Source organism: Oncorhynchus gorbuscha, linkage group LG10 (assembly GCF_021184085.1).
Source record: "Oncorhynchus gorbuscha isolate QuinsamMale2020 ecotype Even-year linkage group LG10, OgorEven_v1.0, whole genome shotgun sequence".
Lineage (NCBI taxonomy): Eukaryota > Metazoa > Chordata > Actinopteri > Salmoniformes > Salmonidae > Oncorhynchus > Oncorhynchus gorbuscha.
In genome coordinates, this window is record NC_060182.1 from 38,872,307 (window position 1) to 39,159,526 (window position 287,220).

General features: G+C 42.9%; 14 protein-coding genes, 2 long non-coding RNA genes and 3 pseudogenes across 31 annotated transcripts; 7 read left to right on the forward strand and 12 right to left on the reverse strand.

Moving 5' to 3' along the window:
• Positions 1 to 454: 454 nt before the first annotated feature.
• On the reverse strand, positions 455 to 2,182 carry LOC124046889 (annotated as a pseudogene).
• A 1,844-nt stretch (positions 2,183 to 4,026) lies between these two features.
• Positions 4,027 to 11,046, reverse strand: LOC124046044 (tubulin alpha-1B chain-like). The gene is made up of 4 exons (XM_046365993.1): positions 10,890 to 11,046; positions 5,644 to 5,866; positions 5,290 to 5,438; positions 4,027 to 5,200 (listed from the first exon to the last, which is right to left on the reverse strand). The coding sequence occupies exons 1-4, from the start codon at positions 10,890 to 10,892 to the stop codon at positions 4,220 to 4,222; spliced, it is 1,356 nt and encodes a 451-aa protein (XP_046221949.1). The 5' UTR covers positions 10,893 to 11,046; the 3' UTR covers positions 4,027 to 4,219.
• A 915-nt stretch (positions 11,047 to 11,961) lies between these two features.
• Positions 11,962 to 25,646, reverse strand: LOC124046890 (annotated as a pseudogene).
• Positions 25,647 to 28,806: 3,160 nt separating this feature from the next.
• On the forward strand, positions 28,807 to 31,951 carry LOC124046046 (tubulin alpha chain-like). Its single transcript, XM_046365996.1, has 4 exons — positions 28,807 to 28,936; positions 30,312 to 30,534; positions 30,632 to 30,780; positions 30,885 to 31,951. Exons 1-4 carry the CDS (start codon positions 28,934 to 28,936, stop codon positions 31,863 to 31,865), a joined length of 1,356 nt encoding a protein of 451 aa, XP_046221952.1. The 5' UTR covers positions 28,807 to 28,933; the 3' UTR covers positions 31,866 to 31,951.
• A 59-nt stretch (positions 31,952 to 32,010) lies between these two features.
• LOC124046045 (melanocyte protein PMEL-like) lies at positions 32,011 to 37,774 on the reverse strand. The gene is made up of 12 exons (XM_046365994.1): positions 37,617 to 37,774; positions 36,120 to 36,215; positions 35,789 to 35,935; positions 35,298 to 35,432; positions 34,982 to 35,143; positions 34,476 to 34,820; positions 34,045 to 34,272; positions 33,813 to 33,938; positions 33,594 to 33,702; positions 33,103 to 33,308; positions 32,786 to 32,876; positions 32,011 to 32,489 (listed from the first exon to the last, which is right to left on the reverse strand). Exons 1-12 carry the CDS (start codon positions 37,675 to 37,677, stop codon positions 32,321 to 32,323), a joined length of 1,875 nt encoding a protein of 624 aa, XP_046221950.1. The 5' UTR covers positions 37,678 to 37,774; the 3' UTR covers positions 32,011 to 32,320.
• Positions 37,775 to 57,001: 19,227 nt separating this feature from the next.
• On the forward strand, positions 57,002 to 62,352 carry LOC124045150 (SAP domain-containing ribonucleoprotein-like). Its single transcript, XM_046364393.1, has 11 exons — positions 57,002 to 57,093; positions 58,578 to 58,677; positions 58,997 to 59,046; positions 59,232 to 59,296; positions 59,431 to 59,482; positions 59,586 to 59,659; positions 59,783 to 59,823; positions 60,012 to 60,034; positions 60,147 to 60,218; positions 60,370 to 60,447; positions 62,175 to 62,352. Exons 1-11 carry the CDS (start codon positions 57,061 to 57,063, stop codon positions 62,220 to 62,222), a joined length of 636 nt encoding a protein of 211 aa, XP_046220349.1. The 5' UTR covers positions 57,002 to 57,060; the 3' UTR covers positions 62,223 to 62,352.
• Positions 62,353 to 76,895: 14,543 nt separating this feature from the next.
• Positions 76,896 to 84,863, forward strand: LOC124046047 (cyclin-T1-like). 2 transcript variants are annotated; one of them, XM_046365997.1, is made up of 9 exons: positions 76,896 to 77,108; positions 78,086 to 78,167; positions 78,295 to 78,423; positions 81,188 to 81,248; positions 81,959 to 82,021; positions 82,209 to 82,263; positions 82,544 to 82,707; positions 82,813 to 82,883; positions 83,019 to 84,863. In XM_046365997.1, exons 1-9 carry the CDS (start codon positions 76,936 to 76,938, stop codon positions 84,324 to 84,326), a joined length of 2,106 nt encoding a protein of 701 aa, XP_046221953.1. In that variant the 5' UTR covers positions 76,896 to 76,935; the 3' UTR covers positions 84,327 to 84,863. The 2 variants fall into 2 exon arrangements, with proteins under 2 accessions (XP_046221953.1, XP_046221954.1); XM_046365998.1 differs by having other exon boundaries at positions 82,218 to 82,263.
• Positions 84,864 to 88,040: 3,177 nt separating this feature from the next.
• On the forward strand, positions 88,041 to 116,715 carry kansl2 (KAT8 regulatory NSL complex subunit 2). 3 transcript variants are annotated; one of them, XM_046365999.1, is made up of 10 exons: positions 88,041 to 88,111; positions 89,212 to 89,470; positions 89,676 to 89,848; positions 106,102 to 106,216; positions 108,390 to 108,553; positions 108,871 to 109,037; positions 110,632 to 110,728; positions 111,693 to 111,952; positions 113,238 to 113,432; positions 116,252 to 116,715. In XM_046365999.1, exons 2-10 carry the CDS (start codon positions 89,220 to 89,222, stop codon positions 116,336 to 116,338), a joined length of 1,509 nt encoding a protein of 502 aa, XP_046221955.1. In that variant the 5' UTR covers positions 88,041 to 88,111; positions 89,212 to 89,219; the 3' UTR covers positions 116,339 to 116,715. The 3 variants fall into 3 exon arrangements, with proteins under 3 accessions (XP_046221955.1, XP_046221957.1, XP_046221956.1); XM_046366001.1 differs by having other exon boundaries at positions 88,058 to 88,100; XM_046366000.1 differs by lacking the exon at positions 88,041 to 88,111 and adding an exon at positions 88,118 to 88,410.
• A 398-nt stretch (positions 116,716 to 117,113) lies between these two features.
• On the forward strand, positions 117,114 to 174,945 carry nckap5l (NCK-associated protein 5-like). Of its 2 annotated transcripts, none has more exons than XM_046366003.1 (13): positions 117,114 to 117,271; positions 140,483 to 140,575; positions 150,837 to 150,971; positions 151,145 to 151,252; positions 151,373 to 151,492; positions 152,299 to 152,397; positions 152,775 to 155,465; positions 155,579 to 155,991; positions 156,123 to 156,261; positions 170,238 to 170,313; positions 172,623 to 172,916; positions 173,159 to 173,307; positions 173,521 to 174,945. In XM_046366003.1, the coding sequence occupies exons 3-13, from the start codon at positions 150,837 to 150,839 to the stop codon at positions 173,782 to 173,784; spliced, it is 4,488 nt and encodes a 1,495-aa protein (XP_046221959.1). In that variant the 5' UTR covers positions 117,114 to 117,271; positions 140,483 to 140,575; the 3' UTR covers positions 173,785 to 174,945. The 2 variants fall into 2 exon arrangements, with proteins under 2 accessions (XP_046221959.1, XP_046221958.1); XM_046366002.1 differs by lacking the exon at positions 117,114 to 117,271 and adding an exon at positions 134,152 to 134,622.
• A 63-nt stretch (positions 174,946 to 175,008) lies between these two features.
• Positions 175,009 to 183,212, reverse strand: LOC124046050 (probable Bax inhibitor 1). 5 transcript variants are annotated; one of them, XM_046366005.1, is made up of 10 exons: positions 182,893 to 183,212; positions 178,659 to 178,746; positions 178,460 to 178,568; positions 178,205 to 178,325; positions 178,042 to 178,090; positions 177,848 to 177,945; positions 176,397 to 176,476; positions 176,155 to 176,255; positions 175,956 to 176,028; positions 175,009 to 175,840 (listed from the first exon to the last, which is right to left on the reverse strand). In XM_046366005.1, exons 1-10 carry the CDS (start codon positions 182,912 to 182,914, stop codon positions 175,817 to 175,819), a joined length of 765 nt encoding a protein of 254 aa, XP_046221961.1. In that variant the 5' UTR covers positions 182,915 to 183,212; the 3' UTR covers positions 175,009 to 175,816. The 5 variants fall into 5 exon arrangements, with proteins under 5 accessions (XP_046221961.1, XP_046221960.1, XP_046221963.1 ...); XM_046366004.1 differs by having other exon boundaries at positions 182,088 to 183,212; XM_046366007.1 differs by having other exon boundaries at positions 182,930 to 183,211.
• A 186-nt stretch (positions 183,213 to 183,398) lies between these two features.
• LOC124046052 (carboxy-terminal domain RNA polymerase II polypeptide A small phosphatase 2-like) lies at positions 183,399 to 196,650 on the reverse strand. Its single transcript, XM_046366010.1, has 7 exons — positions 196,022 to 196,650; positions 191,781 to 191,935; positions 190,091 to 190,195; positions 189,491 to 189,547; positions 188,618 to 188,710; positions 187,521 to 187,706; positions 183,399 to 185,442 (listed from the first exon to the last, which is right to left on the reverse strand). Exons 1-7 carry the CDS (start codon positions 196,080 to 196,082, stop codon positions 185,317 to 185,319), a joined length of 783 nt encoding a protein of 260 aa, XP_046221966.1. The 5' UTR covers positions 196,083 to 196,650; the 3' UTR covers positions 183,399 to 185,316.
• Positions 196,651 to 198,570: 1,920 nt separating this feature from the next.
• LOC124046053 lies at positions 198,571 to 208,823 on the reverse strand (annotated as a pseudogene).
• Positions 208,824 to 214,542: 5,719 nt separating this feature from the next.
• Positions 214,543 to 217,873, reverse strand: LOC124045151. Of its 2 annotated transcripts, none has more exons than XR_006840798.1 (4): positions 217,782 to 217,873; positions 215,986 to 216,218; positions 215,593 to 215,846; positions 214,543 to 215,341 (listed from the first exon to the last, which is right to left on the reverse strand). It is a non-coding gene; the product is annotated as an uncharacterized LOC124045151 (long non-coding RNA). The 2 variants fall into 2 exon arrangements; XR_006840797.1 differs by lacking the exon at positions 217,782 to 217,873 and adding an exon at positions 216,404 to 216,832.
• A 319-nt stretch (positions 217,874 to 218,192) lies between these two features.
• On the reverse strand, positions 218,193 to 226,154 carry LOC124045152 (E3 ubiquitin-protein ligase MARCHF9-like). Its single transcript, XM_046364394.1, has 4 exons — positions 224,372 to 226,154; positions 220,810 to 220,965; positions 220,058 to 220,250; positions 218,193 to 219,715 (listed from the first exon to the last, which is right to left on the reverse strand). The coding sequence occupies exons 1-4, from the start codon at positions 224,693 to 224,695 to the stop codon at positions 219,387 to 219,389; spliced, it is 1,002 nt and encodes a 333-aa protein (XP_046220350.1). The 5' UTR covers positions 224,696 to 226,154; the 3' UTR covers positions 218,193 to 219,386.
• A 10,220-nt stretch (positions 226,155 to 236,374) lies between these two features.
• tspan31 (tetraspanin 31) lies at positions 236,375 to 245,321 on the reverse strand. 2 transcript variants are annotated; one of them, XM_046366019.1, is made up of 6 exons: positions 245,306 to 245,321; positions 243,713 to 243,880; positions 240,162 to 240,242; positions 239,400 to 239,540; positions 238,833 to 238,943; positions 236,375 to 238,591 (listed from the first exon to the last, which is right to left on the reverse strand). In XM_046366019.1, exons 2-6 carry the CDS (start codon positions 243,722 to 243,724, stop codon positions 238,517 to 238,519), a joined length of 420 nt encoding a protein of 139 aa, XP_046221975.1. In that variant the 5' UTR covers positions 243,725 to 243,880; positions 245,306 to 245,321; the 3' UTR covers positions 236,375 to 238,516. The 2 variants fall into 2 exon arrangements, with proteins under 2 accessions (XP_046221975.1, XP_046221974.1); XM_046366018.1 differs by lacking the exon at positions 245,306 to 245,321 and adding an exon at positions 244,801 to 244,997.
• A 280-nt stretch (positions 245,322 to 245,601) lies between these two features.
• Positions 245,602 to 268,718, forward strand: agap2 (ArfGAP with GTPase domain, ankyrin repeat and PH domain 2). 6 transcript variants are annotated; one of them, XM_046366015.1, is made up of 18 exons: positions 245,602 to 245,941; positions 260,841 to 260,899; positions 261,022 to 261,109; positions 261,241 to 261,326; positions 261,576 to 261,717; positions 261,931 to 262,065; positions 262,302 to 262,423; positions 262,826 to 263,008; positions 263,302 to 263,382; positions 263,486 to 263,590; positions 264,196 to 264,466; positions 264,620 to 264,751; positions 264,880 to 264,939; positions 265,269 to 265,420; positions 265,701 to 265,791; positions 266,142 to 266,364; positions 266,640 to 266,931; positions 267,129 to 268,718. In XM_046366015.1, the coding sequence occupies exons 1-18, from the start codon at positions 245,779 to 245,781 to the stop codon at positions 267,351 to 267,353; spliced, it is 2,610 nt and encodes an 869-aa protein (XP_046221971.1). In that variant the 5' UTR covers positions 245,602 to 245,778; the 3' UTR covers positions 267,354 to 268,718. The 6 variants fall into 6 exon arrangements, with proteins under 6 accessions (XP_046221971.1, XP_046221972.1, XP_046221967.1 ...); XM_046366011.1 differs by lacking the exon at positions 245,602 to 245,941 and adding an exon at positions 252,373 to 253,687; XM_046366012.1 differs by lacking the exon at positions 245,602 to 245,941 and adding an exon at positions 252,373 to 253,687 and having other exon boundaries at positions 264,623 to 264,751.
• LOC124046056 lies at positions 246,834 to 267,897 on the reverse strand. The gene is made up of 3 exons (XR_006840942.1): positions 267,864 to 267,897; positions 266,103 to 266,373; positions 246,834 to 247,276 (listed from the first exon to the last, which is right to left on the reverse strand). It is a non-coding gene; the product is annotated as an uncharacterized LOC124046056 (long non-coding RNA).
• Positions 268,719 to 273,260: 4,542 nt separating the features above from the next.
• Positions 273,261 to 279,123, forward strand: LOC124046057 (zinc finger and BTB domain-containing protein 39-like). The gene is made up of 4 exons (XM_046366020.1): positions 273,261 to 273,349; positions 274,252 to 275,284; positions 275,318 to 275,920; positions 276,129 to 279,123. The coding sequence occupies exons 2-4, from the start codon at positions 274,289 to 274,291 to the stop codon at positions 277,074 to 277,076; spliced, it is 2,547 nt and encodes an 848-aa protein (XP_046221976.1). The 5' UTR covers positions 273,261 to 273,349; positions 274,252 to 274,288; the 3' UTR covers positions 277,077 to 279,123.
• Positions 279,124 to 280,899: 1,776 nt separating this feature from the next.
• On the reverse strand, positions 280,900 to 285,124 carry gpr182 (G protein-coupled receptor 182). Its single transcript, XM_046364396.1, has 2 exons — positions 284,921 to 285,124; positions 280,900 to 282,886 (listed from the first exon to the last, which is right to left on the reverse strand). The coding sequence occupies exon 2, from the start codon at positions 282,881 to 282,883 to the stop codon at positions 281,798 to 281,800; it is 1,086 nt and encodes a 361-aa protein (XP_046220352.1). The 5' UTR covers positions 282,884 to 282,886; positions 284,921 to 285,124; the 3' UTR covers positions 280,900 to 281,797.
• Positions 285,125 to 287,220: the final 2,096 nt, after the last annotated feature.

The following is a 287,220-nucleotide window of genomic DNA, read 5'->3' on the forward strand; positions in this document are numbered from 1 at the left end:
AAATTGTGTGATTCTAGGAACTTCAGTGTTCCTAGAACCCAGTGAATCTGTCTAATCCACCAGTGTGACTTCATGTACAGGTCTATGCAACTAAAGGTACAAAGACCTCTAAATGGGAAACTGAAAATTACGACAAGTACACGTTTTGTTTTCCATACAATTTATTGTCAACATGAAAGTGCTTTTTGTTTGAGGTTAGGAGTTTTGAAAGGGCATACTGGCTGAAAAGAATAGAAAGGGGTGGATCTATGGAAAGGGGGAGTGAAAACAAAAGGGTGGATCTATGGAAAGGGGGAGTGAAAAGAAAAGGGTGGATCTATGGAGAGGGGGAGTGAAAAGAAAAGGGTGGATCTATGGAAAGGGGGAGTGAAAAGAAAGGGGTGGATCTATGGTAAAGAATTTGAAAGACAGACAAAGAAAGACAGCCATTTCTAATCCTGTTCTCTGTCCTCATCTACTTCACTTCTGTCATGTCCCACCTCTTCATAATCCTTCTCCAGGGCTGCCATGTCAGCATGCACACAGCCCTCTGGACTTTGGCCAGGTCTCCACCAGGGACTACAGTGGGAGGCAGATAGTTGATGCCAACCTTGAAACCAGTTGGACACTAGTCAACAAACTGAATATAATGTTTGGTCTTGACATCTTTGGGCATCACATCACCACGGTACAGAAGGCAGCGTGAAATGTACTTGCCGTGGCGAGGATCTCATTTCACCATCTGGTTGGCTGGCTCAAAGCAGGCATTGGTGATTTCAGAGACAGTTAACTGCTCATGGTAAGCCTTGGTAAGCCTCTTCTGCAGAGATGACTGGGGCATAGGTAGCCAGAAGAAAATTAATTCTGGAATAGGCCACCAAGTTGGTCTGGAACTCTGTCAAATCAACATTGAGGGCACCATCGAATCGAAGGGAAGCAGTAATAGAGGAAACAATCTGGCTAATGAGCCTGTTGAGGTTGGTGTAGGTGGGACGATCAATGTCGGGGTTCCTATGGCAGATGTCATATATAGCCTCATTATCCACCATGAAAGCACAGTCAGAGTGCTCTAGGGTGGTGTGGGTGGTCAGGATGGAGTTGTAAGGTTCCACCACAGCTGTGGACACCTGGGGAGCTGGATAGATGGAGAACTCCAGCTTCGACTTCTTGCCGTAGTCAACAGACAGGCGCTCCATCAGCAGAGAGGTGAAACCAGAGCCGGTGCCTCCTCCAAAGCTGTGGAAAACCAGGAAGCCCTGAAGGCCTGTACACTGGTCAGCCTGAAGAGAAAGAGAAATATGTCAATAAAAGGAGAATAACAGATGACCACGTTCTAATCAGATAGTTGATCAAATATTTTATTCATTCATTCATTCTGAGAGAGCCACCAGTTTGTGGATCCTGTCCAGCACCAGGTCAATGATCTCTTTGCTAATAGTGTTGTGTCCACGGGCGTAGTTGTTGGTAGCATCCTCTTTGCCAGTGATGAGTTGTTCAGCATGGATAACTGGCGATAAGTCCCAGTGCGCACCTCATCTGAGGAGAGAAATCAGTAGCTCATGGAGGAGTTCAACACCAATGGAGTAAACAGAAAACTTACCTATGATTAGGCTCAAGGTCCAGAAAACACATACCTGGGGACATGCTTTCCAGCCCCAGTCTCACTAAAGAAGGTGTTGAAGGAGTCGTCTCCTCCTCCGATGGTCTTGTCACTGGGCATCTGTCCGTCAGGCTGGATCCCATGTTCCAGGCAGTAGAGCTCCCAGCAGGCATTGCCAATCTGGACTCCAGCCTGACCCATGTGGATGGAGATGCACTCAGACTTCGGGAAAGATAGTTGTTTACAACTTTCTCAGCTAATTTAATAGTTTTAATTTGAAAATCGATCAAGTATTAACTGTAAATACACATAGGACAAATCATAATCCAGAGGAAATTATCACCTTCAAATTCTACTTTACAATCTTCTGAAAGAAACAAGTTCTTAGAATATCTTTTGGCATAATAGACAATTGGACCAAAACATTCATCTAAAACTGGAATAGTAACAACAATATTTCATTTGTTTCAAAATGGAAATGGCCTAGAGTTTGTTTTGTTTAATTCTTAGCAACTCTGTAGGTGAGGAGAGGAGGGTGCTTGGGACATGACAGAAAATGCTTTCATTGTAGAAGATAGGGTACCGGTACACATGGGGACGCATCACCTGACTGAAGAAACAAGTGATCGGCTGTTGAACAGACAAACAGGCAATGTTTTTTAAACCAAATGTCACACATAGCCATATCATGGGGGACTAATTTGACAAATCAACTACAATCGGATCAACACATTCCAAATAATGAATGCATTTGACTTCAAACTAATTTAGTAGACCTGCTAACTACATCTTTTTTGATATGAAATGTTAAATCAAGGTATTTTTACTATGGCACTCAATTTTTTAAAACATTTAATAGCATATCATCAAAGCAATTTGAACTTTGTTATTGTCAGACATTCTGAAATATCTCATGAAATATTTAAGTTCGAAATTAGTAAAAACTTTACAGGTTACTCATTACTTTCAGCCCACTTCAAAACGAGGCAGTTTATTTGAATATATTATGAGTGCCAATGACTGAGTTTACATTTTCCTCTACAATGAATCATTATCCCTGGGTCGCTTCTAATGCAGACATCAAAGCAGGAGAGAGATGTCATTAAGAAGAGACATCAGTTCAAAGTCAAGTTTTGTTAGAGTAGTTGGCTGAATTTAAGAAAATGATTGAGATTGATTTGCGATTTGGTTTGGGTTACAAAACGACATATGTGTAAAATTATGGCTAAAACATTTGTTTTAGTCAAATTGACAAATTGTGTTGAAAAAATTGAAAAGAAACAGCTTTGATTTAACTATTTTAAAAAGATATGAAGTTATTGAAACTAACAATAATATGATTTGTGTGTACTCACCATGTTTAAGTTGAGAAATTTCAAGATGTAGTTCTGGAGAAATTACATTTTCTTTTAGTTTAACTCTCACATGCTTATCTTTGGGAGACTGTAGTAAGAAGTCTGATAGAAAATGTGAAAGATGGAGCAATTTATACTTCTACGATACAGTGGACAGATGTCACAGAAATTCTATAGGAAGAAAGACTGCAGATTCTTTCAGACAACAATTTTATAAGATTTGAAAAAACGAAGCAATCAATAACAACCACTCGATCAGGGCATCGTTAGGAAAGCCCAACGAACAGAGTTGTCTCTCTCCTCTTCTAGAAAAAGTACAACCTATTTTGTCTATGTGGCAGTTTAGCAGATGGGTGGATACAGGGACGGAACATGGTGTGTAAAAGCTCATTTAGCTTGTCTGTTCAGATTAAGATTGCTGACGCTGCCACCATTGTCTGTTCCTTCCTGCATGTTTCCACACAGCTAATCCCTGTAGATTGTGAAAACAGGATGTCACATACTGCGGTCGCACGCAAACGGCACTTATCTGTACACCCAGACATATGACTAAATCACATAAGACAAGCCTGTACCAGCAAAAATACTAACATTTAACAATGGAAAATTCTCAAAGTAAAAACAGCATAGTAGGACTAATTAAACAGTATAGTATGTAATGAATATTACATTTCCACCACACAGATTTTGTTGAAACTGATTGGAAGATCTTATATGCCTTTTTCCCAATTGCTTATCAGAGAAGAATAGGTCAAAGTATCTCTCCCATATGCGTGTGGTTTCAGTAAGCATCTTCAGAACCTACTTTTGGAAGTTGAAGTAACACTGTATAACTGCAGTTATATTTCCAAAACTGCAGTACTACAATTACAGTTAGTTCGTTTCCAAATTCAAAAAATGTCACTACATTTGTAAGTCGCTCTGGATAAGAGCGTCTGCTAAATGACTTAAATGTAAATGATTGTAACTGCAGTATTTATTTATAATTAATCTAGGTCTACCAGATACAAATTCCTCTACTTCTGATGAATATGTTGGAGTTTTAAAAACATTGATAAGTAATTGATGAAAAGTATACAAAAAATACTGGAATCAATTTAAACACACACTTTTATTGGTGAATCTTTAATGAAACAAACAAATCTGTGATTGTCACTACAGCAAACCAGTTGTGCTTAAACCTAAACAAGAAGCAAGAAAATATCAAACTGTAAGAAGAAATGCATTGGTTTTGAAAATGTGCTACTATAAGATACGGGAGCCAAGGGCGTCCATGCATGAACACTCAGTACTCCTCTCCCTCCTCCTGTCCGTCACCCTCGACGGTGTCAACCCCCACCTCTTCGTAATCCTTCTCCAGGGCTGCCATGTCCTCTCTGGCTTCAGAGAACTCTCCCTCCTCCATGCCCTCACCCACATACCAGTGCACAAAGGCACGTTTAGCGTACATCAGGTCAAACTTGTGGTCAAGACGAGCCCAGGCCTCTGCAATAGCAGTGGTGTTGCTCAGCATGCACACAGCCCTCTGGACTTTGGCCAGGTCTCCACCAGGGACTACAGTGGGAGGCTGATAGTTGATGCCGACCTTGAAACCAGTTGGGCACCAGTCAACAAACTGAATAGAACGTTTGGTCTTGATGGTGGCAATAGCAGCATTGACATCTTTGGGCACCACATCACCACGGTAAAGAAGACAACATGCCATGTACTTGCCGTGGCGAGGGTCACATTTCACCATCTGATTGGCCGGCTCAAAGCAGGCATTGGTGATTTCAGCCACAGAGAGCTGCTCATGGTAAGCCTTCTCTGCAGAGATAACTGGAGCATAGGTGGCCAGAGGAAAATGAATTCGGGGATAGGGCACCAAGTTGGTCTGGAACTCTGTCAGATCAACATTAAGGGCACCATCGAATCGAAGGGAAGCAGTAATGGAGGAAACAATCTGGCTAATGAGCCTGTTGAGGTTGGTGTAGGTGGGACGATCAATGTCAAGGTTCCTACGACAGATGTCATATATAGCCTCATTATCCACCATGAAAGCACAGTCAGAGTGCTCTAGGGTGGTGTGTGTGGTCAGGATGGAGTTGTAAGGTTCCACCACAGCTGTGGACACCTGGGGAGCTGGATAGATGGAGAACTCCAGCTTGGACTTCTTGCCGTAGTCAACAGACAGGCGCTCCATCAGCAGAGAGGTGAAACCAGAGCCGGTGCCTCCTCCAAAGCTGTGGAAAACCAGGAAGCCCTGAAGACCTGTACACTGGTCAGACTGAGGAGAAAGAGGAACATGTCAATAAAAGGAGTCCACAGTCGGATCAGATAGTTGATCAAATATTTTATTAATTCTGTGGTACCCACCAGTTTGCGGACCCTGTCCAGCACCAGGTCGATGATCTCTTTGCCAATAGTGTAGTGTCCACGGGCGTAGTTGTTGGCAGCATCCTCTTTGCCAGTGATGAGCTGTTCAGGATGGAATAACTGCCGGTAGGTCCCACTGCGCACCTCATCTGAGGAGAAAAAAATCAGCAGCTTATGAAAAACGTAGATGTAGACTTGGGACACCAAATGGGTGCAATTAATTATCAGGTAACAGAAAACCAGCAGTACTCTGGACCTCGTATAAGATTTCAATACCCCTGTTCTACAGAGACAAGCCAAAGAACCCTTTATGGTTCTAAGTATAACCTTTTTTTCTTAAGAGCGAAAGCTTACCTATGACTGTGGGTTCCAGGTCCACAAACACAGCCCTGGGGACATGCTTTCCAGCCCCAGTCTCACTGAAGAAGGTGTTGAAGGAGTCGTCGCCTCCTCCGATGGCTTTGTCAGATGGCATCTGTCCATCCGGCTGGATCCCATGCTCCAGACAGTAGAGCTCCCAGCACGCATTGCCAATCTGGACACCAGCCTGACCCACGTGGATAGAGATGCACTCGCGCTAGGGTGAAGAGGAAGAAATGTTTTATTTGAAAGGAGGTTCGCAATAACCCAAAATAGGCTAGAGCAGTGGTATTCAACTCTTATCCTTCGAAGGTCCAAGGCCTGCTAGTTTTCTGTTCTACCTGACACTTAATTGCACCCATCTGGTCTCTCTGGTCAGTGATTAGAGGGGAACAATGAAAAAAGCAGTGGAACTGGCTTTGAGGTCCAGAGTTGAGTTGGAAGTGTCTAGACACTTTTTAATTTTCAACCCCATGGACTTCACCGTGTGAGATCCTAAGTGAATATCTTATCATTAAAACATAATTATTTATTATTTTAATACATTATGTATTTCATAAGGCCTTATTTTGAGGGCATACACTAAAACATACTGGGTTGTTTGGATGACCCAACTGCTGTGTCACATAGGGCTCTATTCAATCAGATGTTTTGGCGGTGTCAGAGGTGGAACTGCATTAGAGATATCAAATCCACATGCGGCTCCTGGCATTATACTGTACCTAAAGTGGACATTGCCATTGGCTGTACCGAGTTGCAAAAACAGAAATCCCATGCAGCTTTGTTTACAAGTTTGAATACTGGAATGTGAGATGTAATCTACATCTTGATTAGTTGAATTATTATTTAGTGTAATGATTTTTTCCATTTGAATGTAATTATTTCTTTATAGTCTACACGTTCTCGTTCTGAACTTCTAACTCGAGTGTGGCGGGTGTGGCTTTGTGACAATGATTACAAGAGCAGCTGCTCACCGATTTGACGGCTCCAGCGCAGTTCCGCCAAAACATCCACGATGCAGGTGTCTGCTCTTGCTGGTTAAACACTTGATCTGAATTAATCTAGGCCTTCTGGGGTTTTTTTAGGGCAAGGTTTGATGATGCTGGGTTATTGAGATATGACACAGCAAGTCAGATTAGGAGACTGGAGGCTTGGTTTAGTAGGGTTTTGGCTTTCAGTAATGTTATTTTTGGCCACCCGTGAGAGTAAATGTCATACTGGTTAATCTATTCTGTTCTAATTGTCATCACATGTTACAGTTGAACACGGACTATTTTGTAGCTTTAATTAATCTTATAGAAATGTGTGAGTTCCTTAAAAGCTTATGCAAATTCTAAAGTGATAACCCCAATGGGATAGTAACCACTTTGTTGCAATATGTAAATAATTATATTAATATTTTTGTGTTACAATATGTACTGTGCAAAAATATTCAAGGAAAATGTAACATTGCCGTGTTCAAACTTAACATGGTTAACAGGATTGACATGTACTCTCACGGGTGTCCAAAAATAACTGTTTAAAAGCCAAGCCCCTAATGAGCCATGCCTATTGAAAATAATCTATGGATTACATAAAAAACACCCAGCATTTAAGTGAATAAAATATGGGGTAACCCAACATTTGGGGTTTTTCACATAACCTGTCACATTATTCTGACTTGCAAAATGATGTGTAATTCCTATTGAAATCCAAACAGAATGTGGATATCTAACCTTCTGAATGTTTTTAACACCCGCAGCCTGCATTCAGAATGACTGCCAGGGTTAGGAAGACTGAATATGAGACTACCTAAATCATCTAAACTGGAACAACCATTTCAGTAACGGGTGAAATAAGTTTAGAAAATGTATGTAATTTATATTTCAGAAGCATAAGATTAATTAATCAACCAATGCCAATTCAAAAACATTGATATTTTAACAAGCAATTATTCGAATCCACCTGCAATACAGCAGTGTGTTAATTCAACACTGTTCCAGTGTCTATACTGGGCAACACTTTCAGTGTTAATTTAACACTCTCAACTGTATCATAGAGGCACAGAATAAGTTAGAGGAAAAACAAAAAGAAATAGAGGAACTTATTCAAGAAAGATCCAGTGTAATATATTATAAAAAATAAAGCGAACTGGATGGAATATGGGGAAAACTGCACCAAATACATTTTCAATCTTCAATCTAGAAATGCTACCAGAAAATGTTTTATTGAAACTTGTTACAAATGATGGAGTCACGCATGATTCACCGAATGATACTTTGAAAGAGGAAGTTTAAGACTTTAAGAATATGTTTTCATTTCAGTCTCCTCCAACCAAAGCTAATTGTATGGATGTTTTCCCTAATAATAATGTAAAATGAACATCTGTACAGAAAGATTTGTGTGAAGGCCAAATTACAGAGGAATGTCTTTATGCAATTAAAGGCTTTAAGGCGGGGATACTCCAGGGCTGGATAGCATACCAGTGGAAGTATACCAAACTTTTTTTATATACTCAGAGGACCGTTATTAGCATGTTTTAACCACTCCTATATAAATGGTAGATTATCGGACACGCAACAAGATGGTCTGATATAATTATTACTGAAACAGGACCCAAGTGGTATATATAAAGATCCAGTTAATTTTTAAAAAATCGAGGCCTCTGTCACACCCTGACCTTAAAGAGCTTTTTATGTCTCTATTTTGGTTTGGTCAGGGTGTGATTTGGGTGGGCGTTCTATGTTCTGTATTCTATGTTCTTTAGTTCTATGTTTTGGCCGGGTATGGTTCTCAATCAGGGACAGCTGTCTATCGTTGTCTCTGATTGGGAATCATACTTAGGCAGCTTTTGTCCCTTTGTTATTTGTGGGAAGTTGTTTTTGTTAGGGGCAGTCCCCGTGCCTTTGTTAAGCTTTACGGTCGTTTCTGTGTTTTGTTGGCGACATTTACCTAAATAAACAGAAATGTACGCCACGCTGCGCTTTGGTCCACTTATTCCTTCCAGGAAGACGGCCGTGACAGAACTACCTACCACCAAAGGACCAAGCAGCGTGGCCAGGAGAGGCAGCCCCCCCCAAAAAAATATATATTTTAGCAAATGTTTTATTTATTTATTTACAATCTGTAGAAGCTATGAGAATAGAACAGTTCAGTACTTTTGTGAAGCATCACAGCACAGTTGAAAAATATATGGCAAATAGAAATCCAAAAAGGATAGTTTTAAGAGATAGATAGGAGGGGTTTAATGAAGCTGAAGGGTGGGACTAATAACAAGATAACCAATGTAAAACATACAGGGTCTGTAAAATGTATATAGGTTCAGAAATGTTGTGAAATAGCACAGTTACAAATAGAAATCAATCTGGAGGGACATCAGCAATAGAGGAAGGACCAAAAACAAACAAAATATAACTATTGTAAAATAGACTGTGTCTGTAAAATGTGTATAAGATGCATAAACTGAAGGTAGAAGCCTATAAGTGTTATTGTTTACTCCAATTGGGGGGAGGATGGTAGGGTTTGCAGAGAATAATAAAGGTATATTCTTTTAAAAAGTATGTATATCTATATAGGTATGTGTATGTATATATGTGTATATGTATGCATATGTGTATGTACGTGTATGTATATGGATATATATATATATATATATTTATCAAATAAAGATATGGGGGATTGGATATGATGTAGACAATTACATTGATGGAAGCAACAGTCTTTCAGCAATATTAAACTGATCCACCCCTAAGAAAAAAAACACTCCCAATGTTAAACTTAACACTGGAGAATTTGCTGTGTGGAATAACAAATTATGATATCTCAGCCAAATGTTAGATTGCTCTTATATGGACCATTCTTTATTGCTGTTCTATATTCTATTATCTTATTATATCTAAAGGATAATCAATGAGGGGCTATGCATGTTATGGATATTTATGAAAAAACGTGGAAGGTGTGTTCCACGATGTGCTAGCAGAGTGGAACTGACCTTCCACGAACTTGCATTATTTTCCAGATAATGCATAGAGCCCCGAGTTGATTATCACAATTATACCATGGCTATAATTTAACACATTTATCTCGATACATGTTTTCATTTGCCAGTAGCAATGTTTTCAACATCCACTGAAGTAGCTAATACATTTACTAGATAGATACAGTAGTTGCCATGGTAGTTTAGCTAACCGAACCATCTGTCCTAGTTTGCCATTATGAAAAGCAAATTCAACAATGCCAATAATGTTTTCAATTCGAATTTTGCTTCAAAAGCAGCTCAAACATAGAATATGTAAGAATGAACTATAGCCATTGAATTCTACCGTGAAAATATACTGTTCGTTATAGGGAAATTATACACACTCTAAAATGCCCTTCAATCCGATCAGAAATAAATATTAAACAATGCCATGGTATAACCCTGAATAATCAAACATTCTTTAAGATTCCTACAGGTTCTGATTTGATTTAGCCTACTGTTCTACGGGTGTGTTTTAGTGTTGTGTTGTCCTCTGACTGCGCAGCATATGGAGGGGATTATCTAGGTCAGCAAGTTTCATTTGCTGCTGTCTCTTTAAAACATTATGAGATTAGTCAAACCACATACAGATTTATACTGAAATTCATTCCCATTGTTATAATAATATTTTTTCCCCTTGAATAAATATATTTCAATAACCGCTGCAGCAGGTGAATAGGAGAAACCAAAAGTGCAAATATAGCCACACACACACACATGTAGCATTTTTTTGTTTTCAATCTCTCATAGCAAGTGGCAAAAATATAGATAGCCTACTAAAATACACTGGAAAATATACATGCCATACAGTCTAAGAAAGTAAATAGATTCGTCCATTAAATGGCAGTGAGACGACTGTCCACGTTGACCAGCGTTGAACATGCCTAATCTGATTTAGCCTACTGTTTGCACTGACCAAAGGATTTTGGAGAAGTAGGCTACAGCGCAGATCCATTCATTGCCGGTCCCCACAAAGTTTACATCTCTATTAACCCCATTATATTTACCTGCTTTGAGTTCAGAAAATTTGACATAAGTTTACACAATATTTGTTTAAAAAAAACAATAAATCAATTAAGGCTATTTCGATCGTTTCTATTTGACAAATGTCACAGAGCCCATGGATGCAAATCAGGACTGTCCCACACATTAAATGACTAAAAAACACCTGATCAAAATGGTTGAAATTGTTGAATTTACACATTACATAATATGTCACCGAAAATATGTCGACTATGCTCACCATGATAGCTTTTTGTGCAGGGGATGAGGAGAAAAAAGTCAAATAACGATGAGCTCGTTTCAGAAGCCTGCAATTTGAGGTGTGCGATATCTGAAGATAATCCCATGAGTGACGCAACCGTAATGCTATTCAGTATTAGGCTATGTCTGGGGGAAAGCTTCTAGCCTTCATGCACAGATTTTCTTTCCTTAGTGTCATTAATTATTTGAATAGGTTATTTTTACTGAACAGTATATGCTCCTTAGAAGCTGTAGCCTAAACTGTATCGAGCCTGAAACTTCAGGAAAACAGGTCAACTGCCTGCCATTCGTTCACAAATTGACGTTTATTGTCATGAGTCTTCATCTGGAGGCAAACCTAAGCGATTTCCCCGTTAGACTTGATATGCAAGCTGCAAAGTTGTAAAAATGGCTTCGATGTAAACATTTATAAAAAATATATATATATTGCTTTTTTGTCTTAATTTAAGGTTAGGGTTAGGCAGTAGGGTTAGTGGTGTGCTTACGGCTAGGTTTAAGATTAGGGTTAGGTTAAGGTTTAAATTAGACTTCACGAATTTGTGGCTGTGCCACCTAGTGACCACACTGCAGAGCTGCCTCCAGAACAAGATTCATGACGAAAAAATCTAACCTGCCATTCATTCAATGAAAGACAACGCAAACACAACTAGTCAGGATTAGTGACATAAGTAGTACATTTATTACATTTCAAAAGCAGTACATTTACATTATAAATTATAACTAAACTATTATGTAACAAAATGTAAATACAATATTGTTAACAATATTATTACAGTGTTATTTCACAGGAATAAAAACAACAATGTAAAGTGTTACTAAAACCTGATTGTGTGCTTTATTTACCAAATTCATGACAACTATAGATATACAAACTGAAATACATTTAATAAGACAATTATTTAAAAAGAGAAAATACTTTTGTCAGACAATAAATTCATTTTTCCAATACAGTAGTCACTTGATTCACTGCATTTTAATACAAATGCTTTTGAAATCATGTTTAGAACTTCTGCTTCCTGAATAAGTAGCACCTAGTTTTCCATTTAGTACTCCTATCCCTTACCCTCAATGGAGTCAACCCCCACCTCTTCATAATCTTTCTCTGGGGCTGCCATGCCCTCTCTGGCTTCAGAGAACTCTCCCTCCTCCATGCCCTCACCCACATACCATACAGTTGATGTCGGATGTTTACATACACGTAGGTTAGAGTCATTAAAACTCATTTTTCAACCACTCCACAAATATCTTGTAAACAAACTATAGTTTTGGAAAGTCAGCTAGGACATCTACTAAGTCATTTTTCCAACAATTGTTTACAGACAGATTTGTTCACTTATAATTCACTGTATCACAATTCCAGTGGGTAAGAAGTTTACATACACAAAGTTGACTGTGCCTTTAAACAGTTTGAAAATTCCAGAAAATTATGTCATGGCTTCAGAGGCTTCTGATAGGCTAATTGACATCATTTGAGTCAATTGGAGGTGCACCTGTGGATGTATTTCAAGGCCTACCTTCAAACTCATTGCCTCTGCTTCACATCATGGGAAAATCAAAAGAAATCAGCCAAGACCTCAGAAAAAAAATTGTAGATCTCCACAAGTCTGGTTCATCCTTGGGAGCAATTTCCAAATGCCTGAAGGTACCACGTTCATCAGTACAAATAATAGTATGCAAGTATAAACAGCTTGGGACCACGCACCGGTCATACCTCTCAGGAAGGAGACACATTCCGTCTCCTAGAGATGAACATACTTTGGTGCGAAAAGTGCAAATCAATCCCAGAATAACAGCAAAGGACCTTGTGAAGATGCTGGAGGAAACAGGTACAAAAGTATATATATCCACAGTAAAACGAGTTCTATATCGACATAACTTGAAAGGCCGCTCAGCAAGGAAGAAGCCACTGCTCCAAAACTGACATAAAAAAGCCAGACTACGGTGTACAACTGCACATGGGGACAAAGATCGGACTTTTTGGACAAATGTCCTCTGGTCTGATGAAACAAAAATAGAGCTGTTTGGCCATAATGACCATCGTTACGTTTCGAGGAAAAAGGGGGAGGTTTGCAAGCCGAAGAACACCATCCCAAAAGTGAAGCACGGGGGTAGCATCATGTTGTGGGGGTGCTTTGCTGCAGGAGGGACTGGTGCACTTCACAAAATAGATGGCATCATGAGGTAGGAAAATTATGTGGATATTTTGAAGCAACATATCAAGACATCAGTCAGGAAGTTAAAGCTTGTTTGCAAATGGGTCTTCAACATGGACAAGGAGGCCAACAAACCTGACTCAGTTACACCAGCTCTGTCAGGAGGAATGGGCCAAAATTCACCCAATTTATTGTGGGAAGCTTGTGGAAGGCTACCCAAAACATTTGACCCAAGTTAAACAATTGAAAGGCAATGTTACCAAATACTAATTGAGTGTACGTAAACTTCTAACTCACTAGGAATGTGATGAAAGAAATCAAAGCTGAAGTAAATCATTCTCTCAACTATTATTCTGACATTTCACATTCTTAAAATAAAGTGGCGATCCTAACTGACCTATAAGACATGAAATTTGTACTAGGACTAAATGTCAGAAATTGTGAAAAAATGAGTTGAGATGTATTTAACTAAGGTGTATATAAACTTCCGACTTCAACTGTACCAGTGCATAAAGGCACGTTTGGCGTAAATCAGGTCAAACTTGTGGTCAAGACGAGCCCAGGCCTCTGCCACAGCAGTGGTGTTGCTCAGCATGCACACAGCCCTCTGGACTTTGGCCAGGTCTCCACCAGGGACCACAGTGGGAGGCTGATAGTAGAGTCCAACCTTGAAGCCAGTTGGGCACCAATCAACAAATTGGATGTTGTGTTTGGTCTTGATGGTGGCAATTGCAGCATTGAGATACTTGGGCACCACATTACCATGGAACAGAAGGCAAAATGCCATGTACTTGCCATGGGAAGGGTCACATTTCACCATCTGATTAGCTGACTCAAAGCAGGCGTTGGTGATTTCAGAGACTGTGAGCTGCTTATGGTAAGCCTTCTCTGCAGAGATAACTGGGGCATAGGTAGCTAGAGGAAAATTAATACGTGGACAGGGCACCAGTTGTCAGATCAACATTAAGGGCCACCATCATATCGAGGGGAAGCAGGGATGGAGGAAACAATCTGGCTAATGAGCCTGTTGAGGTTGGTTTAGGTGGGATGCTCAATGTCGAGGTTCCTACTACAGATGTCATATATAGTCTCATTATCCACCATGAAGGCACAGCCAGAGTGCTCTAGGGTGGTGTGGGTGGTCAGGATGGAGTTGTAAGGTTCCACCACAGCTATGGACACCTGGGGAGCTGGATAGATGGAGAACTCCAGTTTGGACTTCTTGCCATAGTCAACAGACAGGCGCTCCATCAGCAGGGAGGTGAAACATGAGCCAGTAACACCTCCAAAGCTTTGGAAAACCAGGAAGCCCTGAAGGCCTGTACACTGATCAGCTTGAGGATAAAAAAAGGAACATGTGCAGTGCCTTCAGAAAGTATTCATACCTCTTGACTTATTCCACATTTTATTGTGTTACAGCCTGAATTCAAAATGGATTAAATATATTCTGTCTCACCCATCTACACACAATACCCCATAATGATAGTGAAAACATGTTTTTGAAATTTTAACAAATGTATTGAAAATGAAATACAGAAATATCTCATTTACATAAGTATTTACACCCCGGGGTGACAGGGTAGCCTAGTGGTTAGAGCGTTGGACTAGTAACCGGAAGGTTGCAAGTTCAAACCCCTGAGTTGACAAGGTACAAATCTGTTGTTCTGCCCCTGAACAGACAGTTAACCCACTGTTCCTAGGCTGTCATTGAAAATAAGAATTTGTTCTTAACTGACTTGCCTAGTTAAATAAAGGTAAAATATATGTATATATACTTTGTAGAAGCACCTTTGACAGCGATTAGTCTTTCTGGGCAAGTCTCTAAGAGCTTTCCATACCTGGATTGTGCAATATTTGCCCATTATTATTTTCAAAATTCTTCAAGCTCTGTCAAATTGGTTGTTGATCATTGCTAGACAACCATTTTTAGGTCTTTCCATTGATTTTCAAGTAGATTTAAGTCAAAACTGTCATTAGGCCACTCATTCACTGTCTTCTTGGTAACAAACTCTAGTGTAGATTTGGCCTTGTGTTTAAGGTTATTGTGCTGCTGAAAGGTGAACCATGTTTTCCTCTAGAATTTTGCCTGTGCTTAGCCCCATTCCATTTATTTTTATCCTGAAAAACAAAGGCTGTTTATTTAAAATGTAAAAAAGTAACCTTTATTTAACTAGGCAAGTCAGTTAAGAACAAATTCTTATTTACAATGACAGCCTACTGAGGAACAGTGGGTTAACTGCCTTGTTCAGGGGCAGAACGACAGATTTTTACCTTGTCAGCTCAGGGATTCAATTATTCAGCAACCTTTCGGTTACTGGCCCAATGCTCTAAGCAACAGGCTACCTGCCGCCAATGGCTGTAACACAACAAAATGTGGAAAAAGTCAAGGGGTGTGAGTACTTTCTGAAAGCACGGTAAAGATACGTTTAAGATTCCACATTCAAATTATTTAGCTGATCAAACATTTAATTCATTAATTTATTCATTCATGAATATACCCACCAGTTTGCGGATCCTTTCCAGCACCAGGTCAATGATCTCTTTGTCAATAGTGGTGTCCACAGGCGTAATTGTTGGTAGCATCCTCTTTGCCAGTAATGAGTTGTTCAGGATGAATAACTGGCGGTAAGTTCCAGTGCGCACCTCATCTGAGGAGAGAAAATTAGCAGCTCATGAAGGTCTTGAATGAGGAGCTCAATACCAAGAAAGCAAGGAATCATATGCAGCCACACCTCTTTTCGATAAGAAACAAGGCTTACCTATGACTGTAGGCTCCATGTCTACAAACACAGCCCTGGGGACATAAATTCCTGTACCGGTCTCACTGAAGAAGGTGAGGAAGAAGTCATCTCCTCCTCCGATGGTCTTGTCGCATCTGTCCATGTGGCTGGATCCCATGTTCCAGGCAGTAGAGCTTCCAGCAGGCATTGCCCAGCCTGACTCACGTGGACGGATATGCACTCACGATGGTGAGGAAAACCTTATTTAATTAGAATCAAACTCTAACAAAAATGTTTGGACACTTGTTCTATACAATCAGAATATGTTCTCAGTATTAAAAACAAATCATCCATATGCCTACCTCAAAATAGTTTATAAAAGAGCGAGCTACTTTGCTGATAGGAGAGGAAGACAGACTTTGTTGCAGCAGTGTAACAGTGTGTCATTGTAGTGAGTGAAGGTAGTAACATTGTAACAGCTTTCACAGCATCAGATTGTTTTCTGCTCTATAAAAGGCTAAATAATCCAGAATCATTTATGTCTGCCTTATTGTAGGTTATGCTAGTACGTAGGCTCTCCATCACCGATATATGCCTACAGGGCTGTGCACAGACCTTTTGGGGGGCATGTGCTCAACCCAAAAAAAATGTTGGGGCCTCCTGAGTGGTGCAGCAGTCTAAGACCCTGCATCAAAGTGCTCGAGGCATCACTACAGACCCAGGTTCGATCCCAGGCTGTGTCACAGCCGGCCGTGACTGGGAGACCCGTGAGGCGGAGCACAATTGGCCCAGCGTCGTCCGGGTTAGGAGATGATTTGACCGGCCGGGATTTCCTTGTCCCATAGCGCTCTAGCGACTCCTTGGGCACCTGCAAGCTGACTTCGGTCGTTTCCTCCAACACATTGGTGCGTCTGGCTTCTCGGTTAAACAAGCAGTGTGTCAAGAAGCAGTGCGGCTTGGCAGGGTTGTGTTTCGGAGGACGCATGACTCTCGATCTTCGTCTCTCCCAAGTCCGTAGGGGAGTTGCAGGAATGGGACAAGACTTTCCCTACCAATTGCAGTAAAAGTACAACAAAAAGGCAGCTTTGACAGCGATTACAGCTATGAGTCTTTCTGAGTACGTCTAAGAGCGTTCCACACCTGGATTGTGCAACATTTGCCCATTATTCTTTTCAAAATTCTTCTAGCTCTGTCAAATTGGTTGTTGATCATTGCTAGACAACCATTCTTACCATCTTACAGATCTTACCATAGATTTTCAAGTAGATACACGTCAAAACTCAGTAACATTCACTGTCTTCTTGGTAAGCAACACCAATGTAGATTTGACCTTGTGTTTTAGGTTATTGTCCTGCTGAAGGGTGAGTTCATCTCCCAGTGTCTGGTGGAAAGCAGACTGAACCAGGGTTTCCTTTAGGATTTTTCCCGTGCTTAGCTCCATTCCATTTAGTTTTTATTCTGACAAACTCCCCAGTCCTTAACGATTACAAGCATACCCACAACATGATGCAGCCACCACTATGCTTGAAAATATGGAGAGTGTTACTCAGTTGTATGTTGTATTAGATTTGCCCTAAACATAACACTTTTTTTCAGGACAAAAAGTTAATTGTTTTGCCACATTTTTGCAGTTACTTTAGTGCCTTGATGCAAACAGGATGCATGTTTTGGAATATTTTTGTATTCTGTACAGGGTCATATCCGCAGTAAGAAGCTTGGGGTTGAGGGTGCTGCGATTATTTTGGAGGGGGTGCTTATACAGGACCAGTAAAGGCCCAGTACACTACTTTTAAACTAAATGTACATTTAAACTAAGTGTATTTGAGTGTCTACCAGCATTTTGTAGTCTGATAATTATCTGTACAAAACAGTTAATCTGATAATCTGAATATAAAAATACTTGCTTGATATATGTTTTCCAGTTTCTTGAAATACCTTGCAAATGCAACTTTTTCCTATGTAAAAACTTAAAATGGTCTATTTATTCCTTTTCTATTTTAGAAGACCCTAATCCAGAGCAATTTACAGTAGTGAGTGCATACATTGTCATACTGGTCCCCCATGGGAATAGAACCCACAACCCTAGCATTGCAAGTACCATGCTCTGCCAACTGAGGCACATCATCACAAACCACTTGATGTCTCAATGTACTTAATTACTGTATTGTGCATTGTTTTACTTCATGGGGATCGAAAGTCTACAGGTACAAACCTAGATGACCTGCCAATGTAAAATACAGTAATGTACATTTATTTACATTAAGCGTATTGTAGGATTTTAAATTAACACTGCACAAAAAGTGGTTGTTTTCCATGTTATTTGATCAAGAAAACTATTTACTGTAATGTGGATGTTTTGTGTCTTTGCCCATAACTTTGCACATTTTGATGTAAATGTTAGAGTACAGGGTCTTGTTCTTTCTGGATTCCATTAGAATGACAATCACAGAGAAAATGTCAGGGCAACAAGTCTTAGAATTCCAACTATTGAATCCTGCAAGATACTGTTCTTAATTATACACCAACCTTTTTTTGTGCCAAAGCTGAGATGTTCTCTGGCAACTGAGTTAGGAAGGACGCCTGTTTCTCTGTAGAGACTGGGTGTATTGATACGCCATCCAAAGTGTAATTAATAATATCCCCCATGCTCAAAGAGATATTCAGTCTGCTTATTTTAACCGATCTTACAATTGATTACCTTCTTCGCGAGGCATTGTAAAATCTCCCTGGTCTTTGTGGTTGACTCTGTTTTTGAAAATTCACTGTTCGACTTGAGGGATCATACAGATCATTGTATGTGTGGGGTACAGAGATGAGGTTGTCATAAAATAAAATCACTTGTTAAGCAAATTTTTACTCCTGAACTTATTTAGGCTTGCCATAGCAAAGGGGTTCAAGACATTCAAGACTCAAGACATTTCAGCTTAAAATGTTTAATTAACCTGTAAACACTTTTAAAAACATAATTCTACTTTGACTTTATGGGATATTGCGTGTAGGCCAGTGACAAAACGTCTCAATTGAATTTATTTTAAATTCCGGCTGTAACACGACAAAATGTGGGGTGTGAATACAGGGGTGTGAATACATTCTGAAGGCACTGTAGACACATAAGCTTACTGACACAACACAAACACATGCACATCCATACACAAACACTTTTTACATTCATCGTTTGCTGCTGCTACTCTGTTCTTTATTTTACTCTTATTATTATCAATTATCAATGTCTAGTCACTTTACCCTGCCTTCATTTACATATCTACCTCAAATACCTTGCACCTCTGCACATTAATCGGGTAGTGGTACTCCCTGTATATAGCAACATTTTATTTTATTCCTATTTTATTTGTATTATTATTTTTAAACTCTGCATCGTTGGGAATGGCTGTGTAAAATGTACACTATTTTTAGTGAACATATGAGTCCCACTGTACTGGTGGTGTTAAAATAACACTTTTGAAAGTGTTGAGGATTTATCTCTGTTGCAGTGTTCACCATTTTAATCTTAAAGGGTTCAAAGGAACAGAGGTCAGTACAGGTGCATCAAAGTTGGGACCGAGAGACTGAAAAACAGCTTCTATCTCAAGGCCATCAGACTGTTAAACAGCCATCACTACTAACATAGAGAGGCTGCTGCCAACATACTGACTCAAATCTCGAGCCACTTTAATAATTAAAAATTGGATGTAATAAATGTATCACTAGTCACTTTAAACAATGCCACTTTAGATAATGTTTACATACCCTACATTACTAATCTCATATGTAGATGAGTATGCCGTTCGGCCATATGCCGTTCGGCCATCGCTCATCCACATAGTTATATGTACATATTCTTATTCATTCCTTTACACTTGTGTGTGTATAAGGTAGTTGTTGTAAAATTGTTAGGAGTTGTTGTACAATTGTTAGGAATTGTTAGATTACTTGTTAGATATTACTGCACAGTCAGAACTAGAAGCACAAGCATTTCGCTACACTCGCATTAACATCTGCTAACCATGTGTATGTGACCAATCACATTTGATTTGATTTGAAGGAACTTGATTGTGGTGTTCGCATAACTCTACTGTAAAACATAACACTTGATTTAGAGTAAACTGGACTCCCTTTGCTTAGTGTGACTCTGTTACACAGTGTTACACTCTGTTACACAGTGACAGTGTAAGAAATGAACAGCTGTAGTTTAACCGTAAATCATTTTTGGGGTGTTATTTTAAAACTGTATGGTGTTAAGATTAATTTGTTAATAACACCCATGACTGTATTTGTTAGTGACAGAGACATAGTTGTTGGATTATTTCCTTTTAATGACCTGTGGCTTTCACCAAGTAAGTTCCTGGGCGAATGTTATCATTAAAATTGAACTATGACAGTGCATTACATATGTTTTATTCTAGCACAGTAGTGTTAGGAAACTCCTGGTTTACAGGCCACATCAAGCCTGCAAATCACATTATGGAATATTTAATCACCCGCAACCTGCATTCAGAATTACTTTCAAGGTTAGGAGACTTGTGAAAAAACACTACCTAAACCATTTAAACTGGAACAAACCATTTCAGTAACGGGTGCAATAAATCTAACTACGTGGATTAGTTTAGAAAATGTACATGATTTTTCTTTGTGTAGCATAAGATTAATCCACTCTATTAGGCCACTCTAAAATGTGCAGTTTTGTCACACAACACAATGCTTCAGATGTCTCAAGTGTTGAGAGAGCGCGCAAATGGCATGCTGACTACAGGAATGTCCACCAGAGCTGTTGCCAGATTATTGAATGTTAATGTCTCTACCATAAGCCACCTCCAACATCATTTTAGAGAATTTGACAGTACGTCCAACAGGCCTCACAACCACAAACCATGTGTATCAACGCAAGCCCAGGACCTCATCACCTGGCTTACGCCACCTGCAGGTTCGTCTGAGACCAGCTACCCGGACAGCTGATGAACCTGAGGAGTATTTCTGTCTTTAATAAAGCCCTTTTCTGGGGATAGATTTATTCTGATTTGCTGGGGCCTGGCTCCCCAGTGGGTGGGCCTATGCCATCACAGGCCCACACACGGAAAAATCAACACTGCCCAAATTGCTGTGTAGCCTGTCATTACAGCCATACATTTGTAATAACTTTTTTCATTTTCAAAACGCAAGAGAGGCGAAAGAAATAAACTGTTTTACACCTGCATTTGGAGCTGAAAGTCATTCATGTTAGGGATATATCATGTCACTTAACTGGAGTCCAGAGCAAACAAAATTATATGATCTACTTCTAGTGGAGGTTGCAGAATCAGATGAAAAGCACGTTCTGTCTGCACCTTGCATTGACTTTGGAGGCCAGCCTACATACAGTGCTCATTGCCAGCTGGGTAGCCCTGTTTCTCCTCACAATTATCATAATAAATTTGCCCAAATATGTTACATCTTCATTCCATAATATTGGAGGTAGTGCGATGTTACAGCTGCTTGTCTTTAGACATACAGTACCAGTAAAAAGTTTGGACACACATACTCATTAAAGAGTTTTTCTTTATTTTTACTATTTTATACATTGTAGAATAATAATGTACACATAAAACTACGAAATAACAGAATATGGAATCATGTTGTAACCAAAAAAGTGTTAAACAAATCTAGATAGATTTTATATTTGAGATTCTTCAAAGTAGCCACCCTTTGCATTGATGACAGCTTTGCACACTTTTGAAATTCTCTCAACCAGCTTCACCTGGAATGCTTTTCCAACATTCTTGAAGGAGTTCTAACATAAACTGAGCACTCTCATGGCACTTGTTGGCTGTTCTCTGTGATCCAACTCTTCCCAAACCATCTCAATTGGGTTGTGGTCGGGTGATTGTTGAGGCCAGGTCATCTGATGCAGCAATCCACCACTCTGATTGGTCAAATAGCCCTTACACAGCCAGGAGGTGTGTTTTGGGTCATTGTCCTGTTGAAAAACAAATGATAGTCCCACTAAACCAGATGGGATGGCGTATCGCTGCAGAATTCTGTGGTAACCATGCTGGTTAAATGTGCCTTGAATTCTAAATAAATCAACCACAGTGTCACCAGCAAAGCACCCCCACACCATCACACCTCCTCCTCCATGCTTCACCGTGAGAACCACACATGCAGAAATGATCCTACTCTGCATCTCACAGAGACACGGTGGTTGGAACCAAAAATCTCACATTTGCACTCATCAGAACAAAGCTATTGCTCGTGTTTCTTGGCCCAAGCAATTCTCTTCTTTTTATTGTTGTCCTTTAGTGTTTTTTCTGTTGCAGCAATTCGACCATGAAGGCCTGATTCACTCAGTCTCCTCTGAACAGTTGATGTTGAGATGTGTCTGTTACTTGAACTCTGTGAAGCATTTATTTGGGCTGCAATTTCTGAGGCTGATATCTCTAATGAACTTATCTTCTGCAGCAGAGGTAACTCTGAGTCTTCCTTTCCAGTGACAGTCCTCATGAGAGCCAGTTCCATCATAGAGCTTGATGGGTTTTTTGACTGCAGTTGAGGAAACATTCAAAGTTATTGACATTTTCCGGATTGACTGACCTTCACGTCTTCAAGAAATAATGGACTGTTGTTTCTCTTTGCTTATTTGAGCTGTCCATAATATGGACTTTGTATTTGACCAAATAGGGCTATCTTCTGTATACCACCCCTACCTTGTCTCAACACAAATGCTGTTACAGCATTCAATCCACATAAAGCATAGTGCATTTAATGTAAAAAAATATCAAACCGACTTAAAAAATCACTAATTGTTTAGCACTACTGCACTACTGCCCAAAGTTTGGAACGGTAGGCTTCCTATTTCGCGACAAAGCCTCCTTCACTCATGCTGCCAAACATACCCTCGTAAAATGGACTATCCTACCGATCCTTGACTTCAGCGATGTCATTTACAAAATAGCCTCCAACACTCTACTCAGCAAATTGGAAGTAGTCTCTCACAGTGCCATTTGTTTTGTCACTAAAGTCCCATATACAAACCACCACTGCGACCTGTATGCTCTCGTTGGAAGGCCCTCGCTACATATCCGTCGCCAAACCCACTGGCTCCAGGTCATCTATAAGTTTTTGCTAGGTAAAGCCCCGCCTTATCTCAGCTCACTGGTCACCATAGCAACTCCCACCCGTAGCACACGCTCCAGCAGGTATATTTCTCTGGTCATCCACAAAGCCAACACCTACTTTAGCCGCCTTTCCTTCCAGTTCTCTTCTGCCAATGACTGGAACGAATTGTAAAAGTCACTGAAGCTGGAGACTTATATCTCCCTAGCATCAGCTGTCAGAGCAGCTTACCGACCACTGCACCTGTACACAGCCCATCTGTAAATAGCCCACCCAATTACCTTATCTCCATGTTATTTTTTTGCTATTTTGCACCCCAGTATCTCTACTTGAACATCATCATCTGCACATCTTTCACTCCAGTGTTAATACTAAATTGTAATTATATCTCCACTATGGCCTATTTATTGCCTTACCTCCCTAATCTTACTACATTTGCACACACTGTACATAGATTTTTCTATTGTGTTATTGACTGTACGTCTGTTTATCCCATGTGTAACTCTGTGTTGTTGTTTTTGTTGCACTGTTTGCTTCATCTTGGCCAGGTCGCAGTTGTAAATGAGAACTTGCTCTCTACTGGCCTACCTGGTTAAATAAAAGTGAAATAAAAAAAAGGGTTGCCCTGACGACTATGTCTGCTTTAATGCTATTGGGCAAGTCATGGTAAATATGTCCAGTAAAGAAAACCCTGCTTTTCACATTGGATAAATGAGACCATCGTCATTAAGCACCCCCCTAGAACCCCACTCATTGTGCAATGTGCGTCAATTCTGCATTACTCTGAAATATTTTGCCACAAATTGATTCATTGCAATAACTGACCACTAAAAAAAATGTCTATTTAGCATATCCCTGATTTGAGTAATGGAATTTTAATTTTGTTTTTATCACTTCATTTAACAGTATTTAGAAATAATTATGTTTCAGCTCAGTCCTGACCTAATTTTAGTTTTTTAATCTATATAGGTCAAATGTATATTCTGCATATGATATAAAAATGCCTTGAAGATTTATGTGCCAAAGCCTGCTTCATTCATATTGATCAGCAGAAAAATGCACGACAGTCAGATACAATGTCACACTCCATTTGTCAACCTAACCTAGTAACTGTCTCACCACCTCCAAGCTGCTTCAAAGAAACCCATACAATCGATAGGCCTAGCTCTATAGAGCACACAATATAAACCATGTGGCAAAAGTGTAATCTGTTCTACATTCATTCTTGTGATTAGATCAACCTTACAGAATGAAGGCCCTCCCATCCACTGAGAGAGATCCCCCTATGATCCACTGATATTATCATGGATTGTTTAACTAATAGTCAAATGTATGACCCCAAAAACACATCTAGGTCAGAGGGTTTAGACCCTTACTGTCATGCGGAGCGGAACAGGTGAAATCAAGAACAGACTCGGACGAGGAGACTGGGATGAGGTAACCAAGGTATTTATTGAAACACGGGAGGGGGAAGATTGAGTGCAGGCCAGGGGAGACTGTGGCGGGTTGCCGGAAACCAGTTGCGGAGGCTGAGGGTGAGGCGAGAGGTGTTGGGACAGGGTAAGTAGGTCCGGAGGGGAATCCAAGGGAGCATAAAGTGAGGAATCCAGGACAGAGTAGCAGGACTGACGAGAAGTTGGACTGGAGACAGGGACCAGAGTCAGAGCAGGCAGAACTATAGTGGAAAGGAAAACAGCATCAGGCAAGGGGAACCAGGAACAAACAGCTGGAAACATGGACTGACTGAGCAGAGGTTACAATCTGGCAGTGTGGAGGTGGCAGGATTGGAGTATTTGTAGTCTTGACAATGGAACAGATCTGCTCTGACTCGAGCACACCTGTCTCTGCCCACACAATCACACACACACAGAGGGAGAGGGAGAAAGCACTGAGGAAGTGGCGGCAGGTCAAGGAGACACAGGATGAGCACTAGAGGGCGTGACAGGACTAGATGTGACATTTTCTTATTTAAGGTTGCTGCCTCTATCATCGCCAAGCCTATCTCTGACCTTTTTAACCTGTCTCTCCTCTCTGGGGAGGTTCCCATTGCTTTGAAGGCAGCCACGGTTCGTTCTTTATTTAAAAGTGAGATCAAGCTGATCCTAACTGTTTTAGGCCTATTTCTATTTTGCCCTGTTTGTCAAAGTGTTGGAAAAACCTGTCAATAATCAACTGACACTGCTTTCTTGGTGTCTATAGTATTATCTCTGGTATGCAATCTGGTTTCCGCTCAGGTTATGGATGTGTCACTGCAACCTTAAAGGTCCTCAATGATGTCCCCATTGCCCTTGGTTCTAAGCAATGTTGCGCTGCTATTTTTATTGACTTGGCCAAAGCTTTTGATACGGTAGACCATTCCATTCTTGTGGGCTGTCTCTGAGGGGTCTTTGGCCTGGTTTGCTAACTATCTCTCTCAAAGAGTGCATTGTATAAAGTCAGAAAATATGCTATCTCAGCCACTGCCTGTCACCAAGGGTGTACCCCACGCCTTTCTCAATTTACATCAACAACATAGCTCAGGCAGTAGGAAGCTCTCTCATCCATTTATATGCAGATGATACAGTCTTATACTCAGCTGGCCCCTCCCGGGTTTTTATGTTAAACTCTCTACAACAAAGCTTTCTTTCTTAGTGTCCAACAAGCTTTCTCTGCCCTCAACATTATTCTGAACACCTCCAAAACAAAAGTAATGTGTTTTGGTAAGAAGTATTCCTCTCTCCCCACGGGAGTGATGACTATCTCTGAGGGTTTAGAGGTTGAGGTACTCACCTCATACATGTACTTGGGAGTATGGCTAGACGGTACACTGTCCTCACTCCCCCCTATCTGAGATATCTACTGCAGCCGTCATCCTTCACATACAACACCCGTTCTGCCAGTCACATTCTGTTAAAGGTCCCCAAAGCGCACACATCCTTGGGTCGCTCGTCTTTTCAGTTTGCTGCAGCAAACACTCAAACTGGACAGTTTTATCTCAGTCTCTTCATTCAAAGACACAATCATGGACACTCTTACTGACAGTTGTGGCTGCTTTGCGTGATGTATTGTTGTCTCTACCTTCTTGCCCTTTGTGCTGTTGTCTGTGCCCAATAATGTTTGTATCCTGTTTTGTGCTGCTACCATGTTGTGTTGCTACCATGTTGTTGTCATGTTGTGTTGCTACCATGCTGTGTTGTCATGTGTTGCTGCTGTGCTACGTTGTTATCTTAGGTCTCTCTTTATGTAGTGCTGTGTTGTCTCTCTTGTCGTGATGTGTGTTTAGTCCTATATTTTTTTATTTCATTTATAAAAAATATAAAAAATGTATCCTCCCGCAGTAGGCCGTCGTTGTAATAAGAATGTGTTCTTAACTGACTTGCCTAGTTAAGAAAGGTTATATAAAATCAAACAAATAAAATGTAGGCGAAGTACATGTGTCATTGTGATTATTATTTGTATTCATTTCAAGATATTCTGTTGCTTGTTTTAATATTTATGGTCAGTTGCAGCCTGACCACATTCAGTTAAAAAAAACACTGTTCAATATGGGTGCCTTCATCAACATGGGTAGACTTAAATAGCTGATATTATTGATCAAATGTATGACTGCACCAACTAAACTTGAATTTGTGGTTGATGTAGAACTACTGTCCGTGCTGCTGATAATAGAGGCCCAATGACTCAAGCCTAGATCTAGGAAAGGGGGCAACAGACACCCAACCCTCAAGCCCCCATCCTCCCTTGGTCCATCCGTTGCTAGGTGATGAATAACGGAGTTGCTTGGTTACAGGCCAAGTATCCACATAAACCGTCTTTATCTGTTGGTCACATGACCAAGCTTGAATAGCAGCAGCAGTAAAAAAGGAGTAGGACACAGCTGCCCCGGTGGGGGATGTGACTGAGGCTTCCCTCCAAGTCCAAGTTCCTTGTTTTTCTTTTCTCTTATACTGAGTTATAGAGGACACAATTAAAACCTCCTTTCTCTATCTATGGTAGGATGAGCTGGAGAAGAACAAACTGTGGTGGAAAGAATTGTGATGAGGATGGGTTAAACCTTGACTTTTGACAAACAAATGCCAAACAATGCATGTGGTATGGCAGTTTAAACAAACCTTTTGAGGCATTGCTATGGCTTCATGATTTGTTTGGATAAGGGGGAAAAAATGTCCATAAAAAATAATTGTATGTCATTCAACATGCAGCAGCGAAGTGGAGAGGCTCAGGGGCTACCCTGGTTGCTAACCACATGGGACTCAATGGCAACTATACACACTATCCCCATAGGGTTATAAATGATATCCCCATTATCTGCTCCAGAAGTGACTGAGAGAAGAGCACTAGAAAAACACAAGTTGTTTATCATGAAAACGTCTATTTTTATCACCTCTATAAAAAAAAAAGCTATTTAAGATTTATGCCCTACAGTGGAATATGTTTTTTAAGCAGGAACGGCAATAAGAAGTAAGCCACAGATACTGTAGACATGGCTGTTGATTCCAAACACCTCTTTTGAAAGCTTTTATCATAATCACAAAGTCCTTAAAGCTTTAATATGTTCACGGAGATAACCAGTATAGGCCAACAACTGCTATTTGACTACATTGGAAAACCATGAGTGCGATCCATAGATTCCATAGTGGACCACTCCCATCCAGCTGCTGTTTAACTTCAGGGCTCCTTGTCCGTCATCTGTTGCGGTGTGGGAATTGTATAGGCATGAGACCACACGTCTTGTCCGCACCTTCTATAGTGGACCCAAATCACACTCACACTTTACTGTTTTAACACACAATTGACATTCATGTTTGTTTCTTGGTAGCTTACCCAGTGAGCAAAACTGGTCAAAAATATGTGATTTCAACCAGTTTTTCTGTTAAAATGAAGTCTTTTCAACCTGTTTTGCTCACAGTGTATATTTAGAATATTCCAAAATAAAGCTCCAAAGACAAACAAATTGCTTGTTTCAGATACTTTTGAGTGGATTTTACAGAGGGGCTGTAAACAAAGCAATTATTCACTTTACAGTATTTGTGTTGTTTTTGTATGATTTCACCTTTATTTAACTAGGCAAGTCAGTTAAGAACTTACAATGACTACCAGACAAAATCCAGTACTCAGGATAGTCTGACAATGCAGGCTTTTCAACCCTGGGTTGTCGTGTAAATCCTTCAGGACAGTCTGTGTGGTGATGCAGACTTATCAGCGAACTCAGACCTGAGCCCTTGAAGTCAATACATGTTTGGTCATTATGGCTATATTCAATTGGATAGATAGCAGAAAGAATAAAACACGTCCTTAACAACGTATACACTCAGGCCAGCCCAGTGCATTCAGGAGCAAGACACGGTGATCACGTGATCAGCCCAGAGAATATAGGACAAAGAGGGAGGAGAGATAGGAGGAGAAAAATAGGCTTCAGCAGCATCATTGGACCACTGGCTCAGCTTCAGTGAGATAGCGTCCTTCCCTGATTCTGTCATTTTAAATTATTTATCTGGTACTGTTCTCTAAAAGGACTTTGGACATAAATCTATATATAACCATAATTTAAGATGTGGGTATGTTTTAGGCTGTCCTATAGTGATAGATTGGAAGATTTCTTTGAGCATTCTGACCTTCAGTACCTTCCAACACTCCCATTGATTTGCAGTCAATACTCTTAATGCTAAAGCTGTCCCTACACCTAAATATGGGATTGCTCACTCTCAAGGGTATTCATGATAAGATGCATTTTTAATTGGGGTGAACTATATATTCAAAAAGCTTGACACAGGACATAGGGTCAATTTACTACCTTCCATTCCCTGAATTACATACCATTTAATAATTATCATAATGCACAATTCGAAAAAATATACAATTAGCATAAAAGCTTCGTTTTAAAAATGTCATTTTCACACTCAAATAGGCGAATTACACAACGCACACTGCCTGTGCATAAATCTGGAAGCGCCGCCCCTCTACAACAGCAGTTGTTGCGTCGACCCTGACGGGCAGAGAATACGCTCATTCATTCAGACACAAATAGGGATCTCTCTGCGTATTGCTTTGTATTTTCCCTTGTTGTTCGATCCTCCTTAGAAAACATGGTAAGTTACGTTGTTTTTTTCAGCAATAATAAGCCTGAAATAATTACGTTTTTGATGTTTTCTAATGAGAATTTATACAATTATGAGACAATATTACACCCTAATTGTGGCTATATGGGTCGATTCTTATTGTCTCGGACAATGAATTCTGGATTGAGGGGGATTTTGAGCATTTTCGTGCAGAATATTTGTTTAGACTGCATTAGCGTTTGGAAATGGTATTGCATGCTATTTCGGTTTAATGTTTAATACAAGGGTATTACATAAATTGGTATGGCAGTGGAATGAAAGAACAAGGGCATTATATTTTGCATGCAGAAGTTGTGCTAGCTATTGAAAACATGAATTATACAATGTTCATCATAGGCAGCAACATTTATTTATCCAGGAAATGTATTTAAAATGGTAATAAAATGGGATTATATTCTCACTGTCATTCACTGTGTTGCTAGGTGTGGGAGGGCAGACTGGGTGGGGACAGAAGGGGAATATATGTCTCTCTTCTGTAACAAATGTCTAACATTATGTCTAGTTTAACCCTGAAAATAAACCGATTCCTCTCCAGATGCCAGCTGCATTTGAATTCCTTAGTGATGTAATATGACTTTCTTGTCAGTTTAATAATGGCCATATGTTTATAGATGGCAAGTTTCCTCTGCTATTGGTCTCCATTTATACTGTTCTTCAGTTTACATGTAGACTACCCAGTCTTCCACTAGGTGGTGTTTTTGGCAAGTGTACATTTTTGTCAAATGTATTGTAATTCTGCTACATTAAAACCTCTTAAAGGATCGGCCCATTTAAAAAAACATTTTTGCCTACAATTACATACCCAAATCTAACTGCCTGTAGCTCAGAACCTGAAGCAAAGATATGCATATAATGTAGGAGAATTTAACACATTATATCTGGTAAATACTAATAGAAAACAGCGTTTACATTTTTTTGCACCATCATCTTTGAAATGCAAGAGAAAGTCCATAATGAATTGCTCTAACCCAGGCGTAATTTAGACTTTGGCCACTCGTTGGCTTTAGTCTGATCCAATGTACTATTGCATATATGTTCAAAATGTTGTATCAAAACTGCCCAAATGTACCTAATTGGTTTATTCATACATTTTCAAGTTCATAATTGTGCACTCTCCTCAAACAATAGCATGGTATTCACTGGAATAGCTACTGTAAATTGGACAGTGCAGTTAGAGTAACAAGAATTTAAGCTTTCTGCCCTTATCAGATATGTCTATGTCCTGGGAATTGTTTTTGTTTTTTACAACCTCATGCTAATCACATTAGCCTACATTAGCTCAACCATCCCGAGGATGGGACACTGATCCTGTAGAGGATGAAATATTTTTCCATTTATTTTCCAGCGTGAGTGTATCTCTGTCCATGTGGGTCAGGCTGGAGTCCAGATTGGCAATGCCTGCTGGGAGCTCTACTGCCTGGAACATGGGATCCAGCCTGACGGACAGATGCCCAGTGACAAGACCATCGGAGGAGGAGATGACTCCTTCAACACCTTCTTTAGTGAGACTGGGGCTGGAAAGCATGTCCCCAGGGCTGTGTTTGTAGACCTGGAGCCCACAGTCATAGGTAAGCTTCCTGGTTCTCATTCAATTGAAATAAAGGTATGTCAAAAAGGATTTCCACTGCTTTCTTGAGCTCCTTAATGTTCATTTTCTCTCCTCAGATGAGGTGCGCACTGGGACCTACCGCCAGTTATTCCATCCTGAACAGCTCATCACTGGCAAAGAGGATGCTGCCAACAACTACGCCCGTGGACACTACACTATTGGCAAAGAGATCATTGACCTGGTGTTGGACAGGATCCGCAAACTGGTGGCTATCTCTGAATGAATGAATTACATATTTGATCAACTATCTGATCAGAATGTGGAAATCGGTTGTCCTCCTTTTATTGACATATTTCTCTTTCTCTTCAGGCTGACCAGTGTACAGGCCTTCAGGGCTTCCTGGTTTTCCACAGTTTTGGAGGTGGCACCGGCTCTGGTTTCACCTCCCTGCTGATGGAGCGCCTGTCTGTTGACTACGGCAAGAAGTCCAAGCTGGAGTTCTCCATCTATCCAGCTCCCCAGGTGTCCACAGCTGTGGTGGAACCTTACAACTCCATCCTGACCACCCACACCACCCTAGAGCACTCTGACTGTGCTTTCATGGTGGATAATGAGGCTATATATGACATCTGCCGTAGGAACCTCGACATTGATCGTCCCACCTACACCAACCTCAACAGGCTCATTAGCCAGATTGTTTCCTCCATTACTGCTTCCCTTCGATTCGATGGTGCCCTTAATGTTGATTTGACAGAGTTCCAGACCAACTTGGTGCCCTATCCCCGAATTCATTTTCCTCTGGCCACCTATGCCCCAGTCATCTCTGCAGAGAAGGCTTACCATGAGCAGCTCTCTGTCTCTGAGATCACCAATGCCTGTTTTGAGCCGGCCAATCAGATGGTGAAATGTGACCCTCGCCACGGCAAGTATATGGCTTGTTGCCTTCTGTTCCGTGGTGATGTGGTGCCCAAAGATGTCAATGCTGCTATTGCCACCATCAAGACCAAACGTTCTATTCAGTTTGTTGACTGGTGTCCAACTGGTTTCAAGGTTGGCATCAACTATCAGCCTCCCACTGTAGTCCCTGGTGGAGACCTGGCCAAAGTACAGAGGGCTGTGTGCATGCTGAGCAACACCACTGCTGTGGCAGAGGCCTGGGCTCGTCTTGACCACAAGTTTGACCTAATGTACGCCAAACGTGCCTTTGTGCACTGGTATGTGGGTGAGGGCATGGAGGAGGGAGAGTTCTCTGAAGCCAGAGAGGACATGGCAGCCCTGGAGAAGGATTACGAGGAGGTAGGGGTTGACTCCATTGAGGGGGAGGGAGAGGAGGAGGGAGAGGAGTATTGAAATGTCCCTGCAGGCAAGACATTGTCAAACATTGTTGCTGTTGCATGATCTGATTATGATACCTAATAAAATATTTAATTCAATTAGCCATTTGTGCTCTTGGTCTTTAATCACAACATTATTTTGACAAATAGAAATACAATAGTGCAGTTTGGGGGGATTTTAATGGGGGAAAGATATTAAAATGTATAACTTCACCGTAGATTCCACTAATATTCACTGGTCAAATCTCCAGTATAAAAATGTTAAATCAATGTTGATCTTACCATACATATGCTCTTTGAAAATGTTTAGTTTGAGGGAAATAAGCCAAATTACACACAGTTAAAAAATAAATGTATAAAAAGTATAAAACAAAAAACAAAACATGTCAGATGACTATATGTGCAAATAAAATGTTTCTTGGGCTGTTGTTTTGTGTGTATTTGGCAGTTGAATGGGTTGTTGTTGTCCATTCACACAAGCCTGTCATCGAGCAGTGGGCTGTTCTCTACAGGAGCCTGTCGACTCAGAAGGTTCCAAAACAGCAGAGGTCCAGAGCTCCAACCAGGACTACTCTCAGCGCTCTGGGAGGAGGAGCCAACCACAGACTCCTCCTTCAGAGGACGGTAGGCTTTGAAACGTCTGTGGAACAGAAAGAGAACATTAAATTACATTATATTTTTTACTAAGCTCACTTGACAAAAATGTGTGAATCTTAACGTGTCTCCCCTGGTGAAATAACGGATAAAAAGGTCATTAGAAAGGTACTATCAATGGTACAATATGACGCATACAGTTGCCCTGAGACATGGCTGTACAGTGTAAACAGACACCATAAGTGTCATGTCTCAAAGTAAGCGTTACAGGTTATAGTTTGTGGTGATATGGAACCCTTCAGAAAGGTGTGACAAGTTTAGACCAATGTTGATGTGACTCACTTGTAAGTGTAGGCCACGGATCCAGTGACCAGAGCAACGATCAGGACCCCTATCACCATGGCTACAGTACCCACTGAGGACAGACCGGAACCTGCCAGAACACAGACAATAATGTATGTTAAACAACTTCATATAACAACTTCATATAACAACATATTAAAGTATATTCATTATTTTCCAAACAATAACAATACGTTTTGGACTGGAAGGCATTGGACTGATTGTCCCTGGGACCCAGGTATGAGACATGGGTGGTGCTACCACCCAACATAGCCTCCATACAGAGATGTGAAGAGCAGACATGTTACAGTACATACCCATGGTCACGCTAACTTTGGCGCTGGTGACTGCCAGACTGACATCATTGGTCATGGACACATTGATGCAGAAGATGCCAGAGTCATTGAAAATGTGGCGCAGTACCAGCTGGCACTCAGAAGAGGGCGACACTGTGTTGCACATGGTGTGGACTGGCATCAGACAGTCTGCATCCGACACCAACATACACACCTCTGTGGGAAGGCTTGGTGGAAAACAGACACAGGGTCAGAAACACTCAGTGCAACAATAGAAGCCGGTTTCCCTGACCCAGACTAATCTTGGACTAAAATGCAATAATAAAAAATAATAATCCAGGACTAGGATTAATCTGGGGAAATGAAACTAGCCCTGGTGCTTAACTGGTGGGATTTTGGCCTGTATTCCTTACTGATTTGTCTGTGGAACATGATTCTGCTTAGAGAAATAATGACTGCTTTGATTCTTTGAGACAGTCACCCTTTAATTGCTTTGGTGCAGGAATGCTCACCTCCCATGGCAGGTGACAGTTAGATCCACTACATTTCGTTCAACCTCAAATGCATCAGTCTTGATCAGAGCATTGTCCACTTGCACTATCTTCAAACTCTCAATGCCCTCTGACAACAAAAACATAAAGACGGGATGTAATAATCCTCAATGTTAATCAAATCCAATATTAGGAAACCACAAGATGGAGATTTAGATGTCCTTAAGACAGTTGACTCACCAACAATGTCAATGCCAGCGCAGAAGGACCCATAGCGATAGATCACACAGTCATCATCCTTGGGTTTTTCACCTGCTTCACGCTTAACAACTATCACCACGGGAGCTTGGGCGGTAGCGGCCCTCCCTGTATCAGGAGAAGAGTGACAATCCAACTATTTAAAACACCTTAGACACACAATTGATTCCCTTAATTCATCAATTAACATGTTACGTAGGTGTTTTGAACACACCAGCTGGCTCTACTTCAGAAGCAGCTGTTGTTGAACCAGCGGAGACAGTTGAGGTGTCAGGGTTGACTGGAGAAGGTGTCTTTGTGTGCTGAGCGGTGGAGGCTCCCACCTCAGTCGTGTCCTCCTGTGTATCAGTCTCAGCGGGGACTGAGGGGCCTACATTTACTGTAGCTCCCTGTGTGGCCGCCGTTACTGGAGCAGCTGACACAGCCGCAGCAGGAGCTCTCACTGGGGAGAGAAACATGACCATTAAATTTCCTATTTTCTTGGTCAATTCTGGCAACGCCTACTACGTATTGGGTGAATGTCAAACGTATTTCCCCCACGATTCATCACGTCCTCTCTCCTTGGCGAGACTAAGGATGCAAGGAACCCAAGTAAAGCCTTTTGACATTCACTTCTGGACTACAGCGTTTCAAGATGAGAATTACCTGTCGTGCCTGCCAGGTTGGCAGGCCCAATAGTGACAGTGCTACCAGTGGGGATAACACCAGCTGGTGTGGCACATGCTTTATCAGGGATAACGGCCTGTACAACCACCCGGGGCTTGAAGCCGCCAGCCACTATGTAGGTATGGGTGACAGTCAGCTCTCTGGAGATGAGAGCTCCGCTGCTGTCACCAAAGTCCCAGTTGTATGTGATGTCAGCGTCACTCAGGTACTCGCTGGGATCGTGGAGACTGATGGTGAAGGCTATCGCTCTGTTCTGGACGAAGCTCAGGTCTGCCTCGTTGATGTCGTTCACTTGGCTCATCGAGACGGCAAAGGGGATTTGATCTAAAGAAACAGAAATAAATACCCTCAAGTAACTTCTAGTAGCAAGTATTGTTGTTTTCTACGTAGTTGAATAAACATGTGCATTTTAAAATAGTACTAAAATGTGTTCATTCATTCACTCATTAAGTCATTCAATTTGTTCACTCATTCATTCTACTAACCAGTGATGGAGAACTGTGTGGAGGCGTATCCCAGAGGGATGAACTTCTCGTGGCTGCGGTAGTGGTAGATGACAATGTCCACTATGTAGGAACCCAGAGGGACATTGTCTGTCCCGATGGTGAGGGAGGAGGAGGGGCCATCAGACACCTGCCAGTACTGACCTGTGAGGCAAAGAAAAGGAAACAGCTTTGCATGCTTATAACAGTGTTATTACATGGTTATTAAACGTCTATAACACTCCTACAAGACAAAGTGAAACACGTTAACGTGAATACTGTAGGCCTAATAGATGAGAGTGCTTGCAGCTGTACTTACCCCATGTCTTCCATACAAACACATACGGGGGGGGTTTGTCACCACCCTTCCTGAAAGGTGTGCCGTCGGGGAAGACTCCGTTCCACTCCGTGTTCTGTGCAGGATACACTGGCTCAGACTGATGGTAGCGTGTTCCTAGAGGAAATCAGAGGGCACGTTGGTTTCCGCTTTGTCTTTAGACAGAGGAGTATGTACTATGGATATGTCGTGTCTAACCTCAAAACGTTCATTTTTGCAGACAGTAACTTGGCACCGTAGTTTCCAAAAGGAAAGAACAATACAGATGTTGTAGACTGTCATGAATTATTAATGAACAATAGCTGTCCAGAAGCCAGCACTCATGCAGGATTTGGCTCTGGGCACCAAGATTACTGTATAAGTGACAAAAGCCCCTCACATAGCCAAAATCTCTAATCTTGTTCACAAGACTCTTCCTCCCAATAAGCCTAGGGATGAGGTCATCAAAACCCAGTCAGTCCTTGAGGACTTACCATTGACGGTGAAGTCCTCGGCCCACACCACCTCTCCGTCGGGCATGACCTTCTGGTTGTGTGGGAACTGCAGCTCGATGGTAAAGGTCACCTTGGCTGCAGTCAGGGTCGGTGCGTCATTGCCCACAATGAACTTTACCTTGCCACCTGTTGAGAAGAATGTACACTTTGAATTGAATATCATAAGTATACTATTTCACAAGAACAATTGACTTACTTTACTTTAAAACCCTTTTGTCCACAGAGATATTCCTGATAAATAAGAGGACATATGTTATTTAACCATCAGTGTATTTAACATTGTGTTGAGACAGAAGAAAATTGTGCATACCTTTCCAAGAGTCTTTGTAGCGAGGGTCTTCATCTTTCCACACTGGATACATTTTCGTATTCCATGATGGATATTGAGTGAAGCGACTTTTGGGCTCTGGAATATAAATGATAGAAATGACATAAGTAAAATACATGCACAGTCAGCATTTATTCATTAGTGTTGAAAAGGCCGGAGATGGTCACACTTTCGGTTGCAACCAAAGGAGGGGGCTTAGCTCTGACCTAGGTGACTGCTTATCCCAAAAGCTCTACAATCCCCCTCAATCCTATTCATGTGACTGTCAGCTGAGTGTGTACCATAACTTTACTACAGATTAGGGCTAAGGGAGAGGATTGTCTTTGACATAAGGACCAAAGAGGTCAAACTATTTATATTTAATTGCACTGATAAGCACGGACTATTTTCATAAATGCATTTTTTTTTAAATCAATAATCCCCCCCAAAAAAGACACATCAAAATGATAAACCTAAGTTAGATTTACCTCTGGTCATCCATACACGGCACCCTATAGCCAAAATAATCATATCCCAATTGGGGGAGACTGTAAAGTGATTATCAAGGATATGATTGTTAGAATATGCTACTGTAATGTGCAATGATCCCACCATCGGTAGCTGACTGATACTCTCTATATTGTTCGGAATGAATGCAAACTACCGATTGGTGACAAAGGAGACCCTTCTCTCTTGTGCTTTAACTATTTTATTTCAAATCTCATGTGACTTGCACAATGTTGAAGGTTAGTGCATTGAATCTTCCTAGAGGCCCTATTACTGCAATGATGCTTCCCCATAAAATCAAGGATGCCAACAAGACTAATTCATATTTGTGCAATGTTTGCAAAGTATTTGGAGAATAAAATGTACAATCTTAATTGAAACGGTTTTTAGTCCAGGACTAGGTTTAATCTGTGTCTGGGAAACTGACCCTTTGTCATGCAAAGGACACATAGTGCTGCACTGAGGAGCCACTGTCATAAGAGTGGCTAAAACAAAACCAGATGCAGTGTTTCGCAATACACAGCACTACTGAAAGGTTTGAATGAAACAAGTGTTAGTAAATTATCATCATATTGTGAAATACTGACGCACCACAGCCTGAGGTAAGAAATAATGCCTTATTGTAACTTCAAAATATACTTTCTTATAAACATAAAATCTAAGTATACCAGATTATCTGGTATACATAATGATATCCAGAGTGGCTGTACATATGTAGCATCTTAATTTGATCACCCTGTTGCAGGATAACTTTCCTGCAATGCAGGAAATGTAAAGCTTGTAAGTGTATTTTAGGTTTAAAAAGGCTTTTGAAGTTTGTAATTTCCACTTTGAAATATTAGACTTAATTTTCCCTTACGAAAAATGTGTCAACCCCCCACAAACATGCCCATTAATTATAATACACACAATAATTCACATTTCCTGTTGCTGCAGGATCATTTTCCTGCTGTAGTAAACTGGCTTAAATTAAGATCCTACATCTGTACTTACTTGCTGCAGCAGATGAAAACAGTGCCAGCAACAACACTGCAAGAACTGTCCCCGTCTTCATTCTAAGAGTGCACACTTCCTTTCCACATTAAATATGGAATATCCCTTTTCTTCTCCTCCAATGCAGGTCGGAACAAACTCACCAGACCATTGTGATTCCTGGCTTTATAAATTATTTAATCTCTGGCCTCACAGCAGTAGTACTAAACCCCTCCTACCCCACTGAAACTGTGGTCCCACCTCCCCAAAGGCAGTGGTGTAATGTTTGGGGTATCTGTACTTTACTGTTTATATTTGTCAACTTTTACTTAACTGTATTTCTAAAATAATAATGTACTTTTTACTCAATTCATTTTCCCTGACACCCAAAAGTACTCGTTACATTTTGAATGCTTAGAAGGACGGGAACATTGTCTAATTCACACACTTGTCAAGAGAGCATCCCTGGTCATCCAATACTGCCTCTGATCTGGTGGACTAAACACATGCTTCGTTTGTAAATGGGTGTGAGTGTTGGAGCTTGCCCTTAACTATCCGTAATTATTTTAAATTATGCCGTCTGGTTTGCTTAATAAAGGAATTTGACATTATTTATACTTTTACTTTTGATAAAGTATATTTTAGCAATTACATTTACTTTTGATCCTTAAGTATATTTTAAACCAAATACTTTTACTCAAGAAGTATTTTACTGGATGACTTTCACTTAAAAGTCATTTTCTATTAAGGTATCTTTACTTTTACTCAAGTATGACAACTGGGTACTTTTTCCACCACTGCCCAAAGGCACTTGGGTGTGACATGTGTGGTTTTTCTAGAACAGTATAGCAGGGCTCATTTACATTAGGCACACAACAAAAAGGGGATTCAAATATATTTTACATACACATTTTGGTTGACCTGTGTAGAACATGTCTACAAGGTTTCAGAAGATACCTGAATATATGAGACATTTAACTTGTCTGCTAACACATGATAATATCTGGGGAGTGATATGCATCACAGTTAAAAAAAGAAGACATTACTCAAACATAATACACCTGTAGTGATTATTTCCCACGAGGCTGTGCAGTCTTGGGACCCATGAAATTGTCTTTCTTCCTCTTGGTCTCCATACTGTAGCCACATACACTCACCATTACCTACACATACAGTATAAGTCAACTTAGATTCATATAGTATACATTACTGTGATATATTATGGATGGGTGCAACAACTTGTGAAATCATCAGTCTACATTCCCAAGGCTGTGGGGCTCTGTTAGTCTTAGGTTAGGATACCAAAGGTTCATGCTGCCTTGTGAATGTAGTACTTCCGGGTTGGAGCGAGTGGTCGCATCGGCACTTCGCTCCCGCAGGAGACTGTGCTAGCTAGCCAACGCTAGCCAACGTCTTTTGAATAGAACTCAACAACCCGGTCGCATTCACAGGTAGTATCACATTTTCACTTCATTTCATTACAGTACAACGGTTTGATCGTAGCTAGCTACATAGCTAGCTACATAGCCGTCTTTGTATCAAAGATAATTGTGTAGTCTAGAGCGATTTTCTAGGTTAGCTAGCCAGCTATTGTCGTTCTTTTAACGCAACGTAACGTAAACAACACTACTAGCTAGCCAGCTAGCCCCCGAATAGCAGCACTGCAGAAACTATTACACTCAACGGAACGACTTGATTAGTGTAGTGTCAACAACGCACCCACTGCCAGCTAGCCTACTTCAGCAGTACTGTATCATTTTAATCATTTTAGTCAATAAGATTCTTGCTACGTAGCTTAACTTTCTGAACATTCGAGACGTGTAGTCCACTTGTCATTCCAATCTCCTTTGCATTAGCGTAGCCTCTTCTGTAGCCTGTCAACTATGTGTCTGTTTATCCCTGTTCTCTCCTCTCTGCACAGACCATACAAACGCTCCACACCGCGTGGCCGCGGCCACCTAATCTGGTGGTCCCAGCGCGCACGACCCACGTGGAGTTCCAGGTCTCCGGTAGCCTCTGGAACTGCCAATCTGCGGTCAACAAGGCAGAGTTCATCTCAGCCTATGCCTCCCTCCAGTCCCTCGACTTCTTGGCACTGACGGAAACATGGATCACCACAGACAACACTGCTACTCCTACTGCTCTCTCTTCGTCCGCCCACGTGTTCTCGCACACCCCGAGAGCTTCTGGTCAGCGGGGTGGTGGCACCGGGATCCTCATCTCTCCCAAGTGGTCATTCTCTCTTTCTCCCCTTACCCATCTGTCTATCGCCTCCTTTGAATTCCATGCTGTCACAGTTACCAGCCCTTTCAAGCTTAACATCCTTATCATTTATCGCCCTCCAGGTTCCCTCGGAGAGTTCATCAATGAGCTTGATGCCTTGATAAGCTCCTTTCCTGAGGACGGCTCACCTCTCACAGTTCTGGGCGACTTTAACCTCCCCACGTCTACCTTTGACTCTTTCCTCTCTGCCTCCTTCTTTCCACTCCTCTCCTCTTTTGACCTCACCCTCTCACCTTCCCCCCCTACTCACAAGGCAGGCAATACGCTCGACCTCATCTTTACTAGATGCTGTTCTTCCACTAACCTCATTGCAACTCCCCTCCAAGTCTCCGACCACTACCATGTATCCTTTTCCCTCTCGCTCTCATCCAACACCTCCCACACTGCCCCTACTCGGATGGTATCGCGCCGTCCCAACCTTCGCTCTCTCTCCCCCGCTACTCTCTCCTCTTCCATCCTATCATCTCTTCCCTCCGCTCAAACCTTCTCCAACCTATCTCCTGATTCTGCCTCCTCAACCCTCCTCTCCTCCCTCTCTGCATCCTTTGACTCTCTATGTCCCCTATCCTCCAGGCCGGGTCGGTCCTCCCCTCCCGCTCCGTGGCTCGATGACTCATTGCGAGCTCACAGAACAGGGCTCTGGGCAGCCGAGCGGAAATGGAGGAAAACTCGCCTCCCTGCGGACCTGGCATCCTTTCACTCCCTCCTCTCTACATTTTCCTCCTCTGTCTCTGCTGCTAAAGCCACTTTCTACCACGCTAAATTCCAAGCATCTGCCTCTAACCCTAGGAAGCTCTTTGCCACCTTCTCCTCCCTCCTGAATCCTCCTCCCCTCCCCCCTCCTCCCTCTCTGCAGATGACTTCGTCAACCATTTTGAAAAGAAGGTTGACGACATCCGATCCTCGTTTGCTAAGTCAAACGACACCGCTGGTTCTGCTCATACTGCCCTACCCTGTGCTCTGACCTCTTTCTCCCCTCTCTCTCCAGATGAAATCTCGCGTCTTGTGACGGCCGGCCGCCCAACAACCTGCCCGCTTGACCCTATCCCCTCCTCTCTTCTCCAGACCATTTCCGGAGACCTTCTCCCTTACCTCACCTCGCTCATCAACTCATCCCTGACCGCTGGCTACGTCCCTTCCGTCTTCAAGAGAGCGAGAGTTGCACCCCTTCTGAAAAAACCTACACTCGATCCCTCCGATGTCAACAATTACAGACCAGTATCCCTTCTTTCTTTTCTCTCCAAAACTCTTGAACGTGCCGTCCTTGGCCAGCTCTCCCGCTATCTCTCTCTGAATGACCTTCTTGATCCAAATCAGTCAGGTTTCAAGACTAGTCATTCAACTGAGACTGCTCTCCTCTGTATCACGGAGGCGCTCCGCACTGCTAAAGCTAACTCTCTCTCCTCTGCTCTCATCCTTCTAGATCTATCAGCTGCCTTCGATACTGTGAACCATCAGATCCTCCTCTCCACCCTCTCCGAGTTGGGCATCTCCGGCGCGGCCCACGCTTGGATTGCGTCCTACCTGACAGGTCGCTCCTACCAGGTGGCGTGGCGAGAATCTGTCTCCTCACCACGCGCTCTCACCACTGGTGTCCCCAGGGCTCTGTTCTAGGCCCTCTCCTATTCTCGCTATACACCAAGTCACTTGGCTCTGTCATAACCTCACATGGTCTCTCCTATCATTGCTATGCAGACGACACACAATTAATCTTCTCCTTTCCCCCTTCTGATGACCAGGTGGCAAATCGCATCTCTGCATGTCTGGCAGACATATCAGTGTGGATGACGGATCACCACCTCAAGCTGAACCTCGGCAAGACGGAGCTGCTCTTCCTCCCGGGGAAGGACTGCCCGTTCCATGATCTCGCCATCACGGTTGACAACGCCATTGTGTCCTCCTCCCAGAGCGCTAAGAACCTTGGCGTGATCCTGGACAACACCCTGTCGTTCTCAACCAACATCAAGGCGGTGGCCCGTTCCTGTAGGTTCCTGCTCTACAACATCCGCAGAGTACGACCCTGCCTCACACAGGAAGCGGCGCAGGTCCTAATCCAGGCACTTGTCATCTCCCGTCTGGATTACTGCAACTCGCTGTTGGCTGGGCTCCCTGCCTGTGCCATTAAACCCCTTCAACTCATCCAGAACGCCGCAGCCCGTCTGGTGTTCAACCTTCCCAAGTTCTCTCACGTCACCCCGCTCCTCCGTTCTCTCCACTGGCTTCCAGTTGAAGCTCGCATCCGCTACAAGACCATGGTGCTTGCCTACGGAGCTGTGAGGGGAACGGCACCTCAGTACCTCCAGGCTCTGATCAGGCCCTACACCCAAACAAGGGCACTGCGTTCATCCACCTCTGGCCTGCTCGCCTCTCTACCACTGAGGAAGTACAGCTCCCGCTCAGCCCAGTCAAAACTGTTCGCTGCTCTGGCCCCCCAATGGTGGAACATACTCCCTCACGACGCCAGGACAGCGGAGTCAATCAACACCTTCCGGAGACACCTGAAACCCCACCTCTTTAAGGAATACCTAGGATAGGATAAGTAATCCCTCTCACCCCCCCCTTTAAGATTTAGATGCACTATTGTAAAGTGACTGTTCCACTGGATGTCATAAGGTGAATGCACCAATTTGTAAGTCGCTCTGGATAAGAGCGTCTGCTAAATGACTTAAATGTAATGTAATGTATGAATGAATTGTGATAGTGCATATGGGGCAATACTATGGTATGTACAGTAGATATGCACTTCTTATAGGCTACTGTATAATGAAAAGTGGTTTACAAATGTAATAAATTATTATTATTATTGAAATTGCTGGAGTAGTGAGAATGTTTCAAACTTTCATTAAAATTGGGTAACTACATGTGAAAACTTATGTGCTCCCATCTTAAAATACCACAGGATCCATTGCATTGAGGCCAATCTGGACTCCGTCCCAAAGACTATGGTCCCCAATGATATAAGAGATTTACCCTCAAATACTTTCAGCTCTATTCTAATGAGGAGATTCAGTACTAAAATGGTCTAATAATCTGGGCAATAATGATAAAATCCTATCACACATCGATGAGATATACAGTACCAGTCAAAAGTTTGGACACAAACATTTACATTGTAGAAAAATAATAGTGAAGACATCAAAACTATGAAATAGCATATATGGAATAATGTAGTAACCAAAATAAACTTTGACAAATCAAAATATATTTTATATTTGAGATTCTTCAAAGTAGCCACCCTTTGCCTTAATGACAGCTTTGCCCACTATTGGCATTCTCTCAACCAGCTTCATGAGGAATGCTTTTCCAACAGTCTTGAAGGAGTTCCCACATATGCTGAGCACTTGTTGGCTGCTTTTCCTTCACTCTGCGGCGCAACTCATCCAAAACCATCTCAGTTTCGTTGAGGATGGGTGATTGTGGAGGACAGGTCATCTTATGCAGCACACCACCACTCTGCTTGGTCAAATAGCCCTTACACAGCCTGGAGCTGTGTTTTGGCTCATTGTCCTGTTTAAAAACAAATTATAGTCCCATTAGAGCAAACAAGATGGGATGGCATATCACTACTGTGGTAGCCATGCTGATTAAGTGTGCCTTGAATTCTAAATAAATCACAGACAGTGTCACCAGCAAAGCACCCCCACACCTCCTCCATGCTTCACAGTGGGAACCACACATGCAGAGAGCATCCATTCACCTACTCTGCGTCGCACAAAGACAGCGGTCAGAAACCAAAATTCTCAAATTTGGACTGCAGACAGATTTCCACTGGTCTAATGTCCATTGCTCATGTTTCTTGGCCCAAGCAAGTCTCTTCTTATTGGTGTCCTTTTGTACTGGTTTCTTTGCAGCAATTCGACCATGAAGGCCTGATTCACGCAGTCTTCTCTGAACAGTTGATGTTGAAATGTGTCACTTGAACTCTGTGAAGCATTTATTTGGGCTGCAATCTGAGGCTGGTAACTTGAATGAACTTTTCCTGTGCAGCAGAGGTAATTCTGGGTCTTCCTTTCCTGTGGCGGTCCACATGAGAGCCAGTTTCATCACAGCGCTTGATGGTTTTTGCGACTGCAGTTGAAGAAACTTAAAGTTCTTGACATTTTCCGTATTGACTGACCTTGTCTTAAAGTAATGATGGACTGTCATTTTCCCAAATAGGGCTATCTTCTATATACCACCCCTACCATGTCACAAACTGATTGAATCAAATTCATTAATAACCTCATTGGGATCGGTGTCCCCCCGCGGGACGGTTGAGCTAACGTAGGCTAATGTGATTAGCATGAGGTTGTCAGTAACAAAAACATTTCCCAGGACATAGACATATCTGATATGGGTAGAAATTCTTAAATTCTTGTTAATCTAACGGCACTGTCCAATTTACAGTAGTGAAAGAATACCATGCTATTGTTTGAGGAGTTGCACAATTACCAATTTGAAAATGTATTAATAAACCAATTAGGCACATTTGGGCAGTCTTGATACAACATTTTAAACAGACATGCAATGGTTCATTGGATCAGTCTAAAACTTTGCATATACACTGCTGCCATCTAGTGACCAAAGTCCTGGGCTGGTATAATACATTATGGCCTTTCTCTTGCATGTCAAAGATGGTACAAAAAAATAGTATTAATAGTTTAATAATAGTATTATTAAAGTATTATCTTTTACCAGATCTAATGTGTTATATTTTTTATTTCACCAGGTGGGCCATTTACAATTGCGACCTGGCCAAGATAAAGCAAAGCAGTGTGACACAAACACAGAGTTACACATGGAATAAACAAACGTACAGTCAATAACACAATAGAAAAAAGTCAATATACAGTGTGTGTAAATGGAATGAGGTGGTAAGGCAATAAATAGGCCATAGTGGTGAAGTAATTACAATTTAGAAAATTAACACTGGAGTGGTAGATGTGCAAGTAGAAATACTTGTGTGCAAGTAGAAGAGCAAAAAAGTAAATAAAAACAATATGGGGGTGAGGTAGGTAGATTGGATGGGCTATTTACAGATGGGCTGTGTACAGCTGCAGCGATCAGTTAGCTGCTGAGATAGCTGATGTTGAAAGTTAGTGAGGGAGATATGTCTCCAACTTCAGCGATTTTTGCTATTCGTTCCAGTCAATGGCAGCAGAGAACTGGAAGGAAAGGCGGCCAAAGTAGGTGTTGGCTTTGGGGACGACCAGTGAGATATATCTGCTGGAACGCATGCTACAGGTGGGTGTTGTATGGTGACCAGTGAGCTGAGAAAAGGCAGAACTTTACCTAGCAATGACTTAGATGACCTGGAGCCAGTGGGTCTGACAATGAATATGTAACGAGGGCCAGCCGACGAGAGCATACAGGTCGCAGTGATGGGTGGTATATGGGGCTTTGGTGACAAAACGGATGGCACTGTGATAGACTACATCCAATTTGCTGAGTAGTGTGTTGGAGGCTATTTTGTAAATTACATCGCTGAAGTCGAGGATCGGCAGGATGGTCAGTTTTACGAGGGTATGTTTGGTGGCGTGAGTGAAGGAGGCTTTGTTGCGAAATAGGAAGTCGATTCTAGATTCAATTTTGGATTGGATTGTTTAATAGGAGTCTGGAAGGAGAGTGTACAGTCTAGCCAGACACCTAGGTATTTGTAGTTGTCCACATATTCTAAGTCAGAACCGTCCAGAGTAGTGATGCTAGTCAGGTGGGCGGGTGCGGGCAGCGATTGGTTGAAAAGCATGCATTTAGTTTTACTAATGTTTAAGAGCAGTTGGAGGCCATGGAAGGAGTGTTGTTGTATGGCAAAGAAGCTCATTTGGAGGTTTGTTAACAGTGTCCAAAGAAGGGCCAGATGTATACAGAATGGTGTCGAATGCTTAGAGGTGGGTCAGGGAATCACCTGCAGCAAGAGCGACATCGTTGATATACAGAGAAAAGAGTCGGTCCGAGAATTGAACCCTGTGGTACCCCCATAGAGACTGCCAGAGGTCTAGACAACAGGCCCTCCGATTTGACACACTGAACTCTGAGAAGTAGGTGGTGAACCAGGCGAGGCAGTCATTTGAGAAACCAAGGCTGTTAAGTCTGCCAATAAGAATACGGTGATTGACAGAGTCGAAAGCCTTGGCCAGGTCGATGAAGACGGCTGCACAGTACAGTCTTTTATCAATGGCAGTTATGATATCGTTTAAATCATTGAGCGTGGCTGAGGTGCACCCGTGACCAGCTCGTAAACTGGATTGCACAGTGGAGAAGGTACAGTGGGATTCGAAATGGTCAGTGATCTGTTTATTAACTTGGCCTTCGAAGACTTTAGAAAGGCAGGGCAGGATGGATATAGGTCTATAAAAGTTTGGGTCTAGAGTGTCACCCCCTTTGAAGAGGGGGATGACCGTGACAGTTTTCCAATCTTTAGGGACGATACAAAAGAGAGGTTGAACAGACTTGAACAGGGGTTGCAACCATGGCGGCGAATCATTTTAGAAAGAGAGGGTCCAGATTGTCTAGCCCAGCTGATTTGTACGGGTCCAGGTTTTGCAGCTCTTTTAGAACATCTGCTATCTGGGTGAAGGAGAAGCTGAGAGGCTTGGGCAAGTAGCTGCAGAGCTGTTGGCTGAGGTTGGGGTAGCCAGGAGGAAATTATGGCCAGCCGTAGAGAAATGCTTATTGAAATTCTCGATTAACGTGGATTTATCGGTGGTGACAGTGTTACCTAGCCTCAGTGCAGTGGGAAGCGAGGAGGAGGTGCTCTTATTCTCCATGGACTTTACAGTGTCCGCAAACCTTTTGGAGTTAGAGATACAGGGTGCAAATTTCTGTTTGAAAAAGCTAGCCTTTGCATTCCTGACTGACTGCATGTATTGGTTCCTGATCTTTTGGTTCCTGAAAGTTGCATATCGAGGGGACTATTCGATGCTAGTGCAGTCCATATTCTCCTACATTAACTTCATATTTCCACAAAGTTCAAAGTGTTTCCTTTCAAATGGAATCAATAATATGCATATCCTTGTTTCAGGTCCTGAGCTACAAGCAGTTAGATTTGGGTATATCATTTTAGGTGAACATTTTTAAAAAACAGGGTCCGATCCTTGAGGTTTTAAAAAAGAAAACATTCCATAAATGAACTATTAACAGGGCACACCTGTTAATTGAAATGTATTACATCATGAAGCTGGTTAAGAGAGTGCCAAGAGTGTGCAAAGCTGTCATCAAGGCAAAGGGTGGCTACTTTGAAGAATCTGAAATATATTTTGATTTCTTTAACACTTCATTAGTTACTGCATGATTTCATAGTTGAGATCCTTACTATTATTCTACAATGTAGAAAATAGTAAAAATTAAGAAAAACCCTTGAATGAGTAGGTGTGTTCAAACTTTTGACTGGTATTGTAAGTCTAATTAGGTATAACACAGGAATATATAATAAGTTGTACTAATTAGTGAATCTTTTCTGGGTCAACAGAACAATAAGTCATACAATGCTGCTAAAAGAAACTGTGCTTACAGGCAGGAAATATGGCAGGAATGTAAAGTTAATAAGGATTACTGGGGCGCTTGTGATTTAAATTAATCCGGATTTGTCCTCCCCTCTATTTGAAACTATAACTAACAGTGTTACGTTTTTTGTTAAATATTTTATGGTTACATTGTGAGACTGTTCAAACTCCTTTTTGAACAATGTCACTATTCAGAGCAAAGCTATTTAAATTGATCTCTCTTAACTTCATTCCTAATTTAACCCTCACATCTAAGAAAAACTAGACTGTAAATGCTTAGGTTTTTATTGTATTTCAAAGATCTTTAAAAAAAAGAAATGTATTCTTTAATAGGTCAAGCAATTTAAAATAATGTAAGCAAATGCTTCTATCATGCCCAATAAAACATGCAAGTCCCTACTCAGTTATCACTGTCGGGAGAGGTTGTGGAGGCAGTTGAGTCCATTGGTGAATTGGCATGGGGTGACATAACACTATGAGCCAAAATGCTCATAGTGGGACGAAAATCTCATCGTCAGACGACAGCGCTGCCAGGTGTGCAGCGAATTAGCTGGGATTTGGACCAAACACATTTTTGTGACTCACAAGTTGTGAGGATGATGGAGGACATCGACAGGCATTTTTTTGTCAGGAATGCAATTGACTGGGGAGGATGGTTTTGTAGTTACCTTCTGAAGAATCGAGGTCTTCGTGTGAGGTTTTTGCACCAGCGCCGCCTGAGGACACCATTCTCATCCAGTAGGTTATCATAGACCGTGTCCATGAGGCAATGTATTCCATCTTCATGGATGACATCCAGATCCCTGGATATCCCTCAAAACCTTCAGTTGAGTCTGATTGTGCCGCCAAGTACAGTGGGGCAAAAACGTATTTAGTCAGCCACCAATTGTGCAAGTTATCCCACTTAAAAAGATGAGAGAGGCCTGTAATTTAGACCTGGAAAGTAAGCCTGCAAAATTCTGTCAATCTCTGGAGTAGATTGCAACTCCTCCCCCTTTGGCAGTTCTTGACGGAAAATGTTTTAGTTGGGTATGGAAATCTCTGAATTTTTGATGGCCTTCTTAAGCCAGGATTCAGACACGGCAGGACATCAGGTTTGGCGGAGTGTGCTAAAGCAGTGAGTAAAACAAACTTAGGGAGGAGGCTTCTAATGTTAACATGCATGAAACCAATTATTTTTTCGGTTACAGAAGTCAACAAGCATATCCATCAACAAGATACATTCCTAGTATCATTTGTCGTGCCATCTCCAAAGGGATGTCAAACAGCCATCATTGCTGTGAGCAGTCTTCTGGGTGACATGGAGACAACTGTGATTGCCAGCGCTCCCTATTATTGTACTACCAGAGCAGATATGGAAGAAATGCTCTCTGAGGCAACAACAGAGCACTCCGCGAAAACAATGGCCGCGACAAAAGTTGAGGCGATTCCCAATGATTTGGTGGAAAAATGTAATTGACATATGTAGTGAAATGGATTTAGCTGGCCAGCTACCACTACATGACAATACTGTGGAAGGTCCATCAAATGTTCCTGGACCAATTCAAAGCAACCTTTTTGGATCTGATGTAAGCCTTACTGAATCACAGATCCCTCCGGTAAAGGTTGAAGACCACAAGGTAAAGTCAATTGTGATGCAAGGGGGAACATTCGTGTCTCCTGGTGAGAAGACAACTGATGAGAAAAGAGAGGTCATTTTGAACAATCTTTTTGACTCAAAGAAACCTTCCCCTGGAAGGAAAACTCAGCAGGCCACCAGAAGCACCTCTTTCCATAACCTCGATCTCACCCTTGCAGATGGAGTTCTTGACTACATCAGCAAAGTTCTTTTCAAAGAAAGCCTGGCCCACTCGATGAGGAATGATGTAAGACGCTCCGTCTCTTTGCCTCAATTTGTATCAGGGAACATCAAAAGTGATGACAGCTTGGAGAGAGAAATAATGATTTGGTTTATGTTGAAAAGTATATCCAGAAAACTGCGCAAAGACCAGGTCTGTCAACTGACTGAGAATGCCATTTCACTCACCCACCAACTGAAGTCTGCCGCCAAATAAATGAAAAGATGATATACAGCAAAAGACATTCAACTGTATGTTGCATTTCACATAGGGATTTAAACATTGGTAACTGTAGCTAGGTTTCCATCCAATTGGCAACAGATTTTCATATTAACAATATGAGAATTATCCAACCAGTCATGTTTTCCATCAAATTGACTTGTTCTAGATATCTGTGCGTGATGACGTAAAAATACCTTTTGCAGGGTGAAATTCCCATGTACTGAATAAAAAACTAAGTTATTTTCATAGCATTTTTAACTCTACTGATGGTTATTTAGCGAGTGTGCCCAGTATTGTCTAGTCGACAGCTTTATCTGCTTGAGCGCATGTTGGCTAGAGCACATGTATAGCCAACATGAGATGATTTTTGTGGACAAAAAAATATTTTAATTTGACAAACGGCAGCCAAGCATCGATTATTTATAGGAGCTTCAAATAGTGGTGCAGTGGTCTAAGGCACTGCATCGCAGTGCTGCAATGTCACTACAACCTGTGATTCGATCCCCATCAAATGTGCCAACTTGTCACAACTGGCCCAGCGTCGTCCGGATTGGGGGAGGGTTTGGCCGGGGGGGGCTTTACTTGGCTCATCATGCTCTAGCGACTCCTTGTGGCAGGCCGGGCACCGGCAGGCTGATTTCAGTCATCAGTTGAACGGTGTTTCCTCCGACACATTTGTGCAGCTGGTTTCCGGGTTAAGCTTGGTTGGATGGAAACCTGGTAAGTGTGATGAATTCAAATAAAATTTTACCTGGTTTTCCAGATATTTCTTCCAATAGATCATTTGGTTTAATAGCAGCCTCTCTCAACCTCTCAAACTCCTGGAGGTTTTTCAATTCCTCTTCCATTTTCCTCATCTGAATGGCCTGCTTTTGTTCCATGATGCACATTTTCTGTGAAGAGCATAATAAAACAATGTGTCAACTTAGCACCTACAAAAATATAGGTAAAACCATTTCTTAATTGACTGACCTATTCAAACTTCAATACTTTTTTGGTTTAGTTTATGAAGTATGAAGAGTGTGTGATATCATTACCTTTCTGTTGCGCTTTTCTTTGGCCTCCTTCAGTTGCCTGGCCTTGTTCACATCATGCTTTACATCATTTTGAATGAGTTTCAGCCTGAATCGTTCCTTAGAAACCCAATAATCCTCAGAACTCTCTCTCTGGGTCATACCGTTTGCAGGCCAACTTTATGTCCCCTGACCCTATTAATACATTCAACAGAACAGTAATGTACTTGACATTTCTAACACAGAGTAGGCATAACTCTACTATAAAGCTATAGAATTGTTGTCACTAGAGTAATGATATGCAATAACATGCAGTTAGTCATTATTACCACTAGGCGTCAGCACTCACATTTGTATAAAGTGCATTTACATGTACTTCTTGCCTACCTGGAACCAATGGTTGACTGCAGATGCTTCATGTTCCGAGCTCCTTCTTCCAGTAAGTACTCTCTCATATCTTCTAGTATAAAATCCTTAGGGATATGGCCTTCTTCATGTAACTGAACCATTCTCAGCATCTGTTTCTGAAATAGACATTTTCGTACAGTTTAGATACTTATCAGCCGAAGATATGCAGTACATGTTACAGTAGCATTGTTGTAAGAGTGATGAGTGAGTGTTTCACATTTTCACATGTAAACAACTTCATGTGTGCTCTTTACAAATTTCAGAAAACTTCAGAAAACAGTCAAACTGCCCACATACCATCTTCTTGCTGTAGGTTTTGTCATGGTTTGTTTTGACCATATCCAGGTACTGTTTGTATGTGTTATGCTCCTTCAATGAGTATACAACCTTGAAGAGAGAGAATCAAAAGGTATCCTCCTATAATACTATTTCCTGGAGTTAACGATCAGTTAAGTTTACGGTCTTTTATTTGATTTATTTATCCATTATTTTACCAGGTAAGTTGACTGAGAACATGTTCTCATTTGCAGCAACGACCTGGGGAATAGTTACAGGGGAGAGGAGGGAAATGAATGGTGTAGGTCTCCTCCTACACTGGTCAGAAACAAGATGTACTTTAAAAAAAATGTACATTGTCATCTTCAGTGATAAAGTTTTGCTTCTTCAAATTGCCATGATCCTGATGGTAGTATTTGGGTCACGCAGACTATTGTACGTGGGCCTCATAACGTGACAGTTTGGGTCATTTAGGTTGAAATCAGGCATATGCTGATACAATTGAGGAACATTGTAAAGGCAACCCCAGGTAGGAATGGAAGCCTTGTCATTGCAGACAATCTGCTGCTCACTGGCGGCTTTGTCTTTCTCATGATCTGTTATTGGCTTCCCTTTCGGTAGACGAGGTTGCTCCTCTGGTTGGGAGGTATCTGACTCCTAGGCACCTTTTCCTGAAAACAGCAACACAGCATGGATGTATTTCATACAAACTCACCTGTGATAGTCCACCCAACATGTCATCATAGGCCGAATCACGATGAACTACCGTGGCAATAGACTAAGTACCAGTCAGTTTGTGCTTTTGGTCGTGTTCCCCTGCTCAGACGTTGCTTACGCATGCCAGATCTTATAATGCCTGGATAGGTATTTTACATATCAGCTAACCACAACATATGTTACTAGCGGCACCCTGCCCTATGGGCAGTAAATCATTGGCTCTGATTCATTTGATTCAATGCAATTCAATCTTTGAAATGCATATTTATTTATGCTTATTAATAAGCTATTGTCAACTTCTCATCTATGGTTATTTTTGCTCACTGTCAATTGCGCACTGTCACCCTATTTTTTTTACAAATGTTTTATTTCCTACAGTGGCCAGTGGAATGTAAGAGGATGACATTTAAAAAAAATTTTTTTTTTAAATCAGGCACAACATTTTAAGAGAGCATTGTCAACATTGTCAAGAACCTGCCTAGGTAAGAAGGAGGGAGTGTACAAAACATTAGGAACAACTGTTCTTTCCATGACAGACTTACCAGGTGAAAGCTATTATCCCTTATTGAGGTCACCTGTCAAATCCACTTAAATCAGTGTAGATGAAGGGGAGAAGACAGGTTAAAGAAAGATGTTTAAGCCTTGAGACATCAATTGTGTATGTGTTCCATTCAGAGGGTGAATGGGCAAGACAAAAGATTTAAGTGCCTTTGAATGGGGTATTCTAGTAGGTGCAACACTGCTGGGTTTTTCACACTCAACAGTTTCTTGTGTGTATCAAGAATGGTTCACCACGCAAAGGACATCCAGCCAACATGACAGCTGTGGGAAAAATTAGAGTCAACATTGGCCAGCATCCATGTGGATGCTCTGTCTCTGCTGCTAAAGCCACTTTCTACCACTCTAAATTCCAAGCATCTGCCTCTAACCCTAGGAAGCTCTTTGCCACCTTCTCCTCCCTCCTGAATCCTCCCCCCTCCTCCCTCTCTGCAGATGACTTCGTCAACCATTTTGAAAAGAAGGTCGACGACATCCGATCCTCGTTTGCTAAGTCAAACGACACCGCTGGTTCTGCTCACAGTGCCCTACCCTGTGCTCTGACCTCTTTCTCCCCTCTCTCTCCAGATGAAATCTCACGTCTTGTGACGGCCGGCCGCCCAACAACCTGCCCGCTTGACCCTATCCCCTCCTCTCTTCTCCAGACCATTTCCGGAGACCTTCTCCCTTACCTCGCCTCGCTCATCAACTTATCCCTGACCGCTGGCTACGTCCCTTCCGTCTTCAAGAGAGCGAGAGTTGCACCCCTTCTGAAAAAACCTACACTCGATCCCTCCGATGTCAACAACTACAGACCAGTATCCCTTCTTTCTTTTCTCTCCAAAACTCTTGAACGTGCCGTCCTTGGTCAGCTCTCCCGCTATCTCTCTCAGAATGACCTTCTTGATCCAAATCAGTCAGGTTTCAAGACTAGTCATTCAACTGAGACTGCTCTTCTCTGTATCACGGAGGCGCTCCGCACCGCTAAAGCTAACTATCTCTCCTCTGCTCTCATCCTTCTAGACCTATCGGCTGCCTTCGATACTGTGAACCATCAGATCCTCCTCTCCACCCTCTCCGAGTTGGGCATCTCCGGCGTGGCCCACGCTTGGATTGCGTCCTACCTGACAGGTCGCTCCTACCAGGTGGCGTGGCGAGAATCTGTCTCCTCACCATGCGCTCTCACCACTGGTGTCCCCCAGGGCTCTGTTCTAGGCCCTCTCCTATTCTCGCTATACACCAAGTCACTTGGCTCTGTCATAACCTCACATGGTCTCTCCTATCATTGCTATGCAGACGACACACAATTAATCTTCTCCTTTCCCCTTCTGATGACCAGGTGGCGAATCGCATCTCTGCATGTCTGGCAGACATATCAGTGTGGATGACGGATCACCACCTCAAGCTGAACTTCGGCAAGACGGAGCTGCTCTTCCTCCCGGGGAAGGACTGCCCGTTCCATGATCTCGCCATCACGGTTGACAACTCCATTGTGTCCTCCTCCCAGAGCGCTAAGAACCTTGGCGTGATCCTGGACAACACCCTGTCGTTCTCAACTAACATCAAGGCGGTGGCCCGTTCCTGTAGGTTCATGCTCTACAACATCCGCAGAGTACGACCCTGCCTCACACAGGAAGCGGCGCAGGTCCTAATCCAGGCACTTGTCATCTCCCGTCTGGATTACTGCAATTCGCTGTTGGCTGGGCTCCCTGCCTGTGCCATTAAACCCCTACAACTCATCCAGAACGCCGCAGCCCGTCTAGTGTTCAACCTTCCCAAGTTCTCTCACGTCACCCCGCTCCTCCGCTCTCTCCACTGGCTTCCAGTTGAAGCTCGCATCCGCTACAAGACCATGGTGCTTGCCTACGGAGCTGTGAGGGGAACGGCACCTCAGTACCTCCAGGCTTTGATCAGGCCCTACACCCAAATAAGGGCACTGCGTTCATCCACCTCTGGTCTGCTCGCCTCCCTACCACTGAGGAAGTACAGTTCCCGCTCAGCCCAGTCAAAACTGTTCGCTGCTCTGGCTCCCCAATGGTGGAACAAACTCCCTCACGACGCCAGGACAGCGGAGTCAATCACCATCTTCCGGAGACACCTGAAACCCCACCTCTTTAAGGAATACCTAGGATAGGATAAAGTAATCCTTCTCACCCCCCTTAAAATATGTAGATGCACTATTGTAAAGTGGCTGTTCCACTGGATGTCATAAGGTGAATGCACCAATTTGTAAGTCGCTCTGGATAAGAGCGTCTGCTAAATGACTTAAATGTAAATGTAATGTGGGACACCTTGAAGATGTTCCTAATGTTTTGTACACTCAGTGTACATTTAAAAAGGATAAAGTAGAATGTTGCAGTATAATATTGATTTTCAAACTCTCCTTTTCCCAGTCTGTAATCCCCATATGTCCAAAAGCTGACCGCCATCGTTCTCGTTCCCAAGAACTCTAAGGCTACCTGCCACAATGATCACTGCCCTGTAGCACTCACATCTATAATCATGAAGTGCTTTGAAAGGCTGGTTATGGCACACATCATCTCAGACACCCTAGACCCACTCCAATTTGCTTTATTGTTCCCCACGATGAAATCTGTGGATCCGTCTCAGTCCGTTAGTAAGTTTGTTCATACATTACACTGATTGGCCAGATAGTGGCTCTATAAGAAGAAGAAACACCTTGAAAGGTCACACCCCTCACCACGTTTGACTTAAAGTCATGAAATTCCTTACATAGGTTCCTCTCCTCACAAGGAACCAATTTGCCTCAGTTGACCCATATAGAGATAGATAGAGTCATGTTTATATTTTTAATATTATAGCATCTGTGACAGCATGGGCAGCGCCATTGAGGCTAAAACTGAGGAATTCCCACCCAGGTGACTACATTAAAAATGTTGGAAGCCTGGTGGAAGCCCTGAATTGAGCTGCCCCCGCTAAAATACCATTTTGTCCACTAGAGGAGTCTATAATTCTCTATGGGAAACCCTACGGTCTGCCATGATGGATTTTCTGCCATTTATAATTTTGTAAAAAACACTAGAAAAGCTACTCTTCTTGCACCGAATGGACAATCTGCACGGAACTTGATACGTGGCATCAATGGACAAAGGTCTCTCTACGCAATATTTTCCAAACTAGTACCTAAAACAAAATGGCTGCTATTGGCCAATAAACATTCACATGGGCGTGGTCTGGCACATAAATACATATGAAATAAATTAATAACATTCATATTGTCACAACATTTGGTACACATGTTGTAAACACGGTCAAGACTCAACATATGCAAGAGCAATCAAATCGACCTCAGGGCAGCGCTATAACGGGCATGTTAATATCTCTTGATCTGTTTGACTCCGAGTGATGACATTTGGAACGCATACTCAGGGAGGGATATGAGTCTAGCTAACCCACTCAATATATCATACTACTATCCCGATTTTGACGAAACTTGGGAGAATAATGCGACTTCTCATAGAGATCCGGCATTTACAAAATTACACTGATTGGCCCAAGGGGGGCGCTGCATCATTCGTGGGGACGACATGTTTACTGTTGCCTTGTTTAATGATAATTTGGAATGTCAAGTCAATTAGCATTATGGATAAAAAAATAAAACAAAAAAACACAGCAGAATATAAAGTGGCAAGCCAAATGGATGTAAGAGGACGACGCGCTTCTTTTGAGCCTAAAATTAAGAAAATTGGCGCAAAATTGTAGGAGGAAATCCTCCAGCAGCTTAGAATGCTTATTGTATTTATTATATACATAGCGATCTACAGTCAATGATGTGGAACGCAACCATTGGTTGATGCATGCTAAATCTGAGCAGGGGAATAAACCTTTATGTCAACTCCCTGTCACTCATTGTCATAACAAACATGAGGTTTGGCTTAACAATGAGAGCAATGGAGTTGACAACAGCACAAAAAGATCTGGGACCAAGCTACAGTCTAATTCTGTGACTGTGAACTAATTGACCTGTGGCTAACTGTCATCAGCATGCAACGAGACTGTTAGCGCACTGAATGCCTAGGCTCTCAGGGAACTAACACAAGTCTCGGACAACTCATCACAAAAAAATAGTTCACTGAACTATCTCAGCTGCACTTTTTTGGTTAGCTACCCCCACATAACATTTTGCTCTGCCCAAAGTAGACCTCATGCACAAATTATTTTTGGTGGCCTGATTCACATACTGTTTTGGTTCAGATTTCATATAATTGGTGTAGAAAATAGCAGTTTTAACTTATATTACAAAATACGTTCACAGTTAAACTCAGACCTCTTTCTGGACTCTAGAGCTTCGACTTTCCGACCTGAAAATCACTGACGTCATGATTTGTATTTTTCCGAGGTCCCAGTTATTTTGAAAGCGGCAACAGTACGGTCTTGTAACACAATGTATTGCCATATTCGAAATTCGATTGATTATATCATATGCCCAACTGTATTGAATGTCCCTTCTAAATCTGATCATTGATGGATGGCTGCCTATCAATAAAGATGTTCTACATAAAAATACTTTTCTGGGCTATACTTTTCATTAATATGTCAACACAAGTCACAAAAGTTTTTACACAAAAAAATATAGACAATAAAATGCATGCAACCCAGCCATTAATTAGCACAGCAGATTGCTGTGGGTGTCGATTTCCGATTGGAGAAATAGATTCTGCAAAGCAAGATGGCTGAAATTGGGGAGCTCCAGAAACTAAAGGTTGCGAACACGTTTTTTCTAAGTTTAAAACGTCTTATACTGGTATTATATTTTTGGAAGATTAATTATCGTATATTGTCAGCTATCTTTACTTTGTAAATCTGGATCTTGCACGCTGCAGATCCCTGGACACCTACAGCCGCAGTTAGCTAATTGATGCTAACGGACAGGAAGTGAAATAATCCATGCTTGCTGCACGGTGTAGTAGCTAGGCATTTTGAGGTTTGAGAGAGCGAAACTGACTGGCACCCAGGCAACGCGGATATCATTCCACTCTGTGTGATATGACACAGATGTTTAGCATGACAGGAGAGGAATGATAGCTAAACAGAATGGTGCCCAGACTAGTATCCACACTTGTTGAATTGATTTAGTCTGGCTTTATCTCAGTGAGGGCCAAAGTGATCCACTACTGCTGTGAAGTCAGCAACGAACGGACAGCATCGGCGCATGCTCGACTGAATGAATGAATGAAATTGTACAGTGTGTTCTTGAGAATGTTATTGTTCGGTCTAAAATGGGCTTTTTTGGGCGTGCTGTTTTCATTGCACGGTTTCACGGCAAACAGTAGGTAACTACGTCTGTAAAATGTTTCACAACAAACAGTGTAACGGAAACACAGCGCCCGACAAAAGACAATTTCATTGCCGCCAAGCAAAAACAAATATGGAACATGAAAAAAATAATTCTGCTAGGGCGCACTTTGACGATACTAGAACAGGCCACACCTCCTTTGCAAACAAATTCGTTTTTAAAAATCTGACAACCCCATAGTAGTATAGTTTATCTATTTACCAAATCGGCTAGTTATGAGTGCCATAGGGAAGGAAGCATGCATTCTGAGTTAACCTAACAGGTTGGCCTACATTATATTCACTCTTTATGCAAGTTTTTTGCGACCTGAAGTTATTCAATAGGATAATAACTAGTTAAAAGATAACATTTGGGATCTGGCTAATGATTAGCCCAATAGTGTGAATGCAGATAGGCAACCCCATGCTTCAGTTTATTTGCAATTTGCTTCATCAGTTGGGCTACAGGTGATAATGTTTATTGCTACTAGCATACTGGTAATATGGAGCATAGGCTATTTACATATTATTATTTTTTTAACTAGGCAAGTCAGTTAAGAACAAATTCTTATTTACAATGACTGCCTACACTGGCCAAACCCAGACGACACTGGGCCAAATGTGCGCTGCCCTATGGGACTCCCAATCGCCCTCGCCCGGTTGTGATACAGCATGCATTCGAACCAGAGTGTCTGTAGTGACACCTCACTACAGCCCACGATGTAAAAATTATTTTATCACATTTTAACAATATTATCGGGCTCATAATTATTGGGCCCCCCCTTATTATATTTTCCCTGCTACATGTTTTTTCCAGGGGAGACGCTGTTGGGTAGTACCATTTGAATTGCAAGAACTGCAATTTAGTAGTAATTTGTCATCTAATCAGCAATCCACACTTCTGTCCTACAGCTTGCTGAGCTGAAGCATGAGTGTGAAGCCAGGGGTCTGGACGTGAAGGGCAACAAATTGGAACTGATCACACGACTACAGGCTCATCTGGAGGAGCATGGTGAGCATGCAATAATGGATGGACTAAATACGTATTGGGTCAGGTTCCCAGACATGGGTAAAACCTAGTGCTGGCCTAAAAATATTCTCCATTTAGGTCCTGGAGTAAGGACTAGGCTTCACCGGCGTCAGTTAAACTGGCCTATGGAGTAGAAAGTGTGATAACTTGTTGACTTCTAGCCCCTACCCCTTGACACTCCTTTATATCTAAAAGGTGTGAGTAATATGGCAAGAATTACACCTAGCCTATGAATGGGCAAAGTGACACATGCTTAAATTATGATTCTTTAAAAAAATATATATATATTTTTTTTTAACAGAGGATGACATGGGCCTAAATGAAGATGATGTTCTGGGAGAAGAGCCAGAGGTAAGCCTGGTTTTAAAACTGTATGGCAGCAATGGCACTAAATGTATGGATTAGGTGAGTACCACCATGTCCAGTATAAAGTCACTTTGTACATGCTGCAATTGCTTAGGTGAAATATGACATGAAAATAAATGTATAATTGTAGGAGCATTTCTTGATGATTCTTTGTGCTTTTAAAAATGTAGTACCTCTCGAAAGATGCGGATACCGTCACTGGGGATAACGACGAGAAACCAGTAGCGGTGTCTGAGTAAGTTTTTCATTTTTCATTTTATGTTAACACGCATTGAAGACGGACATTTTCTTTGCATTATTTTTCTGACGATCTGATGCCTCTAATTATTGAAATATGTTCCGTGTGATTTGAATGTTTTTTTTTTTCAGGGCGTCTGAAAAGAAAGTGGTAAAAATCACACCTCCAGTGTCTGTAGATGAGGTAATTGGATGCTTGTTGCACTCTTTCACCAGTCATGACGGGTCTTCGATGCAATGATGGTTTGCTAACCTTCTCATGAACATATTTTTAATCCCGTATTCAGAGGTTACAGAAAAGAGCAGACCGCTTCAATGTCCCTGCCTTAGCTGACAGCAAGAAGGCCATACGTGCTGCCCGGTCAGTACCCAACCATTCTCACAAACTTATAGACTAACTATCTCATGCATTGTTAATTGCCTTTTGATTGAGAGTATCTATGAAACTATATATTGAAGTTGATTAAATATGTCTTGCGTTCAGGTTTGGTTTGCCCGTTGCTGCACCTCCAACTTCCACCACAGGTCGGTCTCAATCTTCCAGTCTTTACTGTTCTCACGTTGAGATTTTAATGTTATTTTTACACCTGTAGTCAATTTACTAAACAAGGTTGAAGAACATCATTTATCACACGTAATGGTAGGAAAACTGTTCCCCTGCATTGGCTCTCTGGTATTAATCCGTGTTTTTTTTTCTTTTTTTTCTATCATAGGTGTAACTGTGAATAAATCCACTGCAAGTAATCTACATATGATGAGCAGTCAACTCTCCTCATTTCATTAATATGACCATTACTGTGACTCAGAAGATTTCATTAAGTATTTCTCTCACTCTGTGTTCTGAGTAGCCAGTCAGCGTTGAACAGCTAAAAAAGCGAGCTGAGCGATTTGGCGGGAACGTTTCTTCAGTCTCCAAGAAGGTGAGATGGGCCAGTTTCTAGATTAGACTATAAGGCATCCTGAAAGTTGAAAGAAATGCTGAATTGAAACCTAGAGGTTATACTTTAGCAATTTTGATTAGGCTAAGCCACCTCCATGTTACAGATTTAAGACTATATTTGTGTGTTCCAGGTTGAGGAAGATGAGAAGCTGAAGAAGCGGAAAGAAAGATTTGGGATCCTCACTGGTGCTGTCGCAACTGACATTGAGGTTTTCAGATTCTATTTATTATCGATACCAGTACAGCGCATTCAAAATATTTAGACCCCTTGACTTTTTCCACGTTATGTTACAGCCTTATTCTAAAATGGATTAAATAAAACATTTTCCTCATCAATCTACACAATATCCCATAATGACAAAGCGAAAACAGGTTTCTAGAAATGTATTTAAAATATACCAGATACCTTATTTACATAAGTATTCAGACCCTTTGCTATGAGACTTGCAATTGAGCTCAGATGCATCCTTTTTCCATTGATCATTCTTGATGTTTCTACAACTTTATTGGACTCCACCTGTGGTAAATTTAAATTGATCGGACATGGTTTGGAAAGGCACACCTGTTGTCAGCGCAAAAACCAAGCCATGAGGTCGAGGGAATTGTCTGTAGAGCTCCGAGACAGGATTATGTCAAGGCACAGATCTGGGAAAGAGTACCAAAACATTTTTGCTGGTCCCCAAGCACGCAGTGGCCTCTGAAAGATTAGTGGAATCTGTGTGGGTTGCTGGACAGGTAGGATGACTGACAGTGAAGGTGAACAGGTGGTCATCATTCTTAAATGGAATAAGTTTGGAACCACCAAGACTTGCTTGGGCGGCCAGCTCTAGCAAAACTGAGCAATCGGGGGAGAAGGGCCTTGGTCAGGGTGGTGACCAAGAACCCTTGGTCACTCTAACAGAGTTCCTCTGTGGAGATGGGAGAACCTTCCAGAAGGACAACCATCACTGCAGCACTCCATAAATCAGGTCTTTATGGTAGTGACCAGACAGCAGCCACTCCTCAGTAAAAGGCACATGACAGCCCGCTTTGAGTTTGCCAAAAGACACCTAAAGGACTCTTAGACCATTATAAACAAGATTCTTTGGTCTGATGAAACCAAGATTAAACTCTTTGGCCTGAATGTCATGTGTCACGTCTGGAGGAAACCTGGCACCATCTCTATGGTGACGTGTGGTGGCAGCATCATGCTGTGGATGTTTTTCAGCGGCCCGGGACTGGGAGACTAGTCAGGTACGAGGGAAAGATGAACAAAGCAAGGTTTGTTCTTAACTGGCATGCCTAGTTAAATTAAAGTACATAGATCCTTGATGAAAGCTCCATAGTGCTCAGATTGGGGTGAAGGTTCACCTTCCAACAGGACAACAACCCTAATCCCACAGCCAACACAATGCAGGAGTGGCTTCGGTACAAGTCTCTGAATGTCCTTGACTTACCCAGCCAGAGCCTGGACTTGAACCTGATCGAACATCTCTGAAGAGACCTTAAAATAGCTGTGCAGCGACGTTCCCCATGCAACTTGACAGCTTGAGAGGATCTGCAAAGAAGGGGAGAAACTCTCCAAATACAGGTGTGCCAAGCTTGTAGTGTCATACCCAAGAAGACTTGAGGCTGTAATTGCTGCCAAAGGTACATCAACCAAGTACTGAGTAAAGGCTCTGAATACTTGTGTAAATGTGATATTTCATTTAAATATATATATATATAAATTGGAAACATTTCTAAAAACCTGTTTTTGCTTTTTGGGCTATTGGGGGGGGGGGGGGAATTCAATCCATTTTAGAATAAGCCTGTAATGTAACAATACGTGGAAAAAGTCAAGGGTTCTGAATACTTTCTGAATACACTTTTATATATTACAGATTTCTTTCCTATTTTGTAATATTTTATTCCATAAAGAGATTAAATCAAATGTTTGTTTACTCTTTTTCCTCAGGCAAAGAAACAGAAGCGTTCTGAACGATTTGGAAATGTGACAGTGTAATTTGGTATATTTAAGTGATGTTTTATTCTCTTTTTTTGTGTGTGTGTATGTTGCAAACATAACTGAAATGTACTGTATATAGCTTGTCAAGTTGTATTACATTTGGTCATTAAAGTCATTTTCAATTATTTTCTGGAGTTGCTGTTTATTCTGTCCATGGGTTTGCTATTTGATTATTTTCCAGTTGTACCAAGTGGAGTACATGGCCTGGTAGCAGGGAACCCTCCTCACTGGGTCCCCCAGATAATGGCCTGACAAGTGCACAACATGCTGGACTATGTTCTTACACTGCCAGCCCTGTGAGCTGACAAGTCAGGGCATTGTTTCACTACTTAGTATAAATATAGGAAGTGAGAGAAGAAAAGAGGATGTTTGAGCATTGGGTCAATGCCACAATTTTGTAGCATTATAGATGCACTCACCTGGTCTGAGAGCACAGCACACACAGAATGTCCAACCTACTCAAGTGGCTACACTCCTGCCTAGTCATGTGAAATCCTTAGAATGGAGCCTTATGATTTTTTGATTTATATGAACTGTAACTCATTGAAATTGTTGCGGTTTAATATTTTTTTCAGTATATTTACTCCGCCCATAACTTTTGTACTCACCTGGGAGTGCTATAATCATTGAGTCACGTAGTTTTACACTTAATGTCTACATTTGGTTAGTCCAAATTAGCTTTTTAATTTTGTCATGGAAATCATTGTATTTCCTATTACCAACTCATTTACCTCTACCTCTAGCCTCTAGATTACCATGTGGACCAGTTTACACTGTCCTATTCCATCTGGACCAGAGGAATACCTACAGTTGAAGTCGGACATTTACATACACCTTAGCCAAATACATTAACTCAGTTTTACACAATTCCTGACATTTAATCTTAGTAAAAATTCCCTGTCTTAGGTCAGTTAGGACCACTTTATTTTAAGAATGTGAAATGTCAGAACAGAATCCCCGCCTTTATTTCTTTCATCACATTCCCAGTGGGTCAGAAGTTTACATACACTCAGTATTTGGTAGCATTGCCTTTATATTTAACTTGGGACAAATGTTTTGGCTAGCCTTCCACAAGCTTCCCACAATAAGTTGGGGTAATTTTGTCCCATTCCTCCTGACAGAGCTGGTGTAACTTGAGTCAGGTTTGAGAAGTGCACCAGACCCTCCAACAATTCACCCCCACAACATGATGCTGCCATGGTGTTCTTCGGCTTGCAAGCCTCCCCCTTTTTCCTCCAAACATAATGGTCATTGTGGCCGAACAGTTCTATTTTTGTTTAATCAGACCAGAGGACATTTCTCCAAAAAGTATGATCTTTGTCCACATGTGCAGTTGCAAACTGTTTGGCTTTTTCATGGTGGTTTTGGAGCAGTGGCTTCTTCCTTGCTGAGCGGCTTTTCAGGTTATTTCGATATAGGACTCGTTTTACTGTGGAGTCCTACAGTAAATACTATAGATACTATACTTTTGATAGATACTTATAGATACTTTTGTACCGGTTTCCTCCAGGATCTTCACAAGGTTGTTTGCTGATGTTCTGGGATTTATTTGCACTTTTCGCACCTAAGTACGTTCATCTCTAGGAGACAGAACGCATCTCCTTCCTGAGCGATATTACAGCTGCATGGTCACATGGTGTTTATACTTGCATACTATTGTTAGTACAGATGAATGTGGAACCTTCAGGCATTTGGAAATTGCTTTTATTTTAATTTCACCTTTATTTAACCAGGTAGGCAAGTTGAGAACAAGTTCTCATTTACAATTGCGACCTGGCCAAGATAAAGCAAAGCAGTTCGACACATACAATGACACAGAGTTACACATGGAGTAAAACAAACATACAGTCAATAATACAGTACAAACAAGTCTATATACAATGTGAGCAAATGAGGTGAGATAAGGGAGGTAAAGGTAAAAAAAGGCCATGGTGGCAAAGTAAATACAATATAGCAAGTACAACACTGGAATGGTAGATTTGCAGTGGAATAATGTGCAAAGTAGAAATAAAAATAATGGGGTGCAAAGGAGCTAAATAAATAAATAAAATAAAATAAATTCAGTAGGGAAAGAGGTAGTTGTTTGGGCTAAGTTATAGGTGGGCTATGTACAGGTGCAGTAATCTGTGAGCTGCTCTGAAAGCTGGTGCTTAAAGCTAGTGAGGGAGATAAGTGTTTCCAGTTTCAGGGATTTTTGTAGTTTGTTCCAGTCATTGGCAGCAGAGAACTGGAAGGAGAGGCTGCCAAAGAATTGGTTTTTGGGGTGACCAGAAACTATTACACTCAACGGGGAACGACTTGATTAGTGTAGTGTCAACAACGCACCCACTGCCAGCTAGCCTACTTCAGCAGTACTGTATCATTTTAATCATTTTAGTCAATAAGATTCTTGCTACGTAGCTTAACTTTCTGAACATTCGAGACGTGTAGTCCACTTGTCATTCCAATCTCCTTTGCATTAGCGTAGCCTCTTCTGTAGCCTGTCAACTATGTGTCTGTTTATCCCTGTTCTCTCCTCTCTGCACAGACCATACAAACGCTCCACACCGCGTGGCCGCGGCCACCCTACTCTGGTGGTCCCAGCGCGCACGACCCACGTGGAGTTCCAGGTCTCCGGTAGCCTCTGGAACTGCCAATCTGCGGTCAACAAGGCAGAGTTCATCTCAGCCTATGCCTCCCTCCAGTCCCTCGACTTCTTGGCACTGACGGAAACATGGATCACCACAGACAACACTGCTACTCCTACTGCTCTCTCTTCGTCCGCCCACGTGTTCTCGCACACCCCGAGAGCTTCTGGTCAGCGGGGTGGTGGCACCGGGATCCTCATCTCTCCCAAGTGGTCATTCTCTCTTTCTCCCCTTACCCATCTGTCTATCGCCTCCTTTGAATTCCATGCTGTCACAGTTACCAGCCCTTTCAAGCTTAACATCCTTATCATTTATCGCCCTCCAGGTTCCCTCGGAGAGTTCATCAATGAGCTTGATGCCTTGATAAGCTCCTTTCCTGAGGACGGCTCACCTCTCACAGTTCTGGGCGACTTTAACCTCCCCACGTCTACCTTTGACTCTTTCCTCTCTGCCTCCTTCTTTCCACTCCTCTCCTCTGTTGACCTCACCCTCTCACCTTCCCCCTACTCACAAGGCAGGCAATACGCTCGACCTCATCTTTACTAGATGCTGTTCTTCCACTAACCTCATTGCAACTCCCCTCCAAGTCTCCGACCACTACCTTGTATCCTTTTCCCTCTCGCTCTCATCCAACACCTCCCACACTGCCCCTACTCGGATGGTATCGCGCCGTCCCAACCTTCGCTCTCTCTCCCCCGCTACTCTCTCCTCTTCCATCCTATCATCTCTTCCCTCCGCTCAAACCTTCTCCAACCTATCTCCTGATTCTGCCTCCTCAACCCTCCTCTCCTCCCTCTCTGCATCCTTTGACTCTCTATGTCCCCTATCCTCCAGGCCGGCTCGGTCCTCCCTCCCGCTCCGTGGCTCGATGACTCATTGCGAGCTCACAGAACAGGGCTCCGGGCAGCCGAGCGGAAATGGAGGAAAACTCGCCTTCCTGCGGACCTGGCATCCTTTCACTCCCTCCTCTCTACATTTTCCTCCTCTGTCTCTGCTGCTAAAGCCACTTTCTACCACGCTAAATTCCAAGCATCTGCCTCTAACCCTAGGAAGCTCTTTGCCACCTTCTCCTCCCTCCTGAATCCCCCCTCCTCCCTCTCTGCAGATGACTTCGTCAACCATTTTGAAAAGAAGGTCGACGACATCCGATCCTCGTTTGCTAAGTCAAACGACACCTCTGGTTCTGCTCACACTGCCCTACCCTGTGCTCTGACCTCTTTCTCCCTCTCTCTCCAGATGAAATCTCGCGTCTTGTGACGGCCGGCCGCCCAACAACCTGCCCGCTTGACCCTATCCCCTCCTCTCTTCTCCAGACCATTTCCGGAGACCTTCTCCCTTACCTCACCTCGCTCATCAACTCATCCCTGACCGCTGGCTACGTCCCTTCCGTCTTCAAGAGAGCGAGAGTTGCACCCCTTCTGAAAAAACCTACACTCGATCCCTCCGATGTCAACAATTACAGACCAGTATCCCTTCTTTCTTTTCTCTCCAAAACTCTTGAACGTGCCGTCCTTGGCCAGCTCTCCCGCTATCTCTCTCTGAATGACCTTCTTGATCCAAATCAGTCAGGTTTCAAGACTAGTCATTCAACTGAGACTGCTCTCCTCTGTATCACGGAGGCGCTCCGCACTGCTAAAGCTAACTCTCTCTCCTCTGCTCTCATCCTTCTAGATCTATCGGCTGCCTTCGATACTGTGAACCATCAGATCCTCCTCTCCACCCTCTCCGAGTTGGGCATCTCCGGCGCGGCCCACGCTTGGATTGCGTCCTACCTGACAGGTCGCTCCTACCAGGTGGCGTGGCGAGAATCTGTCTCCTCACCACGCGCTCTCACCACTGGTGTCCCCCAGGGCTCTGTTCTTGGCCCTCTCCTATTCTCGCTATACACCAAGTCACTTGGCTCTGTCATAACCTCACATGGTCTCTCTTATCATTGCTATGCAGACGACACACAATTAATCTCTCCTTTCCCCCTTCTGATGACCAGGTGGCGAATCGCATCTCTGCATGTCTGGCAGACATATCAGTGTGGATGACGGATCACCACCTCAAGCTGAACCTCGGCAAGACGGAGCTGCTCTTCCTCCCGGGGAAGGACTGCCCGTTCCATGATCTCGCCATCACGGTTGACAACTCCATTGTGTCCTCCTCCCAGAGCGCCAAGAACCTTGGCGTGATCCTGGACAACACCCTGTCGTTCTCAACCAACATCAAGGCGGTGGCCCGTTCCTGTAGGTTCATGCTCTACAACATCCGCAGAGTACGACCCTGCCTCACACAGGAAGCGGCGCAGGTCCTAATCCAGGCACTTGTCATCTCCCGTCTGGATTACTGCAACTCGCTGTTGGCTGGGCTCCCTGCCTGTGCCATTAAACCCTTCAACTCATCCAGAACGCCGCAGCCCGTCTGGTGTTCAACCTTCCCAAGTTAACTCACGTCACCCCGCTCCTCCGTTCTCTCCACTGGCTTCCAGTTGAAGCTCGCATCCGCTACAAGACCATGGTGCTTGCCTACGGAGCTGTGAGGGGAACGGCACCTCAGTACCTCCAGGCTCTGATCAGGCCCTACACCCAAACAAGGGCACTGCGTTCATCCACCTCTGGCCTGCTCGCCTCCCTACCACTGAGGAAGTACAGCTCCCGCTCAGCCCAGTCAAAACTGTTCGCTGCCCTGGCCCCCAATGGTGGAACAAACTCCCTCACGACGCCAGGACAGCGGAGTCAATCACCACCTTCCGGAGACACCTGAAACCCCACCTCTTTAAGGAATACCTAGGATAGGATAAGTAATCCCTCTCACCCCCCTTAAGATTTAGATGCACTATTGTAAAGTGACTGTCCCACTGGATGTCATAAGGTGAATGCACCAATTTGTAAGTCGCTCTGGATAAGAGCGTCTGCTAAATGACTTAAATGTAAATGTAATATATACCTGCTGTCATGCAGGTGAAAGAGGACCCAAAAGCGACTTGGCGAAAACAGAGTCTTTAATCCAGTAAAGTAAATACAAACAAAAAACACAACTTTCACTCGAAATGACGAGGACAAACTGGAGACTCGATCTTGAACAGCAGGTGAACAGCAGGTTGCCTCGGGAAGGCACTTGAACCAGACAGACTCAGACACCTGCTCACCACGCAGCATCTGAGGAAAACACGACACGACAGGGCGATACACAATCACAGCACGGTGAATTCTAAACAAGGAACCGACAGGACAGGAACGGAACACAAAGGAAGAAATAGGGACTCTAATCAGGGGAAAGGATCGGGAACAGGTGTGGGAAGACTAAATGATTGATTAGGGGAATAGGAACAGCTGGGAGCAGGAACGGAACGATAGAGAGAAGAGAGAGCGAGAGAGTGAGAGAGGGAGGGGGAGAGAGAGGGATAGAAAGAGGGAAAGAACCTAATAAGACCAGCAGAGGGAAACGAATAGAATGGGAAGCACAGGGACAAGACAAGATAATAAATGACAAAACATGACAGTACCCCCCCACTCACCGAGCGCCTCCTGGCGCACTTGAGGAGGAATCCTGGCGGCAACGGAGGAAATCATCAATGAGTGAACGGTCCAGCACGTCCCGAGACGGAACCCAACTCCTCTCCTCAGGACCGTAACCCTCCCAATCCACTAAGTATTGGTGACCCCGTCCCCGAGAACGCATGTCCATGATCTTATGTACCTTGTAAATAGGTGCGCTCTCGACAAGGACGGGAGGGGGAGGGAAGACACGGGGTGCGAAGAAAGGGCTTGACACAGGAGACATGGAAGACAGGATGGACGCGACGAAGATGTCGCGGAAGAAGCAGTCGCACAGCGACAGGATTGACGACCTGGGAGACACGGAACGGACCAATGAACCGCGGAGTCAACTTACGAGAAGCTGTCGTAAGAGGAAGGTTGCAGTGGAAAGCCACACTCTCTGGCCGCAACAATACCTTGGACTCTTAATCCTGCGTTTATTGGCGGCTCTCACAGTCTGTGCCCTGTAACGGCAAAGTGCAGACCTCACCCTCCTCCAGGTGCGCTCACAACGTTGGACAAACGCTTGAGCGGAGGGAACGCTGGACTCGGCAAGCTGGGATGAGAACAGAGGAGGCTGGTAACCCAGACTACTCTGAAACGGAGATAACCCGGTAGCAGACGAAGGAAGCTGAGCGTATTCTGCCCAGGGAGCTGTTCTGCCCAAGACGCAGGGTTTCTGAAAGAAAGGCTGCGTAGTATGCGACCAATCGTCTGATTGGCCCTCTCTGCTTGACCGTTAGACTGGGGATGAAACCCGGAAGAGAGACTGACGGACGCACCAATCAAACGACAGAACTCCCTCCAAAACTGTGACGTGAATTGCGGGCCTCTGTCTGAAACGGCGTCTAACGGGAGGCCATGAATTCTGAATACATTCTCGATAATGATTTGTGCCGTCTCCTTAGCGGAAGGAAGTTTAGCGAGGGGAATGAAATGTGCCGCCTTAGAGAACCTATCGACAACCGTAAGAATCACAGTCTTCCCCGCAGACAAAGGCAGACCGGTAATGAAGTCTAGGGCGATGTGAGACCATGGTCGAGAAGGAATGGGAGCGGTCTGAGACGACCGGCAGGAGGAGAGTTACCCCTTAGTCTGCGCGCAGTCCGAACAAGCAGCCACGAAACGGCGCGTGTCACGCTCCTGAGTCGGCCACCAAAAGCGCTGGCGAATAGACGCAAGAGTGCCTCGAACACCGGGATGACCAGCTAACTTGGCAGAGTGAGCCCACTGAAGAACAGCCAGACGAGTGGAAACAGGAACGAAAAGGAGGTTACTAGGACAAGCGCGGCGACGCAGTGTGCGTGAGTGCTTGCTTAACCTGTCTTTCAATTCCCCAGACTGTTAACCCGACAACACGCCCATAAGGAAGAATCCCCTCGGGATCAGTAGAAGCCACAGAAGAACTAAACAGACGGGATAAGGCATCAGGCTTGGTGTTCTTGCTACCCGGACGGTAAGAAATCACAAACTCGAAACGAGCGAAAAACAACGCCCAACGAGCTTGACGGGCATTAAGTCGTTTGGCAGAACGGATGTACTCAAGGTTCTTATGGTCTGTCCAAACGACAAAAGGAACGGTCGCCCCTCCAACCACTGTCGCCATTCGCCTAGGGCTAAGCGGATGGCGAGCAGTTCACGGTTACCCACATCATAGTTGCGCTCAGATGGCGACAGGCGATGAGAAAAATAAGCGCAAGGATGAACCTTATCGTCAGACTGGAAGCGCTGGGATAGAATGGCTCCCACGCCTACCTCTGAAGTCAACCTCGACAATGAATTGTCTAGTGACGTCAGGAGTAACGAGGATAGGAGCGGACGTAAACGTTCTTTTAGAAGATCAAAAGCTCCCTGGGCGGAACCGGACCACTTAAAACACGTCTTGACAGAAGTAAGAGCTGTGAGAGGGGCAGCAACTTGACCGAAATTACGAATGAAACGCCGATAGAAATTAGCGAAACCTAAAAAGCGCTGCAACTCGACACGTGACCTTGGAACGGGCCAATCACTGACAGCTTGGACCTTAGCGGAATCCATCTGAATGCCTTCAGCGGAAATAACGGAACCGAGAAAAGTAACGGAGGAGACATGAAAAGAGCACTTCTCAGACTTTACGTAGAGACAATTCTCTAAAAGGCGCTGTAGAACACCGAACGTGCTGAACATGAATCTCGAGTGACGGAGAAAAATCAGGATATCGTCAAGATAGACAAAAACAAAGATGTTCAGCATGTCTCTCAGAACATCATTAACTAATGCCTGAAAAACAGCTGGCGCATTGGCGAGACCAAACGGCAGAACCCGGTACTCAAAATGCCCTAACGGAGTGTTAAACGGTTTTCCACTCGTCCCCCTCTCTGATGCGCACGAGATGGTAAGCGTTACGAAGGTCCAACTTAGTAAAGCACCTGGCTCCCTGCAGAATCTCGAAGGCTGATGACATAAGGGGAAGCGGATAACGATTCTTAACCGTTATGTCATTCAGCCCTCGATAATCCACGCAGGGGCGCAGAGTACCGTCCCTTCTTAACAAAAAAGAACCCCGCCCCGGCCGGAGAGGAAGAAGGCACTATGGTACCGGCGTCAAGAGACACAGACAAATAATCCTCGAGAGCCTTACGTTCGGGAGCCGACAGAGAGTATAGTCTACCCCGAGGAGGAGTGGTCCCCGGAAGGAGATCAATACTACAATCATACGACCGGTGAGGAGGAAGGGAGTTGGCTCGGGACCGACTGAAGACCGTGCGCAGATCATGATATTCCTCCGGCACTCCTGTCAAATCGCCAGGTTCCTCCTGAGAAGTAGGGACAGAAGAAACGGGAGGGATGGCAGACATTAAACACTTCACATGACAAGAAACGTTCCAGGATAGGATAGAATTACTAGACCAATTAATTGAAGGATTATGACATACTAACCAGGGATGACCCAAAACAACAGGTGTAAACGGTGAACGAAAAATCAAAAAAGAAATAGTCTCACTGTGGTTACCAGATACTGTGAGGGTTAAAGGTAGTGTCTCAAATCTGATACTGGGAAGATGACTACCATCTAAGGCGAACATGGGCGTAGGCTTCTCTAACTCTCTGAAAGGAATGTCATGTTTCCGAACCCATGCTTCGTCCATGAAACAACCCTCAGCCCCAGAGTCTATCAAGGCACTACATGTAGCACCCGAACCGGTCCAGCGTAGATGGACCGACAAAGTAGTACAGGATCTTGATGGAGAGACTTGAGTAGTTGCGCTCACCTGTAGCCCTCCGCTTACAGATGAGCTCTGGCTTTTACTGGACATGAATTAACAAAATGTCCAGCAACTCCGCAATAGAGGCACAGGCGGTTGGTGATCCTCCGTTCCCTCTCCTTAGTCGAGATGCGAATCCCTCCCAGCTGCATGGGCTCAGACTCTGAGCCAGAGGAGGGAGATGGTTGCGATGCGGAGCAGGGAAACACCGTTGATGCGAGCTCTCTTCCACGAGCCCGGTGACGAAGATCTACCCGTCGTTCTATGCGGATGGCGAGAGCAATCAAAGAGTCCACATCTGAAGGAACCTCCCGGGAGAGAATCTCATCCTTAACCACTGCGTGGAGTCCCTCCAGAAAACGAGCGAGCAGCGCCGGCTCGTTCCACTCACTAGAGGCAGCAAGAGTGCGAAACTCAATAGAATAATCCGTTATGCACCGTTCACCTTGGCATAAGGAAGCCAGGGCCCTAGAAGCCTCCCTACCAAAAACTGAACGGTCAAAAACCCGAATCATCTCCTCTTTAAAGTTCTGGAACTTGTTAGAGCAATCAGCCCTTGCCTCCCAGATAGCTGTGCCCCATTCTCGAGCCCGGCCAGTAAGGAGTGAAATGACGTAAGCAACCCGAGCTCTCTCTCTAGAGTATGTGTTGGGTTGGAGAGAGAACACAATCTCACACTGCGTGAGAAAGGAGCGGCACTCAGTGGGCTGCCCGGAGTAGCAAGGTGGGTTATTAACCCTAGGTTCTGGAGGCTCGGCAGGCCAGGAAGTAACAGGTGGCACGAGACGTAGACTCTGGAACTGTCCAGAGAGGTCGGAAACCTGAGCGGCCAGGTTCTCCACGGCATGGCGAGCAGCAGACAATTCCTGCTCGTGTCTGCCGAGCATGGCTCCTTGGATCTCGACGGCAGTGTAACGAGCGTCTGAAGTCGCTGGGTCCATTCCTTGGTCGGTTCCTTCTGTCATGCAGGTGAAAGAGGACCCAAAAGCGACTTGGCGAAAACAGAGTCTTTAATCCAGTAAAGTAAATACAAACAAAAAACACAACTTTCACTCGAAATGACGAGGACAAACTGGAGACTCGATCTTGAACAGCAGGTGAACAGCAGGTTGCCTCGGAAGGCACTTGAACCAGACAGACTCAGACACCTGCTCACCACGCAGCATCTGAGGAAAACACGACACGACAGGGCGATACACAATCACAGCACGGTGAATTCTAAACAAGGAACCGACAGGACAGGAACGGAACACAAAGGAAGAAATAGGGACTCTAATCAGGGGAAAGGATCGGGAACAGGTGTGGGAAGACTAAATGATTGATTAGGGGAATAGGAACAGCTGGGAGCAGGAACGGAACGATAGAGAGAAGAGAGAGCGAGAGAGTGAGAGAGGGAGGGGGAGAGAGAGGGATAGAAAGAGGGAAAGAACCTAATAAGACCAGCAGAGGGAAACGAATAGAATGGGAAGCACAGGGACAAGACAAGATAATAAATGACAAAACATGACACCTGCTGGAGCGCGTGCTACAGGTGGGTGATGCTATGGTGACCAGCAAGCTGAGATAAGGGGGGACTTTACCGAGCAGGGTCTTGTAGATGACATGGAGCCAGTGGGTTTGGCGACGAGTATGAAGCGAGGGCCTGCCAACGAGAGCGTACAGGTCACAATGGTGGGTAGTATATGGGGCTTTGGTGACAAAACGGATGGCACTGTGATAGACTGCATCCAATTTATTCTAAGTCAGAGCCGTCCAGAGTAGTGATGTTGGACAGGCGGGCAGGTGCAGGCAGCGATCGGTTGAAGAGCATCCATTTAGTTTAACTTGTATTTAAGAGCAATTGGAGGCCATGGAAGGAGAGTTGTATGGCATTGAAGCTTGCCTGGAGAGTTGTTAACACAGTGTCCAAAGAAGGGCCAGAAGTATACAGAATGGTGTCGTCTGCGTAGAGGTAGATCAGAGACTCACCAGCAGCATGAGCGACATCATTGATGTATACAGAGAAGAGAGTCGGTCCAAGGATTGAACCCTGTGGCACCCCCATAGAGACTGCTAGTGGTCTGGACAGCAGACCCTCCGGATGAACCAGACTTGTGGAGGTCTACAATTTCTTGTGGAGTTCTACAGTCAGGCCTTGGCTGATTTCTTTTGATTTTCCCATGATGTCAAGCAAAGAGGCACTGATATTGAAGGTAGGCTTTGAAATACATTCACAGGTGTAAAGCCATGACATAATTTTCTGGAATATTCCAAGCTGTTAAAGGCACAGTCAACTTAGTGTATGTCAACTTCCAACCCACTGGAATTGTGTTACAATGAATTATAAGTGAAATAATCTGTCTGTAAACCATTTTTGGAACGATTCCTTGTGTCATGCACCAAGTAGATGTCCTAACCGACTTTCCAAAACTAGTTTAACAAGAAATTTGTGAAGTGGTTGAAAAACTAGTTTTAATGACTCCAACCTCCAAAGTGTATGTAAACTTCCGACTTCAACTGTATGTAAGAATGCTGTTCATTGACTACAGCTCAACATTTAACACCATAGTACCTTCCAAACTTTTCATTAAGCTCATGACCCTGGGTCTTGACCCCGCCCTGTGCAACTGGGTCCTGGACTTTCTGATGAGCCGCCCCCAGGTGGCGAGGGTAAGAAACAACATCACCACCCTGCTGATCCTCAACACTGGGGCCCCACAAGGGTGCGTTCTCAGCCCTCTCCTGTACTCGCTGTTCACGCATGACTGCGTGGCCATGCACGCCTCCAACTCAATCATTAAGTTTGCCATAAGATTTCTGGGAAGATTGTTCCATTTAATTAGATCTGCTTTCATGTTGAGTAATGGGATAAAGTTATCTTCAACATAGACTTTGGGTAATCTAAAAGTTACAGGAATCTAATTACTTGGTGTGTCATCATGGTGGTGTCCGACTTGTGGTCAGGCTTGATGGAAGGAGATGGACCAAACAAATTTACATGCATACTTTGGGGTTGTTGTCATTGCTGGTGTTTTCAGATCCAATGGGGAATCCACAGAATCCCTGTTGGATGCAGATAACTTTTCCGTGCAACAATGTCTCTGGGAAAACTTCTACATTATTTCCAGGATTATCCTCTTTGATAACTGAGACACCATATCAGCTTGGCGGCAGAGACACAAGCTAGCTGCAATCAGCTCAGTGGGTGGACTGCCTTCCCCTGTTTAACAACCCTGGGCCCAATGTTACTGTTGTTGAGCAGCTAATGCCATTTCGGGGCCGCTGCCCCTTCAGGCAGTACATACCGTCTAAACCCGCAAAATATGGAATTAAGATCTGGGCTGCCTGTGATGCTGTTTCATCATATGCATGGAACTTGCAAGTGTATATGTGGAAGCCAGATGGAGGAGCCCTTGACAATAACCAAGGGATGAGGGTTGTCCTGGATGTGGCACTGGGACTCCGTGGCCACAACATCATATGTGATAACTTTTTTAAACTTCGCACAAGTTGGGACAGGAGCTCCTCAAGAGGAAGCTGATGAAGGTAGGAAAGGTACGAAAAAACAAGCCAGAGCTCCCACCTCAGGTCTGTTCCATGTATTCAACAGATATCAATCCCTCTAAGTTTGTGTTCACGGCCTACACGTCCCTAGTGTCCTACGTTCCAAAGAAAGGCAAAAATGTAGTACTCATGAGTATGCTGCATAGGGATGGGAGAATCTGTTGCCAGGAACATCAAAAACCAGAAATCATAATAGATTACAATGCCACAAAAGGAGGGGCAGACAATTTAGACAAGCTGGTGACTGGCTACATCTACCAAAGAAGAACCCTACACTGGCCACTTGTGATATTCTTTAACATCTTGGACATCGACGCACAACGCGTGCACAACGCGTACACAACGCGTACACAGTACACATGCATCAAGTGCAAGAAATACATTCGCAACACACAGTAAAACTCTGTCCCTCGTGATGTATAGACCGGCCTTAATTTGGGGCTCATTGGGGCTCATTTATTTCTTCCATCAAATACTGTATGTAAAATTTGTACTTCCAATTTGTTCAGTTCAAAGCAATAAACATCAGTAGTGATGAAAACCTTGTTTCATTTATATTTGTTCAAGATAAACATTTATTCCACCCATGTCTTGATTATAACGAATATAGTTTTTATTGATAAATGAAATCTAGCAGAGGTAAATAGCAATTATTAACCATGTATGCTGTCTATATTTCTTGTAATTGATATAAGTCAACATCTAAGTATTAAGTATTTGAACATAAATTGCTATATATTGTTTTAAAAACCCAATAATGTTGTGGGTCAATGTTACAATGTTTACAATGTTTGCTTGGTAACCTCACAGATCATTGCACCTGTACATAGACCATCTGTAAATAGCCCATCCAACTACCTCATCCACAAACTGTATTTATTTAGCTCCTTTGCACCCCAGTTTCTCAACGTGCACATTCATCTTCTGTAGATCTATCACTCCAGTGTTTAATTGCTATATCGCAATTACCTCGCCACTATGGCCTTTTTTATTGCCTTTACCTCCCTCATCTTACCTCATTTGCACACACTGTATATATACTTTTTTTTTACTGTATTATTGACTATATGTTTGTTTATTCCATGTGTAACTCTGTGTTGTTGTATGTGTCGAACTTCTTTGCTTTATCTTGGCCAGGTCACAGTTGTAAATGAGAACTTGTTCTCAACTTGCCTACCTGGTTAAATGAAGGTTAAATAAAAAATAACATAAAATAAAACCTGATTACAGTTAACGTTTTCTTTTATCAGATAACAATGTACTGATTATGTGTAATCCTTCACTCCCCACCCCTGTACAACAGATGGTTTCCATCTGAGATGTTGAAGGGTGTAATTGATATCTACATTGATAACTTCATCTATTGATTCTCGCCATTGGTCCATGGCCGTTTCTTTAGCGTTGGGGACAAAAATTGTTGACACTGTAGCATTGTAGCTAAGCCTAACTCTTTTCCTCAGTCTCCTAACCAGTCACGCTAATTCACTTGATTTAATTTGTTTTACCTGCTATGTAAACAAATCATCTGTGTTGGAAACCATCCGTCTCGTACCACAGTCACCATGACACCTCATAACATTTGCTGATAAGGAACAACCACATCAAGAAACGCCCTGAGCTGCGGTCTGCATTTACACAATATTCGAGATGTTTAGAAATGTTGCTTTGGACAGAGAGGAACCAAAATATTTGCCTTGGGGACACTTGCCATTCATATAATTGACGTCACTTCCTGTGATCCACAATTTTAAAAATATTGTCCTTCTCAGTAATGGCGGCTTCCTTCCCTTCTCCTTCTGCTATAAACAACAACAAATGGTACTTCACCCGAGAACAGATCGAGAATAGCCCGTCTCGCCGTGCGGGGCTTGATCCAGACAAAGAATTGTCCTACAGACAACAAGCTGCGAACCTTCTACAGGACATGGGACAACGACTCAATGTGTATCTTTTGTCGGGACGATTTGCGCCTGCTAGCGGTTAGCTAGCTTCAAGAGGTTGAAGCCGGTTTGGCGGCATGGCGAGATGCTAGCTAATGTCTGCTATTGTGTTTATAGTTGGGGTGTTATTGTTGATACTACAATTTATTAATGTGCTTGGTATGGACTGGAGTGGTTGCTAGCTAATTGAAACTAGCGGCCCAGACGTGCGACTCGCTAGCAAGGGCCCGGCTATCATTGCGTGTGATTAGCATGGCTAGCTAACGTTGTGTAGGCCTTTGCAGCCGAGGCCTACGCTTCTTTTAACGTTAGAGAACAAAAGCCGAGCAGAGGGAAGTTTGAGTTGTTTTGCTATTATACGTGGGGGTTTGATGTATCACTTTAAGAGCATAACGTTATTGGGATAACAATTGCGCTGTTTTGGGAGCCAACGCGGGTAACGTTAAAACTAGCAATCTATTTATCTGCTCTATATAACGATGAGTTAACTATAGGCTAACAACACAATAGTTTAAAACCCATGCGTACGTTACATAACTAACTATTAGACATTGTATTGGTGAGCGGTCCAATGCTGTTCGATAAAATGTCCATGTGATTTGAGATTAAGAAAGTTTTTTTTAATCCGTTTTATTTGATAAGTTTGGCTTTGGCCATTATTTGCTACCTTGATAGCTACAGCAAACGATCTAACCCACAATGCAGTTCTAGCCAGCGAGATACGTTATCCTACTACGTACCACCACACACACTGCCAACATTTGGAGTAACGTTAGTTACAGCAGTACTAGATCACTCCAAAACTAGATCACATCCAAAACTAGTTTTGAAAATAAGTTGGTAGCTACTGTTACATACAATATGGTGTCATCAATCAAACATACTATTTGTCATTTAACTCTTAAAGTAGTGAGTTCAATCTCACGGAGACATCAGGTCATATTGTTATGCTGTAACCCTTAACCCTTAGCTATGCATCAGGTCCCAGCTAACAATTAATACTGCCATTGTGTATATGCACCGATTCTACATGATCCAGTCGTTCACCAGGTTCCACAGAAATGTAAGTACTTTGCACACACTGACATCATCTTTTGCAAAATGTAACTTATATAGTTTGAAATGAAACATGTAAAATGCATGGCACTATCAGTACAGCATCTATCAAAATGCCCTATTTTCCCCCCTAGGTCATAGCTCCAGCAACACTATTCCTGGCTGCAAAGGTTGAGGAGCAGCCCCGCAAGTTGGAGCATGTTATCAAGGTGACCCATGCATGCCTCAATCCTCAGGACCCTTCACCAGATGTCCGCAGTGATGTAAGTCTCCATGGTCTGGCCACTCCACTTTGAACTCACTCTGGCACTTGCATGGTGCTCCACAAACTGATTTGGGTATGTTTGTTAGGGCCGGGACGATACCAGTATCAATATAATTGTTTGTATCGTGGCAAGGAAACAAAACACAAAGCGGATTTAACTTCTTTAAGAAAACAGCCCTAATGTTGGAAACAATTGTTGTCATCCGGAGTCTAATTTATTTATTTGACAAGCTATAGCACACTATTTTACAGAGCAGGTTTTTAAAGGGTCTGCTTCATGTTTTCATTTTTGTCCTGAAAAAAATATTGCAATACTGGTATTATCACAGCCATGGGGTGTTTTGAGGCGGTTGTACCTAGGCTTGGGCGGTATACCGTATACCAGGGTATTTGGAAATAGCCACGAGATGGTTTTTCAATACTATTTATTTGAAGTTTTATATGTGTAGCTACTTTTGAAGTAAATACTGTACCTGCAGTCAAGTTGTGCATTACTTTAGTAAATTAAGAAGATTGTGTTTTTCATTTCACCTGTCACATCATTTTTCAATATGAAGCTTACCTGTAGTCTCCAGTCACGCAGTGTTTGTTTACAACACACAAGACTAGAGCCCAATGTTAACTATCTAACATATGCTAAATGCTCTGCAATTGTGCATTTGGTTTGCAAATTTAGTCACTAGTTAGCTATCTAGCTAAGTTGTTAGCGTTGTCCAAAATCAAGCTTTGCTTAGTAACAGCAGAGAATCCTCTCCTGGATCAAGAACCTTGCTGTCTTTATATTTGTTTGGTGCGTGCAGCAAACTGTGAGTAGCTTTTCTGAGTTACTTGTATAACTTCACCAGCTGGGACTTCTGCCCTGAAAATAGTTTAGTTTAGGAAAATGTAAAAAATTAATTTAGGAAAATTTGGTGCCAGTCAACTTGACTGGCAAGGTTTTAAATGACCAGACATTTGATAACTTTACCTGGTGTCCATATGCATTCCTGTGTGTCCACCCACGGTGTTCAAAATCACATTTAGATTATAATTCATCTTATTAACAGAATAGAAATTATCCTGTAAAGTTGTAATAAAGTAGAATGTTGTTCATTGCCCATTGTCTTCATCCCTGCTATAAATCATAACTCAATATACATTTTTAAAAAGAAAAACATTTAACCTAGAAGAACTCACTTACACAGTAATACAATACCACTTCAAAATATAATATAATTTGGAAACGACCTGTCCTATAGGCTTTGTATGAATATTTGAATTATATAAATTACAAAACACAGGTGTTCTCAATTACAATCTGGGCCTCTAATTTAATTTAGTCTAGCCATGAACATTTTAATTAGGTCTAATGAATAACAAAACAAGGGTGTCTACAAACACCAGGGTTGTCCTACTCCCCATTCTCGCTGCGATTCAGCACCACAGCAGGAGAAATAGGCCCCTCTTGGTGGCCACAAAATGAAGAAATTATAAAACTGATGTTGGACAATCAAATACACAAATTTCATTAAGGCTGTTTCAAGCTTATTTTACAAAAGTCCTGTGACACAAGCCCCGCGCCATGGGTTTATGAAAGCACTTGTTTCCAAATCTCAAATGATATCTCACTCTTTTTACAGTTCTATCGGATGATGTTGAGAAATGTTGTGTTTATTGTCATTTGAACGTGGGGTTGTGACTTGTGTCATGTGTGACATACGTGGCTGATTGATAACAACTCTCTCTTACTTTGGGTTGCAATTCCTGTAACTTTACCCAAATTCCCCAAGTCTTCCAAAATCATGGTTAGAAGATTCCTGGAATTATGGGTGAATAAGCAGGAAATCCATCAATTTTACAACCAGGATTTTGGGGAAACCAGGGAATTTTGGGAAAGTTAGTGGAATTTTGCATCCCTACTCTTACTATAGGCTGTTGGCTGCCTAGTGATCGCAACATTGTAACTCTCTGATGTGAATAGTTGGCAACGATATTTAGTTTCCAAGTGCTACTGAATAAACTCAACTGGAAGGCACCAATTGAGCATGATGCACATCATTACGTTAGTCTATCAATCCAAATCATGATTCCAAATCATGACACGGGCAACATATGTTGGTCTTGCTTAGGGCGGCAGCAGAACTGCTAAGACCGGGTCTGACAAACACAATTTGCCTCCAATTTATATGCGTTTGCGGCGGACCTTGGCCTGCTCAAAGTGAGCCGCTGCTGTTGGGAAGTCAAAGCTGTCCAACTCTTTGGAGCAGTTTGCGATGCGCATCAGCCTTGTTACTTTGTCCTCACAAAGTTGCTATCTTGAGTCCCTCTGAACTCTGTTTTGGAGAAAGAATCGCCTCTTGGCGGGCGTGCTGGAAAGGGGAATAATCTACACAATCTTTTTCCAATTTGCCCAGTCGGGGTATACTTAGCTGAAGTCCCTTATGAGGACCGTGCGTCTTTTTGGCCGGCAACAATTTTAGTTATCGGCTTTTCATATATTTTTATTGGCTAAAAGCTGGCATTTACCTTGATAACATCCTCGTAACCTTCGGATTAGAGGCTCAGTGGGGTTTGTGTTCAGTGCGGGTATTACAGAATATCCTGGTATGGCACAAGGGCGGTCTGAAGGTATGACAATCTGGATACTGCCCAAGCTTAGTTGTACCTCCCTTGAAGGTAAGACTGCTTAAAGGAAAAGCAAGAGGGTGAGTGAGACGTAAGGGGTGAGAGAGAATGCCTCCTAGTGAGTAATGCCTGTCTCCTGCCTGTCCTCTCAACCTCAGGCTTACCTGCAACAAGCCCAAGACCTGGTCATTCTTGAGAGCATTATACTCCAGACCCTGGGTAAGTTGGGATGGACAAATGAATGGGGTCTTTGATTTCACCCAAAACTAGAGATGTGCTGCTTGCCGACACTATTAACCATCTTTGTTCTTGTCCACAGCAGAGTTTTAAGTAGCAGTTAATTCTATTGGACGTCCACACATCATCTAGTTCACCTAGTTCTATATGCTCACTATTTATCACATACTTTTTCACATTTTCCTTGTGGTTTTAAGCCATTCATTTGTGTTGAGTAATTCTGGTGCAGGTTGTCGTGATGGAGGATGTTTTTGTTGTAATCACATTAGAGATCAAGTGAATTTAGTACAGTATTGCTAGCATTTGGATTGCTTGCTATAATGGCCATTTGCCACCTATGACCTTTGTGTCAATGAATGGCTTAAATGTAAATGCCAAACTTGTTTTATTCTCTACTCACTCATTCACATTTGTCTTAAACAGGGCCTGTCATCTGAAGACCTAAAGCAGTGCATTCATTCACTATTTACTGTAGTTTCCTAAAACAAGTACATTGGTTTTCCGGGGCAATTATTTATTTTAATGTTCTGTGAGAGTACTGAAATATCCAATAAATTCAGTACCTTTCGAGTGAAAATGTGTATTTTGCATTAGCAGTCTCAAATTCTCATAGAAAGAGGATTATAGATAGTTCTTTTGAAATTGTCTCATGGAACCTTTCTTCTGTCTCCCCTCTGCCCTATTCATTACAGCCTTTGAAATCACCATTGACCACCCACATACTCATGTTGTCAAGTGCACCCAGCTAGTCAGAGGTAAGCATCAACAATGTCCCTTTGTAGGCTACTGGTGAAGTTTCTGAACCGTAGTAGTGCTTTTACAAATGACAAATAGTTCTCGCCTAGTTAAAGGTATTATTTATGCATATTTTAACCACATGTTTTTAATGTCAGTATTTTGAACGTAGCAGGTTTTAATTGTATTTTCTTGTTTCTCGTGTTGTTGTTCCAGCGAGTAAGGATTTGGCCCAGACGTCATACTTCATGGCTACCAACAGGTATGCTGTTCACTCTGCTGTGTTCAACTTCACGCTTTTCATTTCAGTTCGATATAACATTATTCAATGAAAATGCAATGCAACATTGTCTGATTTAAAGCAGGAGAGGGTCTTGTGACATGTATTTGAATGAAATTACCACTCATCTAAGAGGTGCACCATCGTCCTTTTCATTATATTCTGAAACTGAATCTGTTTCTTCTCCTCCCCCTCTTGTATTTTCCCTGTTTCCATGGATTTTCCTTCTGCTGGTTTATCTGGGACCCAACCTGTTGTGTAGTCTACACCTGACCACATTCTGCCTGCAACACAGCCCGCCCATCGTGGCCTGCGTTTGCATCCACCTGGCCTGCAAGTGGTCCAACTGGGAGATCCCAGTCTCTACAGACAGCAAGCACTGGTGGGAGTATGTGGACAATACTGTCACCCTCGAGCTGCTGGATGGTAAGTTTGATTGAATTTCATTATGCATGTTTGTGTAGTTGTTGATTAGATTGTATTGTAGGGAACTGAATTGCAGCGCCCTTTGTAATACTTTGTGTCCTATAGAGCTCACCCACGAGTTCCTGCAGATCTTGGAGAAGACACCAAGCCGATTAAAACGCATTCGCAACTGGAAAGTAAGTCATAGTTTAACATACATTTAAAATATTTTCACAGCTCCATTTCTTTCAGGTCGCCCTCGCCAAAGGGTCTTTCCTGATTTAAATAAATGTAGCTCCGTCATTACCTAACTCTGTGATTTCTTGTTCCAGGCGGCAGGTCAGACAGTGAAGGGAGGGAAGTCCAAGGTGCCAGAAGACGGCGATCAGACAGATGGCATGATGAGCATGATCTCCATGTCGTCATCTGAGACCACGCTGGGTGGCCTGATGAGCCTCTCCAACCCTCTCTCTTCATCTTCCTCCTCCATGGCTCCCATACTACTGGAGCTCAAGTCGACACTTGGCAGTGGTTCCGACCAGCCCAGCCACGCCGAGCTGCACGCCCCGGCCAAGGTGTCACTGAGCGAGTACCGGGCCAAGCACGCTGATGTCCTGGCTGCTCAGAAGAGGAAGCTGGAGAACATGGAGGCCAGCGTGAAGAGGGAGTATGCCACGGCAGCCCAGGCTCTGATAGGCCAGCAGCAGAGGAAGGAGAAGCACCATCGTGACCAGCAGCAATCCAGCTCCCACCATTCCAGCTCTGCCTCCTCTGACCTCAGCAGCCCCTCGCCCATCATCCTCAAGATCCCCCTGGAAAAGGAGAGGGGTGAGCGCAGCTCCCTGAAGATGCGCCTCCCTCTGGGGTCTGGGGGAGGCGGGGGGCATAGTGGAGGAGGGAACAGAGGAGCAGGAGGAGAAAAGGACATCAAAGTGAGAATTCGGGTGCCTGAGAAAGTACGCAGTGGAGGCTCGGGAGAGGAGGGGGGCAAGACTAGGGAGGGAAAGCACCGAGAACGTTCCAACCACCATCATCATCACCACCACCACCATCATTCATCGTCATCTTTTAGCGGTGCTTCTGTCTCTTCGTCCTCGTCACATAAACACTCAGCCAGTGCTGCTGGAGCTGTAGGAGGAAGCAGCAGCAAAAAAGCCCCCAGTGACTCGTCTAGAATGAGCTCCTCTTCCTCTGTGTCTCGAAAGAGGACACATTCCACAGAGTCCCAGGGCTCCCACTCGTCCAAAGTCTCTAAGTCCTCCAGGAACTCAGCTCACCAGCTGCCTGCTCTTTTAGCTGCCTCTGGAGCACACTCCCTGGGGGCACACCCCACTGATATCCTCCCCTCCCTGGGTCTCCCCTCCCTCCACCAGGGCAACTACTCTCACTCCAAGGGGGACAAGCCGGACACTAACGGACACAATGCAGGTGTTGGCAGCCAGTCGAATGAGTATCAGGACACGTTTGAAATGCTGAACTCTTTACTGAGTGCTCAGGGGGTGCAGCCTGTCCAGCCTCCCATGTTTGATTGCCGGTCTCAGTACGTGGAGTACAGATACAGCGGCGGGTCTAGGGGGGGATCTCGACCACCACCGCTGCCTGCTGAACCTCCACCTCCGCTACCCCCTCTACCCAAGTGATCCCTGATGAAGGGGTGAATTACTGACAGTGTACCTGTAGACGCATTCAACCATGTTACATAAGATATTTGCTCTGTGAATTTTGTCCCTTTTATGTGTTTGTATGGATCATGTTGTGGTTTTCAACTTGACAGCAAAGAAATGTACCAATACATACTTTTCAGTGATGTAGGTGCTGAAGTGTGTCCCTCGTCACATCATATTCAATACATCTGTGGGGCAATAACAGGAGGTGTGAAAGAAAAGCTTGCAAAAAAATTGAAACGAACAAAATTAATTTATTCACAATGTAAATACTTTATCATGATATGAACTCAAATCAAATTTTATGGAATGGCGGGCATAATATTTGAGCCATAGCTCTTTTTAAAAGAAAGTCAAACATTACATGTTTGAATGCCTATTAGAGGAAACAAACTTGTTTGCTTCACTTACTACATTTTAAAGTCTTGTTAACAATGAGTCTTTTCCAGAATGTTTTTGAAATATACTATTTATTATTAGTTTTGAATGCTTTTGAGGAAGTTTTAAAAACAAATATATATATATATAAATAACTGCCCCTTTCTGCTGTGTTAAACTGAAGGATAGTTGAGTGCTCCTTACACAGGCCTATTTCAGAATGCATGTCTTCAAAGCCATCGTTTTCAACATTTTAGTTTGTTTCAAAATACTGTAGTCACTGAGGTTTTTGTCTCCGTTTTGTCAATACATTTGTTTTGTAATCTCTGCATTATTTTGTGAACAATTGTTTAATATGAATAATGTAAATTGGTAAAAGTAGACAAATATTTTGTACATTTTATTAAGAAAAAAGTTGCTAAAAATCCTGTAGATTGATACGGCTTATATTTTAGTTCCTAGATTTGTGTGTTGCAGTCATTGTTTTAAATGGTTGTAAAATGTTAGCAGTCAAATGCTTACACTAACATTCAGAGTTTATACTACAGTACATGCAATGCATGGCCAAAAGTATGTAGACACTCATTCAAATTAGTGGATTTAGCTGTTTCAGCTGTACCCGTTGCTGACGGGTGTATAAAATTAAGCACACAGCCATGCAATCTCCATATACAAACATAAGCCGTAGACTGGGCCGTACTGAAGAGCACAGTGACTTTAAACGTGGCACTGTAATAGGCTGCCACCTTTCCAAAATGTCAGTTTGTAAGTGATGTTATTGTGATGTAGAAACATCTAGGTGCAAGAACTGCTCACCTGTGAAGTGGTATGACACACAGGCTAATAAAACTGGACCATCGAGTGCTGTAGCAGGTAAAATTGTCTGTACTCTGTTGCAACTCTTATCTCTGAGATTCAAACTGCCTCTGGAAGCAACGTTAGCACAAGTGTTTGTCGGGAGCTTCATGAAATGGGTTTCCATGGCCAAGCAGCCACACATAAGCCTAAGATCACCATGTGCAATGCCAAGCGTCGGCTGGAGTGGTGTAAAGCTCGCTGCCATTGGACTCTGGAACAGTGGAAACGCATTCTCTGGAGTGATGAATCACGCTGCACCATCTGGCAGACCAACAGACAAATCTGGGTTTGGCAGATACCAGAAGAACGCTACCTGCCTGAATGCATAGTGCCAACTGTAAATTTTGTTGGAGGAGCAATAATGGTCTGGGGCTGTTTTTCATGGTTGGGGCTTGGACCCTTAATTCCAGTGAAGGGAAATTTTAACGCTACAGCATACAATGGCATTCTAGACTGTTCTGTGCATCAAACCTTGTGGCAACAGATTGGGGAAGGTCCTTACTTGTTTCAGCATGACAATGCCACCGTGTGCAAAGCGAGGTCCATACAGAAATGGTTTTCGAGATCGGTGTAGAAGAACTTGACTGGCTTGCACAGAGCCCTGACTTCAACTCCCATCAAACACCTTTGGGATGAATTGGAAGGCCGATTGGGAGCCAGGCCTCATCGCCCAACAGTGCTCGGCCTCACTAATGTTCTTGTGGCTGAATGGAAGCAAGTCCCCGTAGCAATGTTCCAGCATCTAGTGGAAAGCCTTCCCAGAAGAGTGGAAGCTGTCATAGCAGGAAAGGGTGGACCAACTCCATATTAATGGCCATGATTTTGGAATGAGATGTTTGACAAGCAGGTGTCCACATACTTTTGGCCATGTGGTGTATCTACATATTCATATACAAACCACAGCAGTGTCAATCATTTTGATAATGGACTGATTGTCTTTTTTAGTGTTTTGAACAGAAATAAGTGTTACTTTTACTGTTTTAACAGTAACTGAAGTCTTCACTTATTGTAATTAAATTGAAATTCCCTTTTTGGGTGATTTTAGTAAGGGGCATATTCTTTTGTCTATATTATTTAGATAATACAGCATTTTGTCTGGTTTGTTTGTGGCGATTACACATGCTTAACTGAGAGACTAGAGGATTTAACAACAAAAAAATCCCTCCTACCACTGTCAACCATCCTTGTCAGGGATGAATTTCTGTGTAAAGGACGTGTTCAATTAAGATAATAATCATCCCCTTTATGTCCAGTTATGCTGTTTGTCATGTTTATTGGTCATAAACTGGTATTCTCTCATTTAATCATGTGTTGGGAATCATCTTTAAGATTATGTGATAGTGGAAATGAAGTTGGCTGTAACTTAAAATGTCAAACATGTCAGAGCTATCAGAACTCTCTTGGTCCAATAAGCTGCCAATGGACAGATTCATTTTTTGGAGATCATGTAACACAGCTGTAGCATACTGATTTGATCATGTTGTGTTCTTGCTGTTTGTTTTTGTATATAAAGGAAAGAGTTATCATTATTCTGGGGGCTGTTTTCTATTACTTTAACTGACCCATGATGGAAATACATTTTTGCTGTTTCCAAAGGCTACATAAAATGGCCAAAGTCTGCCAAGTTTCTACAGTACTTGAGTCCAACCATTGATTTTTGTCACTCAGGTAAGCCTTTATGATATTTGAAGAGAAACATGGATATACTTCAAAATGCACTGAAACGTTATCCCATCAGGATTGTCTAACAAACATAGCTTTTTTTGTTAAAAACTGAGGAAATTATCACTTGTATTACTAGGAACATTACGTTTCCATTCTGTTTGATATTATATAATAAGATACTCGTTAGTACTAAATTAAGCTAAGAATGTTTGGATTTGAACTGATACATGGATGACTGTATGCAATATTATCTTGTGCGAGTGCTTGTTTAACAAGAACGACCACAAAAGGAAGCTGAAATTATGAAAATAGATGGAAGACACTCATGCAACCAAATGCAAAATCACAAATGCTACTCCTTTGTACTTCATTAACTGCTCAAAAGTTGTATCTGTCTGTACACATTGTCACGTCTTAATGTTTTAGTTGTACCACAACTCAGGTCTGTAATTGACATTTTTGGGATATATACTGTTTAAAATAACTAAAGGTATGTGTTCTTTTGTTGTGAACAAAGTTCATTTTTAAAAATGTGGTTGATATAATCCCATGTCAATAAATGTTTAAGAAAAAACATCCCTTTCATTTTTATTTTGTATTTTATGATCATGCAACAATCCTTGTTTCCGTAAATAATAATATACTAAGGTCGCAAAATCAATTGAATATCTACTTGCTCAGATTTGGGTTTTGTAAATTGAGAGACAGGTCTTTCAACCTATCGTGTATTTCCCACCCACTAGTCTGGACCAATCAAAACTCAAATGGGGCGGGTCCATCTTGTCTAGGCACTGATAGGCGAGTGCAGGAAAAACGACGCAGTGGCATTGTGCTTCGAGATCTGTCTAGGTAAGGACACGGTAAGCTCCTCGCCGTTATATTAACCAAACTGTTATATGAAACTCCTTTTTGGATTATTAACATATTTGGATTATATCAGAGTGCATCTGTACATCAACGACAGCGAATAAACCAGTATATGTTGCTACAGAGACTAAGGAACGCTAAACAAACATGGCTGCTAAAGCTAACTGGCTAACAAGCTAACACAAAAGCTACAATTTGATGTCGTTGAGCTAAAAGGAGGCGGACCCGTTCCATGTGGCGCGTGATTGGGTTTTATACAGGATCGTCACAGCACAAGTGTTTGGCACAGATGGTAGAGTACTATTTGTTTTATCCTGAACGTACTTGTTTGGCAGCTAGCTACAACAAATGGCTTGATAACGTAGCAATTAACTTATAACATTTGTTATGAACATTTTTGCAATGAAAAGGTCCGTGTCTACTGTTCTGCATAACTTATGATTTGTTTTTAAAACTATACATTTTATCAATCGACAGCATGTGCAAATGTCAGATCTGAAACCATGTGGCATGTTGGCTGGACAGATGTCATGAGTAGTGCCCTGTACTTTTCTTGACATTTTCATAATTTTATTTCTGTTTGTCACTGGTTATGCTGATCTGATGCACATGTTTTCGTATAACTATTTATTGATTGCTGAGGTTGTGGCAATGCTTGATGAAATAATTGAGGAAGGCTTGAATTACAGATTAAGTTAATGTGACATGGGTCCGGTCCGTCAACGGATACACACGTGAACGTTACCATTTTTATTTGATCGTGGCCCATTTTTGTTGTATTGTAGTATCAATATTCTATTGTAATGCCCCCCCCTCCCCCGGTGTTCTTTGTTTGCTACCATATTGTGGTATCCCGTTGGGCTCAGTTGGTAGAGCATGGCGCTTTCAACGCCAGGGTTGTGTTCCATTCACATCGGAGACCGGCATAAAAAATGTGTACACTCACTACTGTAAGTCACACTGGATAAGAGCCTTTGCTTAAATGATTAAAATGTCAATATTGGCCTGGTCTCACCTAAGTAATGTCAATTTATAACTGTAGGGTTGGTAATTCAGCCCCTGGTACTCACCGGAACATGTATTTTCCTTCCAGGACCAGTGATGAACAGGATAAGGATTCATGTGTTGCCATCGAGCAGAGGACGCGTGGCCCAGACTGCCCGTACCCAGGAGCCCCAGGCCTGCTCTTTCACCCAGCGACCCTGCTCCCAGCCGCGCCTGGAGGGCCTGGAGTTCTGCATCAAACATGTCCTGGAGGACAAGAACGCCCCTTACAGACAGTGTAGCTATGTCTCCAACAAGAATGGCAAGCGCTGCCCGAACGCAGCCCCTAAGGTGGAAAAGAAAGAAGGGTGAATGAAGCAACTTGCATGTTTATCAAAACTCTCAAAACTGCATTTTGATGTATGTGGGCTTGAATCTGGGAAATCCCTTAGTGTATCAATCAATACTGAGTCTTTTACTTTCCAAGTCAGTTCTTAAGAAATGTCTGCACAATCTTGAATTCTCTGTGACCTTAGTTCTTATCTTGCTTGTAATTCTTATGTCTACATTCAGGGTGACCTTCTGTGCGGAGCACGCCAGAAGGAATGCCATGGCTCTCCAGGCCCAGCTGAGAAAGGCTTCATCCGGACCCTCCCCTGAAGCCCTCCTATCTCAGCTCAGTGGCTACAACCGCCCCGAGACGCATGGCCTGGACAGTGGCCGCAGTGAAGCCACCCGCATCCTCGGTGAATAATATTTCTGAGTCTTTTCCCTCTAAAGCCATTGTGCAATGGCAACGTGTTAGAATAACCATATTTTTCCTAGAGTGAACTTCAGTTCTTAAACAGTCTGCACAATAATTATTTCCCATTTGAACCCTAATTTCTTACATGTGCTTGACCTTGAATATTCATGGACTAATTTCACTCTCCCTTTACTACACACTACTGCTGAAAGGGCCCAAATCAAGTCTGACAGCTTGTGGTAGCTGTCCAGATCCTAACAGGGCCAACATTAACATCTTCCCATGGTCTGTTGGTTTTCTCTATATTAACAAAGAGAATAGTCAATTCAGTTGGAAGGAACAAACGCCTCATATACAAATCATAATGACTTTCTAAATCATTATTTCAGCATGTTTTTCAAGCCAAAACATCTAGTGCATTTGGAGAGTATTCAGACCCCCTTGACTTTTTCCATGTTTTTACATTAGGCCATACAATTGATTTGCCGTTCATCTTCTTACGGCCGAGATCCCGTTAACGGGATTGATATGACAACAGCAGTGAAGGTGCAGGACGCCAAATTCAAACAGATCTCATAATTAAAATTCCTCAAACATACAAGAATTTTACACCATTTTAGTGGATAAGGAATAACAGTACTTGGAAGGAACCACATTGTCTTAGACTGATTTTCAGATTATTATTATTAATACACAAATTAGCATTAAACATTCACAAAATGCAAAATAGAATGCAATCTATTATACATCCTATCATATTCAAAAATTATTTTAGAAAAATGTATTAATGTATTATCGTTTCATTAATCTACTTGTAAAGCCAAAAAAAAGAGAATAATTGACAAATATTTGTAATTTAAAATGTTGATGCATAATGAGTTCATTACCTGAACGAGTATATAGCCTAGGCATTACAAAATATATAGAAGCATCAATCTATATAGAGCTAGTGTGACTAAATTCGAGCCCAGTGACTTTGCTCACCACATCCTCCTTCGACAGTGAATACTAACAGTAGTGAGGCTATATACAGTAGCGAGGCTTGGTGTCGTTGTCCCAAAGGCGAAGGCAGGCAACAAGCTTAGGTCCAAAATAAGTCCATATCAAATCAAATGTATTTATATAGCCCTTCGTACATCAGCTGATATCTCAAAGTGCTGTACAGAAACCCAGCCTAAAACCCCAAACGGCAAGCAATGCAGGTGTAGATGCATGGTGGCTAGGAAAAACTCCCTACAAAGGCCAAAGCCTGGTTCCTCTCGGCATCTTCCTAGGTTATGTGGGGTGGCCAGTCCTCTTCTGGCTGTGCCGGGTGGAGATTATAACAGAACATGGCCAAGATGTTCAAATGTTCATAAATGACCAGCATGGTTGAATAATAATAAGGCAGAACAGTTGAAACTGGAGCAGCAGCACAGCCAGGTGGACTGGGGACAGCAAGCAGTCATCATGTCAGGTAGTCCTGGGCCATGGTCCTAGGGCTCAGATCCTCCGAGAGAGAAAGAAAGAGGGAAGGAGAGAATTATTTTACTGTAACTACTCAAATTGCATGCAGAGAAGACTACTTTATTTAACCTTTTATTTAAGTAGGCAAGTCAGTTAAGAGCAAATTCTTATTTTCAATGACTGCCTAGGAACAGTGGGTTAACTACCTTGTACAGGGGCAGAAGGACAGATCTTTACCTTGTCAGCTCTGGGATTTGATCTTGCAACGATCTTACACGAGAGTATTAATGAACGTTGATTCTGGTAAATGAATAAGGTTTGTCGTGCGTGGAATTGTTAGGTTAGCAGCATTTTTAGCCAGACTACTATACTAGCTGTCTAGTCTGTTTTGTAAATGTGCAGTAAGCTTAAAACCCAACTTTTATTTTATAAGGAATTGGCAACTTTTCATTCTGAACAAAGTGGACATGGCAACATGCTTTTCAAACAGTTGGCGGCAGAAGGTTGTGTTCAACCTTGTTAGCTAGCAAATGGATCCAAGTTGCCTAAAACTTGAAATGTAAAGATGAACTGGCTTATCACCAGCATGTGGGTTTGTTAATGTGACTCACTTTAATTTGAGTCATTATTAGTGAATGTGCTTTACACATCATTTTAAGTTTGTAACAAGGCTATTTTCATAGACTTGAAAGCCAGATTGGTGATTATTGCAAAAAAGCAAGTTAATTTAATACAATTGTTTATTAGTGGGTCTTATGACTGTGGAAGGCTTATATTTTGCCTGGGTATAACTAATAGCCCTGAATTAATAATTGCACTCTGTTTGAAATTCACGTGTATTTGACCTTATTTAATTGTACAATGCTTATTTAGGTGTATATTGTGACTCGCTCATTATTTTGAGGAAGGATTTATTTTGTATTTTTAGGCCATATCACCCAGCCCTAGTTCGATGTGGTTGAGGTCAGGTCTCTTTGCAGGCCATTCAAGTTCTTCCACACTGATCTTGACAAACCATTTCTGTATGGATCTCGCTTAGTGCATGGGGGCATTGTCATGCTGAAACAGGAAAGGGCCTTCCCCAAACTGTTGCCACAGTCTGAAGCATAACCGTCTAGACTGTCTGTATGCTGCAGCGTTCATGATTTCCCTTCATTGGGGTTAACTCGAACCATGAAAAACAGCCCAGGCAGTTATTCCTCCTCCACCAAACTTTACAGTGAGTACCATGCATTTGGGGAGGTAGCGTTCTCCTGGCATCCGCCAAACCCAGACTAGTTTGTCGGACTGCCAGACGGTGACACTTGATTCATCACGCCAGAGAACATGGTTCCACTGCTCCAGAGTCCCCTGGCAGCGAGCTTTACACCACTCCAGCTGATGCTTGACATTGCCCATGGTGATCTTAGGCCTGTGTGCAGCTGCTCGGCCATTTCATGAAGCTCACAGCGAACAGTTCTTGTGCTAGCATGGCTTCCGGAGGCAGTTTGGAACTCTGTAGTGAGTGTTGCAACCATGCACTGTTCAGCATTTGGCGTTCTGTGAGCTTGTGGCCTACCACTTTGCGACTGAGCCGTTACTCCTAGAAGTTTCCACTTCACAATAACAGCACTTACATTTGACTGGGGCAGCTCAAGCAGGGTTGAAATTTGACGGAATGACTTGAAAAGGTGCCATCTTATGACGGTTCTACATAAAGTCACTGTGCTCCTCAGTAAGGCCATTCTATTGTCAATGTCTGTCTATAGAGATTGCATGGCTTTAAAAAATTAAATAATAATACACCTGTCAGCGACTAGTGTGGCTGAAATGGCCCAATACACAAATTTGAAGTGGTGTCCAAATACATTTGTGTGTATACAGACACTTATGTTGGAGGCATTAAGTCATTTTTCAACCACTACACAAATTTCTTAATAAAGTATAGTTTTGGCAAGTCTGTTAGGACATCTACTTTGCATGACACAAGTTATTTTTCCAACAATTGTTTACACACACATTATTTCACTTAAGTCACGATCACAATTCCAGTGGGTCAGAAGTTTACATACACTAAGTTGACTGTGCCTTTAATGCCTTTAACAGCTTGGAAAGTTCCAGAAAATTATGTCATGGCTTTAGAAGCTTCTGATAGGCTAATTGACCATTTGAGTCAATTGGAGGTGTACCTGTGGATGTATTTCAAGGCCTACCTTCAAACTCAGTGCCTCTTTGCTTGATATCATAGGAAAATCAAAAGAAATCAGCCAAGACCTCGGAATCTGTAGACCTCCAAGTCTGGTTCATCCTTGGGAGCAATTTCCAAATGCCTGAAGGTACCACATTAATCTGTACAAACAATAGTACGCAAGTATAAACACCATGGGACCACGCAGCCGGCATCCCGCTCAGGAAGGAGACTCGGTTCTGTCTCCTAGAGATGAACGCAAATCAATCCCAGAACATCAGCAAGGGACCTTGTGAAGATGCTGGAGGAAGTGGGTACAAAAATATCTATCCACAGTAAAACGAGTCGTATATCAACATAACCTGGAAGGCCGCTAAGCGGGGAAGAAGCCACTTTTCCAAAAAAGCCAGACTACGGTTTGCAACTGCACATGGGGACAAAGATCATACTTTTTGGAGAAATGTCCTCTGGTCTGATTAAACAAAAATAGAACTGTTTGGCCATAATGACCATCATTATGTTTGGAAGAAAAAGTGGGATGCTTGCAAGCCGAAGAACACCGTCCCAACCATGACTCACGGGGGTGCCATGATGTTGTGGGGGTGCTTTGCTGCAGGAGGTGCACTTCACAAAATAGATGGCATCACGAGGGAGGAAAATGATGTGGATATAGTGAAGCAACATCTCAAGACACCAGCCAGGAAGTTAAAGCTTGGTCGCAAATGGACAAGGACCCAAAGCATACTTCCAAAGTTGTGGAAAAATGGCTTAAGGGACAACACAGTCGAGGTATTGGCGTGGTCATCACAGAGCCCTGACGTCAATCCCGTAGAAAATTTGTGGGCAGAACTGAAAAGGCGTGTGAGCAAGGAGTACAACTGTACAAACCTGACTCAGTTACACCAGTTCTGTCAGGAGGAATGGGACAATTGACCCAACTTATTGTAGGAAGCTTGTGGAAGGCTACCTGACACCTTTGACCCAAGTTAAACAATTTAAAGGCAATGCTACCAAATAGTAATTGAGTATGTAGACTTCTGATCCACTGGGAATGTGATGAAAGAAATAAAAGCTGAAGTCATTCTGACATTTCACTTTCTTAAAATAGTGATTCTAACTGACCTAAGACAGGGAATTTTTAATAGGATTAAATGTCAGTAATTGTTTAAATGTATTTGGCTATGTAAATTTCCGACTTCAACTGTAAGTCCAAAAAGCCGTTCCATTAGACATAATTCATAGGACTAACTATTCATTCAGGACCAGGGACAGTTACTATGAATCGAAGAAAAGAAATGGCAGTGCAGCTTCTGCTATTTCAGCATGTTGAAAGGGAGTGCCTATTTGACTCAGCAGTCACGCACAGCATCAAATAATGTTAAATAATAAGCAGCCCATCACTCAACTAATGAGCCTATAGAGCCCAATCATAACAATAGAAAAGCCATTTAGTTTTTAAAACACGAAATGAACAAGCCAGCTATTACTTCGCATTGCAAACATTTTTTTATCACGTTCAGCACACAAAATAACTGATCTGAAGTTTCAACATTTCACACATCAGCAATTTAATAGCAACAGCAAGCGAACTGCAATAATAAAAAAAGAAGCTGCCACTCACCAGATCATTTGAAAATCAAGTCTGTCCAGTCCTTTATGCAATGGCAGGTTCATATAGTTTGTTAGATTTTCTATCCAAGAAGTGGCCTACTTTCTCGACTTGAGATCAAACGCAAGGCTGACAGTCGGGCCTGTATGGTGGTGGTCCTGGAGGAAGTCTTGATCCATTTCAGGGCAGATGTCCTTTCAACTGAGGCAGTAGACACAGGAATGGTCAAGACCAGACAGGCAAGCAGAGGCAGTTAGTGCATACTATCATTCAGCCTCTTCTGCCAGAGAAAGTGGAGGTGGTCGGCCGGGCTCCTACCCTCAGTCAGACATGAGCCGAGTAGATCTAAATTAACTCTTGGTGTCGCAGAGCTAACTTCGTAAAGCTGGATAGGTCTGAAACCAACCAGTACAGGCCAAGGTTGACGTCTTGTCGGTGCTGACGATTATACAATCCCAGCAGTACAGCTTCTTTGTTTGCTCACACCCAGGGCTTCCACAGATGGCGCTCATAATTGTTAGCTTGAAAATGTCGTTCATAGCTCTCCTCGTTGCACCAATCCTGGTAGTGCTGGTGTTGTCCCCACCTCTGCACAACCTTTAACTCCTCGTTGAAAGCGACGCTTACAAATCAAACACATCCTCTAACATCTGCTACAGCTGCCACCTTTTTACAGCTGCCACCACTACTAGAACAAGCATGGGAAAACTATGCTACTTCTCACTTCGCTATCAGTCAGTAGTGATGTCTAGGCCTTCCAGAAGTGAATGTGATTGGTTCATTCCAAAATTCTGCTCTAATGCAGAGGCCTTCTGTCCAGCTTTTCAAGGCTAGATTTTTCTACCCAGACACTACTAGAGATCCTGAATGGCTATATTTTCTCTTCAGTATTAACCCTTTTACCAATACAAACTGAATAAATAAAATCAGAAGATCATAAGTTATTGAAAATATTAAATGGATGTATTGTATTAATCCTTAAGCCGGGTTCCCCACTGTTTCTAAAGATACACTTAACTCCTAAGATTTGTCGTGCACAGCATTTTAACCAGACCGTTATAGTTTGTTTTGTAAATGGGCAATAAGCATAACTCAATTGTATAAGGAATTGGCAACTCGTTCTCATTCTGATAAGGTAGGCCACTTGATTTCCAAATGACAAAGTGAACAGGCTAGCATGCTGTCCAAACAGTTGGCGATGGATAGAAGGGTGTGCTCATAACAATTAAACTATTCTACCATGTTAGCTAGCAAATAGATTCAAAATAAATAAATCTAACTTGAAATATTAAGATTAGCTTGGTACTCGCTATCACATGGGATTGAGACCTGTTGTGAAGCAGGTATTATAGAAACCTGAGGTTAGTCGTTATTAGTGAATGTGCATTATGCATGGTTCTAGTTACATTGAACAGTTAAGGCAATTTTCAGGGATTATTGCAAAAAAGCAGGTAACCTATTTTGATGATATACAATTATTAGTGAGTCTTATGGGAGGCTTATATTTAGCCTAGGTATAATTTCACATGCCCGGAGTTCGTTTTGATTATTGCTGACTATCTGAAATGAGAGTGTTACACTTAAAGTTTTTTTTTATTGTACAACTTTAGAGGAAACCGAGAAACAAGATATACACTGCTCCAAAAAATAAAGGGAACACTAAAATAACACAGCCTAGATCTGAGTGAAATATTCTTATTAAATACTTTTCTTTACATAGTTGAATGTGCTGACAACAATCGCACAAATTCAGTGGAAATCAAATTTATCAACCCATGGAGGTCTGGATTTGGAGTCGCACTCAAAATGAGTGGAAAACCACACTACAGGCTGATCCAACTTTGATGTAATGTCCTTAAAACAAGTCAAAATGAGGCTCCGTAGTGTGTGGCCTCCACGTGCCTGTGTGGCCTCCACGTGCCTGTATGACCTCCCTACAACACCTGGGCATGCTCCTGATGAAGTGATGGATGGTCTCCTGCGGGATCTCCTCCCAGACCTGGACTAAAGCATCCGCTAACTCCTGGACAGTCTGTGGTGCAACGTGGCGTTGGTGGATGGAGCGAGACATGATGTCCCAGATGTGCTCAATTGGATTCAGGTCTGGGGAACTGGCAGGCCAGTCCAAAGCATCAATGCCTTCCTCTTGCAGGAACTGCTGACACACTCCAGCCACATGAGGTCTAGCATTGTCTTGCATTAGGAGGAACCCAGGGCCAACCACACCAGCATATGGTCTTACAAGGGGTTTGAGGATCTCATCTCGGTACCTAATGGCAGTCAGGCTACCTCTGGCGAGCACATGGAGGGCTGTGCGGCCCCCCCCCAAAGAAATGCCACACCATGACTGACCCACCGCCAAACCGGCCATGCTGGAGGATGTTGCAAGCAGCAGAACGTTCTCCATGGCGTCTCCAGACTCTGTCACATGTGCTCAGTGTGAACCTGCTTTCATCTGTAAAGAGCACAGGGCGCCATTGGCAAATTTGCCAATCTTGGTGTTCTCTGGCAAACGCCAAACAGTGTTTTGCTGTAAGCACAACCCCCAACTGTGGACGTCGGGCCCTCATGGAGTCTGTTTCTGACCGTTTGAGGATACACATGCACGGCCTACTCGAGGTCATTTTTCAGGGCTCTTGCAGTGGTCCTCCTGCTCCTCCTTGCACAAAGGCGGAGGTAGCAGTCCTGCTGCTGGGTTGTTGCCCTCCTACGGCCTCCTCTACGTCTCCTGATGTACTGGCCTGTCTCCTGGTAGCGCCTCCATGCTCTGGACACTGCTGACACACAGCAAACCTTGTCACAGCTCGCATTGATGTGCCATCCTGGATGAGCTGCACTACCTGAGACACTTGTGTGGGTTGTAGACTCAGTCTCATGCTACCACTAGTGAAAGCACCGCCAGCATTCAAAAGTGACCAAAACATCAGCCAAGAAGCATAGGAACTGAGAAGTGGTCTGTGGTCACCACCTGCAGAACCACTCCTTTATTGGGGGCGTCTTGCTAATTGCCTATAATTTCCACCTGTTGTCTTCCATTTGCACAACAGCATGTGAAATTATTGTCAATCAAGTGTTGCTTCCTAAGTGGACAGTTTGATTTCACATAAGTGTGATTGACTTGGAGTTACATTGTGTTTAAGTGTTCCCTTTATTCTTTTGAGCTGTGTGTATACATACACACACATACACACCTCGTGACTCGCCCGTAAGTTTGAGGAAAAATTGATTTTGAGGCTAATTCACCCAGCCCTACCTCAACGAGACGCATCCAAGTCACATAACCAATGTCAAGGCTTTAACTCAGCAGGCTAAAAAAGTCTTAACCCAGTCACATGTCACCCTTGTAATGTATACCTGTGCCGGTGACATGAAACATGTCTAACACACTCGTGTTCAGGTCTCATCACATAAGCATGCGTCACCAAACCACACTTTTGATGAGTTGTAATACAAGACTTGTATTAGTGTAGCAGATCTGATCAGCCTGAACTGAGCAATTGAAGGCCTTTTTTAATAGTGCGATGAGTTGGTATGCTACTGGAGGGTGGTTGTGAGTTTTCTTTCACCCTCCATTCTAATGTGTATTGCAAGTCCTATGAGCACCATGGAGGGGAACGGAAGACCCAACCACGCTCCAGAGAGTCTTTGCTTTCAGGAATGGGGCCAGAATGGCTTACAGCCCAAACGCTAGAGCCAAATTCATAAGAAGGAAATAAATTCAACATGCCGCATTGGCTTCAGAAACCTGTTTTAACAAACAGCATTTGACCATATCTGTTCTCTTCTACCGTTCCTTGCTGGTAAAGTAGCAGAATCTTGTGTCCGGTTTTGATTCTGATTTTAGAGAACTGAATTTGAACAATTTTAAATCTGCGTGCATCTGAGAAGTTGAGCATAACTTTGGTAAGCTTTAAATTATTAAGTTGATATGCAGACAAATGCAATATTTAACATATTGAAAGTGGTGTGTGTGTATATATACACACGCCTCTTTCAATTCAGTTTTGAAACATGAAATACAAGTTCAATTTATGATTTCAATGATTGAATTTGTGCATTAGAACAAAATTATCTATTTAAATGCAAATTCAAAATATTCAATTCAAATCACTCCATATACATACACCAGTTTTGTTGCCGTTGGTCTGCTCGTAATCAACGAGTAAGATCCACATTTTACGTTACAGCCTTATTCTAAAATGTATTCAATAAAAATCCTCAATCTACACACAATACCCCTTAATGACAAAGTGAAGACAGGTGTTTAGATTTCTTAATTTACTTAAGTATTCTCAGACTCTTTACAATGAGACTTGTAATTGATCTCCGGTGCATCCTGGTACGATAGATTATCGTTGATGTTTCTACAACTTTCAGTTCACCAGTGGTAAATTCGATTGATTGGACATGATTTGGAAAGGCAAACACCTGTCTATATAAGGTCCCACAGTTGACAGTGCATGTCAGAGCAAAAACCAAGCCATGAGGTCGATGGAATTGTTCTTAGAGTGCCGAGACAGGATTGTGTTGGCACAGATCTGGGGAAGGGTACCAAAGAATTCTGCACATTGAATGTCTCTAAGAACGGTGGCCTCATCATTCTTAAATGGAAGAAGACCTCTGACTGGGGTGAAGGTTCACCTTCCAACAGGACAACGACCCTAAGCACACAGCCAAGACAACGCAAGAGTGGTGTTGCACATTTTGGAGAATATTCAGAGGTGAACTTTCCATGGAAATAAATGCAAAATAATACTATTTAAATGTAGATGTTTTTTGCTTTTGATATATTTATTGTATGGAGACTAACCTTAACCTTTTACCTTATCATAAGTAGAAATATTTGTACATTTATTAAATCCTTAAAATATATATATACATTAGTTAGTTATGAATTGAACTTTAATCAGTTGAGTCTTCACATGGGATGATTTCACTGAATAACAAAAGGGAATAGTCAATGATTCATCTAAAAAAAAAACAACATTTTCAACATCTGTGAAATGATTGTTATCTTCCCCTCAGGCCTCTGTGTTCTCCCTAGACCCCCCCCTCAATGTCTACATCTTGAACTCTGAGACCTTGTCTTCACTGTCACTTTTCAACCTCAAATTTGCCTGGATGGCCACCAGTTTTTCAACACTTTTATATTGGTCAGCCTGTTGTGTTTTGGTGTGTGTGTTCCCAAACAAGGATCAGTTGCGCTCTTGAGGCGGGTGATGTTGGTGGGTTTTGGAGGGTGATGGAGGCAACGGGAAAGAGCCTCAGATCCACAAAGTCCTTTTTTTACCAGGCGGCTGATGAGTTGTTGCCACGACTGCCATATTGCATCTCCATCCCAAAGCCTTAGCTTGGAAGTGTACTTCGCCAGACTGCAAAGAACCTTGCCATAGTCTAGGCCAAGGTGGCGAGACAAGGTAGTCATGACACCGTAGGTCTTGTTGATCTCTGCACCAGGCAGGATGCTGTTGCCAGCATACTTTGGGTCCAACATGTACACTGCGGAAAGTGTATGGACTTCAGGCAGAAGCCCTCACGCTTTTTGATGCATTTCAAAACTGTAGTTTCCTCTGCTTGGCGCAACAGTGAAATGGGCAGGGCAGTACGGGTTTCTTCTCTACATCTGCAAGCAGAGTCTGAACATCAGGCAGGATGGCAGTGCAATGGCTACTGTTATAGGTTTCAGGCTGCTTACCACTCTCCCAAAATACATCTTCCAGGAGTATCCTCTTGATGGGGCTGTCCATATCGGCAGGCTGTTCTATGGACATTTCTTGGAGAGACTCCTTCCCTTCCAGGAGACTGTCAAACATGATGACACCACCACCCCAACGTGTGTTGCTGGGCAGCTTCAATGTGGTGCTCTTATTCTCCACTTTGCTTGGTGAGGTAGATTGCTGCTATAACTTGATGGCCCTTCACATACCTAACCATTTTCTTGGCTCTCTTGTAGTGTATCCTTTGTTTTCAGTGCCATGATGTCCTTGAGGAGCAGAGTCAATGCATGAGCAGCACAGCCAATGGGTGTGATGGGAGGGTAGGACTCCTCCACTTTAGACCAATCAGCCTTCATGTTCACAGCATTGTCTGTCAGCAGTTCAAATACCTTCTGTGGTCTAAGGTCATTGACTGCCTTCAGAAGTCAGGACCATGAGCCATTGCTATCGAAAAGGTGTCAATTTTCACCTCGATTAGAAGTAGAGGGACTTTTGTCAGAGATTGTGAGCACTGAGGGAACTTTATGCCAGATAATTCTGCATCTGATTCTGCATCTTTGTTGCATTTCTCACATGATTTGGCACAGTATTTGCAAATGTACACCGCTTTTCCTTCTACATTGGCTGCAGTGAAATGTCTCAATGCATCAGATAGTGACCATGGCATTTTCCTGTGAAGATTAGGAAAGAATGAGTAAAAACAAATACATTTACATTACATTTAAGTCATTTAGCAAACGCTCTTATCCAGAGCGACTTACAAAGTGGTGCATTCACCTTATGACATCCAGTGGAACAGCCACTTTACAATAGTGCATCTAAATCTTTTAAGGGGGGGTGAGAAGGATTACTTTATCCTATCCTAGGTATTCCTTAAAGAGGTGGGGTTTCAGGTGTCTCCGGAAGGTGGTGATTGAGTCCGCTGTCCTGGCGTCGTGAGGGAGTATGTTCCACCATTGGGGGGCCAGAGCAGCGAACAGTTTTGACTGGGCTGAGCGGGAACTGTACTTCCTCAGTGGTAGGGAGGCGAGCAGGCCAGAGGTGGATGAACGCAGTGCCCTTGTTTGGGTGTAGGGCCTGATCAGAGCCTGGAGGTACTGAGGTGGCGTTCCCCTCACAGCTCCGTAGGCAAGCACCATGGTCTTGTAGCGGATGCGAGCTTCAACTGGAAGCCAGTGGAGAGAACGGAGGAGCGGGGTGACGTGAGAGAACTTGGGAAGGTTGAACACCAGACGGGCTGCGGCGTTCTGGATGAGTTGAAGGGGTTTAATGGCACAGGCAGGGAGCCCAGCCAACAGCGAGTTGCAGTAATCCAGACGGAGATGACAAGTGCCTGGATTAGGACCTGCGCCGCTTCCTGTGTGAGGCAGGGTCGTACTCTGCGGATGTTGTAGAGCATGAACCTACAGGAACGGGCCACCGCCTTGATGTTAGTTGAGAACGACAGGGTGTTGTCCAGGATCACGCCAAGGTTCTTAGCGCTCTGGGAGGAGGACACAATGGAGTTGTCAACCGTGATGGCGAGATCATGGAACGGGCAGTCCTTCCCCGGGAGGAAGAGCAGCTCCGTCTTGCAGAGGTTCAGCTTGAGGTGGTGATCCGTCATCCACACTGATGTCTGCCAGACATGCAGAGATGCGATTCGCCACCTGGTCATCAGAAGGGGGAAAGGAGAAGATTAATTGTGTGTCGTCTGCATAGCAATGATGGGAGAGACCATGTGAGGTTATGACAGAGCCAAGTGACTTAGTGTATAGCGAGAATAGGAGAGGGCCTAGAACAGAGCCCTGGGGGACACCAGTGGTGAGAGCGCGTGGTGAGGAGACAGATTCTCGCCACGCCACCTGGTAGGAGCGACCTGTCAGGTAGGACGCAATCCAAGCGTGGGCCGCGCCGGAGATGCCCAACTCGGAGAGGGTGGAGAGGAGGATCTGATGGTTCACAGTATCGAAGGCAGCTGATAGATCTAGAAGGATGAGAGCAGAGGAGAGAGTTAGCTTTAGCAGTGCGGAGCGCCTCAGTGATACAGAGAAGAGCAGTCGCAGTTGAATGACTAGTCTTGAAACCTGACTGATTTGGATCAAGAAGGTCATTCTGAGAGGGATAGCGGGAGAGCTGGCCAAGGACGGCACGTTCAAGAGTTTTGGAGAGAAAAGAAAGAAGGGATACTGGTCTGTAGTTGTTGACATCGGAGGGATCGAGTGTAGGTTTTTTCAGAAGGGGTGCAACTCTCGCTCTCTTGAAGACTGAAGGGACGTAGCCAGCGGTCAGGGATGAGTTGATGAGCGAGGTGAGGTAAGGGAGAAGGTCTCCGGAAATGGTCTGGAGAAGAGAGGAGGGGATGGGGTCAAGCGGGCAGGTTGTTGGGCGGCCGGCCGTCACAAGACGCGAGATTTCATCTGGAGAGAGGGGAGAAAGAGGTCAGAGCACAGGGTAGGGCAGTGTGAGCAGAACCAGCGGTGTCGTTTGACATAGCAAACGAGGATCGGATGTTGTCGACCTTTTCAAAATGGTTGACGAAGTCATCTGCAGAGAGGGAGGAGGGGGGGTGAGGGGGAGGAGGATTCAGGAGGGAGGAGAAGGTGGCAAAGAGCTTCCTAGGGTTAGAGGCAGATGCTTGGAATTTAGAGTGGTAGAAAGTGGCTTTAGCAGCAGAGACGGAGGAGGAAAATTTAGAGAGGAGGGAGTGAAAGGATGCCAGGTCCGCAGGGAGGCGAGTTTTCCTCCATTTCCGCTCGGCTGCCCGGAGCCCTGTTCTGTGAGCTCGCAATGAGTCGTCGAGCCACGGAGCGGGAGGGGAGGTCCGAGCCGGCCTGGAGGATAGGGGACATAGGGAGTCAAAGGATGCAGAAAGGGAGGAGAGGAGGGTTGAGGAGGCAGAATCAGGAGATGGGTTGGAGAAGGTTTGAGCAGAGGGAAGAGATGATAGGATGGAAGAGGAGAGAGTAGCGGGGGAGAGAGAGCGATACCATCCGAGTAGGGGCAGTGTTGGATGAGAGGGAAAAGGATACAAGGTAGTGGTCGGAGACTTGGAGGGGAGTTGGAGGGGAGTTGCAATGAGGTTAGTGGAAGAACAGCATCTAGTAAAGATGAGGTCGAGCGTATTGCCTGCCTTGTGAGTAGGGGGGGAAGGTGAGAGGGTGAGGTCAAAAGAGGAGAGGAGTGGAAAGGAGGCAGAGAGGAATGAGTCAAAGGTAGACGTGGGGAGGTTAAAGTCGCCCAGAACTGTGAGAGGTAAGCCGTCCTCAGGAAAGGAGCTTATCCAAGCATCAAGCTCATTGATGAACTCTCCGAGGGAACCTGGAGGGCGATAAATGATAAGGATGTTAAGCTTGAAAGGGCTGGTAACTGTGACGGCATGGAATTCAAAGGAGGTGATAGACAGATGGGTAAGGGGAGAAAGAGAGAATGACCACTTGGGAGAGATGAGGATCCCGGTGCCACCACCCCGCTGACCAGAAGCTCTCGGGGTGTGCGAGAACACGTGGGCGGACGAAGAGAGAGCAGTAGGAGTAGCAGTGTTATCTGTGGTGATCCATGTTTCCGTCAGTGCCAAGAAGTCTAGGGACTGGAGGGAGGCATAGGCTGAGATGAACTCTGCCTTGTTGGCCGCAGATCGGCAGTTCCAGAGGCTACCGGAGACCTGGAACTCCACGTGGGTCGTGCGCTCTGGGACCACCAGATTAGGGTGGCCGCGGCCACTCTGTGTGGAGCGTTTGTATGGTCTGTGCAGAGAGGAGAGAACCGGGATAGACAGACACATAGTTGACAGGCTACAGAAGAGGCTACGCTAATGCAAAGGAGATTGGAATGACAAGTGGACTACACGTCTCGAATGTTCAGAAAGTTGAGCTTACGTAGCAAGAATCTTATTGACTAAAATGATTAAAATGATACAGTACTGCTGAAGTAGGCTAGCTGGCAGTGGCTGCGTTGACTTTGACAGCTGGCACACTAATCACTAATCGTTCCGTTGAGTGTAATAGTTTCTACAGTGCTGCTATTCGGGGGCTAGCTGGCTAGCTAGCAGTGTTGATTACGTTGCGTTAAAAGAACGACAATAGCTGGCTAGCTAACCTAGAAAATCGCTCTAGACTACACAATTATCTTTGATACAAAGACAGCTATGTAGCTAGTTACGATCAAACAAATCAAACCGTTGTACTGTAATGAAATGAAATGAGAATGTGATACTACCTGTGGAGCGAAGGCGAATGCGACCGGGTTGAGTGCGGAAGTTCTATTCGGTAGACAATGCCATGTACATAAATGTTTTATCTTACAAAAGAGTTGTTTAAAATTGAAACGTGTATGGAAACGGGTGAATTAACACTAAGTTAGCAGGCTCAAGCAAGCTAAAACCCACATGGTGGCAGAAATGAACAATTTATAAATTATTTAAACACTTTGCTGTAGACTACTATTTACTAGTTAACAAACTCACGTATAATAATAATGTTATAAAATATATTCACCCCACCCAGTATTGTAATCAAAACTTACCAGAAAGCATGTAGTCCTTGGGTCAGACAGTGTAGTAGTGTGGGCTCAATTGCATCTCATTAGTGTGCAAGATCTTTAATCAGCTGTACATTTACATTCAATTGAATTGGGGATAGTTTAACCAAAATATGCCACAATACCTAGACTTGCCTTGTGAATCCCAAAGGTTCACTGTTATAAGCTAACTTTTCTTGATGAATTTAAGCTAAATTTCCGGGCTTAACTTCCCATGGAAAGTTTCAGGGAAATTTCCTGGAAAGTTTGCAACCCTACGCAAGAGGTGCTTCGGAACAAGTCTTGATGTCCTTTAGTGGCCCAGCCAGTGGTCGAACTTGAACCCAATCAAACATTTCTGGAGACATCTGAAAATAGCTGTGCAGCGACGCTCCCCATCCAACCTGACAGCTTGAGAGGATCTGCAGAGAAGAATGGGAGAAATTCTCCAAATACAGGTGTGCCAAGCTTGTCACTTCATATCCATGAAGACTTTGCTGTAAACGCTGCTAAAGGTACTTTAACAAAGTACTGAGTAAAGGGTCTGAATACTTATGTAAATGCAATATTTCTGTTTTTTTAAATAAATATTTTTGCAAAGATTTCTGAACTCTTTTTCATTATGGGGTATTGTGTGTAGATTATTTGCGTGTAGAACTATTTCATCTATTTTAGAATAAGGCTGTAACAATGTGGAAAAAGTCAAGGTCTTAATACTTTCAGAATGCATTCTATACTTTCTCGCTAGTGTCAGTACTTTCTTGTTTGCATTGAGCCATGCAATAGAGCAGAGGAATTGATGGGTGCTTGTCTGTCAGATGTGGACAGCTGGAGTGAGGAGGAGCAGGGACCACTGGTGCTGGACCAGACATGGAGAGGAGATCCAGACAGTGAAGCTGACAGTGTCGACAGTGACCATGAGGATCCTCTCAAGTAAGACACCTTCTGGTGTTGTGTGCTTGCTAGTGCTCACATTACATGGGTCTTGTAATGTCCATGAGATTAATTGTGATATTTTCAGTGTTTTATGTACTCTGTAAAAATGCTTTAACTTCAAGGTATTGATATCACATTTAGCTCAACTTCTAATAATAAAAAAATATATATGTATATGAAAGCAAGATCATATCATGAAAAGGTAATGAAATTGTCAGCCGGTGATTGTCAAGCAAATAACTGCCAGTCTCACCGTAATTAACAAACCCATTTAGTATCTCCTGGCTTCCATTCATAGCCTGCAAGCCACTGATGCAGACCTTTGAAACATCTACATTCTAATAAATCTATGTATTCTAGCCTACACATCACAATAAATCAATTTATTTTAGACTGGTCTAAAACATGATATGTTGTCTTTCAGAAGAATGGCATACTGAGTTGTCCTTATGTTAGGGCCTGCTATGGCTGTGTGCTACACTAGTTCATTTTTCAGACAAGAGTTGCTTAAATTTCCATGGCATTATTTTATAGTATGAAGAATGCAATTGAACATGGCTGAATAAAAGGCTATTTCCTCCAAATGATTTGAGTGTGCACATGGGGTTATTCTGTATTGAGCAGTTGACAAAGAAAGGGGGACACATATATGCTTAATTTAGAGTTATGTAACTTGTGATAAATACTGGGTTTTATGTTTTCATTTTTAATAAAGGCTGCATGATGCGACTCGAATGATTTGAGAAGTTTCATTAAGCCATGTGCTCCTTTTCCCCCGCTTTGGGCAGGCTGTACACACTTCATTCATCTCTCATTCACAATTTGACACGCACTTGATAATGCCTCGTTTTTTTCCCGGCTGCTTCCCCTTCGCGTGGCCGTAATGCCGCATACCAACAACAACAAAATCCATGCCTTTTGTGGCTGTGCCCTTGGGCTGAAAATAATAATTAGAATTCCCTTCTCCGGGCTGCGTGCCGAAGCGCCCCTCATTCACATGACTCTCCGTCATGTGATCGGGGTTTTCTCACCGGCTACAAGTGAAGACATCGGGGAGACCACTGCGTGCGTCCTTATCCAATTCCGAGGCTCGTATCGTGGAACAACGATCCACATTTCAATTTTCATCCGCCAATAAGAGTAGGCCTACCGAACAGCAAAAGCACTAGCCTATGTCAATCTAATATCCCCAGTGTCTAAAAGTTGACCTAATATATTGGACAACTGGTCCTTCTGTCAGAGAAATATTTCTAACAGTCTGGGACAGTTGTGGGATGTGATAGATCCCCAATTAATACAACCGCTAGCATTAAAAAAAAACTTTTTAAGCAATGAGCATGACTCATCAGATGAACATTTTTAGCTTAATATGTTTAACTATTAGGCTATTTCTCCACATAAGCGCAGCAAAGCGTACATGGCAGTAGTTTATAAGCACGGATGTTCCGTTAGCAGGGAAACACAGTTCTCAAGTGTCCACAAATGTGATTATGCATGTATTGCTTTTATTATGAAGGTGCATTTTTACGGTGAAAATGATCTTCCCCAAGCTTGAAACTCTCATGCTCTGTATGTATGCCAGTTAGGCTCTACACCTGTTGTAAAGTGGATGAATGTGCTTTATTTTAAGGTATGGGCTAGGCTACATGAAGCATGCAACTATGATTTGAAGAAGTTGCAAAAAATGCTCTGTTTGCCTTAAACTGGGCGTCATTCACAAGTTAATACATAAACAAGTGATAAGCTAATTGTCACCATCACACTTATTGATTTAATCTTGTCTTTACATATACATAAATGGAGAATGCTTTTCACGTGGTTCATTTTCATGCCAGCCAGGTAGGCTATACTCCTGTAGTAAAGAAAAGCATTGTGCTTAATATTGGGAAAGTTTAGGTAAAATATAGTAGGCCTAAATAAGAGGCCCCACCCTGTTTTCTCATGCAATTGCATAGCCTGTAGAGATGTTGTGCAACATGGGCTCAGTTTTGATTCGTTTTTTTAATACATTTGCATTGATTTCAGTGATAAACTTGGAAAAGCCTAATTACCGTGACTTAACAGTCACGTGGAATTTGAATTGTGGCGTTTATACGGTCAGCGTAACAGCCCTAGATATGACACATTTGCTGTGGACTGTAACTGTTTGCATGGATTGTTTGACCTACAGACATGCAGGGGTGTACACGGCAGAGGAGGTTGCTCTGATCACACGGGAGAAGCTCATCAGACTCCAGTCGCTCTACATCGACCAGTTCAAACGCCTGCAGCACCTCCTCAAGGAGAAGAAGCGCCGATACCTGCACAGCCGCAAGGTGGAGCATGAGACCCTAGGTAAAGCCATGGTGCTTGCACTAACCCAGCCTATTCTGTCCTGTAGTTAGTCAGGTTTGCGACCAATAGGTTTCACTGTAGTGCAACATTTTGCAATGGAAAATAAAAATCATTTCTCCAATTGGACAGCTTCATATAGTACTTGTCCAGATGTGATCGTGGGTTTTTCTGGTGAGATCATTATGGTTATTCCAGTAGCTGTCTGACCTCCTGCGTAATTGGTGTGTTTGTGACAGGGAACCTGACCCTAGATCAGCACACCTACGTTGACATGCTTTTTGAATACAGTCTCTGACCCCTTGTGTTCTGTCCAACAGGGAGTAGTTTGCTGACTGGCCCGGAGGGTCTCTCCATGAAGGAGAGGGAGAACCTGAGAAAGCTGAAGGCTCTGCGTCGGTACCGCCGCCGGTACGGCGTGGAGGCTCTGCTTCACCGTCAGCTCCGAGAGAGGAGACAGGCTGTCACTGAAGGAGCTCCTCTTCAGGTCTGTGGCTTAACTGTTTGTAGGGAAGGACTCTAAATCCCGGGGACTCCAGCAACTGTCCGTGGCCTGGCAGAAGTAAATAGTTATGTTCCAGGTTGTTTGAGTCTCAGAAGATTGCATGTGGAAATGCCTAGCAGCCCAGAGGGGCTGGGTGATATGGCCTAAAAATCATACCTAGAGTCACGATATGGAAGAGTATTTGGACTCTCCTTCAAATGAGTGGGTTCAGCTATTTCATCCACACCTGTTGCTGACGGGTGTATAAAATCAAACAATGCAATCTCTATAGCAAACCGTGGCAGTAGAATGAATGGCCTTACTGAAGAGCTCAGTGACTTTCAACGTGTCACCGTCATCTTGAGAAAGGTCAATGTAAAATTAAACCTTGGCTAACTAATTCTTCCACAACCTTACGACACTAATAATTGAAATTATTGTCTTAACAACCATTTTTTTTGCTATAATCACATATCTGGCATTCAAGTCTATTTTGAAAATGCCATTTTGTTATAAATTTAACCAGAACCATGCACATTCTCGAATTACAAACTTCTTGTAGCAGGTGAAAATTAACACTGGTCTCATAAACAATCTCTCAAGCACAAGGCCACATGCTAGCGAGTAGCCATCTAATCTTTATTTCAAGCCAACTTGGCTCTATTTGCTTGCTAACAAGGTAGAACTGTTATGAATACACCCTCTTTTATCTGTCTCAAATGGTTTAAACAGCCTGTTCACGTTTAAAATATTGAAATCAAGTGTCCTACCTGCGTAAGATGCTTATTTCTCACTGAGAACAATTTGCCAATTTTCTGATTTTATAAATTAGTATTTTTATGCTCATTGCACATAAAACAGACAGCTAGCACAGGATCAAATCAAATCAAATCAAATTTATTTATATAGTCCTTCGTACATCAGCTGATATCTCAAAGTGCTGTACAGAAACCCAGCCTAAAACCCCAAACAGCAAACATTGCAGGTGTTTGTGGATAGAATGCTGCTAGCGGTATGTGATGCCGCGCACGACAAACTTAGCATTTTAATTTTCGACAATCATGTTCATTGATACTTTCGTTTTAGTAGGGTCTGTTCTACCTTTTGGGATTTGAGACATAAGGGTATCGTTAAATGTGTATTCCAATAAAGTATCGAAGCGTTTTGGTGTCCATATAATCAGTTCTGTTGGACTAAACCTCTAATGCAAATAGCGAGTTTTAAACTGCTTTTTGTCAGAGGAAGTTATTTCGTTGTGAGTGACAGGGGCTTGGTGTCTGAGTGGGAAGGTGCACAGAAGGCGTAACTGAGACCAGACCAAAAAGGCAGCACGCTCAGAAATGCATTTGATTCTTGCGATACAGGTATTTGGAACATTGTGCTAAAACACCAATTTGATATATCGTCTCAGTACAATCGTGCCAGCAGAGGGAACTGTGTTTTGTGGGAATGCAGTATGCGGTATGCCAGATTTGGTGTATCCGGACAAAGACGTTGCATTAACTGGTCACCATATGCGTTAACCTCAACCAAACTTTGGTTGAGGAATTTGAGGATCTTAAACTTATTCCTGTCGTTGTGTGTGTTCTCTCTACAGGCGCATACGATGCGGTCTAGCCAAAGGTGTATCTCCTACGTGGAAGGGACCCGCTGTTCTAACCAGTGTCTCCCAATGACACGACATTGCGTCTCTCGTATCCTTCATACTGTTCTTCTGGTGTCCTCTATGATCAGTCATGTGTTTAGTTAATTTTCACATTTGCATTTATCTTTTTCGTGGACTTTTGTGGTGTTACCCTACTAATGCTTGTTGTGCTGAAAGCGGGGGGGGGTTAAAACTGGAGCATTAGTTAGTAAGGCGGTCCAAGCTTGATAACCAGTCTGCCCAATAACGTATTACCCATTTGAACCCTAACTTCTTACATGTGTTTGACCTGCAGAATATTCATGGACTAATTTCACTCTCCCTTTACTACACACTACTGCTGAAAGGGCCCAAATCAAGTCTGACAGCTTGTGGTAGCTGTCCAGATCCTAACAGGGCCAACATTAACATCTTCCCATGGTCTGTTGGTTTTCTCTATATTAACAAAGAGAATAGTCAATTCAGTTGGAAGGAACAAACGCCTCCTTTACAAGTCCATTTTTTAATATTTTTTTTAAAACATTTTTTTTTAAACAAACTTGCGTACGCCAGTTTCATTACGCTGTTGGTCTGCTCGTAATCAAGTGGTTGACATGGAATAACATTTTAAGCAGAATTACTTGCCAAGAATCAATCAAACCTGGTTAATTCCAAGTAAAGCGTTTGTCAACGTGTTGCAAAATATTGCTGTACAAAACCAACTAAGCCATTTATTTGTACCTTGCAGCGTCTCACACAAAGTAACCAAATACTGTTATTGTAGTGAACTTGTGATGTAAAGCTAGTAAAAACTACCTAACTAACATAAGTAGTTTTAATGCATGCCCATGATTCCTATAGATGCCCAACACCAAAGGAAGATGAGCTGATCTAGCCTTGATTTCTAGGCTTCCTCACATTGGTTCCTATAGCAGAGTAATACACAATACTCTGAAGTATCTTAATGGGAGACGATAACTGATGTAATTGCCATTGTGGATGTCAGTTATTATTCTTTACCATAAGACATCCAGACATCTACCAGGACAGTAACCAGGTACTGTTCAAGATGTGTCCGGGGCTGAAGGATGTTCCCTGTGACCGGCCCGTTCACATGGGCCAGTCAGAGGAGCCTCGCTGCCCCCTGCACCTCTCCCTGCCTCCCCCCATGTACCAGCCTGAACAGGAGACGGCCCTGACCCCAGAGCAGCTGGATGCAGTACTGCCCAAAGACATGTACCTGAGTGCTGCAGAGCTACAGCCCACGGAGAGCCTGCCGCTAGAGTTCAGTGACGTACGTGAAGTCTGACCGTTTCCTGCTCTTATTTTTTATTTTTTTCACCTTTATTTAACCAGGTAGGCTATTTGAGAACAGATGTTTTGTTCTAACATTCCGCTCCTTGTACTCTGGCATATGACACTGTACATGGGGTGGAATGTTACCACACAACGTGTCTGGATTACAGGCTATGAGTATGTCATAAGAACAGGAAACTTGCTGGGAGTCAGTTGTGAATCTCACTGATTTATATTTTATTTTTTAATTTCTTCACCCACCAAGATTTACTTTCACACTTTCTGCTTACCATTATTGCTAAAGGTGCCCTAATCAAGTCTGACAGCTTGTAGCTGTCCAGATCCAAACCGGGCTAACATTAACATCTTCCCATGGTCTGTTGGTTTCCCCCATATTAACAAAGGGGATAGTCAATTCAGTTGGAAGCAACAAACACGTTTATTCCTCCAATTTTTTTTTCACCCCCCAGAATGTCTAAACATGTTGCATGTATACTGAACAAAAATATAAACATTTAAAGTGTTGGTTTCATGAGTCTTTGATACCAAAATAGCATCTAAAATACTTTGATATTAAAATGACACTTTGATTTCATACCTTCTAGAATGGCCTTAACGTGATACGTCGGGATTTTGTGTGTTTCTTCTAGAGTCTATGAAATCGTGGATACAATTGTCTCTGTGTGCAGTATGAAGGAAGTTAGAGGTAGTTTGGCAAGCCAATGCTCACTACCACATGCTAGTTAGCAATTGAGGTAATCCTCTTTTGCAACTTCTTTCAAACTGCATGTAGACAAATGGTGTCCACGAGTTCATCTGATTTTAGGGAAGTAGATTATGGGCTTCATTTCCACATTCCCGACTTAATCCCTTTTAACAAGGCTCAGCAGTATTATTCAGTCGACAGGCCCATTTAAAATAAAAATATATATATTTGTTTATTGTATGGGGCAATATACAAATATTTTAAAATGTATTTATTCATTTATTCGTTTTAAGAGATTGTAATAAATCCATTTATAGATTTGAAAGTTTCATTAGATTTGGTGGGATAGGGTAGGCAGAAATCTGCTGCAAAAAATGGGGTTACGATTGAAAAGGTTTGGGTTTCACTGGCTTGCTGTATGTGCTCAACCATAGCATTAGTGTTTACCCATCACAAAACTGCCTTTTACTTCCCCTGTAATGTAGCTGTATTAATCTACTTGGCTGAGGAATAGAAACACCTTGTAACACTTACCCACTAATGTCTTCCCCGCCCCTCTCCTGTTCATCTCCTGTAGGACCTAGATGTAGTGGGGTGTCCTCCGTCCCCTCTGCTGTTTGACACGGCCCTGGCTCTGGAGGACCAGACTATCAGGGCCATCGCTGAGGGTCCTATGGACATCCTGACCGGGGTCGAGCTGGATGCTTCGGGACACGATGACTCTGCTGACATGGAGCTCTCTGAGAGAGTTCTGCAGTCTATAGAGGACCAAGTGAGTTGTTGCCCTTGATTTCTTAACCCCCGAGAGTCGATTGACGCGCTGGTCTAAGATGCATACATGCATACATAAGTTTCATAACAAAAAAAATCCCTGTCAAAATCAATCAGTTTAGGCTATGGATCTGTTTGTTTTTTTTAATTATTTTTTACTTTGGATGCGTCTCGATCCACCACATCCCCCAGTGTCGCACTTCTACATCTGCGGTGACAGGTGGCTGAATTAGACCAATGTTTGTCAGGCCATGAGACATCCCGGAAATCGGTCTTCTCATGTAAACATCTGTAGCGTCCGAACGATTTGGTCTACAAACTATTACCATTATGGAAAGGGGAGACTCGCGTGTTCTCCGTTTTGGTCTAGGACCCCCACAAGTGTCACGGGATTCGTATGAAGGTAATCGGTACCAGTAAAAAATAAATAAATTGAAGTATGACTGTAGTTTTGTGCCTACCCCCCAAAAAAAGGGTTAAATATGTGTAAAATATGTTTATTTTTCATCTCCTAGATTCAGGACACACTTAAACCTTGTTTCTTCTAAATGTTTTTACTGTCTTTTTAAAAATATTTATGAGTGTTATTCAATGCATTTCTTTGGGCATTAGTAGTAAAGGCAAATCTACAGTACCAGTCAAAGGTTTGGAGACCTACTCATTCAAGGGTTTATTTTTACAAAAAAAAAAAAATTGCATTGTAGAATAATAGACATCAACTATGGAATCATGTAGTAACCAAAAAAGTGTTAAACAAATCAAAATATATAGATAATTCAAAGTGCCTTGACAGCTTTGAACACTCTTAGCATTCTCTCAACCAGCTTCATGAGGTAGTCACCTGGAATGCATTTAAATTAACAGGTGTGCCTTGTTAAAAGTTCATTTGGAATTTCTTTCCTTAATGCATTTGAGCCAATCAGTTGTGTTGTGACAAGGTAGGGGTGGTATACAGAAGAGAGCCATTTTTGGTAACAGACCAAGTCCCATATTATGACAAGAACAGCTCTGATAAGCAAAGCGAAATGACAGTCCATAATAAAAAAAAACCTGGAATGAGTAGGTGTCAACTTTGGAATGGTCCTAAAATTCCAAATCAAATGGCTAAATGATCCAGTTTTTATTTCACTAGGCAGGTCGGTTAAGAACAAATTCTTCTTTACAATGACGGCCTACCAGAAGGCAAAAGCTGTAGGACAAAACACACAGTACGACAAGACACCTCAACACTACATAAAGAGGCCTAAGATGACATTGCATGGTAGCAACACATGGCAGCAGCACAAAACATGGTAGAAAAATGATTGGGCTCAGACAACTTCACAAAGGGCAAGAAAGTAGAGAACAATATATCACGTGAAGCAGCCACAACTGTCAGAAATTGTGTCAATGAATGAGTTTGAATGAAGAGATGGGAAACCAAATGTATGACAGTCTTAAAACAATTCCATATGTCAGTTTAGCATCCCAGCTCCCCAATGTCTTTGACTCTAAATCATTTTAAACATGGTTGTGTATCAGCAATATGTAGTTTTCCAACATGTGTGTATGTGATTATTTATTATTATTCAGCATAGTAGTTGTAGCATTTCTGAAAAGAATGACTAACCAACAGAAAAATACATTCTTATAAAGTTGAATAGATTGAAAATGTACAGTGCCTTCAAAGTATTCATACCCCTTGAGTTATTCCACATTTAGTTGTTACAGCCTAAATTGAATCGACACACAATACCCCGTAATGACAAAGTGGGGAGAAAAATGTATCATTTTTGCAGATGTATTGAAAATTAAATGCAGAATTGTATCACTTACGTAGGTATTCACATAGAAGCACCTTTGGTGACGATTACAGCTTTGAGTCATCTAGGGTATGTCTGTATCAGCTGTGTACATCCTATTTGGGGATTTTCTCACAATCTGTTAAGTTGGATGGGGAGTGGCGGTGAAACTTTCCACAGATTTAATGGAATTCATGCCTGGAGTTTGGCTGGGCCGCTCAAGGACTTTCACGTACTTGTTCTGAAGCCATTAGTGACACTGTACACTTGGCGTCGTTGTCCTGTTAGACTGGGGCAAAGATTTTGCGTTCCAAGGTCGTTTGCACTCTGAAGCATGTTCTCATCAAAGATTTGGCTCCAGTCCCTGCCTTTTTGAAAAGCATCCCCATAGTGTGATGCTGTCACCGCCATTTTTCACGGTAGGGATGGTGTTATAAGTTTGAGCTGTACCTGGTTTTCTCCATAAATGGCACTTTGCATTCAGGCCAAAGAGTTAAATTTGTCTCAGACCACAGAATCTTTTGGCTTATGATATCAGTCTTTCACATGCCTTTTTGCAAACTCCAGGTGTGGTGTCGTGCCTCTTTCTCAGGAGTGGCCTCTGTCTGGCCACTCTCCCATAATGCCCAGATTGGTGAAGTTCTGTAGAGACCTTTGTCCTTCTGGCAGGTTCTCCCATCTCAGCCAAGGAACTCTGTAGTTTAAATATTGTCCAAACAATTGAATTGGCAACAGGGTGAACTCCAAGTTGTAGTGATCTCTCAAGGATAATCAAAGAAAGTTGGATGCACCTGAGCTCTATTTGGAGTGTGTATACTTGTGTAAATGAGACATTTCATTTTCAATGAATTTACAAGAATGTCTACACGTTTTCACTTTGTCATTATGTGGAGAAACGGATCCATTTAGAAGTCAGGCTGTTACACATACACACACACACACGGTATGAATACTTTCTGAAGGCACTGTACATTGTTGATGGCTAATGTGCGCTATAAATGAATCTAGGTTTAGCTAAACTGCTAATCTTCCCCTCCAGATTGTATCAGAGGTAATAGGAGGAGGGGACACCACAGAAAATTCATCAACAGAACTGGACCATGTTGCTGCAGACACCTCCAGATGAGAGCTTTGCCTCCAGACTTGTGTTGAATTCCAGAGACTAATGTTGAGTTGACCAGTTCAAAGCCAGGATGGATCTTCAAGGTGGTAGATCATAACAAAGCCTTTGCACACCATTGCCAAATGACTACTGTTGAGTCATTGTTTAATCAGTTGTCATATTACTAACTTTTGCTGATACTCTTGAGTCGGTTCAATGTCTGTCTAGTCTTGTGCACCGTTGCCTTTCTCAACTTTTCCTGTGTAATTTAATAAATCCTGGTTTCTCCTTAAACTACAAACATATGTATATCTTGTATACAAAGTCAGTGTTGGTGTAGTGAAGAGAACTCTACTTGTAACTCTGGTTTGTTACTGTTCAATAAACACTCCACAAATGCATTGATTTTTACCTTATTACACCTCTTTTATTATAGGGTTCTCGAAATGGCTGAAATGTAATTATTGCAAGTAGTTTTGTTTGAACATAATAGCCTACTCTTGAAACAACTTACTGACTATTTTCACCAGTATGTAACCAAGTGTGTCCATTGGATCCATTTTAATTCTGCAGCACCACTAAATTGTTTCTGAGAATGCCAATATTTTGGTTTGCCAAATGCTGAGAAAGTATTATTCTCCAAAGCATCATCCGCTAAACATGTACCTTTGAGGCTGCAGGTGAGTTCAATGGTGGGTGTTTTATTATTTGTGTATATATAAATAAATCTCCTTCGGTGAGGTTGGTCATACTTGGCAATGTGGGGCTGTTTGACGTCATTATTCTCTAAACCAGTCGCAGACACAACGCTGCCTGCAAGGCTAAATGCAACCGAGAAGACATCGTCCTAAGACTGGATCTCTTTCATACAATGATTTAAATGTAGGATAGCTATCTAAAGGAGTTATTTATACGTTTTATGGTACGTTTTCTGCGGTAGCCTAATCAACAAATGAGGTGAGTTTCATTGCAAGCATAAATGTCTGCACTCACTAGGCTACTTACTGTAAATTGCTCTGGAAAGGGGCTAAATGTGACGAACTGATTTTAAAAGGTGGCATCCCGTGACTGCCACGTTGAAAGTCACTGATCTATTCGGTAAGGCCATTCTACTGCCAATGTTTTCCTATGGAGATTGCATGGCTGTGTGCTCGATTTATACACCTGTCAACAATCGGTTAATGGTTCGTTTCTAAAAACAAAGATACCAAAATAACATGCCGGTGTCTGTGATTGATGTGGTCTCCCTCCAGATAAAACCGGGAAATTATACATCTGGGAATATATGCTGTTGCCCTCGAAAAATCTACATAATGACAATGTAGGCTAGGCTACTAATAGCATTGTCTAGGTTGGTCTGTTGCCTAGCGGACACGAATCCAAAACATGGATTTGATTTATGGGAAAACCCCAAACAATTTCTTTGGAATGTAGGCTATTAGGTTATAAGGTATATTTGGTGTGCTCACTTACACCATAGACAGCAGTGACTAATTAAAGTATAATGGGCAGTAAAAGTATTCCCTCACCCTGGATAATTTAGTTCAAAAACATTTTTTAAATACAGATGTGTTGCAGGCCTTTTGTGTCCCACATGTCTGCCTAGAGACCGTTGAAAGATATGTTATAAAATGAAATGTTGCAGTCGATTTAGAAACCCTAAAACGGGATGGCGTTTGGATCCATTGAGAGAAACATGGATTATTTTTCCCAAGTGAATTGTTACAAGATTGTTTCAAACACGCAGATAATTTTCAGTCATACGATGGAACATATGATCAAAACATATTTATTTGCCATTTGATCATATTGACATGCTTCGATGTATTGTTTTGTAACAGAATGATGCTGACAAAGAAATACTTATCTTCTAATACATCAGCCATATCATGATGGCATAGCACTACACGAGACGTCTAGACGTAGTGTTTGACAAGTCCTTGTGCTCCTATGCATGTAGTAGGCCTAATTAGTGCTTTTGTTGAGATTATAACCTCTAAAATCAAGGTCATTCATTCCTTAGAGAATTTGTTTCAACGTTCCTGGTTGTGATGACTGTTCACTGCACCAGTATAAGGAATTAGAGCAATGGAAACATGTCTGTACAGAGCTGCATTGAGATTTATGTTAACACACTTTGACAATACTGTTATTGAATGCCTTTTCGCAGAGAGGCCAGTGTCATTGGGCTGTAAGAGGTGTATCTTTCTTAAACGTACTGCTTCCCCTCTGTGCATTTGCATTATCCCCCTCTTGCATTATCCCCCTCTCGTCTGTTATAAATAAATGTTCACTCTATCGCCCTCTGCACCCCGCCTTTTTGCTGCATGCTGGTAGTTACCATTGTTATGCAGCCGAGTAGAGACGCTTCTTGAGCAGCATATTAGCGTGTGTGTGTCTCTGGAGCCACACATTAGCATGTAGAGATATTCATAAATTACCACGTGGAGCTGGGACGATATGGCAGAGCTCAAAGCAGGAGGAATCACGAATATCTCCCGGTAACATCACTACCGTTTCCACACACTGCAGATATGTCGATGTTGCCCCCCGCAGATATTTGGAAGCCCCCATGTCCCGCAGCCGTTTGTTATTCTAGGATAGTAAAACAAGGGATGTTCTCCCCTGTGGGGAGATTTTATATAGTTTATATTAGGAGAGAAATAGAAGAGGAAGAGTCAGCTAACTGACATTTCCCACGTCCCCATGAGGCTAAAGTATATTTGAAATGTAGGGGTTAGGGAAAATAGGATTTTGAATGGAAATGTGTTTTAGGTCTCAACGAGGATAGAACATAACTGTGTGTGTGTGTCGACTAAAGGCAGAACGTAATTTAGGGGTCATTATAAGGACAGTTTATACTCTTCCTCTTCTAATTCTCCTAATATTAACTATATAAAATAATTTATTTGTTATTGAATGATAACAATAGCCTTTTGGGCTTAGATAGGCCTATGGCTACCCCAATTAATTCCTCTAATGCAGGGGTTCCCAAAACTTATATAAGAGTTCAAGCTAATTTCCTGCAATTCTACACATTTTGCCATGTCTTATGTGTGTTCATGTGATATCTGAATGACTGAAACATTATAACGAAATCAATGGGCTAAAAAAAACGTTAGCTGACATGGACTGTATGGTCTGAAATACATGGAGATACTTGGACAAACCATGAACATTATAAAGCTAGTATCCTCTGGTATGATACATTTATTTGATAAAGGACAGATTGTTATTGGTCATTTTGGAGAGACCGAAGATAAACTTAGTTCTGTTTCCACTTTCCAACCATATAGTAACCATTCCATAACTTTACTTCAATTATATATATTTTATTCTATGAATAAGTCTTTCTGGGTCTGGCCAGACATGAGAACAAAGGATGTGGATGTTGAGATGTGAGAACAGGCTTGGCTCAGCTGCGATGGTTCTGTGGGTGTCTGTACTGACTGACACGGCTACGTCCCAAATAGCACCCTATTTCCTACATAGTGTGCAACTTTTGATCAAAGCCCTATGTGCCCTGGTCAAAAGTAGTGCACTTTATAGGGAATAGAGTGTCATTTGAGATGCGTACACGGTGCCTGGCGTCCAGATGTTAGCTGCTGCTGGCTGGCTATGTCCATGCCCATATGTTAATGGTTCCTGTTCCACTCTGGCCTTGAGTGCAACACTGCTGTTCTATTACCAGCCTGTAGTCAGGGCCACATTCAGTCGAAAAATGTAGCGGAACATTGCAGAGGTCCAGGGTTGTGTCCAATAGGTACTACACAGTAGATCACTTTTTGAAGCTGGTGAAACAGTGAGGTACTACTTGAATTTGTTCAATAAGAAAAGCTCATTCATTGGTATGTTTTGCCCTACTGAGCATTACCCAGACCATACTTCATTGCCTGTCCATGTGCTGGCAAGAGAACTCCAGTTGTTGGCAAGGGGATTCCTGTTATCACTGAAGTATTTACAGCTGTGTAAAAACCTGTCTGTAAACAGGCGAGACAAATGTTTTTCCTTACGGAGTTTAATGTTTAGTAGAATGTAAAGAGGAACAATACATCAACTTTTTATTAAGAACATCACATTATTTACCTGAAAGGTATTTATAAGGGTTGTTGTGGGGTTACTGGGTTCAGTTATAAAACATATTGGGTTTTATAACCCTTTTAGTTTGTAATGGCAAACAAATATATAATGTAATTTTATTAAAGCTTTATTTTTAAAAACTTGGATCATAAGTAAATTCATTCACTGTATAATTAGTTTTCTTACCATTTTGAATCAATGGTGATAAATGTAGGGCCGGTCCTTGCGGTTCTGCCGCCCTAGCCAAGACCAAAAAATACCACACGGCGAAACTAGAATAGTCACAGTAAGCAAAATGTAGTTGAAAAGATGTCAGAAATACATATTTTCCAGACGTTGAAGTTAGGTTCAATTTAGGTTCTGAATGGAAGGTGAAAAAGTATTTTTCAGACGTTGAAAAATACATATTCTCTGGAACGTCGAAAAATACATATTTTCCGGACGTTGAAATCAGGTTCATTTTCAGTTCTGAATTAGTTAAAAATAAGTATTTTCCAGGCGTATATGTTTGGGCCAAATCAAGGCTGGTCCATACCAGACAAAATCTGAACCAAACATCGACGTCTATGATTGGTTAAGATTTGGACCGGACCAAAAATAAACAACCATTGAAATCAAGGCCGGTCTGAACCGCACCAAATGTGAGCTAAACATGATTGGTTCAGATTTGGTCCGGACCAAAGACCAATGTCCGTGGATGTGGAAATCAAGGCCGGGCTGCACCAAAAAAAGACGTCCAAAAGGTGTCTGCATCGGTCCGTGCTTACTGCTTACTGAGGTATATCCTATTGTGAATTTCATAAATGCCTAACTGTCGTAAGCCTAATGTTTGTAAAACACCAAAAAAAGACATCCAATCCGGACAGGACCAATAAAAGACGTCCAAAAGACATCGGCTCGTGCTGACTGGGGTGTAAGCCTACCTTGTCGCCCACAATGGAATTTTTTGAATGCCCATCTATGTTGTTGGCCTACCTTTTGTAAAAATTGGCTTTATTAGTCCCGATTTATGTGACTAATCAGTTTGGCAATTCAAGCTCTGAATATCAGCTACCCAACTTTATCAGCAGTTCTCGAGAGCCTATTTGCAATGTGAGAATGCTGTTCATCGACTACAGCTCTGCATTTAACACCATAGTGCCCTCCAAGCTCGTCATCAAGCTCGAGACCCTGGGTCTCGACCCCGCCCTGTGCAACTGGGTACTGGACTTTCTGACGGGCCGCCCCCAGGTGGTGAGGGTAGGCAACAACATCTCCACCCCGCTGATCCTCAACACTGGGGCCCCACAAGGGTGCGTTCTGAGCCCTCTCCTGTACTCCCTGTTCACCCACGACTGTGTGGCCACGCATGCCTCCAACTCAATCATCAAGTTGCGGATGACACAACAGTGGTAGGCTTGATTACCAACAACAACGAGACGGCCTACAGGGAGGAGGTGAGGGCCCTCGGAGTGTGGTGTCACGAAAATAACCTCACACTCAACGTCAACAAAACTAAGATGATTGTGGACTTCAGGAAACAGCAGAGGGAACACCCCCCTATCCTCATCGATGGAACAGTAGTGGAGAGGGTAGTAGGTTTTAAGTTCCTCGGCGTACACATCACAGACAAACTGAATTGGTCCACCCACACAGACAGCATCGTGAAGAAGGCGCAGCAGCGCCTCTTCAACCTCAGAAGGCTGAAGAAATTCGGCTTGTCACTAAAAGTACTCACAAACTTCTACAGATGCACAATCGAGAGCATCCTGTCAGGCTGTATTACCGCCTGGTACGGCAACTGCTCCGCCCACAACCGTAAGGCTCTCCAGAGGGTAGTGAGGTCTGCACAACGCATCACCGGGGGCAAACTACCTGCCCTCCAGGACACCTACACCACCCGATGTCACAGGAAGGCCATAAAAGATTATCAAGGACAGCAACCACCCGAGCCACTGCCTGTTCACCCCGCTATCATCCAGAAGGCGAGGTCAGTACAGGTGCATCAAAGCTGGGACCGAGAGACTGAAAAACAGCTTCTATCTCAAGGCCATCAGACTGTTAAACAGCCACCACTAACATTGAGTGGCTGCTGCCAACACACTGACTCAACTCCAGCCACTTTAATAATGGGAATTGATGGGAAATGATGTAAAATATATCACTAGCCACTTTAAACAATGCTACCTAATATAATGTTTACATATCCTACATTATTCATCTCATATGTATACGTATATACTGTACTCTATATCATCTACTGCATCCTTATGTAATACATGTATCACTAGCCACTTTAACTATGCCACTTTGTTTACATACTCATCTCATATGTATATACTGCACTCAATACCATCTACTGTATCTTGCCTATGCCGCTCTGTACCATCACTCATTCATATATCTTTATGTACATATTCTATATCCCCTTACACTTGTGTCTATAAGGTAGTAGTTGTGGAATTGTTAGTTAGATTACTCGTTGGATATTACTGCATTGTCGGAACTAGAAGCACAAGCATTTCGCTACACTCGCATTAACATCTGCTAACCATGTGTATGTGACAAATAACATTTGATTTGATTTACACAACGAGAAATGCAGAAGTATTTTATTTTTCTCCATGATCAGCTTGTCAATAATTGACGGATACAAACTTGAAACCACAGATCATGACAATGGGAAGAAACTCCTGGACAACAGTTGTGATTGTTCGTTCCGTAGCGTCCATTTGACTTTGACCTGTTTTATTTGATTGAGCGTCGTTTAGGTTAGGCTATTTGATCGGAGAAACCTGCATGATGTAAAAAAGTGTCTGTTTTTTGACAACGTTGGTGGAGAACTGCAGCGATGTGTCTCTAACAGCACAATGGAGAGGCGCGCCGGGAATGGACAAGCAAAATATTTTGTGCCACTTTGACAAAATGGACACTGCTTATCACAGGGCACCATCAGTGCTCACCTAAAAAGCCAATATGTCACTGGTTGAGAGAAATTGTCATTGTTTTTGGGCAGTATTATGTGAGGTTGTATGTGTTGTTGTTGGAGGTGCGTCTTGGTCAGTTTAGCTCAGAAAATGGCGCCCTTTCAATCTGGCGCTATAGGCGACTGCCCAATGAGCAGACATGCCTTGGATAAATGTTCAAAGCTGTGACTGTTACAGGTAAAGTTTTTGAACTTTTAACTTAAGTAAATGAATGAAGAAAATTATACAATTCCTTTCCCCAAGTCAATTAATGGTTTTGGTGACAAAATGTAATCAATGTCCACATGGTGTGATTTAACAGTGAGCCAGCATTTGGGTACCATTGTTCAGGGCGAGAGAGCTGGAGCACATGGTCTGAACAGATTGTAAGCTTTATCAGAAATGTTTATCAAAATATTGGTACTTTTTTTGCCATTGCCAAAAAAGGGGTACATTTCTTAGTCCTTTGATGGGACGCCTTTTAAAAGTACAATTTTAAAAGTAGTCTTTTGACAATTTAACAATAGAAAAATATATTAAAATATGTTAAAATATGTTAAATAGGTTAAATTAAATGGTTAGCCCAGCTACCACATTTGGTTCCTTGGAAGTAATGGGAACGTATGTTTTTGGTTTCACATTGGTTGTGGGAACAAAGCCATATGTTTCCTGACAGTTAACTGAATCTAATATAATGTTTACATACCCTACATTACTCATCTACATTTACATTTACATTTAAGTCATTTAGCAGACGCTCTTATCCAGAGCGACTTACAAATTGGTGCATTCACCTTATGACATCCAGTGGGACAGTCACTTAACAATAGTGCATCTAAAACTTAGGGGGGGTGGGGTGAGAGGGATTACTTATCCTATCCTAGGTATTCCTTAAAGAGGTGGGGTTTCAGGTGTCTCCGGAAGGTGGTGATTGACTCCGCTGTCCTGGCGTCGTGAGGGAGTTTGTTCCACCATTGGGGGGCCAGGGCAGCGAACAGTTTTGACTGGGCTGAGCGGGAGCTGTACTTCCTCAGTGGTAGGGAGGCGAGCAGGCCAGAGGTGGATGAACGCAGTGCCCTTGTTTGGGTGTAGGGCCTGATCAGAGCCTGGAGGTACTGAGGTGCCGTTCCCCTCACAGCTCCGTAGGCAAGCACCATGGTCTTGTAGCGGATGCGAGCTTCAACTGGAAGCCAGTGGAGAGAACGGAGGAGCGGGGTGACGTGAGTTAACTTGGGAAGGTTGAACACCAGACGGGCTGCGGAGTTCTGGATGAGTTGAAGGGGTTTAATGGCACAGGCAGGGAGCCCAGCCAACAGCGAGTTGCAGTAATCCAGACGGGAGATGACAAGTGCCTGGATTAGGACCTGCGCCGCTTCCTGTGTGAGGCAGGGTCGTACTCTGCGGATGTTGTAGAGCATGAACCTACAGGAACGGGCCACCGCCTTGATGTTGGTTGAGAACGACAGGGTGTTGTCCAGGATCACGCCAAGGTTCTTGGCGCTCTGGGAGGAGGACACAATGGAGTTGTGTACAGCACTTTGAGATATCAGCTGATGTGATGGCTATATAAATAAATTTGATTTGATTTGATTTGGAACGTGATGGCAGTCCTTCCCCGGGAGGAAGAGCAGCTCCGTCTTGCCGAGGTTCAGCTTGAGGTGGTGATCCGTCATCCACACTGATATGTCTGCCAGACATGCAGAGATGCGATTCGCCACCTGGTCATCAGAAGGGGGAAAGGAGAAGATTAATTGTGTGTCGTCTGCATAGCAATGATAAGAGAGACCATGTGAGGTTATGACAGAGCCAAGTGACTTGGTGTATAGCGAGAATAGGAGAGGGCCAAGAACAGAGCCCTGGGGGACACCAGTGGTGAGAGCGCGTGGTGAGGAGACAGATTCTCGCCACGCCACCTGGTAGGAGCGACCTGTCAGGTAGGACGCAATCCAAGCGTGGGCCGCGCCGGAGATGCCCAACTCGGAGAGGGTGGAGAGGAGGATCTGATGGTTCACAGTATCGAAGGCAGCCGATAGATCTAGAAGGATGAGAGCAGAGGAGAGAGAGTTAGCTTTAGCAGTGCGGAGCGCCTCCGTGATACAGAGGAGAGCAGTCTCAGTTGAATGACTAGTCTTGAAACCTGACTGATTTGGATCAAGAAGGTCATTCAGAGAGAGATAGCGGGAGAGCTGGCCAAGGACGGCACGTTCAAGAGTTTTGGAGAGAAAAGAAAGAAGGGATACTGGTCTGTAATTGTTGACATCGGAGGGATCGAGTGTAGGTTTTTTCAGAAGGGGTGCAACTCTCGCTCTCTTGAAGACGGAAGGGACGTAGCCAGCGGTCAGGGATGAGTTGATGAGCGAGGTGAGGTAAGGGAGAAGGTCTCCGGAAATGGTCTGGAGAAGAGAGGAGGGGATAGGGTCAAGCGGGCAGGTTGTTGGGCGGCCGGCCGTCACAAGACGCGAGATTTCATCTGGAGAGAGAGGGAGAAAGAGGTCAGAGCACAGGGTAGGGCAGTGTGAGCAGAACCAGCGGTGTCGTTTGACTTAGCAAACGAGGATCGGATGTCGTCGACCTTCTTTTCAAAATGGTTGACGAAGTCATCTGCAGAGAGGGAGGAGGGGGGGGGCGGAGGATTCAGGAGGGAGGAGAAGGTGGCAAAGAGCTTCCTAGGGTTAGAGGCAGATGCTTGGAATTTAGCGTGGTAGAAAGTGGCTTTAGCAGCAGAGACAGAGGAGGAAAATGTAGAGAGGAGGGAGTGAAAGGATGCCAGGTCCGCAGGGAGGCGAGTTTTCCTCCATTTCCGCTCGGCTGCCCGGAGCCCTGTTCTGTGAGCTCGCAATGAGTCATCGAGCCACGGAGCGGATGGGGAGGACCGAGCCGGCCTGGAGGATAGGGGACATAGAGAGTCAAGGGATGCAGAGAGGGAGGAGAGGAGGGTTGAGGAGGCAGAATCAGGAGATAGGTGGGAGAAGGTTTGAGCGGAGGGAAGAGATGATAGGATGGAAGAGGAGAGAGTAGCGGGGGGAGAGAGAGCGAAGGTTGGGACGGCGCGATACCATCCGAGTAGGGGCAGTGTGGGAGGTGTTGGATGAGAGCGAGAGGGAAAAGGATACAAGGCAGTGGTCGGAGACTTGGAGGGGAGTTGCAATGAGGTTAGTGGAAGAACAGCATCTAGTAAAGATGAGGTCGAGCGTATTGCCTGCCTTGTGAGTAGGGGGAAGGTGAGAGGGTGAGGTCAAAAGAGGAGAGGAGTGGAAAGAAGGAGGCAGAGAGGAAAGAGTCAAAGGTAGACGTGGGGAGGTTAAAGTCGCCCAGAACTGTGAGAGGTGAGCCGTCCTCAGGAAAGGAGCTTATCAAGGCATCAAGCTCATTGATGAACTCTCCGAGGGAACCTGGAGGGCGATAAATGATAAGGATGTTAAGCTTGAAAGGGCTAGTAACTGTGACAGCATGGAATTCAAAGGAGGCGATAGACAGATGGGTAAGGGGAGAAAGAGAGAATGACCACTTGGGAGAGATGAGGATCCCGGTGCCACCACCCCGCTGACCAGACGCCTCGGGGTGTGCGAGAACACGTGGGCGGACGAAGAGAGAGCAGTAGGAGTAGCAGTGTTGCCTGTGGTGATCCATGTTTCCGTCAGTGCCAAGAAGTCGAGGGACTGGAGGGAGGCATAGGCTGAGATGAACTCTGCCTTGTTGACCGCAGATTGGCAGTTCCAGAGGCTACCGGAGACCTGGAACTCCACGTGGGTCGTGCGCGCTGGGACCACCAGAGTAGGGTGGCCGCGGCCACGCGGTGAGGAGCGTTTGTATGGTCTGTGCAGAGAGGAGAGAACAGGGATAAACAGACACATAGTTGACAGGCTACAGAAGAGGCTACGCTAATGCAAAGGAGATTGGAATGACAAGTGGACTACACGTCTCGAATGTTCAGAAAGTTAAGCTACGTAGCAAGAATCTTATTGACTAAAATGATTAAAATGATACAGTACTGCTGAAGTAGGCCAGCTGGCAGTGGGTGCGTTGTTGACACTACACTAATCAAGTCGTTCCGTTGAGTGTAATAGTTTCTGCAGTGTTGCTATTCGGGGGCTAGCAGGCTAGCTAGCAGTGTTGTTTACGTTACGTTGCGTTAAAAGAACGACAATAGATGGCTAGCGAACCTAGAAAATCGCTCTAGACTACACAATTATCTTTGATACAAAGACGGCTATGTAGCTAGCTAAGTAGCTAGCTACGATCAAACAAATCAAACCGTTGTACTGTAATGAAATGAAGTGAAAATGTGATACTACCTGTGAATGCGACCGGGTAGTTGAGTTCTATACAGAAGACGTTGGCTAGCGTTGGCTAGCTAGCAGAGTCACCTACGTTAAGGACGACAAATAGCTGGCTAGCTAACCTCGGTAAATTAAGATAATCACTCTAAGACTACACACTCTAAACCTAAACAACACAATTATCTTGGATACGATGATACGAAGACAGCAAAGACAGCTATGTAGCTAGCTAACACTAAACTAATCAAGTCGTTCAGTTGAGTGTAATAGTTTCTCCAGTGCAGCTAATCAGTGGACGTTAGCTAGCTGGCTAGTGAAGACTACGTTAGGACGGCGAAATACAATAATTACGCAATTATCCATACAAAGACGTACTATGTAGCTAGCTGAGAAGAAATTGCTAAGATAAGACAAATCAAACCGTTGTGATATAATGAAATATAATGAAAAAGTTATACTACCCGTGGGAGCGAAGTGCAGATGCGACCACTCGCTCCAACCGGAACCAGTGGGGATCATCTCATATGTATATGTATATACTGTACTCTATATCATCTACTGCATCTTGCCATATTTATGTAATACATGTATCACTAGCCACTTTAAACTATGCCACTTTTATTTTTACATGCCCTACATTACTCATCTCATATGTATATACTGTACTCTATATCATCTACTGCATCTTGCCTATGCCGTTCTGTACCATCACTCATTCATCTATCTTTGTGTACATATTCTTTATCCCCTTACACTTGTGTCTATAAGGTAGTAGTTGTGGAATTGTTAGGTTAGATTACTCGTTGGTTATTACTGCATTGTGGGAACTAGAAGCACAAGCATTTCGCTACACTCACATTAACATCTGCTAACCATGTGTATGTGGCAAATAACATTTGATTTGATTTGAACGTTTCTTAAATGTTTTGAGAACAGAAGTGAAAATGTTGCCTGTTCTGGGGACATTTGTTTTTAGGTTGCAGGGAGGTTCTGAAAATGTTTTACTCTGGTTCCTAAAGTTTTCCTGGGATGTTTTGTTAATGCTCTGAGAATGGAAATTGTAGACCATTTGGAGGTTTTTAATAACTTCCTTTAAATGTTCACTGAATGTTTCAATTAGACATTTAATAACACTGCTAAATTATTGGGTTACCATTTTATTTATTTTTTACCCCTTTTTCACCCCAATTTTGTGATATCCAATTGGTAGTTACAGTCTTGTCCCATCGCTGCAACTCCATTACGGGCTCGGGAGAGAGGAAGGTCGAGAGCCATGCGTCCTCCAAAACCCAACCCTGCCGAGCCGCAGTGCTTCTTGACACACTGCTTGCTTAACTCAGAAGCCAGCCGCACCAATGTGTTGGAGGAGACCGAAGTCAGTGTGCATGCATCCAACCCACTATAAGGAGTCGCAAGAGCACGATGGGACAGACACTCCCCTATCCCGGACGATGCTGGGACAATTGTGCGCCGTCTCCTGGTCGCGGCCGGCTGCGACACAGCCTGGGATCGGACACGGATGCAGTTCCTTAGTTCCTTCATTTTTTAAAACTCCAAGCACAGATAGTATACATGGAAATGAATTTCCTTAGAAATGAATCATGCAAACACATTTATGTTTTATTGTGACACGGCATCAGTAAGATTTCAACCTATAATCATCTGTTCTTTATCCATGGAATTAGTCCACTGCGTCACCATGATGGAGGTAGCATACCATGTTTTCTTTACACATGCAAAGCTGTTCATTTTAGTCTATTCAAACAGACCGCATTTCAAAGGGAACAAGCGCTCATTAAGATCAGGTGTGCCCAACAAGATAGAGGACAGAGAGAGTTTTGTTGATGCTGAGAATGGAATGTACAGTGCCGTGAAAAAAAGTATTTGCCCCACTTCTGATTTTTTCTATTTTTTACACTGAACGTTATCAGATCTTCAACAAAAACCTAATATTATATAAAAGGAACATTTGATTTCATTTGACCTTTTTTTGAAACCAGGCAAAATCAATTCTTATTGACGATGACGGCCAACCAAGAGGCAAAAGGCCTCCTGTGGGGATAGGGGCTGGTATTAAACATAAAAACAATATAATACAAAATGGACAACACAGAGAGAAGTGTTGGAGGAAATTATAGTTGAATCTTTAAAATTCCTCTAACAAGAAGACACTGGCAACAGCACAAATACAACAGCAAACAAACAGTGGATGTGTGTGTGTGTGCATGCAGCAATGTGTGTGGTGTGTGTGAAGCACATCATGCTCCCTTACATAAGGCAACACAAACTAGTGACATCAGATTGATCAGTCTCACATCTCTGTGAAGGAATTTTGGCCCACTGTTTCATGCAGAACTGCTTTAACTCCGCAACGTTTGTGGGGTTTTGAGCATAAACAGCTCCTTTCAGGTCCCGTCACAGCATCTCAATCGAGTTTCGGTCTCGACTTTGACTAGACCATTCCAAAATGTAAAATGTGTTGCTTTATCAGCCTTTCTGATGTAGACCTGCTTGTGTGTCTTGGATCATTGTAATGCTGCATGACCCAGCTGTCCTTCAGCTCATGGATGGATGGCCTGACATTCTCCTTTAGAATGATCTGATACGGAGCAGAATTCGTAGGTCCTGAGGCAGCAAAGAATCCCCAAATCATCACACTACCACCACCATGCTTGAGCGCTGGTTTTGAGGTTCTTACTGTGTGTGGAATGCGGTGTTTGGTTTTTGCCAGACATAACGAGACCTATGTGGGGACCGATGTCGTCCACGCTGTCGCTGTGGGTAGGTCAGGTTCTGGGGTCGCCTTGAGGCCAGGTACACCTCAATGTTTTGGCGGCCTACCTGAGTAACCTTACCATTAGCATTATTCTTGTCTCAAAACTGAAGCCATGCAAGTATTGGTACACACGGCCGTTACAGTGAAACTGCGAATGGATAATTAAATCAGTTGTATTTCCTTTGATTGCTCCAACATTACTTGGATGACTACAACAATTCTAGAGCTAAATCAAACCAACAAGTGCTGACATTTCGGGATGCGTGCATTCAATCCGACTCAAAACCCATGCAGAGTAGTCTCGGGCACCACGAACGCTTTTCGATCGTACTTCCTGTGCCTACCACGGTGACCACGGGTAACAGTGAGTCAGGGTTCGATTTTGGTGAGGGAGCCCAAGAAACGCCAACCAAAATCCAAGGAAGGCAGCAGGTGCCTAAATGAACCACTCCTGACTCGGAGAGTTAGTGACGAAAAATAACAATACAGGACTCTTTCGAAGCCCTTCAATTGGAATGAGTACACTTGAAATCTTTTAATGAGGATTCAGACACTTCTAAACGTCAGTAATGGTGTAATTTATACTTAGAAATGTATTGTTATTTTTAAGTCAAATTTGACTGCCTGTTGTCAATTGTCCATCGGTGTGACATAATGTCCAATGGGGTGACATAATGTCCAATTGTCCATCGGTGTGACATAATGTCCAATGGGGTGACATAATGTCCAATGGTGTGACATAATGTCCAATGGGGTGACATAATGTCCATCGGTGTGACATAATGTCCAATGGGGTGACATAATGTCCATCGGTGTGACATAATGTCCAATGGTGTGACATAATGTCCATCGGTGTGACATAATGTCCATTAATGTCCATCGGTGTGACATAATGTCCAATGGGGTGACGCCAATAAATAAAAGGGAAAAAAGGTGTTGTCTTGAACAAAATGTAGAAATAACTGTTAAGCACGAGGCAGGTTAACATCATCATAGTACACAATTGGAAAAAAGCACTTTTCTTTTCCTACTTACACTGACTTTGCTGATAACTACTTTGTTGAGGGAAAATCTACTTGCTGCGATTGTGAAATGTTGTCTCACCTCGCTATCTTAAGATGAATGCACTAATGTAAGTCTTTCTGGATAAGAGCATCTGCTAAATGCCTAAATTAGACATGTAAACGTAATTTAGGTTTAGTAAAATTACTGAATCTTACTCAAAATGTAATGGGGAGACACATTGTTATCGTCATTGTAGAAGGAAATTACGTGTTTTTTTCAACTGAAATTCCAGAATATGATTACTGATTTAAAGACAGAGTTAACAAAATATTTGTATTGTCTATTCATTAAACCATTATATTAGCATTAACTATGATGTCACACCAGAGGACAAATTCAATTCAAGGAACTAATGCATGAAATGGTTAATAAAATTGGATTAAAACATGTATCGTAGGTGGCCACGTAACATTTTGAATTGTTTAGACAGTTTATTGCAACTATATATTTTTAAACTTGAATAAATGATTTTTTCACTTTTGGTTTGGCCATAATATCAACGACCCATTTGCAGTTTGCCGAGATTAGGCCTGATCCTTTTATGCATTCAAAACAATGTCAGTGTCTGTGTACGCTCCATGAATATGCACAGTTTAAATCAGCAAGGCAAAAGCGACAGTACTTCTTGGCGATGTCTCTGGAATGGATAGTACGATTGTGACTTCGTAATTAGCCCCAGGCTAAGGCATAACTGAGCAGTTACATACAAATTACCATAAAGGCTACCATTCTCATTTGATCCACCCAGCTGTGGACACACCCTGCCCATCTCCCATTGCCCAGTCGAGAGAGATAGAGAGAGTGCGTGGGTGTGCATCTCCCAGCAGAGCAGAGGCAGCCAGTGTCACATTTCTACTAGGTGAATTAGCTCCATCTCACATGGAGCTGTACACACTACAGGCCATTAAACTGTCACCTCTCAATAGGGTTTTACCCCATTAGTCTTATTTACAACCCCCTTTCACAGTAGTCGAGGAAGAAGAATGGTTGAGATAGATGGACCATCTGTCAATGCATAGTTGCATTTCTTTATTTTGCTAGGCTGCTGTGCTTGTATTCATTTGGTGCTTGTGTTTTTTTGGTGCATGGATGGCAGGTTGAACCGTGGAGGCTTTTGGTGTTTTTTTAATGGAAATTGACAGAGGACGCCAGTCTTATGGAATGAACTTGGCTTTCATAGGTTTACATTGTGTTTTAGTCAAATGTCTTGCCGTGTCTTGGCATATCTGTAAGGTTCCAGGTGGAACGGTGCTCAGTGGTGGCCGGGTATGTCAGAATGTCACTACTAGTGACTGAATCTGATTATATACTGCAGCTGCATTAAAAACATTTTTTTTTTTTTTTAATCAGTGCTTACTAGTATCTATGTTATGAAATGTGAGCCCCTTAGCTACCGGTACTCTACCTGTTTTTACCTATCATCAACCAATTACGTGTCAAGCCTACAATCACCAACTCCTATAAATAGCGCTATAACATAACGTCAATATTGAGCATTCAATTAATATTGACTGTTCTATTTGTGAGTCGTGATCCTCGGAGAAGTGAAAGTGGATCTTTAAAAGGGTAACAATAGGCCTTTTATGTGAAACATGTTCTCATTCCCTCTGTTAGTTCCAGGGTACCATGTGACCTGCTCTCTCTCATCCAGGTCATGGCAGCCTCTGTGCAGCTTATCTGTCCCTCTTTGAGGAGACTGTTTCTGTGAATGTTCCGTTCACTACATCCATCCCATAGAGTTAGATGCCCGTGTGGATTAATGTCCGACAGAGCAGAGGCATTGACAAAGTCCCAAACGGCACCCTGTTCCCTATATAGTGCACTACTTTTACAAGAGCTCTATGGGCCCTGGTCAAAAGTGGTGTACCATGTAGGGACTAGGGTGCCATTTGGGATGTAATAATGGTATCCAGCCAGATTCATTCACAATTTATATGACACTGGATGGAGGTGGAAGTGTATTCTCTCTCCTAACCACTAGGTGGACAGACAGATTTCTGCCTCTATAGTTGCCCTACAGTGATTCTGTTTCTTTGACAGCAGGAAGGAGGATGCACCACAACCTAGTGCTACTTTAGGCATAGGTATGGCCACCTTTTCCCCCAATACAACATGTGGCAATACAGTGATATTTATCCAATTCCATGGTTAAATTGGCAGAGGTTTACAAGATTTTATAGGAATGCGGCACCATTGGCAAGCTGCTTCGGTCAAATCTAGATTCCAAGAGAGAAAGAGAAGCTGAGAACACTGACATGGAGATAACCCCAGGGCTTTGTCATTTGAGTTCCGGAAGTCTTCTCTGGAATCAAGCGCATTCAGGTCAGGCCTCTCTGCCATGTCAATTAGGGTCATTTACTGGAAAATATGAAACAATTCGGCCGACTGGTAGAAGGCATTTATTAAAGGTGTTATTTAAAAGCAGTATTAGCTGCATAGCGCTTGGTCAAATCACAGAGGAAAAATGCTATTACAAAGCAAACAGAATATTTGAATGATTAGCTCATTGGTTGTTTATGTATAGGTTATTCATTCAATAACGTCTTTCCCTCTTTTGCATGGTCATGGGGGAGGCTATCCTCTCCTCATTAGTTGTCTGAATCGGTGTGAAGATCCTCTTAACGCAGAACCCATGTTCTTTATACCAAGCAGTTGAATAGCCCTGGATGGATAATTCCATTACTCAACTAGCCAGCCAGCCAGACTGTCGGATATCCTCTCTGTGTCCACGGCTCCATACCGTTGTCGGTTACGTGGTGGGATTTCTTTTGAAACCTAACCCCTTTCTTTCTCTCTATCTCCTTTATGGCCTGACCAGCAGCTGCGGGGTTAATGTTTAGCAGCAGCAGCAGCAGCAGAGGCAGTGGTTTTAGGAGGAGGAGAGAGGAGAGGTGGGGGCTAGTCCACAGCTGTTGTAGTAGGCAGGGTCTATTGGGGCAGGAAGCCTGCCTCCCCACTCGCCCTGGAACAATGGGAGATATGGCAGCCACTGCAGGCAGACAGGACAGGGCAAGCAGAGAGAGATGCACAATGCACATGCCCAAGGACTGGCCTTTTCTATCAGTAGTATAAACTGGAAGACATCACCTTGAGGATAAAACCCTTCTTCAATCGGAAGGGCTCTTTCGGATGCTTTAAGCGGATGCTAGGAAACAGAGCAAGGTGAGCCTGGGTGGTCATTTTTGGACACGCACGTTGAAAATCAGACAAATATATCACTGTTAAAACTGATTTAGCGCTGTTATGGTCATTTTAGGGTGGTATTCTGATGCTATTGTCTGCGTAGATTTGGACTTGTAAGGCTGGTTGTGACAGGTGACGGGACAGAACCATAACAGATGATGTATTAGCTGTGGTCTGAGAGGACAGATGGACATGGGAAGCAGAGCTCAGATGCCCACCGCCAGGTCCCTTACTTTCTGTGTCATAGTGATCAGTGGACTAGCCTACATTTTGGGGCAGCACTAAGTAAACAGTTTCCATAAGCATATTAGTATTAGAAGATCATAGAAAAGGAGGGACATGTGTTCATGAATTCTTGTTTGTTGTTCAGTGTGCCCAATTAGGACAGAATCTCCCTTGTCTCGCTGTATCAGGACTGGCAGCCTTGTAATTCTGTTCCAGTGGGGAGGACGGATGGTGGAGGGTGGGGTTTTCGGGGTTGCCTGGCAAAGATTTTGAAATATCACAGAGAGGCCTGCGCCATTCTGTTGGATTACTCTCAGACATGGCATGGGTCCAACCTCTGGATTCTTTTGGGAATCGTCCCTCCCTTCCCCAAATCCGTTATTCCCTCTCTCCTCTATCTCTCCCCTCCACCTTCAGTCAAAACGTTGTTATTGGATTATCAGGCCCACTGTTATTTTGGCTAAACATCAGAAGCCATAGTAACAAAGGAATCCGATTAGTATGAATCTAGTCTATGTACCATCTCACTATGCTTAGATGTATGCCTACAGTGGCATATTTTAGAAATCATGGTTATAGTTGCATTGTTGTTCCTGTGAGGTGTGGTTCCTAATTTGTCTGAAGGGGTCTTCTGTGCTGTGATGTTGTTTACCCCTCCTGCCTCCACACTTGTTTGTTCACACCGATAGAACTCCAATCTGTGCCATCCCAAATTGCCAAAAGGGAAGGGTGGTATTTGATATAACCTGAGACAGCCTCCGCTTGGCGGCAGCAGCCAAATCCCCAAGTGTGTGCCTGACATGATTAAAGGAGCGTGAAGGTTTTTGGTTCTGCTGAGTTGTCTTTGATTTGTACTGTAACTATATTCCATGAATATAGAGTATGAGTCTGCGCTTGGCTTATTCCTCGTGGCGTGCATCACACCAGACTAGCCACTTTGAACTCTGAGCTCCATTCAGATGACCTCACACAACACAGCATAATATCAATAGCAATGTTGCCAGCCGCCACAGGCGAAACACATTCTCAAGAAAATCATTATGAAGAAGTGCTATTTTTTCCACGGTCTATTGGATGTGATCAGGTGTGTGCACCCAGTAACATTATATGCCAATGGCAAAACCCATTCTCAAGTGCCATTTTGTCTGGTTTCTTGGATGTGATCAGCCATTTTGTCTGGTCTCTTGGATGTGATCAGGTGAGCAGCTAATAACACAATATGGCTATGGCAAGTGAATCATAACAATCATCTTTTACACTTGTTTCGTGTCGCTCAACAACAGATAGCCAAGATCACAGATCAGGATTTTCACACATGGAGCAGGTGTGTTCTCCTGACTCGGAGACAGGCGTGCAGACTCCTCTGCTCTCGTTAAGCTGCAGCTGAAACTCAGAGTGGAAAAGGCAGTTGCTAAATACTGCTAAACCCATTTGGAGATGATGAGATCTAAAAGGGATCAGCCGTGGTTCCCATGTGGGCTGCTTGGGAGTGAAGAGTTAACGCTGTAGCTCAGTCTAAACTCATCTCGTCTGAAGGAACGCGGCCAGACTAGACTGAATCTGAAGCCAATGGCAGTGACTGAACATGCTCCCATTTAGCAAGTTACAGTATGAGGACAAGACTGCATCCTAAATGACACCCTTATTCCCTATGTAGTGCCTAGTAGTGCACTACTTAGGGAATAGGGTACCATTTGGGAGTTAACCTTTGGCAGCCAGCATCTGACCGTGCTCCCATTTATCAATGAGGGCAAGACTTGTGGAAACCAAACATAATTACCAGTGAGAGTACAGTAATGGGAAATCCCAGATTACCGACTAGACGACATAGAGGTTCAATACAGTGATTGTAATACCGGGTGTCTGTAGCCTGCATGCCATAGTGTTATCACTGGAACATGAAAGGGGACTTCTAAACACTACTGGGTCTCTCTGCTGAATTATTCATCCATCTTTCTTTCATTACACTTTACAATGACTCGATATGAAAAGAAGGGAAGATGAGAGGGGGGGGCGGGGGTTGTGGTTTTGGCGGGCTGCCATCTGCAGACATTGTCCCCTGCAGGGCATAGAGATTCCTCTCAAATTCCTGGTCTGTCTGACAGGACAGGAAGACCATTCCAGTTCCATAGCCAGTCCCAATTTGCTTCCTACCACTTCCCCTTAGCCCTAACCCTTCGATGTGTGCAGATCTGTAAAGTGCAGTAAAAAAAACAATATGAAGCTGGTCTCCTCTCTGGAGATGACAGGGATGTGATGTTTGAGTGTCCATCTGGGGAAATCAAAATGGAGCAAGATAAATATGGCCTTGATGTCATAAACATGGCGCGACGGTGATGGTCGCCTCGCTTCGCGTTTTTAAGAAACTATGCAGTATTTTGTTATTTATTACACTGTTACCCCAGGAAATCTTAAGTCTTATTACATACAGCCAAGAAGAACTATTGGATACAAGAGCAATGTCAACTTACCAACATTACGACCAGTAATACGACTTTCCAGAAGTGTATCCTCTGTTTATAATATAATAATAATATATGCCATTTAGCAGACGCTTTTATCCAAAGCGACTTACAGTCATGTGTGCATACATTCTACGTATGGGTGGTCCCGGGGATCGAACCCACTACCCTAGGTGGTTCACCACCTAGGACAATGGATCGGATCCCAGTAGGCAACCCAAAACAATGGCGCCGCAGAAGGGGCAGACGGAGCGGTCTTCTGGTCAGGCTCCGTAGACGGGCACATCGCCCACCGCTCCCGAGTATACTACTCCAATGTCCAGTCTCTCGACAACAAGGTAGATGATATTCGAGCAAGGGTTGCCTTCCAGAGAGACATCAGAGATTGTAACATTCTCTGTTTCACGGAAACATGGCTCACTCGGGATACGTTATCAGTCGGTACAGCCACCCGGTTTCTTCTCGCATCGCGCCAACAGAAACAAACATCTCTCTGGTAAGAAGAAGGGCGGGGGTGTATGCCTTATGATTAACGAGTCATGGTGTGATCATAACAACATACAGGAACTCAAGTCCTTTTGCTCACCTGACCTAGAATTCCTTACAATCAAATGCCGACCACATTATCTGCCAAGAGAATTATCTTAGATTATAATCACAGCCGTGTATATCCCCCCCAAACAGACATCTCGACGGCCCTGAAAGAACTTCGTTGGACTCTATGTAAACTGGAAACCGCATATCCTGAGGCTGCATTTATTGTAGCTGGGGATTTTAACAAAGCTTATCTGAAAACAAGGCTTCCTAAATTTTATCAGCATATAGAATGCGTGACCCGAGCTGGCAGCATTTTATTGCTCCCAGCCTATAGACAGAAACTTGAATAGGAAACGCCCGTGCTCAGGTCTGTTCAACGCATTTGCGCAAAACTGAAAGCAAGAACCACTGATTTTAATCATGGCAAGGCGACCGGAAACATGACCGAATACAAACAGTGCAGCTATTCCCTCCGCAAGGCAATCAAACAAGCTAAGTAGAGTCGCAATTCAACGGCTCAGACACGAGACGTATCTGGCAGGGTCTACAGTCAATCACGAATTACAAAAAGAAAACCAGCCCCGTCGTGGACACCCACCTATTGCTCCCAGACAAACTAAACAACTTCTTTGCTCGCTTTGAGAACAATACAGTGCACTGACACGTCCCGCTATCAAAACCTGCTGGCTCTCCTTCACCACAGCCAACGTGAGTAAAACATTTAAACTTGTTAACCCTCGCAGGGCTGCCGGCCCAGACGCATCCCTAGCCACGTCTTCCGAGCATCGTCTCCCGAGCATGTGCAGACCAGCTGGCTGGTGTGTTTACGGACAGATTCAATCAATCCCTATCCCAGTCTGCTGTTCCCACATGCTTCAAGAGGGCCACCATTGTTCCTGTTCCCAAGAAAGCGAAGGTAACTGAGATATATGTCTATCGCCCCGTGGCACTCACTTCCGTCATCATGAAGTGCTTTGAGAGACTTGTCAAGGATCGTATCGCCTCCACCCTACCTGACACCCTAGACCCACTCCAGTTTGCTTACCGCCCCAATAGGTCCACAGACAACACAATCGGACTGCACACTGCCCTAACCCATCTGGACAAGAGGAATACCTATGTAAGAATGCTGTTCATCGATTATTTAACACCATAGTACCCTCCACACTCGTCATTAAGCTCAAGACCCTGGGTCTCGATCCCGCCCTGTGCAACTGGGTCCTGGACTTTCTGATGGGCCGCCCCTAGGTGGTGAGGGTAGGAAACAACATCTCCACCCCGCTGATCCTCAACACTGGGGCCCCACAAGGGTGCGTTCTCAGCCCTCTCCTGTACTCCCTGTTCACCCATGACTGCGTGGCCATGCACGCCTCCAACTCAATCATCAAGTTTGCAGACGACACAACAGTGGTAGGCTTGATTACCAACAATGACGAGATGGCCTACAGGGAGGAGGTGAGGGCCCTCGGAGTGTGGTGTCTGGAAAATAACCTCACACTCAACGTCGACAAACAAAGGAGATTATCGTGGACTTCAGGAAACAGCAGAGGGAGCATCCCCCATCCACATCGACTTGACAATAGTGGAGAAGGTGGAAAGTTTTAAGTTCCTCGGTGTACATATCACAGACAAACTGAAATGGTCCACCCACACAGACAGCGTGGAGAAGAAGGTGCAACACTGCCTCTTCAACCTCAGGAGGCTGAAGAAATTTGGCTTATCACTGAAAACACTCCGTGTAAACAAACTTTTACAGGTGCACAAGCGAGAGCATCCTGTCGGGCTGTATCACCGCCTGGTATGGCAACTGCTACGCCCACAACCGTAAAGCTCACCAGAGGCTAGTGAGGTCTGCACAACGCATCACCGGGGGCAAACTACCTGCCCTCCAAGACACCTACAGCACCTGATATCACAGGAAGACCAAAAGATCATCAAGGACAACAACCACCTGAGCCACTGCCTGTTCACCACGCTATCATCCAGAAGGCGAGGTCAGTACGGCTGCATCAAAGCTGGGACCGAGAGACTGAAAAACAGCTTCTATCTCAAGGCCATCAGACTGTTAAACAGCCATCACTAACATTGAGTGACTGCTGTCTTCATACTGACTCAAATCTCAAGCCACTTTAATAATAAAAAATTGGATGTAATAAATGTATCACTTGTCACTTTAAACAATGCCACTTTATATAATGTTTACATACCCTACATTACTCATCTCATATGTATATACTGTTCTATACCATCTACTGCATCTTGCCTATGCCGCATGGCCATCGCTCATCCATATATTTATTGTACATATTCTTATTCATTCCTTTACACTTGTGTGTGTATAAGGTAGTTGTTGTGAAATTGTTAGATTACTTGTTAGATACTACTACACGGTCGGAACTAAAAGCACAAGCATTTCGCTACACTCGCATTAACATCTGCTAACCATGTGTGTGACCAATAACATTTGATTTGATTTGTATAAAAATAACGCTTGACGTCTGCAAACCGCACTAAATCCCCCGCCTGAAAAATGCTCTGACTGGAAAAGGGAGGGGGGAGAGGAAGAGTTGAGAGGATGATAATAACAAGATGTGTCATTTCGTTTTTTTCCCCAGCTCCTTGGCTCTGACGTGGGGAGAGTAGAGAAGTGGCTTACACGCACAGGAGTAAGACTGAGTACTCTGCTCTAAGGAGAGCTGGCATCACAGGTCTGTTCTGGAAGACTCTATTCTACTCTACAGTTGTATGTTCTGTGGCTTTCTGTATGTTTCCAACTGTGAATATGGACCTTCCTAGCAATATTTTCTGGGTATTATACCTTCAGGAGACAGCATACTTGGCTATTTATTTCTGGCGCGTGACACATTTGTTTTGCAGGCCTATAGTGTTACACATTTTCTTCTCCTTATAAAAGCTCCTAAAATGTCCTCAGGATTACTTTTTTTTTGAGCAGATATCCATTTTACAGTCATTTTACAGGGGGGGGGGAAGTGTTATATGCGTTCCAGCTCAGTGATGACATATGATATATCTTGTTTTGTTCTCTTGCTGTTCCCTTTAAACTGAAAATTGTGTGCCGTTTCACCTGGTTTAGTCTGTATTTCGTGGATCTATTTGATGAAAGAGCAGTGGGGGTGGAAGCATCATTGAAAAAGAGCAGTGGGGGTGGAAGCATCATTGAAAAAGAGCAGTGGGGGTGGAAGCATCATTGAAAAAGAGCAGTGGAGGTGGAAACATCATTGAAAAAGAGCAGTGGGGGTGGAAGCATCATTGAAAAAGAGCAATGGGGTGGAAGCATCATTGTAAAAGAGCAGTGGAGGTGGAAGCATCATTGAAAAAGAGCAATGGGGGTGGAAGCATCATTGAAAAAGAGCAGTGGAGGTGGAAGCATCATTGAAAAGGAGCAGTGGGGGTGGAAGCATCATTGAAAAAGAGCAGTGGAGGTGGAAGCATCATTGAAAAAGAGCAGTGGAGGTGGAAGCATCATTGAAAAAGAGCAGTGGGGGTGGAAGCATCATTGAAAAAGAACAGTGGGGGTGGAAGCATCGTTGAAAAAGAGCAGTGGGGGTGGAAGCATCATTGAAAAAGAGAAATGGGGATGGAAGCATCATTGAAAAAGAGCAGTGGAGGTGGAAGCATCATTGAAAAAGAGCAGTGGGGGTGGAAGCATCATTGAAAAAGAACAGTGGGGGTGGAAGCATCGTTGAAAAAGAGCAGTGGGGGTGGAAGCATCATTGAAAAAGAGCAATGGGGGTGGAAGCATCATTGAAAAAGAGCAGTGGGGGTGGAAGCATCATTGAAAAAGAGCAGTGGGGGTGGAAGCATCATTGAAAAAGAGCAGTGGGGGTGGAAGCATCATTGAAAAAGAGCAATGGGGGTGGAAGCATCATTGAAAAAGAGCAGTGGGGGTGGAAGCATCATTGAAAAAGAGCAGTGGGGGTGGAAGCATCATTGAAAAAGAGCAGTGGGGGTGGAAGCATCATTGAAAAAGAGCAATGGGGGTGGAAGCATCATTGAAAAAGAGCAGTGGAGGTGGAAGCATCATTGAAAAAGAGCAGTGGGGGTGGAAGCATCATTGAAAAAGAGCAGTGGAGGTGGAAACATCATTGAAAAAGAGAAGTGGGGGTGGAAGCATCATTGAAAAAGAGCAATGGGGTGGAAGCATCATTGAAAAAGAGCAGTGGAGGTGGAAGCATTTTTGAAAAAGAGCAATGGGGGTGGAAGCATCATTGAAAAAGAGCAGTGGAGGTGGAAGCATCATTGAAAAGGAGCAGTGGGGGTGGAAGCATCATTGAAAAAGAGCAGTGGGGGTGGAAGCATCATTGAAAAAGAGCAATGGGGGTGGAAGCATCATTGAAAAAGAGCAGTGGAGGTGGAAGCATTTTTGAAAAAGAGCAATGGGGGTGGAAGCATCATTGAAAAAGAGCAGTGGAGGTGGAAACATCATTGAAAAAGAGAAGTGGGGGTGGAAGCATCATTGAAAAAGAGCAATGGGGTGGAAGCATCATTGAAAAAGAGCAGTGGAGGTGGAAGCATTTTTGAAAAAGAGCAGTGGGGGTGGAAGCATCATTGAAAAAGAGCAATGGGGGTGGAAGCATCATTGAAAAAGAGCAGTGGGGGTGGAAGCATCATTGAAAAAGAGCAGTGGGGGTGGAAGCATCATTGAAAAAGAGCAGTGGGGGTGGAAGCATCATTGAAAAAGAGCAATGGGGGTGGAAGCATCATTGAAAAAGAGCAGTGGAGGTGGAAGCATCATTGAAAAAGAGCAGTGGGGGTGGAAGCATCATTGAAAAAGAGCAGTGGAGGTGGAAACATCATTGAAAAAGAGAAGTGGGGGTGGAAGCATCATTGAAAAAGAGCAATGGGGTGGAAGCATCATTGAAAAAGAGCAGTGGAGGTGGAAGCATTTTTGAAAAAGAGCAATGGGGGTGGAAGCATCATTGAAAAAGAGCAGTGGAGGTGGAAGCATCATTGAAAAGGAGCAGTGGGGGTGGAAGCATCATTGAAAAAGAGCAGTGGGGGTGGAAGCATCATTGAAAAAGAGCAATGGGGGTGGAAGCATCATTGAAAAAGAGCAGTGGGGGTGGAAGCATCATTGAAAAAGAGCAGTGGGGGTGGAAGCATCATTGAAAAAGAGCAGTGGGGGTGGAAGCATCATTGAAAAAGAGCAATGGGGGTGGAAGCATCATTGAAAAAGAGCAGTGGAGGTGGAAGCATCATTGAAAAAGAGCAGTGGGGGTGGAAGCATCATTGAAAAAGAGCAGTGGAGGTGGAAACATCATTGAAAAAGAGAAGTGGGGGTGGAAGCATCATTGAAAAAGAGCAATGGGGTGGAAGCATCATTGAAAAAGAGCAGTGGAGGTGGAAGCATTTTTGAAAAAGAGCAATGGGGGTGGAAGCATCATTGAAAAAGAGCAGTGGAGGTGGAAACATCATTGAAAAAGAGAAGTGGGGGTGGAAGCATCATTGAAAAAGAGCAATGGGGTGGAAGCATCATTGAAAAAGAGCAGTGGAGGTGGAAGCATTTTTGAAAAAGAGCAATGGGGGTGGAAGCATCATTGAAAAAGAGCAGTGGAGGTGGAAGCATCATTGAAAAGGAGCAGTGGGGGTGGAAGCATCATTGAAAAAGAGCAGTGGGGGTGGAAGCATCATTGAAAAAGAGCAATGGGGGTGGAAGCATTATTGAAAAAGAGCAGTGGAGGTGGAAGCATCATTGAAAAAGAGCAGAAAAAGAGCAGTGGAGGTGGAAGCATTTTTGAAAAAGAGCAATGGGGGTGGAAGCATCATTGAAAAAGAGCAGTGGAGGTGGAAGCATCATTGAAAAGGAGCAGTGGGGGTGGAAGCATCATTGAAAAAGAGCAGTGGGGGTGGAAGCATCATTGAAAAAGAGCAATGGGGGTGGAAGCATCATTGAAAAAGAGCAGTGGAGGTGGAAGCATCATTGAAAAAGAGCAGAAAAAGAGCAGTGGAGGTGGAAGCATCGTTGAAAAAGAACAGAAAAAGAGCAATGGGGGTGGAAGCATCGTTGAAAAAGAACAGTGGGGGTGGAAGCATCATTGAAAAAGAGCAGTGGAGGTGGAAGCATCATTGAAAAAGAGCAATGGGGGTGGAAGCATCATTGAAAAAGAGCAGTGGGGGTGGAAGCATCATTGAAAAAGAGCAGTGGGGGTGGAAGCATCATTGAAAAAGAGCAGTGGGGGTGGAAGCATCATTGAAAAAGAGCAATGGGGGTGGAAGCATCATTGAAAAAGAGCAGTGGGGGTGGAAGCATCATTGAAAAAGAGCAGTGGGGGTGGAAGCATCATTGAAAAAGAGCAGAAAAAGAGCAGTGGAGGTGGAAGCATCGTTGAAAAAGAGCAGAAAAAGAGCAGTGGAGGTGGAAGCATCATTGAAAAAGAGCATTGGAGGTGGAAGCAACATTGAAAAAGAGCAGTGGGGGTGGAAGCATCATTGAAAAAGAGCAGTGGAGGTGGAAGCATAATTGAAAAAGAGCAGTGGAGGTGGAAGCATCATTGAAAAAGAGCAGTGGGGGTGGAAGCATCATTGAAAAGAGCAGTGCTGCTCCAAAAGCAACGCGTACTTCATGGTGTTCAGGGTTCCCCTTTGTTATCTCTGTACTTCTCTCTCTGTTTTCTCTTCATATCCTTTTTTATCTCTGTACTTCACTCTCTGTTTTCTCCTCACGTCCTTTGTTATCTCTGTACTTCACTCTCTGTTTTCTCTTCATGTCCTTTGTTATCTCTGTACTTCACTCTCTGTTTTCTCCTCATGTCCTTTGTTATCTCTGTACTTCACTCTCTGTTTTCTCTTCATGTCCTTTGTTATCTCTGTACTTCACTCTGTTTTCTCCTCACGTCCTTTGTTATCTCTGTACTTCACTCTTTGTTTTCTCTTCATGTCATTTTTAGTGCATGTCACAGTGTCCGTGTCCTTTTGTGGCATTTGAACAGGAAACAGGGGCAGCTTCTCTGTCACTGTGGTTAGGTATGTCATTGATGGTGGTGAAAAATCGTATTTGCTTTTTTAGAGGTTCCTCTTTTTAGATCCTCCTGTGTGTCAGTCAACAGAGGAAATATCTGGGATATTAGTCATGATCAGGCACTCAAGGGATGAGGGTGAAGCCTCTGTTCTATGTATCTCACGGGCAGACAGTCCTTATCTACAGTAGATAGAAAACATTTGAATTACAGTCAGTGTTCTCTTTATCACACAATGCAGAAGAGAAGAAGGAGATGATGGAAGTATGTACCGTATATATTTCATACTTCTTATCACGGACTGCAGATTGTAATAAAGCACGTCTTGTTTTTATCCGGGTATATCATAAATTGTTTGGGAGTCTCCCCTGTTTATAATTCTAGAATGGGAAAACAAGGTAGCAAGCAATATGGCCGCCCTCCTTGTACACAAACTCCTTTTGCATGCAGTGCTTCTCCATGGGTCTCAGTCTCATATCAGCACATTTCTGTAGCAGGGCATCTCTCTCTCTCTTTTCTCTCCCTCGCTCTCGCTCTCTCTTCGCGAGCACTCTCTCTTCTCCCGCTCTCTCACTCTCTCCCTCCCCCCATCCCACGCTCTCTCCCTCCCCACCCCTTGCTCCCTGCCTGGCACAGCAGTCTCTGGGCAGACACACTGATCTCCTCTCCCTGTGAATGGTTATCTGTTTGGGCACGCTGAAGCTAGTCAGTGGCCTAAGCACCACCCCCACAACGACAATGCTGTCCTTCACCACACTACAGTTGACCCCTACAGTTCTCTGTGACCCCTGCCTAGCATTTCATTGTATCCGCCGTGATCGGATGTAGGATCTGTGGTATAATCAATATCAGCTGAATTGGTATGATGGGGGGGGGGGATGAGGTTAAGGATGGGGGAGAGAGCATGAGGGTGGGTGAATCAGCTTTGATCAAGCTGCAATCAATAAATTGTGTCACTTTGGAATTGTCTGGATTAAATTCAGAAAAGAGGCATTCTCCTTTATCTCTTTGTTTTGGTCGCGATTCAAGGTTCTGCCCCACAGAGTACAGTACCTAGCAACAGCATCATCTACCATGTTATATTTAGTCTCACTTTTATGTTTTGGTTAACGTGGAGTTCACATGGAGTTCCATCCCACTGGGCACGGACGTCATTTCAACGCGGAGTTTTACTTTACGTTTGGTTGAGTTGTCCACACAGCGAGCTCAAAAACGGAATTAGCAACATGTCATTGGATTTAGACAAATGCCCTGATGTTGATGACTTTTTTGTTGTTGAAAAATCCAATCAGTTTTCCATGTTGATTCAATGCCATCACATCCCTAAACAGGATTTAAATGACGCTGAAACGGTGTTGATCCAACAAGTTTTTTGCCCAGTTGGACGTTGTGAACGTTCCCGAGAACACGCAGATGCTGTTATGCGGAAGAGGAGTTTTGTCGTTTTGTCCTGTTCATTTGTTATGAATAAACAAACCAGGTGTATATTGTACTGTAGCTTGCCTGGAGCTGTAACGTGCATTAAGTGAAGAATAGCTGATATTTATAACTCCTCCTTAACGCTCTGGCAGGTTAAGCATGCAGCTAATATCTTCCTTATGTCTTCCTTATGCCTTCATAGGAGACACGTTGATCCGCCCTCCATTACAGGCCCAATTGGCCTTTGCTCAGTTGAATACAGCTCAATCCGTCAGTTTAGATGGTGCTGCTGAGTTCTCAGACTGGCAGCGAGGGCGAGGATGGGCCAGTAATATTAGACCTGTTCAGATACGTCCTCTGGGGGTGTCGAGGTTTCCCGTAAACGTATGCACGCTTTGCACTTCGCAGCACTCACCTCTTAGACTTACAATGCGCTCATCCCCACGGTCGGTTTATGTTTGAGAACAGGGGGTTTACTGTACTGTACATGACCTGTCTGTTTAGCTCCGGGGTGAAGGGGATGACTTGGCAGGATTTCAGTACTGGTGTTAGATCAGTCTTATCCCCGACACTGTTTAATGCTCCTGAGAAACCCAGGGATATATCTCCAGACCTTCCCTTCCATTCACTGCTGTCACAGAACCCGACCACCAGCACTCCCACCATTATGTTCTGCTCCTATGGGCTTTGTCCAACAACAAAAAACTCTTCAGTATGCTATACATTACTATAGATTACTCAGTAATCTAGCTAAAGCCAACCAACAGGCTGATACATCAGTTATACATTCATCCGGCCAAAAACACACCCAGTCTTAACATGGCAGAGTACCGTTACATCTCTCCATCGCCAAGAACCTGACACTAGAGAGGGATTATTACGGTTCCGTTCTCACCAGAGAAAGTCCTGATATTTGTATTTGTATTCATTATTGATACTGTACTCTTCCTGGGGTCCAGTACAATTAAAGCAGTTAAACCGTTTAAAAAAACGTTACAATACATTCACAGATTTAATATATAATAATATATTAATAATATACATTCAGTCAGATTTCACAACACACTGTGTGCTCTACCAACTGAGCTACAGAAGGACCACCCATTTCACAACACACTGTGTGCCTTCGGGCCCCTACTCCACCACTACCACATATCTACAAAAGAAAGTCCATGTGTACGTGTGTGTATCGTGCGTATGTTATCACGTGTGTGTGTGTGTGTGTGTGTGTGTGTGTGTGTGTGTGTGTGTGTGTGTGTGTGTGTGTGTGTGTGTGTGTGTGTGTGTGTGTGTGTGTGTGTGTGTGTGTGTGTGTGTGTGTGTGTGTGTGTGTGTGTGTGTGTGTGTGTGTGTCTGTGTTTGCGTTGCTTCACTGTCCCCGCTGTTCCATAACGTGTATTTTTATTTGTTAAATCGGATTTTACTGCTTGTATATCAGTTACTTGATGCGGAATAGAGTTCCATGTAGTCATGGCTCTATGTAGCCTCCCATAGTCTGTCCTGGACTCGGGGACTGTGAGGTAGGCATGGGTGTCCAAGCTGTGCGCCAGTAGTTCAAACAGACAGCTCGGTGCATTCAACATGTCAATACCTCTCATAAATACAAGTAGTGATGAAGTCAATCTCTCCTCCACTTTGAGGCAGAAGAGATTGACATGCATATCATTAATGTTAGCTCTCTGTGTACATCCAAGGGCCAGCTGTGCTGCCCTGTTCTGAGCCAATTGCAATTTTCTTAAGTTCCTTTTTTGTGGCACCTGAACACATGACTGAACAGTAGTCCAGGTGTGACAAAACTAGGGCCTGTAGGACCTGCCTTGTTGTTAGTGCTGTCAAGAAGGCAGAGCAGCGCTTCATTATGAACAGACTTCTCCCCATCTTAGCTTCTGTTGTATCAATATGTTTTGACCATGACAGTTTACAAACCACGGTAACTCCAAGCAGTTTAGTCGCCTCAACTTGCTCAATTTCCACATGATTTATTACAACATTTAGTTAAATACAATGCTTTTAGTTTGAGAAATATTTAGGATTCATTTATTCCTTGCCACCCACTCTGAAACTAACTGCAGCTCTTTGTTAAGTGTTGCAGTCATTTCAGCCGCTGTAGTAGCTGACGTGTATAGTGTTGAGTCATCCACATACATAGACACTCTTGCTTTACTCAAAGCCAGTGGCAAGTCATTAGTAAAGATTGCCATGGGGAATTCCTGATTCTACCTGGATTATGTTGGAGAGGCTTCAATTAAAGAATACCCTCTGTGTTCTGTTAGACAGGTAAGTCTTTATCCACAGTATAGCAGGGGGTGTAAAGCTATAACACATCCGTTTTTCCATCAGCAGACTATGATCGATAATGTCAAAAACAGCACTGAAGTCTAACAAAACAGCCCCCACAATCTTTTTATCATAACTTTCTCTCAGCCTATCATCATAGAGACATAAAAAGGCTCTCTAAGGTCAGGGCGTGACAGTACACCCCCCACCCCCACCCCAAAGGTGCGGACTCCGGCTTCAAAACCTGAACCTATAGGGGAGGGTCCGGGTAGGCATCTATCGGCGGTGGCGGCTTTGGTACGGGACATAGACCCCGCTCCACCTCTAGCTCACCCCACTTTGGTGCCGCCACTGGTGCGGGAACCCTCGCCGCGGGCCACGGACTGGGGACCCTCGCCGGAGGCTCCGGACTGGAGACTGCCGCCGGAGGCTACGGACTGGAGACTGCCGCCGGAGGCTCCGGACTGGAGACCGTCGCTGGAGGCTCTGGACTGGGTATCGTCGCTGGAGGCTTCGTGCCATAGATCATCACTGGAGGCTTCGTGCCATGGATCATCACTGGAGGCTTCGTGCCATTGATCATCACTGGAGGCTTCTTGCCATGGATCATCACTGGAGGCTTCTTGCCATGGATCATCACTGGAGTGAGGAGACGTATGGGCAGCCTGGTGCGTGGAGCTGCCACAGGGCTCACCAGGCTGGGGAGACATACAGGAGGTCTGGATCTGGGAGCAGGCACAGGACTCACCAGGCTGGAGATCCATACCAGGATCTCCTCCCAAGTCCAGGATCCTTTGCCGTCCAGGATGTCCTCCCATGTCCAGTCCTCCTGAAGACGCTGCTCTCCCTTACCACGCTGCTTGGTCCGTTTGTGGTGGGAAGTTCTGTCATGACCGTCATTAAAGGAAGACCAAGGTGTAGCGTGGTGAGCATACATTTTCTTTTATTTAGTAAAATGTCGCCAACAAAAACCAGAAATGACAAAAAATGATCGTGAAGCTTACAAGGGCTATCGTACCCCTAACAAAGACAACTTCCCACAATGACAAAAGGAGAAAAGGCTGCCTATCTATGATTTCCCAATCAGAGACAACGATAGACAGCTGTCCCTGATTGAGAACCATACCCTGCCAAAACATAGAAATACAAAAACATAGAAAACAGAACATAGAATGCCCACCCAAATCACACCCTGACCAAACCAAATAGAGACATAAAAAGGCTCTCTAAGGTCAGGGCGTGACAGCCATTTGTGTAAGTGCTGTGTTTGTTGAATGTCCTTCCCTATAAGTGTGCTGAAAGTCTGTTGTCAATTTGTTTACTGTAAAATAGCATTGTATCTGGTCAAACTCCATTTAAAAAAGTTTACTAAGGGTTGGTAACAGGCTGTCGGTCTGCTATTTGAGCCAGTAAAGGGGATTAGTGGAATGACTTTTGCTTCCCTCCAGGCCAGGGGGAACACACATTCTAGTAGGCTTAAATTGAAAATATGGCAAATAGGAGTGGAAATATCGTCAGTTATTATCCTCAGTAATTTTCCATCCATGTTGTCACACCCCGGTGGCTTGTCATTGTTGATAGACAACGATCTTCTTTTTTTTACCTCTTCCACACTCACTTTACGGAATTCAAAATTACAATGTTTGTCTTTCCTAATTTGGTCAGATATACTTTGATATCTCTACAAATCAAAATCATCAAATGTATTTATAAAGCTCTTCTTACATCAGCTGATATCACAAAGTGCTGTACAGAAACCCAGCCTAAAACCCCAAACAGCAAGCAATGCAGGTGTAGAAGCACGGTGGCTAGGAAAAACTCCCTGGAAAAGCCAGAACCTAGGAAGAAACTTAGAGAGGAACCAGGCTATGAGGGGTGGCCAGTCCTCTTCTGGCTGTGCCGGGTGGAGATTATAACAGAACATGGCCAAGTAATCACGGTGGTTGTCGAGGGTGAAACTGGTCAGCACCTCAGGAGTAAATGTCAGTTGGCTTTTCATAGCCGATCATTCAGAGTATCTCTACTGCTCCTGCTGTCTCTAAAGAGTTGAAAACAGCCAGTCTGGGACAGGTAGCATGTCCGGTGAACAGGTCAGGGTTCCATAGTCGCAGGCAGAACGGTTGAAACTGGGGCAGCAGCATGGCCAGATGGACTGGGGTCAGCAAGCAGTCATCAAGCCAGGTTGTCCTGAGGCATGGTCCTAGGGCTTACTGTATGTTGGTGATTACATAGTACTTTGATGTTTTGGGTGTAAAAGTGAGACGATTGTAACATTATGAACCTCCTTGTGTTCCAGATGAGAACGATGTCTGATGCTACAGAACCGAGGATGTGTGATGAAGACCTGGAGTCAGACGAGGGGGACGTTGAGGACTACCTGGAGGAAGAAGAGAACAGCGGAGAACTCATGGACCGACTCAGAGAGCTGGAGGTGAGTCAACCCCAATCTTAATGAACTGAATATAAAGCGTCTCAAATGATGTCATTTTTCAAATATAGTTTCACCACATATTCATTGCTTTCATTTCAATTTTCAAATTTATGAGAGTTATTGTCATGCTAAACATTTACAGTTGTGAATAATCTATTGGCTTCTTTTAACAGGCAGAGAATTCAGCTCTTGTGTTGGCAAATGAGAGTCAAAGAGAGGCATATGAGAGATGTCTGGACGAGGTGGCCAACCATGTGGTCCAAGCTCTACTCAACCAAAAGGCAAACTGACAAGTCATCCTCAACAATCCATCATTTTTTTTGAAAGCCCATTTTGAATCACAACCGGTAAGACATGGGTTGTGGTTTTAATGATACGCTTTTGTGTATACATATACGCAGGATCTGCGAGAGGAATGCATCAAGCTGAAGATGCATGTGTTTGACCTGGAGAGACAGAACAGAGTGCTCTGTGAGCTCTTCCAACAGAAACTACCCAACCATTCAAGCCCTCACGACCAGGTATAAAGTAACAATCTGCCCTGAGACACGGCAACATTACACCAACTGTCACGCCCTGACCTTAGAGATATGTTTTATTTCTCTATTTGGTTAGGTCAGGGTGTGATGTGGGGTGGGCATTCTATTTTTTGTTTTCTAGGTTTCTTTATTTCTATGTTTTGGCCGGGTATGGTTCTCAATCAGGGATAGCTGTCTATCGTTGTCTCTGATTGGGAATCATACTTAGGTAGCCCCTTTTTCCCTCCTTTCAGTGCGGGTAGTTATCTTTGTTAGTGGCACTAGAGCCCTGTAAGCTTCACGGTTGTTTTTTGTTTCTTGTTTTGTTTGGTGACATGTTAAATAAAAAGAGAAATGTACGCTCACCACGCTGCACTTTGGTCTACTTCCAACGACGGCCGTGACACCAACTGAGTCTAGAGCCATGTTAAACACTCTTAGGAGAAAAAAAAGGTGCTCTAGAACCTTAAAGGTTTCTCCAGGCTAACCCCATAGGAGAACCCTTTAAAGAACCCTTTCTGGTTCCAGGTACAACCCTTTTGGGTTCCATGTGAACCCTTTCTACAGAGGGTTTATACGGAACCCAAAAGGGTTCTACCTTGAACCAAAAATAGGTTTTCTAATCTGGACAGCCTGAAGAACACTTTTGTGTGCACCATAGGAGTATACAGCCATGTCTCAGGGCAACGTCACAATCTGTCATAATCTGCTGTGTAGTGATGTAGCCTATTGTATAGAGTCCTATAACAATTTGTTTTGCTTAAAGTGGTGTACATGATATCCTAATTGCATTGAATTTACTGTTACAGGTGCAGCCAGGACCCCTCCCAGTGTACAATACACAGCTGCTGCACAATGTCTCTGACAAACAGGTGGAGTCACAGTCACAGAGTCAAGCACAAGCCAAGGTGAGGACAAAGCAAGGTCAACACTTAATCCTGAGCCATGGCTGTAGACTCCTAGGGGGATAAACACTGTCTGGGTTACGGCAGCAGTCATGACGTATACTGTTGGCTCTATGGTTTCTCATATGAAATGGATATCCTTTCTATTTCACTATTGTATTCAAGAGACCTGGACTTTCTCTGTTAAACTGATTTCCTTCACTTATGCCAACAGTGGTTTGTTCTGTCGATATTTCATACACAGTAGAAGGCTGCAGTCTGGTGGAAGTGCTATTGAAAGAAATGATTTGAATCTTGTTTATAACCTTTGTTTAACCAATTTAGTTATTGAGAACACGTTCACTCCTATGATAACAACCAGACAATATTTCTCTCAACAGGGAAATGGGTTCCACCGCACACTGCCACAGGCCCCAGCAACTCCCCCCCGAGGCCCAGCCGCATCCATGGAGGCCCTGTCCCCATTCTTCAAGAAGAAAGCACACATCCTGGAGGTCCTCCGCAAGATGGAGGAGACCGACCCCCTCAAGTTCCACCCCTCGGCAGGCAGCGTTTCCTTCTGTGACTACAGCCAGGTTCTGATGTCCACGGAGGCGGTGCTGGCTGCTGGAGACCTGTGTCAGAAGCACCAGGCACGCTGCCGCTGCTCCTGCTCAGACTCTGACAGCACGCAACACCAACAGCGCGTCGATGGTGAAGGGCGGTTATGTCCTACTCACTGCAAGAGGAGCACAGACAGTCCGGTCAAATGTAACCATATTTGCACTCCGAAGCCTAATTCAACGCCGAACCACGTCAAAGGCACACCCACCGCAGCTGCTCTAAGTGAGTTCCACATCAGGAGCACATCAGTGGAGAAACACCAGACAATGAATGACCACCAGCAACCAGCGGGTCCCAACTCTTACTTGTCAGTCACGAGCGTAGATCAGACTAGTCCAGCCAATCGGTGCCCAGAGGCAGCGATAAAGACAGGGCAGGTCCAGGGCACAGATGAAGAGGACTGTCTTAAAGGAAAATCTGAAGACAGCAGTAGTTTGTTTACCTCCCAGCTGCCTGTCCCTGGAGTGAAGGACAACCCTGAGATTGCATACTGTGAGCTGGAAACCAATGGGTTTCTCCTCTCCTCCAATGACAGTGATAATGTTTTGAGTGATGTAGTTATTCCAGAGAAAGACAGTGGCCCAGCAGAGGAGGGAGCTCTCTCAGGGAGAGCCAATGTGGCCTTCAGCCCCATCCCCTCCTCCTGCCTCATCGACGTCAAAGCTGCTGCGATCAACTCCCCGTCCAGGATCCTAAAGTTTATAAAGATCCCCACGATGGCAGAGAGGACCCAGGCAGCGGCCAGTCCTGTCCGTCTGAGCCCACAGCTCACCCGCACCTCCAAGATCCCCTGCCGTACCAATAACTATGAGGTGTACCACTCCCCCGTCCCCTCACGCAGAGCCACCACCACAGAGAGGACCAGGCACCCTCCTCCACCCGCCAGGTCAGAGTCCTACCCAGCCACCACACACTCAGCCTCAGCCCCCACCTCCCCGCCACAGCCTGAGGACGCCTGCTCCCCTCCAGCCAAGGAACTTTGCTACAGCAGCCTCTCGGTCCCCAAGTCAAGCTGTGTAGTCCCCAAGCCACTGGCCCCTGGCACATCACATACACCCAGGGCCTCTCCTCAGAAGGTCCCGTACTATGAGAATGTTTTGGAACTCTCCACCTCGGCTCAGCTGGAAGAATCCAAGGTCTCAGAGAACGTAAACACATTATTTTCCTCTCATACCAACACAGATAGTGACAGGAAGCTAGTGAATCCACTACTACAGAAAGAGAATGTCCGTAGTCTCCAGCTGCAGCATTTCTCCCCTGCCTCGGACTCCTCCTCCTCCTCATCTTCCTCATCTTCTTCATCCTCGTCCGATCAGGATGTGAACACAGAGAGCCCAGTCTGGCACGGCCACCACAGTCTGCCCAACCCCTCTGCCCTCAGACCAGCTCAGTTTCAGGGGAGCCCTGCTCACTACGCCAGCATGAAAGACAGAGGATCGCAGGACCAGGACACTAAAGAAACCACCATGCAGAACTCTGATCTCTCCCAGTCCCAGCCTCCAGCTCTCCCAGCCAAGAGACATGATCCCTCATCCATTCCCAAGAGGCCTTCTCGAGTAGCAGGGCCAGGGAGGCAGCCAGCCGAGTCTAGTCACACATTCAAAGACAGGTTGGCTGCACTTGGCAAGCTGAGGAGCTCTGAGGATTTGCAAGTCAATGTGCTGCTGCCAGTAGACAAGCCAGACCCTCATAGTGATGAGAGTATAATCACTTTTAACGATGACAGGAGTAAGACAGCGGAGAGGCCTGTGGATCATAATTTAGAAGAGCAGAGGCACTCAAAATATACAGACTCTTTGGATGGTAAGCCTAAAGGTATTCTTGGTAGTGTTGCTTTGATGTTCCCTGGTGCTTGTCAGTCCTATGATCCAGCAGCTAAGTCTCTCCTCTCTGGGTCTTTAGTCGCTAAGGCAGAGCTGGAGACGCTCTCATCCAGAGTGGGTGTGACTAATACAGACAGCCCCAATGGTAAACTGGGCCTCCCATCCCCAAACACGGACTCTCCCGTGGTTCCACACAACGTGAAATGCCCAGCTTCTCTGAACCTGTCTTACCAGGGTAAACAACCTGCACCCAGCATCCCTCAGAGTAGCAACAGCCCCAACAAAGTCCTGCCTAAGTCCCCGTCTAAACCCTGCCAGGCCCCAGCTCCCTCACCCTCAGCTGTCAGTAGAGGTGGAGCTGGGAAACCCACCCTGGATGCCCCGGCGCTGACGCCACGCTACTCGTCCAAGTCCGAGGACAGGAGCAAGCTCAACGCAAACAGGAAGAGAAACACCACGGCGCACGGAGACAGCTTTCCTCCCCCAAGGCCAACGTCAGGCACGCAACAGGAGGAGGAGAGGCACCTTGTCCCCATTGTCCCCGGCCCCACCCCCGGCCCGACGTCAGCCATGGAAGAGAAGGTGATGAAGGGTATTGAGGAAAACATGCTGAAACTGGCAGAGCAGGACCGAGACAGAGGACAGGTATTGATGGTTGTTTTCTCTAACTGTGTTGTCGTGTTGAGTCGTAACGTGTTATTATCAAGTATTTCAGAGTGTTTGCTGTCATCAATTTGATAAATAAACACTTTGAACAGGTCAGCGAGGTGAAACAGAAAGGCTCCAATGGCATCGCAAGCTGGTTCGGCCTGAAGAAGAGCAAACTCCCAGCTCTGAGCCGCAAACCAGACATACCCCCTAAAGTCAAAGACGAAAAGAAGGGTGGAGAGTGGAGGCTGAACATCCCTTCCAAGATGGCGGGGTCTAAGTCTAAAGGAGATGGGGTGGGGGTGGAGAGCCTGAATATCTCTATGCTGATGGAGAAGGCGGAGGGTCTGAGGAGAGCTCTGGAGGAGGAGAGAGCCTACATGAACGGGGTCGAGGGGGTTGGGATAGACCGCTCTGGGAGGGGTCACTCCTGTGAGGTGGTGATGGACCAATCACAGGGCCAGCTGGCTGTTATGTACAGGGGAGCGCGCTCAGACAATTTCATGCAGCAGTTACTGAACAGGTGAGGAAATGATAGAAGCAAGCACTGTTGGATTCTATGTATAAGCCAGTTAAGATTGATCTGATTTTGATCAGTTGTTTTGTGTTGCCTTTCCTTTAATAAACCAATTCCGTTATCTGGTGTGACTGTAGGGTGGATGGGAAGGACTTCAGTGGCATCAGTGTGGCTCAGAGACGCCTCTCCTTTGACTGTAAGACTTCCAGACCGTTCAGCAGCCACCATACTGACAGCATCATCAGCCACACCGCCAACAGAGAGGACATGCAGAAGGTAGGCTGCAGCTGAGTTACAATGAGTATTCATTAGAGGTTCACAGCAAAGGTATTGTAAGTCATTTTATTTATTTTTTTCCTTGACATGGTCAAATGACTCAAGCATTTAAAAAAAAATATATAGATCATTTGATACACAGAAACTGGAGCCCACTTTGTGTGTAGGCGTCTTTCTTCATGCCAAACAACTTTGCTTCAAGGACCTTTTAAGGTCCATCATTCTGGAAATTGGGAAAAACCTTTGAAAAACCTATTCCCATGAACCATAATAACACGATGTGTAGGCCCATGGTACAGCTCTTAACTTAGTTTGAGGAAAAACTAAGCGATTGGTGATAAGAGAAGTCATTGATAATTCAATAGTTTTAAAAATAGCTTCTATTTGACCAAAATTCCATGATGTACATTCAGGCAGATGGGTGAATGCAGTTCAAGCATGAATAACTGATTCGTTTTGTCACCCGCTGAATATGAACACCCGCTGAATGTGAACACCCGCTGAATGTGAACACCCGCTGAATATGAACACCCGCTGAATATGAACACCCGCTGAATATGAACACCCGCTGAATATGAACACCCGCTGAATATGAACACCCGCTGAATATGAACACCCGCTGAATATGAACACCCGCTGAATATGAACACCCGCTGAATATGAACACCCGCTGAATATGAACACCCGCTGAATATGAACACCCGCTGAATGTGAACACCCGCTGAATGTGAACACCCGCTGAATGTGAACACCCGCTGAATATGAACACCCGCTGAATATGATCACCCGCTGAATGTGAACACCCGCTGAATATGATCACCCGCTGAATGTGAACACCCGCTGAATATGAACACCCGCTGAATGTGAACACCCGCTGAATATGATCACCCGCTGAATGTGAACACCCGCTGAATATGAACACCCGCTGAATATGAACACCTGCTGAATGTGAACACCCGCTGAATATGATCACCCGCTGAATGTGAACACCCGCTGAATATGAACACCCGCTGAATGTGAACACCCGCTGAATGTGAACACCCGCTGAATATGAACACCCGCTGAATATGAACACCCGCTGAATGTGAACACCCGCTGAATATGAACACCCGCTGAATATGAACACCCGCTGATTATGAACACCCGCTGATTATGAACACCCGCTGAATGTGAACACCCGCTGAATATGAACACCCGCTGAATATGAACACCCGCTGAATATGATCAAAAATATAAACGCAACATAACATGCAACCATTTCAAAGATTTTACTGAGTTACAGATGATTTACAGGAAATCAGTCCATTGAAATATATCCGTTAGGCCCTAATCTATGGATTTCACATGACTAGGTCTACAGATATGCATCTGGTGGGACCACCATTTGGCTCATGCAGCGCAACACATCTCTTTCGCATAGAGTTGATCAGGCTGTTGATTGCGGCCTGTTGAATATTGTCCCATTCCTGTTCAATGGCTGTGCGAAGTTGCTGGATATTGGCGGGACCTGGAACATGTTGTCGTATACTTAGATCCAGAGCATCCCAAACATGCTCAATGTAGGGCTGGGCAATATGGCCTAAAAATCATATCTACATTTCTTTCATACTTATAGCCGATCCACAATGTACAGTGCATTCGGGAAAGTATTCATACCCCTTGACTTTTTCCACATTTTGTTACGTTACAGCCTTATTCTAAAACGGATTAAATATTTTTTTCCCTCATCAATCTACATACAATACCCCATAATGACAAGGCTAGAACAGGTTTTTAGAATTTATTTGCAAATGCAATTGATTGGACATGATTTGGAAAGGCACACACCTGTCTATATAAGGCCCACAGTTGACAGTGCATGTCAGAGCAGAAAGGAGGAATTGTCCGTAGAGCTCCGAGACAAGATTGTGTCGAGGCACAGATCTGGGGAAGAGTACAAACAGATTCTGCAGCATTGAAGGACCCCGGGAAGACAGTGGCCTCCATCATTCTTCAATGGAAGAAGTTTGAAACCACCAATAGTCTTCCTATAGCTGGCCAACCAGCCAAACTGAGCAATTGGGGGAGAAATGGCCTTGGTCAAGGAGGTGACCAAGAACCCGATGGTAACTCTGACAGAGCTGCATAGTTCCTCTGTGGAGATGGGAGAACATTCTAGAAGGACAACCAACTCTGCATGACTCCACCAATCAGTCCTTAATGGTAGATTGTCCAGACGGAAGCCACTCCTCAGTGAAAGGCACATGAGAGCCCGTTTGGAGTTTGCCAAAAGGCACCTAAAGGACTCTCAGACCATGAGAAACAAGATTCTCTGTTCTGATGAAACTAAGATTGAACACTTTAGCCTGGATGCCAAGTGTCAAGTCTGGAGGAAACCTGGCACCAACCCTACGGTGAAGCTTGGTGGTGGCAGCATCATTCTTTGGGGATGTTTATCAGAGGCAGGGACTGGGAGACTAGTCAGGATTGAGGGAAAAATGAACAGAGCAAAGTACATAGAGGTCCAATCAAATCCAATTTTATTTGTCACATGCTCCGAATACAGCAGGTGTAGTAGACCTTACAGTGAAATGCTTACAAGCCCTTAACCAACAATGCAGTGATAAGTAAAAAATATTTAAAAATAGTTAAAGAGCAGCAGTAAAATGACACTAGCGAGGCTATTTACAGGGAGTACCGGTACAGAGTCAATGTGAGGGGGCACAGATTAGTCAAGGTAATTGAGGTAATATGTACATATAGGTAGAGTTAAAGTGACTATGTATCAATAATAACCAGAGAGTAGCAGCAGCTTAAAATGAGGGGGTTGAGGGGGACAATGCAAATAGTCTGGGTAGCCATTTTATTAGCTGTTCAGGAGTCTTATGGCTTGGGTTAGAAGCTTTTAGAAGAAGCCTTTTCAACCTAGACTTGGCGCTCTGGTACCGCTTGCCGTGCGATAGCAGAGAGAACACTATGACTAGGGTGGCTGGAGTCTTTCATAATTTTTAGGGCCTTCCTCTGACACCGCCTGGTATAGAGGTCCTGGATGGCAGGAAGCTTGGCCCCAGTGATGTACTGGCCAGCACTACCCAAAGTTGTGCCTTGCGGTCGGAGGCCAAGTAGTTGCCATACCAGGCAGTGATGCAACCAGTCAGGATACTCTCAATGGTGCAGCTGTAACACCTTTTGAGAATCTGAGGACCCATGCCAAATCTTTTCAGTCTCCTGTGGGGGAATAGGCTTTGTCGTGCCCTCTTCACAACTGTCTTGGTTTGTTTGGGCCATGATAGTTAACTGGTGATATGGACACTAAGGAACTTGAAGCTCTCAACCTGCTCCACTACAGCACTGTCGATGAGAATGGGGGTGTGCTCGGTCCTCCTTTTCCTGTAGTCCACAATCATCTCCTTTGTCTTGATCACGTTGAGGGAGAGGTTGTTATCCTGGCACCACACGGCCAGGTCTCTGACCTCCTCCATATAGGCTGTCTCATTGTTGTCAGTGATCAAGCTACCGCTGTTTAATGATGGTGTTGGAGTCATGCCTGGCTATGCAGTCATGGGTGAACAGGGATTACAGGAGGGGACTGAGCACGCTCCCCTAAGGGTCCCCGTGTTGAGGATCAACATGGAAGATGTGTTGTTACCTACTCTTACCACCTGGATGCGGCCCATCAAGAAGTCCAGGATCCAGTTGCAGAGGGAGGTGTTTAGTCCCAGGGTCCTTAGCTTAGTGATGAGCTTTGAGGGCACTATGGTGTTGAACGCTGAGCTATAGTCAATGAATAGCATTCTCACATAGGTGTTCCTTTTGTCCAGGTGGGAAGGGCAGTGTGGAATGCAATAGAGATTGCATCATCAGTGGATCTGTTGGGGCAGTATGCAAATTGGAGTGGGTGTAGGGTTTCTGGGATAATGGTGTTGATGTGAGCCATGACCAGCCTTTCTAAGCATTTCATGGCTACAGACGTGAATGCTACGGGTCGGTAGTCATTTAGGCAGGTTACCTTAGTGTTCTTGGGCACAGGGACTATGGGGTCTGCTTGAAATATGTTGGTATTACAGACTCAGTCAGGAAGAGGTTGAAAATGTCAGTGAAGCCAGTTGGTCAGCGCAGGCTCAGAGTACACATCCTGGTAATCCGTCTGGCCCTTGTGAATGTTGAACTATTTAAAGATCTTACTCACATCGGCTGCGGAGAGCGTGATTACACAGTCGTCCGGAACAGCTGATGCTCTCATGCATGCTTCAGTGTTGCTTGCCTCGAAGCGAGCATAGAAGCTATTTAGCTTGTCTGGTAGGCTCGTTTCAGTGGGCAGCTCACAGCTGTACTTCCCAGCCCTAGGCTGTGCTTCCCTCATACGACACCGTCGGAGCCGGTGTAGTGCGATTCAATCTTAGTCCTGTATTGACTCTTTGCCTGTTTGATAGTTCATCTGAGGGTATAGCTGGATTTCTTATAAGCGTCGGTGTTATAGTCCCGCTCCTTGATGGTGGCAGCTCTACCCTTTAGCTCAGTTCGGATGTTGCCTATAATCCATGGCTTCTGGTTGTGGTATGTACTTACGGTGAGAGTGGGGACGACGTCATCGATGCACTTATTGATGAATCCAGTGACTGATGTGGTGTACTCCTCAATGTCATAGGAAGAATCCCAGGAACATATTCCAGTCTGTGGAAGCAAAACAGTCCTGTAGTTTAGCATCTGTGTCATCTGACCACTTCTTTATTGACCGAGTCACTGGTGCTTCCTGATTTAGTTTTTGCTCGTAAGCAGAAATCAGGAGGATATAATTATGGTCAGATTGGCCATACGGACAGCGAGGGAGAGCTTTGTATGCGTCTCTATGTGTGGAGTAAAGGTGGTCTAGAGTTTAATTTCCTCTGGTTGCACATTTAAAATGCTGGTAGAAATGAGGTAAAATGGATTTAAGTTTCCCTGCATTAAAATTCCTGGTCACTAGGAGTGCCGCCTCTGGATGAGCGTTTTCCTTTTTGCTTATGGCCTTATACAGCTCATTGGATGTGGACTTATTGCCAGCATCGGTTTGTGGTGGTAAATAGACAGCTACGAAGAATATTGATAAAAACTCTCTTGGCAAATAGTGTGGTCTACAGTTTATCATTAGATACTCTACCTCAGTTGAATAAAACCTTGAGACTTCCTTAATATTAGATTTCATACACCCGCTGTTGTTTACAAATATACACAGACCGCCACCCCCTGTCTTTACCGGAGACAGCAGTTCTATCTTGCAGATGCAGCCCAAACCCCGCCAGCTGTATTTTATCCATGTCGTCGTTTAGCCACGACTCTGAAACATAAGATATTACAGTTTTTTATGTCCTGTTGGTAGGATATTTGTGATCGTAGCTCGTCTATTTTGTTATCCAATGATTGTATGTTGGCTAATAGGACTGAGGGTAGAGGCAGATCACTCACTCGCCGTCAGATCCTTACAAGGATAATGAATTCAGGACTTGTGAAGTTATACCTAGGCTATATATAACACCCACTAATAATTTAATTATTCTATCAAAATAATAATAAAAATGATCTGGCTTTCAAGTCTGTATATAAAAATGCCCTTTTTTGCTAGTGATTAGCTGGCTAATTTTTATATTTACAGTTTAGCCGATTTGGATCTACAGTATTTGCTAGCTAACAAGGTTGAACCATTTAATTGTTATGAACATACCGTTCTGTCTGTCTCCAACTGTTTGGAAAGCATATTAGCCTGTCCAGATGTTTGTTCATATGTTGAAATCAAGTGGGCTACCTTATTTCTCAGAATGAATTTCCAGTTCCTTATATAATTGTGTTTTAAGCTGGTTGCACATTTATCAAAAACAGACTAGACAGCTAGTATAACAATGAATTAGGTGGTACCCCAATGCTGTGTGTGACAAACTGAGCATTCATTTTCCAGAATCAATATTCATTCACACTCTCAGTAGTGTCTGCTCGGCGTGCAATTTGAGTAGTTGAGACATAAAAAGAGTATTGTTAGTGAACGTATCCTCTATTACAGTAAAATTATGTCTCAATGTGTTTGTCTATATGACCGATTCTGTTGGACCAAATCTTAAATACAAATAGCGAGTTGAAACTGCATTGTTAGAGAGGAAGATGTGGTCTATCATCATTGTTGGCGTGAGAGGCTGGAGGGTCAGTAATACAGGGCAGCGTCAATCAGGGACAGAACGGCAAGAAACAGGAGATAGAGGTTTAATCCTAGACACATGAAAGGTGGGATGTATACAGAGGGTGTGGGGCAACAGAAGATAAACAGCAGAGGGGCTAAGAATTTTTGAGATGGGGAAAGGGCCAATAAAACGGAGGGGAAGTTTACGGGACTCCATCTGGAGAGGTAGATCCCAAGTGGGCAGCCAACCCTCTGCCCAAGACGGTAGTGGGTAGCAGGGACGGTGGCGGTCCGACCTGTTGCCGATACTTGGAGGTGATCTTGAGAAGAGTGGGCCGGGCTCTCTTCCAGGTACGGCGACAGCGGCGGACGAACATCGGGGCCAAGGGTATGCTGACCTCTTCCTCAGGGAAGAGTGGGGGCTGATATCCCAGGGAACACTCGAAAGGCGAGAGACCAGTGGCCGAGCAGGGAAAGGTGTTGCGGGCGTATTCCACCCACACTAGTTGCTGATTCCAGGGGGTGGGGTGGGCAGAGACGAGGCAACGAAGAGCCGTCTCCAGGTCCTCGCTCCGACTGGCCGTTAGACAGGGGGTGAAAACCAGAGGGCAGGTTGGCCGATGACCCAATGAGGGTGCAGAACGCCTTCCAGAAACTGAGGACCACGATCGCAGACAATGTCCACCGGAAGTCCATGGATCCGGAAGACGTGCTGCACCATGAGCTGGGCCGTCTCCTTGGCTGAGGATAACTTGGGAAGGGGAATGAAATGGGAAAATTTGGAAAACCTATCCACCACTGTAAGGATCGTGGTGTTTCCATCTAATGGACGGAGACCAGTGACGAAGTCCAGGGATATATGAGACAAGAGGTAGGGAGGATGGTCACGGGGTCCGACGGTGTAGCTGCTGGGCTATGGAAGCATGAGACTGCTTCACATTCTTGGACCCCGGGCGGTAGGAAATCGTTAATTGAACCGAGTGAAAAGCAGGGCCCATCAAGCTTACCTAGAATTGAGGCGGTGCGGAGATATTCCGGGTTCTTGTGATCAGTCCACACTACGAATGGATGTTCCGCCCCCTCTAACCAGTGCCTCCACTCCTCCAACACCATCTTGGCCGCGAGTAGTTCTCGATTTAAGACGTTAAGACGATGGGAAAGGAAAACGCAGGGATGCGACTTTTGGTCCTTGGCAAAACTCTGGGACAGAACAGCCCCCACTCTGAATGAAGTCTGAGGCAAGCTGATGGGACGGTCCGGATGGGTTAAAATGGGAGCTGTAATAAACCAATGCTTGAGGTCCGAGAACGCCCAGTCAGCTGCTGGAGACCACGTGAATGGAACTTTGGGAGAGGTGAGTGCTGAGAGAGGGGAAGCCAGGGTGCTGTAACCCCGGATGAAGCGGCGGTATAAATGAACAAACCACAGGAAATGTTGCAGTTGTACTCTGGATGTGAGTTGAGGCCAATCCATCACCGCTCTCACCTTGTCAGAGTCCAGCTGAATATTTCCAGCAGCAATGACGTACCCTAGGAAGGAGATGGAATTCACATTTTTCTGATTTAACAAAAAGCTCTCGTCTGCCCCAGAGTCAATGAGCACCCGGAGAGATTTGGACTGGTCACCCCACAACAGAAAAGCATGGAGAGGGGTGCGAGTAATGGAAGAAGGGAAACTTCCCGTACGGCTCACCAGCGTACTCATACCTGCTTGATGACCATGGTCTTTTAATGGACAAGTAGATATGTAATGTCCTGCAGTTCCACAATACAGACAGCTCTCGGTGCTCAGTCTGCGTAAGTGTTCATCAGGAGAAAATCTGGCCCTGCCAAGTTGCATGGGCTCCAGAGGAAGCAAGTCGATGGCCCTCGGTGATTCCCGTGGGAACTTGGGTGACATCGGATTCTCCCGGGTACTTCCGGGATTCCTCGGAGGTGAGGCTGGCACCTTGGACGAGCGAGTGTGACAGGGAGCAGACTATTACAGTCAAGGCTATGAGAGAGTCGAGGTCCATGGGAAGCTCCCGGGCTGCGAGCTCGTCTTTGACTACCTCTGATAATCCATTCAGGAACGTGTCGAAAAGAGCTTACGGGTTCCAGGCATTCTCAGCGGCCAAAGTGCGAAAACCTACTGCATAGTCTGCCACACTATGGGAGTCTTGGCGCAGATGCTTACGAGCAGCCTCTCTCCCGGACAACAGAGAATCGAACACCTTTCTAACCTCTGCCACAAACTCCTCCAGACTGAGGCAAATGGTGGATTGTTGCTCCCACACTGCCGTAGCCCAGGCGAGAGCCCTCCCAGACATCAGCGTCATCAAGTATGCTATTCTCGAGTGATCTGAGGGAAACGAAGAGGGCTGCAGCTCAAAGATGAGAGAACACTGGGAGAGAAACGCCAGGCAGGATCCTGGATCTCCAACATAGCGCTCTGGAGGAGGTAAGCAGGGTTCTCTGGAAGCCGGGCTAGATTGGGCAGTAGCACCACTGGTAGCGGGGGGTTACTGTAGTGACTTGCTGCTTGCTGCGGGGGGTTACTGTAGTGACTTGCTGTAGATAACTCGCGGAATTGCTCCAGCACTGAGTTGAAACCCTGGTCATGGCATTCCGCCAAGGTATGGAGTCCTTCCATAAGGTTCTGAAGTAGCTCCTCGTGTCTTCCAATGGTGGCTCCTTGTAGGCAGACAGCGTTGCGGGGCTGGTAGGATTCTGCTGGGTAAGTCATGGCCAGTTCGTACTCTCACAACTCAGGATATGACCCAGATACAGACACAGGAGGTAGATGATTCAGTTCTCAGATCATTTATTATAACACGGGGAGCAGGCAAAGGGCAGGTCAAGGACAAAAAGAGGTTTGCAACCAGATCAGAGTCCGACAGGTACAGGACGGCAGGCTCAGGGTCAGGGCAGGCAGAATAATCAGAACGAGGAGGACTAGAAAACAGAAACTACAATGACTGGAAAACTGCAAAAAGCGCTGGTAAAACGTGGCAAGACAAGACGAACTGGCAACAGACAAACAGAAAACGCAGGTATAAATACACAGAGGATAATGGGGAAAATTGGAGACACCTGGTGGGGGGTGGAGACAAGCACAAGACAGGTGAAAAAGATCAGGATGAGACAGCTTGTCGCAGCATTCCCGCATTTGGGACAATGACTCCCATTGCTAGGGCGGAGATGTGAATCTCGTCATTATATCGATATCTCTGGTGTAAATAGGAAGGTGCACACAGAGGAGCGAAGGAGACAAGACCAAAAATACAACATGAGAATAAGCGGACACAAAACCTACATTCTTGCGATACAGGCAATTGGAATATTGCGCAAAAAAAACATTAATTTGAATTAATTTGATATATCGCTCAGCTCTAGCTCAATGGGTGGTGACATGTCTGTGACATTTTCAGCTTGCATGAATTGTGTACAGATCCTTGTGCCATTATTATCGTGCTGAATGGGCCTTAGGATCTCGTCACGGTATCTCAAGGCATTCAAATTGCCATCGATAAAATGCAATTGTGTTTGTGGTCCGTAGCTTATGCCTGCCCATATAACCCCACCACCACCATGGGGCACTCTGTTCACAACGTTGACATCAGCAAATCGCTCGCTCACAAACGCCATACACGCTGTCTGCCATCTGCCCGGTACAGTTGAAATTGGGATTTGTCTGTGAAGAGCGCACTCTGAATCAGGTGAACAAGTTCTGTGTGAAAACTCTGGGGTTCCCCGAGGAGAGGTTTGAGGACCACTGGGCTAACCTAACCAGGTAAAACTTCGGACCCAAGTTGGAGGGTATAACAAAGTAATAAATCAGCTGTAAAACGGTTTTATCTGGGACAAGATTTAAAAAATAATAATAATAATAGTTATCGACAACAACTGCGATTGGACAATAGAACTGAGGGCTGAGTTTGTTTTCTGCAGGGTTGCATCGTGTAGGCCTTTGCATCTGTAATTAAAAAGTTACTCGCACAGTGGTCTAAGGCACTGCATCTCAGTGTTAGAGGCGTCACTACAGATCCTGGTTCGATTCCAGACTGTATCACAACCGGCCGTGATTGGGAGTCCCATAGGGCAGCGCACAGTTGGCCCAGCGTCATCTGGGTAGGCCGTCATTGTAAATGAGAATTTGTTCTTAACTGACTTGCCTAGTTAAATAAAGGTTAAATAAAATAAATAAACATGTTATCACTATGGACTAGTAACCGGAAGGTTGCGAGTTCAAACCCCCGAGCTGACAAGGTACAAATCTGTCGTTCTGCCCCTGAACAGGCAGTTAACCCACTGTTCCTAGGCCGTCATTGAAAATAAGAATGTGTTCTTAACTGACTTGCCTAGTTAAATAAAGATTAAAAAAAAAATAATAATAAAAAATTGTGTTTATTAATTCCAGTCAATAATTTTGAATTGATAAGGTCTAGGTAGCCTAGACACCTGAAGTTTGAATGCAAACCAAATTTGATCACATTCACATTTTCTCTTAACACAAATGGCTATAAATACATTACATAGCTTAGGCTATAAATGCATTACATAGCTTAGGCTAGAAGTAAATGACGTTACCTCTTCTTTTCCCTTGGTCAGAGGGGATCAGCGTGCATAGGCGTCTCTAGGCTACCTGCAACTGTGGTTGTTATCAGTAAGCTACAGTTGATCAGACTGAAGCACAGATGACAAATCATGAGGCAAATCAGTCTAAACAATAGTACTTTTCCCTCTTTTCAATGCTTTTGTGTCAATATATTAAACTGAATCAAAAGTGTTGGGGAAAATTCCAGCTCGCCACAGCCGGTGGCCCTGCTGTACTGATCTCTGCAACGTGGATAGATGGAAATTGCCACATAATGCTACAAATGAAGAAACATATCCTATGTTCTACTATTTTCAAAATTCAAGTTAGTATCTCAAAATTTGGACTTAGTATCTTGAAATTCTGACCTAGCATGTTGAAATTTAGAGATAGTATGTCGAAATCTTGACTTAGTATTTTGGCATTTTTAGATAGTATTGTCATTCAAAAATGGTGGTGGGAATTGGCTTCCATAGGTGTCAGTAAACATCAGCAAAAAAAGTGATTTAATTGTTGCCAGCAGCACAGTTGGTCACTAATCCTCCAGATAACATGTACAGCTTAACCAACTCTGCTAGGGTGAGTGAAATGGTCAGTGAAGTGTTCTAGCCAGCTTTAGCCAGTTAGCTTGGGTGCCGTTGTGAGGAAAGCTCGGATCAACCCTACTCCTTGGCCAGAGCGTCCAGTGTCCAGCAAAACTCTCTGAACTTACGAACAGACAATCTGACAACGCTCTGAGTTTACGAACAACCTAGAGCGCACTCTGACACACTGGAGGAAATTTACAAACGCACCCTTAGTTGTCAATCAAATGTATTTTGCATCGATCAAATGGGCAAGCAGACAGGCAAGTTCCCATTCAGTTGTCAAAATGTGGTTTGGGACCAATGATGTGTATAAACCCTGGATGACTGACAGGGGTGCTGTATTGAAATCTTGGCACTCCTGAAATGTAAAAAATATTTTGGAAGCTATAGAAATGCATTTATTAATCTCGACATCCGTTTTTGACACATTCAGTCTATTAGACACACATAATGCGTACTTTTAAATTATATTATGTGAGCTAAACATAAAAAATAAATAATATTTAAAAACATTTTCCTGAAAGCATTTTTTTTTGAGAGTATGAATGTTACTGTCCCCACAACAACAAAATTAAATTGTGTAATTCCATTCATTCCCGTGGAGGACTGATCCTACTAGGGAGTGCCAATATGGCCGACCGGTGGCTTCAAAGACTCCCAATGGCCAATAAATAGCATATGCAATCTAGGGTTCATGTAAATTATTGGTTAGTATTTTTTATTATTTTTGACATTTTATTTTACTTTTATTTAACCAGGTAGGCTAGTTGAGAAGAAGTTCTCATTTACAACTGTGACCTGGCTAAGATAAAGCAAAGCAGTGCGACACAAACAACAGAGTTACACATGGAATAAAACAACGTACAGTCAATAACACAATAGAAAAGTCAATATACAATGTGTGCAAATGTAGAAGATTAGGGAGGTACGGCAATAAATAAGCCATAGTGGTGAAATAATTACAATTTAGCAATTCAACACTGGATTAATGCGTGAAACATACACTAGATGACCAGTAGGGGGTGTTGTATTTTGGAAGATATAGAAATGCATTTATTAATGTCTACATTTGTTTTTGCCACCTGTATTCTATTACAGACACCTTAATGCATACTTTTAAATTATTATGTGAGCTAAACATACAAACATGTTTTTATATATTTTTTAAAAAATCCTTAAAGTAATAATTCATTGAGATGACTAATTTTACTGTCCCCACTAGAACAACAAAAATACTTAAATACGTGTAATTTTGTCCTTGAAACATTTATACTGAACAAAAATAGAAACGCAACATGCAACAATTTCAAAGATTTTGCTGAGTTACAGTTCATATAAGGAAATCAGTCAATTTAAATAAAATCATCAGGCCCTAATCTATATATTTCACATGACTGGGCAGGGGTTCAGCCATGGGTGGCTGAAAGACATACATTCTCCTCCTTTATTTCAGCTAATGAAACATGGGACCAGCACCTTACATGTTGTGTTTACATTTTTGTTCAGTGTAATTTAAATACGGTTGAATTCCATTCATTCCTATGGATGACTGCGCCTACTGGAGAGAGACAATATGTCCGACAGATAGTTTTAAAGCCTCTCAATGGCCAATACATAGCATTCCTAATCCAGGGTTTATATACATCATTGGTTGGGACAAGCATGCATTGGCAGGCAATCTGCAGAAAGACGAGTAGGCTACTATTCTGCATCGTTTATCAGTGCATTTTTGACGGACAACTAGCTGAAAAACGTTTGAGAGGGTTTATCTAATATTCCTTTGTTTATTTTAAGATCATCTCACTCTGGCTAGCATTAGTTGTGGATATTGTTGTTGTTGATGTGCATAACTGAGGGAGAGAGCCTATCTTTTCATGGTTGTTTGATCAATAGGACTGTAAAATTGGTATTTACTGTACATATTTTCAGAAATCCATTCAGGTGTATTTTTTGGCTTTTGAAGAATGTGTTCTAATGATCTAAAGCTGCGCTGTTGAAAATGGCTTATTTACATAAAGGCTTACTGTAGCTCTGATTGGCTATAATGCCTCGGTCTGCGTAGACTCCTGTCCTGGACGACAGATGTTTTTGTTAGGTTTTATTTACCGCAGTGTCTATTAATTGTCCAAGCGACACGGCCACTTTCCCACTCTATATTGCTACAGAATTTTCACAAATACCTTACTGTACCTCGTTCCCAAACATTCTATGAATTTATGAAAATGTGAAAATTACAAAACATATTTTTTTAAAGTTGTCATTCTTCCTGGGGGTCTATATGAACATATTTTAATCAGATTTAATGTTGCTAAAATGCTGTCAGTTCCACTTGAACTTAGTTTGAGAAAAGCTAAAAGGATTGGTCAAAAGTTGACAAATCAAAAATCTGACTTTACATGTCCATTTAAACCACTGTGAAACTTGGCATCTCTATCATGGTCATCCCTAAGATGAACCACACTGAATTTGGTAGGAAACTATTAACAACTCATTCTTGCATAGGTCACGCTAATGCTCAAAAAGCTGATCTTGATCCTGTGAACCCCATTCATTGTTGCTTAAGGTTGTATTTTTTACTTTATTTTGTGTGACTTATGTTATTATGTGATTATTGTTGTATGTACTATGTATGTTTTTTGGCTGTTATTTCACTTAATTAACTCTGTTTCTGTTTTTTCTTTACTCAGGGTTCAGAACATCTGATAAGCAACGTCCCCTCAGATGAGAATTTAGCGGACCTAGTTCACTACCCGCCCTTTGCAGGTAGGAAAATGGTCTGCTCACAATCCTTGTTGATGGAGGGATCCAGTCTTGCTTGTATTTAGTTCTTCCTTACACTTTACATAATCAAAACAGAGAATATTTTACATTTCATAATTGCCTTTGGCCTCCCGGATGGCACAGTGGTTAAGGGTGCTGTACTACAGCGCCAGCTGTGCCACCAGAGACTCTGGGTTCGCGCCCAGGCTCTGTTGTAACCGGACGCGACAGGGAGGTCCGTGGGGTGACGCACAATTGGCCTAGCGTCGTCCGGGATAGGGAGGGTTTTGCCAGTAGGGAAATCCTTGTCTCATCGCACACCAGCGACTCCTGTGGCGGACCGGGCGCAGTGCGCGCTAACCAAGGTTGCCAGGTGCATGGTGTTTCCTCCGACACATTGGTGCGGCTGGCTTCCGGGTTGGATGGTGCTGTGTTAAGAAGCAGTGTGGCTTGGTTGGGTTGTGTATCGGAGGACACATGACTTTCAACCTTCGTCTCTCCCGAGCCCATACGGGAGTTGTAGCGATGAAAACAATTGGATACCACGAAATTGGGGAGAAAAAGAGGTTAAATGTTTTTCAACCAATCCACAAATTTCTTGTTAACAAACTATAGTTTTGGCAAGTCGGTTAGGACATTTACTTTGTGCATGACACAAGTCATTTTTCCAACAATTGTTTACAGACAGATTATTTCACTTATAATTCACTGCATCACAATTCCAGTGGTTCAGAAGTTTACATACACTAAGGTGACTGTGCCTTTAAACAGCTTGGAAAATTCCAGAAAATGATGACATGGCTTTAGAAGCTTCTGATAGGGTAATTTACATAATTTGAGTAAATTGGAGGTGTACCTGTGGATGTATTTCAAGGCCTACCTTCAAAATCAATGCCTCTTTGCTTGACATCATAGGAAAATCAAAGGAATTCAGCCAAGAGCTTAGAAAATAAATTGTAGACCTCCAATTTCCAAACTCCTGAAGGTACCACGTTCATCTGTACAAACAACAGTACGCAAGTATTAACACCATGGGACCACGCAGCCGTTATACCGCTCAGGAAGGAGACACGTTCTGTCTCCTAGAGATGAACACACTTTAGTGCGAAAAGTGCAAATCTATCCCAGATCAACAGCAAAGGACCTTGTGAAGATGCTGGAAGAAACAGGTACAAAATAATCTTTTATATCCACAGTAAAACGAGTTCTATATCAACATAACCTGAAAGGCCGCTCAGCAAGGAATAATCCACTGCTCCAAAACCACCATAAAAAAAGCCAGACTACAGTTTGCAACTGCACATGGGGACAAAGATCCTACTTTTTGTAGAAATGTCCTCTGGTCTGATGAAACAAAAATACAGTGCCTTGCGAAAGTATTCGGCCCCCTTGAACTTTGCGACCTTTTGCCACATTTCAGGCTTCTAACATAAAGATATAAAACTGTATTTTTTTTGTGAAGAATCAACAAGTGGGACACAATCATGAAGTGGAACGACATTTATTGGATATTTCAAACTTTTTTAACAAATCAAAAACTGAAAAATTGGGCGTGCAAAATTATTCAGCCCCTTTACTTTCAGTGCAGCAAACTCTCTCCAGAAGTTCAGTGAGGATCTCTGAATGATCCAATGTTGACCTAAATGACTAATGATGATAAATACAATCCACCTGTGTGTAATCAAGTCTCCGTATAAATGCACCTGCACTGTGATAGTCTCAGAGGTCAAGCATACTTCCAAAGTTGTGTCAAAATGGCTTAAGGACAACAAAGTCAAGGTATTGGAGTGGCCATCACAAAACCCTGACCTCAATCCCATAGAAAATGTGTGGTCAGAACTGAATAAGTGTGTGCGAGCAAGGAGGCCTACAAACCTGACTGTTACATCAGCTTTGTCAGGAGGAATGGGCCAAAATTCACCCAACTTATTGTGGAAAGCTTGTGGAAGGCTACCCGGAACGTTTGACCCAAGTTACACAATTTAAAGGCAATGCTACCAAATACTAATTGAGTGTAAGTAAACTTCTGACCCACTGGGAATGTGATGAAAGAAATAAAAGCTGAAATAAATAATTATCTCTATTATTCTGACATTTCACATTCTTAAAATAAAGTGGTGGGAATTTTTACTAGAATTAAATGTCAGGAATTGTGGAAAATTGAGTTTAAATGTATTTGGCTAAGGTGTATGTAAACTACCGACTTCAACTGTAGGAGCTATTAACCGAAAATGACAACATGGACATTTATCAATATGTAACAAGTACAATTCCTCTCCTCTCTCTCTCTACCTTCTCCCCTCTCCTACTAGCTTCTGGAGCCTCCACTTACACACTAGACAGTGGCATTGGAACGTTCCCTCTGCCTGACTACAGTAGTGGGGCAGCAGGAAGAAGCCTGTCTAAGATGAGGGGGGCTGGAGCTGAACATGGCTCCTCTGGTTCCCCGGGGAGGGTAGGAAGGAGGGCTAGGACCCTGGACAGAGAACCCTCATCCCTGGAGCAGTGCTATCAACCTCACAGAGAGATGACCACCCCGGTACTGTACGGGTCTGTACTGGAGGGGAAAGGCATGAACAGACAGACAGCTGGGGTCATTCATGAAGGTACAGTAGTGAGAAATATACATCACAATTCATAATATCAAATACATTATCACTGTATGTAATATGAAATATATCACAATACACTATATTAAATATTAAATACTCAAAAACAAACATATCATCATAAGGGTATAGCAATCTGATGATTTGGTATAGGAAAATGTTAGTTTTATACAATAACAATGTGCTTTATGTATGCCCTGTTTCATTTAAGAATCAAATGTATTTTGTAATTTTTGCAGACAAAGAAGCCTATGGAGCTCACATGCTGTCCCCCCACTCAAAGACCTGGACATTCCCCAACCTGAAGACCGCTGCAGGGCCCACTGAGGTGTACCTGGCCATGGAGGAAGAGGTGGAGACTGCCCCCTATGGATCCCCATTCAGAGGGGTGGGTTGAAAACATGACAATAATGTCAGACTAACTATTTTCCATTTGAAATATGTGAATTCTTTACAATGTGCTCATGAATCATTTAGAATAGGATTATTAAAAATGAATTGTGGATTTGTGACATTTGTGAACTTTTTACAAATGACTGTCTCTCTCTTCCCTCCTTCTCTCCCCCCTCCTCTCCACTCCTCTTCCGCCTCCTCCTTATAGAAGGCCTGTGGTCCCTCTGTCTCTCGTAACATGGACCCCAGCAGTCTGCCGGTGCCGGCCCAGACAGGGTTGAGCCGACGTGGGAAGATCCGCAGTACACCCAGTGCCCCAGAGATGGGCCTTGGCCGGGAGACGGGCCTAGAGCTGGTGAGGGAGAGGCCTGAGGAAGCCCTCTCCCCCAGCCGACCCCAGGTCCTAGAGACCCCTGAGTCACTCAGTGACTCGCTCTACGACAGCCTCTCTTCCTGTGGTAGCCAGGGATGACAGGGGGAGGCAGAGAGACAGGTGCTTTGCAGATCTTACTGCGGTGCTGACTGACGCACCTTAATAGAACATGGGATATGGACTGTGCTAAGATATACCCTTTTCACACTATCGTGTCAACCCGAATCACGTTGGACTGGCTCAACTATTTCCTGTTCACATTGTCCTTTCCAGAATGGTGTCAGCTTCTATGGTGGATGCGTAACCAAGCCAGCCGGATACAACTTGGTTTGACCCAGTATTGTGAAAAGGGTACAAGTGGCACTGACCACCTTTAGAAGAATATGGATAAGGACTGTGATAAGATGGTCCCCTTAGGACTTACATGTATGCTTTCTCACCAGCTATGTTGCAAGGTTAACTGGAAAGAAAAACCTCTCCTCAGGATAACTACAACCCAAAGGATATAGACTATTCAGAATATCACTGTTTTATGACGGGAGGTAATTGGAAAGAACACACTCCGCTAACCAAAATAGTCATTTAAATCATTTTAGGATTATGAAATATCCGTACAAGATGACAATATCAAACATTCTCAGTCTTTGTTGAAATTGAATATGCCTTGTTCAATCTTACTCTGACCCTCACCAAAAGATCTTACTATATTTATTATAGACTACAGAGCGCTGAACACCCTGACCATGCAAGTACTTACCAATATGTCCTTCTCTTTTCTTTATCAGTTCAGACAATGTACTGATTCCGTTATCTTGAGCTCTTAAAAAAAAAATGAATGTTAATGTTTGTGATTTTTCGCTATTGAATAAATACATTACAATTTTGAAGTATAAAATTATTTGTTGATGGTGTCGTTCAGATTATGTCTCTGTAACTGCCAAGAAACCTGGTCAGAATATGTTTTTAGTTTAGCTCACCATTCTTTGAAGTTAATAGATGCCAGCAATAATATTGTGAAAATGAGATGTGGCTACATTATTGTCCAATTAATATGTATTTGTATTATTTATTTTCATGTTAAATCAACTCCACATAATTTGGGTAATTGTCCATTTTTTTGTAATATTGTGTAAATGCAGTCACCTGGCTAAAATAGATTCTTGTTTCATGCTGGATGTCAACATACTTTAAAAACTGTTTTTATGATTATTTCTTGTGTTCTCACTGAAGCACAAATAAATACAAGAAAATTGCACCATATACCTTGCAATTGAAATGTGTATCAGCATGTTTGCGTGCATGTACTGCAATGAAAAACAGGCATTTAGTTAAGCATTTTTAAATGTATTTAAATAAAATGTATCAAATTAGATTATCATAATTACACTTATAAAATGTGTTTTTCACAGTATACAGATGATCAAAACGTGAAAGAAAATACAATTTGGCACAAATCTTGCGAGAGAATGCATCGGCAGTTGGTTCATCTATTCTACAGCCTTGACCAGTCCTTTTTGTGCCACAAAAGCTCACCAGTCTGACCATAAAGTGCACTAAATCTTCATGAAAAGGTCATCTGAATTAGCAAAACGGTACCAAGAGATTGTTTATAAGGTTATTCTTCAAGGTAGCATACATAAGTGGAGCAGGAGACAATAATAGAGAAAGCTCAAGGAGTGGTGCTCAAGACTATCACAGGTCATGATGTCCGTCACATAACTTTCTATAAATAAAAATAAAAATAAAAAACGATTGCGGGGAATAGCACTGACAACAAACCAAAATATTATGACTTAAAATAAAACAATGATTCATCTCCAAGCTCAGGACAGTCCACCGAAAAATCTTGGCATAAAATCATTTACAGTTTTGCGAACGTAGGCCTTCATAGAACAACCACTCTCCCTACAGGACAAGCATCATCACTGCAGCAGTAGCTTAAAATACAGCCTTTTATCGTAACCTCCTTTTGCAAGCTCAAAACAAAGCAAATAAACAATATACCATAAGTTAAAATAGAACGACAAATAGTAAAAGCACCAACAGCATTGCAGACCAGAGGCTTTGTTGCTGGTTCTGTTCCTTCTCACAGATCATTTTTTATTTGAAACTTCAATTGGATTTCTTCCATCTACTTCTTTTCTTTCTTCTTGTCCTGAAAATATAAAATATCACAATTTGCATATTGTGAAATGTGCTTACATGAGGGAAAAGTAAATTATATGATAGATTCATATTTTGTCTGTAAAAAAGAAAAATACAAAAATGACCTCATTCATGGCAAGAAGAATCATGAGTTTTCTGAAAATGGTCACAAAGTCGAGGAACAGGTCCACGCAATGCCTTTCAAAAGACAGAAAAACATTTACTTCATTGCAATTACTTTATATATTATTTTCCCATTCTAATACATCAGCAAAGTAAAAAGCTTTACGACTGATTATTTGGTGAAATGTTGAAAAGACTCACCAGACGTAGTCCTTGTCTCCGTTCTCGGCTTTCTCAATGATGAGCTGAGTGTCGAACAGAACAAAGCCACACATAATGACCAGCCCCATGTACATGTGAGCCTGTTAGTGAAGAGAAGAGCTATGTTACACCTGGGTCACCTTGCGGAGACCTCACAATTATACTGCACACTTCCAATGTATGAGTGGAATCACTTCACATCCAAGTCCCGAGAGAGATAGATCTATAAATATTTAGGCTACCTTGAAGAGTATTGCTGATCCAAAGAACATGTTCAACACAGACACAAGGAACAAGATGGACAATCCAGACATCAGAGTCCCTGAGAAGACAAAGAACACATTACATCAAATCAAAGTAGTAAATCACATGGTAAAACAATGTATAGACAGTGTATGTACAGTGCATTCTGAAAGTATTCAGACCCCTTGAATGTTTACACATTTTGTTATGTTACAGCCTTATTCTAAAATTGATTAAATTGTTTTTTCCCCCTCATCAAACTACACAAAATACCCGGGCTCTGGCTGGGCCATTCAAGCACCTTCAGAGACTTGTCCCGAAGCCATTCCTGCCTTATCTTGGCTGTGTGCTTAGGGTCGTTGTCCTGTTGGAAGGTAAACCTTTGCCCCAGTCTCACGTCCTGAGTGCTCTGGAGCAGGTTTTCATCAAGGACCTCTCTGCACTTTGCTCCGTTCATCTTTACCTTAATCCTGACTAGTCTCCCAGTCCGTGCCGCTGAAAAACATCCCCACAGCATGATGCTGTCACCACCATACTTATACCATAAGGATGGTGCCAGGTTTCCTTCAGACGTGACACTTGGCATTCAGGCCAAAGAGTTCAATCTTGGTTTCATCAGACCTGAGAATCTTGTGTATCATGGTCTGAGAGTCCTTTAGGTGCCTTTTGGCAAACTCCAAGTGGGCTATCATGTACCTTTCACTGAGGAGTGGCTTCCTTCTGGCCACTCTACCATTAAGGCCTGATTGCTAGAGTGCTGCAGAGATGGTTGTCCTTCTGGAAGATTCTCCCATCTCCACAGAGGAACTCTGAAGCTCTGTCAGAGTGACCATCAGGTTCTTGGTCACCTCCCTGACCAAGTTCCTTCTCCCCCAATTGCTCAGTTTGGCTGGGCGGCCAGCTCTAGGAAGAGTCTTGGTGGTTCCAAACTTCTTCCATTTAAGAATGATGGAGGCCACTGTGTTCTTGGGGACCTTCAATGCTGCAGACATTTTTTGGTACCCTTCCCCAGATCTGTGCAGGTGTGTGTGCCTTTCCAAATCATGTCCAATCAATTTAATTTACCACAGGTGGACTCCAATCAAGTTGTAGAAACATCAAGGATGATCAATGGAAACAGGATGAACCAGAGCATAATTTTGAGTCTCATAGCAAAGGGTCTGAATAGTTATGTAAATAACTATTTTCAACATTTCTAAAAACCTGTTTTCTTTTGTCATTATTGTGTGTAGATTACTGAGGGGGAAAATTCAATCAATTTTAGAATAAGACTAACGTAACAAAATGTGGAAAAAGATGCCTGAATACTTTCCCGAATGAACTGTATATATCTTGACTAACTTGACATGAATTCTGTGAAATAGGTGAATGACTTATGCTCCTGAAGAGCAAAAGGGTTTACGTTCAGTGAGTTAACTAGGCTACTGAATAGTGTAGAACATCTTTGTACCTCCCAGGTAGAGGTAGCTCCTACGCTTGGCGTACAGAGCACTGAGAGTGAAGCAGATGAAGATGATGGAGGTTCCGAGGAAGGCTGTCACAATGACGCTAGAGAGACCAGATAGGCAAAGACACGTTCTCTTGACTCTTCAATTGAAAAACAAACAGACTTAAGAAATTATTTCCAACAATATTCAATAGCACCTTGGGTTAATGGTAATGACAAAATCCATTGCCGGTCCAAGACCAACACCTGGTGAGAAAGAAAAAGTAAATTTGACTGACAATATTGAGTTTTTGTTCTAATGATACTGAGATATTACAGTCAAGAATAGTCAAAGATTGCTGTCTAGAGCCCTGAGTTTACCTGTGAAGAAAGCAAATCCTGCAAGGATAGCCAGTCTATTCTTCTCTGTCTCCGAGTTGTGTGGCGTCATGGACAACCAAACCATCATGCCCAGGGAACACAGAAGTGACAGCAAACCACCCTAAAGGAATATGATTAAAGCCAGTAGTATTTTTGATTAGATATCGCTTCACCATTGACTAACATCTATCTGTTAGTTACTCGCTGTTAGCCAATGTTTGTCTATTATTATGGGGTGGTGTGCTTACTGTTTACCTGAAAGAGCCTTGTGACAACATGGACATAGGAGCCTGCTGCAGCCACGAACATGCACACTGCCAAGCTGGAGTAGACATTCTTCAGGTGTAACTGGGTAGAGTGGGAACTGGGGAAAACAACATTGAGTTAACCATGTCAGTAACTTACAAACAGAGCAGTATTATTTGCATTGGAAACTTGATTTAGGTCTGCTTACATTTGGGAGAACTTGAAGAGAACATGAAATCTGATGCTGTGGTGAAATATGTTCATATTGAGGCAGGATTCTGAGATCTGAGACAGATCTAAAAACAAGTCAAAGTTATTGTGTTGATGGTGGAAATGACATAGATTGATGTAGCTAACGTTACCAATGATTCTTGACTGTAGCTATCCGTGCTGTAGCCGGGCAATTCCATAGTAAGGGAATTACACTGAAACTTGGGATTTTTTTTCACTTTCAAATGTATGCCAAACAAACACAATTGATTTTTTAAAAGTTTACCAAACCATATGCACAATGACTACTTTGAACAATTTGCACAGTAAACAGAGAAGCCAACTCTCCCACATCACGCCACACCTCATATCTCACGCATTGAAAAGTACTGCATTTATTTTCTCCAGTCCATTGAATACGTTTCAACTGTGCTCCAAATCGTTTTGAAATCGTAGCATCTGCGCCTGCAATTTAACATTGTGAGCGGTGTTATCATTGTCCTGGTTTACCACAGCCCTGTTAACCGTTGCACAATGAAGCATATGATTGGTCTAGTTATGTAAGGGATCAAGGGGATTGGGTGCGCGTTTTAAAGAAACGTCCCTCAACATTAGTAGAGTGGCTCTGAATGGAGAGAGAGAGAGAGAGTGACTTTATAAAACTGGAAATAGAGCAGCACAGTAGTGCTGTTTTATGTTGTCAACACAATTAGGTTGCTGTTACTCCCGTCCGTATTGTAGAATGCAGCCTTTTGACAGCATGTACTAAAATCGATTTAATCCACACTTGCATTTGTTTTTAGGATGTGACAACAAAAAGGCAGCAGACAGACCTTCAGTATGTTTTAGCAGGGAAGTTTGGTAGAGGGATCTGAACTATGAAAATAATTTAGTCAAACAGATTGTGAACCCAAAAGTGTAAATTTGATTCTAGAAGGGGGACAATAAATAGAAAAATAATTTGGTTAGGTGTTAAGGGCAGATGTCTGTAATCTTGTTTTCATGAGTTTTTATTATCTATTTACTTTATTTAGTCTGATCAGTGGTACAATTATCCTGCATAACAATGGTCTAAAATATAGGGTAATTAGTGTGCTTGTCAGCAAAACACTACTGGGTTTTATTATTCCACTTCTTCATTATTTTTCCAGTGTAATCAAATATTTGAAATCTGATATGCCTAATTGTCTTTGAAAATGAATTATATCAGGCTATGTATTTTTGCAGTCCTTTATGGACATTTTTAATAAGTAATACAAATACTGAATGCTCCAGGCCTAAAATATAATTTTTGAACATTTTCGTATTTGTGCACATGCTAGGCAGAGATGGTAGGGGGATTCACAACTCATAAACATCATACTTTGTCTATGTAGAGTAAGATGATGGAAAGGATCTTCAACTAATTTGCATAAACTACCTGAATATCACTGCATCGCAGCACTAGCTGTGCCACCAGAGACTCTGGGTTCGCGCCCAGGCTCTGTCGCAGCCAGCCGCGACCGGGAGGTCCGTGGGGCGACGCACAATTGGCCTAGCGTCATCCGGGTTAGGGAGGGTTTGGCCGGTAGGGATATCCTTGTCACCTGGCGCACGGTGTTTCCTCCAACACATTGGTGCGGCTGGCTTCCAGGTTGGAGGCGCGCTGGGTTAAGGAGCAGTGAGGCTTGGTTGGGTTGTGTATCGGAGGACGCATGGCTTTCGAACCTTCATCACTCCCGAGCCCTGTACGAGAGTTGTCGCGATGAGACAAGATAGTAATTACTAACAACAATTGGATACCACAAAATTGGGGAGAAAAGGGGGTAAAAATTCATTAATAAATAAGTAAAAAATACAATTTTAAAAAAACGACCTGAATATGAATTAGATTATGCTTGAAGGTTGGGTGATTGAGAAATTAATTGTTAGAACAGGAATATTTTCAAACACTCAGCATTTGGGAAACGTAGATCAAGGGTGGCCAACCCTCCTGAATTGCATGCAGGGTTTACCCAGATTACAAAATGTTTGTGTCCTTACCTTGAAAACAATATATGGAGAAGGAAACTGCAATATATGATTTGGTTACCCACTGTCATCAAGCATTAACAGTAGTATTTCCTGAGCAGAGCCTTTGAGTAGTGGTAACACTCCCCAGCATGTGCCCCATACAACTTTCCACAACAGGAATCAATCCCTGCTTCCAAGCTTCCCACTGTTTCTCCATCAAATGATATTACTGTCTGAATAGTGTCAAACCACTTCAAAATTATTATTTTTAAATTAGACTTTCAATTTCATCCCCCAAAAATCTCAAAGTAACAAAGTGGTCAAATGTTCAAAGCATCCTGAATACACCTGACCTGTGTTTTTTATTGGCCACCCTGGTCATAGGCCTAAGTCATGTCAAAATATAATTGCAGGAAATTAGCTTTCAAAAATACAAATTTCCTGGGGGAGAACCCCCAGACTCCCCATCTAGGGGTTGTGCCATGGGCAATTCAATTCATATAGCAAATCTCAACACAAGCTTTCTTCAAAAGTTAGCAGCCCTGAATAAATCATAATAATAAAAACATTTCCAGGAAAAAACTGCAGATGCTAAGTTTACCGTAATTATGTTGCCAATCTCTGCCAGTTTGATAATGTAACCAAACTTTGTATCTACACAGTTCTTCTTGTAAATGTGTTTTTGTAAAATGTTCGGAGGAAATTGTTAAAAGTAGTCTTCGTGCATAAAGTTGAATGGGTTGTTAAAAACTTTGAAACCAATGGTTTTTATTAGTATTTTTTTAAGTTAAAAATCTGAGCCCGTTAACGTTACCATGGAATTGTCCATCTACATCGTTAATTTAATGTTATTCTAGCTAGCTTGAATTTAAACTCAAATACTAACTAATACATAATTAAACGTTATAACGAAGAAAATACATACCTAGATAGCTTTATTTCTTGTATTTTATTTGTCTCTACTTTTAATTTTCTTCCTTGTTTACTAATTGTAGCTACGTGTCAATCGATTTGAGAGTCTCAACGTAGCGACATTATCACGTAGCAACAATTCTTCAATAGTGCACGCCGCCACCAACTGTACTGGTAATGAACCGAATAAAAAATAATAATAATAATAATCATCATCATACAAACGACGAAAACGTCGCTAATCCGTTGTTGTTATTTGTCCCCTAATTGCCAAGGTACATAGCTCATGGTTCCTACTACTAACGCTACACTCGTTAAAAAAAATATACTACCCCTTTCCACTACTTTGACCATGACACCGGCCTGGGAGGACAGGACACCACAACTCAACACACCCTGTAACATTTCTGAAGTCAAATATCGTATAACCAAATGCTTCTCTGCACCACAACATATATTTTCTCTGATTTACATTCAATTTATGCGGTACAGTTGATAACCATAGCTAAAAAGCCAACCTTACTGAAGCATATATCACTCGTTGACCTATCCCGCTGTGCTGGCACAGATCCACTAATCACGGGCATCCTCTCCGGACCCTTGAAACATCCTCCTCTACTTTCTTCACTGCCTCAGCATACCGCACCTGCACTACTCTGAATCTGACCACCTCCACCTGTCTCTCTCGCATCCGACGGACACTTCCCCACCCCTACAGTTGACACACAACTTTATCCAACGAAACTACACAATCCTCTGTCCCGTGTACTTCTGCACACATCTTGAAAATGTCCTCCTACATACTGCTGTGACGACTATAAATGGTGCACCTGAAACAGCGCAGTGGATTTAACACAAAAGCCCTATCAGGATAACTGATATCCTAAAATGACTTTGTCGAGTAAAGACTCAAAACTCCAAAGGACTGACAGCGACTCCTGTTTCACCACCGGAACTGCGTCGCACCAAATACGGCGGTCGTCACAAACACCAGGAAATCTTCGACTTCAATTGCTCCACCTCCACACTTAACGCTACCCCAGAAAACACTAATTTCAATGGTGCCATGTTCCTAAGAGCAAAGCGAGATAACATATATTGACCCAAGTTGCGTGACACGGAGAGCCCACTCCCTCTGGTCAGAAGAAACATAAACCAATATCATAAGTCTACTACAGGTTGCCTTCACTGATTCAACTGCACCCAACTAATTTCCCACCAAAAATGGATACGCCAAAAGGCAAAGATCCACTATCTCAAAAAAAAAATCCTTCCTACTGGACCCGATATTTCTTTATCATGCTCGGGCTCCGAGCTCTTCTTCACACCTTCCACTTCACTCGCCCTCATTCACTTCCATTTCACCTCCAGAACTCGGTTTGGCGCACGGCTCGCTGTTTGCGCTTGACACCAATCTTCTTCAACACTCCATCTCCATTTTTGACGCCATCTTCCTCGAATTCAGCTCCGACCTCTTCTTCATCTTATTCCTCATTTCCCCCCTCCCATTCCTCCTAAGAAATCGACCTTTCTGTGTTCGTCCCAATATTCCACTCATCCCAACATTGCTTGCGGCCCACACTCATCTCGACACCAGCCTTGAAGCTGTCCGCTCTCTCTCTCTTTCCCTCGGCGTCCGGAGCTATATCAATAGCAAGCGTACATGCTTGTTTTCTCTCGCTGTCACACCAAAGACTTTGCTTATTTCGTAGCAAAAAAAGAATGTACATTTCTGTATATTATATGCCTCAAATCCAATGGGATGGAATATGTTTTACATTTGTAATACAAAACATTTCACAATCTCTACAAAAAAAAAACACAAATAGACAAGGAAATTACAATCCAACTTTATTTTGGCAACTTTTGCCCAGTTTGCGTCCAATATACACTTATTTCTTGCCAAAAGCTATAGTGTAGGCCTAACAGAGTGATTTACAGGAGCAATTCCGGGTTAAGTGCCTTGCTCAAGGGCACATCGACAGATTTTTCACCTAGTCGGCTCAGTGATTCCTTTCGGTTACGAGCCCAACGCTCTTCGCCACTAGACTACCTGGCGCCCTATTGGAAAGTATGACCCATCTTACACTGAACAACAATGTATAGGCCTACATGTGTGTTCATGATTTACAATTTACATGTAGCTTTATTTTGTTTAATTACCAACAATGTCAATGAGAACAACTAAATCTACACAATATCAACAACCAGATATCTTTGGTAGGATTGATAAACATTCATTCAAATATCTTAAGTGATCAATGTACACAATAAAAACGGACATAAAACATATAAACAACTTGATTGTACCCACATAAAATAATCTAGTTTCCATCATTATTTGTGGAATGGCAATATACTACAGTAACAAACATTTACTTGTTTGAACATTTACCTATTTAACATTTAACACAAACCCCCTGAATTTGATTATTGTTTTTTGCTAACACAATGTCGTTGGTATCATCTACGATGATTCGAGGAGTAATGTTTGAAAGGCACAGTTTGGAGGAAAATATGTGATTAACTTCACACAATCCAAAAATACTAGCCAAAAATTATAATTTGGCAGAGGTTTTGAATATTGTTGTTTTGATAACCTCATTTGCAGTGGGAAAATAATTACGCAAATGAACACAAATTGTAAAAAATAAAATAATAATTCAGCATTAGGAGTACCACAATTACATATAGTTTTGTTAATACAGTATTTGACCACATTCAGCATGGCATAAGGGTGCATATATCTGACTGAATTGGAAATGCAGTTGTCACGTCTTGAAGCAGTCTTTACTTATCAAAACAAATAGTGCAACTTCTGTCATTTAGTATTACAAGAAAAACAGAAAATAAATGTGTTAAAAGACTGGACCAAATATTCCAAGAGTGACACTATACTGTACTTCTGCTGAGCAGCCTACAACCATGCCATCCAGTGTGTTGGCATTCAAGTGACCAGATTAAAGAAGTTCGTCCCAAATGATAAACTCAAAGAGCTTTATAAAACTATAACATCGTCGTATGTTAATAATTAAAAAATATATATAATGTTGCTAATATTTGAAGCTCTTCAAAATTATTTACCTACAAATGTATTCAGTACTTATTGGAGGCATTTTTCTTTGTTGGTCATTTTACAGTAAATAATACAAATATTTACATACTTAAACATCCGTTAACCGTATAGTACATGAGCATATGCTGACTGGTCATATATCCAGGAAAATGTAAAGAATACATTCCGTTGGCATTCTGGATATGATTGTGACCCACCCGTATAACAAGTAGCACTTTAGTCCATCAGAAGAGGATTGCATAGTGAGATTGGAAGAAGAAAACAAATCATTAAAACAGTTTGAGCTGCTTGGTTTTTGTGTTTGTTAAGAAGGGGAAAAAAGGCACAATGATACAAGTGTCCTGAGTTAGATCAGGCCATTCGGGCCTCTGGTTTGGCAAAAAAACAACGACACTTTATTCATATTCATTTGGAGTGATTGCAGTACTCTACGGTATTTTGGCTCAGAGTTGTCAGACAGTGATTGACAGACAGACAGATGCTCAGAGTAAAGGTCTTAGAATGTCATGAAGTGCTCGTCTGAAACAAATACACTACATGTGTCTCTGGCTGGTGAGCATACAAATACAATGTTATATGAATAGAATATTATTTTTCTATTTCTATGTTGGTGCGTATGTTCTGGGCCAGGTGCTGGCTAGTCTGGCAGTGAGAGCAGGGTCCTCTCCCGTATCCATCATGGCACTCTTAGCTCCCCCAGTCTGATGTAGATGTCTTCAGCCTGACTCAGGTCTTCAAACACCGGCAGCAGGTGGAGCAGCTCCGAATCCTCCACATCATCAAACCAGGACACCACAGGAACCTAAGGGGGCAACAGAGAAACCATTCACTCACTTACTAATGCTTTGTTTGCAGTGTTAGGGTATTGACAAATTGTATATTCTTGTTGTATATATCAGAATGTATATATCTGTGCTAAATCTTAAGTTCATATTCTGTTAACTCAAACCCAAATAATAATGTTGTTGACTCATGCTATACTCATGCAGCACATTCGGAAAGTATTCAGACCCCTTGACTTTTTCCACATTTTGTTACGTTACAGCCTTATTCAAAAATGTATGAAATTGTTTTCCCCCCTCATTAATCTACACACAATACCCCATAATGACAAAGCAAAAACAGTTTTGTTTTTTTGCAAATGTATATATTTTTAAACACCTGCGCTAAATTCAATTCAGACCCTTTACTCAGTACTTTGTTGAAGCACCTTTGGCAGTAATTACAGCCTCAAGTCTTCTTGAGTATGATGCTACAAGCTTGGCACACCTGTATTTGGCAACTTTCTCCCATTCTTCTCTGCAGATCCTCTCAAGCTCTGTCAGGTGGGATGGGGAGTGTCGCTGCACAGCTATTTTCAGGTCTCTCCAGAGATGTTAGATCGGGTTCAAGTCCTGGCTCTGGCTGGGCCACTCAAGGACATTCAGAGACTTGTCCCGAAGCCACTCCTGTGTTGTCTTGGCTTTGTGCTTAGGGTTGTTGTACTGTTGGAAGGTGAACCTTCACCCCAGTCTGAGTGCTGTAGAGCAGGGTTTCATCAAGGATCTTTCTGTACTTTGCACAATTCATCTTTCCTCAAATCTGACTAGTCTCCCAGTCCCTGAAAAACATCCCCACAGCATGATGCTGCCACCACCATGCTTCACTATAGGGATGGTTCCAGGTTTCCTCCAGAAGTGGAGCTTAGCATTCAGGCCAAACTCTATGTGGGCTGTCATGTGCCTTTTATTGAGGAGTGGCTGCCGTCTGGCCACTCTACCATAAAGGCCTGATTGGTAGAGTGCTGCAGAGATGGTTGTCCTTTTGGAAGGTTCTTCCATCTCCACATAGGACTTCTGAAGCTCTGTCAGAGCGACCATCAGGTTCTTCATCACCTGACCAAGACCTTTCAAACTACGCCCGATAGCGTAGTTTGGCCGGGCGGCCAGCCTTAGGAAGAGTCTTCGTGGTTCCAAACTTTTTCAATTTAAGAATGACGGCGGTCACTGTGTTCTTGGGGAACTCCAACGCTGCAGAAATGTTTTGGTACCCTTCCCCAGATCTGTGCCTCGACACAATCCTGTCTCGAAGCTCTATAGAAAATTCCTTCTCATGGCTTGGGACCTTATAACTGTGGGACCTTATATAGACAGGTGTTTGCCTTTCAATCAAATGAATTTACCAACGGTGCATTCCAATCAAGTTGTAGAAACATTACAAGGACGATAAATGGAAACAGGATGCACCTGAGCTCAATTTCGAGTCTCATAGCAAAGGGTCTGAATACTTATGTAAATAAGGCATTTCTGTTTTTTTTTGTTTTTTGTAATAACTTTGCAAACATTTCTAAAAACCTGTTTTCGCTTTGTCATTATGGGTATTGTGTGTAGATTGATGAGCAAAAAAATAAATGTAATCCATTTGAGAATAAGGCTGTAACGTAACAAAATGTGGAAAAGGGAAGGGGTCTGAATACTTTCCGAATGCTCTGTATGTGGCCAAAGGATAAATGGAAGTGAAAACACTAACATCTCAAAACAGACCGTTTAAAAAATGCTTGCCATTTCCTCATAGACGATGATGTCATCCTACTCGCCTGAATATTTTTTTGACGGGTATACGCCCACACCGTTCCACAGAAAAGCTGCTTTATAACCTACTTTATTACAATTATTTTTAAGAAAAACTATTTCACTCATATTGTAATTAATAAGAGGTCATATTACATGGAAATCTGGGAACACTGGACAGTTATTTTAAGTGTAATATAAGGTTAAACCTTTAAAAAGTGAATAGAATAGAATGCAGTAAAATGTGAAATAAAATCATGTCAATTATCAGTTTGAATCCATAAAGCGGTCACAGTTAAGTTGAAAGAAGTTGAATGAAACCCAAACTCACAGCATTCTCAGGGTGGAAGATGTATGAAGCAGGAGAGTTGTCCAAGATGAGGGTCTTATGGAGCTCTCTGCCCAGTAGGCTGAGGTCTTTGACATAGAAACCCTGATGGAACACACAGGACTCCCGGAACAGCCGCGCCCGGAACACCCCACACTGATCCAACAGGTCAGTCACTGGGTCTGCATACTAGGGGAGTGCAAGGAAATGGGGGGAGAGGGGGGTCAGGGAATGCAGGAAAGGGCAAGACCAGAAGTGGGGAATGGAGAGTAAGGTGTCACCAAAGTTTACCCAAGCTACTAATAATGTACAATTGCGGTCAAATATTCGGGCACCCTTGCACTTTAAAATGGAGCTGAATGTTCCATTTTCTCTTTTCAAAACTGGTTGAATGGCTTTCTTTTACCCTGTATGCACCTTTAACTTTTGGGCTCCCGAGTGGCGCAGCAGTCTAAGGTACTGCATCTCAGTGCTAGAGGAGCCACTACAGACCGTGGTTTGATTCCAGGCTGTATCACAACCGGCCGTGATTGGGAGTCCCATAGGGCAGCGCACAATTGGCCCAGCGTCATCTGGGTTAGAGTTTGGCCGGAGTAGGCCGTCATTGTAAACAATAATTTGTTCTTAATTGGCTTGCCTAGTTGAATAAAGGTTAAAGAAATTAAAAGTATGTAACTTCACACAGGTGAGATAAATAACACAATAAATGAGAATAAATAGCCTCCAACCAAATAAATTATTTATATTTAAGTCCAGGCGTTTTTTTGTTTTTACTTTGAAGTGTGAACATCTTTTTTTCCTATTTCAACTTATTGAAAAAAAAAATAGAATTGTGCAAGGGTGCCAATATAGTTGACCACAAAAGTAACTACACGTTACATTGAAAATGTATGCTAGCTCCTTTATATGCAAATTCACAAAGCAGGTTTTGGCAATACAAAGGTCATCTAACACACGGGGAAAAGGATACAGAGGGTTGGGAAAGAGGAAAAAACGTGTAAGACTTCCTAAACTAGTATTCAAAATTAAGAGTAATCTTCTCAAGAAGAATCATAGGGAAATGTCATAACACAATGTTTTATTATTATTATTTAGCTTACCTTGGCAAGACTGGCAGTAAACAGAATACACTCAAACAGCTCTCCCATTCGCTGTAGGAACTCATCCACATACGGCCTCTTCAGCACGTATACCTGAAACAAACACCTGGCATTAATGTTTTGTAACACTTTGCATTGTGTTGCCCTTATACCTAGCTATGTAATAACACTATACTTACTACAGTAACAACATTCTTATTACATTACTAATTGCTTTGAAATGACATAGTAACGGAGTATTATATTATTATTATAATAGTCACTCTTCCTCTGTAGTCATACTTATATTTGTTCCACATTATCTGAAATTGTTGTTGTCATTGTGTCCATTACCAGTTGCTGGTGGACAGTTCCTGAAACAAGTAATCAAGAACAGGCCGTGCATGTGTTAACCAGCCTATCCTGGATTACTTGAACCAGGCAGAGGCCCATGGTGAAGAATCCCGAACCAAACGACAGTACTCACATGCGCAGTTGTGCATATGCATTTTTTGCATGAAGTTCTGCATGCAAAGGACACAACACAGTGTTGAATTATTATCCCCGGTGCAGTGCATTGATGAGTGAATTCTGTTCCACATTTTCTCTAAAAGTGTGCTCTAAAATTGTGTGGTCTTATTTATGAAAAGTGAACTAACTATGCTGAAATTACTTCCTTCTTTTTTTACGCTTACACTTCCTTTCCCAGTCAACCTCACATCTGTCCACTAGAGGGCTCATAGCGCCCGTAACAAACCTCATCTGTACTAAAAACACATCCTATTTTAAGCTCAGCAAACACTGAACTCTGAACACATCAACATACAGTACATGAACGCCAAGCTACCAGACTCGACAAGCGCACACATACTGCATTTAGTTCATAAATTTTACCTGGTGTGTGGTCCCCTCAATCTCCACAGGCACTATGAAGTCTGCATTGCTAATAGGCTAAGGAAAGAACACAGAGGGAGCCGTTGAACATTCTAATGCAATTACATAAGATAAAATCACTAAGACCTGGACTATAATAACCACATAAATATAATATACACTACTGTTAAAAAATGTGGAGTCACTTAGTCCATGTTCAAATAACATCAAATTGATCAGAAATACAGTGTAGACATTGTTAATGTTGTAAATGACTATTGTAGCTGGAAACGGCTGATGTTTCTATGAAATATTTACATAGGCGTACAGAGGCCCATTATCAGCAACCGTCACTCCTGTGTTCCAATGGTATGTTGTGTTAGCTAATCTAAGTTTATAATTTTAAAAGGATATTTATCAAGAGAAAACCCTTTTGCAATTATGTTAGCACAGCTGAAAACTGTTGTTCTGATTAAAGAAGCAACAAAACTGGCCTTCTTTAGACTAGTTGAGTATCTAGAGCATCAGCATTTGTGGGTTCGATTACAGGCTCTAATTGGCTAAAGTGAGTTGACAACAAGCAGTAGTTACAGTGAGAGTTAAATAAAGGTCAGTAGCTACCTTGAATGAGCTATGCACCAGTGTTTCATCCAGGTCTATGACCACGCATATCTTCCCCTGGTCCTGAGGTCTCATCTCCGGCAGCAGGCTGGGTCCAGATGAGAGCTGTGGTGGAGGAGACAAGAGTACAGACCAAGGTCACTATTGTATCTGTACAGAGCACTCATTGGGGACAACAACACATCTTGCCCATTTTATTAGGCTGGCTTTATGCTTCATCAACACTTCCTCACTCTACTACCATTAAAAATCAAATGACATTTATAGATTTCCACCAACCAATGCAACTACACCATAATAACAGTGTCGCAGTGTAACACCTGTGGGCTGTTGACAGCAGATGGACTTGATAGGCTATAGGGTCTATATTGTACATATACATGTTACATCAGATTCAATACAGAGACGCAAACAATACCCAGGCCTCACAACAGATACTGCTGCCTCACTGCTTCTGTGCTGCCTGGAGGACACTAGGTAATATGAACAAACATGAAGCTCATTAGCCCCTGGTTACATGGCGCTAACGCCCATCTACACCTGACAGCCTCACAAGTGGCCAGTGGGCAACAACACCTTTTCATGCTTCTGTACACATCGGTTACGACACACCGGGTACTAAATACTGTAACATATCTTATGTCTCCCACATGAACTGACATGCACATCACATTATCCACTCTTTGTAGGCCCTCTGCACCTCTGTTTTGCCTTAGTGGATTGCAATTCACACAGCTGTCTTATCGTGGGAGATCTATGTGAACAGACCTAAAAACTCTGTAGCCGCCAACCGTCATGGTGGTGTTCAAGATGTTCACAACAGGTGCAGCAGCTACTCCATATTGCAACATGCTGTTATAACATCCACGGGCAATAATCCCACACATTCTCATGGGACAATAGGTATTGCTCAACAGAGGAAAGCAGTTATTTTATGCTTTTCCTGCAATTGCGCTGGAGTAGTTAGAACATGTGATGAGGCACTTGACAGTGGTAAAATAAAAAGGTTTGACAAAAAAACACTTAGTTGTACACACAAGAGTATCATATCCTATAATAAAGGCTAACATGGCAAATTATAATGTTGTCACGCCCTGACCTTAGTTATCTCTGTTTTTGTTATTATTTTGGTTAGGTTAGGGTGGGGTGGGTATGCTTGTTTTGTCTTGTCTAGTTTTTTTTGTATATCTATGGGTTTTGTAAGTCTAGGTAATTGTATGTCTATGGTGGCCTGAATTGGTTCCCAATCAGAGGCAGCTGTTTATCGTTGTCTCTGATTGGGGATCCTATTTAGGTTGCCATTTTTCCTTTTGGTTTTGTGGGTTCTTGTCTATGTGTAGTTAGTTGCCTGTCAGCACTTGTTTTGTATAGTGGCACGGTTATTTTGTTCAGTGTTCTTTTTTCATTAAAAGAAGAATGTATGCATATCACGCTGCGCCTTGGTCTCCTCCATACAACGAACTAGACAAATGTGTGAAACTTTGTGGCAAATTTGTATTTATTTAGACTCTGCTTAAAGTGTCCAAACAAGCTTTGCAAACAAAACAAAATGCAAAATGACACTTTTTAGGCTACATAAAAGTCCCATACTTGGTTGAAATACAACAAACAACAGTCCATACACTATTTCTGATATGGATAATTACAACAACAATGCTGCCGTGATGCCGAGAGGAATAAATTATGTTACCTTGACAACATCCCCATTGTCCTGTGGCTCCAGCAATGCATCCTGGGAAGGTGGTAGTGGTTTGGGGGCAGCCTGTGCTCCTCTGAGGCAACAGAAAAGTGCTTTGAAGAGGTTACAACTCCTAGGCTTCTTCGGAGAAGACCTGCTCACCTGGCCTGTCATGAGGGCAAAAATAAGAATGCTTTTAATGTGTGTGAAAATTAGCTGTGACATAACCAAGCTTTTGATTCAAACTGAGTGATATGAAAATTATATTCACAAACACATTATGCTCATTCTCACACGGCAATGAAGGTTCTTATAAGCCAAGTAGATGGATGGGGTGAAGGAAATGGATGTTGTACATTTCTTTTCCCATGAAGAAGTAAGAAGGATTTCCCCCATTTTGAGAGACATCGTTGCTGTACATAACGTAGAATGAACTCCTTGCTCCCTTTACGAAAGGGAGCAAGGACACACACGCATACACACACACATACATGCACACACACACACACTCTGGGTTTAATGAGGTTGCTGCTGCTGGAAGGGGCTGGTACATGTTATATAATCACAGAGAGGGCGGGAAAACCCACACTCTTCACTAGGCAGTGACTGCGTCTCAAATGGCAGCCTATTCCCTATTGAGTGCAATACTTGTATCCAGGACCCGGTGGCACTGGTCAGAAGTTGTGCATAGGGAGTAGGGTGCCATTTGGGACACAGGCAGTACTTTCTGCTGTAGAAAACACAGACAGAAAACATTCCAACCATTTCACTGACTCTCCTGGAACAAGACCTCTGGCTGGAGCGGAGCAAGCCGAAGTCAGTCACACCTCAATGCTCCAAGCCCCCTTTGATCAGTCACTGTAAAAATGTGTCCTAGTTCACAGAGGTTCCACTACTGGGGGAAATTAGCATCTATTATTTGGTTGGATTGGATATGCATAGCACCTATGTTAATATACAGTACCAGTCAAAAGTTTGGAAACACTGACTCGTTCAAGGGGTTTTTCTTAATATTTTAAACTATTTTCTACATTGTAGAATAATAGTGAAGACATCAAAACTATGAAATAACACATATAGAATCATGTAGTAACCAAAAAAAAGTGTTAAACAAATCCAAATATATTTTAGATTTTACATTCTTCAAAAGTAGCCACCCTTTCGCTTGATGCACACTCTTGGCATTCTCTCAACCAGATTCATGAGTAGTCACCTGGAATGCTTTTCCAACAGTTGTGAAGAAGTTGCCACATATGCTGAACACTTGTTGGCTGCTTTTCCTTCACTCTGTGTTCCAACTCATCCCAAACCATCTCAATTGGGTTGAGGTCGGGTGTTTGTGGAGGCCAGGTCATCGATGCAAAACTCCATCACTCTCCTTCTTGGTCAAATAGCCGTTACACAGCGTTGAGGTGTGTTGGGTCATTGTCTTGCTGAAAAACAAATGCTAGTACCACTAAGCACAGACCAGATGGGATGCAGAATGCTGGGGTAGCCATGCTGGTTAAGTGTGCCTTGAATTCTAAATAAATCACAGACAGTGTCACCAGCAAAGCACCCCCACACCATTACAACTCCTCCTCCATGCTTCACGGTGTGAACCACACATGCAGAGATCATCCTGCTCTGCATCTCACAAAGACATGGCTGTTGGAAATAAAATCTCAAATTTGGACTCATCAGACCAAAGGACAAAATTCCACTGGTCTAATGGCCATTGCTCTTGTTTCTTGGCCCAAGCAGGTCTCTTCTTATTATTGGTGTCCTTTAGTAGTGGTTTCTTTGCCACAATTCAACCATGAAGGCCTGATTCACGCAGTCTCCTCTGAACAGTTGATGTTGAGATGTGTCTGTTACTTGAACTCTGTGAAGCATTTATTTGGGCTGCAATTTCGGAGGCTGGTAACTCCAATGAACTTATCCTCTGCAGCAGAGGTAACTCTGGGTCTTCCGGATTGACTGACCTTCACGTCTTAAAGTAATGATGGACAGTCATTTCTCTTTGCTTATTTGAGCTGTTCTTGCCATAATATGGACTTGGTCTTTTACCAAATAAGGCTATCATCTGGAGGCCCACAGAGCACTAGGGCCCAGTGCCATTTTCAACATTTTCTCTATAAAATAAAATATTTGTTGTAACAATATTTGAAGGGCACCTACATAAGGACAGATTCATAATGGAAGTGCTTTAGCATTTCTAAAATGTAATTGTCAAACAACTACAAGGGGAAATTTGCAGTATTCGTGTAGTTGTTAGCATAGCTAAGCATTTATGAAATGCTCATGTACTGCATTATGAATGTGTTATGTATGGAGTTATGAGTGTGTTATGAAGTCCTTATAAGGATTTTAGGTACTGTTCAAATAAAGTGTTACCGAAATTGTTTAGAACTGACCTGTATAGGCATATTGCCAATCAGTGTACATGTAATAGTAAAAATGATTGATGTTGTGGATATCCTTCATCAACATAAACATAACATGCTAGTGCCAAAAGGGGGGAAAGAACCTCTGAGCATAGAGGTCCAAAGCCATTTTAAAGGGTAGAAAAGCCTATAGCTGAATATATGAAAACAATATTCTAATAAAAGAGAAGGAAAAAAACAACAACAAAAAAACAATATATAATCATCTATGATATTTGTCTCTGCTGAGCAAACATAGGAGCAGAAGGGTTTATCCCATCACACATAATCTGGTATTGTACCATTATCAAAGAGCAGTACACAGTGGCGTACCACAGTTTCGCAGGCCCGCAAGGTCTGAGCACATTTTTATTTGCAGTTTTATAGCTAATCTCATACTATTCTCCACATTTTGCAATGAGGACGAAAGAATTAAGCATTTTTAAAACGAATTTCCTGGAATTCTACACATATTGCCAAAGGTCTCAAGAGAAAAATGTGCAGTTTTATAGCTAATCTCACGCTATTCTACACATTTAGCCAGTTTTACAGCTAATTTCCCATAATTCGATTTTTTTTTGCCATGGTTTATATGCTATCTGCATTTTTTTGGGGGGGGGGCCCGTTGAGGGCCCCCAAAACTATAGGGCCCAGTGCCATTAGAGTATCAGGCCTATCCTTTAATTCAAACCAAAGTGCCAGAAGCATAAAAACAACGAATCTTTGAAACCGCGCTTTACAATGGGCGTAGGAGGGAGAAGGGCATGTGTTTGTGCATACCACTGTCAACACCGACTGCGGTACCTGGCATTTCTACGGTTATGCTTGTCATCTTTCATCAGCAACCGTTTTAGGTTTAATTTTCAACAGCCAAAGGAAAAAAACACATACACTTGCCAATCTTTATATCGTACATTGTATCGTACAGGCCTTTGATATATGCGGTATTTTTCGAATGAGATTCGGATAGTGTACCACACCGGCGCGCATTGATCTGCCTTGATGTATTTGTCTCCAGGCTGAGCCTGTGAACAAAAACAAGACATGGCTGTGCTGTGTGTATGGCTCTAGACAGATGTGACAGTAATATGGAAATGTGCCATACAACAACTAGAAAATAAGATAAAGCATAAATCATAAACACAGGGCAGGCTAAATGCTGGGGTGGTTTGGTTTACCATTTTACGCGCGAAAAGATAAGTCTGTCAATTTATTAAATTATTATTATTAGCTATAAACATATCCCTAAATGTATAGTAAGATGGCATTAGATAACCTTGTTTTGATCCATAGAAATACCATAACATCAACAAAACGGAATCATTTGATTGTCTTGAAAGTCCAATAATGTGCGTAAATAGGTAAAAAATATTGATTTGGCTAACAAACACTGTTTTAATATCCTTTGCAGGTTTGAGTTCGTGATTACATACCAAATGTAATGCAGTTTTTCAAACAGCCTTTACTCTCGCATTGTCAAAAATGTGTTTGAACCAGAGGGGAAACACTTTCCAATTATACAGGTGTTCCATAATAACTGAAAATCAATCCATGTTCAGCATCAGTTGCATGTGTGGGTTTGAAACACCATGAACTATAATATAGACATTTAATATTGCCTATTTGTATGCAAGATTAATCAAATGTGTAGTAGGCTGCATAGCCGACCGTCAAGAGCAGTGCGCTCTAGAATGTCGCGCGCAATGTCCGCGACGTTGGAACTGTCAAATGGACGTGCTGGAAACATGTTTAGATCAACCTTATATTTCATAACTTAACGAACCTTCTCCATATCAAATCAACCCATGTTTAATCAGAACAAACAATAGAAACGGGAGCATATCCTACCTGTTTTCGGCGACAATTGAATGTCTTCTTTCTGCACTTGAGTGATGATAGAACTTTCCATCTGACAAACACAGAGCCCTCAAAATCCAATCCGTTCCCCAAACAGAGATAAGCAGCCTTCATTAGGTTATGTTGACAAGTTACTAAAGGATTGCCTTGATAACTGTCATCCGTGTGTCTGTGTTGGATTTGTAAGAGGCTACATTTCATCAGCAACAATGTTTCTTTATTCCTCGCTTCTTCAGTTGTCCACACATGGGAGGGGCAGGGCGCTTGGATATGTTTTCGTCGTTGCGATTCCCTCTGCTGCGCCTCTCGGTTTACTTTATCACTAGTATATTTCCCGAACGGCCCCTTCCTGTCTCTGCGAAGTCCTCAATTTTCACTCCAACAACATGGAGAATACAGGCGAAAGAAGAAAAACAACCGAGGAAATGGGGCAAGGGGGCGGTTTCAAGTTCCCCTTACAATAGATAAACAACACCGTCAAAATTGAATGATTACTGAGAGGAGGAGAATAAAACAGATTACACCGGCGGTAATATTTCTGAAAATGAAAAATAGTTATGAATAGAATTCTATTTTAAATGTGAGACTTGTTTTTTTCCCCAGTGCTTTGTTTTTCTTCGGCGGGACTTCAAGGGTGCCTTGAAACCGTTGCTAGCTTCGGATTGGATCTTTGAAAAATGGGAGTTGCAAAGGCATTCTTCGCTATTCTGCACGCTCCACACCAAAAAATATTCCAGCGCTGGTTTTGTCACAAATCGATATAATATGATTGAAATCAATTGCATTATTCAATTAGGCAAAAAAGATCAACATATAATTATAATATGAATAATAATAGTAAATAGTTTTATTTGATATTGTCATTGATATTATCAATCTTTAATTCATTGAAATACACAGTACTTCAGTAATTGCAGTAATGACAAAAAAAACATGACTTCTAACTGGTCATAAGAATCATTCAAGTTTTTTTGCTAAATATATGTATGTGCATCGTAACTATGATAATCTGTTTTGTTGATTTGTTGTAATTTGCCAGCACTACAACCTGACAACACTTCCTAATATGCAGATCATTGAAGAGGTAGCCAAGCATTTTTTAAATTGTGAATTGCAGTGCATCACATACTTCGTGAGTTTCACTGTTGTTTCTATTTTTGATTGTTGACACAAAAATACATTACACCAGCACTACACAACCCACTGAAATTGATGAATCTATTTCTTGATGCATTTTTAATTGCTTTTGACAGCTATGAGATGCTGAGCATCCACCGGTGTGTGTTGTAGCTCAGTGTGGTCCTCTGTAGATCAGATGGTAGAGTATGGCGCTTGCAACACCAGAATTTGGGTTTGATTCCCAGGACCACCCATACGTAAAATATATGCATGGATGACTGTCTGACTGCTTTGGATGAAAGCATCTAATAATGGCCATATACTGTACAATAACATTTTCAACAGCACCAGTGAGTGAATTTCAGAACACTCTCCTTTAGTGCAGTCCTGAGCGCATTGAGCTGTGAATGTCTCTATGGGATGTGAGGTAGGTGTATGCTGTGCCTGTGAATGAATGGAAAGAAGATCTCCCCAGACGAAATGTTTATGGACATGCACAGATGGAAATAAATCAGGGAATTCTGCATCTCTTGTGGTTGTGGAATGTTTTGGAAGCAAACCTGTGTGTCCTAACAGGAGCACTGAGCTAAGGAGGCAAAGGTGAGGACAGGAAGCAAAAGACAAAATATGCTAGTCAGGATAGTCATAAAGAAACAACACTAAAGCAGAGAAATAAAAAATCTGTGGCTCTACTGCCAGAATCGTGAATCCGGGAACAGAACCCGAACCACATAACCAAGTCCAAGTCGTGAACAAGAATGGCACAGCTGTTTACATTCCTGCGTTGACTGTTTTTAGACAGCAACACAGATGCAATGTGAAGTAATGTAACTTTTGCATGAACTGGATGACCTGGAAAATGTCATGAGGTTCGAAGTTGAACTGGATACCCGATTACACGAATGAAACTTTCAAACTCCTGGTCATGTTGTCTTTGCATTCCTCCAAGCTAAGAGAGACATACAGACAGCGAGAGAGAGAGAGACAGCGAAAGAGAGAGAGAGAGAGACACAGCGAAAGAGAGAGAGAGAGCGGGAGAAATATAAAGACAGAGAAAGAGAGAGGAGTTGGGCAGCTGGTGCTGAGGCCCTGTGTTGATTCTGACTTTCAAAGTGGCACACAAGTGCACAACAAAAAACAAAAATTCACAAACAAAAAGCAAAAGAACAGAAGTGTAGGATTAAGGAATGGGTCATATATCATCCTGCAACATTGCCTTAAATTATGTAAAGTTATTAGTAGTATTAACTCAAATGAAGTAGATTAAAGTAAATGGTGTTGCAATTGCACTGCAACTAATGTACACACAGCCTACATGATGGTTCATAACAGCAAAGAATTTTCAGAATAATCATTGAATGATAATTGAGGAAAATTGTTTGCTATAATTATGTTATAAATATAAATACGTTTCAAGCAAAGTGTTTTAAAATGTTTAATTAGACTTAATAAATGACAGAGTAATTTTCAAATATTTAATTTTGTTCCAATCTTAGTCAACAGCAGAGGATAGGGTTAAAGCATCCTGGGGCAAATATAGCTTCTACCGGTCCATCATTCACCTGTTTCACATGACATCAATCTTTGTACAAAACAACAAAAATTAGCAGATAATTATCTATTCACCATCGAACTTCATCTTAATAAATTCTGTTAAAAAATAATTAAATTATATAACAATATTGATATGAGAATATATTGTTCAGAATAAAAAATACATAAAACACACAGGATGTTGTAGTTTCTATTCCTACAAAACTGCAATTAACCATATTACATATCTCTAATCACTCAGGAAATATAGCATACATGTCCCATGTGTGCCTCAATACTTACTTACAGAACTGTGCAACATTGTCAATAGCATCCTGATACCATGGAGATTGGTCACTTCTTAGGTTTTATGTAGGACTGGGACTTTAGGTCCAGGATCATGTGATTTCCTGGAAGAAGCCGCCCTGGCCTCCCTCCTCTGCCCCTTAGTGGCCTCTGCTGGGCTATGTTTCCAGGAAAGGGGCCTGCTGGACAGGCTGTGAGAGAGCCCTACACAGGGAGAGATCGGCTCATTGAGAAAAACAAAAACACAGAGGGGAGGTGGGAAGACTCTCCCTCCTTACAGAAGGCTGCTGGCGCCATGACAGGAAAAAGTTCCCGCCGCCACAATGTCAAGAAAACCTGTCTGTCTGCTCTGGCCTTCCTTCTTAAAAAGGTCACAGACCTTCCAGTCTGGAATATACTTAACTCTTATACCAGTGATTGCTACAGGAAATGTAATGACACAATTGTTCATACCAGCATAAGAATTCCAAAAATCAACAACATTAGCTGTGAATGGGAACTTGATGAACACAGAAGGGTAGCAATAGCATATGGATGCAATAAAGAAGACATGAGGTTAAATAAAATCATCATGGTGGACCTACAGATAAAAACACTATGGTGATACATTTTACAATATGTTAACGTTCATGGCATTCCATGTTTGTTGTTGTAGACTACAGTACTGGTACTTTTCAAACATTACCCTCAGTTTGAATCCACAGTGTCTCCCTGTGGCAGAGTTGAGGAATGCTAGACACATACATTATGAAACCATTTTTTCCATGGTAAATCTCATTGACCAGGACATAAAAAATGGGAGCATTTATTTGCGTTTTTTAACAATTTCAGGGTGTAATTAATTCAGAGTAAATAGATAGACATTTACAATGTACAGTACCATTTCACAATCCTTTTCTAAATTCCTCACAAATCAACATCCTAGTATGATCATTAATATGGCAATTATCTTAAAATTCAATACATACAAAAGTGAAATAATTCATGAAAATGTACCATAATAAATGTTATTTAATTCATGCATATTCCTTAAATAACAATTGTCATTAAGGCAAATATCATTACAGAACATTAGTCATTTCAAAATTGTAAACAAATCTTACAATCTGTACAGTAGCACCTTCAAATATCCCAAGGCTCCTCCCATAGCCTCACACACAAACACACATGCAGGAAGGAACCATGCTCAGGAGTCAAACTCTGGCTGCTGCTCTATCAGAACCGTGGTGTCGTCCCTGACCCTGCAGGTCACATCCAGACAGGACACACCCAGTGCTATCAGACATAACCACGTCTAGAGGGAGAGAGAGAGATGGGGAGAGTGGTGTAAGAGAACCAGTACAACGTATAATCATTCTACTGCCAGGACCGCATTCCTACACATACAACTGTCCTCACACAAAGTTTGTTAAAAGTTTAAAGGCCCAGTGGAGTCAAAGAAAGTGATTTGCCTATGTTTGATGTCTATTTTCACACTATAAGGTTGGAATAATACTGTGAAAATTATGATTTCTTCCCTTTGTAAGTGTAAGAGCTGTATGAAAAGAATGCCTGAAATGGTGACCTCACGAGGCGGTAAATAGTTAATAGCCCAATAAGAAAGGAATCCAAACCTCTCTCCCAATAACAGCTAGTTTTCAATTTCCCCCTCCCCACTCAGACCACTCCCAGACAGTCATGGCAAAATTCTTGCTCAATAAATTGCTCTCTACTGAGAAGCTATTTTTGCTTAGTTTTGACAATTTCAATTGAAAACAATCACGGTAAGGTACTTACTTGGCACCCAGAAATGATTTGAAGTTGAGATAAAAACAGCTGCATTGGACCTTTAATAACTGACTCAGTGGTTGAAGATTAAAGTGGTCCTCTAAATAACACTTCTGGTTTGGTATGCTTTGCAAAGACATGGAAACATGACCACACAAACAGCTAAATACAGAAAACAGCATTTATTTCAAATGTAAAAAATACTTACCAGGTAACCCACAAATCCCAAATATGCTATGCAGAGAAAAGCAGCCAACACGTACAGCCACACACTGTTCAGAGAGGTCACATAGATGACTACAAAGTACATGTTGATACAACACACCAACAAGATCACAACTCCTCCCCCAATCTTCCAAAATCTGAAAGGAGAATGGATAGTAACAGAAGTCAGTTGCATAAAAAAAAAAAACTTGTAATCTCATATTATCGTATGTTACGTAACATGTAATGCAACTCAAATGTTATAGTTTTCACTTTAATTGTGGTATACTTACAATCCATTGGCAAATTCACTCATGAGGGAGGATAAACTGGTGAAAGTGAGGATGGGAATCAAAGCAAACGGCAGCTGTGAGAGAGAGAGAGAGAAAGAAAGCAGCCATGAGAAGGGGTCCCACTTGAAGTTGACAATCCCCAATAGATGTTTCAACTATCAGCCAACTACTCTGTTGAAATGCCTGGGGTTGGGGTTAGGGTCACCCTGGGGTGTGGACATGAAGTTAGGATTAGATTTAGAGTTAGGATTGTGGTTGAGGCTAGGTTTACAGTTGAACCAGGATGTGGACATGAAGCTAGGGTTGGGGTTAGGGTTGTGGTTGAGGATAGGTTTAGGGTTGAACCAGGATGTCAATGTGAAGCTAGGTGTAGGGTTACGGTTAGGGTTGAACCGGGATGTGGACATTAAACTAGGGTTAAGGTTAGCAGATTTGCATGCACTGCCGTCTGACCTGACTCACTCGGTTAAAAAAAAAAGTGTAACAAATAACCTGCATGCTCTGCAGCACGTTCAGGAAGTCGTTCATGCCCGTCAGGTGGGTGACGTCCTGGAAGATGGCCACCAGCAGGGTGGGCGTGATGGCGATGGAGCGGGTCAGCAGCACCCGGGAGAAACGGGACCAGCGCAGGTTCAAAAAGCCCTGTAGGGACAGAATGGGTTCAAGATCTGTGACTTTCATTGAGCTAATGTAGGGTTTTATATAATGTCTGGTGTGTGTTTGTGATGACAGAGCTGAGCCACTGTCGTTTTAACTTCTTGCCATCCCAAACACACCACAGCCTATCTGACTGATATCCTTTAGTTAGAGACAGCTAAAGCAATTAGCACATTTTTAAAAATAATCACATTTCTCCAGGGGTTGACTCAAAGTCGATCTTATCTCTCAATTCAATTGACCTTGAATGAATGAATGAGTTCTTGCACACACCTCCATGACAAACTGTCCTGAGTAGGTCCCGGTCATGGTTGAACTCTGACCTGCTGCCAGGATGCCCACAGCCCAGATATATAGTGCTGCAGGGCCAAAAATACAGCCCAGAACCACTCCCTGTAATGATAGGGATAACATTCGGTGTTGTGTCAGGAAAACACCTAGCCCAACAGCAGAGTCATAAACAAGACCTGGGAGTATGGTAATGAAAGACTAGGTATACTGAACAAAAATATAAATGCAACAACTTCAAAAGATTTGACAGAGTTACAGTTAAAATAAGGAAATCATTAAATTCAAATACATTTATTAGACCCTAATATAAGGATTTCACATGACTGGGCATAGGCCCACCCACTGGGGAGCCAGGCCTAACCAATCAGAATGAGTTTTCCCGACAAAAGGGCTTTATTACAGACTTAAATACTCCTCAGCAGCACCCCACCTCCTCAAACAATTCCGCAGGTGAAGAAGCCAGATGTGGAGGTCCTGGGCTGGCGTGGTTACACTTGGACTGCGGTTGTGAAACCGGTTGGACATACTGCCAAATTCTCTAAAATGACATTGGACATTCCTGAGGTCAGCATGCCAATTGCACACTCCCTCAAAACTTGATACATCTGTAGCATTGTGTTGTGTGACAAAACTGCGCATTTTAGAGTGGCCTTTTATTGTCCCCAGCACAAGGTACACCTGTGTAATGATCATGCTCTTTAATCAGTTTCATGATATGCCACACCGGTCAGATGGCTTGATTATCTTGGCAAAGGAGAAATGCTCACTACCAGGGATGTAAACAAATGTGTGCACAAAATGTGAGAGAAATAAGCTTTTTGTGCATATGGAACATTTCTAGGATATTTTATTTCAGCTGATAAAACATAGGACCAACACTTTACAAGCTGTGTTTATATTTTTGTTCAGTATAATTTCCTATGATCATTGTTTTGCCAAATACTGTCACCTAGCACAACAGATCTGGGACCAAGCTAGAATAATAGGGGGAAAAAATCAAAATGGTGGCATTCAGCCTGAGGATGGAAGTGCAGCCTTACGCCTTTGTAGATGTCCACCTGCAGTGTCTCATTGTTCAAGGGGAACAGATCTAGGTGAAGAATACCAGTTGCATTACAGATGTCATGCTGAAATGAAGAGCAATAAAGACATGTTGTTAGGAATGACAAAAACAACACAGTGGCTTAGCAGCAACTCATTGTTCATGTATTGTACAATCCAATGATTAGTTCCTTAGTACCATACAGAGTAGCTACATACGCACCACTTCAATGTTTGTGCGTCCATAGACAGCCTCGGCGAAGACAGCCACCACAAATACGTTGATGAGGAAAGAGAGGAAGAGTGCAATGGTCGACTCAATGAAGAAGTATTTGTTGGCCTCCTTGAGCTCCTTCTTACTGGAACGATCAATCTGTCGAGACTAAGCATTGTCCAACAGAATCACACTTATAGACAGAATGGTAGTGATTGTGGAATTCCTTTCTACGATCATCAACGGACACACTACAACAGTTTCTTGATTGTCAATATCTCCACAAAATCATTATTACAGAATAAAACATTGCAAGACTATACAACAGTGATAGTATAATTGTGATTGAGTGGAAAAATATCGAATATGATTCTAAAATAGAGCCACTGTGGTCTTCCATGGCTACCTTGACGAGGGCAGAGTGCAGGTAGATGTTGTGGGGCATTATGACAGCCCCTACGATGCCCACAGCCTGCTCCAGCTGCACAGGACCACAGCCTTCACAGTACGGCATAAACATCCCCTTGAGCAGCTCCCCCTGGTCCGGACGCACAGTCACATACTGGGAGGAAAAGAGGTCAGAGGTCACCACAACCTTCATCTACATTAGACCATCACATACTGAGAGGGACAATGCTCGTCCACTCAGAGAGCACAGGTATCACTGCTACAAGGCAGGCAGCGTACATGTACAGGGTACATCCACAATCCCTATTCCTCCACAAAAGAATCAAAATGACAGTCAAGCCTTGTGTACCTCATATCCAAAGGTGATGGCCATGATTGTAATAAGGACCCCAAAAAAGGCCTCAAGTTTCCTTAGACCATACTTGTCCAGGAAGAGGAACACAAATGTGTCAATGATGGTGATGAGAACACCCCCCCCACAAAGGTATCCTGTAGACACAGGACGTAACAAATCATTTAGGGTAACCAATATCACTATACTCCCTATTCTGTAATAGGCTATAGTCCAGTACTGTCATCTACCTGCCAGAGGAGAGGAGGTTGAATGCAATGGCACAACCTATGACCTCCTGCATGTCTGAACCTATGATGGCCAGCTCCACCATCAACCACAGGACAATGCGTGGCACCTAGGCAGAAGAGAAATATATGAATTGAACAACATTCTGAAACATTTGACATCCAATACAAAGCAACAGTTGTAGACTAGTACAAAAAAAAAGTCATTTCTGATGAGCAACTGTATTAAAGGCTGTGGAAGAATATGATTTAGTTCATTCAATATTGGTTGGGTTTCTCAGAGAGTGTGAGCAACAAAATGGAGACTCACGGTGGGGTACTGGCGGTTGCAGACTTCTGCCAGGTGCATCCCAGTGACCACACCCAGTCTGGCTGCCAGCCTCTGCAACAGCAGACCAATGATGGTGGCTCCCAGAAGAACCCACAACAGCTGAATACATTGGAGGAGAACAGAGATGTCATCCATCTATGATACACACACAAACGTCTCCAATCATAACGCAACATTTTTCCGAATTTGTTCTTTAAAAAGGCAGATTTCCCTGACCCAGATTAAGTCTACTCCTCTGTCCAACAGCTAGTCAAATACGTCAGCTATAATCTTGACCTGAACCCCCTCCCAAAAAAAAATGTGATCAAATAACTCCAGTGCTAGCTCTCTCTCTCTGTGTTGTCATGTGTTGCTGCCTTGCTATGTTGTCATCTTAGGTCTCTCTTTATGTAGTTTTGTCTCTCTTGTTGTGATGTGTGTTTTGTCCTATATTTATATTGTTGTTGTTTTTTATCCCAGGCCCCCATCCCCACAGTAGGCTGTCATTATGAATAAGAGTTTGTTCTTAACTGACTTGCCTAGTTAAATAAAAGGTTAAATAAAATGTAAAATAAAGGCTTTATTAAATTAATTTACATTTGCCTAGTGTAAATTGCACTTTTGGAAGAGAGATTTTCCATTGAGCTTGCTTTTTAGTCCAGGAATAATGCTTAATCTGGTCTATGAAACTAGCCTTTTGGGTTTGAATAGAACGTTGAACCTTCATGTACCTTGAATCCTGCTTTAGCACCTGACTGCAGGTCTGACTCTATATTTCCTGGGTCTAGGTAGGCGATGCTCATCAGGAACCCAGGTCCTGTGAAGGCCCATAGCTTACGGAAACTGAACCACGTCTAAACCAGGAGGGAGGAATAATGGTTTAAACATTTATTGCTCCAAAACAACATTTTCAAAATGTAAAGTATATATTCTGATGCACTTTTGAGGCCCTTTGCTCCACTATGAGCTAAAAGTAATAAATCAAAATCAAGTAAGCCAAGTCTATTCACTTTGAACAGACCAGCAAATCATAGTACGATTGAGTACGATTGAGATTCTAAGAGAGGCAGTCTGAGACCTTTCTCTCTCATACCTGACTGTCATCATCTGGAATGGGGACCTTATGGTGAAAATAGGTACTAGATACATCAGTTCCCCCATTCTGGCCCTCTGGAAAGACAGAGGGGGCTCCTGGCTGTGTCTGTGTGGTCTCAACTGCTTTCCCCTGTGCCATGTCTCCTGAAATAAGAGACACACTCATTAACATAGCTGAACAACTCAGTCAAACCAGTTCAGGCTATTACATCAGGTCACAGAACGTGCACAATTTTGTTTTACAACTGCAACTTTTACAGCGCAGTAATGTCATCAAGGATGTATTACATTTGGTTCCTTCCTGTCAGTACAGCTGAGCAGGCAAGTATGAACTCAGTGGTGCCTATAGTAAAACTGTATCATGGCTGAAATCCAACCATGCTGACTGCAATAAATATAATCCAGTTATATAGATTTGATTGCAAGAACAAACACCGTGCAACATTGAAAAGCACAAGCCGATCTGAAAGTTATTTGAGCCAGCAGCAAGAAAGTACTTTTATAACAACACTCAACTTTGACTGGCTGTGTCAGTGGCAGTCCAAAGGACACAACTCAAACATTTGCTTGCTGTGTGATATACAGTACCAGTCAAAGGTTTGAACACCTACTCATTCATGGGTTTTTCTTTTACATTGTAGAATAAGAGTGAATACATCAAAACTATGAAATAACACATGGAATCATGTAGTAACCAAAAAAAGTGTTAAAACCAACCAAAATATATTTCAGATTCTTCAAAAGTAGCCACCCTTTGCCTTGATGACAGCTTTGTACACTCTTGGCATTCTCTCAACCAGCTTCACGAGGAATGCTTTTCCAACAGTCCTGAAGGAGTTCCCACATATGCTGAGCACTTGTTGGTTGCTTTTCTTTCACTCCGCGGTCAAACTTATCCCAAACCATCTCAATTATGTTGAGGTTGGGTGACTGTGGAGGCCAAGTCATCTGATGCAGCACTCCACACTCTCCTTGGTCAAATACCCCTTACACAGCCTGGAGGTATGTTTTGAGTCATTGTCCTGTTGAAAAACGAATGGTAGTCCCACTAAGTGCAAACCAGATGGAATGCGTATCGCTGCAGAATGCTGTGGTAGCCATACTGGTTAAGTGTGCCTTGAATTCAAAATAAATCACAGACATTGTCACCAGCAGAGCACCCCCACACCTCCTCCTTCTTGGCCCAAGCAAGTCTCTTCTTATTGGTGTCCTTTAGTAGTGGTCTCTTTGCAGCAATTCGACCATGAAGGCCTGACTCATGTGTCTGTTACTTGAACTCTGTGAAGCATTTATTTGTGCTGCAATCTGAGGTGCAATTCATTCTAATGAACTTACTCTCTGCAGCAGAGGTAACTCTGGGTCTTCCTTTCCTGTGGTGGTCCTCATGAGAGCCAGTTTCATCACAGCGCTTGATGGTTTTTGCAACTGCACTTGAAGAAACGTTCAAAGTTCTTGAAATTGTACAGACCTTCATGTCTTAAAGTAATGATGGACTGTCGTTTATCTTTGCTTATTTTAGCTGTTCTTGCCATAATATGGACTTGGTCTTTTACCAAATATGGCTATCATCTGTATATCATCCCTACCTTGTCACAACACAACCAATTGGCTCAAACGCATTAAGAAGGAAAGAAAATCCACAAATTAACATTTAACAAGGCACACCTGTTAATTGAAATGTATTCCAGATAACTACCTCATGATGCTAGTTGAGAGAATGCCAAAAATGTACAAAGCTGTCATCAAGGCAAAGGGTGGCTACTTTGAGGAATCTCAAATTGAAAATATATATTTTGATTTGTTCAACACTGTTTTGGTTACGACATGATTCCATGTGTTATTTCATAGTTTTGATGTCTTCACTATTATTCTACAATGTAGAAAATAGCAAAAAATAAAGTAAAAAACCCTTGAATGAGTAGGTGTGTCCAAACTTTTGACTGGTACTGTAGATCTCAAAAACCGGACTGTAAGCAAGCAAAGCAAGTTTATTTTCTGTAACATGTAGCCGACTTACACAGTATGGTTTCTGAGATGTGTGTGCATGACAAACCAACCTCTGTGCAACCTGACTTCAAATGGACTGCAATTGACACAACAAGTCAATGTCACAGAAATGAAGCGGTTTCTTCTCTGCTGCTCCTACCATAGAATACACTTTATAATGTTCGAATTCTATGGCTCCCTTACCTTCTCCATGCGTTAGCTCCTGGTCTGTAGGAACACTAGGAGGTAGTGAGGAGATGTGGATGTTCTCAGGATGGGGGGTTCTGTCTGAAAACAGTAACACAGAGTTATAATTTAGGGTAGATTATGGTGTGGTAGGCAAACCATTTTCACAAAAAGTATACTAGCCTAATGTACACAAAACTAATCCACCCCATGCAAAGAGAACTGGGACTTCCCACATAGACCTACTGTAAATTACAGGGATTAGCTGAAAAATGCCACCCACAAAACAATTGGACTGACTGAGTCAAATAAAAACCAAACTTTTTTTACTTGATCAACAATTCATAAATTTATGATAACAATGGAAATATTTTTTTATACTTCATGCACTGAATAAGGAAAGAGCAAAAGAAGCATGCATTGAACATAACCATAAGCACATTTTCTGTACAGTACGCTTCACATATTTTTTTAAAGTCCATCTATGTAACATATCAAATAGTGCCGCTAAGGTCTGACACATGTCACCCTCGCAGCTGAATTAATGTATTTCTTCCCCCTCGCGCTGAGATATTTCAGCTCTACTGTCACCTTACCTGTCGTCAGAAAAGATACACATTTTGATGAACTGAATCGCTTCATCCTTGTCTTCTTCAAAGTCAAAAGGTAGGCTACCTGTCCATTAATTAATAGGTCCTCGTGGACGACATGGATATGAGCATGCAGGTGCAGTTAGGTATTCAGGTAAATAATATGACTTCCTGTTTTGGAATAACCTACTTTGTGTGGCAGTTGATGCTGCGTTCATATCATGTCGGACCCGGAGTGATCAGAGGGAACAACTTATCTACCTCGGAGGAACGAAATGGGAAGGATCTCAATGGCATTTTCCTCGCGTCCTCTCTCTTCTCGCCTCGTTCTCAAACCTTCTCCTCCAATGGGTTTTGAGAACGAGGCGAGAGGACCCAAAGAGTATGTAATTGAGGTTCTCCCATGGAGTGTTCACGACAAGTGCAAAGATCTCGGTCGGAACACAATAACCATTTTATTTTATAATATACATTTTATTTATATATATATTTTTTAGCCCTTTTCCTAGCCAATTTCGTGGTATCCAATTGGTACAGTCATGGCCAAAAGTTTTGAGAATGACACAAATATAAATTTTCACAAAGTCCGCTGCCTCAGTTTGTATGATGGCAATTTGCATATACTCCTGCATGTTATGAAGAGTGATTCAGCTGTGGGATCTGGGCACCACCAGTACAGAGCTTGCTCAGGAATAGCAGCAGGCAGGTGTGAGTGCATCTGCACGCACAGTGAGGCGAGGACTTTTGGAGGATGGCCTGGTGTCAAGAAGGGCAGCAAAGAAGCCACTTCTCTCCAGGAAAAACATCAGGGACAGACTGATATTCTGCAAAAGGTACAGGGATTGGACTGCTGAGGACTGGGGTAAAGTCATTTTCTCTGATGAATCCCCTTTCCGATTGTTTGGGGCATCCGGAAAAAAGCTTGTCCGGAGAAGATAAGGTGAGTGCTACCATCAGTCCTGTGTCATGCCAACAGTAAAGCATCCTGAGACCATTCATGTGTGGGGTTGCTTCTCAGCCATGGGAGTGGTCTTACTCACAATTTTGTCTAAGAACACAGCCATGAATAAAAACTGGTACCAACACATCCTCTGAGAGCAACCTCTCCCAACCATCCAGGAACAGTTTGGTGACGAACAATGCCTTTTCCAGCATGATGGAGCACCTTGCCATAAGGCAAAAGTGATAACTAAGTGGCTCAAGGAACAAAACATCGATATTTTGGGTCCATGGCCAAGAAACTCCCCAGACCTTAATCCCATTGAGAACTTGTGGTCAGTTGACACATCGACGGTACCGACTTCAGGTGAGTCCAGTAGGGTGGATTGAGACACAGCCCACACAACAACAAAAATCATATCTCTAGCTTAAGCTGATGGATTTTGATGGGGATTTTCTTATTATGTTACTTAGATTACCGCACCGGTGTGTCAAAAGACTCTAGGGGGTTTTAAGGAATGTTTTTCAACAGAATCGGCAGAATGAATACACCCCTGATAACGTGCACACACAGTTGGATCATAGCAGCCACATACAAACAGCATCATCACTTTGCTCATTGCTTTTTGCATCTAGGTATTGGAATTTTAACATATTGCCCCATGTGCATTGTGTAATTTATCCATGGTCCCTAACTAGCCCCTAACTACCACAGGCATTACAATCGGGTCATGTGCACCTGCACTCCATATTGATGATTACTTGTGTGTTGCCAGCTGTGAGCATGTGGGCAAGATTGAAACAAACCCAACCTTAATTTATATTGTGATGCAGCCATGACAATAAGTCTCACAAAACTCAGTTTTGGACGAGACTGACTTTACAACCAAAATTATCCAATCAAAACTTTGTAGTCGATTTTGACAGTATAATAAATGTTTCTGACTCACATTGATCCCAAATAATATTAGTCAGTTCTACCACCTCAACATTGCTAATTTAAACAGGGTTTAATATAATGTAGTAAAGTTCAGCTTCACTCCACAGGGGGGCACTGTGTCACTGTCAGAAGATATGTGCTTCAATCAGAAAAACATTCTCTCTTTTCGGTCTCAGCTGGCTAGCCAACCATCTATTTACAGAAACGAAACCCATCATATACACTCGCCGGAAATAAACACTTTTCCTAATATCATGATTCAAATCAACATCCTTAGCTTGCCCATTTACTAAAAGTACTGTTAAATAACTCTGACTGACACCCAATAGCGTAAGGATGCTGAGCGCTAAACGCTAGCCTATTTTGTATTTATTATGAATCCCCATTACTCTTCCTTGGGTCTAGAAAAATTAAGGCAGCTATACACAGTAAAAAAAAAAGATTTTACAATGCATTAAGTGTGTACCCTCAGGCCACTACTCTACTACCACATATCTACAACAACAAAAATCTATGTATACGTGTGTGTATAGTGCGTATGTTATCACGTGTGTGTCTGTGCCTGTGTCTCTTCACAGTCCCTGTTGTTCCATAATGTGTATTTGTATCTGTTTTTTTTATCTGATTTCCCTGCTTGCATGAGTTACTTGATATGGAATAGAGTTCCATGTAGTCATAGCTCTACAGTGCCTTGCGAAAGTATTCGGCCCCCTTGAACTGTGCGACCTTTTGCCACATTTCAGGCTTCAAACATAAAGATATAAAACTGTATTTTCTTGTGAAGAATCAACAACAAGTGGGACACAATCATGAAGTGGAATGGCATTTATTGGATATTTCAAACTTTTTTAACAAATCAAAAACTGAAAAATTGGGCGTGCAAAATGATTCAGCCCCTTTACTTTCAGTGCAGCAAACTCTCTCCAGAAGTTCAGTGAGGATCTCTGAATGATCCAATGTTGTCCTAAGTGACTAATGATGATAAATACAATCCACTTGTGTGTAATCAAGTCTCCGTATAAATGCACCTGCACTGTGATAGTCTCAGAGGTCCGTTAAAAGCGCAGAGAACATCATGAAGAACAAGGAACACACCAGGCAGGTCCGAGATACTGTTGTGAAGAAGTTTAAAGCCGGATTTGGATAGAAAAAGATTTCCCAAGCTTTAAACATCCCAAGGAGCACTGTGCAAGCGATAATATTGAAATGGAAGGAGTATCAGACCACTGCAAATCTACCAAGACCTGGCCGTCCCTCTAAACTTTCAGCTCATACAAGGAGAAGACTGATCAGAGATGCAGCCAAGAGGCCCATGATCACTCTGGATGAACTGCAGAGATCTACAGCTGAGGTGGGAGACTCTGTCCATAGGACAACAATCAGTCGTATATTGCACAAATCTGGCCTTTATGGAAGAGTGGCAAGAAGAAAGCCATTTCTTAAAGATATCCATAAAAAGTGTTGTTTAAAGTTTGCCACAAGCCACCTGGGAGACACACCAAACATGTGGAAGAAGGTGCTCTGGTCAGATGAAACCAAAATTGAACTTTTTGGCAACAATGCAAAACGTTATGTTTGGCGTAAAAGCAACACAGCTCATCACCCTGAACACACCATCCCCACTGTCAAACATGGTGGTGGCAGCATCATGGTTTGGGCCTGCTTTTCTTCAGCAGGGACAGGGAAGATGGTTAAAATTGATGGGAAGATGGATGGAGCCAAATACAGGACCATTCTGGAAGAAAACCTGATGGAGTCAGCAAAAGACCTGACACTGGGACGGAGATTTGTCTTCCAACAAGACAATGATCCAAAACATAAAGCAAAATCTACAATGGAATGGTTCAAAAATAAACATATCCAGGTGTTAGAATGGCCAAGTCAAAGTCCAGACCTGAATCCAATCGAGAATCTGTGGAAAGAACTGAAAACTGCTGTTCACAAATGCTCTCCATCCAACCTCACTGAGCTCGAGCTGTTTTGCAAGGAGGAATGGGAAAAAATGTCAGTCTCTCGATGTGCAAAACTGATAGAGACATACCCCAAGCGACTTACAGCTGTAATCGCAGCAAAAGGTGGCGCTACAAAGTATTAACTTAAGGGGGCTGAATAATTTTGCACACCCAATTTTTCAGTTTTTGATTTGTTACAAAAGTTTGAAATATCCAATAAATGTCGTTCCACTTCATGATTGTGTCCCACTTGTTGTTGATTCTTCACAAAAAATACAGTTTTATATCTTTATGTTTGAAGCCTGAAATGTGGCAAAAGGTCGCAAAGTTCAAGGGGGCCGAATACTTTCGCAAGGCACTGTATGTAGTACTGTGCGCCTCCCATAATCTGTTTTGGACTTCGGGACTATGAAGAGATCTCTGGGGGCATGTCTTGTGGGGTATGCATGGGCATCATGGGTACGCCTTTTCTTCCAGTTCTCTGCTGCCAATGACTGGAACGAATTGCAAAAATCACTGAAGCTGGAGTCTTATATCTCCCTCTCTAACTTTAAGCATCAGCTGTCAGAGAAGATTACAGATCACTGTACCTGTACACAGCCAATCTGTAAATAGAACACCCAACTACCTCATCCCCATATTATTACTTACCCTCTTGCTCTTTTGCAGCCCAGTATCTCTACTTGCACATCATCATCTGCACATCTATCACTCCAGTGTTAATGCTAAATTGTAATTATTTCGCCTCTATGGCCTATTTATTGCCTAATTCCCTACTCTTCTACATTTGCACACACTGTACATAGATTTTTTTTAAATGATATTGTGTTATTGACTGTACATTTGTTTATGTGTAACTGTGTTGTTTTTGTCGCACTGCTTTGCTTTATCTTGGCCAGGTCGCAGTTGTAAATTAGAACTTGTTTTCAACTGGCCTACCTAGTTAAATAAAGGTGAAATTTTAAAAAAATCCAAATTAAAATCGGAGCTGTGTCTTAGTAGTTTAAACAGACAGCTCGGTGCATTTCATCATGTCAATACTTCTCACAAATACAAGTAGTGATGAAATCAATCTCTCCTCTACTTCGAGCCAGGAGAGATTGACATGCATATGATTAATGTTAGCTCTCTGTTTACATTTACGGGCCATCCATGCTGCCCTGTTCTGGGCCAATTGTAATTTTTCCTAAGTCACTGTGTGGCACCTGACCACACGACTGGACAGTAGTCCAGGAGTGACAAAACTAGGACCTGTAGGACCTGCCTCGTTGATAGCACTGTTAAGGCAGAGCAGCACTTTATAATGGACAGACCTCTCCCCATTTTAGCTACTGTTGCATCAACATGTTTTGACCATGACAGTTTACAATTCAGAGTTACTCCAAGCATTTTAGTCTCCTCAATTTGTTCAATATCTACATTATTCATTTCAAGATTAGTTGAGGTTTAGGGTTTAGTGAATAATTTGTCCAAAATGCAATGCTTTTAGTTTTGGAAAAATGTTAGGACTCACTTATTTCTTGCCACCCATTATGAAAATGTCTGCAGCTCTTTGTTAAGTGTTGGGTGATTTCACTTGCTGTGGTAGCTGGTGTGTATAGTGTTGAGTCATCATCATAGACAGACACACAGACTTTACTCAGTAACAGTGGCAGGTCATTAGTAAAGATTGAAAAAAGTCAGGGGCCTAGACAACTGCCCTGGATTATGTTGGAGAGGCTTCCATTAAAGAACACCCACAGTGTTCTGTTAGACATGTAACTCTCAATCCACAATATAGCAGGGGATGTAAAAGCCATAACACATACGTTTTTATCATCAATTTCTCTCAGCCAATCAGCCATTTGTGTAAGTGACGTACATGTGAAATGCTCTTCCCTTAAAGCGTGATGAAAATTGATTTGTTTTTTAAAATTGCTTTGGTACTATTTTCACAAGTACGTGGTACATTTTCACAACTCTTGGTACAAAGCTCCAAACTGGTCACACTTGTAACGCAGCCAGTCTTTCATTAAAAACCTGTCATTGGTACATTAATCACTACACAACCATTTATTAAAAATATATGTTTATTGTGAAATGTAATGAGAACATTGGTTTAATCACCAAAACACAACAATATGTTTTCAATTGAGTTGTTTCAAATCGCCCTTAGAAATGCTGAAAGTAATATGCTACAGTGCTGTAAATTACAGTAGATCACATTATGCAATACACCTACATTACCCAACAATTTTCTGAAAATCTATCATTTCAACAGTATCTATCCAATGTGTGATCAATGAAGACATCCTCTACAATCATTCATGCAATTATATCTGAAAAATAAAGCATTTTTTTTGTTAGGTGTACTGTCGAATGAAATGTAAAATTAAACAAATTAAATTAAAAGAAAACATTTAGCATGCATTAATTTGCATCAAGCCTGTCTTGAGCATTTGGCCATAAATTTTAATCCACATCACAGTAAAAGTCCTCATCATTCATGCACCACGGGAAAAACCTTTTGGCATGGCGAATCTAACCTTCATTGAAGTCATTGCATGCCTCATCCATGACCATACGGAAGGTGGCACACTCATGGGGATGGCGATCGTACACCTTCCATCTCCATGCTGAAAGGAGAGTATCGGAGCAGGTATAGGGTCACAAATCGGGGATGGGCCCACACGATGACATAGGTGACCCCATCACCTTTGACAGGCTTGCGCAATTTCATTGAGAAACACAATGAGGTGTGCAGCGTTGCAGGATCCAAGTAATGCCCTACGTCCTACCACACAGTCTTCAGAGATAGTGGTGCACATGGAGATGTTTCCCCCACATTGGGTGGCACACGGCGGTCACCCATTGGCCGATGAGGTTTTCGCCCACGGCGCTGAGTTTTGTCCAGGTTGAAGCCTGCTTCGTCAATAAAGATAAACTTGTGATGGTTCACAGCAGCATCAAGCACAATCACCCACTAAAAATATAATTTGGTTAGTTATTTTTACAGTATAGTTCCAATATGATATTGTTTATTTTTTATTATTTTTTATTTCACCTTTATTTAACCAGGTAGGCTAGTTGAGAACAAGTTCTCATTTGCAACAGCGACCTGTGAAGTATCATGTGCATTAATAGGAACAGTAATACAGTATATAGTGCTGTACCTGAACAGTTGTTTCAGCCGGTCGTTGTTTCTCTCAAAAGGCACCAAGTAAATGTGTTTCATAGATACCTGGTGCCTCTTCAAAAGGCAGGTGATTGTTGGTAGGCTGGTGGATGCCACATTGGCAAAGGTGTCATCGTTCTCCTCAATGGCCTGCTTTATTTCGGACAGACAAATGTTATTCCTGGCCCTCACCATTTCCACCACTGCTGGTCGGTCGGCACATGGCCACCACCATGGGGTCTTCTATCAATTCTGAGTGTAGAACAGAGTAAACTTTCAATAGATCATACTGTATGAATATTGTAAAATGTGTTGTGAATGGACATGCATTACAATATGTAATTGACTGTAAATATAATGGTAAAGCATAGTGCATATCCTGCAGACTTACCAGTTTTCTTGCCGGAATGTTCTCATGATCGAATTGACAGTTGATCGTTTCAGATTGGGGTGAACTAATCTGGCAGCCTCTGCCATGGTAAGGCCTCAGTTTACCACATGGTCAACGACGATGGCCCGGACTTCATTAGACACAACAGTTCCCTGCAGTCTGCGTCCCTCTCTCTGATGTCTGACAGGGCCCTTGTCCACAAGGTCTGATTTCTTCCTCACTCGCTGTCTATCCTGCTCAATGTTGAAAGAAATTGCAAGTGTTCACACACCATTTTATAGTTACTACTATGTGAAATCAAGTATGTTAAGGATAACACTGTTCACTGCAGGGACACGACGCTAGATTGAAGCATATGCAACGAAGTGGATGATTATAATAATGCAGATAAAAGGTTGTACATATTAGTGTAGCTTACACATTTATGTAACGTCGCCTATAATAACAACGATGATTTATGTAGCAGTGCCAGTAACATATGTCGGTTTGCTTGAGGGACTCCCAACAAAAAGCATCTCATTAAATGTATTCGTAATCTTCATTTACAACATTTTGGCTGCTCTTCTCAACACACTAACACAAATATAATTCAACATTTCAAAGGGGGGGGGGCGAATGTGAACCCTTGCCACGATTTGCGTCATTTACGTGGAGTTGGCACTCCACACAAACAGCTATTCAACCAGTCAGTCAAACACACTTGAACAAGTTGTTTTGATCGTCAAAACGTGCCGTTGGATTTATGTTAAAGCCTCTGTCAAATCAACTATTTCAACGATTTTAATTGTCTGATACAAAATCGAAACCGAATATAATCTCGGTCAGGTGTGCAGGTTAGCTAGCACAGGGCAAAGTCAAGGGGCCAGGGTTCCGGTGTTGAAGCACGGTTTCGACTGCTCCAACAGTTTTGCATTGGTACTGCAGTTTAACTGACGCCCGGCCCAGAAATACAATTTCCATAGACCGCGACATAGAGAAGTCAGATTTGAACATGCCTGATAAGACACATTAGTCATCACGTTTGTGCACAAAACATCCATTGAACGAGGCCGAGTTTTTCCCCCATCACTCACAGTGGAAGATATTAACATTCTATATTCATCCAATGTCTACCATGTTTTTGGATGACATCTTCATAGCTGCTTCCTGTGCGCACTGAGTGCTAGTGCGCATGTGATGTTGGTCTGATTAACTGGATTACAACCCGGGTATAGATGGTCCATGATTAAAATCTGCATATACACATTTTAGTAAATTACCTTGAGAACAGTCAAATAAAGACCACGAAAAAGAACACATTTCTAACGTACAGCCTAAAAGTATGCCTACCATTATGTCAGACAGTGAAATGTGAGTTCAAACACATTTTACCTGACGAAATTAGATCGCCTGCAATTATTTATATTTTTGTACACACTGGGGAACTGTAGCGTACAAAATGAGGCTCTCCTCACGACCAATTGTTCCTGCAGTGAGGAATTACCATCTTCAGATGACGTTTTATACCATATCTACAGATAATGGTTGTCTGGAGAAAAGTAGTAGTAGTAGCAGCAGAGTTTCTAAACCATCTTTGGTAGCAGTATGAAAATAAGGGAGCCAAATTCCCGAAGTTCAAAAAGATCCGTTCAAATAGAGCCGTTCGTCCTTCTCTGAATTGAATGGACTAAGCTGTAATGTAGGTTTGCAGTTGCACCTTATTGCAATACACAGTATCTAGGCTCCTCGTGTTTGAGCCATTGGAGGTGAGAGGGGGCAACGTTTGATAAAAAGGTGCAATATTTATATCACGTTACCTGGCTGACTTTGTCCTAGGACGAGAGCCGTCGAGGTAGTCAATAATGTATGGCATCGGGGTGCCATCTACAGCATCATAATTCATTACACCTGTTCTGTAATACACATTATCCATAGACAAGGTGATTAGTTCTCTAGGTGGCGACAATTAGCCACAACACAACCTGGTGTCCTTCCACAATGTAGCAGAGTGTACAGAACAACAGGCCTTTGAAACAGACAGGACAAACTTCCAAAGTCCATAAATGTCCACTTTATGTGATTGTGTTCATCAACAATGAAAGCGAAACGTATCGTAATTTGAATGTAAAACCAGATCTCTCTTGAAGGCCTAGTAATCACAATGACCTAATCAGCAAACCATTTTTACTGCACAAGTGTGTAAAAAATGAAAAACAAAGACACAGGAGTGAGACAGTGAATAATAAGGGATCCTCAGATCTCCATCTTTAATCCAATGGTTTGTTTGCTTGTTATCAAATCTGAATCATCAGCACACAGCAGCAAGTCGGTCATCTCTGTTATAGCTGAAATAACACTGCCATCAGTCAGATTTTAAAAAACAAAACGGTTTGGTGCAATTAAAACCAGCTGAATAAAAAGTGTTTCTTTTGACAAGCACCTTTCTGAATAGAGCAAATTTGTAGAAGTGCTTAAATGTTATGTGGTAATTATGCGGCATTAAAAAAAATGATATACCCATGCAAAATTCACTGTGAAATGTACAGATGTCTTTATTGCAGAGAAGATAGGACTAGGAGTCATTTGAATCTTAATAAATGCATTGTTTTCCTTTTGTAGATGATCCCTTGATCCCTGTATTGTTTGTCAGTTTTCATATGATGGCTTTGATGTATGATGTAATATGATGTAGTATTCTTTGTTCTCCAGTCTGTAGCCTAATCATCATTAGCTACAGCAATATTTCAGAACTGCGGAACTATTATTATTATTATTATTATTATTATTTAGAGTTGTTTGAAAATGCTTGGCGTGCCATAAGGAGTTTCAGGTATCTCCTTAAATCATACACCCCGTATAAATATCAAAATGACAAAAAAAGAAACCATACCAGAAAAAAAGAAAATACATGTATTTCCTTGTGCATCCTGAAATCGGACTGAAAAATATCCTTGGATTGGGTTGTTATAAAGCATGTTGGATAGTTTGCATGTTTTACATAGTTTATAATAACCATTCAATTATTACAAATCATGTGCATCGCTTTTTTTAACAAACTCCTGTAAAGATCCTCATATGTGCGGTCTGTTGCTGTTTCAGGACGTTTCCAAACATCCAACACATTGTCTCGAACCCAGGTTTCCCAGCCCATAGACAAACTCATAACAACTGCTCCAGTAGGATTAACCTACTGGGTAGGGATCGTAATGTGCCTACCAAGGCAAGGGTTGTTACAATATCATAGTACCTTGGCTGCAGGTCCAGACATTGTCTTGTCTGTACGTATCCTTCCTTGGGCTGGGTACTGAAATCAAGTTCCTCAATGGAGTTGACAGAATCTTGAAAGAACTGACCAGACCCCCCCCCAGAAAAAAAACAATACCCTGCTTTATTCCTTCATTCCACCCCTTCCACGCTCAGTTTCATACCGTTGTCACCCTCATCACCACCTCCCGGTTGGCCGAAGAGCCGATACGTGGGTTGTGTGGCCGTAGCTGGCTCAGAATATGAAGGATGGTGTAGCCACAGTGGTGGTCCAGAATAGTCCTGAACCTCCGACTCTGTCTCCTGCTGCCGCCACTACCCAAGCCATGGGGATTACTCCGTGAGCCCCGACCCCCACCCTTACTGCTACTCAACGGGTCCCCCAAGTCATTGGCTTTTATATAGTTCAATACTTTCCATTGTTGATTGACAGCCTGCCATCGCTTGAATATTCGGTATACTGATGAGCCCTCGTGGATTATAAGCCCTGGGAAGAGAGAAATGATTTTACAGAGATAGAAAGTGGCAAGGCGTTCAATTATTTTTAAGGCATGAAATACTTGGGAGTAGGTAATTGGTACAAATCTGTCATACAAAGCATCTTACTCTTGTGCTGACAAATCACAGACATTTGGTATAACCACACAGTGCAGACACGTAAGCAGCGCCATCTGTTTTGAGTCTGGCAATGCACCATTTTCACCAGGTAGACTCTACAAAGCTTCACAGTGTGTGTGTGTGTGTGTGTGTGTGTGTGTGTGTGTGTGTGTGTGTGTGTGTGTGTGTGTGTGTGTGTGTGTGTGTGTGTTCTGTGATTCCTCCTCCTCACCGATGCACACGATGTCCATGAAGCCGTACATGCCGTAGCAGATCTGGAAGAGCAGGTCCTGGCGCTGCCACTTGGCCGAGGGGCTGAGGGACGACCAAACGAGCCAGGAAATGCTGGCGATGAGGAACAGAGAGCCCAGGATGATGGCAGCGATCTGGACCTTCTCGATCACCGTCAGGGAGATGGCCTGCCACTGAACAGAACGGACACGAGGGCCAAGAAAGGGGAAACAGTCAAATGAATAGGATGTCATTTCAGGCACAGATTTAGTGAGGCAACAGGAAAAAGTTTCAGCACAGGTCCAGTTTTCACACTTTCCTCCTTGCGAGTGCCCAAGACTTGTTCTAGCAGAGTAACTGTAACGCCTAGACTAGTGCACCAGAGCAGAGCACTGTGTAACACTCTGATAGGGGTATTGTGCGTGGTTTGAAGTTGATGCATCAGCAGAAAACTGCCTGTGAGATAAGATCTGTGCACTGTGGCCACTAGAAAAACCGTCATTGATTTTGGAGGATGAGAGTAGACCAGGTGCACAATGCACACACGACTGGAGTGGATGAGACAGACCCCCTACTCCCTAGACACTTCTGTAAATCAGAAAGGATTGGATAGGTATAAGCAATATGAGGACAATCACAGAAGTGGAGCTACTGTTGTATTGTACTGCATGAAGTACCAATTGGCTAGGGTCTGATTCTGGCCAGAGCGTAAGTCCTCGAGAATGAGGGGTTGGGCGGAGTGACGAGACATACCTGCAGTGGGTTCTTGGTGCTGATGGCCAGGACATGGTACTTGAAGTAGCAAAGCTCACAGCTCCAGGAGCCTCTCTCGCTGATCCAGCGGATGAGGCAGGGCTGGTGGGTGCAGCGCACAGAACCCTTACAGCGACATGGGCTCAGCAGCTCTCCCTGCAGGAGAGAGAGGGGTCCAACCATAGAATTAGAATGACTAGAATAAACATTCCCATTCAAGACAATGTTCTGTGATGTGAGTCTGATGTGGCATAACACACCATGGGTTATTTCTGAATTTGAAATATTTTGGAATAAGAAACGATACTGGATAATGGATAGCCCTCAATGTCTCACCAAAGCTACTGTTTTTTTGTGTATGTCTGTCTGGCTCACTCAGTAAAAATACAATGGGTGGACAGACACAGGTTGTGGGGCACCTTAACACAATATCACAATACTTCCACATATTTTAGAGTTTGAAACAGTCAGAAAGCAACTATGAATGACCTATTCATTATTAATTAGAGTATCTTCCTCCTCTTCCACAATTTCCACCTTAGTAAATGGAAAATCAAAAGTGGTGAAAACTTCAGTACTGTAGCTAAATGTCGAGGGTAGTATATTACTCAATGCTAAAATGATGCATGCCTAGGAATAATTAGTAGATCAATGCATGTGCCCAGCTTGATGCTGGCCTATTGGCCAGAACGAGCCAATTAGGGCCCGGCAACATCGGCAGGGGTGCACAGAGATTTGAAGGGCAGGCAGGTGAATGGGAGGTGAGCCATTCAACCCCTACTGTTCCCACAAAACGGGTCCCAAATGGCAGCCTATTCCCTTCATGTTGCACTATGTCAAAAGTAGTACTCTATATAGGGAATAGGTTGCCATTTCAGCGCAGAGACAGACTCTCAGTGAACTCAATCAATACAGGCCCTTACTGCAGTACCTACAGCAAACATTGCCCTTCTCATCTGGATGGGTAGGATGGGATAAGAAGAACTTTCATCAGGTTGACTCTTGAGGAATAGAGAGAATGTTGAGCATTGTAGATTGATTTTTTTACAGTTATGTATGTGTCTAATTATACACATCTAAATGGGCTGAAGTTAAAAAAGTAGCCTAGTAATTCCCCTGAATGCAGCTTCCTATTCATTGCTTGCAGTACCTACAGCAAACACCCCATCTAATTAGATCATCCCCACTTAAGTAGATTGTGAAATCCATGACGGGAATGTGCAAGTGCACACTTCTGAAGGGTGGAGAATCGGGACATAGTCCATGTTGAGATGTTTTGAATAAGTTTGGCATGAGTCATGTGTACACATTTACCAATTTACTCTTAAGAGCACGCAAATAGAAGACTAGTATTACCTTCTACTTTTCATATCAAGTTAAACTGCAAACACATCTGGTAGCAGATGTACTTTAAGGAATACCTAGGATAGGATAAGTAATACTTCTCACCCCCCCCCTTTAAGATTTAGATGCACTATTGTAAAGTGACTGTTCTACTGGATCGCTCTGGATAAGAGCGTCTGCTAAATGACTTAAATGTAAAATGTAAATGTAGCAATGAACAAGATCAAAACACAACCAAAATCTAAAGTTATCCATCCATATTTAAAATTGTATTTAATAGTGCCATATTAGAAACTACCCTCACTCCAGAAATAATTTGATCCCAAATGATTTTTAAGCACAAATGGGGAAAATATGTTTTAATTTTGGTTCAGTTGGTAGAGAGTGACTCATTTAACCCATGTGTATTTCTCCCTAAATAACCAGTTGCATGTTTTTTTGACAGGGGCTTTACAATGACACTTCATAATCTTTTCCTGTTTTATACATTTATTTTCCCCAGGTTTGCTTGTTAAACCTTGTTATTATAAGATACTTGCATTGACTAACAACATACCGATTTGAGTGGGGGAGAGGAGCCACATGTCCCATCAGTCATAAACTGGTCATCAGTATATGAGGAAGTATATATATCAGCAGCATATGATGAACTGAATAAAAACTTAAACATTTGTTGTACAGCAAAATGTCAAGCCAGGTAAAAGTAATAGTGTGTCCACCCACCCACCCACACACCCACACACCCATCCATCCAGGCACCCATCCTGTCTGAAGCAAATGCTGCCTGGCACTGCCCAGAGCCTCATATGTGGCTAACATTCCAAATATGAGTCTATGGCACAGCCTATTCTGAAGCTAGACCATGTCAAGTGGAAAGGTTGGTGATGGAGCACACAGAAATATAATCACTAGAATGGGAAAATGTAAGTCGCATTGGATAAAGGTGTCTGTTAAATGGCATATATTATTATTAGTATAAAATCTCCTAAGACCCCAGACCACCCACCTTGACTTGAATGGGAATTCCCGTTCTAGATATTATATTTCTATGGGTGCACATGCAATACCATGGAGTTCTCCTTCTGACGGCTCTGACAGGAAGTTTAATTATGAATCATATTTCATGCGTCCCACAGAGCAAGGTTATTATATTTGTAGAAGTAATTGCTCAACTGACAGGGACATGACTGTCCCCTGTTGTGACCCACTTGAATAATGAAATAACAATTAAATGACAAAGTGGCTGGGTCTAAGATAATAGCTCATCTTCTAAGTAATCATGAAGTTGAAGTGGTACAGGAAGCAGTGCTGAAAGATAAGTTCATATCATGTCAATCTAAAGACGATTGATGCTGATTTTAAATCATTCTTAAAATGTATTCTGAATGTGTGTTTGCCTTTGCCTCATAGTCTATTCACTTAAGGCCCGGGCCAATTAGCCTGCGATCCAAACCATGTGGAACAACTGGTCAGAACCAGGTAACTGATCAACATTTCTTAAGGTTATATTACAGGTGTGAAACACCTGCATGTTCCTTTTTATAGTTGTTCAATTCTGCATAGCTCCCATTGAGATTACAGATGCTATGAAGTAGCACCTACTGTATACTGTAATAATGCCATGACAAACATAAAATCTCACAAAGTGATTAAGTAGTGATTTCCATCTGTGCTCCAGTGGCACTTACACCATATCTCATTATCTCAAGGCCATGGTTAACGAGCTCAGCCAGGCTGTACAGGTTCTGCACATCTGTTGTGTCAAATTTTGGCTGAGGACCAAAGCTCCGTTCATTGTTCTGCATCCCTATATATTCATTGGCTTAGAGGCCCACAGACATAGCCTGGGTTCCAGTCTGTTTCTGCTCTTCTGACATTCGTTACCAGTTCATTACCAGGCCAATTATTATTCACGTGCACAAGTGGACCATGACATCAGTCAAGCTATAATCAACATTGCTGTAGGCTATAGAGTACTAATATAACAATTGTATTTGTCGTATTTTCTCAAACAAATCTATTTGTCAATGTCACAGAACACACCAAATCGAAACAGGTCAAAGTGTAGCAATTTAGGTTTACTATAGGCCTACACGCGTACTAACATTCAGAACCATGGACAGCGCAGGGCTATTGCCTAATGGTCAAATTGAGCGGTTTTGTGTTGTGGCGCGAAAAGCCGGACAACGAAGGCGTATGTATCTATCTGGGACAGTACCTGCTCCGGACCCTGAAAGCAGATACGACAGCGCAGGCTGCTTGCAGTGCTGGTGAGCGACACTGCATCCAGGCCCACTTGCAGTTTGGGGTCCTTCTCCTCAAAGCCCAGGCTCCGAGGCCGAGGATCCGTCCCGTAATACTCCTCCTCGTCATCCCGGGAGGAGCAGTCCACAAAGGGAGGCCAGCCGCAGCCGCCCATCCCAAGACCCCGCATGCTGGACCGTCTCTCTGCTTCGGCTCGTTCAGGCTGTCTCGAATCGTCTCGCATAAAAACCAGTACTTTCAGTTCGTTGAAAAACATGCGGATCCTATATTTGAACATGTTTGGCTACATTAATTATTCAGAAGGGAATGAAACCAATTTGGAAATAAGGTGGTCTCAAGAAGAAAAAAAAATATACCTTTGATTTAGGAGAAGGGTTATTATTATTATTATTATTATTATTATTATACGTCTATCTTTAGCCAATTATTGTGCTGCATATGCTATTATTTAGGGGATTTTACCTAAACATTTTCTGAATAGTATCACTGATGAGCTTACAAAACTTGTAGGCTCACCCTACTGTAAATGCTCTGTCAAATGGTAAGAAATAAATGACCACGTCTTGGTTGTTGTCTGATGGCATGTGTGTCTAAGACAATGCAGATGAGAGATTTCCCTCTTGAGAAGCTCGATACACTCTCTCAATATTCATTACGAAAACAACTGCTGTCAAGCTAGATTCTCCCTCCACCCTTACCACCACAAATACGTGATAGGCCTATATCGTCCATTGCCTGCACTATCGATCTAAATTATACACATCATCAAATACTTTGCATTTGGGGTTTGCAGCAAAAAAATATATGTTTGCTACACAAAGCAGAAGACATGCCAGCGTGGACTAGTGGAAGAGTGAACAACGGAGAGACATAAAATAGAACGAGATGTAAAAAATAAATAAAAACATTCCATGTCCAACCCCACAGTCATATCTGGGACTGTTGTCAAGAAGCATAATCCAAACGGGTGCGGACAGACGATATAATGAAAGTTAGATGTAAGACGTGTGATTATATCGTGTTTTTAATTATCCTTAGTAGCATCCCAACCGTCAGATCATGGTTTTTCTTTTCTATTCCACCTCTGTAATGTTTTGGATTGATCCATCAAGAATGGTCCACCTCATTCCACCCGACGTCCACACAGAGTGGATCCAATTTGCAATCCAGTGAATTTGCATGTTAAATATATCTGTAAATATATCCACTCAAAACAGCGATACATCCCACCTTCATTCGATAGCCATCAGCATTTCTCCGCGGTGTCTTCAATCTTTGCGTTGAAAATATGGTGCACCGAAATTTGAGAATAACAGACCAGAATTCAAAACAACAGTTGCTGCAATCTTCTAATTTACAGACCGATGGAGATGTCTACACATCCGAGAGGGCAATTACAGCAGTAGCCTAATGCCATTGATATTGTAGCCTAGCCTCTCAGATGGTGATGATGATGATAGCCTACTGCTTTCTCGCGCTGCCTGATTCCTCCTCGAAATGGTCGACTTTGATAGTGAACCAACGCAGCACCTACTTCCGGAATTAATACTAGCCTACAAGAATGAAAAACTGCATGACACTGGTGTACTTTTATCATTTTCTTCTCTACGGCCATTAGTCTGTCTCTTCTGTATGATATGGATGCACCCTCTCTGGAGCCCTGTAGTTAGGGATGGGGAGGGCAGATTCCGTTCGGCTGTTGTATTGACAGACGACGCTGTCGCTGTCCAAGGTGCGATCTCGCCTAGTGACGTGTGCAGTCACAGTGCCACATGCACTACACTCCCGGGAAATATACACGATGACGCCTGAGCATCTCTTTCTTTCTTTCGAATTCAGGGACGCTTTCTTTTCCACCATTCTTTCTTTCACCTGTTTCTACACTCCACATTATCAACAACTTTTGATCTATGGGGTCTCAGTCTTTTTCGACCAGGACACTATCAGCGATGGACTTGGACTGAAATAGGTACTGGTACTGTTTATATTTAGGTGCAGGAGCTCCACAATACTTTTGAATTAATATTCTATAAGAGGAACAGAAGTTCAAGAAGTAGAAAATGTAAGGTCCTGGTACTCAGCTCTGGTGATCATCTGCCTAAATCAAGCACGGATTAATACACCATCAACCACTAGCTTACTATAAGGTCCATGAAATTCCTCATGTCATGGTGATGGAGAAACAACTGAGAAAGTTCATGCTCCTTCCTTGGTGAGGGAGAATTGTCTCGGGGCCATTTCACAGAGTGCACCAGACAAGGTAATTAGGTTATATCACACGCTGGGGTTGTAAGGTCAGTTTAATCACACGTAAATACACACACACACACACACACACACACACACACACACACACACACACACACACACACACACACACACACACACACACACACACACACACACACACACACACACACACACACACACACTGAATTATTGGCTGTTCCTTGACCACTGGCCGGCCCCCCACACTCAGCATTCTGAACCCATAGCAATTCCCTGCTATGGGTTCAATTCCCCAGAATAGATTTTTCACACATACTCTGCACTTGTGGATTTTTCAACATGGAGCTTGGCTTGAGATGCAGTTCATAGGCTATTATGTGAAGTCTCCATAAACGGTCATATTTGCTATCCCGTATTCCTACACGAAAACCTCTCATGGTAATCTGAGGCGTAGTTTCAGTGACTCGTAAACATCCTGCCCCACCCCCACTCTCACCACCTGCCCCGATATGATCCTTCCTACCAATGAGTGTATGGGGTGTGATTCATACTGTAGCAGAATAATTCCGATCGCACAATATCCTTACGCTCTCTCATACTGCTAAACATGGCAGTGCAGGGCTAATTTTATGAACCAATAAAATGCACACGCCACCATTCGTATTGTAATGGGGGAATTATGATAACAACAGTATATCATCTCCCATACTGACAGTTTCAGGAGTAGCAGGGCAGGACGTCTTTCTTTCTACTGAGCACTAACAACATGCATCCACCCACCCACCGGTCGGTCTGTTACATTATTGATAGGCTTACTGACCTGTTTCTCTCCTCTTACTGAACTGATGACAATGATTTCCCCTCCTGTTGGCCCTGGCTGCATCGTTACAGTGAGAGGAATGTAGATCTAGATCCAGACACATCATTATCTTGTCTCTTGTCTCGTGGTTCCAACCATAGAAATAGTCAGAATTGCATTCTTCTCTTTCTATTTCTATGGTCTTTTGACGCCATTTCCACTCCTTCGGTTATGTGACGAGCTGCAGGTGTAGACGGGACAACGAAGGTCTACACTGTAAGGTCTACAACAGGTGTAGACCTTACAGTGAAATGCTTACCTGCAAGCTCTTAACAAACAATAGTTTTAAGAACTATTGTTTGGGGCTATATACTGGGGGTACCGGTACAGAGTCAATGTGCGGGGGCACCTGTGTTGAGGTAATTGAAGGAATATACACATGTAGGTAGAGTTATTAAAGTGACTATGCATAGATAATAACAGAGAGTAGCAGCAGTGTAGAAGGGGGGGGGGCAATGCAAATAGTCTGTGTAGCCATTTGATTAGCTGTTCAGGGGTCTTATGGCTTGTGGGTAGAAGCTGTTTAGAAGCCTCTTGGACCTAGACTTGGCGCTCCGGTACCACTTGCCTTGCAGCAGCAGAGAGAACAGTCTGACTAGGGTGGCTGGAGTCTTTCACCATTTTTAGGGCCTTCCTCTGACACCGCCTGGTATAGAGGTCCTGGATGGCAGGAAGCGGTCCTCCTTTTCCTGTAGTCCCCAATCATCTCCTTTGTCTTGATCATGTTGATGGAGAGGTTATTGTCCTTGCACCACACGGTCAGGTCTCTGACCTCCTCTCTATAGGCTGTCTCATCGTTGTCAGTGATCAGGCCTACCACTGTTGTGTCATCGAAAACTTTATGATGGTGTTGGAGTCATGCCTGGCTATGCAGTCATGAGTGAACAGGGAGTACAGGAGGGGACTGAGCACGTGTTGAGGATCAGCATGGTGGATGTGTTGTTACCTACCCTTACCACCTGGGGGCGGCCCTTCAGGAAGTCTAGCATCCAGTTGCAGTGGGAGGTGTTTAGTTCCAGGGTCCTTAGCTTAGTGATGAGCTTTGAGGTCACTATGGTGTTGAATGCCAAGCTGTAGTCAATGAACAGCTTTCTCACATAGGTGTTCCTTTTGTCCAGGTGTGAAAGGGCAGTGTGGATTATAATAGAAATAGCATCATCTGTGGATCTGTTGGTGCGGTATGCAAATTGGAGTGGGTCTAGGGTTTCTGGGATGATGGTGTTGATGTGAGCCATGACCAGCCTTTCAAAGTATTTCATGGCTACAGACGTGAGTGCTACGGGTCGGTAGTCATTTAGGCAGGTTACCTTAGTGTTTTTGGGGACACTGACTATGGTGGTCTGCTTGAAACATGTTGTTATTACAGACTCAGACAGCGAGAGGTTGAAAAAGTCAGTGAAGACACTTGCCAGTTGGTCAGCGCATGCTCGGAGTACACGTCCTGGTAATACGTCTGGCCCTGCGGCCTGTTTAAAGGTCTTACAGTGCCTTGCGAAAGTATTCGGCCCCCTTGAACTTTGCGACCTTTTGCCACATTTCAGGCGTCAAACAAAGATATAAAACTGTATTTTTTTGTGAAGAATCAACAACAAGTGGGACACAATCATGAAGTGGAACGACATTAATTGGATATTTCAAACTTTTTTTAACAAATCAAAAACTGAAAAATTGGGCGTGCAAAATTATTCAGACCCCTTAAGTTAATACTTTGTAGCGCCACCTTTTGCTGCGATTACAGCTGTAAGTCGCTTGGGGTATGTCTCTATCAGTTTTGCACATCGAGAGACTGACATTTTTTCCCATTCCTCCTTGCAAAACAGCTCGAGCTCAGTGAGGTTGGATGGAGAGCATTTGTGAACAGCAGTTTTCAGTTCTTTCCACAGATTCTCGATTGGATTCAGGTCTGGACTTTGACTTGGCCATTCTAACACCTGGATATGTTTATTTTTGAACCATTCCATTGTAGATTTTGCTTTATGTTTTGGATCATTGTCTTGTTGGAAGACAAATCTCCGTCCCAGTGTCAGGTCTTTTGCAGACTCCATCAGGTTTTCTTCCAGAATGGTCCTGTATTTGTCTCCATCCATCTTCCCATCAATTTTAACCATCTTCCCTGTCCCTGCTGAAGAAAAGCAGGCCCAAACCATAATGCTGCCACCACCATGTTTGACAGTGGGGATGGGGTGTTCAGGGTGTTGCTTTTACGCCAAACATAACATTTGGCATTGTTGCCAAAAAGTTCAATTTTGGTTTCATCTGACCAGAGCACCTTCTTCCACATGTATTTTTTTTTTACCTTTATTTAACCAGGCAAGTCAGTTAAGAACATATTCTTGGTGTGGTGTTTGGTGTGTCTCCCAGGTGGATTGTGGCTAACTTTAAACTACACTTTTTATGGATATCTTTAAGAAATGGCTTTCTTCTTGCCACTCTTCCATAAAGGCCAGATTTGTGCAATATACGACTGATTGTTGTCCTATGGACAGAGTCTCCCACCTCAGCTGTAGATCTCTGCAGTTCATCCAGAGTGATCATGGGCCTCTTGGCTGCATCTCTGATCAGTCTTCTCCTTATATGAGCTGAAAGTTTAGAAGGACGGCCAGTTCTTGGTATATTTGCAGTGGTCTGATACTCCTTCCATTTCAATATTATCGCTTGCACAGTGCTCCTTGGGATGTTTAAAGCTTGGGAAATATTTTTGTATCCAAATCCGGCTTTAAACTTCTTCACAACAGTATCTCGGACCTGCCTGGTGTGTTCCTTGTTCTTCATGATGCTCTCTGCGCTTTTAACGGACCTCTGAGACTATCACAGTGCAGGTGCATTTATACGGAGACTTGATTACACACAGGTGGATTGTATTTATCATCATTAGTCATTTAGGTCAACATTGGATCATTCAGAGATCCTCACTGAACTTCTGGAGAGAGTTTGCTGCACTGAAAGTAAAGGGGCTGAATAATTTTGCACGCCCAATTTTTCAGTTTTTGATTTGTTAAAAAAGTTTGAAATATCCAATAAATGTCGTTCCACTTCATGATTGTGTCCCACTTGTTGTTGATTCTTCACAAAAATATACAGTTTTATATCTTCATGTTTGAAGCCTGAAATGTGGCAAAAGGTCGCAAAGTTCAAGAGGGCCGAATACTTTCGCAAGGAACTGTATTTACATCGGCTGCGGAGAGTGTGATCACACAGTCATCTGGAACAGCTGATGCTCTCATGCATGTTTCAGTGTTACTTGCCTCCAAGTGAGCATAGAAGCTATTTATTTTGTCCGGTGGGCTCATGTCACTGCACAGCTTTCGACTGTGCTTCCCTTTGTAGTCTGTAATAGTTTGCAAGCCCTGCTTACAACCGACGAGCGTCCGGTGTAGTACGATTCAATCAGTGACTGATGTGGTGTACTCCTCAATGCCATCAGAAAAATCCCGGAACATATTCCAGTCTGTACTAGCAAAACAGTCCTGTAGTTTAGCATCTGCTTCATCTGACCACTTTTTTATAGACCGAGTCAATGGTGCATCCTGCTGTCACGGGCGTCCTCCTCTTCATCTGAAGAGGAGAGGCGAGAAGGATCGGAGGACCAAAATGCGGCGTGGTAAGTGTTCATGATGAAATTTAATAAAGAAAACACTGAACACTGAAACACACTATACAAAACAATAAACAAATAACGACTGTGAAGCTAAATGAGAACTGTGATGACACCAAGCAATCAACATAGACAATCACCCACAAACAAACAGTGAAACCCCGGCTACCTAAGTATGATTGTCAATCAGAGACAACTAATGACACCTGCCTCTGATTGAGAATCATACTAGGCCGAAACATACAAATCCCCAAATCATAGAAAAACAAACATAGACTGCCCACCCCAACTCAAGCCCTGACCATACTAAATACAAAACAAAGGAAATAAAGGTCAGAACGTGACACCTGCTTTAATTTTTGCTTGTAAGCAGGATTCAGAAGGATAGAATTATGTTCAGATTTGCCAAACGGAGGGCGAGGTAGAGCTTTGTACGTGTCTCTGTGTGTGGAGTAAAAGGTGGTCTAGAGTATTTTTCCCCTCTGGTTGCACATTTAACATGCTGATAGAAATGAGGTAAAACTGATTTAAGTTTCCCTGCATTAAAGTCCCCGGCTACTAGGTGCGCCGCCTCTGGATGAGCGTTTTCGTGTTTGAGTGCGGTTTTAGTGCCAGCATCGGCCTGTGGTATGTAGACAGCTATGAAAAATACAGATGAAAACTCTAGGTAGATTGTGTGACCTATCGCTTATCATGAGATACTCTACCTCAGGTGAGCAAAACCTTGAGACTTCCTTAGATATCGTACACCCGCTGTTGTTCACCTGTTGTGTCTTACCAGAGGCTGCTGTTCTATCCTACAGTTTTTAATGTCCCGTTGGTAGGATATACGTGCTTTCAGTTTGTCCCATTTATTTTACTTCGATTGAACGTTAGCTAGCAGGACGGAAGGCAAAGGCAGATTAGCCACTCGTCGCCTGATCCTCACAAGGCATCCTGATCTTTTTCCGCGAAATCTCAGTTTCCTTCTCCAGCGAACGACTGGGATCTGGGCCTGGTCGGGTGTCTGAAGTATATCCCTCCCGCCCGACTCATTGAAGAAAACTCTTCATCCAATATGAGGTGAGTAATCGCAGTTCTGATGTCCAGAAGCTCTTTTCAGTCACAAGAGACGGTAGCCGCAACATTATGTGCTAAACAGGTTACGAATAACACACAACAAAAAATAGCATGGTTGGTTAAGAGCCGTTAAGACGGCAGCCATCATCTAAAATAATAGAGAAATATCAGTTACTTTTTCCAAACAACATTCTATGTGGGTATTGATGCCCTGTGGTTGCAATGTTACGTTCAATTATACAAAAACTTACCCCAAAGACAAGGACCCAGGGCTGGGTTTCTACTAAGCTACAAACATGCAATTGTTTTAAGATGGAATATAAGGATCTCTGTAAGTATCATGTTTTAAATGTTGTATTATTTGATGAAACATTGAATTTGGTCTGATATTTGCCCATAGAAACGCGTTGAAAAACATACAGTTGAAGTCAGAAGTTTACATACACTTGGAGTCATTAAAACTTGTTTTTCAACCACTCCACAAATTTCTTGTTAACAAACTATAGTTTTGGCAAGTTGGTTAGGACATCTACTTTGTGCATGACACAAGTCATTTTTCCAACAATTGTTTACACAGATTATTTTACTTATAATTCACTGTATCACAATTCCTGTGGTTCAGAAGTTTACATACACTAAGTTGACTGTGCCTTTAAACAGATTGGAAAATTCCAGAAAATTATGTCATGGCTTTAGAAGCTTCTAATAGGCTAATTGACATCATTTGAGTCAATTGTAGGTGTACCTGTGGATGTATTTCAAGGCCTACCTTCAAACTCAGTGCTTCTTTGCTTGACATCATGGGAAAATCAAAAGAAATCTGCCAAGACCTCAGAAAAAAATTTGTAGACCTCCACAAGTCTGGTTCATCCTTGGGAGCAATTTCCAAAGCCTGAAGGTACCATGTTCATCTGTACAAAAAAATAGTACGCAAGTATAAACACCATGGGACCACGCTGCCGTCATACCGCTCAGGAAGGAAAAGCATTCCTAGAGATGAACGTACTCCTAGAGATGTCTCCTAGAGATGAACGTACTTTGGTGCGAAAAGTGCAAATCTATCCCAGAATAACAGCAAAGGACCTTGTGAAGATGCTGGAGGAAACAGGTACAAAATTATCTATATCCACAGTAAAACGAGTTCTATAGCAACATAACCTGAAAGGGCGCTCAGCAAGGAAGAAGGCACTGCTCCAAAACCACCATAAAAAAGCCAGACTACGGTTTGCAACTGCACATGGGGACAAAGATCGTACTTCTTGGAGAAATGTCCTCTGGTCTGATGAAACAAAAATAGAACTGTTTGGCCATAATGACCAATGTTATGTTTGGAGGAAAAAGGGGGAGGCTTGCAAGCCAAAGAATATCATCCCAACCGTGAAGCAGAGGGGTGGCAGCATCATGTTGTGGGGGGTGCATTGCTGCAGGAGTGACTGGTGCACTTCACAAAATAGATGGCATCATGAGGTAGGAAAATTATGTGAATATATTGAAGCAACATCTCAAGACATCAGTCAGGAAGTTAAAGCTTGGTCGCAAATGGGTCTTCCAAATGGACAATGACCCCAAGCATACTTCCAAAGTTGTGGCAAAATGGCTTAAGGACAACAAAGTCAAGGTATTGGAGCGGCCATCACAAAGCTCTAACCTCAATCCCATAGAAAATTTGTGGGCAGATCTGAAAAAGCATGTGCGAGCAAGGAGGCCTAAGAAACCTGACTCAGTTACACCAGCTCTGTCAGGAGGAATGGGCCAAAATTCACCCAACTTATTGTGGAAAGCTTGTGGAAGGCTACCCGCAACGTTTGACTGAAGTTAAACAATTTAAAGGCAATGCTATCAAATACTAATTGAGTGTATGTAAACTTCTGACCCACTGGGAATGTGGTGAAAGAAATAAAAGCTGAAATAAATCATTCTCTCTACTATTATTCTGACATTTCACATTCTTAAAATAAAGTGGTGACCCTAACTGACCTAAAACAGGGAATTTTCAAGAGGATTAAATGTCAGGAATTGTGAAAAACTGAGTTTCAAGGTGTATGTAAACTTCTGACTTCAACTGTATCTATACCTTGGAAAAAAGACAGGGAAAAAATAAATGAGAGATATAAGAAAGATATTTTACATTTTATTTAATTACTCATATTTAACCCCTTATTATTGTAACTAAAGTACTTCCATATACAGTATACTTCCATAATTATTTTTTCTAAACTCTTTGTGAGTTTAGTGAGGCTTGTGGGCATCCTAGAGAAAAACAACAACACATGTACGTGTTCGTGAGTCTCACCTTTCGATGTTGGGGTCATATTAGTGTGTAGCCCAAACAGTTTGGACGCTACAGACAGAAGTTGGCAGATCGGCTGTACTGACTTCAGACGAGTCCCAAGACGCTTGTGGGGGTCGTAGTCATGAGAATCTCTTCTTTCCATATTAGTCATATTAGTTTGTAGGCCAAATTGTTTGGAAGCTACAGACATTTTCGTGAGAAGACCAATTTTCGAGATGACAAACACCTCTGTGGCTCTGCCACCTTCCACCGCTGAAGGCCGACATCGGCAGACGCGGTGGATTGAAACTCAGCCTATGTCAAAATGTATGTACCAGATATCTCTAGATTTGTTATTATTATGCTAACTAGATAGATAAACAGCCATGTTATCAGATCTCTTATATAATATATAATCCATAATTTTAAGATATTGTAGGATGCATATGGTATTCGTTACTTATGTCTCTGAAAAGGCATTGTACATTACATGACACAAACACACACAACCACATAAAATATCATTATAGGGCCAGATGGTTGTCCCTGTTGGTGTGAATCTCCACAGCTCCTCCACTCCTCCAAGTTAATACACCCGGCATATGGACATGCATCACAGGGTAGGGAACGGGCTCAGTCCCAAATGGCACCTTATTCCTTATTTAGTGCACTACTTTTGACCAAAGCCCTTTGAGCCCTGGTCAAAAGTAGTGCACTAAATAGGGAATAGGGTGCCATTTGGGACACGGATGGCAGTAGGCCCTCAGGAGAGCACACTGACAGGATGGGGATGATGGGGACCAGTGAGGTGTTCAAACCACACACACAAACACACACCCAGTTTGTGGACCAGCGAGGTGTCCAAACCACACCGCCATCCGCGTACCGGAAACTCTGAGGACCCAAAGCCCTTACTAGGCACATTTTACTTACATAAATGTTCCTATTACACTCCAGGGGACAGGCCCCGCCCGACCTGTATGCAGGTACACCACCCGGCCAAGTCGTATACATAGCCTATTAAAACACCCGCATGTGATTTGGTCACATCCCATCTAGGGGCGGGTGTTGAACATTTGCATGAACTATGGTACAACATATCAGAATATTGTTTATTCAATATGTCAATATCAGTCCCCCCATAAAACCAATGTATAACATACTATGGTGGTAGCAATCTCATGTCATGGAGGGATAGACTAGGGAATTAGGGATACGCAGATTATGTTCCCATTGTTAGTAAACTTGTTTGTGCTTACTTAAAAGGATGTGCCATTTATTTCAATTGGGAAAGTAATGCCTGTAACTACATGGTCTCTTGTATATTATTACCCAGAGTCTGCTGTCATGGGACCCAACAAGAGGATCAATAGACTTACATTATGGGCATGAAAAGGATTCAGATTTCCGGACACATATGAAGCCTAGACCTGGATTAAAAAGCACTGTCAGTGGAGATTCTCCATGGAGTAACATTTTTTTAAGTCCAGGACTAGGCTTTATCTGTGTCGGGGAAACTACCTCATACATTTACAATTTACAACAAGAGAATTTCCTCAATATTTTTTTCCCAGTCCTGGCTCCTTAACCTGACTAGAAAATGTACAGTATGTGGCATTTATATTCAATAGATACAGGACTAAATACCTCTATCATACCGTTCATGTTAGTCAGCTGATCTTCCAGGAATATATTGCTATAGTCCACCTTTTCTAGTTCCTCTTGACTCCTTCTTTAAGCAATTGAATATGGATGTTGTGCAGCTGAATTGGTATAAGCGCTGTGCTGCCACTGTGTGGTACATAGAGAGCTGCACATTGTAAAACAAGCTAATCCTTAGCTGGCCATGGAAAACATGTGTATTACAATAACTACTCAAATGTGAATTGAGATAACTTCCTGCCTAGAAGTGAGTCTCAAAATAGCCAACGTAAAACATTTATCCTATCTTGTCATTTTTATTTGGAAATTGAAGTCTCAAAAATTCAAGATAGGGTACAATTGGGATAACAAGTGCACAAGGTTTTAAGTAGGGTACATGGTCTATAAGGTACAGAGTTAATATAATGCGTACAGATAATATATATATATGCATTAGACCTTGTAGTGGCTCCACTCAAGCACCATATCCACCATCAAAAAACATATTAATTCACCATAAGTGGTTCAAGTAATACAAGCGCTGACATTTCAATTCATCTTAGTCCTACAGGTTGATCCAGATCAACAGAGGCCAGATGAGATGCCACTCTTCCACACCTCTGTGTAAGACATAGAACAAGCAGTAATGTGTTTTAACGAAAGCACCTTACTAAAAGCAGAATATTAAGTCCATTAAAAGAAACATGTCTGCTGTGCATTATCAAAACACTTTAAAATTGAGTTCAACACTGTTGAACAAAATCATGCCGGCAAATGAGGACAAAACCAACGACATCAGGCAGCAAAACAACAAATGCACAAACAAACTGAGGATTACGGAAAATAAAACAAGTACAGCAGGTTTTCACTATAGCTGCGACCAAATTAGGCATAACTTCAGATTTTCAGCTAAAAACTTGAAATAATCGATAATAGATCATTTCCCTTCTAGTTAAAGGTGCCATTTAACATTGTATTGCTCATTACAATTATTTTGGAAGAATACAAGACTTAGACATAACCAAATGATCTTACTACTTTCTTACCTTTTCATAAACCAATTCAAAGACGTTCAGAGACGTGAACTATTGCTATTGTTTACAATTTCAACTGCCAATAACGAGAACCAATAGTGAGTTAGGAATAAACGTAATGTACCTTTAAGTAGCAGGAGAGGTCATAGTGTATTTGACTACCATGTCCCTCATAGGTCACTAAATCGTTACACTTATTGACATCATTTGTGAAACAAAGGAACATTGGAAATACAGGAGGTGTGGATCATCTTAACCATCAAACCAGTCTTTCATGATATTGAAAACTTTCAAAAGACTATATACACGTACAACAATAAGGGCTGCAGTCCCATTGGCGATCTACCTACTTATGTGAATGTTAAATTAGTTGGCTCAGTTACACAAGTTCAGTTCATAAATATTCTTAATCCTACCAGATTAACTACTTGACTATCTAAAATCGAACTTCTAAAATACAATACCAGCATCTACGGCATCATCAATTCATCTGAAAAACATACATTTCCATCACACACCACTTCCAACGTGCACCCATTCCTTTGCGACAACCATTACTTTGAGATTTTTTTGATCTAACTTCAAACAACAACACAGCATTTCACCTCAAGTTAAGAGAGAAAAATAGAAACTTCCTGAATAATGCATTTGACAGCAATCGGTACATACCATACTGTAGTGCCACACATCACAGCTAGCACTAATCTAGAGGGCCATACTCAGCAGAATTAACACGACATACAGGTTGGAGGAAAAGGTGAATGAAATTGGCTTATTAAACGTTATACACAGTAGGGTTGTCAATAGGCATGGGAGAAAACAAGGTCCTGTAGGTATGTCTGTGCAGCAGGGCAAGTGTAAAAGAATGTCTGCGGTTACATGGTTGGAATATAGTCAGTCATCAAAGATCCAGTACTCAAATCAAGGCTGGGCAATAGCCCAATGGAGGTAGCCATTTATCCTATCATACATAAGACCTGGATCCTTGCCAAAATCGAGATGTTTGACCTCTCGCTAAATCTAAACTAGGCAATATGAAGAGGAGTGCTTGCACAAACAGAGGTTAATGCAGTAGGTAGGCGATGTGTTTTAGTCCAGTGTGAATTTAAGGATGGTGTGTATATCGGAGGGGTGTGTCAGCTTCTGTGTGCGCTCTCTTGTGCGCAGATGTCTCCCAAATTCCCTATATAGTGCACTACTTTTGACCAGAGCCCTATGGAGCCCTGGTCAAAACTAGGTCACAATAGAGGGACTAGGGTGCCATTTGGAACGAAGCCCATTTGTATGATTGTGGTCCAGTTTAAACTCCTGAGTGTTTCTAGATGTGCACAACTCTACATGTACAGCTACCAGTGTATCTCCTCATTGGGAATCTACAGTACTGCATTAATTAGATGGGGTTAGACCGACTATAGGAAAGCACTGGGATTGGCTCTGGGGTCTTTCTGGTTCCTGTAGCGCACTGCCAGCCACACCCCAAGAATCTGGAAGAGAATGATTACATAATTCAGACAAGGGCGTGGTCATACCAAATTGCTTTTCACACTACCGAGCCAAAGCAAGATGTACTGAGCTGGCCTGGTTGCGTATCCACCATAGTGTCTGGAATCGTGGACAGTGTGAAAATATCCAAGTTGGCACCGTTTGGTTGGGGTTCGGGTGGTCACGATAGTGTGAAAAGAGCAAAAAAGTGCCTAAAGAAAGGCTCGCAGCTCAGACACCCACCTCAGTAAAGCTGAAGAAGAGTCCGACACCTCCCAGGATCTTCAGAGCCTCTGTAGCGTGCTGTAGCATCATGGTACCACAGGTGTAGCAGTTTCTCCTGTCTTTACACGGCTGCAATGGAAGACAGACACTCTCGCAGTCTCAGCTGTGGTGTACTGGTAACAGTAGATCAACTGGCAAATACTCGGATAAAGCACAGGGAGCGAGGTACACACTACACTGGCAAAAGCAAGGGGGAAACATTCAGAGCTTCCTTGACCGTTACGTCCCATATTTATATGTGACAGGGCATTACCCATGGATAAAACCAAGTCATTTCCTGTGGTGACTAATCATGAACAAGGGGGAAATGTAAAATACAGCTGCATTTTTACATTTGAGTAATTTAGCAGACACTCTTATCCAGAGCGACTTAACAGTTGTAGGTGCATACATTTGCATACTTTTTTCCAGCTAGAATTTCCCTGTCATACTTAGTATGAGCAGAAGGACACATGTATTACAAGTACAACTATTTCCAGGTAGTATTTTGCAGGAACATGCATTACAAGTACAGCCAACCCTTACAGCATTGCAGCTGAACCAGTCCTGGGTAAACTGCCTCTGGCCGAGGGTGTTGTTGAGCAGGCCACAGCAGTCCAGCCGGCCCTCCAGCTCTCCCTTGGTGTTGTTGCTCATCAGACTCCAGGTGGAGTTCAGCAGCTTCTCCTGGAAAGAGAGAGGACGTATAATAATAATAATAATAATGCCATTTAGCAGATGCTTTTATCCAAAGTGACTTTTTGTCATGAGTGCAAACATTATTTTGGAGGCTCCAGTAGGAATCGAATCCATGATAATTTGCAATTGCAAGCACCATGCTCTACCGACTGAGCCACACATGCCCATGAGGACATGAGTGAGGGGAAATGCAAGAGAACATGGGCTCTGTTTACACAGGCAGACCAATTCTTATATTTCTTTCAACTAATTGGTCTTTTGATCAATCACATCAGATCTTTTCACATCAGCTCTTTTTCCCCTGACTGGTCAAAGACCAATTAGTGAAAAAATGACCGAAATTGGGCTGCCTGTCTAAACGCAGCCATAAAGATTGATTCTACAGAGAAAGAGGGAGTGGAAGGGAGCAGCTGACAAGGCATAGCTGAAATGGATAGAAGAATCTATGTAATTCCTTTCAGATCTACACAAGTTCCTAGGGGGTAGGTTCAACTCTTACCCTACGAGTTCCGGAGCCTGCTGTTTTTTTTGTTCTACCTGATCATTAATTGCACCCAACTGGTGTCCCAGGTCTCCAGAGTTGAGTTTGAGAGATCTATGGGAACTCACCTGCTGGTCTTGGTTCATGGCCAAGCAGGAGCATGAAACTCCAAATTGGACAAGGAATACCAGGAAAAGTATGATCATGTACTACAAGGGCCCGGTTAAAGGAAACAACAAACTGGTAATTTATCAACTAGGCCTATATTGAGAGAGAGAGACAGAGTACATTCTACATTGCAGCTTCTACATTCTACAATGGCACTTCTACATGGGAGTTTCTACATTCTACATTCGAGTTTCTACATTGGGAGATAGGGGGTAAGCTTACCTATTAAGCCCACGTCCATCTTTCGATTCAAAGAAGGGAAAAAAAAGAATATTTTCTGCTATTTAGTGTTTCAACCAGTGTATGTGGTTGTTGTATCCATACCAGTTTTTATTGGAAGACAACCAGATGTTTTATTACTAAGTTATTGACGTGTAAATTCCTACTACTGGCCAATTTCAAAGCTGCAAAATAATTTGTGTGGCGGCGACTCTCAGATAAACACATTTTTACATATGTTTTTTTTTGTTGCACCTTCTCAGATAAGTGATCATACTTCATGTAAAATGAAGAGATGAATGTGTTGATATGCACATGATAGTATTGCCAAATGAAGCCATGTGTTTTTCATGCTAGCAGTCGTACCACGTCACAGTCAATACAGTAGCAACATAACATGGTGAACCACAACAATATAATAGATCTCAAGAACTCACAGCTCACATTGTTTTATGGATTTTGTCTTATTTTACTGTTAAACTAACATTGTTATACATACACATTTTTGTAAATTTGACATTTAGCTCAGGTGGGCTTAACGGTTACAGTAGAACACAAAGCACCCCCTGGAAATTAAAATAAATATTGTTCAATACTAACTTTGCATAATATTGTAGTCTATAGTTTATTCCCCAAACAATTGCTTTCCAATTTTTAAAAACTATAAATCATTAATTAAGCCAAGTATGCATTGAAACACATGGGGATTGTGTGTTGATATCCCTAACCAGAATTATGCATCTATCCATGGTGCCTTTACCAAAAGTAAGAACAATTAAAAAGCCTCTGTAGTCTCTCCAAGATGTTTGGAGTAGACAGGTAGTCATTGATGCAGTGTCATGACGTTGGCCTGAGGGGGAGGTTTATGACTCCCATAAATACCTTTTTCCTCTCTCTACTCTACCAATGTGACTATTGAAAATCCCTTTGTTAACATTGAGTCTGGTGACATTAAAAGATGGGAAACGGAACCATCTTTCAATAATCCAACCAGTTGAAAATATGTGTTGGGACTTAATGAATATGATGTCAGTTCAGGTGTGGTCTGAGACATGATTACTGATGATAGGACGACATAAACTGTTTCTTGGAAAATCTACACATTGTAGTTATCAGATTCACATGAAATTGTTGTGCAATTTAAATGTTTAAATATGAAACTATTTGTGAAAAGATTAAATTAAATTTTTAGTTCCTAAATGAGAGAATTGGTTTTCCTGAGTAAACTATGCTCAACTCAGTGGCCCCGCCCATGTGAACAGACACTGGTTGTAAACTATGAAACACGGCCCTCTCTCCCAATCCTATATAAGCCCCTTGACGAAAATTTAACTTTTTGCTCCAAGGGCGTGTGGACTTCAAGTCCACATACAGAACTAACCCAACCTCAGTAAGAACCTGATGAAATTAGCATCGAATTTCAATGTGAAGGTGACGACCTACACGCCGGAAGGATGAATTTCGACTATACCAGACAGAATATAGCATGAGTTTAAAGTATGGCAACTTGGTATGAACATTGAACTCTTATTCACTAAAGAAGTGATACCTCCTAGCCGTTGCGTTAGCGCAGCAACTGTAGACGTGGGCTAGGAGAGGACGGACAGAGTATCTGTCCTACCACACGACGATGCTACTACCAAGTATCCATTCTACCACCAGACATTCTTCAAAGGACAACCCGGCCTCCTATCTACGACCAACTGATCGAAGCGCAGCTCAGAGTAAATATTAATTGCATTTTCCTTTTTCAAATGGGCGGTAATTTTGAATGCATAAGATACTGTATTTATGTTAGCATAGCTGCCTACGGCCCGATAGACACACAAAACCTCTTTGCTCCTCAGTATTCTCGCTCTTTCACTCAAAACCAACCCCCTTGTGTAACCAGCTGTCATATCTGTTCTGTCCGCTAGGGACGTTTTGCTTTATGACATAATTTGTAATCAAATTATCCATTCTGTGTAGATGTAATTCTGTGTGATTATTTAGGTATTTAGCAAATAAATAATTAAACCAAATTTTGTATTGCTGATTCAACTTCCTGCCAGGGTTCGTGAAGATAACCAAGAACTTACAACTTTCAGATGAGACTAAATAAGGTGAAGATTAAATATTGACTGCTATTGATGTAAAAGATTACTAGGTCTTTAAGAGTTTATTCGGAAGATAACAGCTCTATAACCATTATTTTGTGGTGCCCCGACTTTCTAGTTAATTATTTACCTGATTAGCTGAATCAGGTAATATTAATTTCAAAGAAATGATTTTATAGAATAGCATGTCATATCACTTAATCCGGCATAGCCAAAGACACGACAGCAGAGAGAAGATTTTAAGGATATCAGTGATAGATGACCTACAAGTAGCAGACAAAAATGGAAACAAATGAGAGACAAGAAGATGACCATTGGACGACGACTCATGCAGTTAGGCCCAGAGCATTGTCATATTGTTGTCTCTCATCCAGGTGATTCTATTGTTTGGTTCACCACATGTACCATTGTAATGCAACAGGAGAAAGGGAGATTTGAAACTGACTTCAGACAGGCTTTAGGGAGACAAGTTGAACTAATTAACAATAGTAGGAGTACAGCAAATGTGAACCAGCATTTAGATAATTCATTTAAACTTGTGTGTGTTATGGTCTTTGTGCATGGCTTCTTATCCACAGCGGACCAGTGTAGGTGCAGGGTTGTCTTCTAACCAAGCAATAACACACCTGATTCAACTAATCCGGTCTTGAATAGTTTAAGTCTATGAATAGTTGAATCAGGTGTGTGCTGGTTGGCAAAAATAAAAGCAGAGGTTCACATTGATCTCTGTGGATACGATTGGACACCCCGCTGTTATGAGTGGTAATCTCATGATGAATAGTAATGATCAGTTTATTTTTATAACTTTAGGGGAGATTCATATAATCGAAGATCCCATAAGAAATGTCAGCTTGCATGTTTTCAACATTTGGAAATGGATTCAAATTGATTATTTAAGAGGTTGGTTTATTTGGAATATCTATGGATTTAACGGGACATTCGGTACCCATTTAAGCCCAGTCTGGACTTTTCACATATTTGATCAAATACTTTTCTCTTACAATAAAAAATGTCATAAAACTTCCCATGAGATGTTAATCTTTCATTTGATCTCCACCTTTCTTACAAAAACGTAATAGATACACTATTCCAAACTGTAATACAATGAAGTCAGGGAAACTGTAATTAAAGCCCAACGATGGACTCAAACGGAGCCACGTTAGGAGACTTCTTCCTACAGGACACATAAAGGATACAAAGAAGAGCATGACTTGGTGGTGGTGGATGGCTCCGATGAGTCCCACGATGGCTATGAGAAGCAGGAAGAAGCCCACAGCTATGACCCCACCGATGATGTGGATGCTAGACACGATGCCAAACTCCTTCCCCCATGCTGCCACGCCTATCAGCAACAGACCTACCAGCTGAGGAGGGTGGTAGTCAAACACAGTGAACTGTTAACCTGGTCCCAGATGTGATTGTGTTGTCAACTCCTTTGGTCATGGTACATATTTGCAATGCTCATAGGAGTTGGCAAGACAGCACAAACTGATCTGGAACCAGGCTTAAAAGAAGTCATAGCAAGAGGTAAATTAACAAGCAATCAGGTAAGGAACCAATGGCTGATACAACAGTGTTGAGGCAGTTTATGCTGAGGCCATGGGAAAGGTAAGAGAATAACTAGGCCAATGTGCTGATTGAGGAATGCATCCAAACAAAAACACCACACACAGACAGATCTGTTATCTGAGGGCTGAGCTGGCAGAGGAGAACTATGCACTATAGCAGGGTTTCCCAAACCCCCACCCACAAACCAAAACGTGAAACCGGGGGAGGGAGGACCGAGTGGACCTTGTGGAACAGCTGTAACACGTGTCAGTGACGATTCAGAGGTCGAGGGAGATAACGCTCACTGTGAACTAGTTATATAGCTATATCAAAACCCTACTGGGTCAGCTAGCTAGCTAATGTACAGTATTGTTTCGAATAGCTAGATAACTACCTATTCACTTGCAGATGTAGCTATGTTTTTACCCAACCCAAGCAATGATGCGTTCTAATGTAGCAGTTAGCTAACTTTAGTAGGCTACCGTTATTTGTTTAGCTAGCTAATGTTAACGCTAAATATGACACAATACATTTAACGTTGGCAAAAGCAACAATCTACGTCAGAAATTACCCATATGTCCAGTTAGATTACATCGTAAGCTAGTTAAAACGGAGTTTAAAAAAAGTGTTAGCTAGCTAGTTACACAATCTTCCATTTGCTAGCTTGCTAGCTATCCAGTTTAGCTGTGTAGCAAGCTAACGTTAGCTAGCTAAGGTGTTCCACTTCAATACTCACAATGTAAACCACATTTAAGGAACAAAGCGCGTTTTTAGAGCAGGTAAATCCACCACAGACCATATTCGTATTTTTAAAAATCAAAATTCTAAAACAAAACCTTGCTTTAATAGCAAAGCTTTCACAGGCTAACTGGCCGAACTGATTTGTTGTTGGTCTGGCAGGCAACAGCACACAAGTGAAATGAGGGCGTTGTCATGACGTGTGTGCATGACATCATCAAGACTACTTATCTCTCTGTATACAGTATGTGGAAGAGAAAATGTGCAACATTTTCCAAATATAATTCTTGAATAAAATCAAATATATGATCCAGTGTAATGTGTTATTCATATCACATATGGGGTAATGAATGATTATCATAAATACATGGAAGGCCTTACTCCACACTTACTCCACTCAACCTTGACAAGGAGAATGGCAACATAGTACAGAGAGGGTTGAGAAAGAGAGAGACACAGGAGGCACTCAAAGGCAGATGATTGTTATGTAAACATTAACTTACCCATCCATTGGCATTATGTCATGTACAGCAACACCAGCGACCAGCAACACGAGACAAGGAGAGGCTCTGATGCTGTCAGTGTTACTATAGGCTTGTTGTTGTGCCCTTATTGTGAACATAGAGATATCTATTAACACAAATACTTAATGCACCTATTGCACCTGAAATTGTATTGTTATGTAAAAGAAAATAGTATGACTTTTGAATCCGCAAAAATAACCTTTGCAGTTGTTAGTGTTGCCTAGAGCACATACGATTTGAAATAAGGAAGTCAGTTCAAAGCCATCAGAGGAAACTGAAACATGTTGCAATGAGAGCTCTGGTGTTTTGTGGTCTAGACTTTTGAGTGTACCTTTCTTCTGGGGGTATATTTTTGCATTTTAACGGTTCATTTGTGGAACGAAAAAGAGTTCAAATGGGCTGAAAGCAACTGCATTCTTTACCCAGTTTTATTTCAATCTACATACTTCAAGATGAATAGCAGCAACAAATTGGCTCAGTCAAGTGCCATAAGAGCAGAGGTGAAACGGCATGAATCCGTCCAGAACACAATCAACAAACTGTTCAAGCAGTTTGAGAGGGTTGGTGATCAGCAGCTCCGTTCTGGCCTGAAGGTTTACCTCCATAGTATTCAGGGTAAGCTCTCTTATCATCACAGCAGGTGCGAGCTTTGTTTGACACGAAATTAGAATGTGCAGTTTTGAATCAATACCACGCTGTTACTGAATTCAAGTATAGCGTTCAAACCTGTGACTTAGATCACATTATAGGTTTGTGTAATATTGTTGGTAACGGAAAATATCTTTCTTTCTACTGATTAGCCCATTTGAAGTCTTTCTCAACTGTTATGCCTTGTGCATACCCCCTTCAAGTAAAGTATGATGTACGGTTGTTTGTGATGGAGGTGGAGGTTTAATTTAAGGTCAAGACTGACCAGTTACCCAGAAATGTGTGTGCCTCTCAAAACAACTGACTGCAGATCACGATAAGATCAACCTCTTGACTTCCCCGGTGTTTGGCGCGTTCTTCCACACTCCTGTCTCTCTCTCACATTCAACATTTCCATTTGACTTTCTTCTGAGAGTGAAGCCATGTTTGTGTAGCTACTATTTAGTCTGAACACAGGGTTAGCAACAAGTTTCTGTGGCCATTACCATGGCAGCAGGGTTGTTCAACCCAACACGCTGTCTGCCACCCTTCTTCTGTACCCTCAAAGCCACTTCCTCTCAGATCAAGACAGTTTCCTAGCACCTTAGTTTGCATGCGAATTCTGTCGCTTTCCGTCACTTCCTCCATCCTCCTTCCCACTCTTGCTTAGTTTCTTTCTTGATTTCACAGAGCGTCTTTGTTTTATTGTCGTTCACCTGCTATTCTGTTTTACTAATGAATGAGATGGCTGCCCTAAATCATACACAAAATTGAGTAGAGATGTTAAAAATAATTGTTCAACCTTTTCTCCCTAGATCATCAATGTATTATTCAGTGAAAGATAGTCATTTAGTCACTCCCCTATTTGGCTGTGGGAGAAAGGTCACCAGAGTCCCTAATTAGTTGAGAGTCACTTGTGCTTTAAACATTTATTTAGCATAATTTATACATTTTGGCCAGCAAATGTTCCATGACAGCCACGATCACAGATTCTGACTCTGACAGTCCACTCTGTGGTACCCATCTCATGGGCTCAATCCCAAATGGCACTCTATTCCCTACATAGAGCACTACTTTTGGCCAGAGCCCATAGTGTGCATTGCACTGGTGTCAGAGGCGGCATTTCTGTCAGGAATTGAATGGAAGTGAGTTGGATGAAGCGGATGATGGCCGCCGTGCCAAAAATAGGCTGACCAAAAAAACAGCGTGGGGAGAAGGAATGATGCTCCAGGGTGCCGAATGAAGCCATTTGAATTAGGATCTGTCACATGCAGCAGCTCCGTTCTCTGCAGCATGCCAACACAGTGGGAGAGTGGATGATTTCTGTAGAGAAAACAGATTAAAGGCCCAGTGCTGTAAAAAAATATATTTTCCTGTGTTTTATATATATTTCCACACTATGAGGATGGAATAATACTGTTAAATTGTGAGAATGATGATAATGCCCTCTTAGTGTAAGACCCGTTTAAAAAGACTGCCTGTTTTGATGGGATGGAGTTTTGACATCACTAGACAGTAAATTGGTTAATAGTCCAAAAAGAAAGAGAGTTCCAAACCTCTGACAATAACAGCTAGTTTTCCCCTCCCCACTTAGATCACTCCCTGACAGTCCTTGCAAAATTATTGATTGAACAATGTATCTTGCTAGGAAGCAATTTTTGTTCAAATAAGGTACTTAATTTCTACTCAGAAATGATTTGATATTGAGAGAATAACAGCTACAATTGGCCTTTTAAAGAGGACCAGGGATGGCTCACAGCAAAGATGGAATACCCAGCTAGCACAAAATGTTCTGAGAACCATAGGTTTCTTAAAGCTTGGTGAGAACGTGTTTTGATTGATTAATTTAACCTTTATTTAACTAGGCAAGTCAGTTAAGAACAAATTCTTATTTACAATGACGGCCTAGGAACAGTGGGTTAACTGCCCTGTTCAGGGGCAGAATGACAGATTTTTACCTTGTCAGCTCAGGGATTTGATCTAGCAACCTTTTGGTTAGTGGCTCAACACTCTACCTGCCACCCTATGGTTATTTTGCATACATCCTTCCCGCAACTTTCTGGGAGTAGTTAAGGATAGTTGCTTGGCTTTGGAACATTCTCAGCACATTAAAGGAACTTGACAAAAAAAACATTATTTTCTTGGTATTTCATTGCTATAACAGAACGTTTCCTAAAAGTTCAAACATGGTTACATTTCATTTAAATTTTCTAGGGACGTTCTCCAACTGGTTTGACTTTGGGAATGCTCTCAAATAGTTCATAGAATGTTGAAAAACAATGTTTTTCTGTGGGAATTTCAGTACTTCAACATAACGTTTCCTACCGGTTTTCTCATGGTTCTGTTTAAAGTCATATTCTCAAATTGTTCTGAGAACATAAAGAAAACTTTAGTAACGTTAAGAGAGCATTTGAAGAATGTTATTTAAAAACAGGTACATTCCATTCTCAGCATTGTTTCCTTTGAAATGGGGTCTGTTTGAATAGACAGAAATAAACAGATTTGTATGCATAAAACAACATGGCATGCTAGCTCCATCCTGGTGGTGCAGTGGACTGATTCCATTGATAGAGATCAGAAGATTATAGGTTTGAATCTCACTGATGCCATGTCACAATAACAAAATGCAGGCCTTTGCATGATTTAATGCCCAAGTAAATGAATTACCATGTGTCCTATCTGTGCTTGGAGTTTAAAAAACATTTACCGCAAATAAGCTAGCAGTGTTATTAAAAGCCTTATTGAAACATTCAATAAGTTTTAAGGAAGTTATTTAAAAACCTCCAACTGATCTATATGTTCCATTCTCAGAACGTTAATAAAACCTCCCTGGAAAATGTTAAAGGAACCAGAGTAAAAGTTCTCAGAACCTCCCTGCAACCTAAAAATAAACGTTCCCAGAAAAGGCCAAATTTTCACTTCTGTTCTCATAACGTTTAAAAAACGTTCAGTTTTTACCAGTCAGGAAATGTATGGCTTCGTTACCACATCCAATGTGAAACCAAAAACATACGTTCCCACAACTTACAATGAACCAAATGTGCTAGCGGGGTAATATATAAAAATATCATCCACGCTGTACTGCTGTGCCACCAGAGACTCTGGGTTCGCGACCAGGCTTTGTCGTAATCGGCCGCGACCGGGAGGTCCGTGGGGCGACGCACAATTGGCCTAGCGTCGTCCGGGTTAGGGAGGGGTTGGCTGGTGTCTCATCGAACACCAGCGACTCCTGTGGCGGGCCGGGCGCAGTGCGCGCAAACCAAGGTTGCCAGGTGCACGGTGTTTCCTCCGACACATTGGTGCGGCTGGCTTCCGGGTTGGATGCGCGCTGTATTAAGAAGCAGTGCGGCTTGGTTGGGTTGTGTATCGGAGGACGCATGACTTTCAACCTTCGTCTCTTCCGAGCCCGTACGGGAGTTGTAGCGATGAGACAAGATAGTAGCTACTAAAAACAATTGGATACCACGAAATTGGGGAGAAAACGGGGTAAAATTTTAAATAAAAAAATACATATATATCATCCAGCCTCAACACTGCCCTCTGTCAGTGTCCATCTGACTCCCTCTGTGTGTGTGTGTGTGTGTGTGTGAGTGTGAGTGTGAGTGTGTGTGTGTGTGTGTGTGTGTGTGTGTGTGTGTGTGTGTGTGTGTGTGTGTGTGTGTGTGTGTGTGTGTGTGTGAGTGTGAGTGTGTGTGTGTGTGTGTGTGTGTGTGTGTGTGTGTCAGAGAGAGAGAGCCCACGTGTCTGACAATCCTTGCCTTGAGCAACCGGATTCTTCATCTCAAATCTGTGGGTGTCTATATCAGATTCATCAAGAGACAGAAAGATATGCAAACCTCTTACACGTAAGCACAGAAATGGAACACTAAAAATATGATTTTATATGTTCTGCAGGAGTTCACACATAAATTGACCTGCTCTCCAAAAATAACATTGTGTGTTAGCCCTAAGGTGGATGTACCAGTCACATTCATTCAGTGCACTTCCTCTGTGTTTGAGACTGCATCTTGTTGTTCCTAGGCTGTGTTTTACTCCTTAAGCTAAATGCTGTCAGGGTCTTTTGTATTCTGTGTGAGTGTGGTCAAGGCCCCCTCAGTGACTGTAAGCGGGTTAGAGGGAGGGGAAGTAGGTGGGAGCAGGTGGGTAGTCAGATGTTATGTATTTGGATGTCAGCAGGGAGAGACTGAGATATGAGTCTAGTGTATGTGAAGATTCTACACCGAAACAACCCTCACAAAACTGTACGTGGTTTTACAAAGAGAACCCATAAAATGTATGTTTTTTTAAATCTGAAATTTGTAACATTTGGATAGAGATGTATTATGGCATAACGAGTCGGATATAGAACATTTTCAGTTTTTCTTATTTGAATGTAATGTGTAATGATCTTATTGATATCCAATATGTTCTCACCCTCACATCTGCCAATGAGAGAAGTCTACAGGTCAATGCATTCACACACACACACACACACACACACACACACACACACACACACACACACACACACACACACACACACACACACACACACACACACACACACACACACACACACACACACACACACACACACACACACACACACACACACACACACACACACACACACACACACACAATTAAGAGATAGAGATTATCTGCTGATAGAGTAGGAAAGGAGCTAGGATAATACCACTGGAGCCAGGAAGATCCTAAAACCTTAGTAACAAGCCAGCTCAGCATCTTGAGTAAAGACTGAGGAGGGGGATACTGATGATAACTAACACTGAGTGGCTGTGACGGATCTTGATGAAGCTGCTGCAGCTGTGCAATGAGAACAGACAAGGGAAAGGAGAAGGAGAAAAATAAAGCAGTCGCTATTTTCCTTCCTCTCCACCATCCCTCGTTCTACTCCACCGTCACTCTTGATTACCCTCTCCCACACCTCTTTCATTATTCTTTCTCTGTCTCTCTGCCCCTGATCTCCCCTCCTCTGGTGTCTCCTGCCTTCTTTCACCAGGTCCAGCTTCTCTGAGCTTTTACCACCAGTCTTTTCATCTACGCCTCATCACCTCCACATTCATAACACAGAGAGAGAGAGAGAGAGAGAGAGAGAGAGAGAGAGAGAGAGAGGGGGAGTGACAAGCAATAAAGAGCAGGGACAGCACACACAGTCTGCCTGCTGAGAGGGAAAGAGACAGAGAGGGGGAGATAGGATAGAAACAGGGTTTTCCTTCTCTGTTTGGCTTGGCGCTCACACTAAGGGGGATCAAGATGAGCGATTGAGGAGGAGGGATTGAGAAGATTCCTCTCTGTATCCATACTATCCGGGTACCAGCTTTGCGACTGTTTATTTCCTGCTCATGTCGAACACGATTTTTCTGTATAGCAGAGCGATTCAGAGCCAGAGACGTTCAGTGTTCAGCACAGAGGCTTAGCTCAGCCTCCCAGGCTCGTGGTACTACTGACATTCCCTGTGCCTGACACACTTGAAAGACACAGGGACCGAGGGTGAGAGGCGTGATGGTGGCCGGGCGCTGTGACTCGGTCATGCATCTTCAGATCTCTGCCTCCGATTGGATCCTATTGTCTTTTTCTTCCTGATCGACATCACGTCGGATCACTGTCCTGTCTGTCTCTCTCGCTTTGACCACAACCCTTCTCTGATTGAGTAGAGGCTCCTGTGAGAACACATGGCTGAAGAGGATAAACCATGGTCTGTACTGCTGTGAGGATAATTTTCGTATCTTTTTTTCAACATGGGAATATTCAAACACTTCAAATTTTCTTGACACTTGATTGACAGTTGCAGTGAGATAGACTATATTGTGACTTGGAGCGGATTTTGTTTTTTCTGATTTGCGTTTAACATCAAATATGGGACATGGAGTTGAACACCATTCGAGATGGGGGAGCAACGCAACGCAAATAAGGTCAAGTGAATAATTGAATCCACATATATTTATATTGCTGCTGTTTTTACCATAGCATGTTTTTGGTTAACACAACTGCACAAATTTCAGATATTTGTGGGCAAAAAATGTTGTATTTTTCTACATTCCATGACAATGGATGGAAGATTAAGTGAAACACTGACATTGGATGACTGGAATCCTAAATCTAAAAGCAGAGAAGAGGGAAAGTGAATAAATACATCTGAAAGTGTGTAGCAGTTCTGTTCTAATCCCCCTGAGGAGATCTCTCTCTCTCTCTCTCTCTCTCTCTCTCTCTCTCTCTCTCTCTCTCTCTCTCTCTCTCTCTCTCTCTCTCTCTCTCTCTCTCTCTCTCTCTCTCTCTCTCTCTCTCTCTCTCTCTCTCTCTCTCTCTCTCTCTCTCTCTCTCTCTCTCTCTCTCTCTCTCTCTCTCTCTCTCTCTCTCTCTCTCTCTCTCTCTCTCTCTCTCTCTCTCTCTCTCTCTCTCTCTCTCTCTCTCTCTCTCTCTGAGTTTGCTCCCAGCTGCTGTCATTTTCCTTTGAGGATCAGAATTTCAAAGCTTGTCAGTCATCGACCCATGTCAGTGTCAGCTCTTTCTGAATTTCTCTGTCTATGGTGTGTCTACCAAAGCCTGATCACATGAGCCGAGCCGACACGCTGCACCAGCGCACCACCTACCTCATCTCCCTCACCCTGGTCAAGGTAGAGGCTGTGGAAGAACATGGAGGGGAGCAGGCCAGGTCAATCACCCAGGGGAGGGAGGCTGGGGTGGAGACGGGACAGCCCTTCTCCCCAGAGGACAACCAGGCAGATGTTGCTGTCCTGGAGGGTGGAAAAGTTAGTGAACTCAAGAAGGAGGAGAGGAAATCACCCAGTATCCCCTCGAGAGATGAGGAACCTTTTGTGGGCGATGTTCCTCCTAAAAAAAGTGACGAGTTACCAGACGGAGACAATGGTGTTATCTCCTCCGCGGTTGACAATGTCAAGACTGAAACATTAACGAGTGGAGAGGATGCAGCAGGGGAGAAAGAGGACAACCGGACGACAACAGTCACCTCAAAAGTGATAACGTGCAGCACAGCTACACCGCAGACCTCAACATCTGTGGCGGTAGCAGTCGACCCCAACCGCACCCCGACCGGGAGCAGTATCCCTGTACGCACGGGAGGTCAGCATCCAGGGTCCGTGCTCAAAGCCCACAGCCCATTGGCCAGCCCTGTAACCAGCCGCCGGGAGGCCAAGCGAAGCCCCTCGGCGTCCCAGAGCCTGGGTAGCAGAGACGGCAGAATCCCAACCCGGTCCCCTGGTCTCTGTCGGGCCTCCTGGGCTGAGAGTGGTGAGGGTCGGGCCAGATCCCAGGGTCAGGGATGTAGGGTTGAAGCTGGAGCGGGGAATCAAGAACAAGTGACTGATGAAGCTGGGGACAAAGCTGGCACACAGGAGGGAAGAGGAGGAGCGGTTGCAAAACGAGACAATCCCAGGATGGAGAGGCTGAAGAACAGTTCCGCTTCTCTACCTGCTCCGGTCACCCTAGTCCCCAAGCCCCCACGCAGGGGCTACAGCTGTACCTTGGATGACACTGACCCTAACAGCCAGGCAGAGGACCTCTGTGTGGGTAGAGAGAACAGCCAGATGCAGCCTGGTCCCCACAACCAGCAGGGACAAAAGGGCTCTGCTCGAGATCGTAAGATGCTCAAGTTCATCAGTGGGATCTTCACCAAAAGCAGCAGCCCTGTTTCTGTCTCAGCCACCACTTCCTCTAACACAGCAACACTTCCCCCTGTCTGCAATATACAGAGAGAGTCCAGTGAGGAGGACGGTAGGACATCGCAAGCACACACGCAAGCACACACACACACAAACAATGCACTCTTTTATGTTGGAATTATCAAACAATAAGGGTCACACGATGACACCACCCCCGTGTCTCAGACCAATAGCCTCTCCTCACCTCCTCCCACACTCACAGCATTCACGAAAATGAAGCAGAGTCCCTTCCAACTCTCTCACACGCACACACACAAACACTGCTCTAAGGGTTGAAATACTTTATATACAGATCAAGAGCAAATGTCTGTCTGCTGCTATTCGACCATCATAGTAACTAGACAGTCAAGGAGGAATCAATTGAGTATCCATTTTATTCTAGTCCCGTATTTGATCCGTATGCCGAGGAAACCATTTGTAATGGAGGGAAGGGAATGAGCTATTCTGAGAGCCTGCATACATTTGATATTGAGCTCATAATAATATGGATGTCACGTGTCTGCGATGTTTAACTTAGAGCCACGTGTGACTGTAAAACCATGATAGAAAGTCTTTTGATCTCTGAGCTGACAATAGTGGACAGTTTTAATCTAATTCCCTTCTGAATGGAACGGGGGATGATTTCACGCAGCCGGAAGGGGTAATCTCTCCACGGCAGAGCTACACTGTGTGTTTGTCCCAAAATAGGACCCTATTCCATATTTAGTGCACCCATTTGGCTCTGGTTAAAAAGTAGTGCACTAAATAGGAAATCGGGTGCCATTTGGAACAGCGCCACTGTTTAATAATGATCCTAATGATTAAAGCCAGAACTATAGTATATATTATGGATATACAGCTCTGGTTAAAGCCCAGGCTGTGGCAGCAGGCTGACAGCATGGCACCATGACTATCTGTTATTTTGATGTATTGCTTTGGCTGCTGTTTCTTTTCCGTCTCCAAAACTGGAGCAGTTCAAGGGAAATTTGACAATATGAATACCCTCTGGGAAAGTGCAATTACAGCCAATATCCTTAATCCATATCTTTGATGTTCCGCCCACTCAATGCCTGACTATTCCTCCACAAATCTCTCTCTCTCTCTCTCTCTCTCTCTCTCTCTCTCTCTCTCTCTCTCTCTCTCTCTCCCTGTACTTCATGTTTTCAACCATCTGACATTCTAAGGTCTATGAATAATAAATGTGCCCTATTTGTGTGACAAGTTGGTAAAACATCCGAACGCCTTGTCGTTTCATCTGCCTCTGACCAACAACAACAAAAACATGTCCCTTAAATCATTACCCATTTATATGGTCAAGGTCAATAACATGCCAGCATTATTATGGTCTGTAGACTGTATTGACAAGTGGTTTCACTGATATGTGCCTGCAGCCTGTGTTAAATATGAGTTTGAACTGGTTTTATGTATGTTATGTATGCTTGCTCAATATTAGTATGTGCCTAAAGTGTCTGTATATTATTCATGCTGTTACACATGCATGTGTTCTGTGTCTGGTCACGTATGTGTTCTCTGGGCAAAAGCAGAATCAGGCTAGTGGGGTCTGGAGGAAAGGTTACCATAGCAACATGGGTAGGGAAATGTATGTTATGGGTGTGTTGCACAACGGAGAGAGAGAGCAAGAGAGAGAGAGAGAGAGAGAGAGAGAGAGAGAGAGAGATAGAGATAGAGATAGAGATAGAGATAGAGATAGAGAGAGAGAGAGAGAGAGAGAGAGAGAGAGAGAGAGAGAGAGAGAGAGACATGAAACGGAGGTGAAGAGTGAGACTTTTGATGTTCCTAAAAAAGAATGGAAGGGTAGTGCACCGGAAGGGTCCTTTGAATCTAAGTGACACGTGACAGTTGTTTTCATACAGTTCTAAGAGGGAGTCTCAATATTCAGCTTTATACGGAGTGTGTTGCAGGCAGCTGTCTAAGGATCATGCTGTCTAATTGCTTTGGCAACATCTCTCATGTGGTCTGGCACATAAAGAGCCCTTTGACTGGGGATGAATTCAAATGGAGTCAAGTTCATCTCTTATCCTAGTGTTCATTTGAGAGACTAGAGAGCTGCCCGCAGTGGTAGCTTGTGTAAAAGCCCTTTTTCTCCTCCCTATCTTTTTCTTGCCCTATCTTCTCTGCACTCATTGTGCATCTGTATGGGGATGCATCTGTGAGGGGCTCGTCCGATGGTCTGTAGCCATGATTCAGATCAGAACCAGGTGGCTGTGAGGTAGAACCGTCTGTCCCTGGAACCCACAACAGCAACACAGAGGCACTCAGCACCCTGCTCTCTCCCTCTCTCTCTCTCTCTCTCATCACAGAGCCACAGCTGTGGACAGTGGGCAGAGACAACTGGGGGTCTGAGGGTGTGTGCGTCACATCGCATTGGGGGCATGTCACCTCTTTAGCCCAGCAGGGACAGTGGCAGCGTGGCACAACTCTGTGTGTGTGGTGTTACCTCCCTGACCGTGACAAGTGTGCGTGTGGGTGTCGTGTTCCACTGGGAGAGGACGAAGAACGCAGCAGTGTCACCGAACCTTCTCTCTGTCTTTGCAAAGAGAGTTCCCTGCTTCAGACACCTTTAGACACTTTGATCCTTTGCGAAACCAGATGCCGTGACGGGCAGCTTCAGCATATAAAGGGCATTCTAGGAGAACAACACATGCTACTGCAAACCTCTGAGGGGCAGAGTGGATAAACTTTGAATTGAGAAACTAGTTAAATCCAGTAGTTGATATTACAGTTAAAGGTTGCTTTCATCAGAAACAGAATCAGAATAACCTCAATTCACCAAATACACTGAACAAAAGTATAAATGCAACATGCAACAATTGAAAATATTTTACTGAGTTACAACTCATATAATGAAATCAGTCAATTTAAATAAATAAATGAGTGGAAAAAATTATCTATGGATTTCACATGACTTGAAATACAGATATCAAATCAGATCAAAGTTTGGGGGGACGACAATGCAGATAGTCCGGGTAGCCATTTGATTACCTGATATGCATTCCCAGTCAGATATGCATCTGTTGATCAGATATACCTTAAAAAAATATCAAGGCATGGATCAGAAAACCAGTCAGTATCTGGTGTGATCTCACGTAGCACGACACATCTCCTGCGCATAGAGTTGATCAGGCTGTTGATTGTGGTGTCCCACTAATTTCTTCAACGGCTGTGCGAAGTTGCTGGATATTGACAGGAACTGGAACAGGCGGTTGTACACATCGATCCAGAGCATCGCCAACATGCTCAATGGGTCAGTGGGTGAGTCTGGTGAGTATGCCAGCTATGGAAGAGCTGGGACATATTCTTTTTTTATTGTATTTTTTTATATATATATTTTATTTTACCCCTTTTTCTCCCCAATTTCGTGGTATCCAATTGTTGTAGTAGCTACTATCTTGTCTCATCGCTACAACTCCCGTACGGGCTCGGGAGAGACGAAGGTTGAAAGTCATGCGTCCTCCGATACACAACCCAACCAAGCCGCACTGCTTCTTAACTTCTTAACACAGTGCGCATCCAACCCGGAAGCCAGCCGCACCAGCCCGCCACAGGAGTCGCTGGTGCGCGATGAGACAAGGACACCCCTACCGACCAAGCCCTCCCTAACCCGGGCGACGCTAGGCCCGGTTGTGCGTCGCCCCACGGACCTCCCGGTCGCGGCCCGTTACGACAGAGCCTGGGCGCGAACCCAGGGACTTTGATGGCACAGCTGGCGCTGCAGTACAGCGCCCTTAACCACTGTGCCACCCGGGAGGCCCCAGCTGGGACATTTTCAGCATCCAGGAATTGTGTACAGATCCTTGGGACATGGGGCCGTACATAATCATGTGGAAAACATGAGGTGATGGCGGCGGATGAATGGCGCAACAATGGACCTCAGGATCTCGCCCCGGTATCTATGTGCATTCAAATTGCCATCGATAAAATGTAATTGTGTTTGTTGTCTGTAGCTTATGCCTGCCCATACCATAACCCCACCATGGAGCATTCTGTTCACAAGGTTGACAGCAGCAAACCGCTCACCCAAACGACGTCATACACGCTGTCTGCCATCTGCCCAGTACAGTTGAAACCAGGACTAATCCGTGAACAGCACACTTCTCCAGCGTGCCAGTGGCCATTGGAGGTGGTCATTTGGAGTCAGGTCAAGACCCTGGTGAGGCGTATTTTGACCATTTTTCTTCGGTTGTGCAAACCCACAGTTTCTTCAGCTGTCTGCGTGGCTGGTCTCAGATTCACCTGGTCTCAGGTGAAGAAGCCGGATGTGGAGGTTCTGGGTTGGCGTAGTTACACCTGGTTTGCGGTTGTGAAGCCGGTTGCATGTACTGCCAAAATCTCTAAAATGACTTTGGAGGCGGCTTATGGTAGAGAAATGAACATTAAATTATTTGGCAACAACTCTAGTGGACATTCCTGCAGTCAGCCTGCCAATTGCACACTACGTCAACGTTTGAGACATCTGTGGCATTGTGTTGTGTTACAAAACTGCACATTTTAGAGTGGCCTGTTATGGCTGCCAGCACAAGGTGCACCTGTGTAATGATCATGCTGTTTCATCAGCTTCTTGATATGCCACATCTGTGAGGTGGATGGATTATCTTGGTAAAGGAGAAATGCTCACTAACAGGGATGTAGACAAATTAGTGCACAACATTTGAGAGACAACCTTTTTTTGTGCGTATGTAACATTTTCTAGGATCTTTTATTTCAGCACATGAACCACGGGACCAACACTTTACATGTTGTGTTTATATTTTTGTTCATTATACATTTGCATGTGCAGGAATTTGACTTGGTGAAATGGGGCTGCCACAACAAACAGAATATACAGACAGGCGATAAACAGGATATGCAGACAACATACATTATGCAGAAGCAGAGCTTATACAAATCCACATGCAGTATGTGGATTCATGAAGGGTGTCTGGCTACCACACAGTTATAATTCACAGAGCAGTATTTTAATCGCTGTTCCTATCCAAGGCCGTTGTGATTTGTGATTTTAAAAATTAGAATTCCCGTTAGCTAACGCCGTAACATTAGTTAATCTTCCTGGGGTCCAACACCAATTAATAAAGACATTACAAACCATTGCAAATTAAGAATTTACAAACATTTAACAATACAGACAACTAAACTACTTGACAGGAAACACAATTAGTTGATTCTTTCTATTTCCTGTCCAGTCATATGGTCTAACGCATTACTGTTATTTAATTTGCTTTCTTGAAGGTGGATTAACTTTTTGCCTGAGAAATATGGATTAGTAAAGAGTTCCATTCAGCTATGGCTCTATATAAAACTGTAGATTTAAGGCAATTTGTTATTTGTTTGGGTTTTCTTCGATGCCCTGAATTTATCTGTCTAGTTTGGTGGTTATGCATGTTGCTAGTATGTACTAACTGGCCTGAAAAGTACCGTTTTTTTTTAAATACAACATTCTTAACGAAAATCAGAAGCCTGGATAGTAATTTGTTTTCAATGTGAAGCCATGAGAGATTCTGATGCATTTGGATAGTATTCAAACGAATAGAGCAATGAGATAATTTGGCAGCCCTGTTTTGAGCCATTTGGAGCTTTTTTTGATATCTTTCTTTGCTGTCGATGACCATATAACTGGACAGTACTCTAAGTGTGATAGGACCAGGGATTGACCATATAACTGGACAGTACTCTAAGTGTGATAGGACCAGGGATTGACCATATAACTGGACAGTACTCTAAGTGTGATAGGACCAGGGATTGACCATATAACTGGACAGTACTCTAAGTGTGATAGGACCAGATTGAATCACCTGATTCAGAGTGCTAGATGTTACATACTCTGAACAATTCCCTTATCCATCTTAATAACAATACTATCTATGTGTTCTGACCATGATAAAGCTGCGTCCAACCTAGTAGATAGTATTTTTAATTTGCTCTACATGCATTCTATCCATCGACAAATTCAATTGGGTATCATCAGCAAGCATGTATCTTGAACCAAATACAATACATTTAGTTTTCAAAATGTTCAACACAAATTTGTTCATATCAACCCACTCATATACCACTTAGTTCCCTGCTGAGTACATCTGTTAGCTCATTACATTCTGATGCTTGCGCTATACATTTGTAGGGTAATCGGCAAACATTACCACTCTTGCTTTGTTCATTACTGAAGGTAAATCAGTAGTAAAGATAAAGTAGAGAGGTGGGCCTAGGCAGCTTCCTTGAGGAACACCACAATGTATATCTTTACTATTGTAAAAGCTACCATTAAGAACACTTTTGCCTTCTCCTGGATAGATAGCTTTATATCCAGGATAGAGCTGCTGACTTGAAACCATAACATTTGAGTTTACCTAGGAACAGTTCATGATCAATTACATCAAAATCAGCACTGAAATTTAGCAAGACTGCACCAACTAACTTCCTGTCATCCATCCTCTTTAACCAATCATCTGTCATTTGTCCTTAGCAACACTGCATCAACTAACTTCCTGTCATCCATCCTCTTTAACCAATCATCTGTCATTTGTCCTAAGGCCGTACTCGTACTTAATTTGTTCATAACTGACTTGCTTGGTTAAATAAAGATTAAATTAAAAAAATAACCACTACTTGGTGAAATTCGAACATGCATTGCCTCTCCTTCATGATACAATCTTTTATAAGGGTATATGACATGGAGCCATCAGTTGGAATGATAGCATTCCTCAGCCTGTCCACTTTGCCTGTAAAATATTAATTAAAGTAGATTGCGATATCGTGTGGTTTTGTAATAAATATACCCTCTGATTCAACAAAAGAGGCAGACTTGTTTGAATTCCTACCCATAATAGCTTTCAACATTCCCACAGTTTTTTCCCCGTCACCCTTTACTTCATCAATGTTGTGCTTATAGAAACCCTTCTTTCATTTGTTTAGCTTGGTCACAAGATTTCTTAATTTACAATAACTTTGCTTATCAAACGGAGTGCCAGATTTATCTGATGCTTTTTTGGCATCATAACGTTGAATTACTAAATTTCTCAGCTCATCATCAATCCATGGGGCACCGTTTGAACTCACTGTGCATTTTCTTAAAGGGGCGTGCTTAACAGCTATATTCATAAATCATTTCATAAGCAAACTTAGTGACATTTCAGGATCATCCTTACTATGATATTCTCCTAGCATTATATACATTATTCTCTCTCTCTATCTCTCCCTTTGTCCCCAAGCAGCTAGTTGTGCAAATAGTCAAGAGTGGACCCTGAGTCGATCCATCCCAGAGCTCCGTGTGGTAAGACAAATCCATCCTCATGAAAGGTCATTTGAAAGCGAAATTAGATAGAGCTTCAGGGAAACTACCACATCACTGAAGACAGGTTGTGTGTGTTTCCTAACATTTTTTAATCTGTGCAGGGGCTGCTGGGAAGTCTTCAGAGTGGCAGGTCAGCATTGGTAAATAGATACATAACAGGGAGCTATCTTCCTCTAGAGAAGATTGAAGGTAAGCGTGAAAAACCCCTCTCTTGTCCTCTTCGTCCTATATACCGAACAACTCTGCAGTCCTACCTTTTTATCTTTCATGAATCTCTTGACACACAGTAACTAACCTCTGCTCTACTGTTCCATTGTCAGGGGGGAGGTATAAGAAGGAGGTGTTGCTAGATGGACAGAACCATTTACTACTAATCAGGGAGGAGGCTGCGCTTCCTGATGCACAGGTGTGTTTTGTGTGTGTCTGTACCCTCTGAACCATACAGCCTTGTTGTTATCCATGTACAAGAATGTGTCACTGTAACACCAGAGACACAGAAAGATTGATTAATAGAATTCACTGAATTACATTGGATTAGTTGGTCAAAATCCATTCTATTTTTTTTGTGGGATATTTAACCAATACTGCTACCGCTGACTCGTTCTGCATTCTTCTCCCTCTCCCTCTCCCTATCCTATCAAATCTCTGTCTCCAGTTCAGCAGCTGGGTGGATGCAGTGGTCCTTGTATTCAGTCTGGAGAATGAGGCCAGCTTCCAGGAGGTGTACAAACTTTACAGCCAACTCAACACACTCCGCAGCACTGCCGAAATCCCACTGGTTGTGGTTGGGACACAAGGTAAGGGACAGGAGGCAGGAATGGATGGGGTGGATTAAGGCCATTCATTATAATGGGCATGTAACAGACAGAGGTCCATTATAGCTGTGCTGCAGATCACACCGGAAACAGTGAGTGCTTGTTTGTTTATTTGGATTCCAATGATCTGTTACTCTAGCAGCGTAAAGTGTTCATTACCTCATCTGTCTCTGTTTGTTGTTCTCTACCCTGTAGACAAAATCAGCAGTACCAACCCGCGCGTGATTGAGGACATACGTGCCCGGCAGCTGTGTGTTGATGTGAGGCACTGTGTGTTCTATGAGACTTGTGCCACCTATGGGCTCAACGTGGACCGGGTTTTCCAGGAGGGTAAGTCAACTGACATTGAGTACATTGGTGTCAGCAGTGGGATCCAAAAGGGATAGGCACATTGTTAATGTGCCAACACAATACAGAATTTCAGTCCTACTTTAAACACAAACATTCCGTCTTCATAAATCGATGCTTCACAAATCATTCCACTTAACAATGCAGTCCACATGCCGGTCAAAAGAACGTCATTGGTAATTCGTGCCTTCTTTACTGATCTTGCTCTGTCCTCTCAGCTGCCCAGAAGATAGTCACACAGAAAAAGCAGTCTGCCCTACTGGCCTCCTGTAAGTCTCTTCCCAACTCCCCCAGTCACTCTGGGGGCTCCACACCTGGGTCAACATCCTTCCCTGGACAGGTAACATACTTCAAACTGTTCACATCTGTATTTTCCCCCAGGCTTATCTCGTCTGTGTTGTTGACAGAAAATCAATACTGTAGTGCAGTGGGACCCACAGGTGGATAACAGCCGTGGTGCTGTAGCTTCTCCTATATGAGCGTTTGACTTAACCTTGAGCTGCGGCTAAATACTGTACATGTGGTTTTTAGTTCATTTGGGGGATAAAAGGAGGCCATACATGGATTCAAAGAATGGTTCATAACGTTTGAGAACCACTGTTGTAGGATTTATCCTAGTAGATTGCAAGTGTACTCCAGAAGGAAGAACACTGTGTCAATTGTCTGTTTTCCTCGTTTACTGTTTCATCTCATTTGTCCACTTCACCCCATCCCCCTATCTGTCCTCCCCTCTCCCTCTCAGGCTAGTAATGGAGGACTGAGTAGTAACTACCCCTCCTCCCTACCCTCTACCCCTGTGATCAGCCATAGAGAGCTGCGGGGTGGGGTGGGGACGGGGGTTGGGGCGGGGGGAGAGGGGGGCGGCAGTGTCACCTCCTCAGGGTCCCTGAGAAACGTCCCTCAACGACGGACCTCCCTGTTCAAGGTCAGTTACTGTTCTCCAAATCTCTGCTGGTCAAAACTAGAAGACGCTTTCATCAGTGGAACAATGTCTCAAAACGCCATACAATTCAAGCCGACACATTTCAAACGAGAGCTGAAAAATACATTTTTACAATTGTAGATATAGTAGTCTTTACACGGTTTGTTTTCTCTTCTTCATCCATCATGTAGTCCCTCATCTCACTACATGGGTCTGTCCTGTAAACTTGTGTCAGTCCGTCTTTATACCTGTCACACTCATCTCAAACTCTATTTACTTGGTACAACTTCTCTCAGAACCGTCGAGGTAGTGGCAGTGAAAAGAACGTTGACCCTAAAGGTGACTTGGGCAGTGGCCGGGCTATCACTATCAAACAGGTCAGTGTGACACACACACACTGGATACCGTGTATAATGAATAAGCTAGTTCTATTGTATCTTCGGTAATAGAAGGGAACATTCATCCCATTGTTTGTAACAGAGTATCCTATGGAAGCGGAGTGGGAGCTCGCTGAACAAAGAGTGGAAGAAGAAATATGTGACTCTGTCCAGCAACGGCACACTGGGCTATCACTCGAGTGTCAATGTAAGTCGCAACATAATCAAACCAGATCAACATCAGTAATATCTCATTTGAGTTATAACACTTTGTCTTAAAATCGACTTTTGATAAAAGAATCCACTGTGTTGTGAACTTAAATACACAGTAACATTGCAATATTAGTCTAGTGATATTCAGCACATCAACCTAGTCATGGGAATGATTTTGGTGGTGTTTGCAGTTGATGTTACTCTTCAATAACACAGAACCCAAAGCAAATCAGGGGGAGAGAAATAGGTTTATTCAAAGAGGACAAATCATAAATGTTTTGCTGAGAAGCAGATGTTAATTCTTCCCTGTCCTCAATGATTCTCCACAGAACAAAGGGGCAGGATGTCATTTATAAATCCCAACCCTAGCCTGTGGTTGACCGATTAGAATTCCTTGCAGTAAAATTATAGTATCCTGTTTCAGGCTCAATGTATAAACGATTTGGATCAAGAAAAACTTGTCACCTGTAGCTATGAGTCCAGGACTGAAATTCCTACACAGATTCTAAACAGATGTTGAACTGAAAAACAACTATTTCCATTGATTGTTAATTCCCTATTGACCTCTGCGTTGTGTATTATCTTAAAATATTCTTATAGCGGTTCCAGGACTACATGCCGAATGCTCACGCCAAAGAGATCGACCTATTGCGTGTCACAGTGAAGGTTCCAGGGAAACGCCCACCCAGGGCTGTCCCCCCTTGTGGCCCCTCCCCCTCCCCTGGCCTCACCGACGTAATCAAAGACACTGGGGCCACGGAGAGCACAGGCCTTGTGCCCGTAGAGGAACAGGCTGGGGCATTGCCTCCTCCAGCAGACAGTGGGGTAAAATGCTGTCCATCGTCACTGTCCAGCAAGTCACACAGTGCTGGTATGTCAGAAAGCCCTTTTTGTGTTCCATTTTTATTCATAATAATGGGTTTCTAATATACAGTATGCCAATGTGGCCTTTGGAGCATGTTAGAACCAGAGCTGCAAGCACATAACAAACCGTGTTTTATTTGTCCTTGTACCCCAATGTCAGAAGCTATTGAAGGAGTGACCAGTCTCCCTTTTGGAAAAGACGGTCAATCCTCTCCAATGATTGACAGAAAGAAGAAAACAAGGAAGAAGAGTATGAACCAGAAAGGAGACACAGCCATTGGACAGGCTGAAGGTGAGCTCTGGGGCCTCCTGCTGTACATCTCTGCCAGATTATTCTGCACTATTTATGTCTATCTCTTATTGCTCTTATTTTCCTTCTCCTCCTCTCCTGCTTGTCTGGGCTAACCTGTCGCCCTGCAGCAAAACGCAAAATGTGGAAATTAAAAAGCTTTGGTAGCTTGAGAAATATTAACAAGACAGGTAACGAGGAACATGAGCAGCTGGATCACTGAATCGTCCTGTGTCTTGGTTGTCTGTTTGTCAAGTCACTGTTTACCGGCATTGCACATTCGGATCGAAACTGTGATTGGTAAAGCTCATGATTTGTTTGCCTTGTTTACTAAGCTGTTCGCCCTTTTGTCACCCCATTGCATGCCTGTTGCCTGCTCTGCGAACATATCATGGTGGCACAGTGAGTCTGTTTGTATGTTGTAATTGTCATATATGTCAAATAAGTGTTTAACAGGGTTCAAACTTACTAAAATATATGTTGCATTCCCCCCTGCATTTTTACCAACCTATCTTTGTAGATGAGGAGAATGTTGACTTCATCATCGTGTCCAGCACGGGGCAGACATGGCACTTTGAGGCCCAGACTCTAGAGGAAAGAGATGCCTGGGTGGCGGCCATAGAGAGCCAGATCCTCGCCAGCCTGCAGTCCTGTGAGAGCCTTAGGAACAAGGCAAGGACCACAATGCACTGGCCTGGGCAGCACCTTAACATTACAATGCCCTTCTTTACATGTACTTGTCATTATTTGTGTGTGTAGGCCTACAGCGTAATAATGTCTGATAGTATATAAATGTTCCTTCTGAATTTCTGTTCTGTAATTGGGGAGGGGAGATTCCACCGTTTGTCTGTGTAGTGACAGGAATCACTGCCCAAGGTGCTGATCTCTGTCTAGTGACGTAGGCAGCCACATGCACTTCATTCCCAGGAAATGGGTGTGTGTTCTTTTATAGGCACGGAGGAGCAGCCAGAGTGAGGCAGTAGCAATACAGGCCATCCGCAATGCCAAGGGCAACAGCCTCTGTGTGGACTGCGAAGCACCAAGTGGGTTTCTAGGCTCTCTCTGTCTTTATCTCCATTGTTATGGGTCATGGCTAGAAGGGATCCAGCTTTTGTCAAATTCACATCAGATTTGACTTTTTGTAGCAGGCTAGGAGAACTTATGCAGCAGGTTAGGAGAATTAACATAGCAGGTTAGGATAATTAAGTTAAGCTTAGGAAAAGGGTTAAGGTTAGAAAAATGCAAAAAAACAACTTTTTGACGTGACTTTGACAAAAGCTGGATCCCTTCTAGCAATGACCCTTGTTATGGACATCAATTAGATTACGTTAGATGCAGACTGCACTCGTTTTACCTCACATCCTGTGCTCTGGTTTGTCTGTCCTTCATCCAGACCCCACATGGGCCAGTCTCAACCTGGGTGCGTTGATCTGCATTGAGTGTTCAGGGATCCACCGTAACCTGGGGACACACCTATCGAGGGTCCGCTCTCTGGACTTGGATGACTGGCCTCGGGAGCTCACCCAGGTCCTGACCGCCATCGGCAACCACCTGGCCAATAGCATCTGGGAGAGCCACACCCAGGGCAGACACAAACCCACCCCGAACGCCACACGGTGAGGGCTCTGTTTGAATGTAATAGACAGGGAACATCTGTAAACCTTACTAGATTTTTAGGTTTCGTGAGAGCTCAAAAGAAAAGCCCTTCTTTTTGTCCAATGAAAAACGTTTCTAGACTAAAATAAGATGGAAATGATTGCATCCAATAATGTGTTGCAGTAAATCAAATGGAAGGTACTGTATATTGTCACAGAGAGCGCTCTCCTGATCCATGAAGAGTTGCCATGGTAACTCATGGTCACTCATCTGTATGTTCGGGTCTCTCTCACAGGGAGGAGAGAGAATCATGGATCCGTGCCAAATACGAGCAACGGATGTTTGTGGCACCCCTGCCTGCTCCAAGCTCCACAGGCCCAGGGGACACTGCTATGTCTGTGTGTCTGCTGTCAGCGGTGACAGAAAGGGACTTGCCCAGGTTCCTACTACTCCTGGCCCACAGCAACAAGGACCAGATCAACACTGCCCTGTCCACCGGAGGAGTACCCTCCCATACACAGCCTCACACTGCCCTGCACGCGGCCTGTCAGCTGGGGGATGTGGTCATGACACAGCTGCTAGTCTGGGTAAGCCCCTGGCCTGGACAAATTATTTCCTATCTTTCCCAAGCACTGGAAGCACTTTGTTAGCCTTTTGCCCAAGTCAAGTGACTTCAAATGAGCATAATGTATTAATTAATTCACCACATTCTCAATGATTATACTTTTTGGTCATTTTATACAGAATGTAAATGGTGAATTGTTCAATCTCTCTCTCCTTGCAGTATGGAAGTGATGTGAAGGCCAGGGATCCCCAGGGCCAGACAGCCCTGACCATGGCCAGAAAGACTGGGAGCAAAGAGTGCGCTGACATCCTGCTGCAACATGGCTGTCCTAACGAGGTCTCCCCCGTCTCCCCCACTGGACCCACGCTTGGTCTCTCCCGTAGATCTAGCACTGCCAGCCTCAGCAGCCTGGGTCGTACCAATTCCAGGAGAAGGGTTTCGTAGCTTTAAGAGGCCATGGTAGCAAACATACAAGGGCTGGTGTAAAAAAAGCAAATAACTATGGATGTAGTGTTTAGTGATGAGCGATTAGTGCTTTTTGAGGTCGTTTCGGTTTAATTATTTAAACACGGTTTGCGATTTCGATTATTTAATTGCTTTACATTAAATGCACTATGCATTATGTGGGTCGAAAACTGTAACACAGAATAAAACAATTAATAAAAGTCCCATGATGGCAGTGACTTCCCATTACTGCTTACCACTTATTAACCATCATTTATTCACATTACTTTACTTTAATAAAATATCATTTGTTTTATTTGATTAATAATTTTTCATTCCAAGTCATAATTTCATCTCTATAGAGCTGCTGCCAATGCTGTCTGACACATTTACAATTTTTTAGTTCTTCAAAGTAAATAAGGCATACTTTTATGACTGCTGAATACCAACAATCCATCTTAGATCATGTAATTTCAGGTAGATACCTCATGAAGCAATAGCTGTTCTCACCTCACGATCTAGCATTCTTCTCTCTTCCCTAGCAGGAGTAAAAGAAACAGTCCAGACAAGTAGATGCGCAATGGATTGTGGTTATTGTAGTTAATATCACGTTTTTTATGGCTAAACTATGTAGAATATTGGCCTGTTAGAAACTACAACTCCCTACAACATCGCACAGTTCAGCTCCAGAGAAATTGTACAATGTGTGCAGTGGGGTCACAAAAAAATAAAAACGAAGTTAAATTCAAACAATTTAACCAATGTCGGTAAATTAGTTGTTTAAAAAACTAAAAATAACCGACATTTTGGTTAATCGGTCAGCACTAGTAGTGTTGAAAGTGAGGAAGGCAACAATAATATAAATAAAGTACTCCTCATACAAAAGTAAAGCACAGAAAGACAACATATCAAACATCTAAGGAGCAATATTCACTCCATTTATTGAAGGCAAATGTATTGCTGAAATTGTGAATGTTGTCTGTTTACAATTATTGAAACAAATTAGAAAATAGGTGGGTTAACTGTGATAAACTATTTATATCTAATTAGATTATACATTTAGCCTTTGTTTTAAAATATTGAGAAATAATGCTGATGTATAATCCATACAATGTTTTTGTAATATATATTGTACGTATGTAAGCCTGTAGGAACACATAGGAATTGTTTGTAAGCATGCAGGGTAAAAGTTACAATTCAAAAAATGGACTGCATTTGTTTCTATATGATTTTCAGAGTACTTTAATCTGACTTTTATTTTCTATTTGTTACAATGTATCTATTCGTCATCCTTGTTTGTCTCTGTTTCAATTTGAAACTTTCATGAACTGTGTAAGTAAACTGAATTAAATGACTTTGTGTGGCCCTCTGGTTCCTGTATACCACTGTCATCCAAACGCTGGGGCGAGTTACTGCCAAATCGTTGGCATTCAAGCAGCCTCTGAGGCATCAAAGATGGTCTATTATATTGAAAACATTGTCAAGGGACCGCTCTAACAATGGACATACATGTCCTCAAAGATGGAAGGCAGGTGCGATGAGGTGAGATCAGGTGGGACCATTTTAGCCAACGAGAGGGCAGATACGTGTGTGAACAACAGGCCATAGACATAGATAGAGGACTTTGTATGTGGGCGATTATAGAATCTGTGACAGCATGGGCAGCGCCATTGAGGCCATCTCCATTTTAAAGTAGTCAACTGGATGGAGATTCCTATTAGTTGGATGAAGAATGAAGAAGAAGAAAATGAACTACTTTAAAATGGAGTCACAGACGCTATAAGGGCTTGATTCTGACTTAGGAAATGACACTGTGTTGTTTACGAGCGTCTTTCCTGTGCACTTGTCAGTAGTTGATATTTAGGCTTACCTTGTGCAGGTGCATAACAGGCTTTGCAGGCGTGGTTCCCTTGCACGCTGAATACATGTAATTCAACAGCTGAACAGTAACAGTTTAACCTGTTATCTCATATTCCTTACCACCACGATATATAGGCCTAAAGTCCGAGACAATAAGAAGACACTGTGGCAGAATAAATTCAACCTCACCTTTGTTTCATCACAAAACCGGAGAGCAACCTCTGTCCGGTGGAGTCCACAAAGCATATTGCATGTAACAAACAGTTACATGACCTACAGCATGGTCAATCAAGTTAATGTTTCTGACATTTTTGGACTACTAAACATCTATTCATTTAGAACACCGGAGAGTTACCACAAGTCACAAAGGAAACAGGAGCTGACTCCACTATTCCAGCACCTTCAACTTCAACATCATTAAATTACCCATACTTAGTCTAATACAATGACAAATAAAAGATTCCAAATACAATTTAGTCCAATCAACGTCAGCTAAATATCATGTGGTACTGATTCCTCTCTCTCTCTGTGTGTGTGTGTGTGTGTGTGTGTGTGTGTGTGTGTGTGTGTGTGTGTGTGTGTGTGTGTGTGTGTGTGTGTGTGTGTGTGTGTGTGTGTGTGTGTGTGTGTGTGTAAGTAGAAAAAAAACATCTTGACTCACCCCACTTGTAGAGAAAAAACAGTCTATAACTTTGTCATAGAGAACAAGCTTTTAGTTTTTGTTGTTCCAAGCTAGCCTGGCTAAAATTATTTATTGCTGGCCTTACGTCCTTTCATGGGCAATGATTAGCCATATAGTTAACATTATCCTACTACTACACCTAGCTACACATTGATCTTCCATCCTTTCAGGCCAGATGCACAATGCTTGAATTTATTATTGGATCAGAATTCCCATTAAATCATTGGCCAGTATGGAGAATTAAGTCCAAATCCCTATCTCGGTCCATGGCTAATTTAGAAAATCGACATTTTTAGCTAACTAGCTAGCCACCAGAGGACAACAATGAAACAATTCCATGTTTTTCTGTCAATGATGTTTGGCTTGATTGGTGTGAAGCCAAATCCAAACTGGCTTCCCTTGACACTTTTTTTGGTGTGAATATGTCTTATCTGTACACACCTCCACCACACCTTAATTTCTTAGAACTCCACCCAGAACCAGAACTGTGGGAAGTAGTTTGGGGTTGGGGGTGCTGCAATTTTTTATTTTTGGGGTGGGCCAGGACCATTCACAGTTGAGCTCACTCAGTTTAGCGCAACGCTGATGGGCTATTATTGTATACATGTTATCAGATCCTCGCTGGCTTCCCTTGCAAATCCTCGCTGGTCCAAATCCTCGCTGGCTTCCCTTGCATTCAATGCTGCAGGCATTGAACAATATCATACCCTTTTTGACCAGACAGCATCAGATAGATGGGCTACACATACAGAGACAGAGGGACGATGTTTCGCTCACTCGGATGCTTTCTCCAGTGAGAAACACAAAGAGACAAAAGATACATTATTTTCTTTTTTTCTTTTTTTTCTTAGTAAAGTTTTTGGGGAAGCCTGGCTTCCATTGGAATCCATGAATAGATGCCACTGCTGCTGAAAACCCTCCCACTTGCTGGCCAATATAATTTTTGTCAAATTATTTGCAGCCTGGTCTCATAGACTAGAGTAAATGTAAATGTTAGATACTGAAATTAGTATGATATGTTATGTTGGTATGGTTACATAAGAGAGATGGTTACTCAAGGCAAAAAACGAAAGTACTTTTACGTTACTTTGCAACTACTTAGCCTGTTAGCTAACCTTTCCCCTAACCCTTCCCCTGATTTTAACCTAACTCCTAAAGACTTAACACTAACCTTAACCCCTAGCCTAGTTAACGTTAGCCACCTAGCTAGAATTTGTAACATATCATACTTTTTGCATATTCATAACATATTTTGGAAATTTGTAACATATTGTAATGAAACAGCAGGGAGCAGGTCTCGAACCCTCGACCTTCGAGCCCGAGGTCCGGCACGCTATCGACTGTGGCGCAAAAGCATGCTCGTGCGGCAGAGTCGATTTCCGCGCTTATAAACCCAGGGTCGTTACACTATTATACGAATTGTAATTCATAACATATCATATGAAATGGCTGATGGACTTCCACAAATGAATACATACCATACGTAACGTAACATATCATATTAAATTAAGTGTCTCGGATTTATGCAGAGAATAATAGGAAATGCTTATAGACCAGGTTAATTTTCAGGTAAGGAAAAAATGTATGAACGATAAAAACAGGTTTGGATAGCCTTTACTCTTGAAATATGTTGATTAATTAAGAATACAGTGTCACGCCCTGATCTGTTTCACCTGTCCCTGTGATTGTCTCCACCCCCTCCATGTGTCGCTTATTTTCCCCAGTGTATTTACCCCTGTGTCAGTTCGTCTTTTATGTTTTCCAACAGTTTTCCCCTTTCTCCTGCTTTTTGCTTTTCTCCTTTTTTGTGTCAGCTGATATCATCATGTCGGTGATTCTCTTGTTAACACAGGTGTGAGTGTTGACGAGGACAAGGCTGGAGATCACTCTGTCATCATGATTGAGTTCAAATAACAGACTGGAAGCTTCAAAATGATGGTGCTGCTTGGAATCATTGTTCTTCCCCTGTCATCCATGGTTACCTGCAAGGAAACACGTGCTTTTATCATTGCTTTGAACAAAAAGGGCTTCACAGGAAAGGATATTGCTGCCAGTAAGATTACACCTAAATCAACCATTCATCGAATCATCAAGAACTTCAAAGAGAGCGGTTCAAACGTTGTCTCCTAAAGCTGATTCAGCTGCGGGATCGGGGCACCACCAGAACAGAGCTTGCTCAGGAATGGCAGCAGGCAGGTGAGTGCATCTGCACGCACAGTGAAGCGAAGACTTTTGGAGGATGGCCTGGTGTCAAGAAGGGCAGCAAAGAAGCCACTTCTCTCCAGGAAAAACATCAGGGACAGACTGGACTGAGGTAAAGTAATTTTCTCTGATGAATCCCCTTTCTTTATTGTTTGGGGCATCTGGAAATAAGCTTGTCCGGAGAAGACAAGGTGAGCGCTATCATCAGTCCTGTGTCATGCCAACAGTAAAGCATCCTGAGACCGTTCATGTGTGGGGTTGCTTCTCAGCCAAAGGGAGTGGGCTCACTCACAATTTTGCCTAAGAACACAACCATGAATAAAGAATGGTACCAACACATCCTTCGAGAGCAACTTCTCCCAACCATCCAGGAACAGTTTGGTGACGAACAATGCATTTTCCAGCATGATGGAGCACCTTGCCATAAGGCAAAAGTGATAACTAAGTGGCTCGGGGAACAAAACATCGATATTTTGGGTCCATGGCCAGGAAACTCCCCAGACCTTAATCCCATTGAGAACTTGTGGTCAATCCCCAAGAGGCAGGTGGACAAACAAAAACCCACAAATTCAGACAAACTCCAAGCATTGACTATGCAAGAATGAGCTGCCATCAGTCAGGATGTGGCCCAGAAGTGAATTGACAGCATGCCAGGGCAGCTTGCAGAGGTTTTGAAAAAAAAGGGTCAACATTGCACATATTGACTCTTTGCATCAACTTAATGTAATTGTCAATAAAAGCCTTTGACACTTAAGCAATGCTTGTAATTATACTTCAGTGTTCCAGAGTAACATCTGACAAAAATATCTAAATACACTGAAGCAGCAAACTTTGAAAATGAATATATGTCATTCTCAAAGCTTTTGGCTACGACTGTACATGTACAAATTACCTTGACTAACCAATAACACCGCACAACTCGGTACCGGTACCCCCTGTACATAGCCTTTCTACAATTTATCTTCTTAAAATGTGATTTTAAACCTAACCAGAACTTTAACCCTAATCTCAACCACACTGCTTAATTTATGCCTAAAGGCCAAAAATATCATTTTGGTACATTTTTAGGATATAATTTAGACTCTGTGGCTGTGCTATCTAGTGAAAACAGAGTAAAACCTCTCGTTTTATTTTTCTCGCTTGGCCTCTTCCTGTTTGGGGGCCTTCTTTTATTTACGTCATTGTTATGCGACTACTGGCTTTAAGCTAGCGAAAACGTTAGCTAAATGGTCGAAAATACTACCTTCTATTGGTAAATAATATATTATACACATAACTTTATTTGCCATATGAGCGGCGTTATCCATCTTTGTAGAAAGGTGTTGATAGGTTTGCATTTGGTAGAAAACTGTGGCGTGCAGCTAGCTACCTTGCTAGGCTATAGCTAACGTTAGCAAACTAGCATTCAGTGAAACTTAAAAGGTTAAACGTTTCCTTAGTTTTTACCAATTGGTGTTTCTGATGTATTCGATATCTAATAATTGCATGTTAGTTAAATACGTATTAAATAGTTGGTTTACGAGCACGTGCGCGACAAAGCTGCACTCCACCTTTGCAAGTCTAACCAATCAATCACTCATTGGCTCTTATTATTGGACGTTGCAAAAATAAAGTGTTTATTATTAGTCCTGTTACTGTTGCAGAATGAGTTAGGCAATGACCAGTGGTGAAAAAAGTATCTAATTGTCATACGTGAGTAAAAGTAAAGATACGTTAACAGAAAATGACAAGTAAAAGTGAAAGTCACCCAGTAAAATACTACTAGAGTGAAAGTATCAAAAGTAAATGTAATTACTAAAATATACTTTAAGTATCAAAAGTGTGAATAATTTAAAATTCCTTATATTAAGCAAACCAGGTGGCACAATTTTCTTGTTTTCAAAATTAAATGAAGTGTTTTGTGAGTCTGCCAGATCAGAGGCAGTAGGGATGACCAGGGTTGTTCTCTTGTGAATTTGACCATTTTATGTCTCACTAAGCATTCAGAATGTAAGAAGTACTTTTGGGTGTCAGGGAAAATGTATGAAGGAAAATGTATTTTATTTTGGAATGTAGTGAAGTTAAAGTAAAAGTTGTCAAAAATGTAAATAGTGAAGTACATATTCCCCCCAAAACTACTTAAGTATCCCCCCCCCCCCTTGTATCTTCTCATAGTTGGGCTCTAGGCTGTGAGTGACACTGCCAGGGAGGGATGAGGATACGGCTGCAGGGCTTAGGCCATGCCGCCGGCCTCCTCACCGAGCTCAATCACTGCCGTCTCTCCCGCCTCTTCTGTGATGTCATCCTCCAGGTGGGGAACCGCTCCTTCACAGTGCACCGTGCGGTGCTCGCCTGCGCTGGGACACACTTTCGTAGCCTGTTCTCAGGTAGGGGGAAACAGATCGGAACCTCTGGAGCCGGAGCTAAGACAACGTACTCTCTGGACTTTGTGTCCCCGGCCAACTTTGAGAAGGTGCTGACGTTCATCTACACCGGAGAGATCTTCACAGACCTGATAGATGTAGGGGTGCTGTATGAGCTGGCAGAGAGACTGGGGGTGAGAGAGCTGGTGAGAGCCTGTCACACTACCTTCCCTGACCTGCAGCAGCTGGGCTCAGGATCTGCAGACTGTGTGGCGGATGGAGACCTGGACTCTGACATGGTTGCTGCTGCAGCTGGGTCATCAATGTGTTCGTCGTCTGCAGCATCTTGTTCCTCTCTGTCGTCATCTGCTGGTCCCTCGGCTGCTCCTACCCCGGCGTCAGCACCATCACCTCTCCCTCTCCCCCAGGGCAGCAGGGTGGCCAGGCTGGGCCGGGGTGGTGGACACACAGCCACTCTGTCCCTGCCTCTCAAAGCAGAGGATGAGCAGTCTCACCTGGGCTATGGACAGATGGCCGAAGACGAACAGATACAGCTGGCTGGAGATCAGCAGAGTTCAGGAGGTAGTCTCTCCACTGTAGCTGTTGGGGCCACCCCAGGACTTCTCCTTCCCTTGCAGCTGAAGACTGAGGAGGGTGTGGAGGTGGTGATGGGAGACAGGGTTGGTAACAGTGAGGAGGAACAGATGGTAGCTAGTGGGAGTAGAGCTGGTTCTCCAACTCCATGTGTGTCTGACGCCTGCCCCTTCCCTGACTCGTCAGCCCAGCTGGGAAGGGTGGTCTGTGGGGTAGAGGCTCCCTGTGCCCCCTCCTCCTTTAGAGACCCCCTGGACAGTCAGCAGTTGGGGGGGGTGGGTGGGCTTAGCTCTGGCCACACAGGGGTGACAGGGGTCATCTTCGAAGGGGAGGAGAATGAAGAAGATAATGAGGAAAAGAGAGAGCAGCTGCAGGGAGATGAAGTCACTGACGGAGGAGAGGACCAGTGGAGACCCCTGGCTGAAGATGTCATTGAGCTGAGCGATGACGAGAATTACATGGAGGAGGAAGAAGATGAGGACTTTGTGTGTGTGGAGAATGGAGCAGTGGTTGGCAGAGAGGGAGTGGACCCTGGCCAGTTGTCAGGTATGGTGGCGTGTAAAGCCTGTGGGATGGAATTGTTAACAGAGTCTGCTGCATTGGGGGCCCACGCGGAGACCCACCTCACTGAGACAGGGACCTGCAGGGTGTGTGGGGCATCTTTCCCCGGGGACCGCGGGGCTAGCATCACCCACGCCCTGTCCCATGTGGTGTTCTCCTGTGACATGTGTCATCTCCAGTTCTGCAGCCAGGCCAAGCTGGTACGCCACAGACGCCAGGCGGCTGCTCGGTACACCCTCCCCAGTCAGCTCCACACCGCCACCCAGGGGCACGATGGGGAGCTGCAGTGTGCCGTCTGTAACAAAACCCTCACCAAGGATTTCCAGGTCAGTGTGGTTTGATTTGCTTCATTTTTCCTGGGTGATTTGGCACGTGTTTTGTCTAATGGCAATGGTGAAATATAGACTGACATCGCTCAAACAAATTCACTGAACTCAAGAGTACACCTATTGCATTGTAGTGGCTAAGACACCTGAAGATGTGTGTTGTCCCTCGTATTGTTGACATATCGTATTGTCTCTCTCCTGCAACCAGGTCATCAGGGATCACCTGCTGAGTCACGTGTCTATCCAGTCACTGAGCTGTGGTGTGTGCCTGTTACCCCAGCCCTCCCTGTGTGCCCTGCTGTGGCACGCCCTCACCCACCTCTCCCTGCCAGTCTACTCCTGCCCCCTCTGTGCCTGCGGCTTCCTGGATCGCCCTCTGCTGGACAGACACATGGCCCTGCATGCTGAGGAGGCAGAAACTGACAGAGAGGCCATGAGGGCTCATAAAGCAGCCGGGGCAGAGGGAGAAGAGGAGCTTCGTTGCTTCTTATGCCCACAGACCTTCCGCTCTGGCACAGCCTTCCAGTACCACCTGAGTTTTCACACCAATGAGACCCAGCCCCAGGGACAGGGCAGTCAGGGGTGGACAGGGAAACGTAAGGCTGACCAGCTGGAGTACTCCTGCTCCTCCTCCTCACCCCTGGAGGCTGGCAGCCTGGGGAAGCTTGGCAACATGGGCTTAGACCTGGGGATGGGCTCCTTCCGCCTCTCAGACAAGCTGCTTCAGGGGGCCTTGGCATCTGGCTTCTCCGCAGGCCTCCTGTCCAATGGGAACTCCTCTAGCATGGGTGGGTCGGGCATGGGCGCCGCTACTCCCCGGGGGAAATGGTACCGCTGTCGCTTCTGCGGCAAACGCTTCGCCCACTCTGGCGAGTTCACCTACCACCTGCGCATTCACACTGGGGAGAAGCCGTACCAGTGCAAGGTGTGCCTGAGGTTCTTCCGAGGCCGCTCCACCATGATCTGCCACCTGAAGACCCACGCCGGGGCGCTCATGTACCGCTGCACTGTCTGCGGCCTGTATTTCTCCACGCTCAAGCTGGTGTCCTCCCACATGGAGATCCACAAGGACCACCTGCCTCCAGACTTCAACATAGAGCAGACCTTCATGTACAATGACCACTCCAAAGAACCCCTCCCCGCCCTGGACACCTGATCAGCTACTCCTCTGGTGTCCTTCTGCCTTCATCTCGCTTTCACTTTTATTTCCCACGTCTTTTTTTGTCTTTGAGCTGGTCTGTCATGCTCCTCCTCTTCTCTCTCTCTTTCTCTCTGCTTGTGAGCCTTATCTATAGACTTGTAGAATGCATTTAACTTGTTTTATGTCTGTGTTTGAGATGGTGTTTTGGATGGAAGAGACCTGTTTTGTAGCATAGCGTAAAGGACATCTTCCTTGGAAGTAGTTTAGCCACTTGATGGCAGTGTATGTCTATGGAAGGACTTATTACCGTTTACTGTTTGCAAGCTGTCTTCAAGTCAGTTGGATTTTCGTAAATTGCAGTCAAACATTTTCCTAAGTGTACTATTACTCTGCTTTACAAAAAGTGTTGTTTTTCTGTCAGTTAAGCACCATGTATTCATTTATATATGAAACGCATGATGGACCGTCTGTGTCTGTCTGAGTGAAACACCATATTTACCACTGTGCACCAAGCGTTAAAGGCCCAGTGCAGTCAAAAACGTGATATCCCTGTGTTTTATATATATTTCCACATCATGTTGTTGGAATAATACTGTGAAATTGGGACAATTATGGTTGTGAAAAGACGACCTGAAATTCCAGCCTGTTTTAGTGGGATGGAGTTTTTGCCTGCCTGGTGACATCACCAGACGGTAAATTACTTAATAGACCAATAAGAAAAAGTTCCAAACCTCTCTGCCAATTACTACTACTTTTCAGTGTTCCCCTCAGACAGTCCTAGCAAAGTTATTGCTTGCAAAATTGTTCTTTGCTAAGAAGCTATTTTAGTTTATTTTTTTACCATTTTAATTGAAAAGAATCACAGTAAGTTACTTCATTGTTAACCAGAAATTATTTGATATTTAGATTTAAAAAAACAGCTGCATTGGACCAGTAAGTGTACCTGACCAGTCATACTGTACTTTGCAACCAATGAATGTGGCCTTAATGTATCAGTTCCCTTGGAAACCATTTAGGTATGTTTTCCTCCAAGCATTTTACTTCTTTAGTGATAGACTATTTATTTATAATGCAAACATGATACTGTGGTTCATGTAGACTGTATGTATTAGTGATCAGATGATATGAACAAAACAAACATGAAACTGTGGTTCATGTAGACTGTATGTATTAGTGATCAGATGATATGAACAAAACAAACATGAAACTGTGGTTCATGTAGACTGTATGTATTAGTGATCAGATGATACGAACAAAACAAACATGAAACTGTGGTTCATGTAGACTGTATGTATTAGTGATCAGATGATACGAACAAAACAAACATGAAACTGTGGTTCATGTAGACTGTATGTATTAGTGATCAGATGATATGAACAAAACAAACATGAAACTGTGGTTCATGTAGACTGTATGTATTAGTGATCAGATGATATGAACAAAACAAACATGAAACTGTGGTTCATGTAGACTGTATGTATTAGTGATCAGATGATACGAACAAAACAAACATGAAACTGTGGTTCATGTAGACTGTATGTATTAGTGATCAGATGATACGAACAAAACAAACATGAAACTGTGGTTCATGTAGACTGTATGTATTAGTGATCAGATGATATGAACAAAACAAACATGAAACTGTGGTTCATGTAGACTGTATGTATTAGTGATCAGATGATATGAACAAAACAAACATGAAACTGTGGTTCATGTAGACTGTATGTATTAGTAATCAGATGATATGAACTAAACAAACGGTGGCTTCCAGCATTTCAAAAGCACCACATTATGCTCTGTAGACTTGCATACTTTGGATTTGGTGTTTAAACGTAACTCGTGTTTGTGTTCTATTTGGTGTCTTACCTCATTATGAAACGTTTTATTCAATTAATGCTGTTTTTTAATTGTAATTTGTATGTACTTTTTTAGTGCAAACTATGAACGTTTTCCATTATCTATACTGAACAAAAATATAAATGCAACATGTAAAGTGTTGGTCCCATGAAATAAAAGTTCCCAGAAATGTTCCATACTCACAAAAAGCTTATTTCTCTCAGATTTTGTGCACAAATATGTTTACATCCCTGTTGGTGAGCATTTCTCTTTTTCCAAGATCATCTGTCCAACTGACAGGTGTGGCATATCAAGAAGCTGATTAAACAGCATGATCATTACACAGCTGCACCTTGTTGGGGACAATAAAAGGCCACTCTAAAATGTGCATTTTTGTCACACAACACAGTGCCACAGATGTATCAAGTTTTGAGGGAGAATGCAATTGGCATGCTGACTGCAGGAATGTCCAGTAGAGCTGTTGCCATAGAATTTAATGTTAATTTCGCTACCATAAACTGCCTCCAACATCATTTTAGAGAATTTGGCAGTACGTCCAATCGGCCACAGAACCGCAGACTACGTGTAACTACTCCAAACCAGAATCTCCACATCTGGCTTCTTCCCCTGCGGGATCGTCTGAGACCAGCCACCCGGACAGCTGATGGAACTGTGGGTTTGCACAACCAAATAATTTCTGCACAAACTGTCAGAAACTGTCTCAGGGAAGCTCATCTGCGTGCTCGTCATCCTCACCTGACTGCAGTTTGGCGTCGTAACCGACTTCAGTGGACAAATGCTCACCTTCGATGGCCACTCTGTTCACAGTGTGAACAGAGTGCCCCATGGTGGCGGTGGGGTTATGGTATGTGCAGGCAGGCATAAGCTACGGATAACGAACACAATTGCATTTTTATTTTATCGTTGGCATTTTGAATGCACAGGGATACCGTAATGAGACCCTGAGGCCCATTGTCGTGCCATTCATCCGCCGCCATCACCTCATGTTTCAGCATGCTCAATTACATGTCACCCATTGAGCATGTTTGGGATGCTCTGGATTGATGTGTACAACAGCGTGTTCCAGTTCCCGCCAATATCCAGCAACTTCGCACAGCCATTGAAGAGTGGGACAACATTCAAACAGGACACAAATGACAGCCTGATCAACTCTTTTTTTATTTTTTATTTTTTTTATTTTTTACTTTAAAAAAAAGGTATCTATGACCAACAGACGCATGTCTGTATTCCCAGTCATGTGAAATCCATAGATTAGGGCCTAATGAATTTATTTAATTTGACTGATTTCCTTATATGAACTGTAACTCGGTCAAATCTTTGACATTGTTGTATATTGCATTTATATTTGTGTTCAGTGTCGTTTCTTGTTCTGTAAAGAATAAAGTAAACAGAAAAATGTTTTGAGAATCCCATTATCTTGTAACGTTTAGACCTAGGCTTGATTCTTCTTCATTGCATTTAATATGTTATGATGTCCACTGCCACAGAATACTACCTTCGTCATCACATTTTAATGATGCAACTGCAGTTATGCACAATTGAAAGCGTTTATCTAGTTCCTGCCTCAGGGATAGGTGACCTTTTAAACTAGAGCCCTGTTCTGCTCTAGGTAGGCTGCTTCCTCCCATTGTGCCATATGCGGAGGGACACCTATGTCTTTCCTCCCTCCACTGATCATCATGTCAACATCATTAAACCAAGGGACCTTTCCCTCTGCACTTCCCAGTGAAAGCAAACACAGGCCCGTATTCAACTAAAATAATTTGGATTTTGTGTATTTATTACCACACAATAAAAAGTTATTACATTTTTTGGTTAGTTTCCCAGACAGAATAAGCCCAGTCCTGAACTAAAAAGCAAGCTCAGTGGAGAATCTCCTTTGGGATAGCAGGATACCAACCCATATAGTAATACTATGAGATGTTCATAGTGTTGTCCCTATTGAGAAGTCATCAAAAGGACAAGCTTTTGACTTTAATAATACACAATCATTCTGTTTGAAATACTTTTATTGAATCTAACAGGTGACGTCATTCAGCATCCAACACATTTACAAATTTAGTAGCTTTAAAAATATATAGTCAAATACAATCAGAACATTTGTTAAATATGGATGTCACTGTGTGGAAATTAAGATGTGTATATATGTTTGTGTAATCAAAATTGTTTAACATTTATCTGCTACAGTTCAACATTTTTACAAAGTTTTTTTATGGTCAGTAGTTATAAGGATCAATCTTATCTGTGTTGCACAGAGAATTGTTTGTTTGCGAGGAAGCATTCCTCTTCAACCTGTGACGTAATGACTGCAATTCTGTCCTCCAGAAGTTCCTAGACATTGGTGCCATAAGTTCCTATGGGAGTTTAAAGATGGAAAGAAATCTGTAAATGTTTCCTTCCTTTCTCTGTTTACAACATTGATGGGCTGAAAAACTGGATGATGAGAAAAATGGGAGACAGATTATGAGAGGGACACTGAGTGTTTGTCAGCCTATAATTTACATGACTATTGCTTAGTGACCAAGGCTGCATCCCTAATCTCCACACTTCTCCAAAAGTGTGCACTTGCACACTCCCTGTCTTGGATTTAACAATGATGGAAACTCCCTCCAGGCAATGCTTACACTAATCAAATGCTTAAAAATCCATGACAGGGAGTGTGCAAGTGCAACCTTTGGAAGTAGGGTGGACAATCTGGACTCAAGTCATAAACAGCAAAGACTATTAGGAGGCTTCGTGTCTTGTGCCCTGTCTTTTAGCCTGTGAAAGCAGCACACGCTTCAGTAACAGTTCTGAAGTGATTTTTTTCCTTTCCTCCATTGTCCTTCAGTGATGATGGCTAGTTAAGTCTCAATGTGACACTGTGATGCTTCCTTTTTCTATGAGGCAGCAACGTCAGAATGGCTGGTACTCATGTTGCTAAGCTTGCGTTCCTTCTTCCCTGTGCCTGGTCCTCCTGCATTGGGTGCAGTTTCTTGGGGATTCAACCCTCCTGGGTCCTCCCTGGGTGTATAGTGGACCACAGCATTGATCAGGTTGTTGCGGAAGCTCTTGCTGAGAAAGTTGTAGAGGACTGGGTTGGCGATGCAATGGAAGAGGGACAGGCACTGGACCACACTGAAGGAGAAGTAGAGCACCTCCACTGTGTTGCAGCTGAACACGTGAGGGTCCAGATCATCCACCATTATCAGGAACATGACCATGTGGTACGGCAGCCAGCAGAGGACAAACACAAGGGAGTACACATGCACCAGCCACACATCCCGTCTTCCCTGCACGTCTGGAGCGGAGCGCACCGCTCGGGCGATCAGCACGTTACAGGTGACGATGAAGGAGACCGGGACCAGGAACTGGAAGATGAGGCAGAGGAAGGATATGGAGACGAACCACTCAATGTAGTCTGGCAGCATGTAGCAGCCGGGCTCGTCCCACTCCAGCAGGTCCACGTGGAAGTTCTCCAGCAGAGCCAGGAACAGGGAGAAGAACCACAGAGCACCACAGAGCAGCCAGCGGCGACGCCTGGCCACGGGGAAGCATGCGGGAGACGAGGGCCTGGACAGGGACAGGTAGCGCTCCAGGGTCATGAAGGCCAGGAAGAAGGAGCTGCTGTAGAAGTTGACTGTGTAGATGAGGTGGGTGGCTTTACACAGGAAGCGGCCCCACAGCCACACCTTGTCCATGGTGACCTCCAGCATGAAGAAGGGCATCATCAGAACCACCATCAGGTCCGACAGGCTCACATTGATGACACAGAACAAGACGCCGTTGGCCGAGTGGCGCCGGCGCCAGTTGACCCACACCACCAAGGTGTTCTCAGCCAGCCCCACCATGAACAGCAGCAGGTAGAGAAGGAACAAGGCGATCCGCCGATAGTCCTTATCCAGACTGATGGTGCACTCGTAGACGAACCACGGTGTGCCATTGAAGAAATTAAACGAGGAGTTGTGGAAGTCGTGTTCGTTCATGGTCTGTTGAATGCAGAGGAAATTGTTAGCTGTGTTAGGAGTTTAGTATTGGGCTAATCAGTTAATAGTCTGACGTTACATAACGTAAGCAGTGGAGGACATGGATTGTTCAAACATGGATTTCTGGCTTGTTTATTAGTTTGCTAATGTAGCCTACAAAGATGAGATGTGAGGAGCATTTCTCACCATAGAATTGTCATGAATCATTTTTAAATCTACAGTGCCTTCAGAGAGTATTCATACCCCTTGACTTATTAGACATTTTGTCGTGTTACAGCCTTAATTATCACCCATCTACAAACAATATCCCATCATGACAAAGTGAAAACATGTTTTTAGAAATGTTGGCAAATTCTTTGAAAATGAAATACAGAAATATCTCATTTACATAAGTATTTCCACAGCTGTCTCAATACTTTGTAGAATGACCTTTGGCAGTGATTACAGCTGTGAGTCTTTCTGGGGGTGTCTCTTTTCAAGAATCTTTTCAAAATTCTTCAAGCTCTGTCAAATTGGTTGTTGATCACTGCTAGACAACCATTTTCCTGTCTTTCCATAGATTTTCAAGTAGATTCAAGTCAAATCAAATCAAATGTTATTGGTCGCACACAGATATTTAGCAGATGTAGAGAAATTCTAAAAACTTTAAACACTCAGAAACATTCACTGACTTCTTGGTAAGAAACTCCAGTGTAGATTTGTCCTTGTGTTTTAGGTTATTGTCCTGCTGAAAGGTGAATTAATTTCCCAGTGTCTGGTGGAAGGCAGACTGAACCAGGTTTTCCTCTAGGATTTTGTCTGCACTTAGCACCATTTTGTTTATTCTTTATCCCAGTTCTTAACAATCACAAGTATTCTTGAAAATATGGAGTGTGGCACTCAGTAATACGTTGTATTGGATTTGCCCAAAACATAACACTTTGTATTCAGGACAAAAAGTTAATTGCTTTGCCACATGTTTTGCAGTATTACTTTAGTGCCTTTTTAAAAACAGGATGCATGTTTTGGAATATTTTAATTCTGTACAAGCTTCCTTCTTTTCACTCTACAGTATCAATCAGGTTAGTATTGTGGAGTAACTACAACGTTGTTGATCCATCATCAGTTTTCTCCTACCACAGCTATGAAACTCTGCAACTGTTTTAAAGTCACCATTGGCCTCATGGTGAAATCCCTGAGTGGTTTCCTTCCTCTCTGGAAACTGAGTTAGGAAGGTCGCCTGTGTCTTTGTAGTGAATTGGTGTATTGATACACCATCCAAAGTGTAATTAATAACTTCACCATGCTCAAAGGGATATTCAATGTCTGCTTTTTTATTTGTTTATTTTATCTACCAGTAGGTGCCCTTCTTGGAAAGGCATTGGAAAACTTCCCTGGTCTTTATGGTTAAATCTGTGTTTAAAATTCACTGCTCAACTCTGGGACCTTAAAGATAATTGTATGTGTGGGGTACAGCGATGAGGTAGTCATAAAAAAAACATGTTAAACACTATTACTGAACACATGCACCTTATTATGCCCATGCACCTTATTATGTGATTTGTTAAGCACATGTATACTCCTGAATTTATTCCGGCTTGCCATCACAAAGGGGTTAAATACTTATTGACTCAAGATATTTCAGCTTTTCATTTTAAATGTATTTGTCAAAAATTCCAAAAACATAATTCCACTTTGACATTATGGGATCCTGTGTGTCTCAAATCTAAATCGAATCCAACTAAATTTGGATAAAGTAAAGAGGTGAGAATACCTTTTGAAGGCACAGTACCTGAGAAAATATCAGACACTATGGTATGCATATACTATCTTCTGTTTTCCTCTTTAGTAATCATAATAATATAGCAACAAAATGCATGAATACATTACTTTGTGTATAGTGTAATGAGAGAATGAAATCATAAACAGGAATAAATAATAATAAATATTCATATTCACAAATGAACATTTTCATATATCACTCACAAGTCTAAACTCAAATCATTGCAAATTCTACTAGAGGTGAAGAACAGGAGGAAGCAATACGGTCATACATACAGTATCCTGATGTGCTGCGAAGCGGAGTGCCTGGCAATAGATGATGGGTGGTGAGGGAAGGTCCCTCAGGGCAGGCGGCTTTCTTGGTCTGCCTGCTTGGGAAGCTAGCTGTGGCTTGGAGGAGCAAGAAGACCGTACTGGCTCTGGGGTCCTGGAGAATCTGTGCTTAGTTTAGGCAGGCTAGATGAAGCCTTTTCCTCCCCTCATTCACCCCCCTGTCCTGTCCCCTCAGAGCCAGAGTTGACAGGACATCCTAAGAAATGGGGGTGGGACTTGGTGGTGCAGAGCAGGGCAGGAAAGCCTTGATGGCTGTGGGGCTGCCTATGTCCCAAATGGCACCCTTTCCCCCCATTTAGTGCAACATATTTTTTGCCCTGGTCAAAACTAGTGCACTAGATGGGGTGTAGGGTGCCACTGGGGTCAGTGTGACCGTGGCCCAGCGCTCCTACCTGCCAGGCTAGCTCACACCCCAACACGTAACATTAGCACATAACGTTCTGAAAACCATGTGTTTCTTAGAGTTTGGTGAGAGTGTGGTTGTCCTATTGCACAGGGTTTCCCGATGTCGGTCCTGGTCCACGTTTTGTTTTTTGCCCTAGCACTAGACAGCTAATTCGAATAACCAACTCAAGCTTTGATTATTGTTGTTATGCAGGTGAATGAGGACCCAAAAGCGACTTGGCGAAAACAGAGTCTTTAATCCAGTAAAGTAAATATACAATCATAAAGCACAATTCCACTGGCAATGACGAGAACAGACTGGAGACTCGATCATGAACTGCAGGTTGCCTCGGGAAGGCACTTGAACGTAGCAGACTCAGACACCTGCTCACCACGCAGCATCTGAGGGAAACACGACACGACAGGGCGATACACAGACACAGCACGGTGAACAATAGACAAGGATCCGACAGGGCAGAAACGGAAAACAAGGGGAGAAATAGGGACTCTAATCAGGGAAAAAGATAGGGAACAGGTGTGGGAAGACTAAATGATTGATTAGGGGAATAGGAACAGCTGGGAGCAGGAACGGAACGATAGAGAGAAGAGAGAGAGGAAGGGAGAGAGAAAAAGGGGAACGAACCTAAAAAGACCAGCAGGGGGAAAACGAACAGAGGGAAAAGCAAAATGACAAGACAATATAAGACAAAACATGACAGTACCCCCCCACTCACCGAGCGCCTCCTGGCGCACTCGAGGAGGAATCCTGGCGGCAATGGAGGAAATCATCAATAAGTGAACGGTCCAGCACGTCCCGAGACGGAACCCAACTCCTCTCCTCAGGACCGTAACCCTCCCAATCCACTAAGTATTGGTGACCCCGTCCCCGAGAATGCATGTCCATGATCCTACATACCTTGTAAATAGGTGCGCTCTCGACAAGGACGGGAGGGGGGGGAGACGAACGGGGGTGCGAAGAAAGGGCTTGACACAGGAGACATGGAAGACAGGATGGACGCGACGAAGATGTCGCGGAAGAAGCAGTCGCACAGCGACAGGATTGACGACCTGGGAGACATGGAACGGACCAATGAACCGCGGAGTCAACTTACGAGAAGCTGTCGTAAGGGGAAGGTTGCGAGTGGAAAGCCACACTCTCTGGCCGCAACAATACCTTGGACTCTTAATCCTACGTTTATTGGCGGCTCTCACAGTCTGTGCCCTGTAACGGCAAAGTGCAGACCTCACCCTCCTCCAGGTGCGCTCACAACGTTGGACAAACGCTTGAGCGGAGGGAACGCTGGACTCGGCAAGCTGGGATGAGAACAGAGGAGGCTGGTAACCCAGACTACTCTGAAACGGAGATAACCCGGTAGCAGACGAAGGAAGCGAGTTGTGAGCGTATTCTGCCCAGGGGAGCTGTTCTGCCCAAGACGCAGGGTTTCTGAAAGAAAGGCTGCGTAGTATGCGACCAATCGTCTGATTGGCCCTCTCTGCTTGACCGTTAGACTGGGGATGAAACCCGGAAGAGAGACTGACGGACGCACCAATCAAACGACAGAACTCCCTCCAAAACTGTGACGTGAATTGCGGGCCTCTGTCTGAAACGGCGTCTAACGGGAGGCCATGAATTCTGAACACATTCTCGATGATGATTTGTGCCGTCTCCTTAGCGGAAGGAAGTTTAGCGAGGGGAATGAAATGTGCCGCCTTAGAGAACCTATCGACAACCGTAAGAATCACAGTCTTCCCCGCAGACAAAGGCAGACCGGTAATGAAGTCTAGGGCGATGTGAGACCATGGTCGAGAAGGAATGGGGAGCGGTCTGAGACGACCGGCAGGAGGAGAGTTACCTGACT

What these genes read in the sequence shown, in the direction of transcription:
- LOC124046057 (XM_046366020.1), top strand. Translation starts at nt 274,289, where the DNA reads ATGAGGATACGGCTGCAGGGCTTAGGCCATGCCGCCGGCCTCCTCACC. An exon ending in CCTCCTCCTTTAGAGACCCC is followed by an intron (nt 275,285 to 275,317) that starts CTGGACAGTCAG and finishes GGGGTGGGTGGG; the next exon opens with CTTAGCTCTGGCCACACAGG. An exon ending in CCCTCACCAAGGATTTCCAG is followed by an intron (nt 275,921 to 276,128) that starts GTCAGTGTGGTT and finishes TCCTGCAACCAG; the next exon opens with GTCATCAGGGATCACCTGCT.
- LOC124045150 (XM_046364393.1), top strand. Translation starts at nt 57,061, where the DNA reads ATGGCTGAAATTGGGGAGCTCCAGAAACTAAAG. An exon ending in TTCTGGGAGAAGAGCCAGAG is followed by an intron (nt 59,047 to 59,231) that starts GTAAGCCTGGTT and finishes TTAAAAATGTAG; the next exon opens with TACCTCTCGAAAGATGCGGA. An exon ending in TTTCTTCAGTCTCCAAGAAG is followed by an intron (nt 60,219 to 60,369) that starts GTGAGATGGGCC and finishes TGTGTGTTCCAG; the next exon opens with GTTGAGGAAGATGAGAAGCT.
- LOC124045152 (XM_046364394.1), bottom strand. Translation starts at nt 224,695, where the DNA reads ATGTTCAAATATAGGATCCGCATGTTTTTCAACGAACTGAAAGTACTG. An exon ending in GCTTTCAGGGTCCGGAGCAG is followed by an intron (nt 220,966 to 224,371) that starts GTACTGTCCCAG and finishes TCTCTCCTGCAG; the next exon opens with GGAGAGCTGCTGAGCCCATG. An exon ending in CATGGACATCGTGTGCATCG is followed by an intron (nt 219,716 to 220,057) that starts GTGAGGAGGAGG and finishes CTCTCTTCCCAG; the next exon opens with GGCTTATAATCCACGAGGGC.
- LOC124046052 (XM_046366010.1), bottom strand. Translation starts at nt 196,082, where the DNA reads ATGGAAAGTTCTATCATCACTCAAGTGCAGAAAGAAGACATTCAATTG. An exon ending in ACAATGGGGATGTTGTCAAG is followed by an intron (nt 190,196 to 191,780) that starts GTAACATAATTT and finishes CCTCCACCACAG; the next exon opens with CTCTCATCTGGACCCAGCCT. An exon ending in TCTTCCACCCTGAGAATGCT is followed by an intron (nt 185,443 to 187,520) that starts GTGAGTTTGGGT and finishes TTGCCCCCTTAG; the next exon opens with GTTCCTGTGGTGTCCTGGTT.
- LOC124046046 (XM_046365996.1), top strand. An exon ending in CCTGGAGCCCACAGTCATAG is followed by an intron (nt 30,535 to 30,631) that starts GTAAGCTTCCTG and finishes TTCTCTCCTCAG; the next exon opens with ATGAGGTGCGCACTGGGACC. An exon ending in TGGACAGGATCCGCAAACTG is followed by an intron (nt 30,781 to 30,884) that starts GTGGCTATCTCT and finishes CTTTCTCTTCAG; the next exon opens with GCTGACCAGTGTACAGGCCT.
- gpr182 (XM_046364396.1), bottom strand. Translation starts at nt 282,883, where the DNA reads ATGAACGAACACGACTTCCACAACTCCTCGTTTAATTTCTTCAATGGC.
- LOC124046050 (XM_046366004.1), bottom strand. Translation starts at nt 182,151, where the DNA reads ATGCCCGTGATTAGTGGATCTGTGCCAGCACAGCGGGATAGGTCAACG. An exon ending in AACGAGTGATATATGCTTCA is followed by an intron (nt 178,747 to 182,087) that starts GTAAGGTTGGCT and finishes ACTTGTTTTTAG; the next exon opens with ATCTGTCTCAGATCTCAGAA. An exon ending in GAGCTACCTCTACCTGGGAG is followed by an intron (nt 176,477 to 177,847) that starts GTACAAAGATGT and finishes TTGTCTTCTCAG; the next exon opens with GGACTCTGATGTCTGGATTG.
- nckap5l (XM_046366003.1), top strand. Translation starts at nt 150,837, where the DNA reads ATGAGAACGATGTCTGATGCTACAGAACCGAGGATGTGTGATGAAGAC. An exon ending in ACCGACTCAGAGAGCTGGAG is followed by an intron (nt 150,972 to 151,144) that starts GTGAGTCAACCC and finishes TTCTTTTAACAG; the next exon opens with GCAGAGAATTCAGCTCTTGT. An exon ending in AGGACCGAGACAGAGGACAG is followed by an intron (nt 155,466 to 155,578) that starts GTATTGATGGTT and finishes CACTTTGAACAG; the next exon opens with GTCAGCGAGGTGAAACAGAA.
- tspan31 (XM_046366018.1), bottom strand. Translation starts at nt 244,863, where the DNA reads ATGGTCTGTGGTGGATTTACCTGCTCTAAAAACGCGCTTTGTTCCTTA. An exon ending in ACCAAGTCATGCTCTTCTTT is followed by an intron (nt 240,243 to 243,712) that starts GTATCCTTTATG and finishes GGGCCCTTGTAG; the next exon opens with TACATGATCATACTTTTCCT. An exon ending in TCTTCTTCAGCTTTACTGAG is followed by an intron (nt 238,592 to 238,832) that starts GTGGGTGTCTGA and finishes ATTCTCTTCCAG; the next exon opens with ATTCTTGGGGTGTGGCTGGC.
- LOC124046047 (XM_046365997.1), top strand. Translation starts at nt 76,936, where the DNA reads ATGGCGGCTTCCTTCCCTTCTCCTTCTGCTATAAACAACAACAAATGG. An exon ending in ATGGGACAACGACTCAATGT is followed by an intron (nt 77,109 to 78,085) that starts GTATCTTTTGTC and finishes GCTATGCATCAG; the next exon opens with GTCCCAGCTAACAATTAATA. An exon ending in TCACCAGGTTCCACAGAAAT is followed by an intron (nt 78,168 to 78,294) that starts GTAAGTACTTTG and finishes TTTCCCCCCTAG; the next exon opens with GTCATAGCTCCAGCAACACT.
- kansl2 (XM_046365999.1), top strand. Translation starts at nt 89,220, where the DNA reads ATGAACAGGATAAGGATTCATGTGTTGCCATCGAGCAGAGGACGCGTG. An exon ending in GGTGGAGCATGAGACCCTAG is followed by an intron (nt 108,554 to 108,870) that starts GTAAAGCCATGG and finishes TCTGTCCAACAG; the next exon opens with GGAGTAGTTTGCTGACTGGC. An exon ending in GACACGACATTGCGTCTCTC is followed by an intron (nt 110,729 to 111,692) that starts GTATCCTTCATA and finishes TAAGACATCCAG; the next exon opens with ACATCTACCAGGACAGTAAC.
- agap2 (XM_046366011.1), top strand. Translation starts at nt 252,481, where the DNA reads ATGGTGTGTCTACCAAAGCCTGATCACATGAGCCGAGCCGACACGCTG. An exon ending in GCTATCACTCGAGTGTCAAT is followed by an intron (nt 263,591 to 264,195) that starts GTAAGTCGCAAC and finishes ATATTCTTATAG; the next exon opens with CGGTTCCAGGACTACATGCC. An exon ending in CCCACCCCGAACGCCACACG is followed by an intron (nt 266,365 to 266,639) that starts GTGAGGGCTCTG and finishes TCTCTCTCACAG; the next exon opens with GGAGGAGAGAGAATCATGGA.
- LOC124046044 (XM_046365993.1), bottom strand. An exon ending in CCTGGAACCCACAGTCATAG is followed by an intron (nt 5,439 to 5,643) that starts GTAAGCTTTCGC and finishes TTTTCTCCTCAG; the next exon opens with ATGAGGTGCGCAGTGGGACC. An exon ending in TGGACAGGGTCCGCAAACTG is followed by an intron (nt 5,201 to 5,289) that starts GTGGGTACCACA and finishes CTTTCTCCTCAG; the next exon opens with TCTGACCAGTGTACAGGTCT.
- LOC124046045 (XM_046365994.1), bottom strand. Translation starts at nt 37,677, where the DNA reads ATGAAGACGGGGACAGTTCTTGCAGTGTTGTTGCTGGCACTGTTTTCA. An exon ending in CGAGGACTTCACCGTCAATG is followed by an intron (nt 35,433 to 35,788) that starts GTAAGTCCTCAA and finishes GATTTCCTCTAG; the next exon opens with GAACACGCTACCATCAGTCT. An exon ending in CGCTGGCATTGACATTGTTG is followed by an intron (nt 33,703 to 33,812) that starts GTGAGTCAACTG and finishes TTTTGTTGTCAG; the next exon opens with AGGGCATTGAGAGTTTGAAG.